The following is a 241,608-nucleotide window of genomic DNA, read 5'->3' as shown; positions in this document are numbered from 1 at the left end:
CTGGTTGCCCTGGAAATCACCCTCGGCCATGCTTCAGCAAGTACCTGCCTTCCCCAGGAAGGTGCACAAGGGCTCCTGCAGGCAGCAGCATCCCTGCACAGCAAAACCACTGAAGCCAGGTCCCAGCCTATTCCCAGGCTGGAAATAAAGGACCAAATCAGGACAAGAGGCACACAGACTGGTAAAATTGTCCCTGTGACCAGCAAGAGACAGTATAACAAAACTTGATGCCTTAATGGTGGACAAGCCAGTTTATTTAATACAGCAGTTGTATTATTTCAACAGACAGGGATGCAGAAATGGCTTTGAGTTACCTTCCTGCTGCTCTCTGCATTTGGCCAGCTCTTCAGCTTTCATACTCTCCTTTACAATAAACCGTGCTCCCATCTCACCAGAGAACTGTCTGCATCAATTTCTGAAAAATTTCATTCAAATATTATGCCAAATTCTGAGGCTAAATGAGTCTTGTCTATTAATTTCTTGTGAAACAGCAGCTCCAAGTATGTGCCAAACCATGTGCTTGGCTCTTACCAACTATATACAGAACTTCAACAAAAATTGAAAGATAATTTTTAATGTTTTCCTCAGTTGTGTTATCTTTCAGAAACGAAAATTGCATTCTGTTACCTTGCTATAAAAACTGGATCGGCATTTCAAAAACTTGATTTTTTAGAATAGTATCTCCCTGAATTTAACTCAGTAGACAAAAAGTTCTTTAATGCACACAAGCTTTCTTCAGCAGAGGTATGAGAATGGCTTACTTTCTCTAAGCTCTTACCTGCTGTGCCAGCTCACTGACTGACTCATATTGTATGTATGTATACACATATATATGTATGTGTAAAACTCTTGGCAATTCCAGGAAGTGCCTCCCTCAGCATGAGAAGAGATTCTTTATTTAAAAGTAGGGCCATCCTCCATGAGGATCCCAGCACACAAGCCCTGATATGAGCATTATGATTTACCTTTGAGAGTGTGCTTTTGGTGTGGGATTTCATTTCTTTCATGCTTATTCTAATAATTTTATGTGCAAGAAAGGGCATGGGGCACAAACTACGTGTCCTCAATAGAGTCTGAAGCATTGCTATTTATTACAAATAAGTCATCTGCATACTAATATATTTGCATATTAAAAGAGGTAAATTTACACAGATACCAATAGGAAACTAAGTCAGAATTTCCATCTCAGCTACAATATGACTTTGCATACACTGGTTTTCAGTGGACTGGACTGCAATATCTAGATATTATTAAAAGCAAATGACATATCCTTTTGTCCCCTTCTCCCTTACACAGTGTATACTTGTTGTGTCAGTATATTTGTTGATTCTTATTGTTTTCCTCATTCCTTGTATGTTTTTCAAGCCTCATTTCTGAAGATGGAGCTGGATTTTGCAGCTGTGAGGACTAAGTTCTCTATTAAATATAACCATTAAAAAAAATTAAATGCAAGCCCTGTGCAGTTTCATAAAGTCAGGACATTTTCCAGGCCCTGAAATTACCTCTTACACTTAAATTACACTTAACCCAGGAGCTACATTATTTGGGGCAATTCCAGGCAACGAGAACACAATTCCCTGTAGCATGGCTCCACCTCCAGTATTTTGCTATGAATTTTCTTTTTATTTTATTTTGCAGTTTTGTTGCTAAAGTATAGTCTGTCACCATTTTCTAGTGGCATTCTCTCAAAGCTTAGCCAAATACACACTGAATAAAACAGAAGTGAAGCAGTGAGCCCCTTCTGTATGATATAATATTGCCCACCCTGAGCAACTAAAGTTTCCACTTGAGGAAGACTTAATCCCAGAAGTAAATGAGAGCCTTTCTTTTCCTCATCCCAGCTTCATATTGCTGGTAGTACACTGAAGTCTGTACAGACATTAAAAGACACATACCTTACCTGTTTGTGCTCTGCTGAAAACCTGATTTTCTTGCTGCTCCTTGCATCGAGCCACTTCCTCTCTCAAGCTGCAGTCTTCCTCTGCCACCTACCTCCCTCTCTCTGAAATATTGTCTAGAAGAGTGGAAAGAAAGATGCTTCTAAAATGAGAGCATTTACAGGAATTAAAGTCTTTATGTAAAACCACTTTCTTTTTCAAAACACAACATGCAAAGGTATGACTGTGCAATCAAAATCACTGAGACTGGACATTGCAGGGGATCTATATCTCACAATTACATCAGGAGTTTAGTGCCTGTATTAAAGGGCTGGTGCTTAAGAAACCTCAAAGTAGTGCAGACACAGCCTTTTTCTGCTTTCACAGGAAGGATTTTTTTCAAAAAGTAAAATAAAACATAAATCCCCCCTATTTTATGCATGGAGGGGATTGTTAAGGAAATTTTTCACTGAACTTACCTTCCTTCTCTGAGCAGAGAAAAAATATGTGCTGCAGATATTACATACAAATACCAAAAATATATATCTTGGTGAATGAATCTCAGAAGAAGCCAGATTCATCTTCTGGTTTGGTCAGTGCTGAGAGGGGGAAAGAGGTGCACACTGATTCAGCTCAGATCTGAATGTGCCAAAACACCTGCACCAGAAAAGCTTCTGCCTCTGAGGGCAAAGCAGAGTCTGTTCCTGTGCTGACTTGGGAAAAAACTTCCATGAACTTTCCTGTCACAAAATCAAGCCCTAAATTCAATGCATTCAGTGTGTTCTCACGCGTGTGAATGTATTCCCTCATGACAGCTCTGGATTTCCCTTCCAGCCCTGCACAATGATCTCTTCATCTGCCGCCATCAGTAGAGGAGAGACAGGTGATGCCTCTGGCCCGTCAGGGCTGGGCAGGACGGGTGAGTGACATGTGCCAGATGCTGCACCCTGGGCTGGGCTGCAGCTCCCCTGGAAATACATCATGGAGCAAAAATCACGGTGTGCATTCCAGCTGCTGCACAGCGTGTCTCTGGAGCAGGCGTGCTGTCACATGCACAAACGCACACCAAACAGGATCCGAGTGTGGGGATAAGGAGCAGCTAACAGTTAGTTCTTAGAGAAAAAGGGGAAAAAAAGGAAAAGGGGGAAAAGAAATCATACCTTCAAAGGAAGATCAAAATAAACTCTCTGAAATTGAAACACGGGTTTTTCAGGACAGTGAAAGAGACAATGAAGTCAGTGATATGTGTCCCTGATTTTTACTTTGTGTTTTACTACATCTATAATACTGACTTTTTATCTTTAATGTCAGTTTATTCAGTATCCACAAAAACTGCCAAGCAAGAAGCTCTTGAGCCTAAAGTCTTCTGCATTAATACAGACTCAGAGACTGGACCTCAAAAACATCCCTGAGAACACCATGGTAACAGTTGCCAAGCCCTAAAAAACAAAAAGCTTTTAGGGATGTGGAGCACAAAGACTGACAAGATAAGAAAGAGGAACAGCATTATCTATCTTAATTCATTTCAGTCAAATTTGACCCATGTAAACTCACAAGTAGTGCCTTCAGCTATGAGTATGTGCTGAGTCCTACAGGCAGATTAAGGCATTAGAGAGTAAAGTAGAACAGGAATAGGAAGACTAGTGAAACTGAACTTTATCATCTCATGGAGGAGGCACTGCCCAATATAAGTGATACACATAGCAAATAGACAAAAAATTACAAGAAACAAATCAACACACAATCTTCAGCATTTAGAAATATGACTACTGCCACATAGGAGTGCAGTATATGAACACTGTATAGGAATATTTGTATTAGTTTGTTTGTGGACTGTACAAGAAGATCATCAGTAAATTGTAAGTTGAAATGAAATCACAGCAATAAATTTAGCAGGTAACATAGTAACAAGAAGGCTGGTGAGTAAAGTGAGAACTGGGATATTTGGCAATACCTGAGCCCGTTGCTGAGCCTCTTGGCATTCTCAAGAGCAAACAGCACATGAATGGAGCTGTTTGAAGAGTTGCACATCTATGACCAGGGAAGACAAGTGATGGAAAATGTCTTAGAAAGGATGACTGCACAAGGCATCATGAGCAGGTGTCAGAGGCTCACATGGGATCCTCGCAGTTTTCAGCCAAGTTACTTGCAATCTCAGTCAGATATGTAAGAGTTTAGAAGAAATTCCAGGAGGTTCCCAATGCGGTCGGCTCCTCACCACCAAGCAGGCCATGTCTTTTATGTACTTGTAGTATCAAAACTGAAAATACAGTGGTCATCACAGTGGGAGAGCACATCAGTGTCATGTCTTAAAATTTGTGTTATGGCAAAAAAACCTAATAGCTATAATCATCAGTTGCAAAGAAGGTATTTCTCAGCAAGACAAACACTAGAAAAATAACAAATTATTGCCTCAATATTTTTAGAACAATGTTGAAAAATTACATAGGTTGCAAATAAATGGTACAAAAACTATTAGAGGAATTGCAGTAGAAAGTTAAGGAGCTCCATCTATTTTGGCAGGAAAAAACATTATATGGAATAAAATCAATTTCATAAGAGAAAATATTACATACAAAAGGGCTGTTTAGATAAGTGAACTAAGGCATTACATGAACCAACAGCTGGAGGCTGAAGCCAAGCCAACCCAAGCTGGAAGAGAAAAACACTGAAGTCTGCGAAGCAGAGTGGCAAATTGCTGCAGCAAGGGCTGGATTCTCCACTCACCTCATGGTATCTTCTATTTGGAAAAGCATTACTGGAAGCAGTGACAATTTCCCTGAGCTTCTAAAGAAGTATATTATGAACAGCAAGAGTGATATATCAGAAATGTCCCTTCTGGATGATAAACACTTAATCCTTTAATTGAACGTGATACTCAGTGCTCAAACCTTCACACACCAGGGGCTGGCAGGCTGGCACTGGATGTAGGATTTCTAGGGAAGGTGAGCAACTAATGTGGTCAGTGCTACCACGTTTTTGTCCCAGTCTTTCTGAATGTTGATGTTTTGTTTCATGGTCTGTTTGCTTGTCTGCTGAACCATTCATGGTAGTACCCAATTCTTGTTTTGTAAAATGTTCCAGCTTAGCTAGAAGATAACACTGACTTGCTTTATATAGGAATGCTTTCTGAGGCATGGTTCTGCATCTTGCTGTTTATCAGAACCTATCATTCTTTATTCCGAACAATATTTTCTTTTCATATTGCTGCTGTGAAATATTTACCAGTGTATGGCTTAGGAGTAGGCCCATGCCAGTGGTGTGATGGGACACAGCCAGTTCTTAACCCATGTCCTTTCTAAAATTGTGCTTTTCTTTACTGCTGTCATAATTTTCTCTCTGAGGCAACTCAGCTGTTTCTTTCCAAGTTTTTGTAATTCCTTATGTGACTCAACCCATCTAAAATTCTTTACTTAAGACCAAGGAAGATTGTTTTTATATAATTGTAAATGCACAGTGAGATCATTAGTGAATATAGTTTCTGACCCCGGGTTCCCAGGATAATTTCCTATACCAGGACTAATTTCACAGATTCACCAAAGAGGCAAAATACTGCCAGCATATTTGCATGAATGTTTTTATTGCTCTGCATTAAGACACTGAGGTTTACTTGTGTCTTACACTGCGCAGTTTTACAGCCAAATAACTGTCTGTAAAAGAGACCTAATTCCTACCAAGCCCCATCAGACCCAATTCCCCTCGCATATACTTGAGCCTGAGGTAAAACCCCTGAATTCAGCCCCCAAGGAGAGATTCTCCGGGGGAAGATCATCTGTCACACCACAGCACCCAGTCACACATGTTGCTCTTACACTTTGGGTTTTCCCACACAAGGGAGTGCTCAGCCTTGGTCCTACCTTTGCTCTGGCACAGAGTCCCAGTGAAGGGCTGGTCGGAAGAGCAGGAGGGCATTCTGTGTCTTTGGAGCATTGGACTTACCCTCTGAGAAATGGGCCTTTTTTGGTACCTTGCCCAGCACACCATTACCTTTGAAACAGGCACAGGTCTGTGGTGCTGAGAAAGCTCCCTATCTCTCACAAGCAGGGACACAGAGGGGAAGTGAGATCCCGTTGTCCCAAGCGAGATCCCTCGGTCTCTTGCTGTGAGGAGGGAAGGGCTGTTCTTTAGCTGACTGAATTAATTTGGACACCAGCCACAGAGTGAGTCCTTCCCTCTACTGTGACTATTTGCTTATTGCTCAGGATAAATAAAAGTATAGACTATAAGTTACATTTCTTATTTTAAAGCCTCATTTTCTTGACCACCAACACAAAATTGGCTCTGATGTGGGAAGGAGGAACACTGCGGCAGAAGTCACAGACCCGGTGTTTCAGGCTGCACTGCAGTATGAAAAACGAATTTCCCAAACTCCCAAGAATACAGAGAAAGAAATTTGTTTAAATGTGAATTTTAAACCTTGCACCTGGTGCAGAAAACATTGAAACATGATCATTAGGCACTGAAATATGATTTTGGTGAACAGCAGACATTCAAAACAATTTCTAACACTTGGAATGTAAAAATTGCATTTTGAAGAAAACAGAATAGAGTCCATGCTTTGTTTTAAATATGATGGTTTTTCTGCTAAAATTAATTTAAATCTTTCCAGGTCTTCAAAATTCATAGTGTTCATTCTTTTCAGATTTCCCCCAATACTTTCATAACCAATAAGCATTTGAAAATGGAGTAATATTATTTCCCTTGCACTTCCTATATTTTTTCTGCTTTATTACAGGTGCTTAAAAGAAAACAAGATGAGTCTCTTCTCACAGTAGTTGTGACCCGTACCATGAAGCTGAACATTTCAAAGAGTTGATATTGAAATGAGAACTTACATCTTTGTTAAAAAAATAACCTGCCTCCTACGCAACTCCTTTAAAATGAGCAGGGAAGGTACATTCACCTATTTACAACTTTGCGTGTCGCACTCAGCAGAAAGCCAGGGAGTAAATCCAGTTTACCTTCACGATAATTTGTTGTTTTGACGTGACTTTGCCCCCGGCGTTGTTTTAGTTTCTATTAAATGCAAAAGCATCGCCGTTCCCGGGATTTGCAATGATTTAAAAGTTTCTGGGGAGAATCCTCCTCGGGAGCAACTGGTTTTTCCTCCTTCGGTTTATCAGACCTCTCAGTTCCTGTGGCTTTGGAGGTGGCATTTTCCGGCGGACGCCGGGCTTGGTGGAATTTGGATGGGGTCACCCAGATCCCTGCCTTTCCCGGAGCTCCCCTTCGCCCGGGCCAGGAGCGAGGGCCGGCGGGCGGCCGGGGCATCCTCCCCGGGGGCAGCGGGGCAGCACCCGGCGCAGGAGGCGCGTGGAACGCAGTGAAATAAATGAAATAAAACCAAAAGCAGCGGGAGATGGGTTGACCCGCTGGGTAAGCCCTCATCTTCCGCCGACCCCCGGTTCGCCCTGCACCCCGCCAGCCTTCTGGGTGGCCAGAGCTCCCCCTGCGCCTCCAGCCCCGCTGCTCCCGGGCAGTCCCGGCTGCGGAACCGGGGTCTCCCTGCTCCCCCCGCCTCTGCCACCCGCCGGGACCGGGGCTGGAATCCCCCGGCGGCCCGGGAGCCCCTCCAGTCCCGGCGTATTTGCGGGAGGGAGCCACGCTATAGGAAGGGCGGAAGGCAGGGAAAGAAGGCAGGGAGGGGGTGTCAGCACAGCCCAGCGCGGCCTCATCCCCCCTCACTCCTCCCACCAGTGCGTGGTGCCTCTTAACCCCCGGGAACCTCCCTCCCCCGAAGCATTACTCCACTTTGCAGAACACGAGTTGATGAGAAAAAAAATACTTCTCGGCCGCGGCCAGCCATGAGCTGTCTGGATGTTATGTACCAAGTGTACGGTCCTTCCCAGCCCTACTTCGCAGCAGCCTACAGCCCCTACCACCAGGTACGTGTAGGGGACAGCGGTGAAGAGGCAGAAGGTGGGAGGGGTATCGTCTGGAGGATGGCCATCTGGGGCCTCACCAAAGGGAAAAAGGGAAAAGGAGAAGGGGAGGGGAAAGGGGGGGCGGGAGGGGGGGAGATCTGGGAGCCTGCGATGGTGAGCGGAGCAGAACCGCATCCCACCTTGGCGCGGGGCTCGGCAGGGTACGTACGCCGGCGGCAAACGACGGACTTCGGGATGCCTTTGGAGAGCGGGGACGATTTTAACCCTCAGAAGGATTTTTAGGGGGTTTGTTTGCTTGTTTGTTTGTTTTTTAAATGTTTGCTTGATTGTTTTCTTTGCCGGGACGAGCTACTTACCAGCTCGGCGGGTTGGGGTGGCGATGTGTGTGGGGACCGTCGGGGGCTGCGAGGCCGGGCTTCCCGGGACATCGCTCACCCCGGCGCGCCGGCATCCCTGTGGAAGCCGCTCGGTGCAGAGATTTTGCAGCCGCCTCGGAGGGGTGCTTCGGAGTTACGCTCTGGAAGCGGGATAGGCGAGAGAGACTCGAGGTTGCGGGGTTTGCCCGGTTTGGCCATAGCGGAGGAAACCGCGGCTGCGAAGGGGAGCAAGGGGCTACGGGATGCTCCTGTGTCCCGGGGCGCTCTCGGCGGCGGCGGGACCCCGCGACGTCTCCCGGGCTCCCCGGGCTGCCGGCGGCCCCGCGGGGGCTTGGTGAGCTGCAGGCACGTCCCGCCGCCCCGCTGCGTGCAGCTCGGCCCGGGAGGGCGCGGGTACCAGCTGATGCCGAGGGTTCAAGGAAAGGATCGCTCCGGCCGCGGGGATGTCCGGGCACGCACGGCCCGTGCTGCGCGGGACCTGCTGGGCCGGGACGCGCACGGTCCCGCGTGGGTCCGGCTCGGCTCCCCCAGCTGCACCTGCTGCGCACCGCTTTCCTTTCTACCCCGCTGCGTTCCCAGGTTTTCCCTCGCCCTTACCCCTTCCAGAAATTAATTCCTTCCTCCCCCAGCATAACGAAGAAGGGGATGGATGTAGAGAACGGCGCCCCGGGCCCGAGGCGGGTGCAGCCCCCGCCGTGCGGCGGTCCCCTTGCCCCCTCCAGCGCCCGGCAGCGGGTCCCAGGACCCGTCACAAATAGCAGATAATGCCTTTCCCCACCTTGCCTTCCCTCCCACCACCCTCTCAAACCCCGGCTTATGACATTATTAAGGGGGATGATCATTACCTCAATGGCCGAACAGGGAGCCAAGAGGAAAGGCGGTCGTCGCGACGAGTGACATTATCAAATATACCGCGTGTCTTGGCCCAAGACTCTGCCCCGTCCTCTCGGTTCTTCCCCCGCCGGCCGCCCCAAGGCTCTGCTGGCGGCGGCCAAGCCCGGGCTTCGCGTCCCAGCGCTTATTGCTAAGAAACTCTCAGCAGCTGCAGACACGCTAACGCGCATGAAGACGAGAGACATCCGGAAAACTTCACAACGCCCGCTCTTTTCCCACTCGGCGGAATACAATAAAAGGAGATTAATTTTCCAGCAAATACCTGGAGCTTCTTGGTGTCCAGGGAAATGCTGAGTTTTGCCCTGAAGTTTGTTTGAGACTGTCAGTCTTTTTTCACCCCTCTTTGCTTCTAACCTCGCCGCTGTGAGTTACAGGACACCCTTTGCACCAGACAGACTCTCGGAGCCGGGGACCGAGGGGCTCTCGCGTTCTCCCAGCTGCCGGCGCTGCTCCGTGGCTGCTCGGCCGTCGCCCGCCCGTGCCCCGGCATTGCAGCTCCTTGGCGGCCGCTGTCCGCTCCGAAGCCAGCTCTGCTAAGAGCCTTTTTTGGGGGGCTTGGTGTGGGGGACCCGGTGGTGTGACCCCCGCCCGGCCGCGCCTTCCCCACCCGGCGGCTGTCTTGCTCCATCCCGTTCGGCACCCGTGGGTTTCGGTCCCCCGGCCCTATTTGCAGTCCCTTCGCTGTCCCCGGACTTGAGAGGGCGATATGGGGATGAGGGGATTGAGGTGTCTGCTGAGGGAACGGCGGGCAGCCGAGGAGCAGACTTTGGCATCCTCTCGGGGAGACCGCGGGAGAGGGCTCCGCGCTGCACGCCGGACGGCACAGGGAGGGCCAGCGCACCTTGGTGTGCTGCTGACCGACTCCGTTTTCTTTCCTTCCCTGCAGAAACTCGCCTTTTACTCCAAAATGCAGGAAGCCCCGGAGAGCGGCAGCAGCGCCAGCGCCGGCAGCTCCTTCTCCAGCCACGCCGCGGCCAGCATCAAGGAGGAGGACTGCAGCCCCGAGAAGGAGCGACCCCCCGAGGCCGAGTACATCAGCTCCCGCTGTGTCCTCTTCACCTACTTCCAGGGGGACATCAGCGCCGTGGTGGATGAGCACTTCAGCCGGGCGCTCAGCCAGCCCAGCAGCTTCTCCCTGGGCAGCGCGAAGGCGGCGCGGAACGCGGGCTCCTGGCGGGGTGAGCGCCCAGCACCGGGGGCGCGGGGGATGCGGGGATGCGGGAGATGAGGGGGATGCGGGGGGTGCAGGGGATGCGGGGGGTGCAGGGGATGCGGGGGATGCGGGGGATGCGGGGGATGCTGGGCCCCCTCTGGGCCGGCACCTCGTCCCTGCCTCGGCTCCGCATCCAGCTCCCTCCTCCTTCCCATCAGCGGCTGGTCCGGCGGGCATCCCCTGGGATTTGAGGCTAGGAGCTGCCAGCTGTTTGGCCCTTTTAGGGTAAAAAGGAAAGAAAAAATCCATGCAGAGGGGCATGGTCCGGGGGGAAAGCAGCCAGAGAGGTGGTTGGGGGAAGCAAGTTGTCTTTTCACTGCAGGTACTTTACCTGGAGAGGGCTACAGCACAACTAGCCACGGAGTGACTCCCAGACTGTGACTGTGACCAGTGTATTCCCTGTTGACCCCAGCTTTCAGTTTAGAGTGGTCATAGTGATGGGAGCAAAGTAAAAAGCAAATGTGGGAACAATCTGATCAGCTTCCCACCTCTAAAAGAAAATTATTGCGTGTGTCCACGTATCTTGCCCTGTGTGTATCACCACCCTGATTGTTGCTGGAGTGCTGACAAGGACTCTTAAGTTTTGGAAAACAAGGGCTTGCAGACCTGGCCATGGCCGTGCGCTGTCAAGTCCAAGGCCGTGGCTTATGCACAACTCTCTGTATCCACGCCTGATTCACACTGGACAGGCCCACGAGAGTAGTCAGGGCAGAGGGGAATAATCTTCTCCACACTCCATCTGCCAGAGAGTTAGGGCTGGCACTTCCTTGTGGGCAGTCTTAGCAACCCTCCCTCACAGGGCCACCTGCTCAGCCAGGGCTGGTTTCCCAGACCTTGCACGGATTGCTGTCTGTAATGTCCAAGAATATTTCACGGCTGAGAGATATTCAGTGCTGGAATTGATGGCAGTAGAGGAGGTTTTTTTGCTCATCATGAACTGCTTCTCTTTCTCCTAAGCAATGCCAAGGCTCAGAGCTGACATACTTCCCTGGCAAAGAAGTATTAGGAACATAGCTCTATTTCTTTCAAGAACAGTGTGCATTCCCAATTAATCATACATAACATCTATTTGTGATATTAATAATCACCAGTCCATCTTGCATGTTGCTAACTGGGCTAAGAAAATTTAGGGTCTTTGTCTTTGCCCTGTCAATCTCCAAAGTTCTACTGAGGGCTTCCCAAACAGGCTGACAATATACCTAAGAAACATATGGCTGTAATAGATGGAGAACTGCCCCAGATATTTGAGTAATTCAAACTTGCCTTTAGTCACATCTCTCACTGTTCCTGCCCACTTTGCTACTGCATTGAGGCAGCAGCTTCTTTCCAGGAAACATTGGGCATAAATGTTTAGACAAGGAGATTATCACAAAAAAAAACAAGAAAAACCCAAACCTGAAAATTTAAGTGGTGTATAGTAGCCCTCAGTTTCCACTACTGAAGGCAAGAGATGTTTCTCTTGCCTTAGGTAACAACATTTTGCCCATCTATGTAGTAAGAAAAAGCTGGAGGACATAGTTGCAGCTTCATGGATAAGCCATAGGACAGGTGTGTTGGGTGTTTAGTCAGAGAGGAATTCATATTTGTTTGGAGCAAGTTCTTATCCTTGCCAGTTTTTCATGGAATAAAGGGAATGAAAAGACTGGTTTGGGTGGATCAGGAAGGGACAAAACCCTGGGGAAAGGAGATCAAGTCTTCTGGGGTGTGCTCATTACTGACCTTCTTTCCCATTTCCTTCACCCAGATGGATCCTTCCCAATGAGCCAGCGCATCTTCCCGCCGTCCTTCTGGAACAGCACGTACCAGCCCTCCTCGGTGCCGGCCAGCCTGAGCAGCCCCCTGGCAGCTGCGGCCCACAGCGAGCTGCCCTTCGCCGCCGCCACCGACCCCTACGCGCCCGCCTCCCTGCACGGCCACCTGCACCAGGGCGGCCCCGAGCCCTGGCACCACGCCCACCATCACCACCACCACCACCACCACCACCACCCCTACATCGGCACGCAGAGCAGCGCCTACCCCCGCCCCGCCGCCATGCACGAGGTCTACGGGCCCCACTTTGATCCCCGCTACGGCTCGCTCCTGGTGCCCACGGCCTCCGTCAGGCCCCACCGCCTCACGCCCGCCTCCATGCCCGCACCCGTCAGCCGCCCCTGCGAACTGGGCAAGAGTGAAGTGGGCGCTGCTGCGGCCTGGACGACGCCGGGCCCCTTCCCCAATGCAACAGGAGACATGGCACAGAGCATCGGCCTCAATGTGGACACAGGTAATGAGCTGCCCTCGGCCCCTCCACTCCCTTGGCTCAGCTGCTACCCTGCTCCCTATTCCACACCCTCCATAGCAGTAGGGAAGGACTCGGGGGGCCGGCTGAGGTTCTGCTGTAAGGGAATGAACCGAGGGTGGAAGCCCCATGTGTGACTCCTGAGCTCTGCCCTGAGTGCTCTTCTTGGGGCTTTCAGGCCAGGCAAGTGAAGAAAGGAGAGGAAGGATGAGACAGGCCAGCACGTCCCATCTCCACAACATTGTTTGAATTTCTGAAGTCCACAAACATTCCCTGAGGAAACAGGTTGCTTTGAGGTACTTTTGTCCTGGCCCTGATCTTGCTCCTGCATTGAGAAGTGAGAGTTAGGAGCAGAATGGAGCAGGCCCAAAGGTCACTGCTTGGCCCCTTCCATGTGCTGCCCAGAGGGGTCATTTCTAGACACCATGCAGGTTCATGAACTAGCTCCTCTCCTTAATTACCTTCTCCTCCCAGTTTTTGAGATGAAAGCACAATTGCATTTGGTGAGAAAAAAGGCAGTGGTCTTCCCCTGGTGGTGCCTGTTGGGGTGTCTGGAACCAAGGTGTGGTTGTAGTGCTGACAAAAATAGGTGTGCAGGCACAGTCAGCAGTGACAGATCCTGAGTCAGTGGTTGTGAAGGGAAGGGAAGTCTGCTCCTTGGTGGTTTCATTACTGGAGCCACTAATGGCTCCTTATGGTGTCCTCACTGTAAACAGGAGGGACTTTCTCCAGTCTTGGAGAGAGCTTGGGCTCCTCCCCTTGTTTGAGCTTGGACTCCTCCTTGTTTCACAGCCATCTGGGACTCTGGAGATCCCATGCTTTAGACTGATCTCACCTGGAAAGAAACGCAATTTGTTTTCCTCTGTTCTTAAATGCCTGTACCTATTTTTCTTCTTCCTTTTTTTTTTTTCTTCTCTCCATTCTCAGGTTTGCAACCTCAGGATAAAAGCAAGGATCTGTACTGGTTTTAGAGCTGTCCTTCACTCTTCTTCCCCTGGCTCTCCCCTGTAGCTCTCTACCCGTTAGACATGGTGGCACTCAGAGCTGAAATCGGGTCAGTTTGTAACAGCTTCTGATCTTGGTTTGCAGCTCGCCGTTACTCCTTCTGTGGTGGATCCCTTCTGAGCTGATGTGCTGACTCAAAGACTCTCAGATCCCCCCTTGCCCTTTTCCAAGCCCACCGTGGCCCTGCTGCTCAGGGAAAGACAACGGGATTTAAAAGGACCTGGCATTGCAAGGGTGATACTTTAGACTTATTTCGGAGAGGAAAGTCGTTCTGTTGCAAGAAGAGAGCCAAAGACATTGAACTTCTATTTAAGCAGACCCCATACCCACACCTGCAGCCAGACTACTCTGAAAGAGTCAAATCACATCGTGGATGGTGATGCAAAACCACTGGTCTTTACACAGGCAACAGAGGAAATTCTGGGTTTTTTTTAGTGGTGTGAATATTTTTTTATGGCAGTGAAAGTTATTTCTTGAATGCAACCATGGGAAAGATACTCAGCAGTTTTGAACTGGATTTTTATTTTGCATTATAGAAAAGTAAAAGGAGAAGAAACTGGAACTCACTAACTTTTTCGGACTATCAAGGAACTGGCCAGATTTTTCAGCTTTGTGATTGTGAGTGGCAAGTGTCTGACTGGGGCCACCTGGCCTGGACTTACAGATATGCAGCTGTTCCCCTCACAACTGTTTAAATCCCAGAAAGACAAAAACCAAGGTGGCACTTCTCAGACTTTGGCACATTGCATTGGCTGTATAACAGTTGTTTGGTTGGGGGTGGGGTTGTTTGTTTGGTTTTGGTTGTTTTTTGGTGTTTTCTTTTTTTTTTTTCCTTTTTTTTTTTTTGTTTTTACAATAAACATTTTCTGGTGAAAGTTTTACCCTCTTAAAGCAGGGGGAGAAAGGAATCCAATGAAGAATGGCTCACCTCCAACCCAACAGCCTTTAAAGGGAACACCAGCACAAAAAACACTTGGTGGACATAAGTGCTGAGTTGCCTCTAACACTTCCCTTTGTCTACTTGTTGCTGTCATTTTGTCACTTTAGTAGTTGTTTTGTTTGGGGTTTTTGAAAGGGGCAAATAGATATTTAACAGTAGCAAAGCTGTATTAAAGGTATCTCCTTCACTCATTCTGTGTACTTTAATGAAGAATTAAAGCTAAATAAGAGAAATGAGGCAAACTGAAAACTTCAGGGTGAACCAGAAACCATATCTCTCATGTGGATGAAGTGAGTTATTTTATTATTTTGCCTGAAAGATAAATAGAAATCCTAACATCTGAAAATATTTTCTTGGTGAGTAAAATACACAGAGATAAATACAAAATATAAGAAAATATGAGACCATTGCAGTGCTACATTTTAGAGTATGGTGTGGCTGTCAGATTGGTTAAAGTAAGGGAGCTGGTCCATATTTCTTCAGCTAACAAAGGGGACTGTAGCATATAGAACTGCTGTTGAGGTGGTAAATTAAAGTTACTACCAGGTGACGAATAATTAATGAAACAGGGCAGAAATGGCACTTACCCTATACCTAAAAGATTACTTTTTTATAGACAAATATCTGTTCCCAACACTACTGTGTTTTGTGGTTTTTCTGTTTTGGTTTTTTTTTTTCCTTAATGTAATGTCTTTGAAGCTGACAAATTTTAAAGCATTTAGTAGGAAATTCCTAACATTACCCCCTGACACTGGGAGAAGCAGTAGAAAATGAACTTTTGTTCTGAGATCAGAGCTTTTACCTTTCAAACTCTCACAAAATTTGGCATAATGTTCACCCTCTGTCAGGAGTGGAGTTATGAATAACCCAAACTTGCTTCTCCTAGGTTTGGTGAAAACTCAGTTTCTGGGAAAGAATAGGAATCCTAGCAGAAAGAGTTTGACAAAGCAGTGTGAGTACACACTGTGAGAAGCTGACCAGGAGCAGCTCCAGCCAGAGCTTAACAAATGGCAGGGGGAGCTTGCCGTGGTTCCCTCAGCCGGACAAACCGGTGGGTATTTTTCCCTCAGCCTCCAAATATCCAGAGCCCAGACAAGCTGCGAAGGGCAAGGGAATGATTCCAGAATTTACATTATTTATTAAACAAAACGCATTCCAAGGTGTTTATCAAGGAAGAAGGCACCAGCTTTTTGCAGCAAAAAAGTAATTAAAAGCACTAGTTTGACTGCAGAAACTTAAAGTTAGCAGGATAATTTTGTGAGCATTTTCCTGAGGGCTTTCTCAGGCTGTTTTTTAAGTTTGTTTTATTTTTAAAGGTAAATCTGAGTCTGTGATTGGTCGTGCTTCACCAAAATTATTTCTTTTTTCTTTCTTTTTTTGTCCCCTCTTCTCTGCAATTCTTAACAAGGAGGGCTGAGTGACGCAGCCCAAATACATTTGAAAATATTCATGTAAGCATAAATGAGTCATTTGCTACCTTGCCATTTACAATCCATTTTGACTGTGAATATATTCGAGCATGAGAATTTATCCAATGAATCCATGAATATTGGTTTTGCCATTTGTTCTGTGAGTACAGTACATTTTTTACTGCTTTATCATGAAAACATCTAAACACAAAAGCCAAGACAGTGGCTCAAGGTGCTAAAAGTACAAACAACTTTTATAAAACAGTCCTACTCTGGGTGGACTGCAGCCTGAAAGCACACATGCCCTGTTTTGGCTAATCCTTGCAGTTTTGCTCGCTCTGTGTTATTCAGACTCCTGAAGGAGCACCAACCTTTAAGTTTGGGCATTAGTCTTTGCAGGACTGGGGCCACAGCTCCTAATGCAGTAAGAGTGCACGTGACCATCATGCCATTTCTCAAGCCTGTTTCATTCCTCTTTGCATCATAGGTCACTACTCCCTTAGTCATGAATGCTTGTAGAAAATCTGGAATTACAAAAGAAACCCTTCTTAGATGTTACATAAATATTACCTGTCACATGCTTGTCACGCACTGAAGGGGATGTGAGTCCCCATCTCTGCAGCCTGGACAGCAGATCCTCCTGCTATCCCCTTCTGAATGTCATGCACCCCACTGTGCTCTCTAGCTGCCCACCTGACAAACAGACTAGCCCAGCTGGGATGGACAAACAGACACAAACAGCTTCAGACCCATTCGTGCAGAGTCCAGCGAAGAAGGCAGAGGAAAAGCATCTGCTGCAGAGCATGGACACAGCAAGGGTACCTGCTGCTGCCCAGTAGCCTCCACAAGGAGTTTCCAAAATGAGCTCTGGATGTATTCACCACAGGTATTTAATTCCCTTTATGAAAATAGACGAAAATCAGCAAAGCATGAAGGAGTATACTGTTTTGATTATCTCTGAGGTTAAAAGTGATCTGTCAAGGGAAGGAGGGAGGTGGGGATAGAGCATGGCATTTGTGGGAGCAGTCTCCACTTTATTTTAATGAGGTCTTTGCTTCAGTACTGCTGCAGTCACAAGAGTTAAGCATGAAACTCTTGAATGCTTATATGTGCCTCTACACTTAGAGTCTAATGTTGGAGAGCTTTAGGGTAGTGTTGCTTATTTCTTACCTACTTTCCCAGTGTGTCTTCCACAGGAGCCCCCAGCAGAGGAGGAGGAAGGGAGGGGACAGAGGGTGAAAGAGAGGTTGAATAATCCCTTCTGCATCCCCTAGACTGTGTGCTGCTGCCGCTGGGGAAATGTATCTGCCCTGTCTCCTCCTTGGGTCAGGAGCTGCCGACCCTTCTCGCCTTCCCTTTGAAGTCATATTTAGGCTCACAAGACAAGCTCTAGCTAGGGCTTAAATGTTGGGCCCTTCTTGGAAGGGAGGAAAATGCTGCTGGTGGCTTTGGATGCAGCAGCGTTCTCTAACTGACAGTTGCTGTGCATCTTTTTCTGGGCAAGTGTTGTAATTAACGTGCCCTTTTGATTACAGAAGGATGAGCCAGCTCCTGTGGAGGATTGTAGTGTCTTGGCTGTCTTCCCGGGCCTGCCACCCAGAGGAGCAGTTGCAGCAGGGAAAGGAGAGAGTCCTATGGTTATTTTCAGGAGTGAGACACTGATTTTGTATGCTAGGCAATTTTGCATAGGGAAATGCAAGTATCAAATAGCAAGATCATTTAAAAAAAAAGGAATAGGGGAAAATGAAGACAAAAAAAAGAAAAAGAAAAAAAAAAGAAAAAGAAAAAGAAAAAGAAAAAGAAAAAGAAAAAGAAAAAGAAAAAGAAAAAGAAAAAGAAAAAGAAAAAGAAAAAGAAAAAGAAAAAGAAAAAGAAAAAGAAAAAGAAAAAGAAAAAGAAAAAGTTTTCCTTCAGTCATTTCCCAAGCTTTGGGACTATAGCTTAGCGAACCATGCTGTTAATTTAGTTGCCAGCATAGTAACACTGTTATCTAATCTGAATGTAGTGACAAGCTACTCAGCCTGGGTTCTTCATGTCCATTTCTAGTCTTAAAGGAGGAGTTACTTTAGCAGTGCACTTTCTACTGCCTCCTTAGCCAGGTGTAACCCAGGAATAATGTGCATCAAAGCTGTAAGTGCAAATTGCAGCAGAGAGGCACTGGGGTGCTATGTCCCATCCTCCTGCCCCTGCCCTCTGGGCACCAGGTCCCCCAAGAGATAGGGAAGGTGCTGGAAGAGCCCGCTCAGGAGTGCGAGAGTGTAGGAGTGCAGGGATGCACAGAGCGCAAATGCAGATGTGCAGATGTGCAGGGTGCAAGACTGTAGGAGTGTAAGAGTGCAGGGATGCAGGGTGCAGGGGTGCAGGGTACAGGAGTGTAGGCATGCAGCTGTGCAGGCTGCAGAGGTACAGGAGCGCTGGGCGGCAGGGTGCAGGTGTGCATTCTCCTGGCCCCCCATCTCATGCATGGGCACTTCATTTGTCGGCTGCAGCCCACAAAAGCACAGGCTGGCCAAAGACAGGAGCATTTCATTAGGTATGTGCCAGTTGCTTATTTATTCATAGTAAAGGCAGGGTAAGCACCTGGCAGGAGTGCTGTCCCATTAGGAGATGTAATAGCACATTGGATATTACTGAGGGTACTCCATCTCCCTGTGGCATGGTGCATTTCCTTCTGCCCTACCTGGCCTGGGTACAGTTGCAAGGTGCTCCTCCCCCCTCATCATACCCACCCCAACTTCTCCACTTCTCCTCTCCTTGACTTCTATCCTCAGCCTGAACCCTGCATTCCATTTCCTCTCTGTTCTCCTGCCTCACCCAGGCTCTTCCCTCCTGCACTCAGTACTCTGGCCCTGCACCACAGCAGCAAGGAGCAAAGAAACAGTGTGAGGAGGGACACAAACTTTCCTGCCAATGTTGTTTGCATGGAGTCAGTATTTACATGATGAACAGAGTTGGACAAACATGGGCTTTTTCAGGAAGAGCCAGTGCAATTGGTCTCAATCCTGCAGTGAACCTCTGTGGCAGGAACCAACCCTAACACCTGATTCTGACCCAGTGGAAAAACTCCTTTTTTCCAGAAGCTGGGATCTAAAGAACTGTGACAACCCCAGTTGCACAGAGACACAAATGATTATTCTGTCTTGACAGACCTACACAGCTCCCTCCTTGTATTTAACTGCAGTCCAAGTGAGCTGGATCAGGAAAGAGACACTTGATAGCTGCTGTTTCCGTGGTTGAAATATTTGTGAAGTTAGCGCATAATCTGAAAGCAGAAGCTAATAAATTATAGGGTGCTAATTGGGGCCGGAGTGGAGCCGTCAATCATATTATCCTAAACACACAGAGACCCTCATAACCTAAAAAGGCAAGAAAGGCTCCAGGAACAGCTCCCAGTTGTCACTAGCCATGACCTCCACTTCAGTGAGTGCACAGAGAGTCAAGGCAGAGAGTTTATTCTGCTAAGAAAATGCAAATCCTGTATTTAAGACAGCACTTTTATTTGATTTTGTTTACACTCTTTGGGAGTGTATTTCCCAGAGAATGTTATTGTTTTCATTTGACAATTAACTTGACACTTATGCCATTAAAAAATAAAGTAGATCAGATAAGAATTTGCAATTTTTATATTTGTTTAGTCCTTAGACAAATTCAAGACAATCCACAGTCCAACCTCCTTGCACATAGGCTTGTTTTTTAAAAGCCATCCTATAACTCATATATCTTTTATTACTTCCCATGCCCCAGTAACATATATTTAAGTCCTGCTCTTAGGACCTGCAGGACTCTGTGATCTGAGCCAAAACACAGCTGTGCAGACATAGTAAATATAGGGTGTTTGCAGCTTTAGTCACTTTGTCACTACTTTTTTTTATATTGCTTCCATCAAGATTGAGTATTTTACTCACAATATAAAACTAAATCAAATAATTCTAAAGAGATTTTTAGTAACATTTTTCCCCAGAAATTTATTTCTGTTTGTAGATAGGTAGGCATCCCAGAAAGCATTCCCTGAAGAAAAGATGCGACTGGATCAGATCACCTTGAGGGCCATCACACAGCACATGCAGGACAATCAGGGGATCAGGCTCAGGCTTACAAAAGGCAGGTCTTGCTTGACTTACCTGATCTCCTTCTATGGCAAGATGCCCCACTCAGTGGATGAGGAAAAGACTGTAGATGTTGTTTATCTGGGCTTCAGCAAAGCCTTTTACACTGTTTCCCACAGCATTCTCCTGAAGAGTCTGGCTGCTCATGGCCTGGCCGGGGTTTTACCCATCTCACTGGGTGAAAAGCTGGCTGGACAGCCGGGCCTAGGGAGCAGTGGTCAGTGGGGTTACATCCAGTGGGCAGCAGACACAAGTGGTGTCCCCCAGGGCTCAGTACTGGGTCCAGTCCTGTTTAATATCTTTATCAGTGATATGGACAAGGGAATTGAGTGTTGCCTCAGTCACTTTGTAGGTAATACCAAGCTGGGCAGGCATGTTGATCTGCTGTAGGGCAGGAAGGTTCTGTGGAGGGATCTGGACAGGCCGGATCCATGGGCCAAGGCCAGTGGGATGAGGTTCAACAAGGCCAAGTGGCATGGCCTGCCCTTGGGTCACAACAACCCCAGGCAGCGCTACAGTTTAGGGGGAAGAATGGCTTGTAAACTGCCCAGAGGAAAAGGACCAGGGTGTGCTGGTTGGCATCTAACTGAGCATGATCCAGCTGTGCCCAGGTGGCCAAGAAGGCCAATGGCATTCTGGCTTGTGTTAGAAATTGTGTGGCCAGCAGCACCAGGGAAGAGATTGTCCCTCTGTACCCAGCACTGGTGAGGCCACACCTGGAATCCTACCTCCAGTTCTGAGCCCCTCACAACAAGAAAGACATTGAAGTGCTGGAGCATGACCAGAGAAGGGCAACAGAGCGGGTGAAGGGACTGGAGCACAAGTCTTATAAGAAGCAGCTGAGGGAGCTGGGATTGCTTAGACTGGAGAAAAGGAGACTCAGAGGAGACTTTATCACTCTCTACAACTGCCTGAAAGGAAGCTGTAGCAAAGTGCCAGGCAACAAGTGGCAGGACAAGGGGACATATTTCAAGCTGTGCAAGAGGAGGTTCAGGTTGGCTATTAGGAAGAATTTCTTCATGGAAAGGATTGTCAAGCACTGGAATGGATTGCTGAGATGGCAGAGTCACTGTCCCTGGAATTGCCCAAAAAATGACTGGACATGGTACTTAGTGCTATGGTTTAGTTGACAAAGTGGTGATTGGCCAAAAGTTGGATTTCATTGTAGGGGGAGAGAATATAAGTAAATAAAGGTAGTATAGAAAGTAATCTTACCCCCTAAAGAGTTGCAGCTGGGTTAATTATTAAAGCTTAGGAGCAGGCCTGATGTTAACAGGCCACAGCTGCAGCCAATCAGCAGAGTGTTATAAAAGAGTGGGTTGGTTGGTTGAGGGGAACTGGAGTCAGTGGCTGCTGTGAGGACAAAAAGGAGTCAGTGCCTAGAGGAACTGCCTACAAGAAACATCAAGGAGGTATGAAACTCTAGCAATATGGAACCCTTGCAATGACAATAGAATTGTTGCACTATAATGACAACACTTCATGATTTTGGAGATAATTTCCAACCTTGATTCTGAGAATCTGTGAAAGGCATCAGAGCTGGTGAAGGGTCTTGAACACAAATCTTATGTGAAGCAGCTGAAGGAACTGAGATTGCTTTGCCTGGAGAAAAGGAGGTTTAAGAGTAACCTTATCACTCTTTGTGACTACCTGAAAGGAGGTTGTAAGAAGGTGGAGGTCTGTTTCTTCTCCTAAGTAACAAGTGACAGAATGAGAGGAAATAGCCTCAAGTTGCACCGGGGAGGTTTAGGTTGAGTTTTGTTAGTTCTTCTCCGAAGAAGCTATCAAGCATTGGAACAGGCTGCCCAGGGAACTGATGGACTCACCATCCCTGGAAGTACTTAAAAGACTTGTAGATGTGGTGCTTAGGGACATGGTGCATTTGGAAGTGCTGGGTTGATGGTTGAAATTAATGATCTTAGAAGTTTTTTCCAACCTAAATTATTCTGTTCCAGACAGAAAATCCAGCTATGTCAACAAAATTACAAAAGGAATTAAAATTCAAACAGGGAGTGGTTATTTTACGACTCTGTTCTTACAGTGAAAGATAGAAGGCAGCAATGAACATCCTCCAAACTGAAGATGTCATATAAAGAAGTTAACACATCATAAAAAAGGTTATTTATACAGCAGTATCAGTTATGTCAGTAGCAATAACAACAATATTTTTGGCATCTTCACTTGGCTTTGAAACCCTGTGTTTCTGGCCATTTTTTAGAGTTAAAACATAATCAGTTAAGAGTTGCTAAGTGTCATTATAAATAGAGCCATGATTGTTTGAAAAATCCAGCTGATTTGCAAGCTTCTGCAACTAGAAGTGTGTGTGTAACAAAGATTTTCAAGAATTAATTAAATGAAACTGAGCTAGAATTTTTTAGCCATTAGCAAACCTGCTAGCCTATCTTACAGACATTATTTTCTGCAACATCCTTTTTCAGGTCTAGCTGAATAATATCAATTTTGTGTAGAAAGAGGTAAATTTGAATCTAAAGCTTGCCTTCACCATTAAAATGCATAGTTCTAAACCCAAATTAAAGAAGATCAATTTCACCTGGTTATGCTCAGTAAAGCCACACCTGAGGACTCAATCATCACGGACAGCATGCCACAGATGGCAAAGAAAACTTAAAAAAAGAGGAAATTACCTGGAGACGTCAGCCAAGTGAAATAGATGGTAAAGCTTTCTTTGCTGAAAACCATCATGGAAAGCAAGGGTGCAGTGATTCTGCTGTCAGGATATTTGTGCCCTTCTATACAAAAGGTGAGAGAAGCAAATTTTGAAAGACATTGTGATCCAGAGAGTGTTACTAGGCTCTGTTATCTAGGACACCAGAAAAGCTGATGAACAACAACTTTAATCTCAGTGCTCGAGCCTGGCTTGATGTTCTCAGGCAAGTTAGGCTGAGGTGAACTTGGGCCTTGACTTTCTTGTCCTTGCCACTTATGAGCAGGTAACAAACACTAACAGAAAAAAACTTGTGTTAGCAGTATAGCAATACAACCTTCTGCTTTTCTGGTGGTCATTCTTAAGTTTCCCAAATCCTGTGATGATGCCATTGAATGAATGACAGTAAAGTCTCCCAGAGAAGATGAAATCTGAATGTAAAATACAAAAAAGGTGAAGAAATTGTCTTGACACCCCAAGTTTTTCTGTCTAACGTGATAAAACCAAGGATGTCTTTTGCCTTTCATACCTCAACAAATCATCCTTTCGAGCTGTGTACATTTTCCCTTCAGCCACATTCCCATAGCTTATGTCACTGGGCACTCCCTCTGTGGCACATGGGAATCTGAGAATGATCCTGCTAGAGCCTGGCATATCTCTCAGTTACGTGGACATTTCCATAATTTTATCTTTAATAAGAACTTAAAATTCTTGTCATACAAAATTGTTTTTCTTTCATAGTATCCTGATCATGGACCCCAAATAGAAAGCATGAGGTACACAGGTTTTTGGATAGCTCTGGTCATCAGTATGTGCCAGCTCAAAAGCTCTTGCAATCAACCCTGAAAAACAGAAATGCACTGATGGCTGAGTGCTACCACCTGCTGTAGGGCTAAAAAGAGAAGACTTGAAATTCAGAAGACTGAAAATTCTGCCTTAGTAAATCAGTAACATCTGCCATGACCCTTCACATTTACAAAATAATTTGCAAACATTAATTAATCATCACAGCATTTGTGTTGGGTTGTAGAAAATTCTAATTACAGGCAGAAGTAGAATATTTTTCACCTATTCAAGTGCATGTCAAAGGCAAACCAGCTACAGACACACAATATATGCATGTCTATCCAAGCACAGCTCAGAGTTCAGCCATGGCCATTTGGGAGCCCAGCACTTGTGGGTTGTGTGTGTGGCATCATTTGTGCAGTGTGCTCACCATTGCTGCTCAGTGTTTGTGCTGGTGTCAAGGAACACCAAAGAGCCTGAGACAGGAACTGGCTGTGGCCCAGAGACTAACCTGGGGCATCTCCTGGTGATCAGGAGATTGCCCCATCTCAGTGCCTGAGAGCATGTCTCTTCTCCCCAGCAGCTTAGAGACTGTACTGGCTTGGAGTTTATTCACAGCAGGTCATCTTGTGTTATATATTAGATTTGCAGCCAAAACAATACTGATAACACAGTAATATTTTGTATATTGCTGAAAAGTGCCTGCACAGAATCAATGCCTTCTCTGCTTCTCACTCTGTGCCCCATCCCCAGTGAATAGACTGAGGGTGCACAAGACATTGGGAGGGGACACAACCAGGCAGATGACTCAAATTAACCAAAGAGATATTGCATGCCATGAAATGTCATGGTCAGCAATAAAATGGAGGAGACTTAAAGAGATTAGTCCTTTTTTTTTTTTTTTTTTTTTTTTTAGGAACTGGCTGGGCATAGGTCTACCTGTCTCAGGACAAATTTAAGCTAAATACTTGGAGACAGATTTTATACTGCTGTACATCAGCTTAGCTTAGCATATCTAACCTGATTTACAGCATGGTCCACATGCCTTATACTACCCTTATCTCACATATAATCTTTCTGATAAACATTTATTTTCTTTAAATCCATCTATATTTATTTAAAATCTGTAGCCATGGAAGTCAAGACATTTGAACTCAAGGGTTTCTTGACTCTTTCCCTTGATCTGTGATAGGAGGAGGTAAAAATAGAGGTAAACACAGGCCAGGTAGAACCCATTTCCCTGCCCAAGAGAGAATGTGTTTAAGAGGTCTTTCGTTCTCATTCCTACTCTGTCAAAAAGCAGCATGAAAACTGCAATCAGACCTGTCTGCTGGAAGGCAAGAGGTGACCTGCTCATAGTGACTAAGTGTTGCTGAGAAAAACATGAATAATCAAGAAGAGTTTGAATGAAGAGAGAAAGCAACACCCCAGTAAGACAGAGAAGATGAAATCATGAAGATGTGCAAGGAGAAGGGTGATACAGAAGTATGAGGGATTAAGAAACTCCCTTCAAGTAGAATCATGGGTGGAAGCAAGTGAGGCTAAGTTTGCCTGCATCAAATTCAGCTTTACCATAACTCATTGGAATAGTTGCATTTGCATACTTACTTCTCTAAGGCAGGAAAAAGAGGAAGGGACAATGGAGTTTTGGCCAGTGTAAGGGTAGGGCCATGCTCAGAGCTCACACTATATCACTGAGCATGACTCAGATGACTGCAATTACTGGGAAGGGTAGGTATTGTGTCTTCCACTGAATTCAACAAGTTATAGATCAGGATCCTCAAATTTGGATCAAGAAGTTAATTTTTTTTATCCTGTCCAATATGTTTTTCATATTATCAGGTACAAAAGACATAGATCACTGGTCAATATCCTAAGGTTTCATTTATTGGCAGTGTGTTAAACTTGGCACTTTTTTCTCATCATCCTGTCCTAACTTTTTCATTAAAACTAGGCTTGCCTTGCAACACTTACAAAATGTGAACACAAGAATTACCTTCCCCTTTTTCCTTCTGTACTGCTTTGTGTTTTTGTGACTGCTTCAAGACCTGGAGGGCATTACTCCTGGCTGCTCTCTGTCCCTGATGCTCATCTTTCCCACTAACCCAGTTTACACACATTGGTTAGGCTCTTCCCTGATTCTTTTTTAATGCAAACCTACCCAAAACTGAACTGAATTGGGATATCACATCACAGGTGTTCATAAGGCCTGTGAAAGGTATTGTCTTGACAAAATTTTGGGAGGATTGAAGGTTTCTCCTGCTAAAGAAAAAGCTATCATACAGAGTTCTGTTGTTCAAAACCTTTGTCTGGGGCTTGCTGACTGAGCAGCCCTCTTGACTTAAGTCAAACTATGCACACAGAGCACATTCAGGTGTGGTGGCTACAGCAAAGGGATCCTCCTGGTTTCTGGCTACCACATGCCATAGGTTAGCAAATGTTAGTAATTTTTAAATTACTGAAATGGAAGGAATCGCTGTACAACCAATCAAGCAGCACTCACAGAGGAAGGAAACATAATACAGTATTTATTTGTTTATCCATTGCTCATGGTCTGGTGAGCATAGCAAAGTGCTGCAATTGCATTTATTAGCAAATCTGTCTTTTACACTGATTTGTAGATGAAGAAAAATATTTATATAATGCTTGAAAGAGCTTTTTCAGGAACTTTGAAGAATCCTAATTCAAAATTAGGAATTTCTATTTCATTTTAGTAAAATGTTGACACTGCACATTTTTTTCATCTGTGTTGAATCTCCATTTAAGAAACTTTTGAAGTTTGATTGCAGTGAAGTTGCTTCTCACAAATGTATACATTCTGACATCAGATAGAACCTTTACTACTGTCTAGTGTGCCCCATTATAAAATATTTGCATAAAATTGCAGCATGTTTCTAGCTTCCTGAAAGATGTCAGTGAATAGCTCTGTATAATTTGCAAACTGCTGTTCATGATGAAGTTAGAAAAAAGCTTATTGCTGTCTTTTATTGAATAATTATTTGTATAAAATTTTATTATATACTTTGAGTTGATCTCCAAACATCAAGGAAGAGCACCTCCCTTCACCCAGTATGATAAAAAATAAATGAGGATGATGAACACTCAAAAAGGAAAGGAGAAGAAATTTAAGAAAACAGGACTGTCCTGTCAGATCAATGTGCAACTTAATATGCAAGATGATGGCAAACATTTGTTTAATTAGGGAAACAGACCACCTGTAGCAGTGGACAACCTGGTCACCTTTCTTCAGCGGCTTTCTGATTTGGAGTTTGATATTTATGGGGTTTTTTTCAGTTTGTAAAATCCTGTTTGTGCACAATGAAACTAGACTTCAACTGTTTGGTTTTCTTCACAAAAAAGCTGGTCTGTTTTTTGAAGCAGCATACCAGTATTCCCTTTTTGGAGGGGCTGCTGTGTGCCTGAGGCACATGTGAGTGCATAAACTTAATACCACAGTAAAATCCCTTACTGTGTGGTACAAGTTTTTTTGCTTTAAACTATCTCCTGTGAAGCACCCAAACCATGTAGGAAATCAAAGGCTATGTAATTGGTGTCTTATGCTGATACACAACATTCAGTACCTCATTATGTTTTCTGGTAATTTTATTAAAGAATTGATTTTTATTTTTTTCAGACATCTCTGTAAGTATGATAACATGCAGAATATTTCCCTTGGCTTATGTCTTCTTTGAGGAGTTTTTTCTCTTTCACTCTCTTAAACAGTGGTAACCAGACTTAACTAATTTCAGCAGAATTGATGCTTTCTTCATCTGGGTTGCCTTCTTTGACTACTACCAAATAATTTAAGCCCTCTTGATTCCTTGTTTCCATTAGTGTGGCTGAAAGAATGCTGTCTGAATCTGCACATGGGATATCATTATCTGCATTAAAAGAAAAAAAAAAAAAAGAAAGAGGAAAATAAAATGGAAAAATATTTTAAAAACTTAATTAAAAAAAAAAAGAAAATACAACACTCACTAATATACATGCGGTATTAGAAAGCAAACAAAATCAGACAGCTGCTGGAGAAAGTTGGTCTAGTGACCCCATAAGAATGGTGATTCAACTTTATTTTCTGCTATTGTCTGTGTGGACCAGAACTTTAAGTAAATCACTTGGGAAAGGTTCATATCAGTGTTCATACCTCCAGAGGCAGCAATAATGTCATGAATGCATGACTTGCTTCTTTTCCTTGTAAAGAAGCATAAAGCAAAAGTGATTTTAATCTGAACCTTTGTAGTAACCCTGTTAATAATACTGCTAAGGAGTCCTGTAACGTTGGCAGTTTTCTATCTACAAAATCATTATATACTGTCTCTCTAGAGGTCTAGTCTAGACTTCTGTCTCTGTAGTATTCTGCTCTTCCAGAAGCTCACACTTGGCAATCCACTGTGTTTTTCACGTTTTAAAAAACTTTCCATTTTTCCTTAATTTGATGCAGTTTATCTATACATAGTTGCTTGAGATTTATTGAAGGGGATATAAATTTTTAAAAATATAAAAATTGTTAACTAAGCACTCAAGTTATAATTGCTACTATTTTTTGCATTTATTTTTGTAATGTGTACCTTTTTTTATTACACCCCCTCCTTCTTTTACTTCATAACTGAAAAATTAAGCATATGACATTCAGGTTTATCTTTTCAAAGGAATCACAAACATTGTGCTATTCCACCAGGCAACACACAATTTATTATGTCACTATAATCACACATCTCCCCAAGCTATAAAGTCGGAAATTTATTCCACATGCTAGAGTCCATTAGCATAGGAAATACTATCAGGAAAAGCCTGAAAGAGAATTTTGATTTTAGAAACCTGTAAGCAAGATGGAGTTTGGGACACAGAGCAAACTGTGGTCACATACCACAGTGACTGACAGCAATGAGAAATCATTTGATACTCACTTTGTCAGTTCAGGGCTATTATGGCCATATTTAGTAATTCAGCTCCAGCTAAGCCTTTACCAACCAGTTCAGCTCTTCTCTGTAGTTGTCTTTTTTGTTTAACTTAATGGCAACCTTCAGGGACAATTTGCTTTGGAAAAGGCACACAGGCAAATGCTGAGGGGACGTTTGCAGCAAACTCTTAAGAGGGAAACCTTAAAATAAGGACCCAAGTAAAACTGGGTATTTACAGACCAGACATATGCCGGCTGACCTGCCTAAGTATAGAACACTAGAGGAGCATTCAGATTTGTTTCCTGTATAAGTATCTGGAACTGATGAGGTGATGTTTACACAAATGTGAGTATGAGGTCACTGAGATATTTTTACCAGATATATAGATACATTACTAATTCTTTCCCCAACAGGTCTGAAGAACTAGAGAATATATAAAATTTTATAATTCTTTTTCAGCTTATGCGCCACTGTGTTTCTCATTAAGAAAAAAAGAGCTAAAATCTCAAACACCTTGCCTTGGTTTTACTTTTTGAGCTGTGGGAATGCAATAAGGAAGAAATATTATTTTTGCAGAATATTCTTATCATATCCAATGATGGAGGAAGAATATAATATTGATGACCTTTCTCCTATGACATGACATGTGTAAGACACATTGCCACTTTGACTGTGACATTTTTGACTGTAAGTGCCCTTTCCTTCACTGTTGAGTCATCTCTTAGTGCAGTGTTCAGCGCTGATGAAAGTTTAGCACCATTCTGCTCTACAAGGCAAAGCTGCACAAAGATCTCAAGTTATATAGTACAATGCTTGACTGTTATGTAGTTAGCAAAACAAGCAAATTATTTTTGCTCATTTAGTTGGAGCAGAAAAATGGATGGAGACACAAAATACTAAAAATGAGTGATTGAAGAAAAAAATCATGATATATTGTGATATTCCCCCAGAAATGTGAGGACTAGAAGCCCAACCAGCGCCCTGGGAAGCTGTAAGTCAATTCAGAGAATTCTGAATAATCTTTGGAAAGTCCTCCCAAAAAATGTTAAGAAATTGAAGGAGGATAGAGAGAAACTGGAGTGGAGAGGCAGGTTGGTATATTTATAAGATATCACTATTTTCTTTTCAGTTTTAACATCGCTAAAATTAGTTGATTGATGTACAGTCATGCTGGGTTATACGTGAGTAAATGCAGGATAAACCATGTGATGTGATCCCCTCAGATTTCACAAGGAAGGCTGGCCTGAGTCAACAAAACACCCCAAGAGGAGACGTCCAAGGAGCACCTTCATAAAATCTGAAGTCATGCCGGACACTCAGCTACACAGGCTTGAATTCTGAGGGGTTGTCTACATGGTGAGCTGCTGCATAGTGTAGAGTTACCTAGGTTTGCTTTAAACAACCTACCATACCTCAGGGCACGAGGCAGGCTTGCCCTGTCAGTCCAGAGCTTTGTACGGGCTGAGGAGTACCCCACTGAGAAGCAGGATCCTGCTGAGCTCTGTGCTGTCCCAGGCTGCTTCCTACAGCTAAAATGGCAAGTTCAAAGCTCAGCACTGTACTTGCACAGACACGTCTCAGGTCCTTAATGCATGCGGCTTTGACCTTGCTGGAGTTTTTCCTAGTAGAGCTGTGCTTAAAGCTTAAAGGCTGCGCTCAGAACTTGTGCATTAAGCATATGTGGGCCAAACTGCAGGTAAATGAATTACAACCCCTCTCTCCGGGGATAGGCAGAAGTTTACTCCAGAGAGCTCCACACTAGCTGACACACGAAACAATGATCTCTGACTCATACTATAGAGGAGTAGAGTTTGCTTGCTTAGCCTCCTCTGAGAAGACCAGCCCTGACCTGATAAAATCTGTGCTTTTCCCTTCCCCATCCCAGCACCTCAGCCGGCTGCTTCCTGTTGCAGGGCAGCCGCAGAGCCGAGCCAGGCCGCGGGTCCTGCCTCACGGTCACAGAGTGCCTGTCCTTGCCTGCTTGGTAAACTCTGGGGGCTCACAACATGTTTTGAAGTCCTGCCTGGAAGGGTGCAAATATTTGTGGTGTCTTGATAAGCAGATGAGTGGGTTTTGGTGTTTAAATTCAAGAAGGTGACAACATTTAAGAAGAGAAAGAATGTCAGTAGAAAAACTGATTGGTCGAGACTGAATAAACTGATCTAGAGATGCTGATCTTATATTACAGCTATTTCAGGGCCAGACCCTCAGCTAGCATAAATTAATGAAGTTCCATTGAAACCTGTGGGGTGCCACCAATTTACACCAGCTAAGTAGCCAGCCTGAGACGTTACTAATTCCGGGTGACATAATCCCATATGATGCTTAGCACCTTCAGTATGGTAAGGTATTTAGAAGTCCAGCCACATTTCCTGTTTCTCAGTAATACCCTTCTCTTTTTCTGTCCTTTGTCACTGATGCACAATGTATGTGGCAGTAAACAAGAGACTGGCTGACTTACTGGCATGGATGAAAGATATACCCCCCAGCAAACACATTGGAGAGAAACACCTGATGACATATCTTTGTTAAAGGTGAAAACGGTGGCTATTGAACCTTGACTTCTTTACTTTAGCCATGTTGGTTAGCTCAAGGAGACAGCTCCTGTGCAGAGAGTATTTTCCTGATACCTGATGGCCACCTGGAGCTGGAGGAGCTGTGTTTCAGTTTCTGCACATAGCCAGTAAGAATATAAATAGAACAAATATATATCCGTTTTAATACTCCACTCTGTATTATGTATCAGTGGAGATATATCTGTGTTTCCTGCCTAATGAAGCATATGATCTTGCATGGTTTGAGGGTGACTCACTGAGCTTTGCTATTCTGTCAGACACTAAAGGTGCTAAAAGTGAGAATTTTGTTCACCCTACATTTCCCCTGCACTAATCTGCTTGAAGCAGTGCCTCTCTTTTTATTTTAATGTATTTTTTAGAGAACTGTGTACTGAAATATTTGTGTCCTTGTAATTACAGATATAAATCTGCTTCTTACCTAGTTTTTTAAATTTATAATATGAATGCACAAAAAAAAACCCCACTTCCACATGTGCTGCAATGCAGTAAGACTATACAAATAGGAAAGAACTCCCTTTCTCCATGTTACAAAACAAGTTTCATTTTGCCAAATTTTAACCAGCCAGGTCTTACATGTCCAATTGAAGCTCCTTGCCTAGGCTGTCTTTACAGCCAACAGAGAAAGGAGGAATGAATCACTTTGTGGAGATGCTTAATCCACATCCTTGCCTTTACACATTAACATCCCCTGAATGTGTCTACAAGTCTCTGGTGACAGCCTAGACGCCCAATGTAAAGGCAGTTTTTATGTTTTAGTAGCCTATATCTATCCACATCTGTCTACACAAATGTCAGCTCTTACAGTCTTACACCATCTGAGTTTTTCCTTTGGTCTACAGCAAAGTATTGGTGTGATTTCACTTGCAGCATCATATGGCTCATGTGCACTCTCTGGAATCAAACACCATTTGTCTGGAGTACAAATAAGAAACTTTTACAGCACCAAGTTCTGCTTTCCTTGAAGTGCTGTAACCACTCAGTCTTTTTTGGAAGCAGGCTTTTCTCTGACCTCTGAAGGCTGTGGGTCAGCTGCTCACTAAGCTAAGTGGGGAAGAGGATTACTGAATTTCAGAATACAAAGGAGACTAGATACAAGGTTCTAAAACTGTTCCTTATCAACACATCTGCTTTAGAGAAGCTTCCATTTGCCCAAGTGATTATTTTACATTCAGAGAGGTCTGTGGAGTAGTTTTTAAAAGGCAGTTGGGTTTAGGAAATAAACTGATGACTCTTACATGAGGAACAGAAAACAGGTACTCAGCCAGTACAGAGAGCAAACATATGATTAATGATGAAATTGCTGATTCTTTAATATCAAGTCCTCTCAGTGCAAAATTTTGCACTGAGATTAAAAAAAAAAATACAGATGACAGTTTTAGCAAGTACCTGAACTGCTGAAGAAATAAATACACTGCCTTTGGAAAGAAAAATGGAAAAAAGAAACATTACTAAATTCTAACTCTTGTATCTTGCCACATTTTTCAAGCAATATCTCCAGTTTAAAATTTAAAAATCATGGTTTTGAGGCCAAATAAGTTTCCTTTCAGTCTTTAGTCTTTTACCCTGGATTTTCTCCAAATGCCTGGCATCTCCTCTTGCCAGAGGAGCCTCTTTTTCTAAGCAATTTGACATCTTTTCCATATAGGTGCAAAAGCCATAGTGAGGAGTAGCCCTGATAAGAATAGTCCTTCTAGGTCATAAAGGCAAGAAGTCTCTCCAGCTGCTTAACGCCCAGTTGTCTGATGTCAGGAAAGGCGTTTGCCAAATCAAACAGGTGTTTCCATCTGTAAAGGGGCACTCACGGGACCTGAAAAGCTATAGTGCTCTCTTATATGTGCAAATGTAAAAACTGATGTCTGAAAATAGATGGTCCAGTTATTTTTACAGCAATGCAGAGCTGTCCTTCTAACATGAGGCACTTCTTGGAACTGGGGGAAGAACAGACTATCTTTCAGCAATGAATGGGAACTCTGGTGACAGGGCCTGTGCTCAGGAAATTCCCATTGAATTCAAAACCCACTGGTGTCTCAGTCCTCCAGCTGGATAATGTTGCCCTCACTCTAATAAATATTGTAACTGCTACTTTAAGCCCAAAATCAATGTCTTGGGGAAGCCTGTCAGATCAAGAAGGAAAAACTGTGAACTGGTAGACCTTGGCCGAGTTTACTTCCCTCCCTTCCAATGCAGCAGCACCAGGAGGCACTGGTATTGCTCAGGCGTGTTTATTGACACTTGATGCCTGCTTTAGAAGGGTAACTCTTGCAATAACACAGCATGTGCCCCTTTTGCCATCCCCATCCTCTCCTGCTAGCATGCTGTCCACTAGCAGCCTGTCTGTATTGGTTTACCCACATTTGCCATCTCCGTGTCACACTGCACTGGCATTAAGGTGACTGAGAAAATCTAATGTTTTTCAGCTCTCCCGCCTATGAAAATCACCAACAGAATGCATGGACCTGCTAGAAGTGTGGCTAGGTAAGACTCAACAGAATTTGGAAGATGTAAGGCAAAGTATCTTAGCTATTTTGAGGCATGTAATTTCACTTTGCTTGACATTTGTCTCTTTCTTTTGAAACTAGGTCACCTGGAGAGAGCAAGCATTTCTTGGCTAGAGGCTCGTGGCTAGAGTTTCATTACACACAAAGGCCAATGACTGTGTAACATTTTTGGAAAATATTGTTGAGGACAATCCATCATGGAACAGAATTTGGATTATTTGTTTTGGCTGTCATCTTTCTACTACTACTATGAACACAAGGAACACTTCACTTAGTCCCAGTTAGAAATAAATACAAATTTTAAAAATCACTAACTTATTATACAATGTGTTGCAAATTACAGTCTGAGACATATTCCATGCCCCAAACTGCTTTTGACAGGGTCATAGTGGAGCACACATTTTAGTCTGGAAACTCAAGTAGAACCTGAATGGCCTTTTCTTGCTTAAATCAATCTCACTTCTGGAGCCCACGTCTTACTGAATTCCACTGCATGATATTTACATGGCAGGCAGAAAAGCCGTCCAATTAATTCAAAGCTGGAGAGCTACAAAAAATTGACATGCATGTGTCCTTGGTCAGAAAATCCAGCAACAATAAGACATCACAAGGACTCTAGAGCTTCAGTCAAGTAAACAGCATAACATTTTATTTGGCTTATTAAGACTGTGCTTGGGGAAAGAGGGAGATAACCTACAGGTGAATTATAAATATACAGGAAAATAACTATTGCATTATACAGGTAAAGAGCTAGTCAAGTGTTTAGTCTTTTAAAATCCATTTAAATGGAAGGATGCTATGCAGATGAATAAAATTCAAGCTACCCTGTCTCCTGAAAGGTATTTCCTATATGAGAATCACCAAATGAACCTGAGGAGAAATAAAGAAGGACTTTTGAGAACTGAAGCATGAAAACATTGAATGGAAGCATGAAAACAGTTGCTTTGTCTTCTCCTCCCAATGCAGATCCAGCAATGGGTCTGAGGCAACAGCAGCTGGGCAGAACCTATGGAAAGGGAAGAATGAGAGGAAGCCAGAAGAGGGAACATGACAGCTGGTGGGGAAAGGTCCAAGGCTCAGGAAGAGAGTGTGCCAAGTAGAAGTTCTGATGGCCAAAGCTCTGCCTACACTGAATTGCCCTGCTTACCACAGTGGGCCAGATTTTACCGACTAAATTATTATTACTATAAGCAGGTTTAATGGAGTCTGATTTTAAAAGTTACTCCTCTCAACAGATTCTCTGACTAAAATTACATTATGGAGTACAGAGCTATTATTAAGACCACCCTTAAAGTCCATTATACTACCATATTTTCTGCACTAAACTGATTTTTTTTTAAATTTTTATCCTTCAAACTGACACTTCATGGAAGCCTCAATCCATGTTTTCCTTTGCAACTTGGTAATTTCTAAGAACGCAACTTTTTCTCCTGGCAAATAAACAAAACAATGGGTTTTTTCTGTGACCTCTGCTGTGTGGCAGAACCTGAAACTTTGGCAAAATAATGTTTCTTACGTTAAGAATATGTATTTGTCATCCCAGTGAAAGTAATTATTTGCTTACATTGAGCAAGTTAACAGCTGGAGAAAGATCAGGCTTATCTGACCTATGATAAGCAGAGACTTGCACTGAAACTAAAACTCTTTCATGTTACATCTGTGCCAAGTCTACTGCACCACAAACATGGTAACCAATCATCCAGACCCTTTCCCCAGTTCCAAGCAGAAGAAAAGTAGGTTTCTCCAGAAATTTCAGCCCTACTAAACATTTTGACAGATATTGATGTAATGCCACAAGAACTTAACTCTGTTATCTTTCATGTCTCTGTTGCATGTGGTGTTAGGGAACACAGAGGAGAGATGTCTAAGCCAGGAAATCAAACTGGCTCAGGAGTGGGTGCAAGCCTTGTGTCCAGTGGATGCTGTTCTCCTGTAGCCATCTGAAAATTAAACATCTAGTCTGAGATACTACAGCTGAGATGTTGTATTTTGGATGCTATCCTGAGCAATGTGTTTGGGAGGACCCTGCTTGAGCAGGGATGTTGGACTGGGTGACTTCCAGTGGTCCCTTCCAGTCTCACCCACCCTGTGATGCTACGTGAACCAAATTAAATATGGCAAGTCACCTGGATGCCAGCCATCATCAGTGAAGAATCAGGCAAAAGGTGACCCCTTTCCTGCTGTGATACATGCCAAAAAACAGGAGCTGTCACTTTCTGCTTCTGACTCAGAGCTCCCTAGAAGAGTATCCTAGATGAGGCTCCTAGCCTGTAGACAGCTGCATTAAGGTGAGATAAAGTCCATCCAAAATGTAAGGCCTATTAGCTTGGGCATAGTGCCTAATTAATTGGCTGTAGTCCTTTCCTGAGCTAATGCCAAATGTAAGTTCTTACATTTGTGCCAGACCAAGTATCCTTTCCTGAATGTTGTTATTGAGAGCTAAGATACCCTTAAAGAAACTAAAGAATTACACTATGTGCAAATTGTTTTTCATTATAGCATAAGGGTGCAAAATCTGCTGTTAAAAAAGCATGAAATGATAGATTATCTGTGCTGGTCCCTTCATGTCTTTATAGAGTTTTTAGTCTTGTAATGTAAACATGCCATGAACAGGCATGATTTGACATAAAGAGGAACCGTAGTGGAAATAAACTGACATTTGTAAAACTTCACCAAATTATAAAGATTAGCAAAATATCAAATTAAGTGACAATTGGACAATGGCAGTGAATTGAACATATGAATTCTTCATATCCTGAAGAAAAATGTCTGTGTAGTTGTGTAATTGAGCACTGGATCATTTCTGGGATGGATGAGGAAGTTTTTAGGAAAATGTGAAGTACTGAAGTATCAAAATTGTTTGTGAATCAGGCGAGTTCCTAGTTCAGTAACAATTTGTGAAGGGAAAAAAGAAAACCACAAAAAATCACCTTCAAAATGAAGCTTTTAGATATTTCAGTCAGATTTTGTTTTCCTAGAACAGAAAGTAGTTCTTTAACCATTCAATATTTTTCATTATAAAACCATAGCATGCAAACAGATTAAATGAAAAAATCAATCTGTGAAATAAAAGTGAAATATTTCAACTGATAAAAACTTTCTTTTTGTTGAATTCAGATCACATTTTTTACTAATATTGTTCACTTTTTCTCAATATTTCGTTAGTTAAGAATTACTGCAGGATGTGAATAGATTACTATTCAGGCCCAGCCAGGATGTTAATTTCCATATTTAGATGATTTACATCCCAGTTGCACAGACAACTTCGAATTTAGCATTACCTTTTTTCTTAATTCCTGTGTTCACAATCTTAATAATGTTCTTATATAATTGAGCTTTGTTGTGCCCCATACCTTAAGTGTGTCTTCCCTAACACCACTTTATTTGTTCACAGTGTGCAGAGCATAGGCAAGACCTCAATGACCAGGGTTTGGCTTGGATAAAGGCTACCTTACTTGGGTGTCTAAATGGTGCCTCACTTGCAGGTGGTGCTGAACCAGTGCTCCTAGAGGAAGTGCCTAATGGCCATGTTTACCTCATGGAGAGGGCATAGATGTCTTTGAAACTGGGACAGATTTCCACATGGAGGCCTTCTAAGGCTCTCCTGGCTCTGCAAGGAACTTAGGCATCTATTTTAGAGGAACAGGGTTGTGAATTACCAAGAATTCAGATGCAAATTGGATATCTCTGTGAGTCAGGCTTAATTACAAACTCATCTGGGCCTTTTTGCTTGGTAATCTTACACAGCCTTCATCTAATTCATTGTGCCTCACAGGCATAGAAGGAACCTTTACATGTTCAGTATGATAGAGGTAAGATATAAGTAAATCTTTGCTGTTTCCACGTAACAGCCAGAGACTTGGAGGCAGTGACAAATGCAGGGCAGAGGCCACAAGAAGAGCAGGTGCTGGCCCAGACTCACCTTCAAAAGCTTCATTGATGACTCCAGTTGATGCCTCTCTGTTCTCAAGGCAGCAGATGAAGGACAGTGGAGATTGTTTTATCTCTTGCAGCTTGTCATGAATACAAGAGAAAGTAGGTCTGTTGTGAGGTTCTTGGGACCAGCATCTCATCATTAAATCACATCTGAAAAAAAAATTAAATGCAAACAAAAATTATAATAGAGTCATTCATCTCAACAATTACCATTAAAGATCTGGGAAGCAATTTTGGCCTGAAAAATTTCTGTATGGTACAAAGATCATCAGCACCTGCTGAGGCAATGAAAAATTAAAGATCAAATTAAAGTTGAGAATAATTACTATAAAACATTTTCATTTTTTCCATGGATCTTTTTGAGATTGGAAGCAGATATAACACTAAAAAATACACATTTGCCATGAACATCTACTCTGACTGAAGAAGTCAGGAATACTTTCTAAGAAAGCAGACAAGGAGGAAATTCTCTCACAGAAAAAAATTTAAAAAAAAATAGGGAAGTGTAAAATCAGAAATTAACCTGAAGTTTTCAACTTATTTAATCCTCCTTCAACTCAAGCTACCTCACATTCAGGAGAAGTTCAAGGCAAACCCTCCAGCACAGGGAGAGTTAATTTCAACTTCTACCTCTAGACCAAAACAAATTGGAGTAAGCTTTCCAAAGGCAAACATGGTATGAATTTCCCCTGGGTGTAGGGATTCCAGCCCACCTTGGACAATACTATTGCTACCATTTAGTGGGAAAATTACCTCCTGTTTGTCTAAATGATAGGGTTGGTTTTTATTCCTTGCTCAAGGTGAGTTTATGCTACACAAAACCAAATCCTACAAAAGCCAGGGAGAGACAGGCTGAAAACCAAAACACAGCCGGCACCTGGATATGCTAAGTGTTGGGAGTGGAAAGAGGTCTCAGAGCCTCAAAACCAGAGAGCAGCCAGTGAAAGGCTGGTTCAGGAAGCTGCATCTGGAATGTGGAGCATTTACCTCTAAGCCTTAAGTTCAAACCCTCCCCGACAAACATCTCCCCAGACCTGCTGCTATGTGACACCAGGCGTTAATCTGTTATGTGAAATGAATTGCCTTGCTCAGATCCTCACTTATCCGTCTTAAAAAGATGACTGCTGTCCTTCACTACAACTGGGCATCATAAAAAGCCCTTGGCTTCTAATTTTTCAATGGTGTTTTTCATTAAAATATTAGTGTCAAGTGAGAATATGAGTAGAAAAATTGTTTCAAAGCCACTTGCCATCAACCTGTATTCCTGTGGTTTTCAAGCTGAACAGAGCAATTATATTTTTTTCAAGATGATTCCATGAAATTCTGAAAATCTGTTTTAGGAATCTAAAAAGTGATATTGGCTTCCTAACACTCCAAATCAATTAATCTGCTTACTTTTAGGTGTACTGGTCATTGATGACTCTGGAAATATAGAAAGAAAAGAACTGAGTATATCTCAAAATAAGGTTAAATAACTGGTTTTCCTTCTGCTGCCAGCAAAGTGTCCATCACACCGAATTCCAGCCTTGGATGCTGGAAGCCTAACAATCTTCTCTCTGGTCATGCTTGTTGGTAGGATATCCAGGCAAAAAAACATGAGCTCAGGTGCTGTGCTTTGGTCAGGTTTGCACTTGGGCTCTCGTGAGCAGAGCCTTGTGGAAGAAACAGCCAGATACTGACCAAGAAAGAAACAGGATGTGATGCAGAAGTCATAGACCCTGAGAATGTTTTGGGTTAGAAGGGACCTTCAGGGATCATCTAGTCCGACCCACCAGCCATGTGCAGGGACATTTCCACTACATCAAGTTGCTCAAAGCCCCACCCAGCCTGGCCTTGAACAGCTCCAGGGATGGGGTATCCACAACTTCTCTGGGCAATCTTTTTCAGTGTTTCACCACCCTTATGGTAAAATAATTCTTTCTTATATACAATCTAAATTTACTCACTTTTCATTTATGAAACAAGAACATCACAAGTGTGGAATATTAAGTTTTTTTTTTTGTCTCGTTTCCTATGACCAATCTCTGCCTTTCTGAATAACTATTTTTATTGGACAACCTGCTTTATAAAGCCGTTCAGTTTTGCTATGGAGTAAGGATATTAACTTTTGCCAAAACTGTAATTCAGTACTGTAATTTTCTCATTTTAATTATATTCCATGTTTTTATTTCCTAAATCAAATTACTTGGTGATTGGCTTAAAGTATCAGTACTGGTATTTTTCACTAAGTGTTTAATTCAGATAGGCTTTAGGTTTCATGCTCTCTCAGAACATATCTGCAAATTTTACATGTACAGCTATTTCTGGCATGACATTTAGCTTTTGAGGCATGCTGTGACATCCAAAGTTTCAAGTCATATGGCACAAGCTTTCATTAGTTCAGAAATGCATGAGTATGATGAGACCAGTGAAGAGGGAGAAAGGCAGCTTGACATGCCAAGATACATGTAAGTGACAGATTGAACATATTCCTATATTTTTGGAGAACCAAACATGGGCTAACAAATAGCACATCACTTCATGAGAAAGAGATCCAGAGGATTCCTCTACTTCGTAGGGAAAGCCTGTCAGGAAGAAGTGAAAAATGACAGTTCCAAACACAACATTAACTAAAGGTTTATGTTAGGTTAAAGAGCTAACATTTACACTAGATATACACCTACAAACCCACACTTCACACCTGTATTTTATCTGGGGGCAACAACTGAATGTCCAACAGAGCTGCTTACGTGGGGCTGGTTAGAATATGAGAGCCTGGAAAAGTAAAGAACTAATATTCAGTATCTGATATTGGAGGCAGAATGTGAACATTCCTGAAATGCACTATAGTGCACAGAAGCTACAAGCATTACCAATTATTTTCTCACATGAAATGGGAAATACAATTGATGTGTGATTTTCTTAGAAAATGAGAAAATTTGTCATGATAAAAAGTCCCTGATTTCATCTGATGCATTCTGTTCAAGGCCTTCTTTTCTCTCACTCTCTTAATCCCTCCAGGGCATCATTGCCAGAAACAAATAGTAAAAAGCTTTTAGTTACCAAATAAAAATTTTTTATCAAAGTCGCTTGTGTAAGTTTGCAAAGGACTGAGCATTCCTGAAACTTCAAGTCAGCAAATGTCCTGGTGCTTGTACAAATTCTCTAGACTGCAATCCACGGCCTTTGAGGATTTGTTAAATTATAAAGTTCTGACTCAGTTAGTTCAGTCCAAACCTTGGCATTCTCTTGCATGCAAGCCTCAAACCCACGTGGCTGTGCCAGATGTGGATTTCTGACTGCAGATGTATTTACATTCATAGATCTAATTCATGTGTCAATATATGTGTCTCATTTATATGTCCCCAAGACCCTTTTTCAATTCTTTACCAAGCTTTACCTAGTCACAGGTCGCTCGGGAAAAGCAGGTGATTAGTTCCTGGAGTAGCAACTTATGGAGGCAAGGGGAAGAAATTTTCCCCCCTTCCAAATAAAAAACCAAACAAACAACCCATTTCCTTCATGCTTTTGCACCCTAAGTTTTCTGTGCCTGCCCTACTTGCACTTGCAGTGTGAGCCCATCACAGATTCCTAAACACTTCTCAGCTGAAGTACTTTGGCCTTTGAACTCTCTTCCTATCAGTGATGGTTTGTTTTGTCAAATGACAATGAGCAAGCCAAAGTGCTGAGGAGACAATTACTGGCTGCTGATGTCCTGATGCAGGTTCAAAACCACAAGGAGGGAAGCAGGAATGTCAAGAATCCTGGCATGCCATTAATGACCTAGCAAAGCAGCAAAAAGCTGTTTGTGCTACTGACAGAAGCTGCACGCAGGTGCTGAGTGTTCACCAAATGAGATAAAAGATGGTACAAGAGTCTAAGCTCATCAGCTCTTTGGCTTTCAGAAACTACTATTAGGCATTGATCCTACAAGTTACAACAGGCAGACCAGTATGTAGGACCTATATGCTACGCCAAATTCAAGAACTGGGACCTTTAAAATTATTTCAAGCAAAATTTTCTTGATTTTTCTGAAGATCTAATCACCTATTTTAGGGTAATTCATGAGCCTTTGCTAAAGTTTGAGTGTCAGACTAGTACACGGATATAGCTGCCTCCTGTGTTATTTTATTCACAGGACAGATGTAGGAAAGTTTTTGAGGAAACTTTTCTCAGCAGAAAATATTGCAATTAAAATGTCTTTGGGCTTTCATTTGTTCTGTGACTTCCAGTTTTCCCTCTGTTATTAAAGTAAAATTCTAATCTCTTCAGTTCTTCAGTTCCTCTGAGTGCTAAAGCTTGGTTTGGGGTTTTTCTGTGTTTTTTATTCCTAACATGGTATTTCAGCTATATCTACATAATGATAAATAATCACTCTTCTCTTAAGCTCAGAACACTCTTACTAGTGTAAGATCTATTATGGAGATATTGTCCTGCCAAACACAGAATTATTCTCAAGTCTTTTCCTCTGCCCTGGGAGTAAGAATTGTTCACTCCAGTAGCCTCTCCTTGTGTAGAACCAGCTGTCAAGTGCATTGCTGTGACTGCTTTTGCTGAGTGCATGATAAAGAAACTGAGACATGAAATTAGAAAATACTGAGTGATTGTTAAGCTCATATTCTGCTTCCTCCTTCACACACCTCTGGACAGTATGGGTTTGATCCACTTGATGTATTTATTTTATTCTGTTAATTGCAAGAATTTTGCAATTAAACCTGAGTTTTGTGCTCAAGACACAAACAGAAATTGAAGGATTTACATATCCAGTTCAGATAAAGACAAACCAGAGGTACAGACTTCCTTTTTCCTGTACTGCTTCAGCTTTTCTTACTGGCTTTTTTTGAATCCTCTCTACAAAGGGCAGAGTTTATTTTTCACATATATTCTATTATTAGCCTATTCCTGCACCTACCATTAAGAAAGAGAGTTTTATCTACAGTCACAGACACATGATGTACCAGTAAAGTCTTTCTTAGAGCCATCTTAACTTCTAACCAATATCTTCAGGTACTCTCAGCCTGTTCTTACACTACTACCAGATCCATGCCTTAAATTCTTATTCACAGGTTTGTCTACTGGATGAATTAGCAGGTTGGCCAGTTTCATTGGAAATTAAACTGGAGGATGTTGGGCCCTTCGTGGGCATGACCAACCTTCAAAATGATGACCAACTGGCAAAAAGCCTCTTGCCTCTTATGAATATTATCAACAACATTTTAACAAATTAACTTACAGGTCATCAGGACAATTGTTTGGAGTTTCCAACCTTCCTCCTGATCGTACATGGTGTAAAACCTCTGTATTGGAGAAGCCTGGATATGGCTGTTGACCCAAAGTCAATGTTTCCCACACTAGTACTCCAAAAGCCCTGAGAAGCACCATGAAAAAAAGAAAAAGAGAAAAATTACTAACCATAGCCATCCTGAAATCTCCCTATTAACAGTTAGATTGTGTCTAACCTAAAAATAAGACTCAGAAAAATAAGGAGTAAAAAGACATAATTCACATTTGTCCCTAAGCCAGCCTTGGAATAGCTAAAATAAATGTGTAGAACTGAGATGCTTTCCCAGACTCACTGAGCTGCAGCTCAGAAAACACTGAGAGCCCACATCCTTCCCAGAAAACACCCAGGTTGAGCATGTTCTCATATAAACAAGTGTTCTGAAATCTCTAGAGGTGTGGTTTAAAATGGAGAAAGACAAGTTCTCCCAAGCACCACTTGTGGAGCAATCAGCATCTCATTTGGTTTGGCACAGAGTACTAAACAACTTTCTTAGATAAGAGCAAGAGTGGCAGTCAAATAGATAGGTGCAGGCACTGGGGACTTGGACAAGACCCACGGGCTGAGTACATGTGGCCACCTAAATCTGAACTGGTGTGAATACCAGGTTTCATGGATCTGGTATATTCTGGGTGGATTTTTTTGTCATGTCTCCTGACAGTGGATCTCTGCTTCTTCACAATAAACTCAAAGCCACTCAAATGCACACTTCTAGCTAACCTCCACAAAAAAAAGTACCGTGACCTTCCCCTGATGATGCTGCAAAGTCTGGTCTTCAAAATAAAAAAGTCACTAGAAGAGGGTGAAACTGTAAGGGCAAAGTATTTGGCTATTGGAAGGAAATGTCAATAAACCTAATGGAAAACAAAATGGAACAGCATGCAGGCAGTCAATTCACTGCCCAATCAAGCAAGAACCACATTGTGGGCCTGGTACAACTGTAAAATTATTTGAGTGACACTAGTTCCTGCCAGCCAAAATCCAAAGATCTTAAGGCATAAAGAAATTTATCCATTAAATATACTGTCGTGGTATCAAATATTTCATTAGATCCTTAAAATTTCACTTAGGAGGAAGTCTTCCAGAGCCTAAAAATTATTAGAGATGGCAATATACAACCCTGTAATCCCTCCTCTAAACCAATGTTTTCTTGCTGCAGAATTTAATATGGTTTTTGCCACAGCTTTGTGGCAGCTGTAACTCACCAGACATCAGAGCGACTTGTAAAGACACCATCAATAAGGCTTTCAGGAGCCATCCATCTGACAGGGAGTAGACCTTCTCCTCTTTTTCTGTAATAATCATTTTTATAGACATCTCTGGCAAGCCCAAAATCTCCTATCTTTACTATCCGGGATGAACACCCATATTCCTTCTCGGACACAAGGCAGTTGCGAGCAGCCAAGTCCCTGATTTGTAAGGCAGAGAAAAGAGGATGGAGTTAGCATTGCAGAAAAACTCAGGTCTGTAAGTCTCTGGCTCAATATTCTCTTCAGAGCAGTGCCAGCCCCAAGGCTGGATGGAGTGATTTAGGGCCTCACCCAGTTAAGTTTGGCATATCTTCAGGACTGGAGATGACACAGCCCTTCTGGACGACCTGTTTCAGTGATTGTTCCGGGATATTGTGAACAACATTATCTAATTTCCTTTGCTGTAATTTGTGCCTGTTGCTTCTCATCTTTTCCCTGTACCTCTCTGAGAAAATTCTGCCTCTGTGTCCTCTAAAGCTACCCACTAGGCAGACAAAGACACTACCATGGATCTTCCACTTGTCCTTCTCTCTGTTGTACTTGATATGATTCTTGCCTAGGGTGCAGTAACTCCTTGGTTCAGATCTTAGAGAAGCCCACTATTTTGGGAAAGAACTGTGAGTGATATTTAGCAGAAAAGCGTAGCCTTAGATTTTACTCCAGTGCTCTCTCCTATCATGTTACACTGTGACATTTTTTTAGACATTTTTTCCTGGGTAAGACAATGAGTTTTCTGTGAGTAAACCTGGGAAGACTAAGAAAGTACGTTGTGTACCTGTGTATAAAATGCATTTTCTCTAAATAGACACAGCCTTTGCAAACATCCAAGCATATATCCAAGAGGTCAGTGACACTCAGTAAAGGGCTCTGGAGCTACAAGAAACAAAGACAGAAGTTAGCTATTTCTTCCAGCTTTACCAGCTCAGAATGACAAACTCTCCATGTGAGATTTCCTCACTGAAATATATTTCCCCATTTGAAATGTATTTCCCCATTTGAAATGTATAGCTGCATTAATCAGTATAATAGTTTTTTCTAGTAGAACACATGTATATGCATTTCAGTAGAATTCAGCAATGACTGCATGAATGATTTCAATGAATGATTTTCTATGCAATTGCTATAATGCTATAAAATTTGATTTTGACCTCACGTCAATGCCATGCATATTCCCAATCCACACACTAACTGGAGAAAAAAATTACTTGAAATTGTTTATCGTTTATTCTTTTCTTTCCTTCTAAATAATTTGAGGACACAGGCACAGGGACAGTATATTCTTCTATGTTCGGACTATGCCTCTCATATTAAGGATACTGTTGTTATTCAAAGACAAAAAACCCCCTCTATGATTCCTAATAAACCACATACATGACCACCATTATTTATTACCAGTTTCAAAAGGACAGTTTATGATTTTCACAGTGAGAAATCAGCAGACATCTCATGACTGAAACCACAATTTTGGTCAGTGATCTAATGACATTCAATCTTCTTCACAGCATCACTGGTTGCAAGGTCAGCACTGAACACTGAGGTCCCCAGGGTGTTAAGGAAAAACCAGGTCAGACTTTGCAAGTATAGAAACAGCTGAACATCAGCATGGACTTTTAGAAAGGGAAAAACTGAACAGAGAAACTGTGGGCAGTTACAGGTTAAAAATATGATTCTTATGGTCTTCACCTTTTTCTTTCTGGCTCCTCGTAAATAGCTAAGTAGATCCCCTCCTTCCATCAGCTCCAGGATAAGATACTGAGGTTCATTTAAGAGACACACACCAAGTAACTTCAGAATGTGGGGATGATCAAATTTGCTAAACAGAAGGAAACAAATGTAAGGTGGCATATGAGAAATTCAGCTGGTTGATAGCTAACAGAGTGTTTATATTTGCAAGCAATGAATGAGCGGTTTGGCCTTTACAGTCCTGCTTCTATGAACATGATTCAGTAGCTCAGTGCCTGGATTTGCTCAGTCATGGGCAGAGTTCAGGAACATCCTTCCAAAACACAGGTTTACACTGTCTTTGACAGGTGCTCTAATGCATGCACACATATTAAAAAGCACACTTCATCGTATTTCCAGGAAGCAAAGAAAAGTAGCCAAATGGCAATTTCTTCTAGGAATAAGATGATTCATCACCTCTACATGAAAGGTATCTACGTTCTTTTAATAAAGTATTTTTACTACTATATTCACAGTAGAACTGCTGATTCAGAGAAATACACAAAAGTAAAAGCACAAGGTGCAATATATTATTTTCACAGTTCAGCAGGGGACAGTTTTTCACAGTACATTTGCAAGAGGAAGCAAATACATATGAGTAATACTTCTAAGTATACTAGCAATTGTTTGTGTGTGTGTCTAAAACAGGGATTACCACAGAGCAATAAGTACTCTCAGTACTGCAAGTATTCTTCAAAGAATGAAGAATATTTATTGCCTCTGTCAGTGCCTGTGTTTTTTGAATCACTTCACTTGTGTTAGAAAATGCTTTTCCTCTCTCACACTTCGTGAAAGCACTTGCACAAGCAGTCAGAGAAACTTGACTCTATTGGTAGAATTGATGCTGTCAAATGCAGCAGCGTAAACAAACAAGAGAGGGACATTTTCCTTCTAATCTCTTTCAATTCACCTAACCTCAGGTGTGGGCAAAGACTCTTGCAAAAAGTGCGATTAAGAATTTGACAGTTCCCCCTGGCCCCTAGCACATACCTCTCAATCAGACAAACTTCGGCACTTTCAGGAACAAAAAGAGGGGAAGGAACACCTGGCACTTTCCTCTACACCCAGTGCAGACCTTTCTCCACTGAACTCTCACACCTTACTTCCCGAGGGATGGGACAGACACAACAATTTCCTACATGTATTTGCACACAAATGACTCATCAATTACCAACAGAAAATGACTTTTTGAAATAGAAGCAACTCAATTTTCCCTTTGCTGCATACCAATAAAAAGGAACAAATAGTTCTGGCTTAATTGAGCCAACATGTGTAACATTAAAAGCCAAATTTTAATGAACAACCAAAAAGGCAAGCATAATAAAAGTTGCACCTACATATCTTGCAACTTGTATCTTATATACCTTATCTGTTTGTAAGCACTCAGATGCACTTGTTTTTCCTTTCTATCCTTGGTTTAATTTATGAGACCTCACAGATGAACATCAAATGAAATCATTTAACCCTCTATGATGGAATAAAATAATTGTTTTATATTAAAAAATTAAATATTCAAATAATATAAAAGAAACATTATTATTGTTGTTATTATTGTTATTATTGTTGTTATTATTTTTGTCATTGCTGCTGGTGGCTTTTAGTGACTATGGGGATTATATAATACTTAAACTTTTCTACTCTCTTCATTTCTGATTCATTGTATTGGTGTATATATATGGGCTCATGTTAATGTTTACATTTAAATGCAAAAAAATTTCAATTATATACTCCCCCAGGATTCCTGGGTTTGGATTATTATCTGCAACAAGAATTGAGAGAACCTCAGAAATTTTAACTATGGGTTAATATAATTTCTACACAGTACTACACAGGAAAAAATACCTTAACTGTGTTTATGATTGCTAGGTAGACTGAAAATGGATTATGAGGAGCTTATACACAATTCTTACTCTTTATCATTAATTTGCACTGTAATGACATGGTCATATTTTGATTTTAACAAGCCTTTTACCTCAATCAGTTACAGTGTGTCATAAAAGGCAAAAAATGCAAGATATATTTTTAAGCATGTAACCACAAAAAAAATTGGAATGCTGTGAAAATCAGTTTCCAGTTTAATAACTGGAATAAACCAAGTTTTCTGCGCAGAAATTAATCCTTATTTTTTAAAAATTGCCTTTATTTCTGCATGAATGAAATAAAAGTCAAAGAAATGCAAAAGTCCATCTGAAAACTAAACTACACTCTCAGTCTTATAGTACCTGTTGAAAACTACAGTTGAGCTTGTTTCTAGGGACACTCTAGAAAACAAGATTTCCAGCTGAAACACAAAGCTTGCTGTGTGAAATTCTTGCAGTGGTGACAGATGCATAATTTAACACTACCTCAATAGAAGGGGTATGTGGCAGCCCCTAGTGGCACATTTTTAAAAAATATTTTCCACTGAAAATTACAACTTCTAGGCATCAGTTTATTCTGATGTGTTTCCTTCAGTAAAATGGGATAAGTTGAATTCTGACCATTGCCTTTGGCAACTAACTCGGTTTAGGGGAGCAAAGATACTGAAATACACCAGTACAATCCCAAATAAATCCATGATACGAGCATATTGAACTTGCAGTCTATGGCTTAAATTTTGCTTGTCAGATTTACAGCTTTAGTTACATAATATTCATCAGTAGTGATTTACTAGTTTGACAGAAACATGAGAAAACCCCCAAAATGCCCCAATAATCTGTTTAGAGGAAAGTGCTACTTTCATTCCCTTGGAAAGCCACCACCAGCTTTGAAGGGTGCCCAGGGACAAAGCTGTCCCTACCTCATTAAGTGTGCCTCCTTCAAGAATTCGCTCTTCTCATGGTCTGTCGCACCCTTCTTCAAAGTCTGCTCAACAGAAAGCAGAAGTGTAGAAACATTTCATCATCATCACTGTTACTACATTAGTGCTTAAGTAAAACCATCAGACATAGATGTGGCCTTAAATACACATTATTTCCCAGAAATCATTACAAGGCTGAGCTTTAAGAGATTTGCAAGAAACACTGCAAGAAAACACCCAGATCAGCCCAACACCCATTTCTCAGGCAAAACCTCTGAGACAGATCTCTCTGCCCATCCCATTCTGTTGCAAAAGAACAGATGGTTGTGATTACCTTGACTGCTACTTTGGATTCTCCACTTCCATCTGCCAGGATATCTACTGCAGTCCCTTCATATACCTCTCCAAAGGCACCACTTCCTAAAAATTTGTGTAAGTTGAGTTTGTCCCGAGGGAAAGCTGGCAGTGATTCAATCTCTGCTTGAGAAGGAAGAGTGCTACAAAACACCAATACTAGTCACTTGTTCATGCCTAAGGATGTCAGAAATTCTATCAAAATTCAAGCGAAACTGGTACTGTTTGCCTCAGCAGGTATCTTTAAGGGGAGCTCAGGTGAGGCCTGGATGCTTTGGAAGTTACTGGAAAACAAACACCAGGTCCTCTTCCTTCCGTGTGCACTTGTGTTTCTTGCCAGAGTGACATGAAGGATGGGCTGGGGGGGATCCAGGCTGGGCTGTGTACCAGAGGGGCAGCATGGCAGGGCATCCTTTGGAGCAGACCTGCCCTGCAGCAAACATGCAGCTCCTAACTCCACCTTGAGGTTTTAGGGATCAGTGCCCTGTAAACTGGTCCAGGAAAGACCTCTTTGATGTTTTTGTCCTTAAAATACATTTGCTCTGAGGACCTACCGTATGGCATAGCAGGCATTGGCTAGTCCCACTGTCTCAGCCATCCCCCTGAGTTGAGCTAGTTCTTTGTCTTCCTTGATAAACACTATCTGTCCAGGCAAGGCTGGTTTTGTGGATTTCAATCTTTGTTTCCACACTGGAATAGAAAAGGAGATCATTAAGTGTTTCACTCTGAAAGTAAGGTCAAGTTTTTATAAGCATACGCACAAGTATTAGAGTTCCTTAAGCACTCCTGAGCTCTCCCTGCAGGTAATCAACAGCAAGAAATGCCTGAAGATGGAGTGAACTTCTATCCTGCCCTTCATACCAAAAATATAATTAGCCATCTCTAGGGCCCCAAAGAATTAGAATATACAAATTCCTCCCAGCTCCCATGCTAGGGAGGGAGCATTTCCCTAAACATGGAGGCCAATCATTTCCCACCACCTGAACTGCCTTTAACCAAGGCTTGGCAAACTAAGGGTAAACAAAAAACTCAATCACATACCAAAACCAAATAGCATGACCACAGCCAAACACAGCACAACAACTCCAACCACAGAAGTAACGGCAATGATGGTGCCCATGGACATCATGTTATCTGTTAAAGAGAAAAGGAAACTTGTTCAATGATTGTGTATGAATGCGATGCAATCCTATGCAGCAGAGCACGCCTGAGAGAACCCTTCAGCTATGTAAAAGTCTTTCACTGCACAAAGTTCTCTTGTAGGCTCTATGTGGGTGTGTATTTGGTCAGACTAATCCTTCTCCCCCAGACTTGGTCCATTCCTGCAACCTAATGTGTATGCAGAAACAGAAAATGCTGAACTGTTTGACTACTCAAGGTGGGATTTCCAAAAGCACCCACAAAGTGAAAGGCTAACATTCTGGCTGAAGGCAAGAAGTAATTCTGATATTTCTACCCAGTGGATGAGCTTGTCTTTTTTCCAAGAATCACATCATAAAGCAGAGTGGCAGAGCCACAGAGACAAAGTACTATAAATGAGGAGAAGCTCCTTTCAGGCCCACTGTTCTGAGCAAAAGGGTCTGGATGAGCACTAGCAGCAGAGGTCACAATAAAAACAATGCCATTTATTACCTATTAGAGACATTACTTTATCTTTGCAAGATTATTCTTATTAAAATAGCCAGTCTCGGTTCCTAAATTGGTATGACTATTTAGAATAACAAAACAAGGATTAACAGAATACAGAAGTACATGACATACCTTCACTCAAAATTATATCCATGCTAACACCACTGTATTCACCAAGTCCCAGCACATTTGCAGCTGCTGCTCTGAACTGGAAAGTTCCTTCCAAGTTCTTGGCCTTCCACGTGCAAATACTGCCACAGGAACCATTGTAAACCACCTCCCACGTGGACTTCACATTGCTGCTGTTGCCAGACTGTTTCCTGCAGCATGCACAGCACGACACAGGAATGTCATTAATGCCACAAGGGCAGTTTACTGCTTCATCCCCAGCCTATTCTTTGCTTCAGTCTCATGGTTTCACAGCATTTCTCTGCCTGCATAAAAGCTCAATCTGGTCATGGGATTCTGGCTACAGAGAAGAAAATTCTGGCATGCCATTTCAGCTGTGCTAGGAACCAAACGGCTTTATCTTGGCATTGGAAATTAAATACTAGAACACTTTACAAATGAAAAACTGTTCATTATATGCCTGATTCACCTGTTTCAGTATATGCCTGGCAGTCAAGATTTCAAAATGCTCTTATTTAGCTTTATGGCAAAAAAAAAAAAAAAAAACAAAAACAGAAACAAATCTACTGTGCTAGAGCTTTTTTCCCTTCCAGACCCAGAGTAATTCAGTGTCTCTTGTGCATCAGGTTTCACAAGCTAAATGGGAAGCAAGTCGTTGGCAGTGGAGATACCATTCTTTAGCTAACCACTTTCCCATAGTATCTGCTGACTGCTGGGTGTTTTTCTTCCTTTCCCCATTGGACTGAGATTGATTGCTCACAATAAATTCAGAGCTGATTATTCACCAACCAAAAGAAGACCACATACTTAAAGTTGAAAGGCCATATCTGAAATATCATTTCATGTCACACAACACCGTAATACCGTAATACATCATGTGAAATGACCTTCATGAGCGAGTCACTCATTCTCCCAACACACTTTAATGAAGAAAAAAGGCCAAACACTTCTAAACCAGAAAGACATGGGAAAACTCACACCCTTGGTGTGTACATGTTGCCACTAGAGCTATATGAAAAATAGAGGTTGATTAAAAGGGTTAGGCAAACATTTTCTAGAATGCTGTGCAAGTAGCCTAACATTTTTCTACCTGGTGTGAAATTCAGTCAAAACCATCAGCCTGTGTACATTCAAAACCGCAAGAGAAAAGCTGACTACATTAAAAGACCACCTCAGTGAAGCACTATGATTCCAGAGATAAATAAGAAGCTGGAGTTTGGAGCAGCTAATGTACAGCCCTGGCACAGACCAAGGGACTGACCTTTCCTTACCCATCTGCAGCAAATCAGGTACAGAATATCTCCTGGCATATCAAAATTATTGTTTTCTCAGAGCATGCAGGTCAGTGCTCCTGCATGCTCATGGAACTGTAGGAAGCTTACAGCACCAGGAAAATATGTGTGGGTGAAAACTTATATAGGTAAAGCATTTCCAGCTGAGAGTGCTGTCAGTGCTTAACTTTCATAAGCACAGAGAAAGAAATAATGGCTGAGTTTAGAAAATTGCTGCCCTCCATCAGTAATGACTTCAAACAATCACTGGAATATTTCAGAAGATAGATTCTCCTAGTTTTAAAATAATGCATTACTTAAACTTTGCACTGACTGCTTTAAAGGAATCTCTCCAGAGTCATGGTCAAAAAATTAGAAATTCAAAGTCACTGCCCACAGCAATATACTCTAACCTGCCCAATCAGCCCTTCCAATGCCAGTGCAGGAATAAGAGTGAGCTGGCACTCTATTGTGACATCAGTAGCCCAGGCAATTGGAATTTGATCACAGAGCACTTTAAAAATTATGCAGTCATCCCACATGGGGGGGAATACTTTCTTTCTGGCAATATTCTTTCAGTCCTCTGAACACTAATATATTTATACATATATATCGGCCAAAAATACATACTACATGTAAGATTTGTGATTTGAAATTCTCTCCAAATCTTCTAGTTCACTGACATAGATCTAATTATATAATTCTATTTCAAGATTACTCTGAAAATGTTGTTCTGTGTTTTCCAGAAATTCTGGAAATTATGGGTTCTTGGTTTATCTAAGAAAGAGATCCCAATGGGAAGAGCCTTTCTGATCATATACATTTCATTCTTCCCATCAGAGGAAAGCTGAAAAGCCCAGCACACCCAGATTTGTTCTGGGCTGTTACCTATGGGAAGAGTGCCTCATGCATTGCTTACCTGCCCTCTAAGATGTAGTATATCAGTTTGCTTCCATTGTCATCAGCCTTTTCCCACTGTAGAGAGTTTTTGGAGTCTTCGGCTCTTTTAGGAACTCCTGGCTTACTGGGAACACCAGCTTAAGCCAAACAGGGAAGAAACAGAATCCTTAAAATGTGTTTGTAGCATGACAAAGGGCCAACAGGCACAGAGAAAAATCTGATGCACACATGAGTGTTTAGACATACAAAAGGAAAGAGGGTCTATATTAATAATCCTCAGAGAGAATGAATCCTTGGCCTTCTCTTTGTGATGGATGAATTCTAAAATTTTTACCCACATGTAAATTTTTACCCAAATTTTTCACCAGTAATAAGTTCACTTGCATTACAGACAGTTCATTTCAGTTCCCCTCACTCTTTCCTCTGCTCCACTTGGAAATGAATCTCATTTCTTTCCCCTTATTACATCTTAATGTATGGTATTGTGTTATTCATTTTTCAAACAAAGAGAACTATTGGGTCTTAGTATAAGAAAATTCCCTGTTAAATTTTTGAAAATATTATGTTTAATGTTCACATCCTGTAAACTCTTAACATCTTGTTAAGCGTTAAGTGCTTACCTGTAGTTTTAAAGCTTGTGGAAGAGGAAGTGCTTTTCACTCCTGTGACATAAACTATTGTGACTCTTACTAAGTAGTTGGTCCAAGGAAGAGTTCCTGTGAGGTTGCATTTGTAAACAAGATTTCCTGTGCATGTAGTGTTCACAGGAGAAAACCAGTCACTTTTTGTTGGCCACTAGAGAAATAAAATATCATTATGGTCAACTTTCTGCTGAAAGTGTGTCACAGTTCTATTCCTGGGTAGATCAACTACTTTGCCACCTCTTAATATCATAGTGGAAATATGACGCAGGTGCTCTTTCAACCATGGGACTCTGTCCTCTCAGAGACCAAGGACACAAACTCTAATTTTCTTCTTTGTTTTCAGGAGACCTACAAGTCTTGGCAGTAACAAAGAATAACAGATTAAGTGCCTGCTTTACACAGCCAAAAGGAGCCTTCCCCTTTTATTTCTGGATCATTGTGCCCATGAGTTCAGCTTGCCATGATGCAATTGAAAGGAGGTGGTGGGTTAGTGGAATTGTGATGTGGCATTTATTTTAGGGCAGGAAAATGTTTGGTGTAGATCTATTGAATCTGATTCTCTATAGTAAAGAATCTGCATGATCCAGTTTAGGACAAGAATTTTTCTACATCCAGTGGTTCAGGTGTTAAGTCTGAATTTTCCATGCATGCTGCTCTCACTGCAGCCCTTACTCCTTACTTCTTGGACCTGGTCTTCTCTCTGGCATTTTCTCCTCACCTCTGTCACAGGAAGATAAATCCAGATACTAGGTTGTAGTTAATATTTACTGCTGAGAAACCTTTTCTTCTTTTTCTTGGGCAGACATAGGATTTGCAACTGCAAACCCAGTTGGGGCAGGGCAGTGAGGAAACAGGGATAGAACTGCTGAAACAGGAGACTCAGAAGGAATTCTGGTGAGGTCATCCAGGATGTCCTTTGGCACTATGGAGCACTAAATGCTACAGCTGCACTGCTCCTTGTTCCTGGCAAATGCTGACTCCATCCTGCCCCTGCTGAGCAGCTAAGACTGACATCACCATGCCCAAATTATCCACTGAGACTCTTCATGTACATCCTGCCACCCACCCTGTCCTGCTTACCAGAGCAGAGTAGGTTATATTTTCTCTGATCTGAAAACAAACTCCACCCCAAAACTTAGAGGTGTTTTTACCTTATGCAGCTCAAACCAGAAGTTGTTTTCACTGACGTGCAGAGGAAGTCTCCATTCTAGCTGGAAACTGGTGTTTCTGGGGACTATGTTGATAGGTGCAGCTGGAGTCTCAAATGTTTTTGCAATGACAGGGGCACTTTCAGAAAACCAGTTCTCATCAGGATGGAAAGCAAGAACCTAGTAAGGCAATGGATGAACTGTACAATACCAGAGCAGCTGGAAAGGCAGCTTTGCTTTAGCAGAACCAAGTGTTTGGCAGACCAACGTTTCAAACAAGAGAGTATTCAGGCAATAGAGATTAAGGTGTAGAGAGACTCTGCCCCTCATAGCTGCAAGGTTATATACCTTCAGGCTGAAAGTTCATGTCCAGGAGTACCCTTCCTCAGAGACTCTTCTTAGCTTCTCATCTCAGATTTCTACCAATTCCCTTCTCTTTCTAGATCTTTCTTAAGTGCCACACAATCTTACACAGCCATGCAGATGTCACATCACATATTAGGCAGTGTTTTAGAACCACAGAAATTCAAAGTCAAGAAGTGCCTTAGCACATTGCTTTTCACTAAGCCACAGGCAAATATGACCAGTTAGGTGTGCATACTTGCACATACACATACAGGTATTTAGGTATGTCTGTGTATATATATTTCCCATTATATTATCCAAATCATTTACAAAAGCCTAAAATCAAATTAGGACCTACAGATCCCCTCCTGCCATCATCCCAATGTTCTCCCAACTGTGTAAATCACTCTATTTGTGATACCCAGTGCACATTCTGCAGACAACATGTTTACTTCTGAAAATGTCACTCTGATCATAGACCTGCTGTCCAGATTTACTATATTTTTTAGCCTTCATCTGTAAAGGGAGAAGCAGCAAATTTTGTTCTTATGAATCCACGTTGCATACTTTTATTTGTCTACTTTGCAGAAGAGAAGTCTAAAGATTTGCAGGTTGAACAGACCATTAAAACTACTTGCAATGATACCTTGAAGGAATTATTTGTTCCAGGTTGGAGCCTACTGACAGACCAGGCAAGCATCTCATTTGAAAATTCACTTTTTCGCAGTGGTGTCGCTGGGACAGGAGGCAACAAATTGACAGAGATCTGATAGCGGATGGATTCAAGAGGTCCATTTGGCTTCAGAGGTTCACTCCAGGATATGTTGATGGTGGTGTCAGACAAAACTAATATTTTAATAGTGTTAACTGCCTCTGGTACTGAAACAGAAAGAAAAATTAATCTCCCTTTTAGAGTAGTCAAGAAACGTCACCAAGGAAAGAAAAGAAGGATGTAAGTGTATTAATATGATTCATTCACAGGACTGAAACTCTACCCATGTAAAACTCATATTCTGGTATTGTCAATCAGCTGAAGACAAGTTCAAAATATTTTGAGGGACTTTTAGTATTTTCTTGGCTATCCCAATACACAAGCAGATAAAAAACCCACAAAAACCTGAACACCAGGAAAACCCACCCACACACATATATAATATATATATATATATGTATGTACATATATGTACACCTCTACATCTATAGTCATATTACTGAATTCCTACTCCCTCTTAACTTCCTAATCAGGGTCTCAGATGTGAGTTTAATACGGTGTTTACTTGAATATGCACACACTCATAAAGAAAAAAAACACAAAAACTGTGCACTACTCTGATTGGAAAGTCTTTTCTTGAATGGAAACTTATGAGGGAAGAAAATCCATTATTCCACATAATTTAAAAATTTTTCTCAGAAACAGAGTCTGGCTGAGCTGTGTAAGGGAGAAATTGGGTTGCTGGTCAGATGTCCATACCAGCTGGTTACTCACTAATTGTTCTGGAAAAATCAACCCTTGCTTTGAAGCTTTAAGATCACAGACTTTGTAATGGTATACGGTATGTCCCTGCTCTGTATAAAAAATTCTTTATTTCCTATTGAGCTGTCCAGAGAGGTAAAAAGTTAACAAGTCATTACACTATTTATGTTCCCACATCAAAATGATGAGTCCATATGTTCTATTTCATATCCTAGTAACTAGACCAGAGATTATTTAATGAAATATACAGAAACTAGACTAGGAAAGGACAAATTTTTATTTGTCTAGCTAAAACATATGTGGAGTAAGAGTGACACTCTGTGGCAAGAGCAATGCATTGTCTTCCTCTTTTTTTCATTCCCTCTACCTTGCTATTTGATGGAAAGCACAAATTATTCCAAGCTTCTTTCACTTCATTAGAGAATTGAGAAAAAGGCATTGAGGGAATTCACACAGCTTCAGAGGTGTTAAATAGTGTACACACTTCAAGAGGCTCTAGCAGCATCTGATTACAATTTAAACTGGCAGTTACATTCATGAAATTGAGAACATAAGTGTCAGGACACATATACCTTCTATTTACAGCTGGCTGGAAGTTTTTCAACAAATTTGAAAAGCTCTGAATGCTGATACAAATATCTATTCAAAATACTCAGGGTTTGTAAGCTGGGGTGGGGGGAGGGTATTTTGTTGGTTTGCTTTGCTTTTTGTCTAACACTTGATTTTCATCCAGATTTTTCATTTTGTCCCAACTAGAGAAACCTGTTCTGAGTTTCAGATTTCATTTTAACATGAGACTAAAAAATTCCATTTGAGTGGAGCAATCCCGTCTCCCATTTTATAATCTGCCTTTATGTTTCATCACTGAAGGGCTGTACATTGCTGCAGCATAGCAGAGTTTCCCATACAAAAAAATAATTGTGTCAATTCTTTCCACATCCAAATAATATATAATGTTATTAAATCTATGTATCACACAGATTTTATATTACAGGTGTGGAATCCCATGCAAAAAATTGAAATCAACTGATAGAAGGCTAGAATTGTTGGGTGTTTGGGGGTGTTTGTTTGTTTTACTCCATAGGAAGATTGAATCTTCAAGGTTGGAAGAGACCGTTCAGATCATTAAATCCAACTGTCAACCAGAACTACCACTGTAACCACTAAACCACATCACCCAACACCACGTGCCTCTTAAACACCTCCAGGGATGGTGACTCCACCACCACTCCCTGGGAAACATATTCCAGTGCCTGACCACCTGAAAGTGTAAGCATTTTTTCTGATATCTAATCTGAATCTGCCATCTCAGATAAAGGCCATTGCCTCCAGTCCTCTCACTGCGGGCAAGGTAGAAGAGACCAGCTCACAATATCCAGAGATCCACATAGGGTGGGAGCAGATTTGCTTGATGGTGCAGATGCTAAGGGATCTGATGTTAAGAGAAAAATACCCAGCACAGTTGAACTAGAGAACTGTGGAAGTGTAGCATGCCTGGATTCCATGAGAAGGGTGATAATATGCCTGCACCTCTTGTTTCACTTCCATTTGAAAGATGAAAAGAAGCTCACCTTAAACAGAGGGTTTTTAAGGGGAAAATTGTGACTGCTCCCAGGATAAAAATCAGGGAATGATCTGTGCATAAGAGAAGCCAGGGCGGCTCACAGGTGATGCTTTCCTCTGGACAATGGTGGCAAAAAGAGAGGCTGATTATTCTATGAATGAACCCTTAAAGAAACCTTTAAAGAGTGCATCCCTAAGGGAAAAAAAAAAAAAAAAGGAAATCAGGACTCCTGGCATGTACTTGTTGCCAGGTGTTCTGGATAAAATATTTTCTTGGGCACAGTTGATTGCTGGGGAAAGAGACATTGAGGAAAGTAAGAAAAACGTAGTGGTGGCCATCCATACTTCAATTCCAGTTATTCTATCAACTTCTGAAGCAGCCAAAATCCACAGAGAGGTAAAAAGAGGTAAAGAAAAACCTTAGGAGTCCAGCTGTGGCTCCCTCACTGCATGTCACAGCAATGTCCACTGGCACAGCACAGCTCAGTGCCAGCCAAGGCCAGCCCTGATGCAGCCAGGCTAAGGGAGCCAGTGCCCAAGGGCTCTGTGCCTCTCAGTTTCACTCCCTTACCCTCTCTACAAAAAAGAACTGCTCCAACTCTGCAGAACAAAACCCAGGCAAGAAAACTAATGAAGATGGGGGCCACAGCATTCCCACATCCCAGTGAGTTGCACACCAAGTATCCCTAGGTACCACCTCCACAGTCTTTCAGCAAAACACAGATATACTGTAGATCTGGCTATAATTCTGACTTGCTGACTTAGGAATTAAGAGAGGTGCCTGATGGCTCTGCAAATGAAGAGTTTGTGTGGATCCAGCTGACACTGGCTGCTGACACCAGGCACAACAGAGCAAAACTGACACAACAGAAGAGCAAGCACTATGTGCACCATGGGGGACAGCTAACCCTCATAATGGTTTTCTTTCCATGTTTTCAGCAAGGGACTTCAGCAAAAACACAGAGAAATTTATCGGCAGAGGAGAACAAAGACAGCTCCTCACAAAGACAAATGTGCATGTACAGAATTGCACATGCAAAACAAGAAAAAGTGCTGAGCAAGGTGGCTCTATTGGGCTGGGCTGCAACACATGCAAACGCATAACATGAGCTTTTTGCATATCCTTCTCATTCTGGAAAATGTCAAGAGCTTCAAGAAAACTGGCACAGCAGCTGCCCCACAGCTGCAAACAGGTAGGGTGAAGCAGGGTATGAGTAGAACCATCTTCCTGCCCTAACTGAGGTATTTACAAGCACAGGAGACATCCAGCTCAGACTGTAGTATTCCCAAAGAACAAGGACTGAAAGAACACATCAAAATTCTTCAAATCAACTGAAAATGAGCTGTTTTCATTCAGGCCAAAAGTAAAAATGAAGTGTTGCCTTTTCAGCCTGGTTCACAACAAAACAAATCTGCATTACCCTTAGAAACAGCAATCATGAGAGCAACATAAGTCAAGGGAAAAAATCTTAATGCTGAATGAATACATAAAACAGATATTTAAACATACATAATCACACCTACATTCAAACACAACTTACTTAAAGATGTGGTTCAAGGCAGAAACTGCAACTGTTTAGCCACTTTTAACCATAATTTATCTTTCCTCAGGAAGCAAATAAGCCAAAACATTGAAGAATACATACAAATGTATTGAATGAATCTTAAATTCATCAAGCCTGTTTGCCAAAACCTTGTGAAGTTCTACCCAGATTATATTTTAATCAGGCTGTTTGTCCACTTTCTGATTTACAGCCCAAACCTGTGTACATCTTCCTCTGAGATGAGAACTCAGCTCAAATTCAGAATAAAATATGAAACAAACCTCCATACAGAGTTGTGCCAACTGTGCCTTCTCCCACAGGCAGCACTTCCTCTTCTGAATAGTAGTTTTTCACTGCAACTTGTATGGCATAACTTGAAAATGGCTGTAGGTTCTCTAAGACAGCAATAGGACTCTGATATTCCTGTAAGTCCAAATCAGATAACAAACATGCATTCTTAGAAAAGAGAGTCATATGTCAACCCAATCATCTGCCAATGAAATGTGTGCTTAAAAAGTAATACAGTGGTGTTTTTGCATTGTAAAACACTTTAGTGTTTAAAAACAGAATGTTTGAATCACAGTTTCCTACGGAAAAGAAAGTACATACCAAAAAACAAGACAAAAAGCAGGGGGCTCTTGCACAAAGGAAAAACTAAGGTATCTACCACTTTCCAAATACCATAGAGAAAGGGCAATTACTGTTGGGACGTAGAAATGGTAAAACTCGCCAACAGAAAGCCACAGAATGGTTCATAAAGTCACTAGAAGTGAACGTCACATCCCCTGTTTACAGATGGTATCACATGCATTTCTGTGTGAAGTAGCCATACCAATGTTTTTTGCTGTGGAGCAGACAAACATTGCCTTGAGTTCCTGCAGATGTTTGTAATTTGTCTGGAAAATACCAGGTATGTCGGTGTAGGCTGGGATATGCCAGGGCAGAGCTGCTGTGGTGTGACAGATGGCAAGCTTAGTGTAAAACTGGTGTTGGTCGTAGCAAGGATAGTAGGCTTCTCAGTGTCTGGCAAGAGAATCAGGCATCTTTTATCTAGGAAAGACATTAAAAGATTAAAAATTACAATTATGGCTGTACCCACCCAAACTTGCATGGGATTCTACCATCATTCGGATAAGAAAGCACAACTACAAAGTATTCTTTCTGCTCTCACAAAGAGAAACAGAAGAAAATTCTGCCTGAAAAAATTTTATTTGATTCCTTTCATGGGCACAAAAATACTGGTCTTCAGAGAAACACTTGTTTATCTTCGACAAGATACAATTTAATAAAAAAATTTAGGTCCTTCTTGAAGTAGAAGATGTAGTTTGTACAATTTGCTACATCTTTGTCAGGGCAGTACACATTGATGAGCCCAAACTTGCCTGTAATGGAAAAGAAAGTTATGCTGCATAGACATTGCCTTCTCTAGCAATTAAATGTTATCTGCTTTTTCTTCCAAACAATTTTCCATGTGTAATGTAACAACAGATAATGAGAGACAAATGTGGGAGGTGGAAAAGGAGTCTGGAGGGAGAAAACAGTAGAAAACTACAATGACAGTTACTGAAAAGTAACAAAAGAAAATTGGTGTTCTTTCTAGAACAACATAAAAATATATTAAATGGATTTCCTGCTAAGAAGGAAGAAATTTAGGCATGTGCACAGGGAAGAAGGTACAAGGACCAATTCTTGCCCTTAGGCCACAACAACTGACCTCATACTTAACATCTTTTCTCCCAAAGTGAACAACCCTGCCACTGCTACCAAAGTCAGGTTCATGCATATTCCTCCAAATGTTTTTGCAGCTGTCAATGTAAATTAGAAAATCTCCGTGGGGATCTCTGGATAGGAATAATCCATTTGGACTGAAATTTGGTTCTTCCCTTTCTGCACCAGCCAAGCCTGGGGCTCTTGCAGGAAACCCTGTCTCTGGGGATAGGGATTGGCACATTCTGTACCAGGGCCAAACCAGGCTCCTACATCAAAGCCAAGCCCACACAGATCTCATGAGAACAAACATGCCCAGAGTGTTGGCAAGAATAGCCTGAGCATTGGTCAGAGCAGCCACAGGCAGGCATGACTGTACCAGCTACTCAAAAGAATGTGAAATTTTTTTATAACAAAGAAGTTAATCTTGTTAAAATATTCATTTGTATATTTGCCAGGTTTTTTATGCAAAATTGGAGTTCAATAATTATTTTGAATATATTCATCATGCTAGTAGCTGTTCTAAACCTCTGCATTTATAAAGATAATCCCTATAGGTATCATGAATCCTAATTGTCTATTAAAACTAATGTTTTATTTATTTCATTATCATTCTACAATGGTTTGTTTAAAATATCAGGAGTTCTAAGTGATGCCTGGGTCTGCTATAATGTAACATGTAGTTGTCTCTTGGGTACTTCATTATAAATCGCTTTAATAAGCAGAGTTCTTAACTCTTTATCTTTGAAAGGACAGACCTTTATTTTAGTTTTAGATATTCGTGACCAAACTCAGAAATCTGTGTCACAACAGGCATCACTATCAAACTCTGGCTACAACACTGTGGAACATATTTTCTCTTTTTCTGTGCTGTAATGTGCACCACCTTTTCTAAATCTCCATGTCTGAGACAACTTTGAAAATAGGCATAGTTTGGCATTAACAAACAGATGAAATATTCATCATCATGACCTTCCATTGTATTCAACACAAGGCCAGTCCTTATATTCATCATTTTTAAAAACTCCAAACTGTTTCTGTGTAGAAGGTACCTGAATCCATGAAGCATACTTTACATAAATACAAATCTGCAACTTAAACACATGCTCTGATAGAAACTGGTTACATTCACAAAAGAACCCAAATCCCCTTTACCTGGATACGATTGTGCTGCTGAGCTGTAAGCTAAGATTTTCAGCGTGTGGTTTGCTCTCTTGTGAAGAAAATGTCTTCTGCTTTCCTTATCTGCTAGCCAAATTTCAGTGTACTCCTTTGTTTCAGCAGTCCAGTATATAAATTTCTTATCTGCAGTCAAGCTGCCAATTTTATTACCTGTAGGAAAACATTGCATAAATAAGTTTTATAGTCAACCCTGAGCAGATGATTTTACAAGAGCAGAAGGGTGCTTGTTTTCACAGTGAGTCAATGCAGCCATTTTGGCCATACTGTATCCCCACTGTCCTCCTCTTGACAAGAGATTTCTGATATTTCCCAGCAGATCTCATGATGCTGAGGCGCTGCTATTCCAGTTTACAGGTGTAGATTTGAAGGTGTTTAATTACCCATAATTATGAGAACTGCTATTCAAGAAATGAAACACGAAAGCAAGATCTGTCTAAAGAAACTTTGCTCTTTTTTCCAAGATGAAAACCACCATGATCTGCCATCTCTCAGGAACAGCTAAGACAGCATCTTCTGGTAGCAGAGCAGCTTTACCAGCACACCTCCAGAACTGAGCAACCAAGAGTAAATGTTATTATCACAAGAAGTGAAACACGGATAGTTTGTCATACAAGACAAATTATCCACCTGCGTGAAGTACCTTCCCCACATGATGAAGTCTGCAATGCCATTTTCAGGCATGAGGTGTTACTGTATCTTTTCATTGAGATTAACTGCAATAGATATAACTAACACAAAACCCTAGCAAAATAATGTGTTAATATTCTAAATGAAATCTATAGACAAGTAGCACTTGAGGCTGTAGCATTTCTTTTACATTTTACGAGAATACACACTTGCATCAGTAAACATCTTCACACTGCTCTTCTAGTTTGTATGAATAAAGTTTACAACTGGAAACACAGAACATAAACATTTGACTATAGATCTATCAGTTCCATAATCAGTGCTTCATGAATGCTATTTTCTGAAATGAAAGTTGTTTGAAGTAAGAGACAGCAAGAATCACAAACTACCTAGAAAATAAAAGACACTCAGACCTTGAATATTCGGTATTTTGATAGTTCTCCAGCAGTGGCAACCCTCCACATCTGAGGCCCATATTTCATCTCTTCCTCTGATGAAAAGCAGCTGGGGATTTTTGGAGTCAGACAGATCTATACTGATAGGCCTTCCCAGCTCTGCTTCTGTGACATTACAGGTGCAGTAGCTCCTCATCTGTTTTTCTACCAATCCATGTCCCAGGATGTGGTGCACGGTGTTGTTCAGAATATCATAATAAAACACATGGCTGCCGTTATCAAACTCTTCCAGCCAGTACAAGCGGCTGCCAAAGAAAATGCATTGCTTTCAGTAGGAAAACTTCAACCTGACCAAGCTAAATGCAATGCTAGTCTGACACAACTACTGGTTATTCTGGATAAAATGGTTGCTGTAAAAAAAAAAGTTATCTGTGCTGACTTTCACTTGCATTACACATATAGAAGTACCTATCAGTATTTAAGCATAATTTAAAATTTTTACTCAAACACAAACATTTTTTTGAAATTAGGTATGTCCAAGCTCAACTAGCAGTACTTAAGTGGCACTACATTTAAAAATGTCTGAGATTTACGTAATGCCAAAACTCATCCTCTATAAAAAGTCCTTTTCAGTCCTTAACAGTTCAAGTTTTACTGAAAATCATGTCTAAAATTTGCTCTTAAAAAAGTTATTACTAGTATGTACCTTACCTTAAGAAAGGATATGACAACAGAGATGATACAGTTGAATTACTTTTGCTGAGCTGCTTGTTCAAGGCTTGTAGAGATTTTTTCTTGAGCTCAAGATCAATAAAAAATATTTGAGTTTCATTCTGTGGTGTTTTCAGGGCAACAAAGAGATGCCTTGAAATCCAGTCAACTGTGATGGCAGTGACATTGTGAAGATGCGCATCTCTGAAAAACTTAAGAAAAAAATTTAAAAGCACAGAATTGTTCAACCTGATGTGAACACATTATGAAAACCAATTTGTTTCTGAAAGAAAAATGTCTACTTGGGACGTAGAAGTCAAAATACAAAGATGTGTCGTGGATTGGCAATATTTTTAGAGAAATCAAAACTATTGTTTCACAAATATCAATTGTTGCTTCCATATTCTTGAAATTAGAATGATGAAAATTAAATTAAATGCGATACAAAATATTAATTTCTTGTATTTACTAGTATGAATTTTAAATTGAACATCTGATAAATATATCTTATGAACAAAGTAGATGTCAGTAAACCATTTATGATTAATAGGAAAACTTTGACAATGGCATACTGTTAATTTTTACTTTTTCAAAAACATAGTTGGCCATAAAATAATCCCAATAATGGTCAAGTAATGATAATTTTCCTAGATTCTCTCAAGTAAAGGAGTGACCAAAGGAGTACCTGAAACATTGAAGCATTCTGTATATCAAGAATGAAAAGAGAATCTTCAGTGAGAAGGTACGCTTTGTCATCATTAGCAATATAACAGATGTCCTTTACATCAGTCTTGGCTGAAAGTTCCCAGATGGTATGACCACTGTCTATGTCAGTAAGAAACAACTTGCTGGCAGAAATAGTTATTAGAGTAGGGATAGGGAAAAGATCTGGAAGGAAAAGAGCACAGCACAATTAACAAAAAAATTCCCATCCTAGATAAACACAGCCATTCATAAGGAAAGCAAGTACAAGATACAAATAAATGTTGGGTATGAACGTATTGTATTTGCAACAGAAAATAAATAAAGCAATGAGATGCCCTCACGTCATGACATTCAAACTACTAAGATATTTTCAGTGGCATTGTGCATAATTACCTAATAAATTTAAGCACAATAAAACAGATTTGGTCATTTAATGACCTTTAACAGCCAAACAAGAAATATATTATAATCTCTAGCAGTAAACAGGTTACAGGTGAAAACCTACTGTTCCATGCTAACCTGGAGTTGCACAAAAAAGCTAATTTAGCATAGTTTTGAGGAAAGGCTTGAAATTCCCAAAATTTAGTCGAATGATAAGGAATCTGTTAATCTTTCATATCAGAAGAGGTAACCATTTCCTCTGTTGTGTTTGCTGTATGTTACATACCATGTCGGAGGCTATTTATCAGACTGCCAAATTCTTGTACTGTCATTTCACCAGCTATTACACACAAGCCATGAGATAGCAACTAAATCATCCATACCTGATGAATTCCTCTCTGCCATGTCGGACAAAGGCCCTGGACCTACAGAGGTGAAGGCCTGCACCTGGGGGACAGGAGATTGATACTTATGTTATCTAACAGCAAAAACGACTGCATTTGAGATCCTGTAGAGCCAATAGAGACAAAACCCCTGTCTGCTCATCTAGGAACATAAGTGTGTGCTCTGTTTGACACAAGGCTACGCTGGTCAGTTCAAAGGCTGCATTCAAGTTGGGACCGTGGCTATGAAGAGAAATTTAACCAGTGGCCCAGAGATTGACAATCCATGCTGCATCTAATAGTTAGAGCTCAAAGGACTCCAGACAGTCTTTTTGTTTCCTTTCCCAGCCTGGAACAATTCCTACTGTTTGCAGACCTTGCAACCAACACGGTGTTCTCTCTTATTAGTATCTGGTCTATTACATGCTCTCTTGTTTTTAACTTGCCTTTCTAGCACACATTTTGTCTGTTTCAAAACTCTTATCCCAATGAAAATATGACTTCTTGACAAGTTTTGGACTGGAAGTCTTTTTCCATGGAAGCCACATGAGTCCCTGACTTTCTCAAACTGTGGCTCTGTTCAAAAGGCCTGTCACTCTCCACCAGACCAGTTGAATCCGTGTTCAACTTGCAGTTTCTAGCAGTGGTTTGGGGAAACCTCTAGAAAAGTTTCTTTTGGGCTTCACCATTTAGTGAACAACGTGATACAAAAAGAAGTTGAACCAGGTATGGATGGGTGAGTCAGCAAATCAGCAGTTCTACAAGCAGAAACCACAAGCTCTTGCCCCAAGCCAAAAAAAACATCTCCCAGGCAAACACATCTGACTGCACAGATAACATCTCCCACCTAGCACGAGACAAGCTTAGTAATTTTTCATACCTGAAACCTTACTGTCAGGTTGGGAAGCACATCCTTGAGAGAAAACTGCATCTGGGTGGGTTTAACATTGCTTTCAATCCACTCCATGAAAGTGGCCGCAGTGCTGCTCTGATTCACTAGCTGATAGTAAACCCTGAACTGCATTAATATTCCATTATCCCTTTCAGGTCTGTCCCACCTGAACTCCACAAGGACTTGCCCATCACTTCCATGTAGGTTATTTTGTAACACATATATTCTAGGGTTCCTAGGGGCTGAAGGAACTGTGTAAAAAAAATAAAGATAAAATACACAGAACAAAATACTCCTGTTAAAACACAAACCCTAACTCATAACTAACTCTACAGAAGATTATCTAAAACTTAATGGTTATTCCTTTCTGTTTTTCATTGATGCAAAGCTATCTGATTTTAACTTGCCTAGCCAAAAGAAAGAGCTGTATAAACAGGAAAAAAAATGCACTCCTGCACAGTGATTGGGACATATCTATTTAGCCAAGTCCTGTATGTAACTATGGGGCTGTAAAAATTTTCACAACACAGAGCATATTCTATTCCCTCTCCTATTCACTTCAAAATCTACTGCATCTCATAAGCTTTCTCAGTGCTTCAGTCACTCAACACTATATTTTAACTAACTTAATTTTGACATGCATAAGAGCAGAAATAAACACTGAAGCAAGACTAAAATGTGCATAGCATTTTTTAAAAATCTACTAAGTGATTAAGATATTGCATGCAGCTTTTCATGTTCATTGTAATGAATTCAGTTTCTCTCTCTTGCTCATAGTCACAGGCACATGCTGGATATATTGCCCTGCATTTTCTGCTCTGAATTCAATTACTTCAATTGTCTGCATTTATGTATGCAATAGATGATTGGCAAAGATACTCGGAAACATGTCCTTGCAACTCTGCCTGCAGCTAACTAGCTCTGAAAGCTGCTCATCCTTCACACCAGGGTTTCACTTGCTGACACCGAGCTGCTCCCAGTACCCATTACACACGAGGAACAGGATGTAAAATTTCAGTACCTCCTTCAGGGGCCCGAAGGGATACAGATGTCATTGGTGCCTTGCCCCAGTATGTGTATGGAGTGACGGTAAAGTCAAAGAGTGCAAATGGTTCCAGCCAACCCACTCGGTAGGATGGCACTGTCAGATTATGGGGGTGAAGGCATCCTTCATTCTCCAGAGGCTGCAAACGAAATTAGACAGAACAAAATAAAGCAAGACTTCCTAACTGCTCAAAAGGCCTTCAGTTTTCCAAAACCCCCTCACCAAACCGGTCACCTAAATCAAAACACAGCTTCTCTTCCTGTGAGTGGTCATTGTTCCACCAGCTCCTGTGGCACTGTAGTGATGGGTAGCCATGTGCCAGCAATCTGCCTTTTGAATTTAAAGTAAAGCTTGCCAAATGCACTACAGTGGTGATGAAGGCTACATTTCACATTCAGGCAAAGCCTGTCCCACTGTCATCTCAGAGGACACTTCTTTCTCTGAGTTACTGTGAGAGGCTTTCTCATGAATTTTTGACCACTGTGATCTCCTTGCCTGACTAGTGCCATCTCTGCCACTAGCCCAGAGCCACTGCTGGCTGCAGTGGTGGAGAAACTGGGCCACTTGCACTGTGTTTGCAATATAGTTTAGTTCTTGACCAATTTTTAAATGTCAAAAAAGAAAATCCTCCATTTCTTTTTAAAAATAGATGTATCAGCAAGTAGATGGAGTAATATATGTAGATAATAGGGAGGGATTGCATCAGTATCCTCACTTGTAGAGCTTTGGATCCCACGCAGTAAAAGACAGTTCCCCATTCCACCTTTGTGGAGGGACTCCAAGTGATGAGGAAACTTGTGGAATTTCCTTTAATTCTGAAAGAAGACTCTGGCACTGAATCCGGAATCACTTTTGGTGTAGAAGAAAAGTTTTCTGTCCATAAACAGAAGAAATAATAATAATCTAAAGAATGTGAGGAATAGGTAGACTATTCAAATGTAGCTTAGAACATGGAAGTAAATCCTGTAAGCCAACATTAAATAGAAACAATAAATAGCAACAGCACATATTCTTTTTATCCATATGTTTACCATAAGCTTTTATAATTGCACATTATCCTGATATATTTATCAGGTGATATATATATACATATATCAGGTATATCTGATATATTTATTAACAAGTTATTAATATATTTATTAATAATTTGGTCTTGTCCTTATCTTTTGTCAAATTACTAAAGAAATTCAAGAATGAAGAATTGCAGGCTGACAGTGAATACCTTTATTGAGGAGTTTAAATAAAGAAAATAATGTACCTGGCAAAGGTTTAAGTGATGCCTGAACAAGGGTGAAGGCTGTAAACTCTGCTGGTTGTGAGAAGGGAATGCTAAGGCTCTGATTGACTTCCTGGACTGTAATGAACTGAAGCCTATTAATCCAGAACAGACGACCACTGTAGTATTCCAGTGCACCCAGAGATATTTCTGAAGTACTCCATGCTGCAAATTCTGTGATGATGGAATTACTGCAACTGTGGAAATGTATGAAATTAGCAAACTGATAGCCCACATGTAGAGGGAACAGATTTATGCAAGGCTTGACATATTGTTAAGTTTCTTATCATTCAAGTTCTTAATACTTATAATTCAAATTCTAAAATGTAGGAGGCAGGAAGTCAAATCAAATTTTTTTTTAAGCTCTTTAAAGAATTTCAGAATATGAGACATCACAGAAAGAACAAAAGGACCTTCATTCCCTTTATTTCATAGGAAAACAATTATAAAGTGGTTTAAAATTCCACTGTATAAATGCAGAAAAATGAGAATTTTGAAAATCAGCCCACCTTTTCTCAGCAATTCCACTGAAACAATGAAGTCTACCTCAGAGCATGGATTCGTTCTACTTCACTAGATCAGGAACCCAGATTTATTTGACCCTGATGGTTTTCTTCCATTATTTACTAATATCTACTAACATTATTCTTCACTGGGATCACCTGTGATTTAATCTGCCTTGCATATCATACGTCAAAACTTACAGGCCTTTTTAGGTCCCAATTTATCTTGGTAAGAGATTAAATATGCTGTAAGAGATGTCATTTTGCCATCTCAGAAATGTCTTTGAGCCCTCCAAATGCCATCCAAAACAAATTCAGAAAAGATTTGACACACCATCCAGGTCCATTAGGCTGAATCACTTCTAATCTCGGTATTCTGTGATGATTTATGGCTGCCAATTTGTTCATAATGGAGCTGTATGTTCCAGCTAAAACTAATCAACATATTTTGATTCTTTAAGTGTTTACTATTAATCATAGCAAGTCTAAAGTTAGTCAGAAATTCCATCCGATTCCACACAAAGCCAGCCTGCAAAATTATGGGCACATGTAAATACAGATGCTGCTCAATTAAGTTTAAGCAATCTAATCTGATACTTGGGAAAAAAAAATTAATATAATCACATTCTCCACATGGAAGGGAGCAAAAACATAGTTTGACAAACTACTACGCATTATACACTTTGCACTTAGAGAAAAACCACCATTTTTCTCAGGGTTTTAGTATATAATCAAGCTAACCCATAAACAGTGTTCTTTATGTTTCGTGTTAATAAACTTTGCCTTTCTGGAGTTATGCTGCCATTTCACGTTCAGGATGATCAAGAAGAAAGCCTGCTGAGTACTGTTTGCTCAGGTGAGAAAGAGGTGTCAGTTCAAGTCCTGAGATTCATGAAAGATGAGCCAGTTACAGAGCTCCAGGCACTTGGGAGCTGTCAAGTGTTGTAAATGCCAAGATAAAACAGACAATAAGCAGCAATTATTTCCTAAAGCCAAGTCTAAAAATTGATGAGCCTGACCTCAGTTCAGCTGAGGTTCTGTACATTGTTTCTCTCACTGTAAAACTGTTACCAACCACCACAATACTTAGTTTGCCATTATCTAGCCATGATCATTAGCGCTTGGTTTTGTTTATTATTAAATTAGTAAATAGTGTGCCCAGCACTGGACTGTGGCATTCACATTCTCTAAAAAAATCCCTTCACCCAGGATTTTTCTCCTGGAAAGCTGAGAAACCTCAGAGAAAAGGAAAACAATTCTTATCTCATTTGCTTCTCCTGTGTTGTGCTTGTGTAGAATGTGTTTGGAGATTGCTTCATTGGATTCTGGGGAGTTGTTTTCACTCATTGGCCAATCAGGGCCAAGCTGTGTTGAGACTCTGGAAAGAGTCACAAGTTTTCATTATTATCTTTTTAGCATTAAGCAAGTATCCTTTCTGTATTCTTTAGTTAGTATAGTTCAGTATTCTTCAACATAATATAGTATTATAAACTAATAAATTAGCCTTCTGAGAACATGGAGTCAGATTCATCATTCCTGCCTTTGTCAGGCCATTTCCCAGCAAATACAAAACTGGACAACATTTTTTTCTTAAAGAGTATGACAAAAACTAGAGAATACAAACTTTCTTATCTCTGCAATACATTTACTTACCCTTCTTTGCAGAGAGAAGCTCTGTATAGGTTCAGATATAGACTATCTTGCACAAGCCAGTACAGAAAACCATAGGTGAGATCCAAGGTTACACCAACCACCTAAAAAAAACAGTCCAGCTAGCAATTGGAACACATCTTCACTTCTGAGATAAGCACCCTTAGGCATAACAGTTGTCTAGACAACATCACGGGTTCCTCTTTATTGGCAAAAACAGCATTACTACCATGAATGTTTATTCTAACACAAAAAGAGATAGCACTAGAAAATAATCAGGTCCTTGGTGGACTCCTATTTATAGCAGCTGATGATTTTCCAGATAACATTTTTTTAACACCTATCACAGTGTTCATCCCTGGAGTATCTGAGTACCTCAGATATGATGGCAATAGCATATCAAGTGCTTAGTGGAAGTACCTGTCAAAATCTCCAAAATACCTCTGGTATTTTAATATTCTTTGTCTGAAACAGGTGGATGATATCCAGTCTGAAAGTCAGAATCACCTTTTGAAAAAAGCATTTCAGGTCTTTTGTCTTTGTTTTCCAGCTTTGACTTTATACATAAACAGTTAAATATTGTATTACTTATGGAAAATAGATGCAAAATTTTAATTCATTTATTTGATTAAGCAGGAAATTTGAATATTTAAATTTTTGTAAATAATTTATTATGAAATAAAGTGGAGGAGGAAACTAAACAATCTTCCTGTTCATTACTTCAATGCTTCATCTTCCTTTAAGGGACATGAAAGATTTGTTATTTCTTTTTAATAGGTTCTAATATTCAAAATAGAGTTTTCTTATTTCTGCAGTAAACAACAGATTCAATACCATATGCAACAGTAATAAAAATCAGATCTTTAATAATCTGTTCTGTGAATAAAAAAGAATTTGCTTCCATAAGTTAGTCTGCTAAACGTTATCAAGTTTAGTCTATTTTATATCATTAGCACAGCTTACAAGTTGTTTGGGGCCTCTCTGAACATGTTTTCCAGCAGCTCTCAAACTTCTCATGCAAACACTAGTCATAACTATTCGCTTATAAGCCTAAATTTCCATTATGTATTTAAGTGGAACAGCCTTTTTTTCCCTAACTCTTCATTAATAAACTGCAGAAGATGATGACAGGAAAGCAAATGCTATATCACTTAGTTGTCTGTTGCTCCTTATGTAATCACATTCTTGACATATTTCTGTTGACGTTGTATGTCAGAAAATCAAGGTTTGAATGATTGCTCCTGTAGGTTGTCCTGTTAAAAATATCTCACAGCGTGTATGTGCCCAAGTGTATATTTAGTCAGTCGTGCTATATTTTATCCCATTTACCTATTCTCCCTCCCATGCTCCACACTAAATGACATCTTCCTGAATTTATGTTGCCATTTTGAACCTTTGGGTCCTTCTTCCTTGCCCCATTTTTTTTTTCTGCAGGTATTACATTTTCCTATAGATGTGTCCATTTTCTTTATCCTGACCCCTGTATCCTCATTATTAAAAGGCAAATAAATATTTGTACTATTCATTTTCAGGAGTTAGGCAGCAGTTTAACACCTCCTTTCTGTGATGCTTCAAAAGCAGGCAAGCACTTCCCAGCTCATGAGAGGTACCAGTTTCTGGGCACAACATTTATTTGTGATGGTGCAGTGTACCCGAACATCATGAGATGCAGGATAAACTTAGCTATTTGAAATACCCTTTGACTAAAAATATTGAAACCACACCTAAAAGGGTCCTGGCCCCACTTCCATATAATGCACTTTGCTGCTCCTCTATAAAATTACTTTTGTTCTATCATACTGTACAGTGTAAACAACTTAGTAAGAGCTTTGGAAAGTCTATGCCAGATCCTAAGTTGGAATAAATCAGAGGAGCTCTGCTCAAATCAATCAAGCTCTGCCAATACACACCAGCTGAGCTAAACAACTGATCAGAAAACAAAATAATTGCCATAGAAGGATTTAGTTCCTGCCAAAGAAATTAGACTTTCAAAGCTCTGCCTTTGTATTTGTTTAGGAAACCTGCCATTTTTACAGTAGGCTCTTCTATTCCTATTCCTAGCATTCAGATTTCAAGCTAAAAGGAAGTACAGCTACAAACTGCTGAAGATCCAGCTGAACAGCAATTCTTTATCAGAAAAACAGATGGCAAATACCAGTAAGAATCACTTACATGGAGAACATTCTTTAACTGTTGGATAACAGTAATTAACTATTACATCTGTACTTTAATACTGAGATAAAACATGCCCTTTTCACATAAAGAGCTTCATTGTGAAAAGAAAATACATATTAGTACCTGTGCAAACATATATTTGCCTCTTGATATTGAAACAGTAACAACCAGCTCAACAATTCCACCATTAAAGAATGTTGTGCTGTCCTTTTTTTTCTGATAGTTTTATTCTGAGATTTATTTTAATAAAGAAACACCTGTCAGCTACAACTGGTCACTTCTCAATCTAGACATTTGTACTTGGCTTTTTGCCTGTGTGCATCACAGCAGGAGGCTGAGTTCAGAAGTCAGTGCACAGATTAGGGCAGCAGAGAAGCAGGAGAGGAGATGTTTGTTTGTAGGAGGTGTGAATAAGTGAATGGTTGAAGGCTGGTATCACTGACATAGAGAAAGGTGCAGAAAAAAAAAATGACAGGACCAGACAAGCAATCCTACTGCTGCCAAGGTTCCTGAAAGCAAGAACAAGAAATTTGAGGTTAGCATGAGGCGATCTAGAGAAGCAAGTAGAGAATCAAAAGAGAAGGGCAAGGAAGTTGAGGTTTGCCACTTAGAATAAAGTGGAACATGTCAGTCCTTTGCCACAGATCATCCAGAAGATTTGTCCAAGTGTGCTGCTGAGCTTGGACAACATATACCTTCCCATGGAGACAGTCCACACCAGCCAGTTTCCACAGAGGGGTAGGGAGACTGGGGCTGGGAGACAGATTGGTCTTTGCAGCACAGACTTTTCTCTCATGTACAAAAGTTTTACAGTTCCTCTGTATGCAGGATTACAATTATAGCAGGTGGCACACCAGAACCTGCCTTCCTTCTTCCCAAGCCCTCATGGAAGTAAAACACCTGTGAGATTAGTGGGCCTTTCAGAATATTAACTTCCTTTCATGGACTAAACAAGGCCTGGCTTTGTTTTATAATCAGAGAAACACCAAATTCTTTTCTTTTGGGGGATGATACAAAGCTAACTAAGAGAAATGGATCTCTAAAACTGGAGAGGGTCTTTAATGGACAATCTGGCTTCAGGTTAAATGGGAGTACAATTTGTATGACAGGTGGAATAACAACAAAGACTGGGGTTTAAAGGAAGGAAGAAAGTGAGGGAGGTAGGGAGGAAAGAATATGCTAAGACCTTGGCAGATCTTTTCATGAGAAGAAAACTCAGTCTCAGAGTTCTTCCATTGTGTAGACAACACCAAATTCCACCTACCAAGAATGAGGTCAAATCTCACATGGTGGCAGAGGCAGGATGGATTTGGAGAAGCTCATCTATGAGGAGGCAGCAGTGAACCAAGTTTTTAAGAGACTTGATAGGACATCTGAGAGGGGTGAATGTAGAAGAAAGGCAGTGGAGAAGTCAGGAGAGATATGGAGGTTGTGCAGGCCTCAGAGCATAACAAAGTGTCTCCAGGTAGGAAAAGGGAGCTACTGATCTTCCACATACTACAGGACCTTTGGTGAGCTATTGGTGGAACTAGCATCTCTATGTTCCCTCTCCTTTCTACTTCTGCATGGGGCCTGTTCTCCACCTAATACAGCTAACACAACAAGTCCCTGTCCCTTTTTTCCTCTGATTGGTGGCAGGTGTGGTACCCTCACCAGCACTGTGGCAGCAGCAGCAAGCTGTGCCAGGCTGCAGCAGGGGCAGATGCCATTCCCCCCCTCTCATCACCACAGGTAAAACCTGTAACAGCGCCTCTGCAACCCAAAATGCAACCCTGGTATCTCTGGCAAGTGCTAAGCCTCAAAACAGGCCCTGTCAGGTCCTGCAAGCTGGGGAACATCACAAAAGAGGCAGGATGCTATGAAGCTCTGGATCCATATTTTGATGTGAAAGACAGAAGTGACCATTAGACTTAAATCATCTGGAAAAAAAGAACCTTTCACATGTGGGAAGGAGTAGCATTACAACCACAATTTTGGCAGCTAATGAACACTGACTATATTCAAGAGATCCAAATACTAAAAGACACACTACCTGTCCACCCCATCTCTCACAGAAAGAAAGAGAAGTAAAAAATCAGTCACCTGTTTATCAGAAAACTGTAGCTGCTCTTGTAGCATGAGGTGCTCCTCTCCATTCAATCTTGTGCTCTCCACTGAGTACATCGTGGCCCAGTACAAATAGCCATTTACTGAATCCACAACTAGATCCCTCACTGGGAACACAACATGAGCTACAACGTCTACATGGCCTCCCCACAATGATTTTCTGTAGATCTAGGGACAAAAGAATTGACTTTAGCATCACATCAGCTATGATCAGCTTAGTGTACATTAGTGACTTTTCCACATCTGTTTATCAAAAGACAGTGCAAGCCTTCAGCTTTCAAAGCCTAAACCTTTTGCAGTCAAAGTAAAAGGATGAAGAATAATGCAAAATTATTAGTTCATTTTTGCCAGAAAGTAACAAAAGGAAAAAGCTGAAATAGCTTTTTCCCTTCGCTTTCCCAGTTTTGGCAGCCTTCTGTCTGACAGAACTTCTCACCCACTTCATATTCACTATTCACAAGTGTAAATGAGGGTGCAAGGCAGTGTGAAATCTGGCCTCCTAGCTCCAGTTTTTAAAACAGCTTCTGACTTTGCACTTACAAGGAATGAAAGGCATAATTTGACAGCACTGCATAAATTAGCACTACAATTTTGAAGTCAGATACCTTTTAAATAATTCACATGTCAGTGTTCCTGATATGAGAGTGTACAAAGTGCAATTGTAATTATTTTTTAACTGCAGTGATCTGCAAAATATCACAGAGCAGAGGTCAACCTTGAAAATCTCTGTGTAAATAAATAGTGCCAAATTTGATTAAAATAAAGTCCATCTACTTCTTGGCTGAGATCAACAGGGCAGCCTCCATTTTTACTATCTTCATTTATTTTCACAATGTTGAATCCAACAAAGCTGTTGATAACATGTTTGATTTGCCTGTTTAGCACCTGGTGAATTCAGTATCCTGCATTAGTGAATGTTAGTGAATATTTTACCCCAAACTTTTTTATAACTGTGGAAAATCACTTAAGTAAAGAAAAGCCTCCTTGTTCTAGACTATAACAGCAAAGGTCCAAATGTATCTCAGGTTGCAAGAAATAGGGATTACTTTCCCAAATATTGCCTTAGAGTCTTTATTGTTGACTTAAGGGATTTTTCTTTTTTAAAAAAGGCAGCTATACCTACCGTATTTGCTTTGCCAGCCCAATACAAGCATTGACCCAACCAATCAAAGGCCAACATCCTTGCATGTCTGACGTCAGACACATAAGCGTTCTCATTGGTACCTTCTCTTTTGTTCAATGTCCAGGTTTGAACTTGCCCCATGGAATTAATCCAATAAAGAGTGTTATTATACCAGTCAAGGTCTTGAAGAAAAAATATATGTTAAGCATTACACAAACATGTAAATTAAAAAAAAACAAACATTGTTTTAAAAAATAAAAAGCAGTCAGGCACTTCAGTTTTTAAAAAATCAATACAAATGCACAGTTAGACTCAGCTAATGTGAAGGTAGATGCTTCCTTACAGGAAATAATGTACATGTATTGTACATATATAGCCCTGATTATTATAAATGTATGACATATATTGGGATGCTGGAGACAGACCTATTTAGTTCAGAGGGTTGATTTTAGCTCTGCTGTAACTGTGGTGATGTCAGAAGGGTTTCACTAAGGATTAGTTTGACTCGTAAAATAGAAGAAAGTGGATGAACCCAAAGTGTTGGCTCAGTGAAGCTGCTGTACTGCACTTCATGACATTCAAGTCTAGAGAACTCTCACCTTTAAGTGCTGTTGGTGAAATTTATGGAGAGCTAACAAATGCCAAAAAGCCTGTAGCAGCAGCAGCGTGCAAATTGTTTAGTATGTACCTGAAACATTTCTTATATGAGGATAGAGGAGTTCTCCTTGCCTGTAGCTATCCAATCGCTGCTTCCAGAGACCCTCAGGCCCCACAGCCAATATATATGGTTCTTCTTCAGCTACAAAGGAAGAAAACTGCAGTTGTGCACACCAGCAAGCAATTTGTCTTAATATTTGTATTTCAATAGCAGCTGTTCCTGTTCCTGGAAAGCTACAAAAGCACCTTTAAAGCTGCCCCTGTCCTAAGGAATAAAGGACAAAGAAGAAATACATGAAAATATCATAATTTGAGAAATTCAGATTCAGGGCATCTTCAGATCCAGAACAATAAGGCAATTTGGAATCCTATTAGATGCTGAAAAATCACTGTGGATTTGGACCTGTCCTTACCAAAGTCAGGTAAATGTCACCCCTAAGCCAGTCCAGCCCCTTAAACTGGAAGATATTTTCCCCTCAGCCTTAGGTTAATTTGGGTGAACGAGGTTTCAAAAACCATTTCAAAGGCATGGAAATCTCAGACATTTTGCACACATCCATTTTCCCTGATTATCTATGCTCAAATCAAGGATTTTCAGCATTTGGTGAACTGCACTTTTCCATGAATTGTCCTTAATCCTCAGGGCATTGCACAAACCACTTCATCATATAAAGTTCTTTACAGAGCAATGAAAAGGGATAACACCTATTTTATTGTATCAAATAATATTTTGATAGAGTATTTGCATTAGAAAAATGTAGATAACTACCAATGTTAATGCATAAATAATATTTAATATTATTCTAGTTTGAAAATCTTACTACTTTAAATAAAAGCAAATTTACTTATCCTGTATTCTTTAATTCTAAGAAAAACCTTTTTGTGCTCTTTATTTTGTAGTCTTTGCCAAAAGTGTGTGCTTCACTAGGTGGAAAGATTTATACACACTTTGTTCTTCATTTTTCCTGTGTGACAAAGCAATTCTCACCTTCTTCTAAAGTTGTACCTCTAAATGACTCTGACCATGGCCCTGCACCAGCAGCAGACACAGCTCTGACTGACACTTCATATGCTGTGAAGCTGGCCAGTCCCTTTACTGTAAGCCTTGTGTTACTAATATTTGAGACAACCCATTCCTCCTCAAATGGGTGCTGAGGCGACACTTTCACATCATAGGTCCAGTTCTGCCAAGCAGATAAACCTGTGTGAAGCAAACAATTGTGTGAGTACAGAGTAAATTGCTGTAACTGGTGATACACAACCTTTGAGAAAGATGTATATTGGAGACTCCTTTCAAAAATGCCAATAGAGTGGAATTAAGAAAGGGATAGATTAAATCCCCTCTGGCCCCATGTTTCAATTCCCCATGAAGAATGACATTAGAACAAAAATTTTCCTTGGCCAGGAGATTTTCTGGTATTCAAAGATACATGCACAGAGGGTAGAAACCATAGCACAGTCATCGATCAAAAGTCATTACTTCTCTGCCATCCATTTCCTATGTGATACCAGTACCGAGCATTACTGCTACTCCATAACATACTTAAGATCAAGTTTTGCTTAAAATCCTTGCATGGGGCATATGAGTTGCCAACACACACTTGTGTTAATTTAGACAATTTAGCTCTTTTACTGGCAAATTACAGGCTAAATTTTTGAAGCAGAGGCAATTCCATAACTTCCATCCATATCTGCAATTGATATCACCAAAGTCTAAATCAAGAAAAGGGAAACCAGAAATTACTTCTGTAGAAAGAAAAGAAATGGGCCTTCAGGGATAATCAGCTGAACTTACTGCTTCCAATGCTGTGTTCAGGAGGTCTCCAGCTGATCACAGCTTGGTCCAATCCAAATAGAACCGTGACAAGACGAGGAGCAGTTGGTAAAGGAAAAGGCTGAGTTGATGGTCCATAGAAAACCAAGTTGCCAATGCCAAAGTACTCTGGGTACTCGAAATTGCAGTCCACAATGTACTCATTGAAGCTAGAACTTCCCACTGGAGAGACCTCCTCACGGAAAACTGCCGAGCCATCTGTGACTGTAAATGTGTTATCCTCATAAACAAAGCTTTCCATGTCATTAAATCGCACGTGTGATCGCAGCGTGTGAAACTCTGAACCATCAAGAAAACCTGACACAAACGCCTGCTCTGTTTTGTTGAAGAAAATGAGTCTCTTAGATTGGAAGTTGATTGTGAAGGTTCTCAGAGCACTGGATCTCACCACTGGTGAAGCTGCAGAGGCAGTGCCAGGAACGAGTGGAAGGTTTGCTCTGTATATGCCATCCTCCAGGAGACAGAAGATATAACTGGCCACAGAGCAAAATAAACTCAAATAACTACAGTGCAAGAAGTCTGCAAAGCCACAAATATTTTAGCAGCTAAGACATGTGCCTGTCTTTATGAACAATAGAAAAATACTTTTGGCAGTATTAGTACATATATACTGGGGGAGTAGACACATCAGTTTTTACCTTCTGGGAATTTTGCATAGCAGATTATTGGAGAATATTTTTCTATAATACCTTAAATGCTAAGCATGAACATTTCAAATTCATAGAGCTTTGTATTCATAAAAGCATGAAATTTCTGAAACTCAAATTTCTTGTTTGGAAAAGCTTTATCTCTTCTGCTAACCCCCTAAAGAAGAAAATGCACAAAACAATACTGCATGGCATCTGTCTTGTTCCAGTTGTTTTGTAACTTGTTATTTGTTGCTCTTTTGTTTTGTTAACTAAAGTGCTTGAAACAGGAACCTAGATGACTAATGAAGTGGAGAAAATTAGAGAGGAGCTTTATAGCACCTTTGGCACCAAGTGCCCAAAGGACTTCACTTACCCATTATAGGGATCAGCTATAACCTTCCTAGGGGATGTCACGTAAAGAGGAGTGACGTCTTCAGCTACCGTGCAATTCTCTAAGTGGCAGACATGTATCTGGGGAATGAGAAGAAAAATGGGTGATGCATTCATAGGGTGTTTGCTAATGAGCAGACAAGCTGACCTGAGATTTCTTCAGGGGATGGAGAGAGTGAAACACCTCTCCCACAGTTCTAGGTCCTTCTGGGCTCCTGAGTGTCCAGTCAGTCAAGGACAACCCTTGTACACAAAGCCACGACAGCTTACCCTGAAGCTGTCAGTCATGCCCATAAGCTGGAGGGAAAATTGGCTATCCAACTGCCTATACTCAATTTGAAGGGTATAGGCAAACTGTTCTATGAAATGATCTGGCAGGGAAGGGAAGTGCTTTTCTGGTCCTGGAAGGAATACCTTGGAATTCAGACATCTCTGCCACCGGTCTGTTAATCTACAACTCATTTCTATCTTTTCATCACTACTGCTTTTCCTGTTCCCTCCTCCCTGTGCAGTAAGCAAAAGATCAAACATGGCAAGAGGATTAAAAGAATAAAAATCCCCCACTCACCATTATGGGTAGGTTTCTAGTCCTTTGTGCATTAGAGGATTACATGGGTACATGCAAAGTCTGACCATTAGTGTAACTGATGTTTTATGGGTAGGAAATCTAGTGCAGGGTTAATCTCCATTTTCACTTTAAATTGAAGCAGCTGTAATCTGAGCTGTTGCTATTGTATGAAACATTTAACATATTTTGTCAATTATGACAGATGGCAAAAAATCGCTATCTAGTTATCTGACCACCTCCTGAGGCCGAGTAGGAAATGAACAGAGTAGATGGGTAACCACGAGAAGCAGTGTGCCAATACTGGGTATGAGGAGGATCAGGAGGGTGTGAAGGCAGTCTCAAAACCAAATTAAAACCAAAACACTTATGTCCTAAGGAGAAAAATAAGGCAAGGAACCAGAGTTCCACATAGGGTGTTTACTTTAAATACGACCTGATAGTCAAGACTTTCTTATTTTTTAAATTACTAATATGTGAATATTAATGTTGTATTAAAATATGTTTTTGTAACTATATTTTGTGCATAAATATCTATACATAATAAAATTTTTCTCATGTAAAATTAATCGTGTAGTGGTTCAAATGAAGCGCTAGAGCATTACCTTTTCATTCATGACAAAGTATATCTTCTGGTAAAGCCAGTCTACTGAGATGGACACAATATTCCCCCAGCCAGCGTAAAAGAGCATAAGGTTGGATACATCAGACATATTTGCAACTCCTTTCACCCAGATAGAATTCCCTTCAGAAAAATAGACAACTTGCTGATAAATATTCACAGAAATACCTAAAAATAGAAAGATATGTGCACACAGATAAAATAAGAAAGTTTCCATTTTTCAGTTAATTTTTCTACTTGCCTTGAAAATATGTATTTTTCAGTCTGCAACCCACCATCATCATCAGAGAAAAGTTAACTGTTTTTTCTCCTCACTTCTAGTCTTCTTTCAGATAATAAGAAAACATTCCCATTTGCTTTGTAAGTGATAATATTATAGAGAATTGCCCTTCAGAAAGGTAATCAAAGAGAGAACATGTAATATGCAAACTGACACTGATTGCCCCTCTACAGGTCAAACAGATGCAGCTGGCATCTCCTCACAAAGCACCACTCACTCTAGAATTCAAACTTGACATAATCTGTGCCACCTCTGCACTATCCAAGGCTATTTGGTCAGGGGCAATGTTCTTTCTCTGGAGTCTTTGTGGCTCTGAGAAATCTGGTAGATAAATTCAGATTTCCACACTGTCACCAAGGACCAGTGTAGGTAAGAAACATTGGAGTGGTGAGTAATTTGAGATAGCATGGTTATCTGGTGACTCCGGCTGCTAAATACCTCATTAGTATGCTAACACATGAGCACTATATTTTAGAACTTGGCATTATTTTATCCAGAAGTTCAAATCACTTCATTTCCCCGTATTCACATTGAGAAAAATTAGATATCAATCGCAGGGAAACGTGGATTCATCTTTCCTCAATTTAGATACCTACAAAGTAAAAAACGAGCCAGCTGCCTAGATACTGTGGAGAAACAGTTGCACTGGGGTGAACCATTTATCGCTTCCTAATGCCTGTCGCTTCAAATACATCACATCATGTCCTCAAAGTTCCTATTTCTCCTGATTGACTATAAAGGGAGACTAGACACTGTCTCAAGCCATGTGAGATGCATTCTTTCCTTGGTGTAAAGAGGTCTTAGTGGCACTTGACAGAAAAGGAGAGAGCCCAGTCTGATTTTACCTGTGATGTTGTGGTGTATAGCACCATTCGGCAGGCACTGAGCAGCTTCGACGAAATGTCCTGTGTATCTCTTCCTTAAAGACTCTTTTCTGGATAGGAAGAGCCATGCTGCTTTTTCCTTAACTGGCAAGCAGAGAAATTCAGAATTTAGATGACCACAGCACATGGCTAACTCAGATGCATCCTTAATAGCCATGCATGTGTGCCCAAATGTACATATGTCTGTATGTATCCTTACATTAGCAGTGACAGACCAAAACTTAAACCCTTTGAGTGCTGACAGTTATTAACCAATGGAGTTATTAACCATTACAGTTGATTCTGGCTCCTCACACAGGGTGAGAACAGGCCATGTGAATTTCACACCATCATTCCTCCAACAATAGACAGTTCCCTAGGGAGGGAAAGTCAGCTGGAGCAAATGAAGCCTTACTGACTCGAGGAAATAAAGGCACTAAGACACCCATGTGACTTCAAGATCCAGCAGAAATAGGACATTTAACCCCTCTGGACTTTGAAAACCCCAGTCAAACTAAAATATTATCTCAGAGAGCTAGAGAAAAGCAAGCCAAGTATGTTTATGCATTTTATTGTAATGATTAGTGATTTATTCAAAAAACAAGTACCTATTACAGATACAGAAGATAATGGAATAATATCATCTGTTTCAAAGGTGATAAACTGACTATTTTTTTTCTAATAAAGTCACAGAATTTAAAGTCAACAATGATAGTTTTGGTCAAATAAACTGATTTCATGCTTATAAAGGCCCATGTGATTTACATGAAAACCTCTGCAGTAAATCTATACCTTCTGTCTGGTCTATACATAGACCTGGGGAAGATAGCTTGCCTCGCTTCTGAATCTCAGATCCTTGGAAATCTAGCACACACCTTGTTAAATTGATTGTTACCTTCATTTTTAAAGATGGTGTATTATTTCAAGTATGATTTTGGCTAATTTCCATCAGCAAACAATCCTTCCCTTTTTTTTCTCCTCTCCAGCTTAAGCAGCTGTCTGCAATCAGATATCATTTCCTCATATGGATATCACAAAACTGTGATCAAATGCTGTCTTAATTTATTCTGATAATCTGCATAGATTGAGCTGTGTGAATTTCTCACATGATGCACTGTGAGTAGTTTCAATAATGATGCTTTCAGAGCAAAGTACAAGAGGCCAATATTACCTTTTTATCTCTTTTCAAGCAATGTTTCTTGCAATCTACAGCAGAAATCAGATTCTGTCCCCGACCCTTGTCGGGGCTCAGATCTACACAGCTCAGTGCCTGATGCAGTAGCACCATTTCTGGACATGATGCATGACAAAAGGCTGTTCCTGTTCATGTTAGCACAGAGAGAAAGTATGTGCCTGTGCAATTCAGGGGGAAACAACTGAAATTTTATGTGGTGACTAGTAAGGGGGTGGAATGGCTCCCCATCCCCATCAGGTGGGGGTTTCAGGGGCTATGGAGTTTGTTTTCTTGTTTGTTTTCTACCTTAAATTAATTGTTTGCCAATTGCATTGACATAGTAAACACAGTCTGGACTTTTCAAAAATGATACAAATATTTATAACTCAGGGTCAGCCAACCCTAGAGCAAATCTCTGTGGAGCTATAAGTAAGGAAACATCAGTGTGTCTGAGCTAATACAGACAAAAAAACCCAACAACAATATTTTAAAAAGCACTAGAGAAGCAAGTTCAATGTCTCTAACCAATGGCAATTCAGAGACAGTCTTGAAGTGTTTTCATAAAGCTGAAGCATTTCCAGGTGTTTGACAACGGAATCTTATCATGAGAAGGGAAGTCTTTTATTTTCTTTCCTAAAAGAACATTTTGATAACATTGATTTCACTCTTATTTGTGTTCTATCTCAACATATGCCTTTCTCTGCCAATTAATTGATAATTCTGCAATTCTTTGAGTAATAGCTATAGTGCATCATTACCTTCAATATTAATTAGTTGATGTAATAAAACAAATATCTCCATGAAAGAGCAAAAGAAAAGTTGGTATGATTTCACACACTTGGCTTGAGATAATTGAGAATTTTTGACAAACAAGTTTCACATTAAGTGATCATTTCCATGCTATGATGCCTTATCGTGTCCACAGCTGGAGAGCAGGACCTCCCTCTGATGTGCTATTGACTCCCCAGTGTACAACTCCTTGATATGTTCACAGCCTAAATATTTGTACTCCTGCCAGGAATGTGGCAGGCCAGGGAACACAGTTTGTCCCCAGGACTCTGCTGCTCCTTTACCTTTAATTGCCAGGGTTGTGATGTTGGCTTCAGCAGGGGGTCCAGCACCGACCTCGTTAACTGCCACAATACTGAACCTATGGCACACCAAAGAGACAGGTTTGGTTGGCAGGTTCCTTTTGAAAGATTGCCTGAGAAACATTTTATCCAGCTGGGAAGCTGCTACAGAAGTGCTTGACTTTCAGAAAATGCCTGTTTAAATATAATGCTCTGGGGAAATTCAGAATAAAAACAAAACCAACCAAAGTCTGAATTGTTCAAAGGCAAAACAACAACATGATCTTCTAAATTTCAATTCAAAATATATTTGCATACTCAGAAGAACAACTCAACTTCATTTCAAAGGAAAATCTGTATTTACCAGTACAAGCAGAATGCTGACCTCTGCATTTAATAAAAATGAAGGCATTTTTCTAGATGCTTACAGGACTAGAGAAGACCCCTCTATCTTTCTCCCACTATACTAAAAACATGCCACACAAGCCGAAAAAATTAAAAACATCAACTAAGAAAATGAAGCCTCCCAGCCCTATATACTGGTGCTTTTCCTTCCTCACCATCTGAGTTCTGCAAAAGCAGCCAAGCTACCTGGGGTAACTCTGTTACCTCAAGGAAGGCGCCCTTGCTTTTGGCAAGGATGTAAGTAAAGAGCACAGTTGTGCAGAAGTGGCATTAAGGCATACTTGGTGCTATCTGGGCAAGAAGTGTGACCTCATGCCTGGCCACGTTGGTATCTTTTATTTTTGTACCTGTAAGTGGTGTTTGGGAAGGTGGAGTAGAACTGAAAGCTGTGCCCTCTTGAGGCTCTCAGCAATTCATGATTCTCGCTGGTCAGGAGCAAGTTATATCCGATAATCAATCCGTTCGGAAAAAGTGGTGGAGACCAACTAACTTCAACAGTGTTTGGACTTGAACTCTGAATGTCTTTAATGACAGGAGCTGTTGCAGGAACTGCAAGAGAGAACTATCTGACTCTGGTACTTGATTAAGACATTAATTTATCTTGATTTTTAAATCTATTTTTAGGTTTCACTCCTGTTAATTCATTTATACGCCAACAAATATTATAAGGGACAGTTAATATTTCAGCAACATTTCAGGGGTTTTTTTAATGTCCATGAAAACAGGAGTGTGTTTCAATCAAATACATGCATATTTATTTACAAAAGTATCCCATGTGCCCTCACAATTTTGTCCATGTTTCTGTGCTTGTTTTTAAAACCAAAGGCAGGGAGAACTACTAAATCTTCTAGGTCAAACAAAAAGAACCTAAAGTTTTTTTTAGTTTTGTTTTCTGCAGCTGCCCAAGAGACAACATACATGTGATTCTAAAGATTAGACACCCATGTCTTCTGCCAAAGAAACAACAATGAAACTCAAATGTTTCTGTTAAGGTCCTGAAAGATGGAATTAATAGCGCAATTCATTACCTCCAAAAGCATGTGTCCGGTAGCTGGGGCTAGGTGGAGAATGGAGCTGCAGCTGAGATGTAATGATCCAAACCACTTGAAACACGTATTCCGTGAAGGCCTGAAGGTCTTTGACAGTATATGAAGTTTCAGATACTACCTAGATTAATGCACAAACACAACTGAGCTTGTTCTTCCTCCAGCTACGGCTACTTTCATGAGGGCAAAAGAGGTCTCATACAACAATATACATATTTCAGGATAGAAAAGGGCAGCATTGTAAGTTTAATTAAGAGGGAATTCTGAAATTTATTTGCAGCATAGACATTGATTTTTCCATCTCTTCAGAACATTTTCTCTTCTCTTTCCTCAAAACACAGCACCAAATCCCAGTAGATCAAAGGATTGATGCAACATAATAGTAAGTTTTAAGAAAAAAGTTAAAAGAAAAAGCTGAAATAGTAGCATGTTACAAGCAATGTATTTTAAACGTATACCACAAGTTTCAGGTACAAAGGATCCTAGTTACACTGAAATATTTATTGTCTGAAGTAATTGCTCCCTATTATTTCATCAATGATTCATTCAGAGTAACTTCCTGCTTAGCAAATTATCTTTACCTTTGATTTGTGGCACCAACTTGTCATGCCCTGTAAATTGGTCCAATAGAGATGATGGCAAGATAACAAGTGTACAGCTGACGCAAAAGAACAAATTATGAGAATAACTCTACTGAGTCAGAACAAAGGTCTTTCTAGCCAAGTATTGTGCTTTGACAAGAACCAAAAAGAGTTCTCTAGGGAAAGGTGTTTAAAAAAAAAAAAAAAAGAGAAGAAAGCCTACAGCTATATTTCTCCTGAATATTCTCATTGGCTTTTCACACGCATGACTCAACATGAAACAATGGGAATATTTGCATTTATTAGAACTCGATTTTTTTCTTCTGCTAATTTTTCCAGTCACTTCTCAAACCCGATTTAGTAATTTCAGCATTTTTAATATTCAGGAGTTTAAATTTAGCAATTTAACATTCACACGTGCCAGGAAGTAGCTGAACATTTCAACTACCCATTCAGTGAGGAAATACATCTTGCTAGTTTCCATCAAGGTCCCTAGTTCTTGTGCTGGAGGAAATGGGGAATCATCCACTGCTTCTCAGCTTCCCCCTACCACTCATGATTTTGAAAATCTCTTTCATGTACCTATTATCCAATATCTTAAAAAAAAAAAAAAAAAAAAAAAAAAAAAAAAAAAAAGAGCAAAGAAGAGCCAATTTCCTTGCAAAGTAAAAGGATACGCCCTCTCTTACCTCTGTGTACCTCCAGTCACCAGGGAGTTTGTTGAACTTCCACTGGATAACATATTTCACCCCAGAGATGTTAGCTGCCTTCCACCCTAATGTGACACTGTGGTTTCCAATGACAGACACAAATGGTGCGCTAGGTTTGTTCAAGTAGCCTGAAGGGAAAATACAATATAACAGTAAGAAATAATCTTTCATGGCAATTCCTGCATCTTAAAAGGTAAAAACCTTTTACCTCACACACCTAAAAGCTGTTTTTATATGTTTTATAAAAACATATAAAAGAATATATTATTATATAAAAGAATATATTAAATGTTGCTGAGTAACTTGCATGGCATTTTAAAGACAAAGACAGTTTGATAAGTCAGACAGCAATGGGCCAGGTTCAATGTGAGCAGTTGCGACTCCTATCCCATACTTGTGTAAGTGCATTTTTAGTTACAGCTACTTATTAAAATTTCTCTGAAAAGAAACATAGAGAAGGCATGAGAGACTTTTGAAAATATTTTCAAGGGGACTATTTCAATAGCACTCTATTGGCCCAAAGTATCATCTTAAACAGTTGAGACTGGATTCAAAAAGTCTCATGTCCATGAAAGGGAGGGAAAAATGTTTTACTCCAAGATAAACTTCAGTGTATTTGTTAAAAGAAAAAAAATAGTAGTTTTCTGATTAATGAAAGTACTCAAGACTTTCCTATTTCTCAAATAAATCCAGATCATAGAACAAGACTAAGAATTTATCAGACTGCCAGTTGGACACAGGACTCTATTCAGACTTACTTAGTGCTTCATCTCCATATGCATCCTCTGCACAGCTACAGCCAAACTTACAGGAAACTGTCTGTGTAAGGTACAGAACTCACTGGTTAGCACTGTGTGAAGGGAAACTTCCTTCCAGAATCATGCAGACATATTTTAAATACATACAAATTCTGTGGACATTTTGCATATGCACAAATCCAGCGGAAATAATTATATTAAATCTAAAAAATTGCACTACCATGAACTCACTCCAAAGATTTTCTTGAGAGACTTTTCATCAATTCACTGGGCCCTGAATTACAGGTTTCCTCCTTACACACTGTTCCTTTGTGGAAAGCATGAACATGGGGCTGCATTACAGCTGGAAATACACTTCAGTGATGACCATGGAGTTAAGAAGACAAGGTTTTTGACTAATTACTAATATATTCCACATGTTGCATTCCACCCTTTCCTGCTTCATGTATTCCCTATGAATGAGGCACATTCCTACGATGTATTTCCAGTGAATTTTCAAAATAGCTGAAATCAGCAATTTTTTATAACAGCCATGCCTAATTCACACTTCCTTTTCAGCAGCTACTCCTTCTGTTACAGTTGTGCCTACAAGCTGCAAATATAACAAATACCCCAGGGCAGTGAGCTCTACACCGGCATCTTAAGAACAGAAAATTCCTGAGTTTTCTGAGTAGGGAAGATAAATACAGTGTCATCCTGCTTTTTTTGTAGAGAACTTAAGAAGAAGTAGAAACATGTTCTAGGTGGGTCTCAGTAGCTTTAAAAATGAAGGCAAGACTGAGTCTCCTGGAAATCCAAACTTTTTGAGAAGTGGTGATTTGAGCTTTTCTAGGCAGGAGGTGTATTTGGGCTCATTTTATTCTGCAAGTTCATTCAGCCTTTAAAGTCTTGAAGTTTGCTCCACACAGCAGCAACCTTTCAAGTGATAATCAACCTTAAGATCATTCAGAAGCAATTCATTATGGCAAGTGAGGGAGGTTTTTTAATTGCTCTTCCTATGATTTGAGGAAACACTCTTCCAGCACCCTATGGAAACTGATAAGACATGTTATTTCAGACAGCACAGTTGCAACCAAGACAGATTTGAAAACTTGCTTAACTGTATATTCCTATTTACATTATGTCACACCTAGACAGTCAGTGCCAAGTGCAACCACTTACAATTTTTTCCAATATTTTCATTTTCAGAGAAAAAAAAATAATTCCAGGTAAATTATCACCACTGTTAGCAGGTGAAAATTCAGGTATTAGTAGTTATCTAATGTACAGTGGAGCATTAATTTATGACTAATACTTATTTGTTTTAAGAGGTAGTGTCCCCAGATTTCATGCTGATTCATAGTGCCTTCTGCCTCACTGAACACAGGTATTTCTGAACATTTGTTATTTGTTGTGTTATTCTTTCTTCTGATTTTTGTCTGAATCTGAACCATAAATCCAATTTTTGCTTGAGGTAAGAGGATTGCTAAGGCTCCTAACCTTAAATTTTAAGAGAAATTTGCCAGCTGCTCTACTTGTGAACAATAAATCCTCATATTTGCTCCATCCATCAGCAATGTTCTTATATAAGCCACAGTCTGACGTCTTTTCTTGTGACTGCTCCCATGAAATTCAGTGGCAATCCCCTGTTCCTAAATGGAACGAAAAATACTACCAGATTTCAGTCACAAGGTGCATTCAGAAAACAGAACTGAGCTAATGCCAAAGAAAATGTCTCACTCTTACTCCCACTCCTTTGCTCTGCAGGCTGCAATGACCTGATCCTTTGGATGCAGTGACAGTGTGTGCCTGACATGTGGGTAGTCAAGTCAGTCAGCTGATCTAGTGGAAAGATAATCTCAAAAAAGCCCCTGCAGAGTCAGCACATTTATGTGGCATATTGTGTGACCAGACAGGCAAAGAAAAAAACCCCAACACAAAAGCAACAAAACCCTGCACTCGTTTTATGTTTCTACAACAGTCATTTGGTTACTTCTTGGACTGGGCCTACAGACCAAAACCACCATTTCACGCATTAGTAAACCTTTGTCATCATCACAATTGGACAGACTAAAAAGCATTAAAAAAAAAACCCTTTCGATCAAATTTCCAGGTTGCCAATGGGTTGGTATTCTACTCATGATTCTCCAACTCCTCCATCACCTTCTTGAAATGTATTGCTTCCACCTGGGATCAACCTTCATCCTGAGGTCTCAGCAGTGCCAAAAACAATCTTTCAATCATCTCATCCCCATCCTACCCTATCCTCTATGTTCATGCTGAAAGCATCCATCTCTTTACCAGCACTTTGTTGACCCAAACTCATCACTGTGAACACCAGTCCATCCACAGAACTCCCCACTTAAGCTCTCCTTCTAAGGGGCCATATGTTGCCCCTTACTGAATTGAATTTTATTTCATTTAGGCTCTATCCAGGCAAGAGCTTTGTCCTCTAGCTCCCAAAGAGAAGCTCTCTTCTAGCTCTTTGTTTCCACTTCTCGCCAAGCTGGTATCATACCACCTTAACAAGCATTCTCTCTGGATAGTCTGTGATGGAATTCATGGAAAGCTGGATGAACAACACTGTTGAGAGAGCCTAGAACATGGTTTACATAGATCTGCCCTGTTTCACAATAGTGAGATTTGTCTGCTTTCTTAATGCAAGCCTGCCCTTGGTCACCATGCTGAAAAGGTACATAACTCATTCTTCAGCTTTAGGGAGTACAAAACAATTAGACCTGAATTGATAAGTTTGTGTATCTACAGTGTATTTCTTAGCACTGTGAGGACATAGCAATCACTGAAATAGTGATTGTTTTGTATTACTCTGATGGCATTTAACTTACCTCACATGTTCTAATGTATGTCTCATTCTGCCAAGAAACAAATTAATAAAATGTGCGGTTAGCAAAATATAATCACAGAGTATTTCAAACAGATAATACCAATTTATTAGAATTACTTCCAGTGAAAGTACATTACAAAACTTTATCACTGGCAAATAATGAAAGAAGGAAAATCCACATTTGAAAAACACAAAGTCAACATTAGAGTGATGCTAAGGTTGAATAAGATTCAGGTGTTCAAGATATGCAGAAAAAATAGAAGTTTGAAAGCTATCATGGCATTTTTCCCAGACCAAAGCTAGTTCTCAGCTGCCTGGTTTAGTAAAAACAAGAAATCAATCTACTGAGGGCCTAAAATGTGCTTCATTTACATCTGCATGCAACTCTGAAACAGGTCAAACAGAGTAAAATCCTGAAAAGGACTAGTGCATTCTCACTGTCTAAAAACCTGCATTTAGCTTAATGAGCTGCAAAATACATATATTCTGACAAACTAATTAAAAACCTTTGATATTAGATTCAATTTGCATAACAAGAATTATTAATTTCCCAAAACAGAATTTATAAGGAACAGAGAAAAAAAAAGTAGGCATTATATCTTTTCACAGAAACGTTGCTCTGATTGGATTTTGAACATCTGCCATTGGATAGGATACTTGACAGGCTGGAGACAAGTGCTCTAGAGCCAAAGCTCAGGTAATACTCACACTCAGGTAATACTCACACATTTCAGTGGACAGTCAGTTTGCACGGTTGCATTCCAAAACTGACATCCCTGTGTACACTGCAAAGACAGAGGATGGCTTTAAAAATGTCTTTGAAAGCAGAATTCCAAAGGCAAGGGTTACTCCACCATTAGCAATACATTAAAGGTATACATGGTTACTATAAATACTCAGATCCTACAGTAAGAGAGTTATGTTGTATAGCGCCCTTCTCCATGCAAAATCAAATACAAAGCAAAATAAATTGAGTCTTGTTGTGGGAATGAGTTTACTCAGCCAGCTATGATGTGGTCAGCACTCCCACCAGCCCAGCTTTGTTTTAACACTGTGTTTTACTCTGTGCAGAAGCAGCAGATATGCAGTGTGCAGGACAGCAAAGCACAGAGAAAAGCTGTTCAGCACAAGCCCTCCCGCATGAGCATGCCAATAGGCATCGGCTTTAAAACCATGAGGTTTCAGAGAAGTAATAAATATTATGTTGTTCAGTTTTGATATTGGACCTCTCTTGTTTATGCCGTCCCATCTACTTCTTAGTGATTGTAAAGGTTTTTCTTTTTAAAGGGAAGCTGGAACACTGTTAGAAGCAGAAGACTGGTACTGAGTGTTGAAAAGCTTCATGAAAAATATAGTGAAAACCTGATAACGCTGAGCAAAGATACTCAGCAAATTAAACAGGTGAGTCAACCTTGCTATGTATTGTCACTGACAACACAGACTTTTATGATCCCAGCATCATAAATGGCCCAGCCTCACTAGATACCAGGCGCTGAGAGGCTGCTTGTTACTAGTCTGTGGCAAATACTGAAGACTGAATTCTCCACCACTCTTCAAAGAATACGTGTAATCAGTGATACTGAAAGTGGCAGGAAAAAACTTTCTAACACAACCTGAGCCATTAGAAAGCAGGCATTCTTTCGCTGTACAGGACTCACAGAAGGACGTCTTATTTCTGTGTGTGTTGTGAGACTTTTCAAAAAATATTTATCCACTATAATCATACCTATAAATTGTGTTTCATAGGTATTATAAAATTACATAATACATGAACATAATTTTCCTAGAACTAATTTCCATATATCTGCCTCCTACTGGAAGTCCTGTTATGGTCCTGAAGGTTTATCAAGAGAGGTCTCTGATGGCCATATTCACTGAATGCTTCAATATTAAAGGTGACCCTTCCTTGTACTTTTTCTTTGGGCATGCACTGTTGCTTCTTGTTACATAACTTGCAAAAACCCCACTGTAGACCTCATCTCCCCTGGTTCCAACCATGCTTATCATCCTGCATGCATACCTCTCTGTCCTTTTATCTTTTTTTTTTTGCTGGTTAGTCTCTAAGCTTTATTCAGCAACTTCATGGGAGCTGAAAAGTTTTATTCTCTATGTTACCTATCACCACCAGCTTGAATTGCATTTGCAATCTGAACTAGGAAATCAGCTGAAGTCCTCAAAGAATGCACATATGGAAAGCTCACATTAAACCCCCATGATGGACACAACTATTTGAAGTCCTAGAGAACTCTAAATGTTCAACAATTATAAGTTTTCTTATGCTGAATCACTGAGAAAATGAAATAAACTACTTAACTGTACAGAGGTAACTGAATAAGACAGTCTTAATGATTTGCATGTTGGACAGAACACTAGTTTTGACTCATTGTCTCAAAAATGAGAAGTTATAAACTTTGTAGATCACAAATGTGAACATAACACACAGCAGAGATCATCACCCTTTACACATTTTCTTTAAATAAAAATTATATCCATGTCTCTAATAATTTGAACAAAATCTACCCACTCAGTGACTTATGCTAGACAGGCACCTGTGCACATTTTCATGAATTCTTTGAAAATATGATCATTGTACCCATTGTATTCAAATACTAGGAACATAAAATGTCAATAATTAACAAAGTAAGCCATTACTCACTGCTCCAGTGATGTCACTAACATTGCAAAGGTTAGTAATTCCAAGTTCTCCTTCCTGTAGGAAAACATATAATTTTTTTAAAGTATCAAAATATTTCCCCAAAATTCTTTGATTAAAACACACTAAGTCATTGGCTTGTTGTAACCTGAATTTTCTTTGGCTGATGTTTCCTCATCTGGAGAAATTTACTGTTGAGAAGTAGCTTCTCACTTGATTTCCGAGATACCATCAAACAAAGACATTGGTGGAATTAGTTGGTGTTTGTCAAAGCGTCTGAGGTAGGAATTTGGCTCTTACCTCCCCATTCAGGTTCACTGAGTCAATAACAAATCCTTCACAAATATGTTGGGCTTAAATGACAAAGCCAAGTGGCTTTGACCTCCTGGGAGCGGAAAGACCTTCCCTTTCAGCTAAATGCCTTTTGTTTGGCCACCTTCTGAAGGGGTTTTACGCAGCCATATGGTGATCGCCACCACCCTTCCTCTCCTGCCAAAAGTGCTCTCCAGTGAACCTGCCAGCTTTTTCACATCATTCACAGTGTGCAAAACCATCACTGTCACTCAAGTGCAAATGATTTGAGGATGTATGCAACAACCTTAGAGAAGCTGAATAGCAGCTCTTAAATTTTTGACTGGAAACCAGGTAAGAGCAGCCTTAACAAAACAATTCTCAGGAAGACATTTCCAGCACACTAAGTACACCGCGACAATAGTGAGAACCAAAGCTGTCACAAAATAAGAAAATCGAACACAACAAGTAGATCAGAGGAGAAAAATAAGATTTACAACTCTCAGACTCAAAGATTACATTTTTCACACCTGAATCAATACGTTCACTGAACATAAATGTGATTTTCCTGTCTTTCAAAGCTGAAAGGAAGAGCAGCTTATTTCTTATTCTGAATTAATTTGAACTCAAATCAAAGGATCCCCATTAAAGTTATCATTGCATGATAGGTTTCCATCAGGGAAGGCAATTAACTCTTTCACTGGTGAAAGAGCTCCAAATAGTTTTAAAGAAACTGTCAGAGAAGTGTATGAAATAAAATAGAGCAGGTGATAGTTCTCTGCAGCAGGTTTCCACAATTAGCACCAAGCCACAAAATGTCCTTTTTGCAAAGCAAAGATACACAGTGCTCTAAAACACATCCACACATTTCTGGCAAATAGAGGCAAGGAGGCAACTCCTGAAGGCAGAATAATTATCTAGATTTCAGAGGTTTTCCTTATCTTTGTCTTGCAGTTGTAGAATGTATTACACAGTATTCCAAGGAATATTAAGAAATTATAAAACTAAGGATCTGATCACTAATTTTAATACTTACAGAATTACCCACAGTTTAAACCAGCTAACTTGAAAATTAAGCTGCAGCTTGGTTGAGGATAGTGCTGTGTGTCACAGAAAGAAAATTTCTTGTGACTCTACAGTTTTCCTCAATTATATAACAAAAGCCCTGGACTAGACTGAAATGAATAAGTAAAATGAATAAACTGAAAGAATAAAAGTTTATCTTCCCCACCATCCAGGGTCTTTAGCATTTATAGTAATTGCATGCAATGAAAGTAGTGGGACTTGTTCCTTACCAGATATCACAAATCCAAATGTTAAACGTTAATTCTTGAACTCTGCTCTTAATAAAAAAATATTCTTTTGAGAAATTTTGAAAACACTGATAAGCAACATGAAGTTCTTACAGTGCTAAAAACAATCTGTATTTCAAAAGATTAGGAACAAGTTTTGAAAACTTACCAGGTTACTTGTACATAAGTTTTGACAGTTCCTTGAGAAAGCACAGTACACTGCAGAGATCCATAGACAGCAAAGAGCAACAAGCCTTTTTAGGGGGAAAACCCACAGGCAAGCGTTCTTCATAACTTAAACAATTTCATCTGGTAACCTGCCTCTTCCCTTGACTCGGCCATACAAACTCCTTCTAGTTTAGGTGACGGAGATACAACCGTGAAATTTCTGTATGTCAGATCATAATAATATTTTCCAAATCCTAGTTTACACTCCGCTCCTTCAACAACTTCTCTGCTTCCTGGAGCACTTGTCTTGAGGTTACGCAACCTCTATTCCATAGTTTCTTATTAAGCCACTGAAACAAAAGAGCTGACAAATGAAAGTCAGTGTGTCGACTTACACAAATATCATTAACGTAAAAAGGAAACCAAGGGCAATGCTTAACCAGGTGCTCCGAGCCACGTGGAAACAGGGAAACAGTGGGAAAAAACAGCCTAATGTTAATTTTGACTAGATAAAGTTATTTCTAAGTATTTGTATGTAGATGCAGCTAAGAAAATTTGTTGTTGATGACGAATAACATTGTTAGAACACCATTCATCATATCAGACATGGAAAAGAACTTAATTAATCTTTTTTTAATGACTCTTTCCAAATGTTCTGTTTCCACATCAGAATATCATGCAGAACAGACCAGTGTCTGCCTTCAGATGCAATCTAGACACAAACTAACCAGAGCCAATTTGCTAGGGGCTCTCTAGATGAGGAGGCACAATTGTACAAGTAAGTTTGCATCTATATTGTGGAAGAAAAATGAAGCTGATAGATAAATCATGTGTCTGATTTAAAGAATGGTTGAAGCTGAAAGTTGAAGACTCATATTAAAGAGGTCCATGAAAAGTCAAGCTTAAGACACATCCAGGCTCTGGTCTGTGGCACATCTGTGCTGTACCAGCAGAGATATCCTCAGAGTAATTCTGCAGTAGATCAATCCAGCTTACACACACACACACACACACATAGATGTATATATAAATAAATGCTATGCCATTTTGTGCATGTGTACTACTCATTATAAATCAAATGTGCTACTTTATAAATAACACAGAATTTGGTGATCAGTTGAGGCTGGCACATCCTATTATTGCTGCTTAGAAATGGTACCTGCTTTCCCACCATACCTTTCCAAGCCCTGTTGACTTGCCAAGGAAACATTTCTGCAGTCATGCAATACAACAGGCTGGGAACCTGGTTAACACTAACCCAGCAACAGCAGAGGTGAATTGAATTGGTTGGCATTAACCTAATGCTGTTTTTTCTGGCTCAGGCTGTAGTAGAATCCCCTGTGCTGTCCTGCCCATGCAGTGAAAGGAGTAAAGAAAGGCTTTTCCTTTCCTAAGGCAGGAGGAAAGGAAAAGCCAGGATGGAAACAGACAATGGACATGGCTCAATGTGGTCCAAGGAAGGAAAGGCTTTTAGGACCAGGATTCATCCTTTCCTTTTTTTCCAGTTGCCCTGGGGGGTTTCCTTGTGCATTGTCTCAGTCTTTATTACTCAAGGCAGCTTCCAGATGAGAGTAAGGCTCATCTAGGGTGAGGTTTGCTTTCAGCTATGCAGGTGTGGAGGAATTACTGCCCAATTTGCTTGTCACTTCTCCACTCAAGAAGGATGCTGCCCCCACTCCAGCCCATGAGCAAAGCTGCTCAAGAAGGAGCTCCTTAGATCCAGCCGAAATAAGCCAGTTTAGTCTGACTGCTTAAATAGTAGGTCTCTGTTAATCCAGCTCATCTTGGCTGAAGTTTCATCAGAGCTCACGTGACCAGCAACACTGAAGAGGAAGCTGGTGACAGGCAAATGGAGGCTGAAATTCCTTCCTGAAGCAAAGAACTTTGGCTTTGGACAGTTAGGACATGTAGGACCTTCAGGATTTGGTCTCTAGGACTTTTAGGTCTATAACAGTAAATTCAATATAGCCACATTAATACCCCAGCAAGTGGCATGGGGACAATGTACCCACATCCACACTTTAAAAATCTCTTATTCATCCAAGAGAGGATAGGCATAGCTGAAATACCTATGGTCAGTGGCTCTTAGAGTTACTATATCCCAAACTGCTCCTGGATATTATTTGTGTTTGTGTTGATGTGGATCAAAATCAGAGAGAGTTCAACAATTGATCTATGTGGTCACTCAGGATTAAGAGTGCTGTCTGGCATGGTATTAAATTACTAACTTAGACATAGCACAGGTAAAAGAATATGCCTAAGTTCAAACTTTTTAAAAAAATCTTTTAATAGGATTTAAACAGTCAACATTTTTTTTAAATTAGTTTTGGATTTTTTAAAGGAACTGTTTGATTGTTAGGATATCTAGGGTGTTTTTTCAGGATGGAAAGGGAGAAGCACTGGGAGATGAGAAATACAGAATCATAGAATCATTATAGTTGGAAAAGACTTCCAAGATCACTGAGTCCGACCTTTGGCTGCACACCACCATGCCAACTAAACCATAGCACTAAATGCCATGTCCATAGGTTTCGTGAATGCTTCCAGGGATGGTGACTCCACCAGGTTAAGAACCACATTAACTCCTGGTCAGGAATATGATCAAGGTGCATCTTCGTCTGAAGAAAAAGTTCACAGCGCCTTAAAAATAACAAAACAGCATTTGGCTTGTCAGACAAGGAAATGTGGTTACTATCAAGCACACATAATGAATCCTTTGTAACCTGAAAGCTTGGCTGTTACTGATGAGGATAATTCTTGTCAGTCTTGTCAGTCTATGAGTGTGTGTCTTTGCACACTCATATAGGGGTAGTGCACACGTGCCTTGCACAAATGGGCTCTAACCATTACAGTTAGTTAATAAAACACTAATATTAAAGATACGATTCAAATGAACTACTCAAATGGTGCAGAAATTTTTCTTCAGCTTCCAGCACCGTTTTCCACCAGGTGTCACTGTAACATCCCATAAACCAAGACTTTCAAAGGAAAAAAAAAAAAAAAGCACTGCAATATCTCCTTTCTTGCTTACCTTCCTTTGAACACACTGGGAGAACAAGCAGTAACAGTCACCTGAGTCTTTAGATTTTTAACCTGAATTTCAGGAATTCTACAAGAAGAGAGCATTGTATGGGTTTTAGAAGCTGAACTTTAAAAGGACTGTTTGCAATATCTGTAAATAACAAAACATTAAGTGTAATTTTTAAGTACATCACTTCCATCACACTGCACACTGATGTGGTTCTAGGGATCCAAATTTTGTGAGATATCATTAATAACCTAGTCCTTTATATTACATATCTCCTTACAGAATATAATTTCCTTTATTGCAAAGAGCAGCACAAGTACAGACCAGTATATCTGCAAGGGAGAAGACTGAGAATTAAGAGAAAAATAGAGAAAACTTGATCACAATTCCCTACCCGGACAGAAGTACATATCAGAGCTCTTTGCAAACTATGGATTCATCTTTCAAGTTCTTCTGAGTCTCTTGTAAGAAAAACAGAACTATTTAAAAAGGGTCAGCCCTGATAGCAATGAGTAAGGGCTATCATACCTTGAGGAGAAACATGTATATTGTTACTGCCAGTAAAGTGAATAACAGCTTCTTTATACCTGAAATCATCATAATCCATAAAATCAAAACTTTCCCGTACATGGACATGCACAAGGCTGTGCATTTGTACACATGAATAGTATAATATAAGCAGACCCAGGATCAAAGACACAGAGCTTTAGTGCTTTGCTGCACTTACAGCAGAAGATTAAAATTATTGGCTCAAGATGGGTTGGCAGCCTCTACCATTCACCCCAGTGCACAGCCACAGGCTGTTGCACATGCAGCCAGAAAGATCAGCTGGGAAACACCGTCTGGGCTGCCAAAAGGTTACAGATCAACACATTAACATAAACTGATGGCAACTTCAGCTTATTTTAATAGTACAGGACAAAAGCTCTCAAATGGTCAACTCCCAGCTGATCCAGACCTGGAGTTGTGTCATCATTCCTGCCCTTGTGACAGCAACCTTCATCACAAAGTTTGGCCAAAAATCTCAACGTAATACCCACTCCAGCAATCTAATTTTAATCTCCTCCCCTGCCCATTTTGAGTCAGGCACCTAAAATCTCATCAAATGAAACAATTGTCTTTGTGCTGCCTCTCGAACACATCTGTGCACGGCTTCACAAAACAACAAGACACAGCAGGAATCGGCAGGACAGCAAAAACTGGACACGGGATGGCTGAGGAGGCAGGCAGGAACACCCAAAAGCCCACAGATGTTTGTGTCTAAACTGGATTGTTTGTGTCCTGTCAAACAGCACGAAAAATTCTTTGAAGTTAGACCACAGTTCCTGAGTCCTATCTTGATGAGAAGGAAAGTTGGGAGAGGTGAGAAAGGAGAGACTGTCAATCCCTCAACCAGCCTACAGGGCAGAGCAAGGAAAAGGAAAACCTCAGCTTTTACTTATCAGTTTCTATCTTTGTCTTGGGGAGGTCATCGTGAAAAGATATGCTGATGTGAAGAGTGATAATGGATTTTTCACTCTTTTCCAAAGATCATAGATTATTCTCATTTTCCCTCCAGCAATGGGCCCCCATTAGATTTTGAATTTCTTAGTAAAGTAAATGAACAAGGACCCTTAGGGCAAAAAGGTTCCCTCCACTGCCCCAGCCTCCCTCCTTCCCCTTTCATTTGTTAGTGCAACTGCTAAGACAGCTGTTTGTCTGGCAATAGCAGCCAGTCGATCAGGGAGTGCTGTGCACAAACAGAGGGAAGGCCATACAAGAGAAACCCCCTGGAGTCTGGCTCAAGATTTATATCTATCTCTGCAGATTAAAAAAGTGGGGTCGGGGAGGGGGGGGAGAAACAGACTGTTAAACTGGATCAAATTGGAAAGACAGTCATGCATGAGATCCTTAGCTAAACCAGTCAGGAGACAGGGATTTGCTTCTATTGATCTGCAGTAATGATGACTGGAGAAATGTCTCATTAAACGATGCACAACGATGGGTTTCAGACTAGGCAAATTTGAGCTGTGGAGATTAACAGGAAGAGATGTAAAAGCTAGGCCAGGATAGAAAAGATAAGGAATGCTAAAGGGTAACATGGATCTATAAATACATTGCTAGAAAATTGAAATCTAAAAAGGAAAATAATATATCAGAGTTTATTAAACTATGTTTGTGTGATCATCATACACAACATTAGGAGAGAGTGAGCACAAAGTAACAATAAAAACCTTGCTGTTAAGTAGGTAAAGCTTGCACTTTTTTGTATTTCTTTAAAGACGGTGAGTTGGCAAAGTATTAGCAAAGCTATTCGGTGCTTTGTTCAACTGTGTTATCTATTAGTTATTTCCTGATTATTACTAAACAAACGTGCTGTCTGAAATTTGAAGAAAACTAAATTTTAACATACACATGTAGCAGGCAGTGCAACAGTGTGAGGGTAAAATGGCCTGATGCAGGATGTCTGAAGAGGATTGCATAAAAAAGATGTGCAAAGGGCTTTAGAGGGAAACAGAAGGAAAGAAGATTGCATACCACAGAGGGAGTGACTTATCGCTCTGAGCCTGTAGATCAGTGTGTAAGAAGATATAAAATCAAGATTAGGAGAAAAAGACAAAAGGTGCAGAAGCAGTAGTGCAGATTACACAATCTTCAATCTTTGTAAAGATCCTCAGAACAGTAAGGTGTTCAGTTTGCATAAACATCTCCCATAAAAGTCTCTACCTCTAACACCCCTGGTTTCCATGGCATTCCCAAATACCTGAACATTTCATCTCCCAGTAGTTCCATAAAAAGAAATTGCTTATCCAGCAATCCAGGAGAGAGCCCATCTGCCTTGAGCTCCTTACAGACTGAGAAGCAACAGTGCCCACTGTGGAGACAGGAATTAACTGGGGCTGGATTTGACCATTTCAATCACCAGCCTGAGAAAGTGTGTTGCTGGACTATTATTTGGATACATTGCTCACTAACCTTTTGGTAGGTATCTAGAGTCCCAGTCTTTCTCCCCCCATAAATTCCCACCCTCCTCTTCTTGACTGAGCAGCACCCCTGGGTACAGGCACTGACACTGGTGCACAGGAACAAGCAGATCCCTTTCTCCATGCAAGCAAGAGCAAACCTTCTCACAGTAGGGGGACAAAAATTAAGGATGCTCTCTAAAACACAGGCTTGTTGCAAACAGTTGGAGATATATCTAATCCCTTCTTTTCTGAAGGAGAGGGCTGGAATCTTCCATCAGGAGAAATCCTGGGGATGGTAATCCAGCACATCATTTCCACCTGCAATAACTGCTAAGGTAAATGCTGTGGGCAGGACAACACTTTGTCTCGACCTGCTAGCATGCACCAACATCACAGGCAGCCCAGTCAGCTTCAGGCTTTATCCTCCAAGGATTTAAACCACTCTGGAACACCAACAAGTCTGCTCCTTGCCCTTCTGGGTGCAGGGGAAGGCCTGAGCAGAGCTCCACAGCCCCAAATTCAGATCAACCTGATGAGGGCCAGCCCCTGCTGAGCTCCCCCACTGTGCACTCAATCCCCTGTTATGGGGGACATGGGGCTTGGTCCCATTCCCTAAACACAGGTCCCCAGTGACACCCTCTCTGTTGCTGGGAGTACCAGATGTTCACCCTGGACTAGCAGTGTTTAGGTACTGTCAAAAATAGGTTAGAAACTGCTGTAAAATAGTTGATAGATGGTTAAGCATGTACTGTTAGTTTGGTTATTATATTGTAAAAGGGGTTAAAAGGGTAGTTATAAGCATAACACATCTAAGCAAAGTGAGGCATCCCCCAGGCAAAAACGAGCCAGCCTGGACAGAACATAATGGGCCAATCAAGCACCTTAAACCTTCATGCAAATGAAGGCTCCAAAAAGAAACCAATCCAAAGGGACAAAAAACAGGATAAAAAAGGGCTTCTGACCCACTGAATCTGTGCTGCTCCATCTGGAACATCGGGACTACGCTACTGAAAAGACCCGGCACCGGTGCTGCAGCACCCTCAACAGGAATGTTCCTGCTCGGCCTGCAGGCCCCCATGCTTTAGGCCTTTCTTTTTCTTATCATAAAAGCTGAAATCACTTTAGTCTGGGAGCTTGCTCTCATTTTTATCAAGTACCATGGTAGGGTGTTCCCAGGGCAGAGCCCATCCCACCCCCAGCCAACAGCAGGGCAGCCAGGGCCATCATCCAGCACCTTGCTGGGGACAGAGAGGCCAAGGTTGGGATGTTGCCCAGGGATGGAGAGTGGCCCTGATGTTACACTCCTGGGGCAGGGGCTTCAGGGGCTGACACGGGGCCTGGTTCCTGGGGGAGCCCAGGGATGCTGGGCAGAGCCAGCCCGTCCCAGGTACACCCTCAGGGTGGGCTGGCAGGTGTCACCCCAGAGCAAGGGAACCCTGCAATTCTGGACCAGTAGCTGAGAGCCACGGCGATCATTCAAGAATCTCAAAAGGCCACTGATCTGAGTCTGCCAACTCCATTGACTGCAGCAGCAGTCACTCGAATTTAGATATATTGATTTTAAATTAATTGCAATGCTTTTAAACAGCCTGAGTATTATCTGCCCACAGCCATATGTGCTGACCCCCAGGCTGGCACAGCCATGCTGTCAGAATCACAGCAAGATGGTGGGTTGGGTGTTAAACCAGCTTTTTTATTTTCTTTTGCTGAGGAAATTTCCTTCAGGCTGAGGGAAGTTTCCTTCCTCAGGAAGTTGTCTTTACTGAGAAGCCAGGCAGGTGCCAGAGCAAGGAGGACACAGGCACACAGAGCTAAACCCGCACACTGCCAGTGCAGGTGCATCCCGATGCCGAGAGAATTTATCACCTGTAAAGGACATCAGCCCTGGCATGGTCCCAGACCTGCTTTCCTCTCCTTTCCTGCCCTAGCAGTGCAGTCCTTCCCTTCCCCTTGCACCAGCTCTGGCACGGTTTTGATCCTCTCCTGAGCTAATTCAGGTCCCCAGCACAGCGGAAAGCCATCCACCTTGTTGTGAAGAGAATGTTCTGCTACCTCAGCAAATTGAATTAGCTCAACACAACATCAGGTGAGCTCCAGGAAGAGGGGAAGTGAGGCAAAGAAAGGAACCCTTTGACCCAGTTGGTTTGAGCCTTCACTCTAGCAGCTGCTATTGTTAACTAAATTTAGGTCTGATACATTATTGTCCCTTAATAGAGGGAAGCCTGGGGAGCAGGGTCTGCTGGTCATGACATGTTTGAGTGTGATCTTGCACAACAGAGCAGTGACCTCTCTGTGCATTATGATAACACAAGTAGTAAGAGGTGGCCTTTAATTGTGAGCACATCTGGACTCCTAAAAGATTTGCAGAACAATTACATGCTTAAGCTGTAATGAAAAACACTACCTCAATGCAAAGCAGGCTAAGACAGGACAAACATTAAACAAGGGATGTCATACAGGTTCATATGTTTATGCTCCCCAGATTAAAGATCTAAACTGGTTTATGAAAAGTAAATTATTTTTCCAGTATTATTTACATGCACAAGCACAATGATTTCCTTTTCTAAGGCTGAAAGGACTCAGTGGACCTCAAAGATAAGGGATTCATTAAAAAGAGAAAATCTCTGTATCAAAATGGATATAAGAGAATGAATAATTTTAAAACAATAACTAAAACAACTATTTCTGAGAAGATTCTTCTGGCTAGGTTGGGGTAGGGGCTGGGTTTTTTGTTTCTTTGGTTGGTTTTTGGTTTTGTTTTTTGGTTGGGTTGGTGGTTTTGTTTGGTCATGTTAAAAATTTATTTTCCAGCCATGTTTTGGATTTCTACTAAATCACAAACCACAGAAAGACTATTCTCTGAAAAAAGGTTAATGTGCCCTTTCACAATAATGCGCAGGTTAAGTAAAGACCATATCCTTCAACCTCCCTGGGCATTTGTGTTCTCAGTCCAGTGTACTGGGGAATAACCATCCTAACAGCAATTTAAATTAGGTGCAGACACATGCAGTCTTCCATTGCTCTGCAAGCTGCAGAAGTTGAGCAGAGTGAAGAGCTATGCATACAGCAATATCTTGAAATGTTACAGCACTAGAATCTAGAAAGCATGGGACCAAAACACATTTGGCACTGCTGTCAATAGAGGCTCCTCCAGTAATGTCAAGGTACTTTAGATTAGGCCCAAGAACTAATCTAAGAAAGATACTCTGCCGAAACAAGACTGCTAAGCAGTAATGTTCCATTTAGTGGAGATTCCAGGTGCACAGAGTGCCCAGGTAGATCTACTCCAATGTCTGTATGCCAGTAAAAATAGTTCATTGCATTTTCACACAAATTTTTCAGATAAATGTAATACATATGAGGAATTGTCTATAAGTGTGTCTTTATAATACTAGTAAAATAAAACAGCTATAAGTATTTCTTTTATGTAGCAACAAGTTAGCCTTTACTCGGTAGAATGGCTGTCTGCAAATGTTATAATTATTTTCTATGACTACGGTATCTCTGTCATGCTGGTTTTGTTTCCTGTTGTCATTATAGTGCATGAGTTCTATTGTCATTACATTGCAAGGGTTCCACATTGCTAGAATTTCATACCTCCTTGATGTTTCTTGTAGGCAGCTCCTCCAGACACTGACTCTTCCTTGTCCTCACAGCAGCCAACTGACTCCAGTTCCCCTCAGCCAACCAACCCACTCTTATAACACTCTGATGATTGGCTACAGCTGCGGCCTGTTAACATCAGGCCTGCTCCTAATCCTTAATAATTGGCTCAGCTGCAACTCTTTAGGGGGGAAGATTACTTTCTATACTACCTTTATTTATTTATGTCCTATCCCCCTACAATTCCCCCTTTTTCTTTTAATTACAGACTTGCAGCATTTCTAGAAGGACATGTTCAAATAAATTAACATTATGATACATGCATATATTTCATTTAGAACTAAGAGTTATATAAATGTTCAGGCAACATATTATAGCATGAATATATATATTTCTTGAGTGTTGGTTCAGTTTTGCAGATTTTCTCAGTTTACAAAGTACTTATCTTCAAAATCTTTTATACTCACATTTAACAAACATTAATAGCTGCAATTGATATATGTTACCTGTAGTTTAGTATTCAAGTCCTTTTCCCCGAATCCATTGGGTTATATAGGTGAGTCCTGTTTCCCCAAATCCACAGGGTTATACAGTTTAGTAGTCGAGTCCTTTATCTCCCCAATCCATGGGGTCATATAGTTTAGTATTTAAGTCTCCTTTCCCAAATTACATCAGGGTCACCATTTGTTGTCATTATAGTGCATGAGTTCTATTGTCATTACATTGTAAGGGAGATGTATGGCTAGAGTTTTGTACCTCCTCAATGGTTCTTGCAGGCAACTCCTCTAGGCACTGACTCCAGTTCCCCTCAACTAGCCAATCCACTCTTTTATAACACTCTTCTGATTGGTTACAGGTGTGGCTTGTTAACATCAGGCCTGCTCTATAACACTCTTCTGATTGGTTACAGGTGTGGCTTGTTAACATCAGGCCTGCTCCTAATCCTTAATAACTGGCTCAGCTGCAAGTCTTTAGGGGTAAGATTACTTTCTATACTACCTTTATTTACTTATGTTCTATCCCCCTACAGTTTCCTTTGCTTTGGTGTTTGCTATTTTATTGCATTAATGTAATTCTACAGATCAAAGCAACAACAACAACAAAAAATCTTGGGACAGTAACGTAAAACAAAGAACATCAAGAAAAAATACTGGGCATAAAATGCAAGGAAGCAAGTGAAAGTTCATGGTCCACCAAATCCAGGCTGCAACCAGAAGAAGCCAATGTGAAATTACCCACATGTGCTCCAGAGTGGTTGGTAACTGAGAGGCAGGCTGAAGACCAGCTGGGCTTCCTGCTCATTTAGAGGATAGGATTTGCCTCTCTAGATCCCTGGTAACAGGAGCATATTGGTGGGAGTGTAGGAGAGGAATCAGATAATGCCACGAGAACTAATCAAAACCCATTTGATCGCTCTCTTTTCCAAGTAAAAGCTACAAAGTCAGCTAGAAGACAGTTCCACATGCTAATGTTAATCCCAATTATTGATTAATATACCATGCTTATCTTTATTTAAACAGGAAGTCAAATACCTATAAATGGTACAGTATTCAAATGTCCACAGCAGAACTCTGAGCCTAAAAGATTATGGTAACTCCTGAAAAGGTGCTGAGTCCTTGTAAATCCCTCACGAGCAGGGTGCTGCATGAGAAAGCCAGAAACTGCCGGGACTCAGATCTTCTCTGAGAGCAGAGGTAACTGGAGAGCCTGAGCAGGTAATTATAACCAGGGTTAGTTTTGGCCTGGTTAGAGCAGTTAATAACAGTCTTAGCTGTGGCTGACTTCACCAACACCCTGCTCACCATTTGGCATTCTGGGTATGCATCCTGAATCCTTTTGTGCCAGACTAATCCCAGCTGTCCCAAGGCATCTCCTCTGTGAAGCTGCCTGATTCTTTGTGCACATGAGGAGCTGTGGCTGGGTGGTGGGCGTTCTTACAGGGACTTCAGCCACAAACAGTTGTTCTCTGCCCCGGCTGCTCACGACAGATGAAGGTTTTCTTGTTCCCAGGTGCTCTGTTCATCCACTGGAGAATGACGCCATGAAGGGTTCACTCAAACTTTTTAAGCTATTGAGGATAAAAATGTATGAAACAGATAAATGTTAGTGTGGGAACCCAACATGCCCAAGCAGCAGGAGATGGAAACTCAGGTTAGGCAGCAGAGCTGCTCACACAGTGGATGCCTGGCCCTTATTTCTCTCACCTGTGCAGGCAAGCAGCCCACAGTAGGTGCATGCCTGGGCTGAATCCACATGGACAGCCAACCCAACCCCACCAGCCTGCACCAAAACCTTCATCATGCTCAAGGGAAGGAGGGTAAGAATGTCTGATTTTGGTGAACAAATGCCATACTGAATATAGAGCAAAAAATTAAAATACAGGCTGAATTTAAGTCTTGGAGGCAGACCTAACTTGAGCTCAACTATGTCTATCACATTTGGAAAAAGGCCTTTTAGGACCATTTATGAACCCCAGGGCAAAGAACAACTACCAGCATGCATGTCTGTCATAACTAAGAATACAGTATCTTTAATGAAAAGAAAAAGACAGAAGAAAGCTAAAAGTTCTTGCTTTGGGAAGGAATATCTGAGAAATTATACTGTCCACACAAACCTAACTTTGGGTGGCAACAAATATGAATTATTGTTTTTTTATTATCTTATGAAGAAAGAATGTTCAAAACAGATTTGAGTGTTCACCAACATGATATATTTACTTTCTGTCGTGCAGTCATCTTTGACAAGGAACCTAAAGCAGGCTCTAAGTTTTTATATTTCATAAACAGGCACAATAGTACATTAATGTAATTAAAGTAATTGAAATAGGAGAAAATATTCACTCAAACTCACATTTTTCTAATTATTTGCAAAAAGGCAAAAAGTTTTTTACAGAGACAGATTACATTTGATCAGGCTTTTACATTCAATAAATAGCCTGGCTTCAAAAGCAATTCACAGTGAATCCTTAAACTATATATACAGTTGTGATCCACAGCTGTGTCAGTATGAATTACAAGAATTTGACCTTGTGATTCATTGGCGTAGTGGCCCAATGCTGTGCAGAAAAGTTGCACAAGAAGCTTTTTCTCCATACATAATGATTATTGCAGATTTATGACTTGTGCTTCCACTATGCATAACTGGCTTACTGCTGTGCAGACTTCCACAGGGCCTGTGCAGAGCACAGGGAGGGGGGAGGGACCACATTCCCACACATCATAATTGCTAAATTAATAAGCATGATTCCCATCCCTCTCTCTTGAAACAAATGAACTGAAGAGAAAGAAGGTCTTACTTTTCAACTCCTGAGACTGAGTTCATATCATACCCTGCAGGAAAACTGCAACATGGTATGATAACCCTTGAAATTAGGAAGACAAGCTAGATCTGGAGTAAACTGGATGACTGCTTTTAAACCAAGTAGTCACTCAGTTCAAACTTGTATTTGCTTTCAGCTCTCTTAGTTATACAGGCACAAGTATCATGATCAATAAACCAACACATAAACTGCCCTCTCCAGTGTGCTTAAGTGGCACACTCTCTATATTAGAAATTATCAAGTCCTGCTTATTTGCATTCATCTCCCATTACTCCACACCTTTTGGGAAAGATTATAACTAGATCAATTGTCAACTTTATTTAAAAGACATGTGATTCAAACATAATTGGTCATTCCTGGAAGTGACCACTGGATTGCCTCATATTTTGTACAAGTAATTTCTTAGCTCCTACTTGGATGCAATCTCATAAACATGAGTAAATGATTAAGACTACTTGCTTCCCATGGAAAAAAAAAATGCAGACTGTGCAAATTCAGCTGTGAACTCCCTCTTGAAAATTCCAAACATGTTACCATTAAAAATTACCTATGCATTAATGGGCAAAATTTGACATTTTTAAAAGTATGTGGACTTGCAGCATCACAAAATCTCTCTAAAACACCTATAAAAAACAATCAGAGTTTTGTCACTGACAATGACCAAGGATGCTGTCAAACTAACAAATTATAAAACAGCAGGCTCTGTTTTGACAAAAAGTGTCATGAATCTCTAGATCATAATATCTTTCAAGGCAATCCTAAAAAAATATGTTTAAATGAAAAGGAACGTTCTGCCCCGTATTTCTTGACAGCAGCACAGCATGTTTGGTTGATTGTCTTCAAAATCCAGATGATTAGCAACTTTATTTCTTTTTCCTTCAAAGTATGAAAAATTATGACCTTAGACGACCAAGCAGCTGTGAGAAACTGCAAAATATGTGGCAGTGGGACAAATGATTAGTCTTCAACTTGATCTCATAATTACATCATAATAGGTGACATGATTGGATAGGTTACAGCAATTAAAGTGATGAAAAGTGCACATTCATCCCCTATATGACTCTCATTAGAGTTACACCCAACTGCTGCTATTGCAGTGAATGAGGCTGGTTATCTCTTAGCATCCAATTATCCCATAGACATTCCCTACCAGTGCTGCGAAGAGCCCTGCTATCACTCCCACTCAGACAAGACCTATGGTTAAGACAAAAGTCCTGAAGCCTGCTGCGGTTTAGTTTTCTCTCCCGGAATTTATGGCCTGTTATTTCTTTTTCCATGTTCTTAAGGTCTAAGAATATTTATGGTCTCTCCCCCCTGGGGATTCTTGCTACCAGTGTAATTACATAATGACACTACATGGTTCCAACTCATCCATATGGGTGCAGGCAGTGACCTGTGCTAGTGCAAGTTAAACTGTTTCTTCTATCAGATTTGTTTTGTTTTGTTCTGATTCTTGCCTCATGTTTGCCTTAAAATACTGGGGAAGCGTTTGGTCACGATATCCTCTTAGCTACTTGCTCAGAACTACTTGAAAAGTGGAAATGTTATTTTACTGACTCCTTCCCTCCTGGGCATTTTCACACCTGGACGGGGATGCTTACATTAAGCAAGGAGGGAAGCTGCTAACATGAACTTCATCAGAACCCAGGCTGGCTCTGAGAGGGAGGGCACAGCCCCACAGGCAACTACAAATGGGTAGATTTTTTCTAATTCCAATGAGTAAATTGCAAAATTTTTCCAGACGAGTCCTGGAGGTCCGTCCATCTCCTCATGGTTTAATGGTATGCAGACCTTAGTGGAAGCTGAAATGTCCGTGTTGCTCCATGGGCAAGGCCTTAGATTCCAATGATAAAAACAAAGTATAGAGCATTGTGTCCATAAAATACTCTACATACACAGAATAATTCATGTACATCTCAAGGAATTTGCTAAACTTCCTAAGCCATGCCACAGCCTTGTGGCACCGTTTACTTTGCTGTAGTCTGATCAGTTTTAACAGAGAGGACTCCTCATGAAGTTTATACAAATGTTGCATCTAGACACATATAAGGATTTTACCTTATGTGTTTTATTTTCTGAATTTTTTATATAACCAACACATACACTTCTGGCAGAACACAGTCCCTGAATACACGGAGATCGGCAACCACAGCATTTTGTTCTCAGCTTTATCCTGTAAATCCACTCTACCATTTGCTTTTGCCCCAGTGAAAATGCAAAACTTGGCCCTTATATAAAGACCGCTAAAAGGCCTCTCAATCTGCAAGCTATCCTTCTGCTAATGAAGAGATTAACATACCTCTCAATGTCTAGAATTGTTCTTGCCGTTTGGTAATTTGTAACCTCGGGTCCTCTCCACCTCATTGTGTTTTCAATTCGTCCCCCTTCTTCTCTGCAAAGAAAAAGCTTTCCACTTACTAAGAGCAGGAACTTTCCTGTTAGCTGCACAAAAGCAAGACTGCTCCATTAAGATGAAACTTAAACCTCTTTGTATAAATTAAGTTTGCTTTCTATTATTTTTCCCCTAGAACCTGCACAGAACAACATGTTTTGAAAGGAAGAATATATGCAGTGTCAAGCTTGCAAGATAAGCTTAGGAGGGCTCTGCAGTGTGTTTTTCCCTCCTCCCCTGCCCCTTGCCCCAGAGAACTACCAGTTTAACATCACACGAGGAACACAAGGACTCATCAGATGATTTACATCTGCTTAGAAGCAGCGTTTTCTCTGTGTGTTATATGCAATTATGCAACAGTATATAAAAAGTATAGGTCAAGAAAGCAAATCCATGAAGCTAGAGACTGGACAAGCCTACAAATGAAACCTGGGCATGTTCCCATACTGACCATCCACCTTCTGAAGCGTTTTGAGCTGATTTTGTCCCGAGGTCCTCACTCGCTGTTTGTTCATCCTGGGATCAAAGGTCTGGAGAGTAAAAACGGCTCATTTGCAGGTGGCCGCACAGTAAAGGGATCCATACAATGAAATGAGACACATTATCTAGCTGTAGGTGACTCAGTTAATACCATTTGCAACAGACACACGAAATACTCCTAACTCATAGCCTTGGAAAACTACCTGTAAAGGAAAGGCATATGTTCATGCTAAAAAGTAACTGTGTGTTTGGGTGAATCAGGTCTCTTCCAAATTAAGTCAGTGTGAGTGACCAAAATCAGTTGCAAAAAGCTGTCAGAAGTGGTTTGGCAGGGAGTTTTCCTGTTGTGAAGCTCCCACCGTGTGACAACATATTAGTCAGGCTCAATGTATGCCTTCTTTCTGAACTAAACTTTTGCCTTAACTCAAAGCACATGCCTTTAAAACTATATTTATTTAAAAGCTGGTTTTAAGTCTCCTCCTTACAAAGGGAAATTTGGAAAAGCACACATGAACCAGTGTAGCAAGGTGACAAGGGTTACACAAGTCCTCCTTGTGAATAACAACTTTGAGAGCTATAGACTATTTCATTCATCTTAATGATTATTTAATCTTGGAAGCTGACAGTAAGTTCTTTGCCTACAGCATATTGAAAACTGACAGAGAGAGGGCATAGTAATGAGAATTTAATAGCAAAATAAATAATACAGAAGCTACTTCACTGATTGCATTATTATTATCCTGCCGCAGTCAATAGGAAAGCTGTGCTCCCAACACAGGCGAGAGGAGCAGGGCTTCCCCCTGAGCACTACAGGTTTGCAGCAGGAAACACGTGGCCTTGGACAAGGGACCAGCCCCTGCTGACCCAGGGTGGTGAGATTGGAAAGGCAGCCTGCACGCTTTCCCTCCACCAGTGCTCTCCCCACTGGCCGTGAGCGGAAAACAAATACCACTCCCAGATGTTTTACAGCCCCAGTCTCAAGGGCATGACTTATCGTTTCACTACAAATCATTGAAATAAAAATAACTGCGAATTGAATCATTATCTCTCTGTCTCAGAGGGCACTGCCAAGCCTCCAGCAGATGAAGAAAGCCTCCTTTCATGGTATCTGGCAACCTACCTTCCCCTTTGTTCTGAGCCTCTAGAGCTGTGTGACAGGCAAAAACTGTTTTGGCCTTCCAAGGCTCCTAACTTGCCTCTACCAATTACCAACCATCCAAGATCTGTGGAGAGATCAGCACTAGTGACATTATCTGCAAGCTCCATGGCAAAGTGTTTTGCACATTAAATTGCCCAAGACCACCAAAGCCAATTTATCACAGTAGTGCTTCCCTAAGGTTAGCTGGGATTGACCTGCAGGACTGTTCTGTCCATATTTATGATGACTCTTAACAAATAGAACTAGAACCTGGCACTATTACTAACTGAGAATATATTCTAGATCTCAGCTGATGGAATACAAATCAGTACAATTCCCAGTACCAACCCATGTGGGACTGACTGGTTTTGATTGCCTGCTGAGACTAATACAAAACAATGCATGTTCATATGTTGTTATATTGCTTTTCAACAGCTACCACTCTTTCAAAGATGATATATGTTTTGCAGTATATGTGTTATCCTATCCATCTCTCTCCCTCATGTTTCCATTTATTCCATTGAGTCTTGTTTGTAGGTTTTGGACCAGAATTTGGTATTGGAAAAATTATTTTCTGTGACCACAATATTTTCACCACTTCTGTGAGGTCTGTAAATCTAGTCTTGAGACTGTTGCAGAGTTTGACTTTCTTGCCCCTTTGTCTCCATAATCGCTCTCATTTGTATGGATTTGCTCCTGACAATCTGTGAGACAAGTACAAGAGCAGGCCACTTTTATTCACATGGACATGCTGCTTCTCTTTAAAAGTCTCTTAGCCTTCAGAATCTCCAAGAGAGTGACCTATCCCAACCTCCTTCAACCAGAAGGATTTGGCATTTGTTGGCAAAATCCAGTGAGGATTAGTCTGGCCACCAAACTGCTGCACTAACAAACACTCATTCTGCCTTATATCATCTCTAACATTTTAGTCTAGATTTCAAACTCTCCTTTGGAAAGAAGGGTAAGTCTCAAATACTAACAACGTGTGTTAAATACATATACCAAGAATATAATGTACTGGGTACATGGCAAAAAATATGCCTGATCACATATGGTGTCTGAAAAGTTAAAAAACAGACATTAACACTTACAAAACAAGAGCTCAATTAGAATAAAGGTTTACCAAACTCGACTTTTCCTGACATAATATAAAATCTAGCAATGTCGTCTCTGACATACAAGCTAATTCTGTACTTCATTTTAGCATAGCAGCCCAGTGTTCCGTTCCTGACCTGCCAGCAGTGTGAATTCACCTGCCTCACAGCAACCCATCCCCGAAAAGACTGTACAGAGTCAGACAGCCCACCTTCCATTCTCCAGGGTATTTCTAAAAGGCAAACCACAGGGGCCTACTTAACATTCGGGTCTCCTGCAGCTGCTGGCACTGTGTTCCCTGCCGTGCATCTGCCACCCTCCCTATGCCACAGGTTTCTTCGGAGCCGGACAGAGAGGGAGATGCTCACAGCATACTTTAGAAAAACTCCTATTTAATTCCGTCCATAATTGTAACAGAGAACGCTGGCACAGGCAAACCACACGGCTTGCAAACCTGCGCGGAGACGCTTCCCCAGCACCGGGAAGCCCCATCACGACCCCCGCTGTACTGACGGGGCCGGACGGGGCAAGCGGGAGCGTCCGGCCCCACTCGTGTCCTCCCCCGCACACGCCCTGCGGCTTCCCCGCGCCCCTTCCCGCCGCGGCAGCGGGAGCGACGCCTGGAATCAGCCTGCGAACGGCAAAATAATCCTGTTTCCTCAAGAACATACTCGCATATACGAGCGCGTGTATACATGTGTGTGGCATGTACGCGGCTCGCCAGCCCCGGGGGCTGGCAGGCGATGCCGGGGGCCGCAAGGCTTTGGGGAAACGCCGCGACCCCGGCGCAGCCCCCGGAGCGGCGGTGGGCGGGAGAACGGCGCTCGGCGAGGGGAGGGGGCGGCGGGGCCGCGCCGGCCCCTCGGTCCACGGCAGGAGGAGGAGATACCCCGAGCGGCAGCCCAATGGGAATTGTGGCGCTTCCCCTTCTCCCGTTTCCTCTCTCCACCCCCAGCCCCAGGCCGGGGAGGCGGGAGGCGGCAGCGCTGCAGCCCGGCCACCGGCGGGGCACGGGGCCAGCGGCAGCCCCGCACGGCCCCTTCTCCGCCTCCGCAGAAACACCTGCGGGGGGCAGGATGCCGGGAGGCGGCCGCCCCCCTCCGCGGGAGCGCGGGCTGGCTCCGGAGCCGCCCCAACCAGAAGGAGGAGGAAGAGGAGAGGAAGAGAAAGGAGCGGGAGGGAAGTGGGGAAGTTGTGCCTTGGCCGCCCCGCCGAGAGCCGGAGCCATGGGCCCGGCCGGGGGGGCGCGGGCCGCCCCCTCGCTGCTGCTCTCGCTGCTGCTCGGAGCCTCGGCCCCGCTCTGGCTGCGGGCGGAGACGCTGGGTGAGTGCGGGGCCGGGCGGGGAGGCTCGGCGGGCGCGGCCCCGGGGAGCGGGGGGCGAGCGGAGGGCTGCGGCGGGCTGCCCCCGCCGGCCTCGCCTCCTGCTCTGCCCGAGCGTAGCCTGAGCTGCTCTCGGGGCTGTATATAGCTGACCTGGTTAATCCTCGCCGGGTTTATCCCTGTGTCTGAGTAGCTGCGAGATTAAAGTGGTAACCAGCCTTACGGTAAATGTATACTACGACTTTCTTGGTATTTGTTAATTAGGACTTTTTTTTTTTTTTTTTTTTTTACAATAAGTCAGATAAGCGCCGAAAAAGTCTCGGGAAAGTTGCGTGCCGGGGAGGCCACCTGGGCGCCCGGCTGCGGCCGCGCCTCCGCAGCCCCGGCGGGAGCCCCGGGCGCGGCGGGCGGCGCTGGGTCAGCGGCAGCTCCGCGTCTGCTCCGGCGGCGCCGGGCCGGCAGCCCCGTCCCGCAGCCGCGAACGGGCAGCTCTGCTCTCCTGCCGCCTCGGGGAGAAAGTGAAGTGCCCGTGCTTGGGTCCGGACAAAGTTTCGTGGGGATCTCGAGGGGATGTTCCGAGCCTTTTTGTGGTAGTGCAGTTTGTTGCGAATAGAGTGCGGGTACCGTTCTCTTTGCCCTGTGTTTTTAAGATTCCTGTGTAAATTACCAGTGCAGCTGACATCTCTGCCCGCGGAGTTGCAGCCCCTTGGCTGTTGCATTGCGTGGCCTGATGCATCCGTCTTAGAAGACTTCACTGGCAGCTACCGATAAAATAGCTAGTACTGGCAACTAAGAATCATAATGAGCTTGACAGTGCATTCAGATAACTTAGAAATCCCGTACTAATATTCCGAGTTGGCTGCAAATTCCAGAACCCAGCGCTGTGCATTAGCTCTATATAGGCATTGGCTTTGTATACAGTCGTTGGCAGAAAGTACTTCGGTTGATTTATACCTGTTCTTCCCATAACCTCCTATTAACAGAGGTTTCTGATACGGCTCTCCACAAAAGGGAGAAGTTGGTATGAGTCGTGTTGCCACTTGCCAGCTTCTTGGTAGCTTTGCTGTTCTGTCCTCCGTGCGCTGGGATTCCAATTTGATATGTTCCAGGAAACATATGTGGCAAGGAAAAAAACATTCTCTTAATCCCCTCTTTTCATCAGTGTGTTGAGGGGAGGGTTTTTTGTTTGTTTTCTCTCTCACCAATGCTTATTCTTCACTCAATGGCACCAGGGAGAAGAAAGTCATTTGGGGTGCAAGTGAGTAATAGTAGGTCTGCTGGGATTTCAGGGGGTTTTTGTGCATACAGTAACACAGTAGTACGTATGAATGTCCCATCTTGTCCATATTTCCAAATTAATTGGTAAAAGCACTTTTGTTTTATTAATGTTAAAAATGTTTCTACTATCAAATGAACAGAATGGAAAGACAAGCACTATTCTGCCTGGTTCTCTTTGGACCAAACTCAGATTTACAAGATAATCTGTACAGTGTCTAGAAAGCAGGAAAGATGTTGATTCCCCCCACACACTTCATTTCTCCACGGGTGGAAGTTCTTCTGTGTTTGTTTATTACTATTACCCTATAAATTAAGGGCTAAGTGTTCTAAAGTCACACCAGTGGAGAAAGGAGATAAGGATAAGTGGATACAAACTTCCTGTTACACAAGCTTCTTGACTTGATTTAGAAGTTGTAATGGAGCAGGAGAAGTGCCAGAGTGAATCAGGCTCGAGTTTCAGATAATTCTGTATCTCATCACCGCTGGTGTTTCCCACCAGCTGGTTCAAAGAAAGATGCACTGGTTTAAGTATATTCAATTTAAAATATCCATTTTTAAAAAATGAAGCATTATATTTTTCTGACACCTCATGAGCTGACTTTACCTTCCTCTTAACTTTTTCTTGAGGGGTGCTACAGAACAAGGATGAAAGGGCTGTTATAGCTTCTGTTCTTTTACTTTGGTTTCAAATTAAGGAAAGACCTCCTTTTTTCACTGTGGCTTGGTTATTTCAGAGAATGACTTGTATCTGAGTGTGGCTGTGTAGAGTCCAGGTGTCAGCACTCTTTCTGTTCTTGAAAACATGTTAAATGTGTGTGTTGTCTGAGGCACCTATGAATGTGGAATTTTGTTGTCCATAAAATGATGATAAGAGGCTGTGGATCAAGGGAAACTATTTTAATTAAAAAAATATTTATAGGCTTAGTAGGTCTCACCTGGGAACAAATACTCCATCTATGACTGTCCATGACTGTCCATGAGTAACATATAGCTTTGGGATTTATAATAAAAGGTGGTTCTTTTCTCTTTTAATTCTGCTGTACACCAATCTTTTGGGGTTTCAGTTGCCAGTTCTTTACTGACAAATAAAAAGTATACCTTTACCTTGTCTAGCAACCTCACTCAGCCATCCTATATCCTGGTATCTCTTCTAAAAATGTCCCCCAGTGGTTAAATCTGAAGGCAGAAGGGAACCAAACCTGAACACATTATCTTTGCCTTTCACCATTCCTTGTCTTTTCTTCTGATGTTGAGCAAGACCTTGAACCATGTAATTGTGAGCAGCAGAAATCAGAATTTTGACTCATTTTCTATCACATTTCTGGCCAGTAGGACTTAAAACTGACCCGAAGGTTGTTTGGTTGTAGGAAGGCATAAGAGGAACAGGGATTTTAATCTATTAAGTACAAGATTTAAGCCACTGCTCTTGCTGTACCTCATTTATTTTCACTTCAAATAAAACCCAGCTATGAAAACTAGTTCATGTGGGATTTGCAGATCAGCGTCCAGGAGCGAGCTTTGCTTGCTGTATTCCTGGGTCTGTTGACGGTGGCACCCAATGCCCAATTGGAAGGATCGATGGGGAGCAGACTTTTATATGTTTTGAGGAAAGGCTGTTATTCGATGTGACAACAGTGTATCCAGTAATTACCAGAGATTATGCCTGTTCTCAGGGGCTTGCACAAAACCCTTGCTGAGGAATACTGGTGTGATCATGCTAATCCACTTTGTATGCCCATTTCCAGCAGTTTGAAATGCAGATCGAGATGAGTCTTTCTTGTACCCAAACCCCCACCCCCCGCTTCAGTTTCTGAATATAAGTGATTGGTAAATTTTCAGTTTGTTTGCATTTTGTCCTTATGTCTGTTTCCTTCCTTGGCTCCCTCTCTCTTGCCTTGGGAATGCTGAATAGAATTGCTAAAGAGGGAGGCAACAGTTTTCCAGTTGCAGTTCATAAGCAATGCAAGTACCCACCACAAGAAAACTGCAATGTTTTCAGTCACACAGCCTTTGCTATAAATAGCTGTAAGCTCTTCATAAGTACTTCACTTTAGGTTATCAGGGGATGTATTTCAAACAAAATCAAAGACAGGGAGGGCAGCAGGAGTCTCTGACAATGCGGGGAAAAAAAGATGCTTTGGAAAAGTTGTTACCTGCATGGCTGTTGAGACATATTTCATGAAAATTATTTGTTGATTTGCATATGCAAAAATATATTCATTTATATTTCTCACATATCAGTGTCACCTTTAGTCCACCTGAGTTACATGGGTAGCACAGTAAAAACTACCTTGAAAAAATACCAATTTTGAGGACAGTCATACTACCGTATAGAGATGCCTGAGGTACCTTTTCAAAAGTATCTTAGACACCAGGACTGGTATAGTTTTGAAAGCCCATCTGAGCTCTCACACCATGCTGAGAAGTGTGGTCCTGTGTGGTGGCAGGCACTGAAGTCCTCAGCACAGGCATCGCTGTAGTTTGGGGCTGGCTGTATCGGATCAGATGCTCTCCTGTGGCATGTACTCATCAACATATGGGTTTGCACCATCTGCTAAGAATAAAACAAGCCAGACAAAATCAAAATAAAATCCTTCTGACTGGGTTCAGTGGAATGGTGTTGGATCCCAACTAACTGCAATAAAAAGTATTAATAGCAATGCATAAGAATGAGCGCACAACTTCCCCAAAAGGTTTAATTAGTGTTAGAACTGGGAGTGGGAAACTTCAAACTGGGACAAGCCAATAGTGATGCTTAAATAAAAAAAGGATAGTGGTTTGACTAGTTTTAAGAGTATACAGATACCTTCATTTTTTCTTTCAGAAGAAATTACAAATTATCTAATTAAACTGATTTTGGCCTGTGAAAATTGTGTGAGTGCTAAAGCCACAATTTTGAGGTTGGCTGTATGCTCATACATAGAGAGAGGCTGCCAGTAGTTTTGGTTAGGATTGTTGATGCTGTGTAATTAGGCCTGGGAGCTGAGTTCTTTGAGGAGAGGAAGCATTTTGGTCTTTCATTGCCTCTCTCCCTGTCTCTTCTTTTGACAGAGCCAGGACTTGCCTCTCAGCAGTTTCCTTCCAAGACATGAAGGCTTAGTTTGGTGGTGATGGTACTTTCTCATCCTCTTTGAGCGAGGTTTCCAGTCCCACTGGGACCATATTTGTGATTTCTGTTTCCCTGATGGGATGGGGCTGCTGTCTGATAGCAGCTCCATTCTGCTCCCCCACACAGGCACAAAGAAGGATGAGGGCACCCGAGCTGTGCAGCATTTGCCCATCTCCAAAGAGCTTCAGTGAAGGTGTTTTCCAGCCAACCATAACAGGGACAGGAGAATAAATGGGGAAAGCAGAGCAGGACAAGGCTAGAAACCCAGTCCCCAGGCCTCCTACAGGACCAGGGTGTTCATTTTTATATTTAGTATCATGCATTTCAGCCTGAGCTGCATCTGTAATTACGTTAGTGTTCATCAGGCATTTAGTTAAGCTCTAAAACATTGTTTCTTCCTTCAGTTGCTGCAGAAACCTCATATCCATCACAGTTTTATTCCATGATGTTTGAGTTTCTGGCATTTCCACCACAAATTGTTCAACAATATTGGATTTCAGTCCAATGCTTTGACATTAAAGTTGAAGTCATGTTGATGTCATCTTCCAGATGTTCCTGTCCACTGAATAAAAATTTTGTTTGTTTGTTTTATTTCAAATTACAAAAACACATGGGGAATTCTGGATGTGATCCCTCATGCTATACAAAGGCCTGTGTGTGTCCTGTCAGAAATCAAACAAAACTTTTCTTCATGGAGTAGCAGCAGAGACTTCAAAAAGCTGGAAACATAGGTGGATTTCTTCACCCACCCGAACAGAATGGCTTTGTTACGTGCCTGAGCCTTGTTGTTGCAGCTGCACTAACTGTGAAGAAAGGAGATGTGTGGCTTCTGCCTGAAATTCACTCGTGTTTTGCTCTGGTGCCACACCAGTTCTGTGTTGGTATGTTGTTTTGATCTTAATAGTCAGCAATGCCTCACTTGTAAAATGAACTCATAACAACAACAACAACAAAAGTCCACACTTTGTCCTCCGGGTCTGCAAAAATCTATTTTAACTTGTAAAATAAATTCAGTTATCCTGTGGGTCTCCCTCTGCTGGGATGTTTGAGCAGCGAGGTTCGTGGCTCACATTTGAGCTGCTGCCTTCCCTGTTGTGTCAGCTTCCTCCCAAAGGCAGGGCTTTGTATTAGCCCATGTTTCTTATGTCAGCATGCTGCAGGGGAATTGAAGTTCAAATTCCTCTGAGCTACTGAAGGCTTTTTGAGCAGTCATGTTAACATTTTCAAACCAAGGAATTGGCACTTACTGATCTAGGATTTTAGCACAGACAGAAGAGACATGTTTAGTTTAAACTCATGGTCTTGCTAATGCTTGTGCTTTAAAAATTAAGCCACTGGTTTTTTAGATGAAACTTAGTTGCTGTGTTTTGTAGGTGGAAAGCAAACTAAAACTGTATCAAACTAAGCAGTTACACCGAGACATTCACTCTTGGGTTGAGTGAAAAGCTGTTCAGATCTTTCTACGTATCTTGTTTCAAAAGTCGAGAATGTGATTGTTTAATACTGCTGCTAATCAAAAAATCTGCTCACAATGGAATTATGGAGTTTCAGTATAAGTGGTGAACACAGGGCAAAAACTATACTCTGCTCTTTTCCACATCTATAAGTAAATACCTTTTATGCAGTCTCATTGATGTGTCACAGAAAGCACAAAAATGATGCTGTGGGTCACATGTGGTACCACAACCAACACTGTAGTACTTAAGTAATGATGTAGCTGCTTTCCTTTCTTTATTTTTTTTTCTTTTTAAATTTAAAACATCTTTTACAGCAACTATATGTAACCACAATGAATTGGGAAGATCACAAAAGCTTATGGAGCTTCTGCATGTACCATTTTGTTTAGTACCTTGAGGATGAATATCAAACAGGTTGGTTGTGGGACTATACTGATAAAAGGCATTTCTTGCTTTCAGTGCATCAGGCCAGAGTAGTTCTTTGATTGTTTCTTCATCTTAGTTCAGTAAAATTTTGCTTCTGTTTCTCCCAGAGTCACAAAAAACCATTTGTTGTTAGTTAGCAGTAACCATGGAGGAAATAGTTTCTTAGACATTGGGTTCACTGAGTCAAAAGACATGAATTTTTTTTTTGTGCTGGTAAAAGACAATTATTGTTTCCATCACAAACCAGTTTGTTTTCTCTTGAGATACTTGTTGATTTACCCCTTGGGGAAAATGGGGTGTTTGTATAATTCACTTTGAGAAAAGTAGCATCCTTTCTCTGGTCCTTTCTTATTAACAAATGACATATTCCACCTGGGTGTACAGGCATAAGAGGTGGATGTGTGATTTTTCAAGTAAGTCAGGACGAGTTTGATTTCCAGAAAAAAAAGACCATCCTCCATCATTGATAACTGTCTGTCTTGCTCAACATGTATCACACTAACAAGGTAATTGCATATTAAAATGAGGGGAGTGTGTGGTTTCATTCTATCATGTTCAGCCATTTCCTCTTGCCCAAATTAAAACTGTTTTGAAATCTTGCCTTCCCACCTGCTACTGTAACTGGAACAGCTCTGCTTCAGCCTCTCCTTACCCTGGTGTCTCTGAATTTCCTGTCCCTGTGGGTTTGTCAGTCCTTAGCACTGCTGTGAATATTCCTATTCCTGTGCAACCCAATATTCGAGTCTGGCCTTGAGCTTGCAGCATATGTTTCCCACACAGTCCAAATTTGGTGCAATATACTGTAAGTTAATCTCCAGTAAAGCATAGCGCAGAGAAAAACCTGGGAAGAAAACAGATGGAGAAAGTAGAGCAAACAATTTGCATACATGTGATATGACTCTTAGTTAAGATTAGCATTTCCTACTTTGCCTGAAAAGCCCTTAATAAAAATCCAAAATTCCAGCTTCATGTTTGCCTCAAGTCAGCAGAACTGGAGGAGATGCCCTGATGGCAAAATGTCCCCCCAACCTAGGGACAGCCCAGCACAGGGTGGAAGGAACTCCATCTCCCGCTCCAGCCCTTTGTTGTTCGCACATTTCTGGGATGCTGTGGGCAGAGGGGCAGGGAAGAAACTGCAGCCTGTGGGATATTTGCTCCTCATAGCCTTCATAGCTCTGAACCATCACCAGGGTCCTGAGTTACTCTGCATGAGTGGCTGATGGAGAACCGTGGCCATCCATTTATTTATAGTCCTTCACAATTCTTTCTGAACATGCAGCTACAAGAAGTGCTTGGCAGTGGACTCGGTGCCTTCTCTGCACTTAAGGTGTGTAATATGGACGTGTATCTCATAGTAATCATTTCTTTATTTAGAAAACAAAAAATCAGTTTCCCTTTTGCAAAAATGGAACTCTAAGATTCCTCTGAAATTTCCATACATGTGTAGCTCCATTCTCCTATCTGTTCACACCTGAACAACAATAAGATGTTGAGGTGGTCAGTCACAGCAATATGCCACCTTCATAAAAGGAAAGCATTGAAAAATACTTAAATGAAGCCATGCAATAAATAAATAAATTACAAATCTCTTTTGTTTCAGCAGTTAAAAAGGCATAGAAGTTTTCTCACACCCACAAGCTCAAGAGTGCTGTATTTAGAGTGCTAAAAAGCAAATTCCAGCACTGAAGCTCGCTTCTCTGGCGGGCTACATTTGGGTATAGTGCCTAAGTCCTGGAAGCAGTGACTAAAACATGCTTATTTTTGACATGTACTCTGGTACTGTCTGTCTTTCACAGATTGCAGTGGAACCAGATCGTGATTCACATTTGTGTTAGTGTAAGAAAGACTTTACTACTTGTTCAGGTTTCAAACCTGCATGCTGAGTGTAAAGTTCTGGCTCGGTGGATGTGTCTTCATGTTGATAGAAGAAGTTGCTTATAAGGAGATATCTGCTTTCTTTTGACCTTTTAGCAGCTAAGTAAATAAAGTCTCGGATCTTGGTATGTATTTGTCTTTGAGAACTTCTGCAAAGGTGAGAGGTTGCTGGGGTAGTAAAGGCAACCCAGGTCAGTTGTAGCAATTCCTGCAAAGTCACTGCCATGTAGCTGAAAGCATTTCCCTGGCGACTCCCAGATGGCTGTGCTGCAATGGCTAAAAAACTCAAACTTTGAAAAATGGTCATATGGATGTAAGCTACATTGCTAGATAAGAGTTCAAAAGGGTTGTCAGGGTTTGTTTTTTTCTTTACCTGATGATGGCAATCCAACTGGTTACCAAAATAACTTTTCATAGTTTGAGGCAGAGCATCTTGTGAGGCTGGCTGCAGGGGACATCCTGAGCAAAGCCAGTTCCCAGCTGAGCCTGAATGGCTGTGGGGGTGACTGGGCACGTGGTGGGAATCTGTGATTTATGGAACCACAGCAGAACCAATTGGAGGTCATTTGCTTCTTTCTCATTTCTGCTTTAAGAGGGACATTACAGTAAATAATGTCTGTGAAGAGGAGGGAAAAACATGCTGTGGTTTGTTTGGCCTCCTTCTCCTTTTGCATCCCTTTGAAGTTGGTAAGTAAATAATTTGGGCAATAAAATCAGCACTCCACAGTGTTCCTTTGTTTCTTCTGCTGCTCTACCTTCCCTTCCTGCTCTTAGCCCTCCTGCCAGCCACCACTTGGTTAGCTTGGGCAGCAAAATAAGTGTCCTCAGGAGCTGCTGCAGCACAGAGGATAAAATGTTTCTTGACTTCTTAATGAAGTTAAATTAAAATGCAACTCAAAGAAAATATTTATGTGCTATTTGTTTTTCCTTTTGCAGTAGGGCATACTGTGATGTGGGAGACTTTTTCCCTTAAAAATATATTAATACTAATTTGAAGGCCATGGAGGATGACAATCACTTTGGGGTTTTTTTCATTATAGACTTGCCTTAATTTTTGGTGGCTTCTTTCATTATTTGAAAATAGTTTTTTCTGCATCCACAAAATAATGTAAAGAACATAAAGTTGGACTTCCAAAAACATCCTCCTGTGGATTTATATACTTTTGAAGCAGGGCTCAGCCAGTTGCTTGGCTGGTGTAAATGGCATCTGCCCTGAATCCAGGGGTTTGTGAAGTTCCCAAATGTGTGGCCATTTCTCCCTCTACCTTCCCTGTGGTGTCAGTGGCTCTGAGCCCAGCACTGCTGGGAAGGAGGACTTGGGGTTATCACCTGCCCAACAATGCATCAGGGCTGTGGTGTTGCCCTTTGTTTGAGGGCCAACGGGAAAAGTACTCACTGTCAGGGAAAGCACAAAGCTCTGACATCTCACCATTCTCTGTGGAAGTGAAGGGTTTAGGTCCTGCTTTTGTGGAGGTGTCTCTTCTGTTGTAATGGCACAGTAAAGAGCTGATGCTCTTGACCCGGGTTTGGCAGTGTAGAGGTTAGAGATGAAGCACTTAACTCTGCATTTTACTCCACCTCAGAAAGCAGTGAAGATGTGAACCCATTTATGTTTGCAGCATGCATGGTTCTGTTAGTAATGAAGGTTAGAGTTGCTGTATGAAAACCAAAGTGTTTTCAGACCACTGCAGTGGATTTGGATGGCATCTGGCAAGAAAACTTGGATTTTTTTTCTCTTTTCTCCTATCCCACGTGAGCAGAGAGGGCACAGGTTTGACTGGAAGGAGTTGATTTCCTTCTTGGATACTTATCTGTTCTTATGCATAACTCAAATCTCATTTCAAGATGCAAAACTCCTTGACTCATTATTGTAGCTTTTAATAAGCTGAAGTTATTACTTCAGTGAAAGCAATGTGGAAGATGGGAGAAATCTCTTTTCTCCTTGTGGGGCTTCTCATCAGAGCTTTCAGAGCCATAGTTTTGACTCCATGGCATTCTGCCCCCTTTGACTGTGCCCATTTGCTGCAGTGGCTCTTCAGAAAATGCTGAATTTTTTGGGCTGGATTCAGAGTTTAGGTATTCAAACGCAGTTTTCTGCTCTCCTCTCAAACGAAGGCGTGGAAAAGGGAGAAGGACAGGCCATGAGCTCCCAACAGCTCTGTTCCCTGTCCTCCATGTGGAGTAGAGGAACCTGCCTTCTCCCAAGCACCACCATGAAGGTGACCTTCAAAGGATGTCAAACTGGGCGAGAGGAGGGTGGAAGGGAAATAAAGTTGCTTTGGGGGTCTTCATTCCAGTGGAAAGAGTGGGCAGCCAAGGGACACCAGGCAGCAGCAATCTGTAACCAGGGAGAGCAAGTGGGAAAAGCTGGGGCCCCGCGGGGCTCCTGCGATGGAATGGGGAGCAGCAGGCTGGGTGCGTGATCACGCCTAGGTATAACATGTATTTAGCGCTGGAGTGAGGCCAAGGCTGCTATGAGTTGCTGCATGAGGGTGAATCAGAGGGATGAAAAAGGCAGCTGTTTGCTGCCAGGATATTGTAGCAGTGCTTTTGAAAATGCTTTGATATCATACACTGTAACTGTTTTGTAGTTGGCCGAATCAACGTGTTTCTGAAAGGTGCAGCACATGGAAACTTCGTAGAGCACTTATTTGAAAAACTGCAGCCTTTTGCCTGTCACAGAAGGGAATGTGCTGAGTGGTTGCATGAAGGCACTGTGTGCATCCACACGTGTGTGCAGCCAAGGGGTGGAAAAGCCCAGGGAGCAGGGGAGTGAGAGACCATGGCTCAGATTGTGTGCTGGGCCTAGGAAGGGATGGAAGGAGGGGGTCAGTCCAGTCAGGTGGTTTTGGGTGACAGGAGGGTACCTGAAGGAACCCAGTACCTGTTAGGGGCTGTGTCCCAGGCAGCTCACAGACTGGTGCCAGAGTTTGTTTGTGGGCATTGATTTCATCACCTCTGTCCTTCCTGGGCGGGTTGGATGCTGGAGGGGCCCTCCTGCCTGTGGGCCAGCAGCCATGGTCAGACCCACCCCAGACACAGATGCTTCTTCACCTTGTCCCACATGCATCCATTACATGTGTGTCTGAGCCTGGGGATACCTGCCAGCCCCTTGGTGTCTCCTCTTGCCCTCTCCACAGCCACATGTGCTGGTGTCATCTGGTGGGGTCACAGGTTTGGGGTTACAGACAGGCCCTGCTCTTGGCGAGCACCCTGTGAGAGAGGGCAAGGTGTGAGTGGCGTGCCTGCTGCTGTGGCAGAAGGTGCCAGCTGTGGCTCTTCCTTCTTGGGGAGTTGTTGGAGTTGTTTCCATCATCTGCCGTGGGAGATTATTTTTATCTCTGGTAAACAGCCTTAATTCCAGTGCTGTGTGATCTCTGGTATAACCTGCAGCTAGGCCAGCAGGTGGTCGCCCACGGCTCAGAGATCATGATCTTGGTCTGGATTCAAGTGCCGATGGGAACCTGTTCTACAAAGCATGTTTGATGTGTTTTCAATAACCCCTGGTGCTGGGGAGAGATTTTATTAAATCTGAGTAGGTTTACATTCTCTGGTTTTTTAGTACCTTGTGTCAAATGTGTTGCTTTGCTTCTGTCCAGTGAGAAGTGATGAAACCTGGATGTCTGAGGCAAGGCTGACAGATTCTTGCCAAATGGGGTGATAGAAAACAGTTCTCAGAAGTAATGATAAGTGAAAATTTAGTGTCAGCAAGAAAGTCTGTGTCAAACTGACTGGTTAAATAAACATATTTCCATCCAGAAGAGCTGTGCCTATAGAAGAGAGTGTGACATCAGGTGTTTAAGCCATAGTTTTCATAAGGACAAGGAGTTGTGTTTTCAGCTCTCTGTATTTTAAGTTTGGCCGACATATTTCTACTGAAAATCAAAATTTCCTGTGGAAAATAATAAGAGCAAAACTAATGGCAGTATTTTTCACATTTTACATTTGATAATGTGATTAGGGATATGCTTGAATTCCTTACAACTTGCCTCCTTTTCTGAGCCCTTGTTATATAGTGATGTTATATTTGCGAGTTTTTAACTAATATTTAGTCATTAATTCATTCTTTGACTTGTCAGATCCTGAGCTTTATTCTACCTTCCCTCTGTACCTTCTGACTCCTTCTGTTGGGTGTGTTTTCCAGCAAATTTCAGTGTACCAGAGCAAAGACAAATCTTAATCTTGCTGAGAAACTCAGAATTCAGAGCTGCAGTCAGCTTTCTCTGTAAGAAACAATAGTTACTAGGACTTGGTCTGACTTTTTGGACATTACTTTGGTTCTTGTGGCAAACAAGCTTATATCATTACCTTTTGCTTCCTGGCAGGCAGGCAGAACTGAGGCAGCAAGGGATGTTATAGGTGCAGGCTGATAGGCTGATGCTGAGCCTTCCTCTTCTGAGCTTTGGAGTGTTTGGATGGCCATGCTCCCCACCAGTGAAAAGTCAGAAAATAGCATCGATGCTTTCTTAGCTCAAAAGATGTTGTGGTGTTAATGCTCTCTCTCAAAGACAGATTTAACAAAAAAAAAAAAAAAAAAAGAGTTTCCCTGGGAACAAGACCTTGTATAACCTCAACAGAGGAGGATGGCAAGCTGAGGTCTCTCATGTATGGCTTTGCCTGTAGACTTTCTGCAGAAATACACAGCTCTGTGACCTGGACAGTTGTCAGGGTCTTGGCATGATAGCAAGGTCTTTGCAGTTTTTTGAGCAGCATTTTGCACCACAGTAGATCCTTGGCATTGTACAAAGGTGACAGAGGCCAGAACATAGCCCAGTAAGATGAAGTCTGTGACTTTCCATTTTAAGGAGTTCATCCCCATGTGATTCCGTAACTTTACCGCTGTTTTTCCCTTTCTTCCCTACTAAGGATATGTTGCAAACAAAGCTCAATATTGTAGTTTCTTTATTCCAGCTAAAATAAGTTCTCACAGTTAGAAACATGCTGTTTAAATTAAAGGCCATGGGCAGTTCTTTTTATACTGTACAGCAGTTGGCTACACAGGCATCAAGGTTGTCCTGTGTCCTGCTGGAAGTGGTCTGGTTTTACACTGCCTAGACCTTTGTGGACCCCTCTCTCTTCAGAAAGCTGACAGCTCATCTACCATATTGTTCTTTATATCTTCAGTCATGTTGCCAAAAGTTTCCGTTAAAAGGTGTTTTGCTCATGAAGCCAGCTTTCCTTTCATCTTGATTTTTTTCCTAGGCATCCTAAAGTCAACAGTGCTTGGTTAAAAACCCTGAACAGCAGATGCTTTTCAAAGCATGTGAAAAAGGAGATCTGAAAAAAAACATATTGAATATGTTTTATGGTGATATGATTTTGGATCTATATCTCCTATTCACCTCTATTTCCAGCATGAACCTATGACAAAAATAAATACTAGGCAACAAAGCTAGTAGTAATGCCAAAGCTTCAAAATAAATGTGATTGCTTGTGAAAGAGCAGTTGAGTGAGTTGGATGAAATGGCAGTGTAATTATATGGTAGCAAGTCAAAGTTTGATAGCTTGGAGCTTATCTTAGCACAGCATGCCACTTCCCCCCCCTTCTTGGTATGGCAACACTTCTTTTTCAACACTTCATTCCTAGGTTTTCCTTTTTAAAAAATCCTATCAAACCTTAAGTTTGTTGTTTCTAATGATTTTGGAAGGAAATTCAGATAGTAATTAAAATGGCACAGACCAAAACCATTTAACGAAAATATCCCCAAAAGGAAAATTTTGAGTACTTAATGTGAACATTATGAATTCCCATCTCCTGCAGGATTCTTTATTTTGTTAACACTTCTTGGATTAGCTTCAGTTTTGCCAAGATAAAGGATAACAGAATGCAAGACTCCTATGGAATGTGTGCCTATGCCCTAAATGACCTGAAACTGAGGACTGCCTGTATGTGTGTGTATATGACACTAGTCCACTGCCACAAATATTTCCATTATTTGGAAGATTGGGCAGAACAAAATAGCTTAAGCTTTAGAATACAAATTTTAAGTTACTAGTATGCTTTTAAATAGTTCAGTAAAAATTGCTTCCTTTAGTAGTCAAGGCCTCTTATCTGATACCTGCTTCCTTCCCCCTCTATGGATGCTTCCTGTTTTCCATGTCAGTCCACACATCCCCCTATGTATTTCCATGTGCCTTTTCCTGTTGTCCTCTGATCAGCTGCAGCTGCTCCTCAGATGCCTCTCCACCAAGGAAAGGTTCCAGAGCTGAGCTGGCTCCTTACATTGCCATGAAGGCACACTTTGAGGAAAGAGGCAGCAGCTCGTGCTTTTCTGGGAATGCTGCTGCAAAGTAGCCTGTGTACCACTGACAGTGCACGCCCCACTTTGGAAGCCCCTCTTGTGCCTTCACCCTGTGCTGTTAGTACTTTGCAAGTGGCACAAGAAAAACAGCAGGAAAATAAGATGTGTCAGGTGTGTGATAGCAGGCAGTTAAGTCATGTCTCTGCTTTCATGTGTGACTCAGTTGCCCTCTCTGAGATGGCTATTGCTGTGGAAATAAAATGCTGACTCATAACTGGGAGAAAATTACTTAAGGAAAGATCCTGCTCTTTACATGTGGAATTGCATCTTCAGGGATTTATTAGGGTTTGGCTACAAAGCAGAAAGCCAGAGAGACACCGTCTGTATCTTACTGTCAAATACCCCCCAGTTCATGGGGGTTTCCAACCCTTCTTTCTACTGCTTTACAAGAGAAATGTGACTAAATTTATTTCAGCTACCTATGTTCCAACAACAGCAGAAGTGAGGTGGAGTATTACAAAATACTTATTTAAAAGAGAAAAGTGCATGAGACATGATTATGTAGGCAGTATTTTCTTACATTTTTTTTTTAAATTGAGGAATACATTACTGTTTCTCTTCCTTTCTGCAGGGGATGGATGTGGGCACACAGTGATGTATCAGGACAGTGGGACACTGGCATCCAAGAACTATCCTGGGACATACCCAAACTACACTCTTTGTGAGAAGAAAATCCAAGTGCCTCCAGGAAAACGCCTGATCTTGAAAATCGGAGACCTGGATATTGAATCACAGAAATGCGAGTCCAGCTACCTTACCATCCAGAGCTCTTCAACACTGCATGGTATGTGAGAGACAAGGCCATGGTCAGTGAATGAACTGGTGAAAGTAAGAGTAAAAAGCATCTTAGCAAAATGCAAGAAACGTCAGCCTTTGTGCTCTCCTCCTCCTTTCTGTATTCAGGTGTTTCATTCTCTGTGTGGGAAGCCACTGTCCCACCATGTGTGGTTCTGCCAAGGCTGAGGGTGCTGCTGTGCTGTGCTCTGCTGCAGAGGGGCTGCTGGGGCACAGCACTCCTGATGGCTCTGCCTTCACACCTGCACAGCTGGACCATCACAGTGTTAGTATAGCAAGTCTGTAGATCTGTATCATCCCTGCTGTTGTGCAGGGGAAGAGCTTCCTCACAAACTAGACAAAGATGAGAAATTGGAGTCAGTGATCCTGTGTGTCTCTATTCCTAGGCAGCCCATGGCTCAGAGAAGAGATAACCTTTACTATTGCTAGCTGTCAGCCACCTTACTAATGTACAGGCTTTAATACTTGCAGATATTAAATGCATACAGCCAGACTGTGCTCTTGTAAGAGATTTGCACAGGAAGATAAGCAAATAATCTGCTACAGCTGTGCACGTAAAACAGTCATAATGGCAACAGAATTCTCCCCAGGGAGAACATGAGGCCTTCCTCAAAATGGTTTTCCCAACCAGTTGTCACAGAAACTTTTGATCTGCACTTTCTAGAAGAGTCAAACTGATTTTCAAGTCGTGCACCCTTTTTCAGAAATCCAGTTTAAATTCAAAGCTGCAAGGAGTTATGCAATGTAGGAATAAACTCATGAATTGACAGTTCATAAAATTTTGCCTGCTGGGAGTGGGCTGTGTAGCCCTTCAGTCAGCTGAGGCTAAATGTACTGTCCTGGGCGTAACAAGCAGAATGGATTCAAGGGAAAAATGTGATGAAGAAATGAGCTGCACAGAGCCTCTGCAGGTTTTCTACCTCACTGCTTGGCTCAGAAAAGTATGTGGTTCTCCAAAGATGAGATCTCATAGGATATCTTAGTAGTAAGGAGGGTTGATTGCCTTTCACTTATCAGTATGATGGGCTTATCACTCATCTGGTAAGAGAAGATCAAGTGAGGTATTAAAGGCTTGCTCACAAAGGAAGGTAAAGGTAATTATTGTTCTCATGGGGGAGGTATTACATTTTGAAGCAACCTTCAGTAAGAGTGGGCAGTGACATGCTGATATCTGAGCCTGCACAGAGCTTGATTTGAGGCATAAGGAGCATCTCTGTTCATGTCTGCTGGAATTCTTTAGTGTTATTTATTTCTTCAGTGAGAAGGGGTGAAGCACTGGAACAGGTTGCCCAGAGAAGCTGTGGAGCTCCATCCCTGGAAGTGTTCAAGGCCAGGTTGGATGGGGACCTGACCAACCTAATCTAGTGGAAGGTCCCTGCCCATGCCAGGGAGGGTTGGAATTAGATGCTCTTTAAGATCCCTTACAACCCAAGCCATAGTTTTATAGTTTTGTGATCTGTTTTCTAACTAAGTAATGAGTTGTGTTCACCTGAAGCAGTCTGTCTGTACTTGGCAGTAAGAAATAGGTGGTTATTATTGCATTAGCATATCTCTGAATAATTTTTATTGATATTCTCTTGACATTTTTAATCTAAATCTTCTCGGAAACAGGGATAAATCAACATATTGTTTTTTGAAGTGAAAAATGAAGCTTGGATGTTGATTGAAATTCTGGCTCCTTACAGATCAGCCTGAAGGCATCTTCACATCATTTATACTGCAGTTATTCAGCCTATAAGCCCAGAATGGCTGTGTATTATGCAACCAAGTCCACATAATTAATTTTTTTAAAGTATTCCCACACCCATTTTTAGATCTGATTAGTAACGTCTGATGCATGTGGACTGTAATTTGCATTCTCAGTAGTGAACTGCACAATTAGCAGATTTTGGTCATATCTGATTAAACCAGTTTTACAGTTTAGGCAGACTTACCATCTGTAATGGTTTTTGTGGTCTGCAGCTCACTGTAGACTTTCCCACCAGCATACCTACAGAGTGTCTGTTATATGTTCAGGCAAACCCATGCAGAATGGATGTGGAAATAGTTCTATAGGCATACATTCATTATGTTGCTTATGTTTTAAAAGACACGTGAATTCTTAGATGAGATTAGAGCTTCTCTAAGTCATTTTTTCCAACAGTCTTGCTATAGCTTTGGGTTTCAATATGCATTTGTTCAAGGGAAAGAAGCCCTGTGAATAAGCACTGCTACATCCATTCAGTCTGTTAAGTGTCCTTTTAGACAGCTGTTTCTGAACTCAGATCTCCTCTTTGCAACCCTTCTCTCTTCATGAACATCTACAGGCAGGTCAACATCCTCCCTCTGGCTGAGGAGATACTGACCTTAGACATCAAAATTCTTTCTTGGGATGATGGAGTCCTGAAAATATTTTGCAAGGGCTGAAAACATCTGAGCAATTAAAAACTAATCTTGGTGTGTTTTCTGTATTTGACCTGGGTTTAAAAAGGAAAACCTAAAAAGTAAAGTATGAAAGATGACAACGGGAATGCTGCTCATGTTTCAAATTAGTCTGAGCAGCCTTTGCTCTTTATTTGGGAGGTTTGCAATTACAAGACAATGAGGTCCAAAGGGAAATATGTTTTAAATATCATGCTGATTTCTTCAGCTCTACAGAAAACAACAGCATGAATGTCAGTATGAATAAAAACATCTGTTGAGGAGTATATCTAAAGCTTGGAAAATTGGTCAGAGGCAAAATACTAGATTATGTGTACAAATATAAAATTAGTGTGAAGAAGGCTCCAGATGATAAAGTATTGTTTTCCTTTCAGATTTCTTCCAGTCTTTACATATAACTGTGATTCATTCATCATTATAACCATCTGCAGGGATTCTTGCAATACAGCAAGGAGTAACTCAATTTATCTTTGGGGTATTTATGTTCCATGCAGCAAAGGGAATCTGTTAAATACAAATGAAAGGATTAATTGATTTATGTTAGCAGGAATATTGATGCTACTTCAGTAAGGTGGTGACTACAGATTAGAGCACCTACCTGCAGATTTTATAGACGTTCTGGACATTCCTTGAATTTTGCAGATGGATAGAAGAGTATGATTCATTCCTAGAAAAGCATGCAGTTGTTCTGTGTGCTGATCTACTGAAGCCTTTCTCAGTCTCAACTCAAACACAAATGTGACACTACAGTTCTTCTCACCTTTGGTACTTCTCAGCTTTGATGGACTTGTGAAAGCAGCTATTGAATTTATATTTCTCCAATATTGCAATTAAAAGATGATAGTTAAATAATTTTAATGAAGCTCTGAAACTGGAGTCATACAGGGTCTTGACAGTATTTCTCTGAGTTAATACTCTGCAAATTATTTTCTTTAGTGTTCACTGGAGAAAGGAACCTGTAGCAAGCCTTTTCTTTCAAGCTGTTAGCTCTGTGTTCAGACATAGCTGTGAAAATATTAATCATCAGTCAGCAAAGGGAGTCTAACACCCGTTTTGGTGAAACTGAGTCACCTTTGTCTGACAAACATTTAAATATTAGCACAGCTTTGCACAGGTTGTGTCTATGAGAAATAAATAGATGATCGTGGTCTGTTTCAAAGGCACAGTTTTTGACTGGATTAAAATATGGTGTTTTTTGTCCCACAGAAAATTAATATGAGCATAATCTCACAGTGCAGACAAGGTGCAGCCTTCACCGAAATGCTTTTCTTCTCGAGTTAATTGCATTATCTGAGCATATTAAAAATACTGAGCTCTGAAGTAGAGCTTCTGATTTTTTAATTAGTTAAAGGGATATGTGAAAACAAGATTAACCATGTCAGCCCTGTAGTTCTCAAGAACAAAATTTGCACTACTTATGAAGGTGGATCATAGATGTTTTAAAAGTTTGACAGGAACTGCTTTTAGTCTGCTTCTTTTAATGTCTCTATCAAATTTCTGTACCTCTTTTGACCCCTTTTTTTGCTTTTTTCTATCTCTTCCCCATCTAATGGCTTGGTATTTTTTTCCCTTAATTTTGTGAGATGATCATCAGTCTTGACTGGAGAGAAAGCCAAAAGAAGAGATAAGTGCCTACTTACTTCCTCATTCACTTGCAGTCAGTAGGAGGTTGATGTGTTCCTCTGGGGTGGATGTCAGAGCTGCTGAGTGACTAGTAATAATTTGGAGAGTTAGTGCAGTTGACTTGTTCTTGCATAATTTACAGCTGGTAACTAACGTGAAATAGAGAATTTACTGAAAATGCTTTCTTCTCCCCACACCCCATCACTAAAGGTACAGAGTGCCTTCGGATGCCTCCTGCCTGTCATTATGGCTTGAGGGGATTCACCAAACCAGTTGCTCCTTATTATGTATTGAAGTAAATATCTTGCTTGAATAAAGGGTGTGTCCAGATTTCTTTTTCATCCCTCAAAGGAAACTTGTTATTACTGTATTGTTTCTGGTATTTCAGGAAACCCAGAGAAATGCCCAGACAAGTTCTTGCTGAAGATCAAGTTGAGCAGTTTCTTAACAGCCAAAACACTTTTAACAGATGGCTTTCACCTGAGTGGTTGCAGTATCCTGAGTTTTCAGCTTTGGAAGGATTGATGCAACAAAGAATGTCAGCATTTTTTTTATCAAACGCACCTTTTTTCCTGTTAGCTGCATACAGTGTGTTAACCTCTGGTTTTTTTGTTAAAGTACAGTTTTTCACTTGTGATTCCTAGTTGTTGCTGTGTGTCTGTGTTTGGATTTGGCTAAAACCACAACCATGTTAAAAGAGGCAATCTCACCTGAGGTCAAGCAGGCAGACCAGCCTGTGCAGGTGGTGCAGATGCTCCATTTTAAAGTTGTGATTACTTCCCCAACCTCACTCAGATGCCTTTTCCTTTCCTTTGTTGCAGTCTTTGGCAACCCTTTGGAAACATTAACCGAAAGCTGTGTTTGTTTTTCCTGAAACAAGAAATGCTTACCACTCAGCCTGAGGTCAGACTGTGTTGCAGAGAGTTAAATGCTGAATAACCGGGCTGTCTCATCCTGACTGCTCTGTCATGTTGTATCTGCAGTGATAAATTGCAAGGAAGGACATAGAGCAGCACTTTCTGTGTCCTTGCAGGGTCCTGCAGGTTCCCACTGCGCCATGTGTGTGTCAGGGTTGGAGCAAAGAGGACCTCTCCTGGTAAGGGGGAGAGGAAGAGTTACTGCTTATCAAAGTATTTGTGTGAATGCGGGATGGAGATGGATTTTGAGACTGAAGGCGTTTTCATACAACAGATCCTTGCTGGTTTTGTGAACTATTTGTGAAACACTTGTACTCTGGATGAGTTTTTAGGTCTGAAGTGAAACAAGTGTAATCCGTGTTCATCTCATCCCCTGTCCTTTCCCAGCTACTGAGGTAGTTCCAAATTGACTTATTTGAGAAAAGGCTACAATTTAAAACATTGTTTTCCCCAAACAAATGCAAATTAAGGCATGATAATCGTTTAGAGGCACATCCATGGATTGTTGCTGCATCTTGCCTGCCAACCTTGGCTTACTCTGCAAGTAAAGACTGAAAAAAGGGAGAAGATTCTCTGTTGAACAGAGGACATAATTATTTAATATCCAAACCAAGTTTCTTAAAGACTTGACTTAAAGCAAATGTCAAGCTGCAGATTTCAAATGAAGTTGAGGAATATGAAAGCAGAATGAGCATAGTGAACTGGCCATTCAATAGCTGAAGAGGGAAATAGTTGCTTCTAAAAGGAAGCAAAAGCCTTACAGAAGAGGCAGAAAGTATTAAGAATTAGAGAAACAAGCAGCATGTAGGCATTGCCAGCTGGTGTGAAAGAAGAGAGTCCTCTGGGCACAGTACTTCTTAAGGGAAGTGGAAAAAATAAAGGAAAATAATTCAACAAGGAAAGCTCAGCTGCTGTGCCAGAGTCTGGTTGACAGTAGAAGTAAAGTAGACCTCATAAAACCAGACAATGCTGTAAAGATCATCAGATTTGCAAAACAACACTGTTATTAAAAAGACAAAAGCAGTAGGCTATTGCTAACATTGAAAAAATAAACAAAGTGTAAAATAGTTTCTTCAGTCTCCAGAGGGGCCAGCCAAAGGATATCCACAAGACAATTTACTGTGTGTCTTGCAGGATGTTAATACTACTTGGAGACAGAAGTGTTTTATTTAAGCCACCTAAACCATACTAACAGATCAGATATTCTTCATGAAAGGCATTAAAAGTTAGTTTAATTATGGAGAATATTAAAATGAGTATGGTTGAAATCCTTAGACCCCTAATATGTCTCCTGCAGAATTTTTATAAATATGTATAAAAGGAATCTGGAGTGAACAGACGGACCCACAGTTGGGTCAACTTCTTAATGAGACACAGGAAGAAGGAAAGGCCCTGGCATCTAGATACAGTAATATTGAAATATGGAGAACACCTACTCAGCTTCATCACATGTAACACATCTGTTTATTAAATCAAACTCTTTCCTTTGTTCTTATAAACAAACCAGATAATCCTGCCTACTTACCCCAGCAGGGCTCCAGCCAAGTCACTTTAACAGGAAGCTGAGAGGGATCAGCATTCATGACTCGTTTTTCAAGCCTAATATGCAAAACAGCCCACCTCACAACTAACATTAGAAGATGAAAAACTGATAACGTGATCTGGCAGTTTTCAAAGGGGATCTTAAAAAACTGCTGGCTAAGTCCCAGGTTTAGGAATTAAATATTTATCCAGAATCAAGTCCAATTGCTGCAGTAAAAATTAACAGGACCCTATAAGCAAGTTTCTCATTTTCATACTGGGGCTTTCTCCATCATCTCTCATCTTCATTGTGGTTGTACAGCATTCATATGGACAGCCCAGGCAAGTCTGAGGACCTGACAGTGAAGTGCTGATAAGGTTTAATTCAATTATCTGAATTGTTGAGAAGAAATATATTGAAATGTTTTGCAAGGCTTCCTCAGTTTGCAACAAAAGAACAAGGGAATGTTTCATAGTATTAATAAATTCTATCTGCCCAACCCCCCCCTTTTTTTTTTCTTACAAATCTTTGCAGAAAACTTATAAACCTTTGGAAAATATTCCTCCCTTAGGTATATACTCTTTCTTACTTCTGTATCCTTTAAGGAATTAATCCTAGGCTCCCTTTTTTTTGAGCTACCTATGGGAATCTCTTGGTATGCCAGAACTGCTCTTGGCAGAGGATAACCATAGCCTGGTAACCTTTTTAGATTTATTACTTCATAGTGGCACTTGTCTTTAGACTGAATGTTGGTTTCTTAAGCTGATCGCTTCTGAATTTCTTGCTGTAATTTGGATTATACAGCTCTGTGTGTCTAGACTATTTTATATTTTATTTTATTTTATTGGTTTTGTCATGATGTATGATTTGTTTGTATAATTATCTGGAACGTATGTAGACTTGCTACTGGAGGAGACACTCATCCCTGATCCGGCTGATGTGTGGTTGTGTGAATCAGCCATCTAAATTATACCTCCAGAGTAGACAGGTCACTGCCAATCGCTGTGAGGGAGAGAGCCAAAGCACACTTGTGAGAAAATATGTAGAGACAGTCCTTGAGAGAAGAAAAGGACTAAAGCTTTCTCAGGTGCTTTATTTTGGAGACGTGCAATGCTCCTTGTCTTTCCCCCATTTCTCTCTCTCTCAGAAAAATATCTCAGTTAGCACTTCTCCCACTGCAACCTGACACAAAAGACCTTCTCAAATAAATCACTCGTGCAGTTGACTGGTATGACACAGTGTCAGATGCTGTCTTTTTGATAAGTTCATTTCCTAAGCAATTTATTTAACCCTTTTTATAGACATTGTTTTCTCTGACTAAGTCGTGAGTCATTTTTCAACACACGAGTACTCCAGGGAAATGTCACACTCGTCGCTTGTTTCTCTGCCTGCCTGCCTTCACCATACGATTTTTAAGCCAAAAGAACAAGAGTTCCTCCTTTTGTTTGTCCCTTCTGCTGACAGCTGGCTCTGATTGGGCCACTCTATAGGCTGACCTTATAGTTGTTATAAGGCAAATGAAGTATTTGGAAAAGAGCCCCTTCCCTAACCCAGAGCACCAAGCAAAATGAAGAAGCTTTTAGGAGCCTGTTATGATGGGTATCACTCATCAGATTTGTGTCATGATGTGAGTGTAATTACTTGTGTCTCAGAAGTCACTTCCAAGTTGCCCTAAAGTAGCCACCACCACCAAGATGAGGTTGTCTAGGTAAAATCAAAATGGTTGTTTTTCATCCCAAAAGCTTGCTTTAGGACACAAAAGCTGTCATTCACCTCAGCAGAACAGATGGGCTGAGGGCTTGTAAAGGGTCATTTGGATTTTTTTTCCTCTGGGGAGAAAAGTCTCTTTGCCATCTTAAAAAAACCTCTTCTTTGCAGTTTATATTGTACATAGACTCATAAATTTGAACAAGTATATCCAAACTGCTTTGAATTTTCTGTATTATCTGTGCCTGAGGGCAGCTAGAGACAAATGTTTGCACCCAGGTATGGTGACAGAAGGCAAATGCAAAGACTGTGGCAGTCTCAAAGGAACACTCCCCTTGGGAACTGACTTTCTGAGAAGCAAATGTAATTACTAGGAGTCCTGGGCATGCCTGCTGTCACAAGAAAGGAGTGTCCCAAAGACTGTTCCAAGATACTGCAGTTGGTAGCTATAAAACCCTTATCTAATTCACTGTAAGCACAGGCTGTTGTCTCCCTGTCCCACTCCCTTCATCTTCCCCTTTCTTTCCCTCTCTTTTTTGTTTAAAACTCTAGAGACTCGAACTGTATATTACCATGTGTTTTTAAATGGAAAAAGCTTAGGAAATTTTCTAAGGGAAACGTTACTGCCTTGGAGCACAATCTGGCTTGTGGCATGCAGGTCCTTGAAAACCAGGTGCCCTGTATCTGATCTTAATCCTTTCTGGCTGGCTGCTGTGCCACAATGGCATGAGCTGTGTGTGTTTGGAGGGTTTGTCTCAGGGACCCTGCCTAGATCCCTTGGATTGCTTTCGAATGTAGTGTCATTTTCTCTGATGAGTTACTGCTGGTTGTGAGCGCGCTGTACTTCAAAGGTTGAAGGGCATTAATCCTTCTCTTCAGGCTTATGTGATGAGAAATGTGGATGCTGGAATTGCTGCCATGCAGAGACAACTGGATCCTGGCCACTGCTTGTCAGGGTAGCTTTAGAGCTCATACCCATAAAGGACTGAAGCCAAAACCCTTTTGTCAACATTTGGGTTGATACTGAAAGAGAATGAGTGTGTTATGAAATTCTCTGCTAATCATGAGACTTTCCCAGCCTAATTACGTCATCTAAACTTTTGAAACCTTCTTTGTTCTGTCTCTAGGGCCCTACTGTGGTAATGTGATGCCTGTCCCCAAAGAAATCATTCTAGATAGCAACGAGGCAACTATTCACTTTGAGAGTGGATCCCACGTGTCAGGACGAGGCTTTTTGTTGTCCTATGCCAGCAGTGATCACCCAGGTAAGGTGACATCCAAAAGTAGTAGAAGATTAGTGGCATGGCTCCCCCTATTTAATTATGATCTTTACAGACATACAGCTTTAGCCTAAAAGTTTGTTCCTAAATATTTCCAGATTAGCATGAGCCATGGTATTTTTAATAGCATGTGTGTAAGAAACAGTTGTAACATTAACCAGATACAATAGCTGCTGAAATCCTACCTAGACTATTTGCAATACAGGGCCAGTGGAGAAGAAAATAGTGCCTTCTCCTTGAAGCTCCACTGTGTTTTGAGCTCCAGCACCCAGCACACTGTGATAGAAGGGTGGAGTAGGAGGGATTAAAGTTTTCATTCCCACATTTAATGTTCTGGAGGTCTGTTCAACTTTGAAGAAGGTGTAAAGCATAAGAGTAGAAGGGGAAGTTGAAAAGAATGAAAGAAAACCATAGCTATTGCTTCCAGTCTAATAAAATTGCTAAAGTATTATACAAAGAGGTCTTTAAATGTAATTTCATGTTCTGGCAAATATTTGTCTGTAATTTTATATCCAACAATTGGAATTGACATTTGTAAATTTTCACAGATCTGATCACGTGTTTGGAACGAGCAAACCACTACACAAAGACTGAATTCAGGTAAAGAGGGTTTGCAGCTCTGCATTCTCGCTTGCTTTGCAGTATCTGTCAACTGATTCAATTGTTAGAAAATGTTAAAGTATTTTGGTTTTCTGACCATTTTTTGAGTAATGGTCTAATGGCTGGTTGTGAAAAGCACTAGTGCAGAATGGAAGACTGTGGCCCAGAAAAATGATGGAATGGAGTTGCAGAGCTCTCAGCAATTCTCATTAAGTGCATACATATACATGATGTATGTAAAAAGAGTTTCCACTTTGAAATTCAAAGTAGCCTCAAATTCCAGTGCTTCCTCTGGGAGCAGATCACGTCCCAGCTGATACAAGATTATCTGAGGACAAGCTATAATTTCTCGGTTCCTTGAACTTTGTGATAGGTTTGAAATGGTAATAAATTGTGCTCTTTTGGCTGCTGTCTGGATGTGCATATAGGCTTCTTATCTTACTCTGAAAACTTGTGTGGTAGCATTTCTAGAACAAGAGAATTAAATAGAAATAAATGCCCTTGCTAAACTGCTTTTCTAGGTCTTTGTGTGCTACTGTGTTCAGTCCACCTATGAACTCAAGGGCCCATTTATTTAGCTCCTAGACTCACTAACAGAGCATCAGTAATTTAGAGAAATTACTGCTAAAATATTTATTGGTTTGAGAGCATTTCTTTTATAGGAGTTTGTTTGTGTGTATTGTCACTACAGTTCATGCCTTAAACAAGCCTTTCTTCTCTCACTGCAGCAGATACTGTCCTGCTGGCTGCAGAGACATAGCGGGTGACATTTCTGGGAATATTGGAGAAGGATACAGAGATGTAAGTACACAGGATCATGGGGGCAAATTTATAAAGACAAAAGAAACAAGAATAGAACAACTCGGTTTCAACTTTTGCTGCCTCACTTTTGTTAGTAATTCTTCTGGGCTGTTTTGCTATACCTTTTATTATCAGTATATAAGTTAAGTTATCAGTACATAAGCACACAGAGACGCTTTTCAAACAGACAAATCAATTGTGTGAGAACAAAGTCCACTGATTGTCAAATATACCTACTGACTTGTGGTTTCTGGCTTTCTGGAAAAAGCCTGCCCAGTGTTTGTCCTTCTTGAGGCAGTGCTCATCCATGTATGAAATATTTCTATGATTTTAGCCTTTACTTGTTTGGTGTCCACATGTGGAAAAGATACATTTCAGTAACATGTGGGCTTTCTTTAAGATCATGCCTGCACTATTCCTAGCATATGCTCTGAGATGAAATAAATATTAAGCACTGCCTAACCACATCCCACTGGTAACTACTAACCTCCTGGGTTGTTTTAACTTCTTGTTCTTCAAACTGAGAAAGTTGAAGTGGTTGCATTTATCCATGGTTCATATGGCTCAGAGCTCTGCCCTCTCTGTGCCCCTCACCCTGGACTCTTCTCCTGTCATGTCTGTGAAATCTTTACCTCTCTCACAGAGGAGTAAGCCTAATCACACCACTGAAGAAAAATCCCACCCTATCACAATCACTGAGTTTCTGAAAAGTCAGTGCTCATGTTTAACCTGTTCATCCAGTTATTCAAGCGTGCTGGCTCCAGCCTGGAAAGTGGCAGAGCTGAAGAAACAAAGAAATGCCACATTACATTCTCATTAGCTGAAGTTATTCTGCCCTTGGTTCCAATGATTAGGGCAGAAAAGCAGCCCATGGCATGACCTCATGCAGATTTTATCTACACTAAGGAATTTGCAAAAGAAATTTCCCCTCCACCATTAAGGAGGATTTTCTGATGGGAAGAACCTGCAGGGCTCCCCTGGAGATGTGCTGCCTTTGTGCCTCCGCTCTCCCCACCCCTCCCTGGAGGGGACAGCCCAGCACCCCAGCTTGTCCAGTAGCACAGCCCAAACTGGGCCGGTGTGAATTTCACCTGCCTCTGCCTGCAGCCCCTAGGAAAGTCTCCTTTGTACCTTTCTCTGACCCTTTCCTGCTTTGCCCTAGCCCTGTTATTGCCACCTGGTTGGCAATAGCTCCTGTATTTTTCTATCTATCTAGCACTATCCCACCTGAGATAATGGAAATGGACTGCACTTAAAGCCCAGCAGCAGCTACTCAACACATAGCCAAACCCCTAATGTGCACCATAATTCAAATCCTAAAGTGCAGTAGTAGATGGGTCTGTCTTCAGGCAAGAGCACCAAGGAATTATTGATTTATCTTCCTGAGGAAGTGATGCCTTGCCTTTGAATGTTTTTTTCCTGAGGAGTGACAATCTTACAGCTCCTTCTCAGAAGCAGACCATTTGTTTTTTCATTTGAAAAGAACAATTACTTTGGGAGACGTATATTTTTCAAAGATTACTCCTCTTTCTCCCACCCCTGCCTCTTACTCCTCGGGAGCTTTTGCTGGAGTTTATGAGCTGTAACACCTGTATGCTTGGGAGGGAAGGCCTTAGCAGCGTGTCAGATCGATTTCCTGAGCGGTGGCTCCTGCCTTGCAGACGTCCCTGCTGTGCAAGTCAGCGATCCACGCGGGCGTGCTGGCGGACGAGCTGGGCGGGCAGATCAGCGTCACGCAGCACAAGGGCATCAGCCGCTACCAGGGCGCCGTCGCCAACGGCGTCCCCTCCCTCGAGTGAGTACCACGGCTGGGCCGGGCTGGCACCGGGCACAGGGCACTGCCACCACCTGCACAAGCGGGTTGGGATGCCATTTGGGGGAGCGCAAGATGTTAGAGCTTTATTAAAATGGTGTTGGCAATGGAGATAGGAAGAGGTTTCAGGTTTTCAGTGGCTCTATGTAGGATGGTATTTTCATTTTTTTTCCTTCTGTTCCTTCCCAAACATATTTACAAATTGCTTTGTTAGCAGGTACATGAGAGTATGATGTTCTGTTTAATCGATGAGCTAATAAATCATGATAAATTCATGTTGAAGTTTAAAAAAAAGCTAGGAAAAATGAGTAAGTAAAAAGTGCCATTGAGCCATAGGGGATTTAATGAACAACTTCTTAAACATTGTGCTTTTGACATGTTCAGAGTTTTTCTCTTTTAGAATATTTATAGCAAGGGTGTTATATTTACCGCTTATCTTCTGACTTTTAATTGTACTGCTGTTGAAGTAGAAATAAATCCTCTAATCTCTATCCAGCACAGTAAGACCTTCCAGCAACTGCTTCTGTCATTCCTGTTGGTTTATAGTTTTTAATTTTCAAATGTTATCTGGATTTTACATGGGGCCTTTTTTTTTTCTTTTTTAAGAAGGGAAATTTCCACCCCATAACCTATGAGAGCTAAGGCAATATGTAATTTTTGTACTATTTTCCTGTTTTCTCCATGATTTCTGACACCCCCCTGACAATTTTACAATCATGGTTTCATTCATTAAAAAAAAAAGGCATTCTTGTGCTCTGTTGCTGTGCTTAAACTTCAGCAGAGACTGAAATGCTTTATATACAATGGCACTGGAGTATACAAAACTGGGTAGTATGTAGATCATAGCCAAAGAACTATACAGCCTAAATATTTTCCATTTTTTCTTTGAAAGTTAGTTGCCAAAGAAAATTAATATAAATTTGTCTCAAGCAAAGCAGGACTGAGAGCTCTGGTCAAGCACCAAGCCCCTCCATAAAACAAATAATACAAATTCTTTCCATCACACGTGCCAGCTTAGTGAAACCCTAAATTAAATATTTTGTACCTTACATAAAGATGTTATAGAACTGTTCACATACATTAATATGCTTGTGACCCTTGGTAATCCCAGTGGAGTAACTCGGACAGTAGTACATAAAATTTTATAATGAAAAGGTGTTGTGATTCCCATTTGTATTTTTTTTCCCCAGTACAAGAGCCAGTGGTCAAAGAATGAAGTGTGCAAGTGTACATGTGCACATTTAATGCGAGGGCCTGAGAGAGAACCCTGAGGAGGAGCAGAGCCCCTGTAGCTCTCCTGCCTACAGGGACAGACAGAGGCACCCCTTGAGTATGATGCACGTCTCCAAGGGACAGAATTGCCCTGAGTAGACAACAGAAGTTTTCTGCAGGTTTTACAGGAAGCCACAGGCTCACTGCCTGCAAACTAGAGGGCACAGAGTTTGAGAAAAATGGGAGTGTCAGCACAGCCCTTCCTAGGACGTTTCTGCCACACCTGGCAGCCGGGACAGTCTCTGGAGCAGATGAACTGTTGGTGTGAGCCCAGGAGAGGGAAATTGGAGTATGTAGGGAAATGCTTTTGTTCCAAAACATGAAAAAGGGCTCCTAGAAACACTAGGCCTGTTTACTAAGAAAATGAACCAATGCATTTTGTGCTTTAAAAAATCTTTTATAAGCAGTATCTGCAAAGCTGCATGGCTTCCCTGTTCTGCAGTGCCTACATGCTGAAAGAAAATCCTGCAGATGAGCCAATGCCTGCATGGAAAAACTGGTGCTTGAGCAGCAGTGCCTTAAGAGCTTTTTAGATGCCCTTAAATAAGAGCTTGCTCAAGCTTTTAAAATCTCATTTATAATGGATTTCAGTATTAAAGGTTTAAATTATTTAGCGACTTTAGCCGAAATTGACCTCATCAAAAGCTGCTGCTGGAGTGCATCGAGCTGTTAAGTGTTGTGTTGTTAACATGGAGTTATGTCTTGCTCACCCAGCACCCTGCAAGAGCTGACCTTGGCCTCCCCACTCCATCTCTCAGTGTGTTTGTTATGCTCCAGCATGTGTGAGGTTGTCACTTCCCATGATCCATGTGCAGACCTGCACCCCCAGATGCTGTAATGAAGCCCGAGTGGCTGGGTTTATTGGGCAGTTCTGATACCCCAGTGCAAATACACAGGTGCTGTAGCATGGCCTGGCCTGTGGCTGTACCTCTGCACATGTGGAATCATTTGCCTTTGAAAATGCAAGAGGCTGTGTGCTTGTCAACAGTGAAAGATGAGATTTGGGGTTAACCTACACTGCTTAGGAGAAGTTTGCTTGAGACCAGCTCTGGGAAAAAAAAAAAAAAAAAAAAAAAAAAAGAAAGGCAGGATCCTGAAGCTTGTCAGGCAAATGAGGAACATGGAGTGATTCTGTCCCTTAGAGGACAAAGTGGAACCTGTGTGACAAAATTCCAGCAGTCACATTAGGAAACTGATGAATTACCACTTACTGAATTGGCTTGTTCTCTTTAGTGAATTACAGTAGAAATTTATCAGCTTGATTTCATAGCTTTGTAGACCTTAGAAGTGCTAACCTTGATTTGCTAAATTTGCAGTCCTCTATTTGCTAAATTTGCAGTGCTCTATTTGAAAGGGTTCTGGTTGACTTTTTTTTATTATAAGTATTCAAGGAGCACTGTGATTGCTGTTTTAGGTAGGTTTTTAGATATTTATTTTCTTCTTTTCCCTTGAAATGAATTGCTTTGCCTTCTCTAAGAAATCAACAACTGTTTTGGCTGTGATGTCGAACTGGTTTGAAGTGAGCAGAGTGCATCTGATTGCCCCCAAGGATTGCCTGTGGGGAAGATGTGGGAGGGAGGGCTTGTGTTTCCCCTTCTAGCTACTCAGCCGCCTACATGCCCAAATAAATCAGCTCCCACCCAGAGCTCTGAAGGGCTTCGTTTGCCTGTAGTCATTAGTTTTCCCTCAGTGACAAAAAAAGGCAGTGTTTTTATTGACCTTGACATGGGACTACTTTCCTATTCCCCATTTGCAGTGCTCTCAAAACATATAGCCCTGCAAAACATATAACACCGTGGTGAGGCTGCAGACAGTAGCTTGGGGGAAATTTTCCTGGCCAAAAACAAAGAAAGAGCAGCCTAAAAGGGAACTGTCTCCATGCTTGGTGCAGAAGTTGTTTTACTGCTTAGTCACGCTAGCCAAGGCTTTTCAAAAGGGGCCAGTGATGCATGTAGCTAATTGAAGTGACAGTGGAGGGGGCAGATTTTCAAGAAATCCAAACTAATTTCATGTTAAAACCCTGGCTTTTCTTTTTATTAAGCAGCCAGTTGGATTCATTGCTTCTGGAATGAAACCTCAGGGGCATCTCCTTGGGAATTAGAAAGCAGCTCCCCGAGAGGCCAAGGAAAATTCAGCTCTCCCTTAGAGTGGTGATTTTATCTTGTCCTGCATTGTGCAGGGCTGTGTGGAGTGGCCCAAGAAATGGCTTTTCCCCTGAAGCAAAACAATCCATGTCAGAAGGAGGAAGAAAAAGGGAGCTATAGATGTGTTTAATGGAGCATAAAGAACCATTCCTGATGGGAGATGTTGGCCGTGGTTATAACAGAACTGGTTCCCACCCAGATTAAAACAAGGAGCAGTTTTCATCCCATTTTCATCCTATGACACACCTGTAGCCCAAGTAGGAATGGCCAGAGCTGGTGTGGTTTAGTCTCTATCAAGTGTAGCTCTTTCACAAGCAGCAGGAGTAACAGAGTGAGGCAATGGGAAATCACTCTAAAGCTTTAAAAAATGCTCAAAACCATTAAAAAATTACCTGATTTCAGTCACAGTGAGAGACGCACTTGAGTGCTCTTACAGGGGTCAGTATCCAGCCAGCAGAGAAAGTGGCTGTCTGGCCAGAGATGTTTTACTGGATAAACAGTGATTGTGCAGCTCTGCCTCAGCACTCCTGTGACCACCTCATGAGAGGCTGAATTACCTTTTTCTTCTCTTACAGTGGTTCTCTGTCAGATAAGCGATTTACGTTTACTTCAAATGGTAAGAAAAACTGCTTTGTTTTGAGCTATTTAAATATTTTCTGTAAAAGTTTTAAAAAATAATCAGGAGAATGTCAGGCTGTGTCTAGGAAGGATATTTTAGGACAACAGTTTTTTAAAATTGGCAAGTGAATAAAAAAATTGAAGGGATCTGAAGCGAGCTAGGAAAAAACACAGAATATGTGCGGTCATACGCACATAGATGAGAAACAGAAATAGTATTCTGCTGTTACATTTCTGGTGCCAGCATATGAAAAATGACAATCAGATAATCCCATTTTTATGTACTTTAGGCTACAGAAAATGAAAGCAGTTTTTCTTCAGATATTTGTAATTTCCATCTTCATCATACAAGCGGAGAAAGAAAACATAGGAGAGAAATGAAAATATATTTATATTGCACTGATACAGAAGGCGTTTTTGTTTATGGCTTTCCAAGATACAAAACCCTCTTTTAATCTGTCAAGCCGTTCATTTCCATAAAACACAGCAAAGAGGGGGGGGGGAAGTTCGCATTCGTTCATTTGAATTATATTTCACTCATTTGAGATAATATCATTTAGTATTCTACTGAAAACTGTAGAGCATGTATAGGTCTTTGAATCTGCCAAGGAATTATTTTTAACTTCATTGAACCATATTCCATTGGCCTGTTTTCTCTGAAGAACCTTGATGTGCAGAGACTTTGTGGGTTCTTTGGTGGAGTTTGTAGTGCTTACCCACAGATATTATCTTCATGATATCACATCTTGGCAGCTGTATCAAGGAGCTTCTCTAATGAGTAACTTTCCTAGCCCTAATTGCAGGTGGGAATCATGAAATATTTACAGTAAAGTATTCCTCTCAGTACAGTGCCTTCATCTGTGAAATGTTTTGTACAGCAGAATTAGTTAATGCCAATCTCAAAACATAAATATTATGTTTCAGAAGGAAAAATTTAAAAATAAAATATGTCTTCACAGGAATGAGACAAAAGTGCAGAGATTAAAAGACTAAATGGCAAAAATAGCAGATGTAGTCAGAAGGTGTCATGTATGTAGGAGTTAGACTGGTAAAGGATTGGGACTGCAGCACTCTGGTACTGGATCATACGCTACAAATTGACTGGTAAACACCACAGCTAATGGAGAGCATCAGGCTAGCACTAGATTCAGCAATGTCTGACTTTGCTGTTGTGGGTGGTCTTCAAATGTTGCTAGCCTAATATAAAAATATCCTGTGAAAATGCAAAATAACTCCTTCTGCCTGTCTGTGTGGGGACTCCTAGGCTGCAACAAATCTCTCAGTCTGGAAGAGGGATTCCTCTCCAAGAGCCAGGTTACTGCATCTTCCTACTGGGAGGAGACCAATGAATTTGGGCAACTACTCCTGTGGTCCCCAGACAAGGCTTGGCTACAAGTCCCGGGATGGTCTTGGGCCTCCAACCACAGCAGCAACCGGGAATGGCTGGAGATAGACCTGGGAGAGAAGAAGAGAATCACGGGTATGTCACTCTCTGGGAATTGGGGGGTTTCAGCTGGAGAAGAAACTGAATGCAGCTGGAAAGCTGATAGTGCACTAATGCAACGTTTCTTTTGTTAAATGTAATTAAGTGTTCTGCACTTTCTGCGCTCAGGAATATAATTTTCCTGTTTAAACAAGAAACTATTTGCAAGACTGGTGTTCCTACAAGGATATAGGATTGAACTCAGCTGATCTGTAAACATGCTGACGGGACAAAATACTTTACACAAGGAGCAGTGGAGTCTGGGTGGATGATCTGAAATCAATAAGAAACATGAAAGTCACAGCCTTTAAAACAAGGCCTAAGTGAAAGAAATTCCTGTTTCCATCTCCTGGTTTAGTTGTAAAAATGTAAATTACAGTTGCTGCTAAAGATGTAAAGATGGCTGATACAGACCATAATATCAAAAAGCAATTTTCATTTTGGAGTCACAGAATCACAGAATGAGTAAAACTGGAAGGCACCACAGTGGGTCATATGGTCCAGCCTCAAGCAGGGTCATCCTAGAGCACACAGCCCAGGATTGTGTCCAGGTAATTCTTGGATATCTGCAGTGAGAGAGACTCCACAATCACTTCGGGCAGCCTGCTCCTGTGTTTGGCCGCAGTAAAGTTCTTCCTCATGTTCAGGTGGAACTTCCTGTGCATCAGTTTCATTGCCTCTTGTCCTAGTGCTTGGCACCACTGAGCAGAGCCTGGCTCCATCCTCTTGGCACACTCCTTTTAGATACTGACAGACATTGATGAAGTCCCCTCAGACATCTCTCCTCAAGGCTGAACAGACCTAGCTCCCAGAGCCTTTTGTGCTCTATTAAAAATATCTATTGGTCTAAGTTCACAATTTAAAACAGATTTCCATTCTTCACCCAACTTTTAAACTCAATTCCAACATGGTTTGAAAAATAAACTAACACCTTGAATATCAAGTTTTCCAAATTGATTTGGCTTCTGTGTTTGCGTATGGAAATGTTCCCTTAAAACAGGCACATAGCAAATGAAAATGTTTCTTGCATTTTCTTAAAAGGGATTAAGACCACTGGTTCTGGATCCATGCATTTCAACTTTTATGTGAAGACATTTACAATGAACTATAAAAATAACAACTCAAAATGGAGAACTTACAAAGGGATTCTGAGCAATGAAGAAAAGGTAAGGGAAAGTGGGAAGGGTAGGAAAACACAAAACAATAATGCCTATGCTGTCTTGACATTGAAGGGCAAGCTTTCACTGTCAAGAATGATTAGGAGTTTCAAACTTGTCTAGACTTGGGCTGTCTTCACCAGTGTAATTTATGGCTGCAGAGCAGATAGTGAGCTTGTTGAAACAAGGAAGTTATCCAGGGATTGGTGGAGCTGTGGGACACACGCAGGGAGGCATGTGTATGTCTGCACCCTTCTTTTAAAAAAGTGCTGTAACTGGAGCTGTAAAGCAGCTGTTGGGGCAAGTCCTTTGCTCAGCTCAGCGTTTGCCCGTGCCAGGGATGCTGTTGGTATGGCACCAGCAAAGCTGAGGGTCAGCTCCAAATGCATTGGGATGGTCAATCCACCTCCCCCTGCCAAATGAAACAACCCCTCCAGTGAGGGGCAGAGCTGCTGGTGCAGTTTGTCTGGAAACATTTTCCCCTGAAACCTTCGTGTTTTCTTTCAAACAAAAGAAATCCCAAAAGCCTTCCTCCCTGTTCCCACAGTGTTCAAAGTCAGACCCATCCTTCCTGAGGGATCTCAGCTGGCCTCAGGAGAAGGCTCTACTGTCCTCAGCACTGATGGCAGTTTTTGAAAACTTGGCAGAGCTGAAGAGAGATTTCCTGCTGGCTCTGCTTTTCTTAGCTTGCATGGCAAGGAATTTCCAACATTAATAGTGTTAATATTTTTTAAAATGTTAAACTGAGGGGATGCTGGCCCAAAGAGTGACAAATCAGCCTAGTAGTGGGTGAACTGCAAAGGCGTAGCTATTTAAAATATGCAGGCTTGCAGTTTCCCACAGTGACTTGTTGTATACAAATATCCTTTGAAAGTATTATATTCAGTCTTAGTTTCAGCTAAGGTGCATGACGGAACCTGCCCCATCAGAACCCTATATGGCCTGGCAATTTATCTAAGATATGCTGAGCTCACTTCTCTGTCTCATCAGCTTTTAAGTTTTCCTAAATCATGCTGAAGCATCTCCAAGAACTAATATTGCAAGGATGGTTGTTCTGCACAAGGGGCTGAGCTGATTCTGGGTAATAATATATAAATGCAGTGACAACTGTGTACTTAATAGTAATTCTTCAAGTTTGATATAGAAAATGGACCATTTTACTAAAATGTCTAGAAATGGTTCACTTCAGGTTTTTCCTTTTTATGTTTCTATCCACTATTTCCAAGAAAGGGTGCTGCAGTGCTCTTAAATAAAAAATGATACCAGCATACATTAACTGGGAATTCCACAGTATTGAAACAGTGATAATCTTTCTCCTCCAAGCCAACAGAAAAATGTGATCATCTGGCACAACTAAAACGATTATTTCTTTCCAGAACTCTCAATTCCTGAAATCTTGTGGCTGAATCCCAGGTTATCCGTGTGTTAGTCTTAGGATGAAAATCTTTGAAGCTGGATGTCAGGAGCACTTTGAGGAAAGAGGCTTTTAAAGCAGGGCAGACAATGTGTGTCCCTTCCGTTGCAGGTGTTCCAGGGCAACTCCAACGCCGGTGACGTGGTGCGCAATAACTTCATCCCTCCCATCGTGGCCCGTTACGTGCGGATCATCCCTCAGAGCTGGAACCAAAGGATAGCCCTGAAGCTGGAGCTGATGGGCTGTAGAATAATGCCAGGTATGGGGTCAGCAGCAGTGCATGGTGCCTCTGAAGCCCTCTGTGCTGCCCAGTGCCACTGATGTCCCCTCCTCTCTTGCAGCTAACAGCTCCTTCACGCATTCCATGTGGCAGAAACCGAGTCAGAGCACAGAAACCTCCCTTGGGAAAGAAGACAGGACTGTTACAGAGCCCATCCCCTCCGAAGAAACTAGCTTGGGTAACACTACCTAGTGCTGCATTTTCTCTAGGATGCATCATGTCTTCAGCCCAGTCTGAGTGAACTTTAAACTTTCTCACAAATCAAAACTTTTATTTTCCCTTCAGACTTTAGTAATGACAGAGAGAAGAGGGAGGAGCAATAGGTTCTTTTTGTCTTAAGGCACAGAAAGAGATTGAAAGCCCTAATTTTCCTTGATGTGTTAAACATTGGGCTTTGGTTTCCCTGTCATATTGGTTGATTTGCCATGCTTGGTGGGTGGCTCAAGGGAATACAGTGAGCACTCAGCAGCAATTTTTGGGAGAGTTCTTCCTCACTCTCATCCTGTATTTTAGAATTTTTTAGTATGTGAAGTAGTTGTCTCACTAAAGTGTTATCTTCTCTCCACACAACCCTGACTCCTTCCAGAGTGAGTTCACAGCTGAAAGCAGCATACAGCAGTGCCTGATTGTGTAATTAAACACTCTTCCATAATGCCTGTGTTTATGGGGGCTCAGACAACATTAATTTGTGTAATTCTCCCCGAATTTGCAGTCTTCATCCTTTAATGTTGTGGAGCTAACTTCATAGACTTTAAAAAGCAAACAAACAAAATTTGGTGCTTATACTGACTGTTTGGTGGGCTCATAGCCAGGCAGGAATTGCCAGACCCACTGTACCAAATGCTACTACCCATTAGGTAGCTGATAGTTGTAGAAATGCCTCTGTGAAAAAAACAAGTTGTAAGAAGCAATCAGTGGAAGAAAAAAATTCTGAAACTGCTTGCCAAGAGCAAGCAAGCTCTGTTCATCTGTGCAGCGGTAGGAGTAAACCATATCCATGTTCACTGAAAATGAAATCTACTGAGATTTCATCTGCTAAATTGTAAATACCCTGTGGACACTTGTACTGCCTTATTCTCCCAGTTGGCAAGTGTCTGTGGAAGCAGGGAACAGCACGCTCCTGACACAAGAGCCACCCCAGTTCTAATTTTCAAATCCCTGCTCTAAAGCATTTTGTGTTAGAATTTAACAGTGGCTAAACAGGTTTTCCCTAGGTTCCCTCTTGGAAATCTTTGAGCTATTTTGACTGAAATGTTTCAGCCAGTTCAGCATGAGCCAGATACTTGGCATGTAAAATTGCGGTCTCCTTTGGCAGATTTATAAGCAACTGCAAACAGAGTGTGTATGAGTGGCTTTTTTAAAGTCATCTAGTGTGTATTAAGAAAGAGCTGCTCTTTGTAAGGATGCATATAGCTGCCAAGTCAAGTGTAACTCTTGAGAAAGTATATTCAACTATTTTGTTTCAACATTGTTCCACACGGGTCCATGGCATCCAACCATGGCTGAGGATTGTCTTTTAGTTTTACTGTTGTACATTTTCATGCTCTCCTCAAGAAGCATTCCTGCAACATTATCTACCTCTCGCTGTTGTAAAAATTGCCATCTTTGGAGTAATTTACCTTTTAAACTTTTATGCCTTCTTTTTTTCTCATGCAGGTTTAAAGCTCACAGCTATAATTGTCCCCATCTTCATCGTGCTGTTTCTGTTCCTGTTCTCTGGAATTTGCATCTGCGCAGCCCTACGCAAGTAAGATACTGGTGTTTGTGAAAGGAGGCATTGGTGGGTACCTAGCTAGCCTGTCCAACTCCATGCCCTCTTTCCAGAGCCTCCTAACCAGAGAGCTGGGAATTGATCCTGTTTGTCAGTCTTTCTTTTAAGTGGAACTCAGCGCTGAGGGTACCCACTGCAGGGTTTAAATTGTAGCACACATGGGGAATCCCTTCTGACAGAACCACAGGCTACCATGCAGATTATAAATTAAACCAGGAGGAGCTGGTGCATTCATGGACATTGTAAATTATATTTCTTACTGTATGCCTCCCCTAGTCAAGAGAAAAATGAAGGTAAAGCAGGTCAGAACTGTGCATAACCAGCTGCTCTCTTCACCCTACATATACCCACATGCATTGAGGTGTAAAGCAGTCAAAGATAGGATACTTACCACATCAAAATCAAATAAAAATGCAGTGAAGGGAAGGAAGATTTGAGCTATCTATCTGGATCATTTTCTTTTATTTCCCTCCTCTTGTGTTTCTGCTTCCCAGTCCCTTAAGTTAGAGCACTTACCCTAGCAGGCTGGAAGCAGAGCTCTGCTCTGTGGAGTCACACATACACTGGTGCAAGCAGCTAAAATGAAGCTATTTCATCTCACAAGACTGAGGACTGGAAGAATCACTGCTAGCTGTGCTTCCTGCTAGATGCCCATTCCTATGAACCTGCACTTGCATGTTGAACCAGGAAATGCTTCTGTCAGGAGATGGGGATTTGGAAGTGTAAGCAATGCTCTGGTGTTGCTGCTTCATCACCAGAGCTGAGTATATGTGATACTCAGCTCTGCCCTGGATTCCCAGTAAATCTATAAAATAGCCAAAAAATTCAGAAGAGCAGACCCAAACATAGCCCAGAGTGACACATCTAGACATAGACACATCAAACTGGTGAGTGCCAGCCCTGGAAATTTGAACACCAGCACTCACAAGTTGCACATAGATGGAGAAGAAAAGAAAATGTCAAAGTGCTGGTTTGCTTGCCTAGTTCTAGTAAACAACAACCTCCAGGAACTTAAAGTGAAGCCTTGTCCTCAGCCACTAAATAAAAAGGCTCTGCTGGAGCTAAGGCATGAAGCTGAAAGTAGTGATGTTATAAACCCTTTCCTCTCCTCACAGGCGAGAAGCCAAAGGACTTTCTTATGGATTATCCAGTACTCAGAAATCAGGTTAGTGGAGAATCATGCACTTTGCCCTGTCCTGTCCACTGGGCCAGCAGGAAGGGGTTTATGCAGCTAAGCATTTAATGCTTGTGAAATAGCATCCACATTTCCTCATTCAAATTCACCTCTTCATACAAGGGAAACAGCAAATGATAGTCCCACTTGTGTCATCCTAGCACAGTGCCCTGAGAAACAATATAATTTGGTTTCTATGACAGAAAGGCAATTAACAAAAGATCTATTATACAGAGTGCATAAATTAGCATGTAAGAGTGCTCCCAGGTGCCCTCCTTTTCCTTCCCACTTCCAAAATACCTATTTTGCAGAAAATTGCTGCTTTTCTTTTCTTTTCCCCACAGCAGAGGGGATTGCCTTTCTCTAAGAGAGCAAGAGGTAATCATTTTTTATGGCTTGAATATTTTCTTCTCACTGCGCTCCCTGGCTGAAAGTGTATTTATAAAGCCTAAGAACAGTGAGCTGTATTGAATGAGGGATTGGCTTGATACATTGCTTTAGAAGATGACTGCAAAAATATTTTCTTTGTCTTGCTCAATAACATTTTCTAGAGTGGGGTTCCCATCAGCTTGGCAGTTGGGGTGATTTTCCTGGCCAACCAGTTCCATCGAGGAATATCCTTCTGAAACTCGGCTTTCCACAAAAAACCCAAACCACTGAGCACTTCATATGTCTCTTGACAAGTCTCTTGCAACAGCTCAGCTCCAAAATTTCATCCCTCAGTAGGTGCTGACGTCAGTGAAAGGAATGCTGTTACCCACTGCAGCTCGCCCTCATTAGAAAATTAATTTGTACTTAACATCATATTTGCTAATATGATTTTTCAAGGTCACATCATAATCCTTTCTCACTTGCTAATGAGGACAAATCCCAAGAAATTGGAGATAGCCTCTTACCCAGTCAGTTCATTTGTTGTGTGTCTGCTTCATAAATCAAGCTCCTAAGCCCTTGTGAGCCAGGCTTGGGGCTTGCAAAGCTGTGAGTCAAGCTCACCTCTCCCCAGACCTCCTGGCACAGGCTCCAGCAAGTCCCTGACACTGTGGATTTTTTCTTTTCTGTCTCACAAGGATGTTGTGAGAACAAGTTAATTGATGAGTGCAGGTGCTCAGATACCCATGAATCAGAAGCCACACGAATCCACTGCAAAAGGAGAAATTTTAAGCATTATTTTTGCCACATATTCAATGCCTAAACATAACTGACTTTAAGTTGGTATTTTATCAATATATTTTGTTAAGGCATCACTGTAGGCACCTACAGAGTTTGAGCCCTTCTTGCCAAAAAATCTTATATAAACTTGGAAATCCCAGTTGATGATTCACTTCTTCCTTCACCCTCCATATTCAGGGGGCTTTTTTTGAACAAACAGCCCATTTTAGTCATGTTTTTAAACTATTTCAATATATTGACAGCAATGAGTATACCAAAAATTAAACTTGCTGCTAAGTCTTCTGATTCCAAGCATTTAACTTGCTGATAAGCCTTCTATTTTAATTTCTTTTTCACAGGTTGTTGGAAACAAATCAAGCAGCCCTTTACCAGACATCAGTCAACCGAATTTACCATCAGCTATAATAATGAGAAGGAGACACCACAAAAGCTGGATCTGGTCACCAGTGACATGGCAGGTAACAGCTCTCCCCCTCAGATCCATCCCTTTTGCTCTGTGTGCAGAGCCAGTAACAGGCAGAGGGATGGCCCAGCAGTGTGACAAGCTTCAACTCTCATGCAAACTGAGTCTCAGGAACAGATTTATTTATGTTCATCCCAAATGTATAGTGAAGCAGCTATAAATATATTAGGGAGGGAAAGGCCCACTGTTTTGGAATTTTGTTTTCGTGGAGTTGTTGGAAAAATTTCCTGACTCTGACATAGTTGCAGCTGAAGGTACTGATGGAAGGCACTCAGGCATGGATGAAGTGCAAGAATGTGCCTAGGATAGGATTGCTTCCCTTTGCTGACTAATTTTTGTGTTTCTATTTAAACACAAGTGTCTCTGGAAATGGAACAGAATATGATGCCCCTTGCTGCTGATCAAATAGAAAAATTATTTAGTTGGTTTATGGTGGGATTTCATGCCTAGCTGGAAGTTGTGCTCAGATCCCTGTGCAGCTTTCCTGAACTATCTGGGAGGTGAGGCCTCCTGAAGAGCGGGCAGGTAGATGAGAGGGAAGAAGTGAGCCAACCACAGCATTTCTTCCTGTGTTACTTTGGCTCCAGGTCACTGTTTGGATAGAGCAAATCCCAATGAAAGAGCATCAGTACTATTTGCATCCCAAAGGGATGATTTTTTAATTCATCCTCTTAGCACATCTTATCCCTGCCTAGTCTAGTCTGTCTGGTAAGGCTAGTGAGACCAGCCATTTCATGGGATCAGTGATCAGCACTCTTGAAGAAAGATTAGTTTCCTGTTTCCAGCCTCCAGACCTTAGAAATTCCTTAGAATTTCTTCATTGTGTTTGGCAGAGAAACACATTTAAAAAACAAATGGATGGTTACTGTAATTCCATATGGTGCTGCTCTCAGTATCTTTCAAAGACAGTTTCAATCCTCTGTAGGAACTTTCAATATAAATGTGCAGAGACCTATAAAACAGCTTTAAGGAAAAAGAACGAATAAAGGTTGCTCACAAAATATGTTTTTTTGGTTCCCTGGCCATGTCTGGGAACCATCCCCTCCTGCTGTGTTTATGAGAAGTCTGAACTCTCAGCCTGGCTCAGGCATATTCCCAGCCTTAGCATTTCACCTGCAGTCTCCTTAAAATTAAAAAAACATTAAATAAGAACGTGGATGCAACCTAGAAATGTGCCATTTAATAATTTAATTGCAGGGATCACACAGTTTGCATATAGGTTTTCATGCTACATGGAATTCCCTCGCTTCAGACTGCCTGCTGGTTCCCAGAGGCAGCCAGGAGGAAGCCGAGATGCTCCATCCTGAGCGAGAGAGATTTCTGGGGATGGCGGCAGCGATGCTGGGGAGAGCTGCACTACTTACTTGGAGAAATATCATAACACCTTCACCCTACATGCTGAAGTTTGGGACCCAGCCAGAAACTGCCAAAAAGATTCACAGGACATATGGGATCGAATTCGACGCTCATGTCAGCTGAACCGCGATGCCAGAACAGAAACCGAGCTAACTTCTTCACGCCTGCGTGCAAACGCCACACTTTAGCAGTGTCATTTACTAGAGCTGTTCAGGCCACCCTTGGTATCTGTACGAGATTGTCACCAGCGCCAAAGCGAGAAAGTTAGAACGTTCACTTTCCTCATAACAGCATTGCTTGTTTTTTCAGAAAACCTTCTCGTTCAGACCTCCTCACACGGCAGCCTGGCACCTACCATAGCTAGAGGCACAAACACGCACTTCTTGTGGCCATGTTTCCTCCATCTCGCTCCTTGCTCCTGCTCAGCCCTTAGGCCAGCTCTGTCCCTGCCCTCCCCCTTGACTGGGTGACTGCCCAGTCCCTCCAGCAGCACCATTCCCGCTTCTCCCCCCAAGCTCATCCCCCCTGGCACGCCTGCAGCCGTGCTGAGCTGGCTTAGCACATTTCACACTTCCATTGACTCTCTTGGCTGCCGTTTTGCCTAACTTCATCCTTCTTGTCAGTCAGCTGCTGTGAGATGCCTTTTAAATAAAGCCGGCTCGTTAAGAATCCTCTGGGCATTTTAATTATTCCAAAAGTGGAACACTCATTTTGGAGAACTTCTCGCTTGTGGATCTTCATGCAGTGTCCTTTGTCCAGTTTGTTGTTAATGTTTTGTTGACCTCACTCTTTTTTAGGGCTTTCAAGTATACTCCAGAAATGTTAATTTATTTGGGGGGTAGGTAGGGGAAGGGAGGGAGAGAGTAGAAAAGGAGGTGGCAGATTGGAGCTTCTCTGTGGAAAAGCTTCTGCCATGTTCTGCAACTCTTGCTCGCTGAAGGAGGTTACAGGATCAGTGCTGGGGAAAGGTTTCCTCACATCCCCAAAAACCACACTTTTGATACAAAAACAGAGTAGCTTTTCAACATAAAATACCTATCTGTGCATAAGTATTATATACATAAGATAACCAATCTGTGCCTAACTGAGCATTTCATGCTTCCTTGTAGATTATCAGCAGCCTCTCATGATCGGAACCGGGACGGTAACACGTAAAGGATCTACTTTTCGCCCCATGGACACCAAAGAGGAGGGAAGAAGGGGGAGTTCTGAGTTTGAAAATCACTATCACTGCCCTCACAGAGCTAACAGGCATGAATATGCTCTGCCCCTGACCAGCCAGGAGCCCGAGTACGCCACCCCCATCATAGAGCGGCACATAGCAAGAGAAGGCAATTTCCCCCCTGAGAACGGCTACAACGTTCCCGTCGCCTCGTCTCAGCTACACTCCCTTACCGCTGGCAGCTTCTCCAGTTCCTGCAAAACCGACACCAGGAACGGAGACTATCAGACACCCCAGAGTGTCATAAACTACGACAAACCCAAAGTTAATGGTGTTGTGACCTCCGTGAGCTACAGCACAGACTACCAGAAGCCCCAGCAAACTGCTCTGGGGGGCGAGGGGTACTCCACGCCCAGAGACTGCCTGAAGCCCATCAGCCAGACAGCAATGACAGCTCTCTTGTGATCTGCCGAGCAGCAGCGGCACGGTGCGCAGGAGCGTCGCTGCACAGCTTTCTGAAGTGAAAACAGAGTTTGGAGGGGCTCTGCTGTGGGAGGCAGAAGGCAAACAAGCCCTGTGTACATAATATTGCTGTCTTGCTGGGTTCTGACATCTGAAGAAAGCATATGCTGTTTATCACTGTTTATAGCAAGAGAGATGTTATCAGTGAAGACTGTACATCTTATTTTCTGTAACTGATCTCAGTGCTCCATTTGCAATGTGTGCAATTTGTACATAGCTTTTATTTAAGGAGAATTTCTTAGGTTTCCTTTTCACCTGGGGGTTTGAAAGGATTGCAGGAATGACTATTTAAGAAAAACAGTCCTCTTTTTCCGTCTTTATCTTACCTGCTGCTGTACTGGCAGCTGTAAATGGTGTATCTTATGGTTGTGTTGATTCATCTCCTTTCCTATGATAACTAAAGATAGGGCTGTAGTTCTAATTGGGAGGATAGAAGTTAAACTTCTTGCTGCATAATGTGCATGAGAGAAGGCAGCTGAGTATTTAAATACTGTGCTCAAACACAACTTCCCAGCTGCTTTTTTAGCAGCAATTCTCACATGCTTGAATTTGATCTAGCATACAAGCTGAGCCCATCGAACTTGCAATTCATGTTAGAAAACAGGTAGAAAGGCTGAAACTGGTTTTGGGTTCAAGCCATGGTTATCACTCCACAACAGGAAAAAAAAAGAAAAAAAAGAAACCAAACCAAAAAAACAGAACCAAACAACATATCCAATACCAGTTAATCTGGAGAAGTTATTTTAATTTTTTTTTATTTAGGAAGTGTTTGTGCAACCAAAATGTGAATTTACAGCTGAGAACTCAGTGCTGTTCAAGCCCTAGCCGATTCTTTTGCTGCTAAAACTTTAAGGAAATTTGTTCCTTGGCACAAAGCAGCAAACTTCTGGAACTCTTCATTTCTCCACTAGGTATTTTTCTGTCTTTGGGTTACTGTTGCAGTTAAATTTGCAAGACAGCACATCAGCACTGTTGTTTTTGAACAGATTTTCTTTTGCAGCTAATGTTTCCCTTAGTTGTGTTTTCAGACAAACTTGAAAAAGCTTGGGATTGGGTGCAATGTGTCGCACAGTAGCTGGCTCCTCTTTCAGCAGGGGCAGCTTTGGAGCAGAGCAGCTTCTGGTCATGACTGGGACCGTCCACTGCCCCTCTACCTCCAGTGCTTGGGGCATTTCTTTGTATTCAAAAGCTTGTCCTAAAATGCCAAGAAGCAATGTACTTCTGTGAAGAAAGAATGGTGCTATGCTTAAAGCACAAGGTTGGGAAACGAGACCAGTAAAACCTGAGCTCTGGGAAAGCCGCTCTTTGAAGGCCCTCCCTTTATTTCCTTGTACATAAACGGGATGATTTGCCAAGGATGTGATGAAGATTGCTCAGTCTGTTCGCAGAGTGCTTTCAGACCTCTGGGTGGGAAGTGCTGTCAGAGGACAGACTGGCTGCAGTGGTACTGCTCACAAATACTGCTGACTCCGGCCAGACTCGAACTTGAGGCCAGCTCTGGGTGGGTTCCTTGCATACCCTCGTTTGCAGCCTCAGGCGGTGCCGTTCCCCCGCGCTGCCGCACCGTGCATGCGATTCCCGTGCAGAGAGAAAGAGTCAAGGTAACCTCGTAGCCTTCCTGTGTTTGCTGTCAATACAGTTTCTGTGAAATGTCTAAAACACCTCAGGTCCTGAAGTGAAACAGCAGCAGCCTGTTTGTTAGACCGAGCTGGGCGGTGTTGTTTACCTTCTGTTGTTTACATGTCTGTGTAAATAAAGAACACTGGTATTTGTAAATCAGCCACACAGGCCTGCCACTTAACTCGGTGACTCGATTATCGCTGCACGCCCACTCCCGCCACACACCCTGCAGGGTGACAAGGAAGTGTTCCTCACGCCCTGCAAAAGTGCCAGTTGCGCTGCTGCAATCCACGGCTCCAGTGTGACAGGCTAAAAAAAGATCCTCTCAGTGCCCCATTTAGCCCAGATTTTCTGTCCGTGAGCTCTAGAGAAGAAGAACCCACAAACAAACTCCTGCGGCAAACCCCGCTGCAGGACGCGTATGATTGAGGAAAGGATGAGGGTGCCCTCCTGATGAGCTTGAAACCAATCCTCTGCCCACACAACTAATTAGCCTGGCTTGTCACTTGACAAACAAGTCAGTAATCAGGCCTACTCCCCACCTAATGAGGCAGCTAAGGAACACAGCAATGCAAAAGGACCAGGCAGCAGATAACACTACTTGTATTATAATGAACTTTTTGCATATTTCTGCCACATGCTTGGCACACCTGCAGCATGGTACAAGTGTCAAAAGCTTCTTAGCAGCATCTGCCCATTTCTGCTGTCATTCAAACCCTGATTTAGCCTAATGGAAAGTTTGGTCTCAATTTGCACCTTGCCTTCATCCCCACCCCCGTCAAAAGTAATCCAACACACCTGCAAAGGTGGGTTAAAATAGATCCCCAAACACCATCAGCCTCCTTTCAGAGTGGCTTAGTGCTTACAGGGACAGAGGCAGCACATCTCCTGGTCACTGCCATGGTGCTTCATGGTTCACATCTGAGTGAATGCTGTGTGTGGTTAACACTAAAAGCCTTGGGCTTAGGAAATTTTTAGCAACTGTAGCAGCAGATATGGTCGTAGAAATACCAAATCCTGGTGAAGCAATGAAAGAGGATTGCCTGAATCTTATCAGTGCCAGTGCCCATCCTCATGTGCATCCTCTGGATGGCTTTTTACACGCTAATACATCAAAATCCAGCTTGTCTACAGCAGCCTGTCCTCACTGCCAAAGCCAGATACAGGTATAGCACAGGCAGCCTTACAAAACATCACAGGTTTAAAAACCTTTTGTTCCACAGTGAAGGTTAGAGTATGCACCATTCTGGGATGTTTCCACACTCAGAAGGCCAGTTAGCTCTGCACCTCTCTCCAGCATCTGTGGAGATTCTGTGAGAGCAGAGTCTGATCCTCTGGTGAGGGGAGACTTTCAGTGGTGTTTTGATACCAAACTTCTTCCCTGAGCTGGCACTCCCAGTGGGTTGGAACAGAAAAGCCAAGCCAGAGTCCACAAGAAGGTTAAATATTAACTGCTCCTGGCACTTAGCACCTGCCTGTGCCATTGCTATTGAGAGCAAATCTCTGACTTTGCCTGTTAACTGCACGTCTGACTGAGGGAACTGAAGGAGGTGGCTCTTGAGGTAAGAAAGTGTAAAAAATGGTGTCAGCTACCTACAACTCAAACCAAAAAAATGACAACATACATTTCCAGCTGGTGCCTTATATTTAAAACACACAAAAAAATCCAAATAAAACACAGGAAGTTGGATTCTAATCATTAGAAGCAGCTTGTGAATCCCATGGCTAGTCTGCATCATTGGCATGGCTAAAGCCTGGGAAGATTAAGTTTTTAATACAGACTTCCTTCAGATTTTTCCTACTGACTGCCAAAGAACTGGCAGTCCTTCACTCCATGGGCAGATTTTAGTGGAACCCTGTCTGAAGCACAAAACATTACCTAGACAGGATGGGAATATCAGGCTATAGGTCCCATTATAGGAGAAGATACCTAACTGTAGTTACCTGTTTGGTAGATCACCATCATTAAACCAAAAGTGAAAAAATGAAGAGAGTTCTAAGAAGGGAGTCTGTCTTCTCAAAGCAGTCCTGCAGGATCAGATGTCCACTGAAAAGTAACCTTGTAGAAATCCATCTGGGTTTTTCTGTCCACCCTCTCTCCAAAATCTGGTAAGCTTTGCTCAGCAACTGGGCTTGTTAAAGGCTCCTCAGCCTGTAATCAGGCCAGACCAAAGGAATGACAAGGTTATGTTGTTGCATTCCTTTTTCCTTAATTTTTTCCATAATAAAAATTGTGTACTGCCCTTTTCTTTCCAATGTCAGCTATGATGTAAGTTTGTACTGACCTCCAGCCTGCACTGTGATTAGTAGAGTGTGAAAGCAGAATTTACCATTTCATTTAAAACTCATCAGTGTTGTTGATACCTACACTGAAAATTACCCTGCCATGGCTGTGTGGGGTTAACAAGACTACCAGTGCAATCCCTGTGAATTATTGAAGATAGGGTGAATTTCACAGAACATACTTATTTAAAAGGAAGGTGCCATTTCTGCACAATCAGTTTCAAACTTTAAATAGAAACCTCTCTTGAGGGCTTCCTTTTTTTGAAGCCCCCTTCCTCCCCCCGGTACAGTCCTACAATCCATTAAGGACACACGACAAGGAGTCAGATAAAGTATTTCTAAACTAGATAAAGACAAGAGGGAAGACATCCTTAGTTGGAGAAAATTCCTGCTATCCATGATAAGGAGGATGCCTCACATCTAACTTTCTGTGCTATCTCATTGTATAGTCTGGACATGAGAATTTGGAAACCTTCATTCAAACGTCACCAATTAGATTGGGCTTTGCCTCACATTAAGTGCCTGTAAGTCCTGAGAAACCTTTGCCACCTTCAGTAGGCAAAGGTTATTTAGTAACCTCTTGTCCTGGGCTGAGTTAATTCATTACTTCGACACTCACAGCACAGCTACTGCTCTGCCATGTGACATCCAAGAGATTATCATCCTGTTTATTTTTGTATAGTCACAAGTATGAAAAAGAGAAATCCAGGAAGGAGACAATCAAGTTAAAGCACAATATTTTTGCCATGGTAAAAAATGAAAGTCAACAAATATGACATTGTAGTGTTACTAAGGCATTTGTGCCCTGAATAATTACCCTGAACTGACCTCAAGAATCCATAATTTTGATTAGACGCAGAATTTTTAACAGACTTTACTGGAAAAGTTCCCTTGTATTATTAATGTATTAATAATCTGCATTATTGGCTAACCCAAAGAGGAACAGTACCCTGAATATCCAGCACTTCCTCCTACTAAATCTGAGCTACCAAAAAAAAAAGAGAAAACTTACAAACATAACAAATTATTCAAAGCTTGTAACAGTCTCTCAGCCAAATCAGATGACAACAGACAATAATAGACTTTGAAAACACATGTATGTTGCCTACTAGAAGGCAGGCAAAAAGGTAGGGAGGCAGCCAAAATTGTAGGCTGAAGAGAAACACCAAGATCAACTTAAAACAAACAATATAGAAACACACAGCAATGGGTGATGCCTGAGCTGTGACAGGGAAGTCACCAGAAGTCTTGCTCCATGAGGAGTGGCAGATAGCAGAGAAGATGGTGATGCTTGCCATAAAACAAGGGGAGAAAAGACCCAGACAGTAATATTACCCACCACCCTGCCCATGGTCTGGACAATTTAACCCTCTGAGCATATCCTAGAAACCAGTCTTTACAAATGTGTTTTGTGCATCTTAATTTCTCTGGCCCAGGCAAACACCATTTTGCAGATGGGCGAACTGAGATAGACAGATATGCTGCCACCTGTCCAGAGCTGTAGCAACAAATCAAACCTATCCAAAAATGCCAAGGCCTCTGAAAACACCAACCACAAACCTGTGAAAAGTCCTCTGTCAAGCAGGGAAAGACAGGGGCGATAAAGACTAAGACGAGCTAGCAGACCTCACTTGAAGAGGCAGCTTTTCTTCACATCTATGGCTAAGCTTTTTATCCTTAAGTGACACCATCTGTTCTGACAGACAGTTTTATAAAATTTGAATAAGGTGACCTGGATAAAGCATGCCTGTTATATGGAAATGCCGGTGTCATGTGGACGGATGTGGATGGATGTGGAAAGGTTGTGGATGGTTCGTGCATGAAGCGCTTTCAGTGTCTCATCATAAAAGGCCACACAACCTTTTCTGACATGCCACAACACAAAGTGAGCCATGCTTTTGATAACAATGCTGCAATGAGTTGTCTACTATCTTACAAAGACCTTGCAGATGGCATTCACCCTCCTGTAAGTATTCATGTATATAGGTAACTTTTTAACATATGAAGTCATGGTCCATCCTGCTGCTTTTATAATACAACCGCATGACTGCACAAAGACCAGCACCAAGGAGATATTTATGCCTCTGCTGACAGGTCTAGTGATCACCTGGCTAATGACAACAAACAAGGCCTGCAGGCTGGACTATCATTGGGTGGTCTCTGGAAAGGAGCACCAGTAAAGAAAAGACAATGGTGGGTCAATGTGAACTGACCTTCCTCTTTCTCCAATCAAGGGGCTTCTGTCTGAACGTGGACTAGAGCAAAACACAATTGTCATCTCCTTTTTTCCCTGCTTCTCCTCACCTGTCATGACCATGGGCAAAGATTCCAGGAATGTGACAAGGCTGGTTCTGTATCATGGTTGAAGGGCACTGGTGAAGCACAGGCAGGAGTATTTACAAACCTACTTGGCATCACACTTCATGTTTTATCAGTGCATTCAGTCCCTTCTTTTGGAAAGCCTCAACCCATCCACAAACAAGAGATAAAACATTTCACTGTTTGTCTCCGAGTTTGTAAGAGAGCAGAGCACTCATTTTTTAAAGTAATTGATGGGGAAAATCAAGTGGTTTTTAGCAAGTCATGAATGCAGAGCTGTATGTAATTTTACTTGTCTGTGTTTATGAGTGTTTGGACATGCACTTCACTGATATATAGAGAGGACAATTTTTAAGTGTAGTATGTGCCATCTGCAAACTACTTGCTACAGGATGTCAATTAGACTGGATGTTAATTATTTTAAGATTACATGTTTCTAGAAATAGTTCTAATGAATAAAGTTGAATAAAGTTGTTGTTTTTTTTTTTTTAATTAAAAAACCACGACCAACTAACCAAACCACAAAAAAAAACCCAACCCATGAAACACCAGGTTCTGTTTCTCAAAGGTTCATTAATGATGAAGATTGGAAGGAAGCTGCTGCCCCCTCTTGGCACCACACACAAATGCAAGTACTTTGCACGGAAAAAGAAGATCTGGTCACAAATTGCAATTACAAAGTAACAGACAAGTTTGGAAGTGGGAAACAGCATAAAAACTGACACAGCCCCAAGTACACTTGCCTACTTACCCAGACCATTCAAGATAACTTAGTAAGATGTGGGGATCACAATACATAGAATAGCCCTGTCTTTCATTTTAAAATAAAAGTAAGTAATATGCGACCTGGAGTTAAAATACCACTTCAAATAATACTTAAAGGAGCACTCTAATTCTGCTGGCTTCCTGCATTGCCTTGTAACACCCCACATCTCTCACAACTTAGGAGAACACCTAAAGTACCAGACAGGACAAAAAAGGAAGATCAAATAAACAGGAAAGCCTGCAGCAGCACTCATTTGACAGCTATACAGAAATCCCCCTTTATCATATATAGAAATTCAATTTCTCTGTTCCATCCCCAATTCTGCCACCCTCAGAAGCTGAGGGCACCCACTGCAGGGTTTAAATTGTAGCACACATGGGGAATCCCTTCTGACAGAACCACAGACTACCATGCAAATTATAGATTAAACCAAGAGGAGCTGGTGCATTTATGGACATAACTCAAAGGCTTCACTTCTACAAGAGGATCAGCATGGGCAACTTCTAGCAACCTTCTTCCCTGACCTTTAGCAGAAGAGTCAACAGTGGCAAACTCTCCACAGGTTGTTCCAGCAGGGATTGAATAGGGACACTCCATTTCCTATTGGAAGGGAAAGCATTCAAGTCAAGGACATTTCCAGCAGTGTAAGCCCAGTGAACCAAATATGTGACTATTTCAGTTCAGCAGTATGAATTTTAATGCTTCCATTCCCTAAAGAAATTGATGACAGACAGAAACACTTGGACAACAGCAAGTGAAGTAACATTAGAAAAAATATTTTCATGGGAATCTGACTTATTTCATTTGACAGAAGTAATATCTATGCAAATATTTAGACAGTTCATAGGCAAATTAAGATTTAATCAACAGGATTTACAGATATATTTGAAGACTTGCAGTTTTAACAGAAAAATTACCAGCTGTCTCCCAAGCACCCCTGACTTCCAGCACTACAGACAATCAAAACATGTCTGTGAATGCCTGTACTTTCACTCTACTTGTATTTACATCTTCCTAACTTCCTTATTGAGAACCAGCCACTGAAAACCAGGCACCAGAGAGCTGATGGCCCCACAACTGATGCACAAGAAGCTGGGGAGCCAGCTAAGGCTGCAGAGCTTTTGCATTTCAAAAAGGAAATTTGAAGAAACAGAGTGCCAAAAATTCTGAAGGGAATTGTGATCACTATCTCCACTAGAAAGTTACAAAGAAAAACTGTAGCCAGTTCTCCTTGGATCAATACATGGATTTTTAAAATATCTCACATAAGGGACTGGAAGAACATACTCCTGCAGGGCCTTCAAAACATTGGCAGCTCCAATGCTTAACCTAGGTATAGCTGGAAAACACAAGTCTTAGCACATGAAGCAGAAGGCTGGCAAAGAGTCACCAAATAATTTGGATGGCTGATTGAATCAAACACTTGTATAGAGTGTGAAAAATTTACCCAAGTTACTTAAAGTTTTCACCTAGGAATTGAAAATCCTTGCAAAATACTACTTGGCCTTTTTAACCATTTAACTCAGAAGCATCACGTCCTACACAGGAGCAGGCATCATGAGCAGATTCCAAAGTACATCTGTGGGAAGTGAACACCAGGTGAACAGAGTAGCTAGGACAAGGCTACTCTGAAGCATTAAAAGCAATATGAGAAAAGAAAATCTAAAGAAATTGAATATTTCTCTTTCAAAGTCAGCATGTTTTCCACTTTTCAACTCCTCGGTTCCCTTACAAGTACAAAACTTCTAAAGAATTGGGAACTGCATCCTATGGGAAAAGACACACTGGACAAGGTGATAATATTTTCCAATTATTGCAGTGTAAGCTGAAGCTTACAAAGGCAAGCTTGAAATATGTTAGCCCATGTTTTTTTCAGGCCATTGAGCTGAGGTTTTAATCAGCAAAACCAGACTTCTTACACAGATCCTAAGTCAGGACACGTTTCTCTTCCTGTCACGTGTGTCTCTGGAAAAAAAAAACCAAACAGAGGACTCTTCAGTGACCACAGTCACTGGGAGCAGCCTGTGAGCTCCTTCAGCCGGAACCTGGATCACAAAGAAATTTTGAATGACCTTTTTGACTTCAGGTAACATAAAGAAGTAATTTCATTTCTCCTCTTTCTACCATCTTCATTCATAGCTGCCTCTATTCCTCATTTTGTTTTACAACAACTCAAGCTAGATTTCTCTCCTTTCCCTCTTCTTTCCATCTGCTGAAGTCACCCATATCTAAACCCTCCTAAAAAATTTAGAGCTAAAATATAAACAGTTAACAGTTTCAGCCCTCACCAATTGTACATTCTACATCTTTTCATCCAACATGACTCAGCCTTGTCTATTGAGACAGTTCCTACGCTCACAGCTTTCTGCCCTCTGCTTACACACTCCCAATAAATCCTTAAGCACTACCATAATTATACTACTACCAGTTACGACAGCACTGCCTTTCACTTGAGCTCCCTGCTCATTCAGATGAACTTCATGCTTTAGGGTGAGATGACCACTGTAGTAGAGGTGAGAGATTATTTCTTTTACAATATAATTTAAAACACAAAACAGACACTAAATCTGAACAAAAGGACTTAAATATCAGGACTAAAAGTTGTAACTTAAAGGGAAGTGTTTCGTAACTGCAGTAGAAAACTTCGAATATTTCAAAATGCATGGAAAGCAAACAAACACCAACAAAAAAAATAGAGATAAAGGGCAGTTTCCACAATTTTAGCCAAATGACTTAACCCTTTGACAGGTCTAGGCCTTTACAGCTCTTCCTAGTCAAGGGCTTCAGAATATTTATGGTATCATTATACAGTCAGAATATTTATGGTACTATTATACAGGCTTCAGTCAGTTCTGGTATTATTATACAGTCATATATGCATGTATGCAAATATTTTTTGTCTTTTAACTAAAAAAAGATTCAGCAGAAAATGCATCTCAATGAAATCTGAGACATGTCTTGTAACTGTGTCTTTCAAAAAACCGTATTTTGCTCTTAACTATAGACTAGACTAAATAAGAGTCAAACTCCACGTTATGTTGCTCTGGTTTCCCCATATTAGCTTTTTGGCCAGGCGTGAACTACACTCTTAACAGACAAAACCACACACATCGTTGTGTCTTTATTATGTACAAAAAGAGAAGAAAATGAAATACAACTCTGAATTAGGTGCAGAAATCACTGCAATGCAGAAGAGTATGTTTATTTACAGTCTAATAAAAATATATTATATTCAGCTTATCTAGGTGTATACATGTTTTGCAAAATGCTCTATCTGCTACAGAAATGAGAGTAACCCATAATGTAATTATGTTTGAACAAATACAATAAATATCTGTATTTTGTTTGATACAACTGTGGATTAACATATATTGAGATGGATAGAAACCCTCTTCACTGCCAAGAATACACGTCTACAAAGGAAATACTACATACAACCTTTGATCAGAGTTAAATTTATTGCCGTAAAGCACTTTCCTTATCTTACATGCTTTTAATTAACATTGGTCCCAGATGCCAACAAACACTGTCCACCTTTAGCTTAAAATACAATTGTCTTACTGAAGATTTTAATAGGAAAGGAATTATATACCAAAAAAATTGAAAAATTATCTTTAGAATATTATTTTATTTTTTTAAGTAAAAATATATATACACACGCAAGTAAACTGTTTTACACTTTAAAAAATAAAAATTAAGTCTGAACACTGACTTTCCTCAGAAATTCTTCCAAGTCTAACTCATTAAGCCTCTGGGAATCAGCAGGACTGAGTCTTCCAGTTACTGACAAAGGGGAGAATACACATTTGTCCATTGAATCTGGAAATCTCAACTTGCAAAACTTTTCTCAGTTTAAATATTAATCTCTAAGCATTTCAGTATGATTGCAAATAAACCAGTATGTTAAATCAGGTGGTAACAAGTACAGACTGTAGTGTCTGAGTGAAATCCTCCCATCCACAGCTTCCTAAATAAAGATTATAAAAACTGCTGGGAAGGAAATCTGGTGATAATTTACTGCTACCTGATATGTCTACTCCCAGTCATCTTCCTCAGCAATTGCTCCTTCTGTTGATCTCGTACAGAGGTAAAAATAAAGAAGAGCAGAGAAAGGTCTAGCAGATGAAGAAGAGAGCACACAGCATCACATGAAACTGGCAGATGAGGAATGTTAGGAAAATAACTCTGAAAACATTCTTCCACTTCAGGCTAAAACTGATCAAATGCATTGAACAGAAAATACAGTGTGCCATGAAGTAAGGAAGAAAAAATAAATAAAAAATTTCACCTTTCCCTCAAATTAAGGGAAACTGTACAGGAAAATTGAATGTCTTTTTAAAAAGTTACAAGACTAGTTGGACAAGTCTATCTTCTAAGAACAGCAGGAAGATTCCACACAGCAATGACTTTCAAAGACAAGATGACCACAACTTAGCTTTCAACTCTCTCTTCCTGACAGAGAGGACATTATGTGTTCCAGGCCACAGACAGTTTCAGAGTGCACTCTGCTTGAGTAGCTGTGGGAAAAACACAAATCTGGATGCAAAAGTTCTGGCAGTGGATTCATCTGCTAACACACAGCCAATGTGTCCTCAAGTTTCTGAAGCTTCAGAAAAAGAAACATGCCTGGGGACCTGTTTCTTCTTCACACAGCTTTATTTTTAAATACTAGTTTCTGTTCGGTGAAAACTGTACAGCCTTGACTATTTTAAAAATCTTCAACAGTATGCTGTACGACAAACACTAGTATAAAAAATGAACCAAATAATGTTACTCCACTGAGTAAGTGAAGCTCATGCACACACACACACACACACACAAAATGATCGTGTAAATAGCAAAGTTAAGGGATTTATAAATAGCAAAATCTTTGAATAAAGTATATACATTTTTAGGCTTTTTCGATAAACATATAAATATATATAGTGCTCCTAGGAGAGACAAGGTAACTGTGTTCTACATCACAACTTAGAACATAAGATTAATTGATGTTACTCTAAAGGCCTTTGAGGTTTTTTCTTATGTATTTATACCCTACACAGTTAACACTTGCAAAGATATCTTTTCACATTAGTTCCACTTTCAATGTACAAAACCATTTCACGTTACAGTTCAACAGCCTGCAGAGCAGTGAACAGGAAAGATGGCACTGCATGCTGAAATAGTAAGTGCGAAGACAACGTAGAGCTTGTCTGTGGAGTGTGCTGCACTTCAGCAAGAGAGCTACAAATGGAGCATGAGAAACTGCTCCAGACACCAGCCTCAACCTCCCCACCTGCAGACATGCCAGGGGCCTTTAGATGCACACCAATTAAAAACTATTTTAAGATACACTGCTCTCACAAAGGGAGTAACATTTTGCTTCAACAGTAAGACAATTATAGGTTAATAGGACTGCCATAACATAACACAGATAGGGCCAGGCACCGTATGACTCTGAGAACCTCCTGTAAAGTACTGTGCACTCAACTTCTACTTCTTTAAGGATTATTTGAATGTGAAATGAGTATGTTCAGTACCCATCAAAAGCACTCATCATTTCATAAGGTCAAGCTAACAATGACCAATTCAAATAACTCTGCATTAGCAGTAACCATATCCATTCAAAAACAAACACTAAATTGATGATGCTCAGAAAAAAATACCAAAGGGCTCACATTAATTGTGAGTAATTTTTCAACTAACTTCACTATTAAAACCCCATACTACTCTCTTTAACTACTTTTGGAGCAGGTTTCAAATGGAACAAATGGTGGTGAATTTAAAAACAACAAATCCAAAAACCTCACTCATAAAATTACCATGGGCTGAACGATCATGATTAGCAAGCACTCCACTGCTTATGTGGGTTTTGATAGTCTTTGCTCAAATAAAAACTTTCACCTTTACTATTCCGAGGGGAAAAAAAAAGTGTTCTTTAAAGTTACAGTTCAAAAATCCTAAATACAAAACACATGGATGCAATGGAACAAGTGTCCCCTCCATCTGTCATGGGCTAAAGCATGTGTCACACCAAACTGACCGTTAGTTGTCCCTTTAAAACATCCAGGGGTCAAAATTAGGCCTGTCACTCATTATTCTGCTTCCTAAGGGACATCAATGAGATTAAAAGTGGAACATACTGAGGTTATCCACTTTAAAAATCCCACTCTTTGGTGGGACTACTCTTTTATTACTAAAAGAAATTCATTTCACATGCTGTGTGTTCGGTAACTACTGTGTGTCACGCAAAGGACAGTTTTCCACATTGAGAATTGCTCACAATGAAGCCCTGAGGTAACCGCCTTTTTTCCAGGCAACAGTAATACAGTTCCTTTTGACATTTAATCATCCTTTTACAACCTATACTAGTATATGCAACTTTAAGCAGTCAATATTGATTATCAATTGTTCCCAAAGATGGGATCAGTCCAGGCTTTGCCTTTTTTTTTTTTTTTGATAGTTTTTAAGATAAAGACTCAGCAGAACGGGCTAATTTGGGTGCAGTGTCTTCTAAAGAAGCTTCAACTGAATTCCCCAGGTCTCCATTTTCATGTCCATCAATACTTGGCTTCTTATCAAACACTGCAAGTTAAAAAGAAAATTGATTTAAGGAAAGAAGCAATCTTGGGAAGGACAGATCAGTGATCCTTGTTTCAAAAACTGGAATGTTTCCTGAAATGACTACTAAAATTAAAGCTGACAGGTTTTTAGCAGAACGGAGCATGGCAGGAAAACAGGAACTGTTTCTTTGCTTTTCTAATTTAAAAAATGTATCTGAAGAAGTCACCAACATGAAGTGTTAAGGGAAATTAACAACTCCTAGTCAGAGGTAGGAAAAGATAAGAATAAATTTGAATTTCAGCCTTTGGGAAAAGATGACCAAGAAAAAAGTTCATAAGTTAATTCAGTTAATTCAGTTGGATCTAAGTAAACCAGGCCAAACATTGAGGGACCAACCAGATGAACTGACAGTCTATTAGTAGGTTAATTGAATTGACAGCAGATTAATTTTACAACGAATATAAAAAAGTATTTTCCAGAAACTGGTTTGCATATTGAGACTTCAGAATTAAACTGCAGGTAACACATTTAGAAGGCTTACCTTGTGAGGGTTTGACATCCACACTTGCATCTTTCCTATTAGAACTTGAATTTGCACCTTCTTCCAATTCATCAAGATATAAACGGTAACGGTGTCCACTCTCATCCTCATATTCTACATTTTCATCATCTGAATCAACTTCTGGAGCAACGTACACTACTTCAAATTCAATTTCACCTCTCTAAAATGTAGCAAAAAATACAAATTTACTTACTACTGCACAGCTACCCAGCAGGATTACCAAGATGAGCTAGGTTAGTAAAATAAGTATATCTTACTGTTGTGAACACATTTCTGTAAATTCAATTAAGCTGACGCTGATTCAATCATGTTGAATATTTTGGATAGGTATCTGAGTTAAGTTTTTACTGACTAAAGTAGAACAGCTCTATAGCTAAGCTTTACTAAAACTACCCATATTTCTTATATGCCAGTACATTTCAAACAGTGATTTCTAAAGAGGAAGTTTTCTGATAAATTAGGCACACATGTTAATTGTCAGAAAATGGGATGCAAATCAGGAAGAAGATGCTAGACCACAAAGCACATGAGAAACATTGTTTGGCTGGAGCTGTTCAGTCGTAAGAGTAAAGCATAAGTCACTAAATAGTTATTTCTGTGGGGCAATGTAATAAATTGATTTTCATCAGCCTTACTGAATAATGATTAGCCAATATATGTTCAACTGAACTGCTACTGACCCAGCAGTTTTCTCCTTAAATTGCAAAACATAAGAGGATTAAGTGCAAGGTGACAGAGCCTCAAGAATCACTGTATCTTAGCATTACACACTATTTAACAGGAAACACTAAAATTCAAGGCAATTCAACAGGCAGAACACAAGAAGCACCTAGATGTGTCTATGGATAACAGGTCCAAACTGACCTGTTGGGAAAGAATAGTTACAGCTTCTTTATGCTTGGCATCTCTTAGATTAACTCCATTTACTGCCAGAATAGCATCACCAACATGCAGTCCTCCACATCGATCAGCAGGCTGCCCAGGATGGATTTCAGAGATCAGTATTGGAACACCATGCTCCTTCCCACCCTATTAAAAAAAAAAAAAAAAGAAAGGCAGATTTTAATTAACTGAGGTGCCTTTTAAGATAAAATTGACATTCTGAAAGTAGCTCCTAAAGTGCTTACTTCAACTTCTATTTTAGAAAATTAGAAATCATTCTTCAAACAACTAATGTTTAAGAATGCATGAGCTGTTTCCCTTAATTCTTCTCCCCAAAGAAGAATGGAAAATTTCGAATATGTACTCAAAGTCAAAGCGTGCAATTCTGAATACTAATAAAACTATAAAATCATATATAAACTCATGAAAACCACAAAATCTCATTAAAAAAGCATATCAGGCACCATATTGACTTGCAAGAAACAGTATTCATATTTAGAATAAAAGTCTAGTAGTCAAAATTTTCCAAATTTGTTCTAAAAAGTTTACACAGATTTTGTTAGGTGAGAGGTGCCAATACAGATATTACAAAAAAAATTATAATCACAACAGCTAAGTGTTGGAAGTCAGGTCTCAGATTGTCTCTGCTCTTCTAAATATTTACACCTGGAATCACACCTGGCTAAAGTGTCTATATCCTACACATAAATAAAAATCTTAAGTTTAATAAAGTAGCAATTATCTATTTCCTAATCTGTCAAAATGGGTCTTGAAGTTCTGTGACCATAGTTATGGATTTGTGTATGTTTTTTTCATTTGTTCTAACCACACATCTACTGATCCATGGATTTTACAGAAGTAGGAATACAAACTTGAATTGCTGTGTCTTTGCCATAGAAAATAAATGCAAATATTTACTGTGATTGAAATTCCTAGTCCTTCATGGTCTTCTTTAACTAGCAAAACTTTTCTGATTGGGCCAACACCTTGACTCTTCTTTAAGGCATCAGGATCCTAGTTTGATAAAAAACAAACATAGCACAAACATAAATGTGTGAACCAAAAATTGATGCATTTCAGCATTTTGGTTTTTATAATTATATACAGGCAGCACTCTGAGCAAGAGAGTTTTAGACTAGCTCTAGGCAGGACAAACTTACAGCACCCCTTTACAGAAAGGGAGTGAAATCAGAAAAGATTCCTCATTATTTACCCCTGATGAGAATAATTATTTAAATTACTCCACTGCTGATTAGTGCACAACACAGAACTGAACTTCAAAAGAAGGAAACCAGCCACATAAGGGACCACATGAAGAAGTGCTGATCACTGCTGAAATGTTATATGATGTAAACTCATCTTAAAAGTAACCAAATGACAGGAGATGATGTAATATACTCCCAAGGAAGAGGTTGCTTGCTCGAGTTTATTTTTATTGTAATAAAAATAAACCACACCAAAAGCCATTGAATACAAATCTAAAAGAGAGACTAAATAAACGAAGGTTTGTTTTTTCCTTTTGTTAAGTCACTGATGCCATTATGCATACCTTTAAAATCACAAATACACGTATTTGTCCATCAGTGTTTTACATGCAATTAGCAACACAAGCAGTAAGACCCATCTGACCAACTAAGGTATTCAGAACAGATCAAAGCAATGCACCTTGCTCAAAATGTCTGATTTTCTGTACTGAACACTGGGGTAATTAACAGGACATGTCCCATGTTGGGTGAGTTTTACCAAAGATACCCATAGTGAAATGCTGTTTAAAGGTTTTGTTTTAAAAAGTACCTTTAGGAGGAAAAAAACCAACCCACAAACATTTCGTTTACAAAGTGACAATTTATCTGGCCTTTTAAGAAAAGAAATGAAAATAAATTTCAGTTTAATCTAATGCTGAAAAACTTATTCTTGGTTTTTGTAAATAAGTTAGATCCATTTTTTGAAACCTAGGTTACAAAATTCTGCTTTCAAGTTGTATTTATACACATAAATACATTTATTTATATCAGAGGCCCAGTTTTCAAAAGGAGTAAGTGTTCCTAGGTAAGTCAAAGGAATTGCATCATCTCCCGTGGTCATTTAGAGGGATATGCTATTCAGCACACAACTGTGCTTCAGCATAGAAATGGACAACATACTTACAAGTAACATTTGAAAAAAACACAACACTGAAGTGAAAACAATCACAAAGCTGAAGAGGTAACTCATGTCTGGAAATCATGGAGGAATGGCTCATCTTTCCAACTTACATGTCCTGGTGGTGCTTGCATTGGTCGTTTGAGGTCGTTGCGGCCGCGGCAAGCTCGAATGACGGTTTTGTGGCGGTGCAGGTGAATTTCTGCCTCCAGCTGGTTCCACAGCTTGTCGTGAGCAGGTCCCTTCATATCCCGGCCCAGTAACTGAATCTGCTGCACCCTACACAGTGACACAGAGTACAACAATGCTGCAATACCACAGCAAAAGCAATGCACAGCAGGACTCATACACCTCATCAGCCTACAGCACATGAGCATGCAGCAACTGGCACGAGAACCCCGGGGATTTTTACTCTTCCTTTTGTTAATTAACTGGAAACGTGAGGCTTTTCCTCCTTAGTCTTAACCTTGAACCTGCCTCTGGGGATGCAAAGGAAGGAAAAAACAACAACAAACATCTTATGCTAGGGGACATGGATTGACTTCACATACCTCCCAGCTAGCTCCTTATCTAAATACTTGGCTGCCAATCTTGCTCCATAAACCTCAGCCTGAAGCACAGCTATGTGTCTACGGAGGGCTTCATTCTCCTTCCTCAGCAACTTCACCTCAGCTTCCAGTTGAGCTTCTTTGACTTTTTCCTTCTTGTTAGCTTCAAGTTCTCTCTCCTTTACAATGACAAAAAAAAAAAAAAAAAAAAAGAAGAAAGAAAGAAAAGAATATTAAAAAGCTTTTATCCAAGTTAATAAGAACACTTACTGTTTCTACACACACAATCTAAAATTACTTTCCTGTGTACAAGACATGCATGCAGGAAAAGAAATTAAAAAAAAAAAAAAAAAAACAAACCAAAAAACAAAGCAGGGACTCCGGCACTACAGCTAGTGGTTTGCATACTATCCTACAGAACAGTGGCAAAATTTAAATACCCTGAATATCATCTTTACATTTTCTTGTCTTGCAAATAGGAGTTTAAAAGTTAAGCAATACTATTTTCAAAATGAAAGAGTAACCATGAAGCTACTAAATATTTCAATTTAACTAAACTCTTTTACTGTTATTATGATGATGATGACATGGAAACCTAAGCCCATATGTCCTTAAAATGACAATTATTTTCATGCAAACAACCAAGAAATGTCCAGTCAGAGACATTTCCAGATTAGAGTCTGAAGACCACACAAATAAAGCCAAGGATTCTACACATGAAAATGACACCCTGACAAAACTAGAAGAAAATTAGTGCATAATAGCTCTGTTAAAAAAAAACCCAAACAACAACCAAACAAAACAAAATCAAAACCCACATTAAAACCACACTTTAAGCAAGCTATCACCCTGTGCTTCACCCCCTGAAAAAGAAATTATGGAAATATAAAATAGTCCCACACTGTTCCATCCCAAATGTACACCAACTGCATAGTCATTACCTTTTCTAATACTCAATGTACTGGTGCAAAAGGAATTAGATTGTTAATCTACAAAATCTACTTTAAAGAGAGCATGCTTGATAACATATATCTTTTATATCTTGCTCTGCATGCCGTTTACAAAGCAGGGGAAAACCCCCACCATTAACTAGGGAAATAGCAAAGACACAGGGTCTAATATTGTTTCCTTTCAAAACTGGCTGTCAACTGAAACAGCAATAAAAACTAAGTTCACCATAATGCATTTCTGAAGACACCTGGAGTACCCAAAAAACCCTGTTCTCTGTACCTGTACCAATTATATTGTTAAACAAATAAAACCAGGATGTTCTACTAAAGAAGCAACAGAACAGATATAAAATTTTACAGAACTGGCAAGACAAATCTGTTATCAAATTGCGCACATGCTATTCACTATTCCAAACCTGGATATAAAACCATTAATATGGTCGATATCACCACATTTGAGAAACTACACTAAATTGGTCCTTCCAAATGGAATTATTTTCACAATAGATATATGAAAGCATTTACTGTCTTTGCCAGAAAGTCACTTCTGAATTTGGTATGTGGTACACACATGTGGTACACACATAGGTGCGTACTTTGTTCTTCTAAACTGATAAAAGTATTTAACAGATGAGGGAGGCAGTAGAGTCTATCAAATTCATAGGTGACTTTGAGTCTATCAAATTCAGAGTGCCTGCCTAGCACAGTGCTCGGGAGGAGCAGCTCAAGGATTGCCTGAAATCACTGGCATTTCACTTTCTGCGATTCCCATGATGACGCACCTTCCAATCAAGTTTGGCTCCACAGGCATGTTAGAAAACATGCCACCCAAAGCCACTTCTGGCCTCTGGCCTTTGGGTTGGGGTTGTCTTGTGCAAATGACTCCACAGCAAATCTCTTTCTGAACTGCAGGACCACATCTAAGCCAAGAATTTTGACTAATCTACATTTCAGAACAGGAGCTTCTAAGATTATACCAGTTCTTTCTATTATTATTTTGGTCTTGGGCTATCATGCTGTGCTGTCTCTGCTACACACTTGAGGAGTAAGAAGGGTCACAGTTCAGACTTAACATCTGTTTTACAGCAGCTACAATGTCTGTATACAAATACAGAGTTCCTGTTAGCTCTGTTCCTGTTGTCAATACTGCATTAAGGTGATCTAAATAGCAGTATAGGCTCCCTGTTTGTCCACTTTTAGAATACCAACTATTTGACAAATATAAAAAGACAAAGACTAGAATTCAAGATAGGCATATTCCAACCTCCCTCAGAGAAGTGAACTGCTGAAGTGATCAAAGATTCTTGATTACACCAGCGAATTTCAAGCAGCACATTTTACAGTATTTACATAAAGTTTAAACTTTATATAAAGCTTAAACACCCTCATCCAGACTCAGGTTGTCCATTGATTTTCCTTGAATTTGGTTTGTCATTTAATTCAAAGAGGAAGCCAAATGATACACTTCTACATAGAATCACTTTTAGTAATGCATTTTAAATGTTACACCTAAAATACAAAAATACAAGGGAAATGCAATCTCATTAAAGTGTTCTCTTCCTATTTTCTCCATTACTATGATTACTCTTTTGTGACAGAGCTGCAAAATTACACCCAGAAACCAATCTCCTATCGACTGTCTCCAACTGATCACCACATGAAATAAATAAAAAAATATTAAAAGGTTTGCAATACAGAATTTCTGAAGATGTCCTGAAAGAGCATGTACTGTTTTGAATGACTGTCAAAAGATTCGACAAAAGTCTCAAAACTATTAAAAGAAATCAAGGAAGTTAAGTTAGAGAATAATTTCATGCTTTCTAGTGTTCATGGTAGGGCACAGGTTGTAAAAACAGAAAATGCATTTTCTGTTGGTAATAGAAAAAGAAAAGCTACAGCAAGGTTGAAGACTAAAGCTTACAGTTACCAGCTATTCTGTGGCTTTTCAAAAAACCAAATACTGAGTAATGATAACGAAGCATATAACATAATAAAAGTAGAAAAGCTGGTTAAAAATCATTCAAGTCTATCACTGTGAAAAAATAAAAGTCAAGTTTGCTTCACTTTTTATTTATATGTATGTATTATTGAGCTCATATGCTTTTGGCTGTTACATCAGCCAGTAAACCATATTAAGTCATGCCCATGATAAAAATAAGGGGGAAACAGGAGAAGCTGACATGATTTTTTCAACTACAACATCAGAAGACTTCATATCACACTCATAGAAGTGTACAGTGTTTATACTTTAGCAACTGTATAACATCTTAGCAGTTTTTGAGATACTGCCAGAACAATCTTTCAGAATGTCAAGTTGCCAGATATCATCCCAAACTAGCTGCAGCAATAATAAACAGAATACATACAGAATTAGGAAAAAGGGCACCACATCTAGAAAAGAAAAATTAAAATGCAAAGGAAATTCTTTACACGGTCTCTTGCCAACTGTTGGGATAAGGAACAAGCCAGATCTGTTTTGCCAGTTTCTGAGGCCAACATATATACAGGTTGTTGCACAAAACAAAAGCACTGCTTGAACATAAAAAAAAAAATGGCAATCAGCATACTTACCATTTCATCCACAGAAAGGACAGACTTAAGACAGAAGAAAAGAGTTCCATAATTAGAGAAACAGGCAACAGAAACTTCAAGAAAATGCAATAACATAAATTACTTAGCCCAAAAGGACTTCACCAGCAAACTGTATATTTCATTAGATGGCATATAGAACAAACACACTGCTACAATTCTATTTAGCAACAATTTTGGTATTTTGTAATGAAATTTATTAAAAATCTTATAAAAACCTTAGTGAAGTATTGAAAACAACACTTTCTCCTAAAATACCAAGAATCTCTGTAAATGGCAAAATAATGCAATATACATGAAAGAATCACAGAAAATCCATTCTGTAATATAACACTATACAGGTAATAGATTTTTTTTCTTTCAGAAAGAACATACTATGAGTTACAAGAGGGACATAAAGGACAGGCAGAAGTATCAGAAAAGGCATCAAGTGCAAAAACACACCCAAAAAATTTCAACCAGGCAACTTCATACTCTCACAAAGAGTTACTATGATTGCACTAAGAAGATCCCCCACTCCTAAAAATGGACTTGGCCCAAACTACACAATTATCAACTGCTTAGCAATCTAAAAATTTTAAAATGTCCTAGTTCACCACTGTGTACAGTTTTACAGATTACAGAGTATACATTTATGCTAAGAATCTACACATAAAATAAGAGTGTCTGTCCCTCAAGAAAGGAGGAAGTTAATTAATTGAGCTTTATTTCCCCATTGCACATTCTGTTGACAGAGTTCTTCTTTGCCCTCAGAGACATTCTGACTGCCAGAAGGTCAGCACAACAGTTTCATTTACCCAAACATCAGAGGTCCCATTTTATTGTCATTAAAGCAGCCTCAGTTTTGCTTGTTCTAGCTTCGCCAATTTTTATAGCTTTCTTTATCTAGAAGAGTTTAAAGTTATGAATTCCCTAAAGGCAAAGTAAAACAAACTCAAAACACTAGTCCTCATATTTAAAAAAGGAAAAACTAAAGGAAATTATGTAGAGAATATCAAGCTAAGCTGTTATAAAGTTATAAATGTTATAAACACAGATAAAACTGAATCAATGTATGTAAAATGTATTTATTGTCACCTGTGGGAAGAAGACTGCTGTCAATAGCATGGAAATTTAATATATCTTTAGAAATAATTTGTCACGAGGTAACAAGAAACAAAATCCTTAGAAGTATTATTCTGTGTGTTAGTCAGAAGTTAAGTTGAATTAAGAAAATCTGGGGACCAAAACCGCTCACAGTGATGTGTTAACTTAAAATTTTCTTTGTGTAAACCTGCAGTCTAACACTTACAAAATGCTGGTGATATTTAACTAATGCTTATTTAAAAGCCAAGAGAATTATTTAGATCTCCAAATAAACTTCACCATACTGTAGCCATGATTTAGTAGAGAATAAATTATGTGTGGACAATCCAGAAAATACTCTTATACTGCATATATAACTATGTAGCCCTAGGATGAGAGCTCTAATCAATTACAGCTTTTGAATCTGAAACACAAAGAATTTGGGTTACTCCTGTTGCTCAGTGATTAGCCTAGGCATCCTTTAAAACTTATAGTCTACCACCGTGTTTTATTGCACATTAATTAATGGGACAAAATAGCAAAGTGACTAATCTAATGTTCCACATATATTGGGAGTAGGTATTTGCAACCAAACTGTGAAGCAATTTTAGAAAGTCAGAGATAGACTTTGATTCATACCGACATCTAGAAATCACACATACACAACACTACATTTTTTTAATTTACAAAGCCATAGTATTAGAGCCTGAATTTGTGCAGTGGCTAGTAACAAGGCAGACTATGCCCAGGCTATCAGTCAATGCCAACTAACTGCACAGATTAATTGTTAATTAACTGGAATTATTAACTTTTGGTGGGCTTTGCAAAGGTCTGAGTTTTAAAAAAACATGCAGTCTACTGAGTGCTTCTACTACAGACTTCTTCTATTATCTTTTGCAATTTCAGTCTTCAGAAAAGCTTTATAAATCACAAAAACATTTTCATTTTTTTTACTTTTAGAAACCACTAAAACTGGTTTATTTACAAAAAAAACTTAAATTCTTACTCTTTTTTCCTGACATTATTCATCTTATTTTTAATGGTTGCTAACAACCAGTGATAAATGTTACGGAAAGAAAAAAAGCTAATATTCTTAACATGAGAATTTGTAGTCAGGTTATTCACACCTTCCAAGGCAGAAACTGGAAGCCAGGAGAGGAAGAAGATTACTATAATCCCACATTCAAGTTGCCATACTCACCAGTTTTGCCTTAATGGCCCCAGAGTCAACATTCTGACCAGTCTTGGCATGCAGCTGAAGCTGAACAGCGTGGAGCTGCAAAAGCTGATCGTGCACTTCCTTTTCCAACACTGCTTTCTCTGCCTGTGTTTCTGTCAGCTCAGACTTCAGATCAACCAGCTGTGCCTGTGAAGATACAATCCATCACTGTAATGAGAGCAAGGATTAAATGGGGTCACCAGAACTGACACATAATAGCATTTGGGGATACAGGGATGCTGCACCTGGTGGAATGCAGGTTAAGAATCCCTGATATCAACCATTCCTCTGAAGCCCAGCTTTAACACTGGGTCATTTGCAGGATTTTCTCCCCAATTTGCCACAAAATTCATGCAGCCATAGAACCAGCATCAAATGACAATATTGCCAAGAGTAACAAAGCTGAGCTTTCCTTCATGCAGACACTGGCATGTGATGCTGATGCTCACTCCAATACAAGGCAATGGCATTAAACCTATGTAGGATTTACACCCCTAGCAACGTAAACACAATTTTAAATTCTAAAATTATTAAATCTTACTGAAAAAAATGGCTCCAAGTAAAATGACAATTATTTATCCAATACTGAAGTCAAATAATCCTATCTACATCTGTCTATTTTCAACTGAAAATATTTCAGAGTTTAACTGAAATAGCAAATTAGTTGAGTAAATCAGAAGTCACGAAATGCCCCTAAAATGTATATGTAGAAAAAAAGAAAAAGCTATTAACTATTGAAAAAAGTGGTTTTGAAACATTTTAGAAACAGTTTTCATGTGAGGTTGCACGTTACAAAGCAGAAATCTGTAATGAAAGAACAAATACTAACATGTTTACAAAGTTACTTATTATCAAAGTTCAAGTAGCATTTTATAAGATAAGCTACATTTAGATAAGCTTTAAAGCTACTATTTGCCAAAAAAACCCACAGAATATGATTTCAGGGGATTTTTAGGTAAATTCCCAGAGTATGTTTGTGCATCCAAAAGATTTGGAACTAAAGACCAAAATGAAAAATTACTAATTCTTAAAAAATCCCCTCTCATATTAAAGCAGGGTATTTTGGGTATTTTAACAACACCATAACAGTGAAATTCAAGTTGCAAGGCAACTCAGTATAAAACATCTGCATCGGTTAATGAAAAAAAAGCAGGAAGGATTTGACTATCAGAGGGGAGGATTTACTGGGTCTAACTTCAGGCACATGGTTTAGAGGGACAGCTTCTCAAGCTTCCAGAGTAATTCAGAGACAAGTAGGAACTTCCAGAGGTGATTCAGAGCACCCAGGGTGCAACTGAGGAGATGGACCAAGCCAACCTCCAGCGTGCAGCTGCCGAGAAGAACAATCTCCCCTCCTGCCTCTTGGCTCTGCCCTTTAGTCCCACATCTCTGGGACTGAACACAACAGAACAACCTCCTCCTGTCCCTTGAGGCAGAGCCTCAGCACATCAGGCCAGCACTTACTTTTTGCCAAAAAAAATGGAGCTGCATGCATTTTCAGCTTCCAACTGCCAGAACAGCAAAAAAAAAACTTAAAAATTTTGCAAACCCTTGCAAGAAGTCTAAAGCAGAAATTGCCTTTTACAGTAAGATGATATCTAAAATACTACAAGCCAAATAATTTCAGAGAAATGAGTTACTTACAAAACTGCATTGCTCCAGTGACCAGCCACAGTTAAAGTCTCTGCTGTGGTTTACAAGCAGACACACACCTGAACTAACACAGCAAATGAAAATATCACCAGCATACAAGCTGATGATACAGTGCAGAGCAGATAACAAAGTCCTTAATAATGAAGGCACAGTTTGACCCAGCCACAATTTCACATAACAACAATATTTTGTTATTATTACATACTGCATATATTAAGTCTAGTTTTAATAAAGTAAGACCACTACTGTCTTACTCCTTTCTAACAGCTGACATGCTGACTTTTATGGCTTTTTTACACACATACACACACACATGCTCTCTCATCTACTCTAATTCAAAAGACCTGTAGAATGGTGAAGTGGCAAAACAGCTAAATTAGACCAATTTAATATTGTCCAGCCTCACCTAACAGAGAATGGCAATTGGAGTTCTGGTGGGGAAAAAACCCCAAATTTATTTCCCTGTGCAAATAACAAAGCAGCAAGAATGATAGCTACCAGCTTTGCAGGGTGAATGATGCCCCAAAAGTATCAAAAAAAGACTGTCAAATGCGTAATAAAAATTAAAAATAGTACTCTGAATGTAACCTGATATTCAAATCATTGAATCACAGAATGGCCTGGGTTGAGAGGGACCTTAAAGACCTGGTTCCACCCCCCCTGCTATGGACAGGGACACCTTGCACTAGACCAGGCTGCTCAGAGCTCCATCCAACCTGGCCCTGAACACTTCCAGGAATGGGGCACTCCAGACAACCTGTTCCAGTGCATCACCACCCTCACAATAAAGAATTTTTTCCTATTATCTAATCTAAATGTACTCTCAGTTTGAAGCCACTCCCCCTCGCTCTGGCACTACATGCTCTTGTAAAAAGTCCCTCTCCCATCTTTCCTGTCTCCTCCCTCCAGTTACTGTAAAGCCTAAATAAATAAAAAGCACAGAATGAAAAAAAGCAAAATGAGAAATGATAAGAGCACATATAATGGAATTAATCTGTTTACACATTATGAAAAGTCATAAATCTATCCCCAGGAACTGATGCAGGCACAGGATTCACATCAAAATGCAAACACAAGCAGCTACTTTCATATCCTGTGATCTACTTCTATGAGGGCTGCCAAATCTTTACATTACTTCACAGAAGTTCTGCCATTCTCAGCTTGGCCAGCTCACTTAATTTTCCTTTACATTACTTTTACTAGCACCATTTTTTATCCAAATTCCTTCAATTAGTTATAAAGAAAACATATGAAAAGACTGCTGGAAATTCAACCTCTCTATCATTGATTTTGGAAGCTACTCAGTAAAAACCAGGGATGGGGCAGAGACAGCAGATGAAATCATGAGTACAAACAAGGACTATCAGTAAAGCTATTCCTTCCCAGAGCACCATTCACTGCATGAGGAAAGGGCTCTGCTGAAAAAGATGGTGTCAGATAATATTATATTCCAATTTCTATAAACATAATAGGATAAACACAAAGATAAACTAATGCTGCACAAGCAACTGTAGTAATCCTTTAATTTGGATGCACTCTCCCACAAGACTGTCAAAGAGAGATGCCATGTATTTTGGTGGTCACCTGCAACTACCCTAGAATTTGCAAAGAAGTCAGCTGGGGGCAGAACTCACAAACATCCAGCCACAGGACACCATTGAGCTTCACGGTTAGGTGAGTCCAGGAAGAGTCACCAAACAACAAAAAGAGAACAGAAACTTTGAACAGGGCACAATGAGGGGCAGAGGCTGAAGAGAAGGCAGTGGTTCACTTTCATAACCTTCTCTTAGTTGTAACTTGCTGATCCAGCCAAAAAGGAACCCTTGTGGGCAGGACACAACCGTGCAGACCAGCAATTGCCACTCACCAGCAAGCACCACACTGCGAGGTTACACCTGGGCTGCTCTCTGCTCCCTCCTTTGTGTCTCTGCTCCAGCCCAGGCACAGCAAACAGCACCCCCACACTGGGGTCATGGAGGCAGCATTTATCATGAAAACCTACACCTACATGAATCAAGCAGGCAGGACGTCAATCTACGGCTTCAGATCACCACCACAGGCTATTTCTAAATTCCACAATTCAAGTAAAATGGAGATCTTGGTCAAATTCACCACATAGCAAAACTCAGCATTTATCTTCCACACAATCTAACATCCAGATGATACCAGAAAAATAGTTTTTAAAAGCTAATCAAATATTTAGTCAATTTTGGGACATATTTTGCCATTTACCAGGTGTTTTGTATTTCTCAAAGGTCTTACAGCTATGAAAGTTAAATGTCAACTCAACAGAAATAATTCAAAAATTTATAAACTACTCTTTTTATTCCCATAGGAGATAGTAGAAGAGAAATCATGGCATTAAGCAAGTAATATTTCTTCCACAGAACATGTCAAAAATTCAAAAAAAATTTAAAAACCTCTAGGCAAAAGAATGCATACAATGTCCTAGTTTTAATCAACTATTCTTATTGCCTGTTCAAGCAGTTACAAATTATCAAAAAACTGAGTTTATTACATTATCTTACAATGAATATGTATTTTAAGCTTGCAAAAAAATAAATGTACTCTAAAATGCTAGGGTTAATCGTATTTCTATTCATGGAGTTCTTAAAGTCTTAACTAGTGTTTTTCATCAGAAGTCACAGAACAAAATATTAGTATTTAAGTCTCTTCCAATAAATTTATATATTTTTTAATGATGGTCTGAACTCTCATCTGTACATTTTTCACAGAAAAGTGACATTAGTTACTCTAACAGAATAGCTAGAATCACTAACCAAAAATAGTTTATTTCTATTAGATGTCAGAGACATACTCAAAGATCTTATACTAAATTTATATATTGTAAAAAACAAGAACATAGATCTTGCCCTGACCAGCTTACAGTGTAAATACATCAAGGAAGGATGAACAGATGTAACAGAAGTACAAACACAGCTGGGTATTTTTGTATAGAAGTGCACAACAGCAGGCAGACACGCTAAAACCACAAGTTACGTGTGACTGCTCAGAAGCATCACTGCTTGAATGAGGCACTAGAAGATGGCAATTGTGCAACCCCAGAAGATCTAAAGCACGAGGGGAAACACACAGAAACTGAGAAAACGTCACAAAGTGGGATGATGGTGACTTGCACACCGTGGTGACAGGAAACAACCTCCACCACTGACAGGGAAAGCAGCAGCAGGGGGTGAGGGGCAAACTGAGAGATGGCATCATTAGATAAAGTAACAACAACGGGTTTAGCTTTGGGAAAAGCTTTTTCATTTTCTGAGTTATCATTGCAGTAACTTCTGCAATATGGACAAGAGTTGCATTTGAGCTAATAGTTATAAAAAAATATCTTTGGCTTCCACATTGCCCAGACATGAACACTCCAAAGTGGAGCCATGTTGAACTGGGAAGCTGGGTCATAGGCCTGCACACTACTAGGGCAAGACAGTGGCATTATTCAGCAAATAAAAATGAGAGGAAGACCAGAATCAAGTCAAGTGCAATTAATGCACTTTTGGTATATGAATTTCTAGCTCAAAAAAAGTCTAGACATAATTCAAACACAGTAGAAAACTCAGGTTTTTCAGTGAAGGGAAGCTAGATACATAGAAAGGATCCATTAGCATCCTCAAGGGACTAGAAGTCATAAGCCAAGCACTCATCCAATGCATTTAGTTTTTTGTTTAATTTCAGGTCTTTAGCACACACCTTATTCATTCTTATGCCAAGCCTTCTAAATCATAAAGTCTGAAAACTGCCTTTCTAAAGACTTTTTTTCTCAGCATATAATCTCCGATTGGCAGAAGCTAGGAGTTCATCTCAGAATTTTTTAGTTACCTAAATAGGGCCATCTAGTGCTATCTTTTTATCTCTATGCCTACATTTCTCCCTATTTCACCCTCCTTCCCTGTTGATTTGAATTGAATTTTCAAAGTACAAATGAATCTATTAAAGGGGTAAAGGTGTGTATGATTAAAGTTCCTACAACACACAACTTCTACATTAAACAGCTGCTAGTAGGAAAGAGTGACAGATTAGTGCCCTTTCAGAGGGGGAAGTGAAAAGACCCAAATCTTTAGCTAATTTGTTTAATCCTCACAGAGACAGAAGCTGACATCCTGGCGTACAGAGAGCACACGTGCAGTTCTGAGCTAAAGACTGAGCTGCTGTCTCATGTCCAGCCAACTAACAAAAAAATGTAGGGATGAAAAGGCAAAGGAAAGGATGCTGTGATGTGGAAACTCCTAGATCATGCAAGAGAACAGGAACTGCCTGAATCAGAAGGTCTTAGTGACTTGAAAAAGTGCTCAACACTTCCATTCCCCACAAATCATGAGGTTTCCAAGCTCCATTGATTCTGTCACTAATAAAACTCCTCTGGTGTACACATATGTATTTCATAGCTAATTTTAAAGGACAGGCCCTTATGTATCTGCTATGGGATCAAAGCAAAATTCACAGACAAATCAAGTTTATGAGGTGCTTTATTTCCTCAGCAGCATGTCGTTATGTCATTTATACTAGACTCCATAAAGTTTACCAACATATGCATTTATGTATTTCAACATTTCACTCCTGATCAGGACTATTAACCTTCTGATTTAGAGGCTGCAGGACCCAGGACCATGAAACACAACAGAGCACACTGCAATGCTGCAATTACTCTGTGGCTCCTGTCCCAGCACATGCACAAAAAAGCAGTATAAATATCAAGATATGATGCTAGCATATTTGCTAATCATTTCATTCTGGAGGCATTTTTTTAAAGACAGAAACATCATTTAAAGGCAAACTTAGGTAAAAAATAAAAATTTTAATTATGCTTCACAAACAATGAAATCATTATTCCTTAGTGTTCCCACAAAATTACACCAGTGCAGGAGAGAAAACAGTTTTTCAGAGCATGCAGCAGCTGCTGCAGCGTGCAGATGCACACTCAGACACCAGATATACAACAACAACAGAGCCTGGCCTGCACAGCCCACACGCTGCCACGTTTTCATGGGCTCCCCCTGCATCAACTCCTTGATGTGAAGCAGCCAGAGCTCTTAATTATTACACTTCTCGAATTCCTTGAGGAAAGGATTGTCTCCATTATCTCACCAGTATCACTTCACCACTTTGCCTACAGCTCTCCAAAAGACAAGAACACTCTACTCTTCCTCAGTCTTGACTACTCAATTTTTCCTGCCTACTGAGCAGCATTTGCTGCAATTTGTCACACAACCCCATTAAGTTTAATGGACTGCTCTGAATGAGAAACCGTGGAACAGAGCAGAGTCTGTTTAATCTCATGGTGCTCCCTGCAAAGCTAAGCAATGTGACAGCACTGCACAAAATGAGTTTCTGAATAGATGATACACTTGGAAACCATATTTTTATGAAAACCCCCAACTTCACCACAGTGCTTACCACTTGTCAAAGAGGAAAATGTTTCAAGATAGTATTGGAAAAGACTATACTGACAGATTATTAGATTACATTAAAAGCCTTTATTTCCTTATTATTGTGACCCCAAAAAGGACCTTTGTGACTTCAATTTTTAGCTAATGCTGAATTTAACAAAACAGTCTTTATCATGTGGCTAATAAGAACGTGAACAACAAAATTTATGACTAATGACTCCCTAAATAAACAGTATGGTAGTGTAGCTATGTAAGTAGTCTTGGTAAAAATGCAGTGCATGATACTGAAGACACAAATGAATCATAAATTAATTTAATCCACTTTTGTTATGTCCCATACAGAAGATAAAGGACATAAGACAAATGAGTTGCTCCATTTCTCAGTTTCTATTCTAGTCCTGACAAAACATTCAGAGTCAGCAAATTAAAAGGATGCAAAGCAACACTCCTAATTTTTTATCTTCTCTGCTGAAGACCATTCTGGACATGTAATTATCTGCACACTTTTTCTCCCCACAATCAAAGGATAAATAATAATACTAGGTCTTAAATAAGGCATCTTAAAAATTTGGTTTCCATTTACATAAATGGATACATCCACCAACATTTTTACACCTGTGACTGATCTTTTTCACCTCTATCATTTAAATACCAGCTACTGTTTCTTGCTACTGTTTTATTTTGTGCTTGACTGTTTTATTCTGTTTGCACCTACTTACAGAAGAACAAATCACTTTTTTTCTAAATTTTGCTGACAGGGACAAATTTCTGACTGCCTCACAATGACTATTTCTGTCAGGCTGCTCATGCTTCTAGTTGCTTATCAGGAAGACACAAATCTGTTCTTAGAAGTTATATTGATAGTTTTATTATTAACATTATTTTGAAATCTATACTACCTATGCAAAGTAAATCAGTAAAATAAAGTAAGAAATACAAACCAATATTTTGGTTTCTTCTCACTTTCTCTTTGGTAGCTCCCAACAAATGAGACAGAAAAGGAAAACACTTTACCACATACAGACTGAAAATTAATTAGACTAGTTAAATTTGTATAGAAGTACAAAGGCTTCTGATACAGGAAAATATTAATTAATATTTGGATTAATTAAATAGGCATAATTGTAATTAGAAAGGGCACAATGATTCTGATAGAAGTCATATGTATCACACTAATGACAACTTGGTATATAAGCTGACTGAAAAAATGCATGTAAATCTATGTTTCCTGAATATGTGAAAAATGCTCAAATTTTAGGATATCAAACTAGCTGGACCAAATCTCACTCCACTGATATTTCAAAAAAATATATTCTGTCTAGTACCAACAGATTTCTAATTCAAAAGAGAAAAAGTATTACAAGTCCAATTAATAAAATAATATCTTAGTAACTACTGGAAATATTAATGACATTTGAAAAAAGTAAATAAGCTACTGCAACTATTCTATATGTATGTATATATACACCTCACATGGACAAAAAAAATATCTTGGTCTTCAACAAGTGCATTTCTCACTACAAAATAAAGGAGAGAGGCAAAAAAAAAAATCCAGACAGACATTCTTAAGAATGTGTATAGTCCTACCTTGATTAAAGTAGTGCCAAACAACAGAGCAGGACTGCACCTCTGCAGTGTGTTCCCTAAGATGGACATGCATGCCTATGGAAAGTCACCATACACATAAAGGCACCTACACTTGGCTTTTCCAGTTTGCAGTTGGGGTATTTTATCTATACATCTTCATATCACCCACATCATTCTGTATGTGCTTTAACTGAATAGGTTACAAGTTACTAACATAAGAATTCAGCTTATAGAAACACATTCCTCTAAACATGCTGATCCAACTTAATCACAGACATAAAACTACATCTAACTTCTTAGACATACATGGTTTCCTCAGCTTTAGCATATACACAGCCTTAGCACATCTGCCAAGATCCAGGGTGTGCTCCACCAAACATTCCTTTCCAGCTTGTTCATTTAAAATTGCAGAATCAGATTGGCAGTCAAAGTGCCAGAGTTGAAGTCATGCTCAGTTTTCACTGGCACATTGACCTACTTCTTTTATTTCTACAAAACTGCAGATACACAGAACTCTTATTTTTTTAAATGGACATTTAGACAATGCCATAGTCAAGTGACAATCAAACAGGAAAAAAAAACCAACCTATGAACTGCTTCTCAGTTAAACATTTTCTAAAATCTCACACACTGACCACCAGCATGCATCTGCTGATTTATTTGGCTTTCCAACAGAGAAGCACAAAAAATCTGCTTCAAAATGTCTGTCACCAGTTCTAAAAGACCCAGGCCCCTGCTATCCTACTAACAAGATACACTTCTCCATTTGTTCACAATGAAATGAGGCTGATCTCAGAAAAGACAATGGCTTGTATTGCCAAACACCTCTTTTTCCTCCTCTTTACAAGCTACTTAATTCAACTCTGCCCTACTGTGACCAGCAGGAAAATTATGAAAACAAATCCTCCCCCCAACATATCATTAGTTTAATTTAAGACTGAAAATATTATTAGCACAGTAGTAGATTTATAAACTTTCACCATGCCAAGCACAAGTAAATTTATTTGCATACATCCCCTGTGCATCTGGAATACCTTCAGGCTCCTTCTAAAAATAACCTGGCCCAGAACTGCCAACACAGCAGCCTCCTGGGAAACTACTGTCTTCCTGGAACACTTCTTCCACTATCCATATAATATTTTACCCAGACCCCTCTCTCTAGCAGTACATATACAGCAAGATGGCAACAATTTTTTGGCAAGTCCTACTGCAGGAGCTTCCATCCACCAGACCTCAAGCTGTGCCTCTTAAGAGCGATTGTACCAATCACAGAATGTGTATTAAGCTGATAAAGTGGATAAACCAAAGTCTGAACTGCATTTTATTCTTGCCTGCAATATTATAGTAAAAGTCAACAGTTTTGGTTAAGGAAATTATATCCACAAACAACGGAATGATATTCATAACTTTTTGTTGTTTGTTGTTTTATTTTATGAAATAAAATCACTTATTCAGTAAGACAAGTCCAGCCAAATGCAGCTGCAGGAGTAAGCTTAGACAAGCTTAGATTCAGTTCAAGTATTATTTTAATCCAAATAAAGGATTTATTTGTACTATTTTAGTATTTCTCAAGATGGATCTAATTTATTGGCTTGAATAAGTGTACCCAAGTAAACTATTACAGAAGACATTTTTGTGACTGCAACAAAAGCTTTGTATTAAAATGTAAAACAGTATAAAGTTACAATGGTAAGTTATTAACAAATGCTTGCAATCTTAAAAGTTACATGAAGTGCAGTAACTCCCATTATAAAAAAGAAGTAAAACCACCAATCACATCCTAAATGCCAGTAGTGATGTTAGTGATTTCTTTCAAAATATGTAACTGCACTCTTCATATTGGTCACTGGGGCTTCCGGCTAGAAATCTGTGCACGTAAGACAAGACACTCATTCTCAACAGAGCAGCTCCATCTTTTGGAAGTTTTAAATGGCAGCTCTCACTTCAAGTTTATGATGCCAATAAACATGAGGTCCTAAAATTAACAACCTTCAAGGCAATACTAAAGTCTTCTAAAGGTCTATTTGAGAGATAAAAACTCTTCTGTATGTATGAGGCCTGATACTACTCACAGCAATAAAAATACTTTACAAAGTAACACTTTTTATTCACTTCCGAAGCACTCACTCTAGATTATCAGTAACATTTTTATCAAACAATTACCTCAAGCATACACAAAAATAATGCTAATTATTAACAACTGCTAACTGGGCTCCTTTGCTCCTATATTCATAAGAGATTCAGGCACAGATCTTCAGTTTTTTAGGTGCTGCTGCTGATTTAAATTAGATACAAAAAACCTTTCAGGATCTGAGTTATATCATTTCCTTTCAAAATATTTAAGCTTGAAACAACCTTTCAAAGAAATCTATTCTCCTAAAATAACCTAAAACTCACTTGGTTTACAGGCCTGCACACAACAACCCACCATGGCTGTGCAATATGCAATAAATTCTGATTATGTCATTTTCCTATACCTGTACTTCATGAAGCCCACTTTATAGGTTGGTAGTGTATATGTGTGTATATACATAAAAATATTTCTCTCACCCCAAATACAAGACAACATATCAACAAAAACACACAGAGGAACATAAACATCACTACAGTAAGCATTCTGGCGGGAAAAAAAATTAAATGAAAAAAATTCCTAGTTTAACGAGATCTTTGCTCTACTCTGAAAAATCCTGCTCCTCTGTAAAATTCCACGGGTTCTTTTGCATAACAATGTCTTCGTACCAGGAAGAAATCTGATAAAACCAAAGACAATCTACTTACTTCCTACTGAAAGACACGCCTTCAGAAGAGCAGGTTACTGCTTGAAGGCTTTAAGATTCTTTTATGATAATAAGTGTAACACAAAGGACTGGAAGAAGGGAATTCTGTCTATTGAAGCTCTTACAAAGCCCATATTTTCACGGTGCCTCAGAATTTCTCCTCTTACTGCTATACCCTTACAAGTTCAAAGAACAAGCAATAGAAGTCTGAAAAGTACGGCCTACAAGAGACAATGAAGAAAGTGGAAGCCTTTAATCCAGGGAAAAGGTAACTGAGGAAGAAACATTGAAAGCCTTCTAATTGTAGTTAAAAGACAAGAGGGCAGCTCACATTCACACCTGCTGAGGACACCACAAATAATACCTAATAAACCGAAGATACTCAGGTAGGATAGATACAAAATGACCATAAAGTTCTCCAGAATCTCCTTCCAGAGCACTCCAGTTCTTTCACAGGCCAAAGGACTTTTCAGCCCTGCCTCTCAGCAGCATCAGGACCAGATAACTTGGCTCTGGCTTCTTTTCTCCCAGCCTGTCTGAAATTCTGTGTCAGGCATGAAGAAAACCTTCCAGGAAGGCCAGTTATTCTTCTCCTCACAGAATGTGCGACCCCTGCTATTATTTTCAGTGACTAAGCTTGGCAGAGAGCTATTTGATCTGCTTTGATGTGTGAAGGAACAAGAGGACCTGTCAAAGTCCATGCCCAATCCACTTTTCTGTTTCCTTTACTTTTAAGGAGGAACAATGTCTTCATTTTGACTACTGACTCTAAGCTTTAAGCACCTCGATCTTGCCTTTGTCCTTTCTTTACAAGTCTTTCCAAATCCACAGAATCTAGGAATAAATTAGGCTGGAAAAGAACCCTGGGATCATCAAGCCCAACCTGTGACCAAACACCACCACGGTAACCAGACTAAGCCTTTCCTTACACACCTCCAGGGACGGTGACTCCATCACCACCCTCGACAGCACATTTCAATGTCCAACCAGCCTTGCTGTGAAGAACTTCTTCCTAATGTCCAACCTAATCCTCCCCTGGTGCAGCTTAAGACTCTGTCCTCTCCTTCTGACTCACTGCAGAGAAGACCAGTCAGCAGCATCTGTTGCCCAAAATTCCTGCTTTCAACATCACACAGAACTCCTCAGGCACGCACCGCCCCATGCCACAGCTGGAATTACCAAACCCAGAGGGAGGATGGCCGCGGCCAGGCCCGAATCCTAAACTGCGGGGCCTGGCGAACCTCGCTCAGCTGCTCGGGGCAGGGAAGGAGCGGGGGGAACCCCGGGGGAGCCCCCTGTGTCCCGGGGCAGGGCCCGGCCACCGCGGCACGCCCGGGATGCGCCCCCGGCCCGGCCCGCCCGGGGCCACGGCGGCGCCCTCACCTCCAGCTTGTGGTTGATCTGGGACACGGTCTGAGCCTTGTGGCAGAGCTGGGCGAAGCACGAGCTCAGGCTCGTCATCTTCTGCCGCCCCTCGTACGTGATGTCGGCCTGGTCGGGGTCGATCTCGCCCAGCAGCAGGTCCACGTCCACGAACGCCTTGTCGAACTCCTTCTCCAGCACCTCCAGCCAGCGGAACATGGACACTCCGCCGCCCGCCGCCGCAGCCGAGGCCGGGCCGGCCGCGCCCGGGCCGCAGGGTGCACCGCCCGCCGCCGACATGCTGCCGCCCGCTCCCCTCACGGCGCCGCCCGCCCGCTGCCGCCGCCGTTCCCGCCGCCGCCGCCGCCGGACGCGCCCCCGGCCCCGCTCCCGGGGCAGCCACGCAGGGAGCGCGGGCACGCGCGTGCGCGCCGGCCGCGGGGCCGCCTGCTGGTGTGGCAGGCAGCGCCGGCCGAGCGCCGAGCCACCGAGCGGCCCCACCGCGCCGGCAGGGGGCGCTGCGGGCCCGCACGGGCCGGGCGTGAGGGGAGAGAGGCTCGGACTGGCCGAGGGGGTCGGGACTGTCCCCGTGTCCTTCCCGTGTCCCCCCGTGTCCTCCCCGTGTACCCTCCGTGTCCCCATGTCCTTCCTGCGTCCCCGTCCCGGACACTGGGAGCGCCCTCGGGTATATTATTGTAATTATGGCCAGTTTTATGTTGACATATAGTCCATACAGAGCTAGGCTAAGTTGGTACACAGTAAAGAAAAAGAATATGTACATAGTAAAGAAAAGGAATGCGGACCTTGCCCTGAACAACGTAAATTTACGATGTAAATACGTCAAGGAAGGGATGAATAAATGTAACAGAGAAGTACAATTACAGAGGTATCAGTGCATAGAAGTGGCCTACACGAAGAGACAGATGCCATGCTAAAGCCACAGCTTCACTCAGAAGCATCACTGCTTGAATGAGGCACTAGAAGATGGCAATATTCTAAGATCTAAAGAGGGGAAACACACAGAAACTGAGAAAACGTCACAAAGTGGGATGATGGTGACTTACACACCGTGGTGACAGGAAACAACCTCCACTACTGACAGGGAAAGCAGCAGCAGGGGGTGAAGGGCAAACAGAGAGATGGCATCATTAGATAAAGAAACAACAACGGGTTTAGCTTTGGGAAAAGCTTTTTCATTTTCTGAGTTATCATTGCAGTAACTTCTGCAATATGGACAAGAGTTGCATTTGAGCAAACAGATACAAAAGACATCTATGGCTTCCACATTGCCCAGACATGAACACTCCAAAGTGGAGCCATGCTGAATTGGCAAGCTGGGTCATTTTGGAGTATATATGGTCATTTTTATATATAATGGAAGGGGAAAGAGGAGTCTGCACTGCTGTATTCACCAAGGTGCTCGGCATGTGCAAACCACACAGCAGGATTTGCAGTGACACATCCATTGCTTGTGCTCAGAAAAGATGCAAGTTTGGAGGTATTGTATGAAATCGCAGAACCACAGAACATAAAGGCTTGGACGGGACCACCTAGCTCTAACTCTCCTGCCATGTGCAGGGACAGCTCCCACTAAAACAGGTTGCTCAAGGCCTGGCTTGAGCACTGCCAGGGATGGGGCAAGCACAGCTTCTCTGGGCAACATGTCCCAGTGTCTCACCAACCACAGAGTAAAGAATTCCATCTTAATATCTAACCTAGTCCCAAATGGACTGCTGCCAGCACCGTTGCATCCCTAGAAGTACCAATGAATTTCAGGATGAACCATATAAAATGTATTTGCTTTTTTTAGGCTCACGCTGGTTCTGAGAATGAAAACAAATTTTAGGGAATAAGTGCATGGGTGCTTTCTCCAAGGCACTCTCCTTGGTTACAGCTCATGTCCTTTGAAATGCTGCAACTCTGATGTTGATTTCAGTGGGAGCTTTATTACGTTCATTTCTCTTGTGGAGAACACATGCAGGTTGTTTTTATTGCACTGAAGCTGTAATTCCACCTCAAAAGAGAGAGCAGATCACTTCAGCCCAGACCAGGACCCTAATCCTGCCTACCCAACCTACTCTGCCAGCACCAGAGAGGGGGAGCACAGGGACCCTCCAGCCAGCAGAGGAGATGCCAGGATAATGATGGGGGCACCAGCACCTCTCACACACAGCCCTGGGGCTGAAGGGCATCCCGGGGTGAGCTTGTTCCCTTTCTCCACTTTGCATAAATAATTGATTGGAACACAGATTGACAGAAAGATACCACTTTACAGCTCAGTGCTTAGACCAGTCACCTGGAATGCAAAGAGATATGTCAGAGCAGGAAGGAATTGTACTTCCATCAATCTGTGCTTTCAGAAGAGCTTGATAAAAGCAAACTTCACCACCACTAGTAGATATCACATTTCCTCTGGGACCTGCTATTGTAGGCTTGACAAGGAGCTGACACAGTGTTGTTACAAACCCATTCACTTGCCCTTTACCCTTTTTTGTGGTTTCACCACAGCCCTGTGCATCCACTCACTCACTGCCCCACCAGCAGGACTGGGGACAGAATCAGGAGGGTGAAAGGTAGAGAGCTTGTGGGTTTAGACAAAAACAGTTTAATAGGGAGAGTAAAAGCTGAGTAAGCAAACAAAAAATCAATTCACTGTTTCCCATGGACAGGCAGGTGTTCAGCCATGTCCAGAAAAGCAGGGCCCCATCACATCTAATGGTTACTTGGGAAGCCAAACACCATCATCCAAACATCCCCCACTTTCTCCTTCTTCCCCCCACTTTACATACTGAGCATGATGTCATATGGTTGGGAATATCCCTTTAATCAGTTGGGGTCATCTGTCCTGGTTGTGTCTCCTCCCAACCTCCCATGTATTCCCAACTTTCCTTGCCAGCATGGCAGTACAAAAAACACAGAAGGCCTTGGCTATGTTTAAGCCCTACTCAGCAATAACAAAACTATCTCTGCATTATCAACTCTGTGTTCAGCACAAATCCAAAATACAGCCCCACACTAACCACTGTGAAGAAAACTACCCCAGACAAAACCAGTGCACCACTCAAATTGTCTGCACTGCAACTGAAGGCAGGTAGTAACAGACTGGGCAACTGATGGGGGATTCTCTTACTGTTAATCCCATCCATGGTGGAAACAAAAGCTACAGATGCCTTTACATACACCTACAGAAAACATTCTGGCTTTGTAAATCAGTGTATTCAGAATAGGAGCTGAGAAAAGGCTGTAAGTGCTTTGGAGAGAGTCCAGCTGCACAGAGCATTTGCCTGACCTTCATCCTGATTTTCCTTCTTCACAGTTGTATCAAATGTCCTTTTTGCACAACAGCATCCAACAGAAAATCAAAGTATTTGCTGGCTCAAAAGCCAAACTAGTTTTATTGTTTAAATTATTTCAGCCACACAAGAGAATTAATTATTTCAGGACCATCAGTATTAATGTTTGATTCGACTTTGAGTCTGGTACTGCACTGGAGAAGTACCTATAGAAATCTGTTACATTCTTTGCCTTTTTTAATGGAACAGTAATGTATCACTTAGCCAAAAATTGGCAGTTTCTGCTCATATATCTCTATCCTTCATTTGAACAGTATCTCCCCATCTTGACAGAGAAGTTTCCCATAGTTAGTATGTAACATATCTATAGCAAATACTGCCTTCAAAAACTTTGACATGTAATTTATGTATGACTGCTTCTTTTTAAAGAATCACTTATTCTTAGGTTTTTAGTGTCCTTTTCCTTTAGCTCAGGGGTCAGTCCCACTCTATCTTTAATTTTCTTTATCTACAGTGGTATCAGAGCTCTGTGGTCATTACTTTTAATTCTTTCATCCCTTATCAGTGCTACCTTTGCTTTGCATGTCCTTACATTTCACCACTCAAACAAGGTTTTGTCTTTACTTATTCCACTCAGAGATTAGCTTCTCAAATAAAATCCTTTTAGAAGCTTACCTGCAGCATAGTATGTGTCTAATACATGCTGGCTTATGGATAAATGAGAAGAAATGCTTAAAGAAACATTTAAAAAAATCGGTAAATGTAGCTATTATTAGCTATTTATATTCCTCACTAGAAATACTATGTAAAAGAGAGGTTGAAAGTAAAAGCAAGTATCACTTGCTTTTAAGGGTAAACGCACAAATAATTTCGTTATCTCAAAACTATGCTTGCAGGTCCCCCAGAAAATTCTGATCAATTCCAGTTACCCTTGAAATGCCTCCCAAAATCCCCACGAGCAACCATAGCTCTGTTCTGTAAGGAAGCTGTGCAGTAATTATGGAATCGAACCTAAGAAAGGTTAGTAGTTTTGGCCTTCAATTAGATTAAATCAATTTAGAGTAAACTATAGCATACTACACACTGATAACATCAACAAAGTAATTGAAGAACATTTAAAGAACAGCAGTAGTCTGAGTCAGCTGGTCCAGTAGTAAGAATCCTTTCTACAAGGAGTATTTCTAACAATCATAGAGTTGAAGCAAGTTATATGTCAAGAAGAATTTGGATTTGGTGCCTTTAATGTCAGAGATTTCACTGAAAGCTTTGTGATCTGCTCCTTTGACCTTATCTATGGAGTGATAGAGCTGGTGAAGCTAATCACCAGTTAATTCCTCCACATATAATTTATGTACATAATTTCAGTTATTTTAGACAACGTAGAGAGAATGTGAGATCTCCTTATTACACTGATATTAAGTACATTTAAGTACAAATGGTCCTTCATAAATTAAAACCTGCATACTTTGATTACTGGAGTACCTAATTAATCATCTGAAAACTTGCTTCGAGCTTTAAGAGTAAATGACCTTAAGCGTGAGGAGGACATATTTTCAGACAACAAAAAAAAAAACCAAAGTAATACCTGAATCAAAATTTAAAAATAAATTTCTCGGATCGACATCTCCAATGCTGTAGATTTGCTATCTAGTGTCCATGCCCAGACTGGGAAAGTGTTGTGTGAGATGCAATGCAAACCTTTGGTTAGCCCCAGCCCCTGCACAAAGAATTTACAATATAAACATGTGTGTTTGCACATGAGGGTCAGTCCACCCTCTGTAATTGCAGCTGCCCAGCTGTGCGTGCCAGGCTGCAGCGCCTGCACATGTCAAGGCCACCTTCTGTGTGGTTTGTGCTGAAGCATCTTGCGTGGTTGCATTGCCTGGGGGGCTGTGCAGTCACAGGTGGGGGCACCAAAAGGGAAATGGAGAGAAAACAGGCAATATCTAACAGCATCAAAGGACGGGAGAAAATCAGAGATGGTAAAGCAGGAAAAGGAGTTAGAGAAGGTGATTAGAATGTGCCTGTGTAAAGCACACTCCTTTCTGAAAGAGAGGAGGGAGTTGTCTATTTGTACTGATACTTGAACAGCCATACATTTTTTGGTGTCATTACAGAAAATTTTTGCTGACAAACCCCAGAGATTCTGGGTTTTATATTTTAGGTGATTCCTGCCTTCAGGCCTAGCTAGTTCATAGTTGGCTGCATCTTACAATCCATGGGTGCAACAGTTTACTGATGACTATTCTGAATACCCACTCCCTATTGCTCTCACAGGTCACTTTTCAGACCAGCTTTTCTTTTTTAGAGTGCTATTGTGATCTTAGTCTCATGCTTCTTTCTATGTATACACTTAAGCTTAGCTATTTTCATTCTGAATTTTTGTTTTGTTTTAACAAATGAATGAAAGACATGACAAAAATGTTCGGCTTTACAGCATGCAAGAATGAAGCCCTCTTTCTATGCACACAGTGTGTATAATTTAAAAATTGCTGTTTCAGAGTCCTGTGCCTTGCAGTTTGAACAGCAGACAATTTTTACAGTTTAAGCTCCACTCTGATTCTGTTGGATGTTCAGTTATGAGCAGGCTGCTTTAAAAGCTAAAGATATTCACAGGAAATGGAAGGGCCAGAACTAACTTACTCCCTACAGGACTAGCAAAGTTCCATTGATTTTTCAGTTCCCTTATTGACTGGATAATCTTTCCCTTCTACTTTACTTTTAGGTGGTACTGCACAAGACACGGTCTCACATACATTAATTACAGATCTTATATAGCTCTTCACATACAAAAGGCTGAAATAATTTTCTAGGCTGAAAACAGACTCAGCCATCAGATCTACCCTCTTTACTTCCCCCCTCTTCATTCCTTTTTGGAAATTACTTGTAATGTCATTAATAGGAAACTGTCATTATACCATACCCTAATCTCTCATTTCATGGGCAGAGCTCTCCGTGGCTCAATTAATGAAAAACATTCCTCCATCAAGTGGATGCCATTGCCTACAATACTTTGAAGGGCAGTTGCAGCATCATTAATGGCATATGTGTATGAAATTATGTAAATTGGCGTCCTCCAGGAGGGTTGTTTTTTGTGGGGTGCCTGCCCCAGATGCATCTGATCTGGGCTAGAATCCCTTAGTACTCATAAAACTGGCAATAAGTAAAACTCCTCAATATGTGGATTTCCATTTAACAAAATTTCATTCCTTTCAATCTGTTTCACCGTGCTAGCTCCTCTGGAATGCAAATGTGCCCTGGACAAGCGAAATGCAAGAAATTCCTAAGGGGTCGTCGTTTGCATCTCCTCTATATTGCCAGCATGGAGGAAGAAAAGGAAACCTACCTTTTTGTGTGGAAGAAAAATCTGCTTTAACTCATCCAGCAGCTGTTTCCAGGGTATGAAGATGACCTTGCCTGGAGTTAGAATACACCTTTTCCACATACTATGAAAATGGATAAAAATAGTTCCACAAAATTCTTGGCTTAAGAAAATTGAGATACCTTTTTTTTTCCACACAGGTCTCTGATTGTTTTTGTGAAACTCAGCTTTGTAAGATTAAAACACAAAATAATTCTTTATAAATTTATAACCTATATATTAATTAAATCTTAATAATTGGCCTAGAATCCATTTGCTGACATTCTTGATTCAGTGTAACCCTCTGAGGCTCTTTGTTTAGGAAACATTTCTGTAAAACATTTCAGGACATTTCAACAGATGATTAAGAGACTCATAACATTTTGAAAAACAATGTTATGATTGTTTCCCTTAGCAGCCTGATCCACTCTGAAGAGAAGTGCTTGATTGGAGGTAACCTTTGCAGCAGACAAATGCCATTTGCTGTCCCTATGAAAAACTGGTCCAAATCCAAATTAAAAAACTCCAGCAAAAAATAATTATAAATTCACATGTACTCAGTGGCAGGCACTTGATAGCATACGGCACCTGAATGTGCCAAGGATTCTTTAGAGCATACGCCATCACTTAGCAGTTCCTACTTGCCAAACTGCTTCTGCTTGTGACATCCCTCAGGGATCACGCTCCTGTCTGTGCCCTGTGCAAGCCCTGAGCTGGACTTTCGCTGCAATATTTCCTTTCCATAGGCAAGGGACACCCCAACTGCAAGAGCTCAGCTTCTCCATGTCTTTTGTGACAAGACAGCATCTTCCTTTGCATGGTCTGTGCCATCAGGTACATTACAAGGGATATGCCTGTAGGTTTGTGGGCTTTCTTCAGACATTTCTAAACATGCCATAACAAGAGTTCTGCAGGTTCATTCTTCCAATTTTAATGTCACCTTACTTTTATGTCATTTTCTAAATCTTAGATTATAAAGTTATGCCTTGACCTGAATATGTGTGTTTTGTCAAAAATGTGACTTTGGTGAAGAAAGAAAAGGCCCATACACCAGTACTGCTGAAATATTGTATGAGGAAAGGTTTGTACAAAAATAGCATATTTTTCTTTGGCTAACTGACATATTTGAAAAAAATCCACCAAACTTTACAGTCCTTTATGAGCCCTACTTCAGATTTGAAATAAATGCAGCAATCCTGAAAGATGTAATTTCCAGCAACTCAATCTTGTGCTTTATGCAAATTTGTCCAATATATTTAATCAATGTACTTATTAGCTGCCAACAAGACAATGTCTTATGCAGACTTGAGATTTTGCAGGTTTTGATCTGAAGTGCTTACCTTTGGTTAAAGCACACACAGTGTAGGATGTGCCGGGGATTTCTCCCAGGGGCAGGTTTGGGGGCTATTGCTCATTCCTTCTGACACAGAAGTGATGGAGTGCTACATCATGCCTTTAGTCCTGCAGAAGCTGGGGAGAGTTTGCATAAAAACTGCTGGCAGGAAATGGCCACAGTGATTCATCTTCCTAATAGTGTGCTGTGAGGTTGTGCAACTCATGGGCCAGCAATGCCACGTCCTGTACAGAGATTACAGAGATTCTTAAATGTTTATAAATCTTTTTTTTTTTTTTGGGTGGGAGGGGAGGTTCATTTTGGTTTGCTTTTTTTGATTTGTTTTGGTGGGGTTTTGTTTGTTTGGTTTGGTTTGGTTTTGGTTTTTGGTTTTTTTGTTTTTTAATTATTGCATAGTCCACAACTTCCTGCTAAGCTTATGCTCATACAGTTCTGGGACTCTTTGTCTGTTCTGCTGCCATCAGGTATCCTAAAGTCAATAAATGCCTGCAGGTCATAATTTTATGCAAAAGCAAAGTCATCAGCTCTGGTGTGAAAATTTGTACAAAAAAGGTTTAATAGGACATCATCTTTTATAGCAATTGCTTTAAATTACCTAGCTGCCAAAAGCAGACATATATGAGAAATTAATGGATATATAACATCATTCTTGATTAAATCATTGTTGTAAATATAATGGAAATGAACTATTAAACCCATAACGTTTCCTTTCATTAGTTTGAAAAGACCAAGGATAGAGACATTGCACAAAAATGCCAAGAGCCAAGAATATTGCACCTTACTATGGTGCAATTACCTTGGAACCACAGCTGGGAATTCTGACAGCAGCTGATTGACATAAAATATACAAAATAGGGAAGGATGCAATCTGTGATTCTTACAGGGATTTGACTGACTGCAGTACTCTAGAGTCTCAAAACCAAAACATAGGGTTGGATCTTCCTTTCTTTTGACCCTCCATGAGCAGAAAGCAGTTGGTTTTGACAACATTTTTAAGCAAGAGAAATTCCTACATAGGATGCTGAGCATTAGAATGTAAACCCAAATCAGTGGAAAGATGGAATCAAAGAAATATACCACAAGTAGCTGTCAGTATGCAGAAAGGATATACACTCTTGTCTGAATACTTTGACTCTTGTAGGGGAAAAAAGAAGTCAAAGCCACAGGCCAAGTATCAAACCCTAGACTGAGATACATTAAAACACTTCTTTTAATGCACAGCTGCTAAAGCTGCCCACTCACTCATTTTTGCTCAAGTGATCACTATGGCATAAGTCAGGCAGTATTTTTCTGCATAGCTTGTTAAACATGCCAATTTCACAGGCTGCTTTTGGAAAAGGTTTCTGCTCTTGTTGCTTGGTTTAGCAGATGCTGGCTTGCAGTTCTGCACTCACAGTATAGAGGATTAAGGAAACAGAAGGATCTTCAGGAAGGAATATGGCAATTGTCCAGTGTAAGCCCAGCTGCATCCAAAAGGCATTCCCATCAAGGACTGCTATCCATTTGTCAAATCAACTTGACATTATCTGCTTGGAAAAATAACTAGCCTAGTGTGCATTTAAGGAATAGGATTACCTGCTTCTCAAGATATGATGGAGAGGATGGAGGCGAGCAGGTAACAGTGCAAAGCAGATCAGTGTGATAAGATACAAAGGTTTCACACTGGTTTGTATATTATAAACTGCTTGAGTGCAAAGGAAAATGATCACAACCAAACCCTTCAAAACTTCACATCTCCAGCTGGCACAGCTAACAGATATGTCAGAGAAGCACTAATAAGCACAGAGAAACCTCTAGGGGAAATCTTTCTGTTCTCCATCTGTCATGGAGTAAATAGGTCTTATTGATTATCTACCACTTGATTTATACTAAATGCTTTCAAACATTTCCCATTTATAATTTTCAAATACAAGAATAATTAAATTTTGATTTGTGGGAATTGCACAAGATGATGTGATTTTTTTTGTCCAGTCAGCAGCACTCAGCTGTACCACAGATATTAAGAAAACTAATAGAATGTTTTAGCTTTAAAATAGTAGCAGCCTGAGTTTTGAGGTTTTGGGTGGTGGTCTGAATAATGCAAGAGGAAGAGCAAAAAAGCTTCAGTGTTGGCTGTAGTTGTGTTTTTACTGTTTCTAATTCTGGGTCACAGAAGATACAAAGGTTTTACAGCCCCACTATAAAACAGCTCTTTATCTTTTCTCCACTAATTCCGTGGTGTCACATTTAACAAAACTAGGAAACTGAAGATAATATGGATGTTTGCAGATTAGCTGTCAGGTAATAAATAACACTAATTTCACATACCTACAAATGTAAAGGCACCTTATCACTGTTTAAGTTTCTCACTCTTTGTAATGCCTGCCAACATTTTAACCCAGGCAAATTACAGTATTGTTTTTGCTGTTTTTTCACTGGGATAAATACACAGTCATAATATCCTTTTATCAGATTTCATGGTATAAAAGGGCTTTGGTGCTTAATTCAAGCTGTATATTGCTGAGGCAATTCCAGAGTTCCTGTTTTGGAAGATGTATTTGTCTTGCCTTTTAGTTGCCTTGTCTTTTCACTGTGCTCTAAGTACCACTTGCCCGAGAAGATGCAGCTGTGACCCTGCCCAGTCAGTGCAATGCTACAGGGCTACAGAGATCCCCAGAGAAATTCCTCTTGCCACCAGGAGACTCTACATCAGCCACAGCAAAATTAAGCAACTCCAGGTAAGAAAACCCAGAAAAAATACTTTTTGTAGTGCACTGTAACTGAAAGTTGAATTTCCCAGATGGTGGTGGCATCTAGTGAGGAGAGAATCTTATTCCATGTTCTAAAAACTGATGAAGTGCTGCCAGATCTGGTTTTATTTTTACTTACTCTTCAAGGATATGTAAATATATTCCTGTAGTGTTTTCATGTTCCTGCAGTCTCTAAGCACACAGTTCACACTGTCAAAATTATATTTTGTATGAAACTCAAAAAAACAGTATTTTACAACTAGCAGCCAAAGGTTGACTTGTTTTATACATGACCAAATAACGATTGACTTTCAGAGTAATTTTTTAACCTGTTAAAAGCTTTTTCTATTGTTGGTACAATGTAATACTTTTTCACAGTAAAATGAAAAGGTTTATGTCATTAGAACAATTTCCCTAATTAATGAAATTGAAGCTCTTTTTTCCCCTCTTGAGCTGTCAGGTACAACTGCTATTAGAAATGGTAGAGGAAGTAAGTTTGAGTCTAAGGCACAGCATGAGATGTTTCTAAAAGCAAGGCCAGGGCCTATCTAATAACCCACATAAGTGAGATCAGCTTCTAACCAAAGCTGCCAGCTATTTGTGCTATGGAAAAAGTTTATTCTGGGTTTCTTGAGGCACCACTGGTTCGCTTTATTAAAGGCATCAGCTTATGCTCATCTTGCACTGCACTCTGGAATGGTGCTTCTTTGTTTCCTATCCTGGAATAAATATCTTTATTTAATAAATTCACCTTGTATAGATAGACACAAGGGAAATAAAACCACCTGTATTACACATGCTTGCTGTGTATCAATTTGCTACAAATAATAAGAAATGTGCAATTCAAATGAGATACATTTTCTCTTACAAAAATTTAACTGCTCTGAAATGCATCTTTGATTTTGCCCTCAGGACCAAATGGAAATAGGCTAGAAGGCAGCTTAGAGCAGCAGCTAGAATTCCTGTTGCCCACAGAGAAATAGTGATTGTAGTTTTCCTCTAGGAAAGTTTACTCTTTTAGCTGCTACTAATATCTTTGGGTTTTTTATCTCACACACCCACAAGAGTCAAACATTGGTGTGATTTAGCTATACTCGGGGTAAACAAAAGGTTTGTGAAATGAATTCTGTACTAGGAAATACATTTTCTGTGCAAACTCTTCCCTCCTCCTCCCCATTATTTTCTTTCCAAGATAAGTAGGATGAGCCATTTTCTGTTTCTTAGGCTAGTTGTCCCTATCTGTCAGCAACTCATCAGTTACAAGTGAAGTGGCCTTAGGTTCTGACTAGAGCAAAAGACAAGTGTCATAAAGCATTTAAATGTTGGATATAAGTGAATGAAGTGGTGAGACGAATGTTTTATGGCCAATCAAAACAAATGGTGTGTGAAACCATCTAAGAAGAGAGTTTTTTCACTTTGTACATTAATTCCACTGGCTATGAGTCTGCCTTACTGCTGCTACTGACTGCACTGAAAGGAAAAAGTCCTTTCACACTACATCCTTGTAGTTGTGTAGACTGTTTCCTTGAGATTATACTGGCACTTTGGATCTATGTTTTTCTTTTTTTTTTCCCCATGCAACAAATTATACTTCTGAGGTCTTGACATCATAAATACCTATGCTTAATTTCACACAGCTGAGCAATTCCCCTGGCACATATTATAGTGCTTAGGGAAACATTTCTGCTTGTAAAGTACCTGTCTGCAAGCACTGAAATAACTCTATAGGATTTTAGGGTTTTGGTGGAGGATTTTTGTTCATTTGGCTGGAATGATTTGGGTGTTTTCATTTGTTTGGTTTAAAAAATTCCTTTATTTACCTATTCATAGAGAAAATAACATTTTTTCCTAAAGAAATTGAAGGGAAGCCTGGAGTTCCCACAGCTGACCTCCCAGAGACTTTTATATCTAAGCATTCACAAATATTATGGTTTGGCAATTAGCTGCCTCAGAAGAATAAAAAAATATTGTTTCAATTACTTCTGCATCTTAATTTGTATTGATTATTATTACAATTGTGAAGAAATAGCATTGTAAAAAAGAATATATGTTTGCATGCTAAATCCATTATGTAAAAAAAACCCAAGAAAAATAGTCGATTTTTTTTTTTTTTTTTTTTTTTAACCCTGGTCAATTTTGTATTTGTTCTGTCAGGGCTCATCAGTGTTAAAAACAGTGGCTGGCACTTTTTCTTTTGGTAATTTTACAGCTTGGGGTTTGTTACAATAAAAGACTTAATAATATCCAAACCAGATTAATTTTAGCATCTTTTTTCAATATTTTCTGCTCCCTCCTTGACTTGAAGATCAAGTATAACCTTTTAACTCTTAATTTAAAATTTAGTTTATATCTTACTATATTAATTAATGGGGTTTTATCTGTTAAAAGAAAATTATCTACCTTGCTTAAAGAATAGGGAACTGTTTTAAAAAAACTGCTTATAACATATCCCAGATCACAGCAACTCAAAAGCCAAAAAAAAAGTAATTAAAACATCAAATTCCTCAAAATGTTTGTATTAAATAACAGCATATTAGATCCACTTTCAGGAGATCAAGGTTTTAAAATATAAAGCTATAATAGTATAATTTTACAGGCAATCCAGTTAGAGAATAAAACACTGTTTCCTAGCAAAAAAAGATCTGGTGGGCTTTCAAATATATTTTGATTTGTATTAGAAAGACTGGGTGGTTTATAAGAGTATGGATAAATATTTAAGTCTCAAAACAGCATGGTCACAAAGCTTAGCAATGCATACCAAATAGGTGGAAAATAGAAATTATAATAATCCACATTAAGAAGCCTAACATCATTACAGAGCAAATGTCTGAACATTAACCTTCACGTAGCTCTCTCGCTGTCACTTAATAAGATGAAAATTAAGCCTCTCAGAGACAAACAGAAATCAACTGAGGAAAAGCAGAAAAAATTACTTTTGTAATTTCTAGGAGAAAATGTGTTGAATTGTGAAGGTTCATAATTGGTTCAATTTCCATAAGATGGTTTTATAATTACATGTGATTATGTTTTTGTGCTCTTGACCAATGCAGCTCATTTCTATGTACAAGATCATCTTCCTAATCATGACCAAAACTGGACATCAGCAGTTTTGATATTGCTATATACCTATATATACACAAAACACTGCATTATAGAAAAATAAAATTATATCATTTGGATAACTTTGTTGTTTACTGTTGAAAATATAAGGTTTTTAATGGAGGTACATTCCGTCATTGAATTTAAATATAATTTATGGAGAAACCTGCTTCAATAGAGGTTCCATATTTATACTTTCTCAGTAATTGCATCAAAATTTGCAATTCAGAAATTGTTTTGCAAGACAGAATAAAGTTAATCTGAAAGATAAACTAAGGATACCACAGCAAAACGAAATCTGACTTGTCCTTCACAGCTGTCCAGGCTTTAATTTTAACAGAAGTTAAAATGCAGAGTTTGTAGCTGAGATAAATAGATACAGCCCAGAAATACGCAAGAGTTGGACAAATGAAGCTGTAAGACATCTTTTGGCAGTCACCTTTATGAGCTGATTTCTCTTCCACAAGTATGATAGTCAAATGTACCCAACCAGGACTATGGAACAAGATGACTACCCAGCACCTGTACTGCAGAAGGACTTGTACTGCCCTCCATGGAGATTCCTGACTGGGATGAGGGGTTGTGCTGTAGAATAGGCTGCATAGCTTTCCCCACTGAGAGTAAAATGTGCTGGGAGCTACCAAGCCCTGGGGGAAATGGCAAGAAGAACCTACTGTTACTTTAGCCTCTCTAACTGCTGTGGTATGCCTGAGACCTGTAGTGAGATGTCTTTGGACATGGGAAGGGAAACAGATGAGGACACTCCTTCCCACCACTCCTGTGCAGAACACCTGCTCATGCTGCTTTTTGGGGGGGATTCCCATATGAATGATTTTTTAAGACTCAGTCACTGAGGGAAGCATATTTGGTAATTTGAGAAAACCAATGTTTTAACAACTGGTGTGCTTAGAGAACTCCCTGGCTCACCCTCATTGCACACTTCTCCTATCTCAGCTTAGAGAGCGCTGCCAGGTTCACTTAGATTTGCTGCTTAACTTGAGACACAAGATGGCAAGCTTTGTAAACAAGCACCTTCCAACAGAGCAGAAAAAGAATGGAACAATTGGTTGCCTCTCGATATTATAGTTATAGTCAACATCTAAATCTCATTTACCACTGCTAAGTATCTGTTTATTACCACCTAATAATAACTAAGTTTCTGTGAAAACTCTGTTCCACAGAGGTGGTTTTTCAGGCCAGGCTGATCTGACACTTTTGGTTTGATCATATTAAAATGTGACGTTTTTATTTTAAAAGAGGAAGGTAGTGAGGGAGAGAAAAGTGTTGAATTTTAGTCTTCCCCCAAAAGAGTAGCAAGAGGTAAAGATATTTGTGGGTACTCCCTCTGGGGAATACATGCTGCAGTGACAGCACTGTTGATCTATGGAAATGACTGTATCATGAACTCAAAAGTGCTCTAGCAAGTACCATTGAGCACAATGAACATTCACAACCACCCACTCTCTGCAAAGATTTCTGCCACTGGTGATGTTAGCTTTCCATTTAATATAGGCTATCCACCAGGAGGAAATAAAAGCAGTGTTCCTTCTTCAAATGTATATGCTTGCTCAAACCTAACACAGCATAGACTTAAGCCACAAAATTCTGAAAATGTAAATAAATACTGGCAAGCAACAGGTACCTATAGTAATACCTCTACTGTTACCACTTATTTTAGTTTCACATTCTAAATATGTTGTTTTTCAGCATATATTAGCATTTGTCCAAGCATCCAGAAGGAGTAACCAGTGAGGATATCTATAAATGTGCTATCATATTAATTGTTTCTTTTTCTCTTTAAGTTTACTGACTTCAGGAGAATGTCAGTCCTTGAAGAGCTGGTCCTATCATGCAGTGGCACAGAATCAATAGAAAACAACACTTTCAAAGCTCTGGGCAGCTTGAAGTCCCTGGAACTCTGCAAAAATCAGCTAAAGCAAATACCCACCTTTCTCCCATCTGGCCTTGAAATTTTAAGACTCGCTGATAACTCCATCAATGCTCTGCATGCATCTGATTTTGCAGGTTTGATGAAACTAAGAGTGCTCGATCTTCGGAACAACTTGATTGTGACTCTGCCTCCAAGTGCATTTTCTTCCCTTTACAATTTACAGAGTCTGATCCTGGATGGCAACAACATGGAATCTGTGTCTGCACCACTTAGGCTTCCTAGGCTGAAGTATCTGAGCATGGCTGATAATAAACTGAATTCGTTTCCAACCAACTTCTTTGCATCTTTCCAAAGCCTGCATTTTCTCAGCTTAAGTGGTAACTTTCTGACAAAGATGCCTCTTGACCTACCTAAATCCCTGCTGTCACTGAAATTAGAGAAAAACCAACTTAAAATAGTGAGACTTCGAGATGTGAAACACCTAGAAAATCTGTCTGAGTTCCTTCTGTCAGAAAATCAGCTGACATCAATAGATGGTGCCCAGCTTCTTCCTAACTTAACAACACTGGAGCTCTCTAAGAACCAGCTCCACACTGTGCCCCTCAGGCTGCCCAGCAGGCTGCAGAAACTCGACTGCAGCAATAACCTGATCCAAAGGGTGACAGCACAGGACTTTCAAGGACTCCAAGACCTGAAGCACTTGTTTCTCGACAACAACGCTGTCAGCACGTTCGAGGCGGGAGCTCTCCAGCAGTGCGCGCAGCTTTCCAATCTGGCGCTGGAACAGAATCTCCTCAGTTCTATTCCGCTGAGGCAAGTGAATCTCAGGACTGCTGGTCCCAAGGTGTCATCTCTCCTTCCTTGCAGTATGAGAGACAAAAATTGGTATTCAGACCCAGTCACGGTAGAAGTCTGTCCGTACCATAAACCCATTGGCGTAACCAGCACAAATTAACACTCCTGTTAGCAGTCTCAGAGTAGAGCTGCTTTCATTACATCTGTGGCCCCCAATGAATCTGCTCATTTCGCATCTCTCCCTGCCAGTGAGACCACTTTATTTAATTAGCACACCAATAAGAAGAACCTGCTAGGAGAATACAACAGACTTACTACCAAGGTTATACTGCTACTTAGATTTACCCTCCCCCACAAAAGAAAAATAATTGAGCATTTGATATAAAGGATAGATAGCAATTTTAAAGCTGATGTTTCTACCAAGCCACACCAAGTTTATTATTATTAAAATATTAAGATTTGGGGAGCTGAATCTGATCAAAAAGAATGTGCTTTTCCAGTGGTATTGGCATTCCCAGCTTCATTAAATTCACACATTACAAGGTACTTGGAATGCATATAAACTCTCCAGCTTCAGGCTATAAGAAAAATTCCAGTCAACAGAGCATAGAAGACACATCCTTTGGGCACACTGTGTTCATTAATGCTCTGCTTAGAGGATCTCTTACATTCATCTGAGTATTGGAACTGGCCATTATCAGAGATGGCCTATTAAGCCAAATGGAGGCTGTTCTGATATAAAGTGGCAATTTTATTATTACAAAAGGCTGTGCAATAAGATGGCACAAAAATAGTGAAGTAGTTCCATTAACATAAACTTCGTTAACAAAACTGGACTGTTACACTTTATTTTTATGGCTTGTAGACAGGTTTAACTAGCCTAAATAAATAACGCAGTAAAATTTCAATTAATTTAGTATCATGTCCTTTAGCATTTGAATCTATTTGGCAACAGCTTTATAATCAGAAACTGATTTAGTGGTGTATAAATATTTGATTTCAGTCTAGCTTGACAGGAATGTTTAATGCTTTCTAGTTACTTTAGTATTGTCTAATCTATCTTATTTTACAACCTTCATAGTCAAGAGAATTAACAGCAAGGAGTTCTCCACTAGCCTTTAAACACTACGACTTTTAAGAAGATATTGGGGATCTTTCATTCCAACAGTAAATACAGATTTCCAGGGAGGGCTGTAAACATAAAAGAGGTGGGAAAATTGACAAGAAATAAAACTTATGTACTTAATTTAATTGTCTGGTGATGACTAGGTATGCATGGATATACAGAAGAAGAAATTATTACTTTTGACTTCTATCTGAGAATTCTGTCAGGTGTAAAAGGTTAAAAGATATGCCTGATGTACTAAAGTGAATAGGTCTTAGCAGGTTTTTGGCAGAAATGAGGAGAATGAAAGCTCCTTTCCCTTCTTTTCTGAAAAGAAAATAATCCACAAGTCCAAGTATTTTCAGGACTTTTAGAGAAGACATGTACTTCATAAGATCCTACAGGGTGTGGTGAAAACACAAGGAAAAACCTGATGCTATTCCTTGGAATGGCAGTAGCACAATGTGGCTGCGATGGTCAGCTCCCAAGTGAGTACAGCTCCTCTTCCAGCTGCAGGGCACTCAATCATGTACTCAATGGCATTATTTTCGCTATTTCAACACAGCCTGAAGTCAAACAATATAGCCATAAAGTTTAAGTCTAACATTAGTACAGTAAGACTCTTCACAGGTTTAAGGACTTAGTGGTCAGGCTTTGGACTGTAATCAGTCTACATAAACCTCTTGGGTGACTTCCCACTGCTTTTGACATCAGAGTGGCACTAGGGTATTACGCCAGAGTACCCTTCTGACATTACAGTGTCATATTGGGCAATTGTCTGCAGTTAAGTTTCAAAACTGATTTACTGCAGTCACAACCATTTTGTGAGGTCAGATTTTGTGAAGTGAATCACCATATCAATATGTGAAATTCTCATCTCCCCAGAAAAAGCAGCACAATACAGAACTGGCCTACTCTTGAAATAGTAACATTGAACTTGTCAAGTTTTCACAAATCTGGAAACCATCTTTCAGCTTAAGAGGTTCAAACTCAGCTTCACAAAAAACAGTGAGGGTCACCCATATGTTTACCAGTTGTAGTATACTGCTGTTCTATTCTATTCTAAATGCTATTCTATTCTAAATGCTGTTCTATTCTAAATAGATCTTGGTAATATGATTATCATTTCCCTGGGAGGTTCAGTCAAGTTTCCTTAAAATCTGTAACCTTGACTCTTAATTTAATCACCTTGCATACTACCATAGTAAGGTATTTTTAAGTTACTTTCAAATTAATTTTATTAAAGATATTCCATGCCTATGCTTTTCTGTTAAGCACTTGTCACTAACTATATCAAAGGGAAATGAAAAGATCATAAATGAGAAAGACTTTTGAAATTAAGGTATTTTAATATAAATGTGTAATATATATGAAAATAAGAATTATACTGACCTGTCCAGAATCATATCCAGAGATTATCAGCTTTTTCTCTGCTAAATGTAACCAGTTCTAATTCTCAAAAGTACTATTTTAAAAGCATTTACATTTTCCCTGTTGCTGATTTCTTAGCAGCTTATCATCAGATGGATTACTGCTGTGATGATTAATGTTTGAGTCTTATGGGAGCAGGAGAACAAATGGAAAATATAGTTCTTTACGAACTACGAAATGTTTTTAAACATAAAAGTAGTTGGAGGAGCAGCGCTGCCACAATTGTCTAAACTTTTGATCTTTCATGGTGCTGTAGTTTGGTCATTGGCATTGAAGAGTACGAAAAGCATTTTTAAACTTGACAATTTAAATTAAACAGCTGATTTTCTTTATAATACAGCACAAGACTGCTGTTCAGTTCAGCTGCATGAACAGTCAGTACAGGTCAGAACTGCAGTAATTTGGGAAAACATTTCAATGGTGTGCACATAGTACACCTATAACGTAAAAACAAAGAACAAACAAACCCAAACCCAATGTGAACATCTGTTTTTGCAGAAGATTGCAATTTTTTAGCGATAGCTTTATTTTAGTACATCAGATGTGCCTGCACAAATACCACTTAGCAGAAACAGTATGATGAACATAACACCTTTCTATTGTTTTATTTTTGCTCAGACTTCCAGACACCCTTGCTAGATTGGATCTAAAAGGAAACGACATAGAGGATGTTGGAGAACAAGAGCTGAAGGACTTGAAACAGCTTCAGGTTTTAAATTTACGGAATAACAAGATATCTCTCTTGGATCGCAAAGTCTTGGAGTATTTGCCTCGTCTCCGTCACCTGTATTTAGATGGGAACCCTTGGAACTGCACGTGTGACCTCCTCAGAACCAGGAGAGCGCTGGTGGCCAAAGGGACGGATGTGCGGGGAGGGCAGTGCGCGGCGCCGGCACACAGCCGGGGAGAAAGCTGGATGTCTTCCAAAAAGATTCTGCAGCAGTGCGAGGACAATCTGTCTTCCACGGAAAGAGGCAAAGAGGACAGGAAGAAAATGAAACCCAATGAGGCCTCCAGCGTTGGAGTGAACACAGATGATGATTACTATGATTATGAATTAGATTAATGTCACAGTTGGTCTTTAGTGAACCTTAAAGTTGTCTAGAGCTGCTCACTGCCACCAGTGTCTCTACTGACAAGCAGTCTTTTCATCTTCTGTCATTAGCTTTTCCTGCTCTATTTGTACTACATGAAATAATAGCCAGTGACAGAAGGGCTATAGTAAGGCTGTCATTGTGAACTAAATGTAAAAAAAAAATAATTTGTTTTTCTATACCATTAGCATTATGTAGTTTGAGGGAAGCAAGAATACAATTATTATATCTTAGAAAAGCAGTCTGTAACTCTGTATGAACCTTTTTGTATTAGAACATTTCTTATAGTTGCATAAAACCCCAACAAATAAAATTCTGCAATACCACAAGACACTAACACAAGGAGTCTGGCATTCAACATATTTAAACTCACAGGTCTGCAGGTCAACATGGAGAGTTACACTGATGTGAGCAATTTTTTGAGATTGTTCGGAAATTCTTGCTTTTGAGAAATTTATTTTGGTTTTCCTGAAATATTTCCCTTTTTTGTTTATTTTAGACTATTTTAAATTACATTAGACTAAATTAGCTGAGCTCTAGACAAAACACAGAAGGCTTATCTTCATCACAGCAAGTGAAATAAACAGAAGAATCAGTGTCCTGGTTAATGAAATTTAATAGCAGTTCTGAAATTAATTAATAGTGAGGAAGGAAAACACTGGTGTCAAGTTGACCGGATTCTGTTGTTGTAAACAAAAGAAGGGAGATTCTCAGGAAATAGATCCTGGCAAATATTAGGATAAGATGAAGTGAGGTGAAACTTTTTTAAGAGTTTATTTTGGTATCTGAATAGCTAATTTGCTATAATATAGCTCAAGATACCTTGTGTATACTTTTAGGTTAGGTACACTTAATGTGCAAGTACACACCGCAAGTGTCCCCCTTCACTAGCCAGAACTTTCCAGACTTTTATTCACATACACACAAAAGAAGACTAAATGCTATATAATTAATGCATTAACTCTGATATAAGTAGAAATTTTATCAAGCAGTTCCCAAAGTGCTTGAAAACTAAACAAAACTGGATTAGTGAGACCACTAAAACCAATGACTTACAAACAATCACTTGTTAGTTCGTGATCTCAGGTGATAACTGATGAGTAATTACATCAGCAAATTACTTTTCAAAGCCAACAGTTTCTATTATTTTTTATCTCCCATTGGCATTCAGTAACTGATAATCCCTCATCTCCACGGAGGCTGATTTGTCAGGTGTCAGAGAGCAGGTATTTGGTTATGTCTCCTGTACAAATGTGACTGACACGAGCGTTTCTTAGGTCCCCAACACATTAAACTATGCAATTGGAATGGGGAGAATGGAGCTCATTTTTCTTTATGTTCCCTTATCATCAGACTCTGCAGAGGGATCTGCACAGGTTGGATCAATGGGCTAAGGCCAGCGGTGTGAGACTGAACAAGGCCAAGTGGCACGGCCTGCCCCTGGGTGACAACAGGGTGACAACACTCCCCTGCAGCACTACAGGCTGGGGCAGAGGGGCTGGAAAGCTGCACAGCACGAAAGGACCTGGGAGTGCTGGTTAACAGCTGGCTGGGTAGGAGCCAGCGTGTGCCCAGGTGGCCAAGAAGGCTGATGGGACCTGGTCTGTGTCAGCAATAGCGAGGCCAGCAGGACCAGGGCAGTGAGTGTCCCTCCGTACTCGGCACTGGTGACACCTCTCCTTGAATGAATGCTGTGCTCACTTTTGGGCCCCACACTACAAGAAAGACATGGAGGTGCTAGAGCCCGTCCGGAGAAGGGAAATGGAGCTGGTGAAGGGCCCAGAGCCTGAGTCCTGTGAGGAACAGCTGTGGTTCTTTAGCCTGGAGGAGGCTCCAGGGGACCTGGTCACTCTCATAACTCCCTGAAAGGAGGAAGTAGGGAGATTGGGGTCAGTCTCAGGAAACAAGTGAAAGGGCTAGCGGAGATGGCCTCAAGCTGCACCAGGGAGGTGTAAATTGGTTATTATGAGAATTTTTTTCATGGAAAGCCTTGTCGAGCATTGGCACAGACTTCCCAGGGAAGTGGTGGAATCCTGGATGTGTTCAAAAGATGTGGAGGTGGCTCTTAAGAATATGGTTAAACGGAGGATTTGGCAGTACTAGGTTAACAGCGGGAGTTGATCTTACAGGTCTTTTCCAACCTTAATGATTCTGTGGTTCTATGGTCATTCACCAAATTTTTGGTACCTAAAGATTTAGATATTTATGAAACAGCACAAGCCTTCCTTGCAGTTTGACTGTTATTTTTGCTGGCTAATGCTGGTCTGTATTAGAAGCCAGGAAAGTAGCTATTTTCTGAGTACGAGAAAAACTTTTGCGATACAAAATTCTTCATTCAGTTTAATATTGGCAGAATTCTTTTAACAGAGTGCTTTAAATATCCCCGTGCCGTCTCTGCCCACCGATCTGTCTGACAGCATCGGGCTAGCACTAGCTCTCACTCCATCTTTCAGCTATGTTTCATCTTCGGATCCGTGGGCCCTTACAAGCCAAGGCAGCGAAAGCCGCGGCTTTTGTGGAGGACGCGAGTCGCGGTGCGCAGCCCGAGGCCGCTGCCCCCGGCTCCCGAGCCGTTCTGTGGAACCCCCGGCGAGCATTCGCAGCGCGCTCTGAGGGTGAAGCCTGCGTTTCAGTAAAGACATCCCTGAGGCCCGACTGCTTCTGTGGTGTTCAGGCGCTTTCTCCCTCCACCTCCGCTTCACACACCAGCCTAAAAGAGGCATTGCGGTCGCCAGGAAGAGTAAGGCAGGGAGGGAAGGGCAGCGGGAGGGCCTGCAGAGGAGTCCGCGAAGCAGCGGGGAAGCTGGGCAGAGCCCGCCCCCGGCCCGGCCCCGCCCCGGCGCTTTTTCCCTCCCGCCCCCGGCCCCGCAGGGCCATCGCCAGCAGCGGCCGCCAGGGGGCGCGGCCCCGCCCCTCCCGCGAGGCGGGCCCGCCCCGAGCCGCTCCCAGCCCCGCCTCCCGCCCTCGCCCCGCCCTCCCCGTCCCTCGCGGCCACGTCATTCGCGCTCCGCGGGCGGAAGCGACGTCATCCCGCCCGGCGGCCAACGGGCGGCTCGCGTGTGGCGGGTTGAGAGGTGAAAGATCAGGCGGGGCGGCGGGAAGATGGCGGCGCTGGCGGTTGCCGGGCGGGGGACGCGGGCTCCGTGAGGGGATGGCGCGGCGGGCGTGGCGCAGCGGCTGAGGCACCCCCGCGGGCCCCACGCGCTCCTGTCGGTCGGTCCCATGAGCGGGGCGGGCGGCCTGGCGTGGCGCGCGCTGCACGCGCTGCTGCGCGCCTTCCTCTGCCTGCAGCGCGCGCTGCTCGCGTGCCTGCGCGGCCGCGCGGCCGCCGCCGCCGCCACCTCCTGCGCGCTCCTGGCGCCCGCCGCCCGCGCGCTCGGGTTCCGCGAGGCGCGCGCGGCCTGGCGGCGGCGGGGCGGCGCGCGCGGCGGGGCGGCGCGCGGGCGGCAGCGGTGGCGCGCGGACGGGCGCGCCCTGCGGAAGCTGCCGGTGCACGTGGGGCTGGTGGTGACCGAGGAGGAGCCGAGCTACGCCGACATGGCCAGCCTGGTCGTGTGGTGCATGGCCGTGGGCATCTCCTACGTCAGCGTCTACGACCATAACGGTGAGCGGCCGCCGCCCGCGGTGCCCCAGGGCCCAGCCCCGGGCCGTGCCGGGAGCGTAGAGCCGGGGGGCCGCGCTCCTCTGGGGTCTGCCCGAGTCCGGTCCCGCCTCTCTGCTGGCAGCTCCTTTCCCATCCGCTGGGGCCGCTTGGCCGCTGCAGAGCTTCCATCCCCGGGGAGCCTGGGCAATGGCCCGGTTGTCCTTCTGGCCCAGCTCCCGTGTCGGGATGACCCGGCCCTGCCTGCTTTCTGGAGCCTTGTCCACAGCCTCGGGCTCACAGGAATGCTGACATCGAAGTGTAGGGCAGGACTGTTAGTAGGGAAGAGCTTGAGGCTACCCGCTCTTCTGAGTGCTGTTCATTGAGTTGGGGCTGAACCTGCAGAAATGAATGAATGAAAGTAGCCTTCTATTTTCAAGTACTCATGTGTGAAGAGACAGGATGGACAAGTAGTTAAATGTAAGCATGTATGTCCTGTGTGCTGTCTGTATTGTGAAGTTAAATTTTGTGGTCTGCATTTGGTCCTGCTTGGCATTGGAGTTAACTCTGAGCCAGTGCTTCTCTGAGCTCTGGACTTTTTTCACATCTGCTGTGTGGTTTTATTTATTACTGAGTCCCAGGTGTAAAACTATTGAACTCTGGCTCTTGCAGGTATGTTGATTCCACGTCACTGACTATCATAAAGATAAGATCAGAGTTTGGATTTCACATACTGTGAGGAAGTTGTGGAACAAATCTGACTTCCTCATACCTGTCCTTTCCTAGTGGGGGGCTAAAACCAGCCATATTCAGGATACTCTTAGTTGAAGCTTTCTGTCCAGCTGATCATTGAGAGATGATCTGTAACCTGTGCTGGACAAGCTGTCCACTCAGAAGGGATAACAATACATGGACTGTGTCCTTTTTGTGTCCTGCAGAGGAAAAGAACTTCATGCTGAAGATCCCTGTGCTCGTGCTGTCAGGGGTGAGACTGTAGGAGAGCAGGGTTTGACTTGTTTTGAGCCACTCCCAAAGGCTGTTTAGAGGTGCCATGCAGTTTAGGTGAACTCTGTAGATTTCTGCCAGGTTAGAGGTGTAGTTGTCTTCTAGTGCTCCTTCAGGAAATGCCCAGCAGTGCAGCCCATGTAAGTAGGGGAAATCTTTTGTTATTAAGTGTGCAAAAGCATCTGAGATATTCAGGCCTTTCCTTGAGCATAGGCATTTGTGATTTTTAAATTTTTTCTGCTTCATTTTAAACCATCACCATTTATAGTTTTGTTTCATGGTTGATCCTTCCTATGTGATAAAAGACTTGGAAGACTTGACTTTCACTAAATTACTCTTAAGATCATTATGAGAAACTGGGCTTAGTACCAGTCACTTAGCAGTTTAAAGTGGCCATCTCTGCAGGGCTGTTGTGGAACTTGGTTATGTTGTGTTTCAGAGGCAGAATGCTTCCTCATTTGGAAGTCAAAGGATGATATAAAATATTTGCATAACATCTCAAGCACACAGCGAACAGCACCTTCTGAAAAGTCATTTATGTGTTGACAGTTTTTACTCCCAACTTGGAAAGCATTCAACCAGGTGAAATGCTGCAGAGCAAACAGTACCAAGGAGGAGAGTTTCCCTCATAGCTTGAAGAGAGACATTTTTAATGTACAGGATCTTTAACTTCAAATTTAAATAAGGTATGGGCATATTGCCTAACATGTTTATGTATGGGCTTAGTTCCTTCTTCGATTCCAGCACTGTACTCCACAAATTATATGTATGAGAGCTGAACTGAGGAGCAGATCAAGCTGAGAATCATGTTTCTTGGTCGTCTTGGCTTTCATCTTGCCTCCTCTGCAACAGTGAGGAGGGAGAAGGCACCAGCCAATGCTTAGGTAGTCACTGCTGCTGAGCTCCTGTCCCTCAGTGAGGAGCCAGAGCTGTAGCACTGTCTGAAACATTTTTTGAAAACCAACTACTGCTTCTCCAGCATGTGTTGAAATTCAGTCACATCTAAGATTGACTGTTAGAAGACTAAATATGATGACCAGAAATGACAGTTTTGTCCTCTGAAGAGCTGACATAACCTTGCAGAAGAATTGTTATTGCTGGCAGTTCAGAAAAACAAAAATCTTGGGTTATTTGCTGCTGTATTGTTTCATTCAATCTAAAGTTGCGTATGTTAATTGTTTGCTTTTGTTCTGATGTTATTTTTTGTTTTGGCGTTGGGAATTTTTTCTTTCGTTTGGTTGGTTTTGTTGTTCTACATTATGTGATGCGTGTGGATTTTAATTTTTCATTCTAAAGTTGCATGTTAAAGAGGTTTTGCTGTCACTGCTGAAAATATAGCTATTATCTCATGATTTCAGTATCGAAGCATATTTTTAGTAGCTTGATCTTCTGTTGATCCTCTGATACTGAAATGTGCTGGTTTAATTGCTAGCTTGCTTTCCAGTTTGCTGGAGCAAAATCAAAGAAGGCAGAGCAACGAAAAAGTTTTAAATCTGTGGCTTTTGCCAAACTTCTAGGGTGGATGAGCATAGCCTGCCATTGCACATCATGCTCCACACAGGTGTTCAGTGGGTTGTCCAGGATAGCAGCTGCTTTGTGCACAGCTGAGCTTTTCAGCCTGACTTCAGCTTCAGAGAGCGAGCAAGCAGTCATTCCTACAGCGCTAGTGTAGCTTCCTGCTGGTACTAGCACATATGCTGCCTTTCTTGTGGTGCTGAGCTCCTTAGGGTGCCTTGATTGAGCATACAGCATTTCCAGATAGACTTGTCATTAAGTGGGATGCTGCAGCTGTTGCTAAATCCAGTGCTCAGTGGTGGTGTGGAACCCTCAGCACTAACACTGCTAACAGTGAATGTGACTGAAGTCAGGTACAGCTTGCTTTTACCAGTAGCAGAGGGTGACCCTTAATTGCAGTGTGCACTTGTTTCCATCCACGCAGATGGTGAGCAGTGCTTTTGGGCTGCTGAGCTGCTTCTGGGGGTTTGTGTTCATGCAAGTGTACCAACTATTGATTTGTCAAAGTCCCCACTGTGCTGGCTGTGGTGGAGAAGGAAAACTAATTTTGGGTGCTCTGGATCAGTGTTAGCTGTGGTGAGGTACACCTTAATTTGTTTCTTTTCCTTCACTGCATATCTGTAGTACTGAGATTCTTTTGATTGCTACAGGAAATCTTGTGTACCAGCTTGGTCTTCCATGGTTGCCTTCTCTGCAGGAAATAGTGTGTCAGTTTCCTGCAAAAGGATTAAATTCAAAATATGTCCTTAACTGCCTCTTCTATAGGAGGAAAGGGAAGCATGAAGTTCTTTACAGAAGAAGTGCTACATAAGCTGTTTATTTGTTTATAGTAAGGAATTTCTGTATTTTTTTGCAAAACAGCCAAACAGAAGGTTGTTCATGTATTCTTCAATGTCAAAATAAGTAGCTGCATTCCGGCTCACCATCTGCACCAGTAACTGTAAAGGCAGCTTTGCTGGGGTTGTGCAGGGCTCAGAACTGAGACTTTGTTTCCTCAGCATGTTTGGAGGCCCAGGGCGGTCTGGCTTTACTGGCCCTGGTGTGTGGAAGCCCTTTCTCTCCACTTTCATTGTTGTGCAACATGACAAAGCCATAATAAACTTAATGCTGCTGTGCACACCTGAGTTTAATAATGCAAACTAAAGTTTCAGGCTTTTGACCAGGAATTTTTCTATCGACTTCTGTATTGCCAGTTATTTCTTGGTAGAAATCCAGCCATTCTTTGGAGACCTTATCTGAGGAAATACTGCACCTTTGTTGCAGTCAGAAGGCATTGATAATGCTTTCAGGTAATAGTGCTTAAAATACCTTCTGAGGAGCAGAAGCCTTTTACTAGTACTGTGTACTTTAGCTTTCTTTTGGTAGTTGTTTTGCCTTTTGGGAGAGCTTCATTGAGTTTTACTTTTGTGAAGCTTTCCTGCTCTAGTTTAAGACAAGTCTAGAGTGCTTTCTGGGAGCTTGCTGAATCTTGGCATTTGGGTACTTTGGACTCCTAGATAGATGCTTCATGCTGAAGGTTTCTTCAAGCCCATAGTGTGACTGTATTGAGAATTTGGAGTTATTCATCATAGCTTTCTAGTGAACTGCTTTGCTTCTGAGCACTTTTCACTTAAAAACTCTTTGAAAGGATAGAGTATGGAAAAGAAATAATTTAATTAGCCCCAAAGTCGGCTTCTAGTCTCTACTAGATTTCTTGGTAATTTAGCTAATTTGATCAATCCATAAAACCTTCTGGGTGTGCAGTGTGTTTATTTCCCTGGGCAAGATAAATATGTTGTGGTTTTATGTCCCTGGAACACTTGTGAGATACCAATATCACATCTGCTGTGGCACCTGCTGTGGGCCTTCACCCACATGAAATTTCACGTTCCACAATTTCATTTTGGTGTTTAGTTGAGAGGAGTTCTCAGACCACATTTATTAAAAGGGATAACACTAATCTGTAGAAGGTGATCTTAAAGGAATGGGAAATATGAAAGAGGTATCTTTTCTCCTAATTGCTGATGGGCCCCTGTTCTCTTAGTGGAGAATGACCCTCCAAGAAGAAATCTGGGAGGAATGGTCACCTCTGAAGTTCTAAGTCAAATTCTTTGATTGATTAGTGCTGTCTGAAGTGGCCTTAATGTGATTGAAAGTTAAGTGACTTTAGTTACATTCAAACTTGGGTTGCTTTTTTTCCTAGACTCTTGGAAAGAAGGAGGTACTTGTAGCTTTTCATGTCCTTTGAGGTCCTGTATAATGGCCATGCTTTCCTCCCTTATCAACCAGCATGATCCAACAGGATGTAGGCAAAAGTTGTTCAGGTATTAAAATGGTTTCTTGCATGTGCATTCTTTGAAGTGGTTTATTATTTGATGTTCTCAAAATGTTAATACCTGATAACAATTACAACTTTTGATTACTCTTTCTTTGTCAGCACTGGAAAGAAGTTGAGAAAGCAAATAACTGAAGTGTTATGGAGATATGTTCTTAACTAGACTCCGCTTTTGTAAGGTGCTCCCTTGCAAGGAAGAGCTAACTGTTGTTCTGTGTTTTACCAGATTCTGCTGCTTTAAAAAGCAGGAAAATTAAAAATGGTGAACTTTGAGATGCTGTTAACAGGTGGTGGCTGTGGTAGTCTAGTCAGACAGACAAATGGTTGACATCACCTGGTGTTTCTTTGTGCCAGTTGTTCACTTCCAGTTCAAGATTCTTGTCACTTCTACACTTGATGAATTAATGACAAACTTCATTTGTCAGTATCTAACCCCAAAATGTTGCAACACCATGGTTGCAAGCAAAGGGGCATGGCTTGTAGTTGCTGTAAATCTGAGCAGAAGATCTGTGCCCTGGAAAACACCTGTGTAATGGAGGACTGCTGCAGGAAGCTAAAACTTCTGGTTTGCCTCAGCTCTAATAGCAACAAATGACAGACAGCATGCTTGCAGCTTCTGTTGTAAAAACAAGTAGTCTCCCTGAAAATAGCTCACAAGTTCTCAGTAGTTAAAGGAAACAAACCAGGACAGAGTTTGATACTCTTTTTCATTGGGAATTTTAGTGCTTAAATACATGTGATTCTTAGAACACTTCATTTGCAGAACATACACATTTGCGCCAGCTTACAGAGGTTCCAGAGTTCTGACCAAGCAAATGTTTCTGCTCTTCAAAACCAGAATATCTTCTGATGAAAAATAATAGTGACTACTTCATGTTTGTGTTCTGTGTTAGAAACATGAGTAGTGCTGCATTTTTTTTCATTTAACAGCAAACAGCTGTTGTATTGCCAAAATTTATTAGGCCTTTGTCAAACTAATTTTTTATACTGTTAAAATTATATTGTGGACTAGCTTTAATTTTGTGAACGAAGTTGGAGGGTAGCAGTAAATCAAGAGTTAACTTTCACTGCCTAGAAGCACATAATTCTGTTACTGAGTTGGCCTACTCATGCACTTGTTTGCTATATTTGTCATGTTTAAATTAAGCAACAGCATCTCCCAGAACTAACTTGGGTGCATTTACAAAAATTTTTAAAAATGAGCCTTATAGATAAATGGGGTTTTGAGATACTGTAAGGGAAAGGAGAATATAGCTGAGTCATGACCATGTAAAATTCTTGAAGTTGAATATGGATTTGGCCTGTGAATATTGCATTTGGCAGGACTGTGTTTGCAGTGATGTGCCTTCATGAATCTCTAGTGCACTGACTGAGAGACAAACATTGAAGGAGTATTCCCAAATGCTGTTGGTTTTTAATTAAGATCTGAGTTAATCTGAATTTTTACTATATTCTGTTGTGCTTCAGGATCTTCTCTTCAGGAAAACTGTGTGTGTGTCAAGGTTGATGGATCAGTGGGAATTTAGGTGTGGAGGCCTTTCCAAGGAAGGCATGCTGCAGCTACATGGTACAACTACAGTAGCTTCCTGTTTGTTAAACTGCTGTCCCAGTCCCCAGGTTTGAACAGCTGAGGGGGTGGGTGAGATAAACAGGCAGAATAGAAGGGTGGTACTCAGATAAATCTTAAGAACACATTTATTTAGCAAGTCTTCTGTGTCTGTTGTGTGTGTTAAGGACCTTCACTTTGGAGCTGGACCAATTCAGTATATGATATCCAAGCAAACACCTTGGTCAGTTCTTCTGCTTGTCCTCAGTGTCTTAATTTACTTTAGAGCTAGAGTGTGGAGTCTTAAACTAGTTCTTCCAGTCTTTGGCAGGAATAGGCAAAAAACCTTCCATGAGAAAGGATTTGATATCATTAGTATTGGGTGAGAAAGGGGAAGAAGAGCAGCAGCTTATTTCCCAGATTGGGAGCCATTCCTAATTATGTCACATGTTTGTCTGGATATTGAACACAGGTTTATTTCTCATATCTAAAAGTGTGTGGAAGTCAAGTGACTCCTAAAGGTGAGGCACGTGCAGCCTTGTCCAGATCTTCCTTGAAGAGGGTACAGGATTGGCAGTTTCAGGGGCTGCGCTGCTGCTGACCTTGGGAGTGAGGAAGACAATTTGTGTTAACCCCAGCACGAAACAGCCCGAGCCAAGCAGAGTTGTATCAAACAGGTGTATTTAAAGCAGCATTCTCAATTTCTGTTATGTGTAAGTATATGCTAGAAAGCAGGAGCACAGGAAGCCACAATTTAACTTGAGTTTAAACTTAGCAGAAGCATTCTAACACACCTTCTTCTGTAGAGGTTTGTGCCTTACCACAACTTGCTTTTTTGTAAACATGTGAAATTAATTATAAGCATCACTAATACTTATTAATACTTATTAAGCATCATTAATACTTACTAATAAAGCCCTAAAAATAGGGCTTTTTTTACAAGAGCTATCCAGGATGAGAGGAAAAAATAGATATTTTGCCACCTAGTAAAACCTCTAATGAACCCTGTAGAAAAGTTTTAATTCATTAGACCTAAAGGCTAGCATATTAAATAAATGCATTGAATCACTTCATATTGCAAACTAACTCCTGGCATATTATGGTCTTGATTCTGATGGTACACATTGGTTTGACCAATGTGGGAACTCTTGTAGCAGTTCCAGATTCTATAGCCAGGTTGTGGTGTTGAATCCTGAGCCTAGTCAAAATTTTGTCTTACATTCTTTTGCACTGTCTACATTGTAAGATTAGTGTGTGGACATTTTTAGACTGGTCAGTGGAAATGTTTGACATGAGGCTTCTGAATGAAGTACAGTAAAAACCTCTGAATACCCTGTGAAAAAAGCATTATCCAATTCCTGAGTGAATATGCCTAGTCATGCTTTTGGATTGTAAATATTTAAACTGTAACATTTAGTTTTTGCTGTGGCATTTAATTAGAAGTAGAGTTATGTTTTTCAAAAGCTAGAAATTATTTTAATGCAAGAACCCAAGTATGTTTGAAGCAGGCTTTTGTGATTTCCTGCATTTGAAATTTGTCTGCTTTAAATATGTAAGTATAAAAAGGCCTTGGGGACTGCATGAACTCCTTGAAACATACAGCTTGTGAAATTCTCTTATTAGGAAATCCCTGCTGTTGGATGGCTTAAGAGTGGATACTTACTGAGACCCGAAATGTTGATTTAGTGGTGACTTGCTTTGTTAGCCTGCATCCTTAGGCATGTGGCAGTAAGTGGTAGCAGACTTAAGCAGTGTGGGCTTTAAAGAAAGTTGGTGTTAATCTGACTTGGTGTTCTTTGCTGATGATTGCTTTCTCTATTTGTAGCATACCAAGGACAAGGAAATAAATCTTAAGCTATCCCCTACGCAGTTGCAACTTGCTGCTTATTCAGGCTGGGTGAAAGAAGAACAAAAGCACATGAGTTGTCTTTCCAAGGTCACTCACATTAGTCACATGCAGTAGCATTTGCTTTGAGTTCTTACCCACACTTGTGAACTCCAGTCTGAAACCAGTTCTGACTAATTTTTTCTGCTTGCCTAGTGTTAGTTTTATTTGTAACACCCTTTATAGGAGTTGGCTGATATGCTACTTTTTTTTAAAGGTATTTTCAAGAGGAATAATTCAAGATTGATGGATGAAATTTTAAAACAGCAGCAAGAACTCTTGGGACTAGATTGCTCCAAGTACTCTGTGGAATTTGCAAATCACGACAAAACTGGTCAAGGTAAGATCAACTACAAGAGGGGCTTGGAGTGCCCCTAAATAGCTGTATATCAGTCATAAATCTGCTTTTACTTAAACATATCTCTGTGTACAGTGACCTTTTTCTTCATGTGTGTGCTTCAGTTTTTCCAAACATAAACCTCAAAGTGGGGAGGAGAAAGGGAAAGAGCAAGACTGCTGGTTGTTATGGCAAGGTATAATGCTGTCAGGAAGGTAAAGGGCACAAGTCAAAAAATAAATTTGGTAATAATAGCTTTTACTCATACTTAGATGTGGGAAGCAGGAGTAGGTTTCAGGCCTGATGTTCCTTACACAGCACTGTCTGCTCTAAGAACTCATTTCCTCACCTGCTGCCTAAGACAAATGCTAGAAGTCTGTTCAAATATAATAAATCACAGGCACGTACTTGAATCAAGCCTTTGTCTTAAAGAGATGGGCTGATACAGCTCTTCTAACTACAACTCATAATACTAAAGTAGATCTTGTAAAAAAATACCTAAACAACCCTTAGGTTTTAAGATCATCATAATTCAAAGAGTTGTGAAAAGTTTGCACAAGTTGTGGTACATTTAGCTGCATTGAAAATGCTGCTTGCAGGTTTTGCCTGCCCTATGAGAGCTGACCAAATACTCAAATCCTTTGTGCCAGTTTTCCAGTACAAAGTATAATATTGTAACATGAGCTTGTCTTATGAACCACTTAGCCTAAGATGCTAGCATTTATGTGGAAGAACTCAGGTTTCATGCTATTTTTTTTTTCTTCCTGTGAAGGTTGAAATAACCAGCAGAAGATGGGGTAGACAGGCTATTAATATCTTCAACTCCAGCATACTTAGCTACACTTACCTAAGTTGGGATATTTATGTTCACACCAAACAAACTACTGAAAGACTTCTCAGACTTGCTGATGGGAAGAGTGCTTTTAAATCTCAGGAACCCTTTGTGCTGGAAACTGTGAAAAGCAGAGGTGTTTTCTGTTCTCTTTTTAAATTCTTCATTCTTTTTTAGAAGGCTTCACAGTCAGATCAGATGCTTCGTGTTTTCAACTGAACAAACTGACATCTATGCAGTTTATTATTATCTGCAGTTTTTCCCTTCTGCATAACAAAATTGCATGTATTGCAGTTTAGGGATACTGTTAAATATTTTTTAATGTAGGACATTTGATGCAAATTTGCAAATCAAGCAATATTAAGGAACAATCATTTTCCTTGTGATGGCTTTGGATAGATGAACTGAGGAGTTTTAATTGTTCTTGTAAATCTTGACTGTGCTGTGTGGTCCTTTGCAGTCAGGTTCTGCAATTTTAAGAAATGTATTTTTAAGTATCTAGTAATAGCTATCCTAAGTTTGGTATCAGCTTAAAAAGTTGACACTGATATTTAACCCACTTAGCTTCAAGCCAGTGTAGTGCACCATCTCTAGCCTTGAGCTTCCTTAACAAGTTTACCTCTTAGGTACCTCACAGTACTGACAGTGATGGGAGTCATGCAGTATGGGAAGACTCTTGCCTGTCAATTGTGTAGGGTTAAGATAATTACTGTTGGGAAATGTCCTCTAAGTCACAGACATTACTGCAGATGAATAGATGAATTCTGAACTATTATCTTGTTCCAAGCTTCAGTGTAACCATCTTTGATCCTTACTGTAACTCTTGCATCAAGATGCTGTGATCAGAGCCCCCAGGCTTAATACTTATGTCACATGAATGTACACAGTAGCTGTTAAAAACACCTTCCTCTTCTAGGGTAGAAATTAGTTTGTTGTTGTGGTTTTTTTGTTGTTTTTTTTTTTTTTTTATTTCCCTAAACCCCTTAAGTTACTATCCAGGCACCTTTCTTCTCAGTGCTTTGCCTGACAGTGTAAGAACCAGTCAAAATTTCCTGGAAAACTATGTCTGAAGACTGAATTAAGCCCCTTCGCACAAGACTTCTCAAAGTAGTTGTCTTAAGCTTGTGTTTTAGTAATACAGCAAATACAGAAAACTCTTACCCACTTGTCTAAGAGACAGATGAGGTGGATCTATGACTAGTTGTAATTCAGGAATTAAACTACAAGTTACTTTCAGTTGTATCTGTGACTATCTAAAGCACATGCAAAACAATTATATTTCTGTTGCTTTTAAACTATGTTTTGTACTTTCAGTTTTAAATTGCCAATCTACATTGAAGGTGCTGTCTCCGGAAGATGGAAAAGCAGACATAGTCAAAGCTGCTCAGAACTTCTGTCAGTTGGTAGCACAGCAGCAAAGAACACATTCAGACCTGGATGTGAATATGTTAGACAACTTATTAAGTAGTAAGTATAATATGGAGGGGGAAGAGTACTCAATTCATAACAATTTGGTTACTAGTGTATTCATTGCTTGCAATGTACGCATCTTGATGCTTAGTCTATCAGAGTAAGTTATGATTATTGCTTTTAGGCTTCTGTGAAAAAATTCTTTCTTGTTTATGCCTTTTGAGCTGGTTTTTTTTTTTTAAGCAGAAAAATTATTTAGCAGAAATATTAAGCTAAATTGCAGTTTTGGCTTTTCAGAGTTTACAGCATCTGTGGTATATTCTGTAATGAGCTTTCTGAAAAAAGTACTTTTGGGATTACCTGAAACTAGACTATTCTAATTTAGGTTAACTTCCAGCAAGCTGCAAATATGGATGGGCAGAGTCTTTTCCAGATCTGGTTACAGCAATTAAAGCTGTTCTGCTGCCTGACTACTATCCTGAATGCAAATGATAGAACACTTGCTGTTCTCTTGCTGCTCTATAACCCACACTATCTTAGTTGTCTTCATTACTAATTCATGCAGATTACTGACTGCACTGTGATGTGTGGCTACATGCAATAGCCATGAACAGGGCAGGACTGCCCTAATAGCACACCTGGGAGAAGAAGTTTAGAATTAGCATCCACTTTTCCAGTGGTACCATGGAGCTATAATGAGTTGCTCAGCTTGCCTAGGTGATCCGTGCATGTTAATTGCAGCTGCAATTGGCTCATCAGGTTTCAGATTACACACTTGAACTTGGGTGCCTTTGGGCATGTTGTTGTAGTGTGGTTCCCATTAATGGGACTTTAGAGAGTGATTTCTTCTTTTTCATATGGGTGATCAGCTGAATTGTTCTGCAGATGGACTTCCATGGAAGTTTGGAATTCAAACTGAATTCCATCCCTGTTATCAGCATCCTCCTATAATGGAACTATTACATGTATTTAATAAGGCACCTGAAGAACTTGGCACATCTCTTCTGTTATGCCCCAAAGGCAATTAAAAGAAATTAACAATCTCTCCTTCAGAACAGTTACTAATTTAATGGAAAACCAGTGACAGTTGTTACCTGTTGTGTGTATTTTGGTCAGTGATGCTTAACTGGAGCTTTTCAAACTTGTTGATCTTCTGTCTGGATATGTTAAAAGTATTAGGTCTAATCTTAAAATTAGTGGATTTATTTTTCAAGCATTGCATGCTAGCTGAGCACTGAAAGAGAAATCTAATCTGTCAAAACTATGAACTTTGAAACACGCTGCTTCATGTATGTGTCTAATAATTAAGGATAATATCTGTAACTTATTAATTTGTTTACTTAATGTTTGGGACATTGTTGGAGGTAAAGTATTTCATTACTTAGCAGCAGCTTTTTAAATTTTGTTTTACTTGTAGGCAAATTTAGTTTGTGTGCATTTTTAATGGAACAGTATTAAAAATATGCGTCTGTGCATTATTGATTTGAGAGCATGTTCTGGAAAGCAATACTTGAATAGTTACGTTCTTAGAGTTTGTATTAATGGTGTCTTCTGTAAATCTTTGGGGTTTTACATTTTGGTTTAAATACCTGTTAATGTAGTTTTTAAACTTTTTGTTCATGTTTAGGGTGCAGTTATTGAAGCCTAGTCCTAAAATGGTATGATTCTAGCTTGTCATGTGGCTTTTCTTCTTCTTAATTCATTCATGCACTTAATTCTTACAGTTTGAGTTTTCTGCAGTGTAAAAGTACTTTCTCCTGAGCAATGCCTCAGCTAACCAGCTTGTGTTCAGAAAAGTCGGTGCCAGCTGCATTTTAATATTGTCTCTGCTTGCTGTCTGCCTTCCAGCAAAGAACATGACTATCAATTGAGGCTACTCAAGTTGCTCTGTAAGATCTCTGTGGAGAAGGGTATAGTTATCAGCTCTAAAATTCCTTCATGTTCCCCTTGCAGAGCTCCTGACCTAGAAGGGATGTTGCCAGATTGGCATCCTTTGAGTGTCCAAGTCTTTTGGCCTCTTTTGTTGTTTAAAGTTTGCTCCCAAATCCTTGTATCTTGTGTGTGCTAAACTTGACTGCTGTAACTCTGTCAGCTCTGAGGGAGCTTCCACATGTAAATTATCTGTAGCACTGCTATGTTTAGGTAAAGAAATGGATGCAGACTGGAAAGCACAGTACTGTGTTTTCTAGTAGGCTGTTGTGACAGTAATACTACAGTGTGCATTATTTTCATTTTCCTTCGGAGAGGAACCAGAAGGAAATGTTAGCATTAACTGGGCTCTCTGAAGGTCTTTTCCTGTTTGAAAAGCCAGGTTGAAGATCTTCAGTGTTGAAGATCCTGCTGCTGTACCAGCTGAGGAGTACTCAGCTATGATGAGTAAAGCTGTCCTCTTCCTCCAGAGTCCCCACTTCTAAGTATTCACTGCTTCTCTGCAAAGCTCTTTGATACTAACGTGCTAGCTTCTGAACAGCAGAGTGGCTTTTGCTTTGCAATTTTTTTCTTAACTTTGAGATGAGATTTGGACTGTGGCACAAGACACCCCTATCTAAAGGCTTCATCCTTTCTTAGAAATGCACATGCTTAGGGAAAATAGCTTCTCTACCTCTGGTAAAAGGTGTCATCACTATTGTGGTGATTCAGTGGGGAGGGAGGGTGTGAACTTTTTGAAAAATCTCCAGCTTCAGTTTCAAAACCTGGGTGGAGCAAAATCTGGCCTTAGTTTCCTTTTCTGTTACCCCCGAAGTTAAGTTCCTCTACAATTTATCTGAAAACTGTAAAAGGCTCTCGACTGCTTTTGTGTAGTGGATTTTTTTCCTCATTTAAGCAAATGAGGAAATATTTGAGAAATAACATAAGAAGTTTGGAGCAAGTAGGCTGTATTTAAGTTTATCTACAAAAGGTGGTCATTACCCAGTATAAACACTTGTGCACTTAACCTGCAGAATTGGTGAGTAGTGGAAAAGGTGACCACAAATTACCTGCAATAATTGTGACTAATTGGAGCTTTATAGCAAAACAGGGTTCTGACTGCTGGAATGCTTTTCAGATGAGCTAGGCAGGTGCAAGAGGAGCAGTTTAGCTTCTTGGGTCCCCTACTCTTTTCCACAAGATGCTCTAATCAACTTGCTAGAATTAGCCGGGAAAGCTGGACTCAGACTGCTCATTGTAAGCCTATTTCCTGTCTGTCAGTTATAGCCCGGAGCCGCTTAGGCACTGCAGAAGTATATGGAAGGGAGACAGAGGCAGTGGTGTTTGGTCACTAATTGCCTTCAGCCTCAGAAGATGAGCAGGATGCTCTCATGAGGGAAATGACCGGCTGGGGTTTTACGGTATGGGTAGTAAGAGTGTGGGCACTTAGTGGAATTCATCAATGTTATCTTCCTCTGCCCTAGAATGGGTCAGGTTGTCCACATAGTAACATAAAAAGACACACTGCGCTGTTCTTCCTCACTCATTTAACCAGAAGGATGCCAGCTGCAGCAGTATCTTTGAAATTTTATAGTAAGTTGATTTTAAAATTTCTGTCTGGTCTCATACTGAGAAAGAGACAAGTCTTCTAACAAGTTGGGGTTCTTTTTCCTTGATGGTCTGTAGTACCAAGGTGTTCTTCAGTGAAATTTCCTTTAGCTTTTTTTTGGTGTCCTTTTACTCTACTTGATTGCAGCTCCACGTAGTTAAGTAACAACTATAGTAAGTAGAGTCAGGGTACAGCATGTTCTGTGCTACAAGACGAAACTAGTATAAGTCAGATGAAACAGCATTGTTAGGGTTTGCTGTTACTCAAAACAATGTAACTGTTCCTGTACTTTCCGTAGAAAGTCTTTGAAAACTACCTGACATAAAAATAGCAGTCCAGCTGGGCCTGCAGTGGCTGCCTAAGCTTTTGCTCAGTTGGTCATTCAGGTGTTGCAAGACCAGTCTGTCCTCTTGGGCTTTTAATTGTTAACTTGTCCTTGGTACCTTCATTTAAAAAAAGAAAAGCATTTCGTGAAAAAAGCAGATGCCTTAGGGTTTAAAACTAAAACAAATCCTATGATGAATTTAATAAAACTTAGTGTAACTTGTTATTACAGGTACACATGGATTTCCTGATCCTGATTTAGTCTTGAAGTTTGGTCCTGTGGACAGCACATTAGGATTCCTTCCATGGCACATCAGACTGACAGAAATCATGTGAGTTGCTTATAAATGTTATAAAACACACTGGAATGAAAAATACCTAGCTAAGCAATTCTTTATGACATAACTTATGGAACTGGCCAAAAGAGGCGATTCAGCTAAACAAGTGTCCAGAGAGTGATTTGAGGATATTTTAAAATTATTAACTAAGACCTGTCAAACATTCATTGTTTTTTCAGCCCTGACTAGCAACAGCAAGCTTCATGCCCCAGGTTTAAGGAACAACTTCTGTCACCACCTAGTGTGTGCTCCAGTCCCATTTGACAGCGTTCCTTATATCAGTGTTGATTTTCTGTGGCTTATAGGTTCCTAAAAGGGAAACTAAGGATACAAGGGAAATGGAATAATAGAAGATGATTGCACCAATGGATTGCTTTTCAATTTTAACAGTAACTGAGCTGACTAGATTTGCTGAACTTCTTAAATCCAAGCACATTTATAGTGCACTGGAATGTCTGGGCATGCTGTGCTGCTCCAGCTTTTCACTGGTTTGAAGGGCCCTGTGTACTCTGATGGGAGGCTTTGGTTTAGAGGGTGACTGGTTTAGTTGTTGGAGTGACAATAACCATGTTGAGAACAACTTCACAAGGTTACTCAGACAGTAGCTTGCTTTTAGTGATATTCCTGAGTGGCTGTATGAATCGTGTGGTGTTTATAAAAGCTTATTTTAATGTTTGTAACTTGCTTTCTCAGTTCTTTGCCTTCCCACCTAAACATCAGCTATGAAGAGTTTTTCTCCGCCCTCCATCACTATGCAGCCTGTGAGCAACGGTGGGGAAAGTGACTTCGGGCTGAGTGCATGGAGACAAGCTTTCTGTGGGAAGGAACTGATGTCTGTTTACAAGCACCTGCTACCCATAAGTCTGGTTCATAGTCCTTTCTTAATTTATCAAAAAAATTCAATAAAGTGTCTTACCTTTCTAGAGAGTCTGTGTGAATGCGTGAGAATCTGTGGGGAGGGGAGTTCACAGATTTCCTGTTTGCAAAAAACAGTTACTAAAAGCAAAGCTGAATTGCTCTCACTTTGGCATTCAAGTGTCAAAATGAACGTGCAAGAACTAAGTGTTGTGAAATCTACAGGACAATGTAAATAGGAGTCCATGCCCTGAAGATCCTTAAAACTTACAAAGAACTTCCATCTTTGTTTCTTAATTCTTCATGGTCAGGCATTTCAGAGCTAATGGTTTATCTTCAGATATATTTACTATGTAATATGTGAATTCTAGAGAAGTTGGTTTTGTTAACTGAAAATAGAAACTGCAGCTTGGCTGGGATGACTAAGCCAGCTGTATGTGTTAAGTTCTAGAAATACTGAGAAGATTCCATAAAAGGGGATGGATGCTTCTATGGTAAGTGGATTAGGCAGTCTGTGTTGCAGTATCCAGCTTTTTTTTTTCTTAATGGTGGGATGAAAGTATTTCTACCACCCTGAGTGAATGCAACATCTCAACATGAGGTCGGTTTTCCATTGGGAATAAGCATAAACAGTACTATGTATTGTTTGTATACCTGTTCTCCCCATAACACGCTCACGCAAAGTAACAAGCAGGAAAAGGCTCTGACATCATTTGCTGAAAGATTTGAAAAAGGTCTGAGTCAACTTCCATGGCTAAATGTGATTTGCTGCTTGTACTTGTGTGCCCAGCAAGGGAGTCTGCTTAAGCCTTTTTTAATTTTTATTTGTTCTGAACTGAGCATTAGAAGTTTGAATGGAACAAAACGGACAAAGAAGGAAGATGAAGTGAAGCTGCCCTACAGTATTTCAGCACTGACATAACTTAAGTAGAGATATTGGCTAAATGGTCTTCATCCTGGAATGGCCTGTTGGAGTTACATTCTTGTTTTGGAAGTAGTTTAAAATTACAAGTTTATGGCTACACTTGGACAAAGCAATATCTTTAGATCTGTGTTACTGAAGTCAGACATTGATACTGCGGCCTTCTGCCCTGCAGGCTGCAGAACTCTTGAATGCTTCATTCTGGAAGTGTTTCCTGTTTCCCCTCCCTCCCTCCACTCTTCAAACTGAGCCTGGCTTTATCTCCTTTGGGATAGCCATGTCACTAGAAGGGAAAACAACTGTTTTTAAAAGGGAATTGCCAGATTTTAAATGAATGTCTGCCTCATTGTGAAATGGTGTATTTTAACTTGTTGCTTGATGTAATGTTATAAAGCAGATTGCATAAACTCTTAGCTGCGGTTTTTTGTCATCATAAGGTTAGATTGCAGTTACAGAAAGACCTGTGGTCACTTTATCTCAGAAAAGAGCAAGGGATATTCAATAAACTAGCTAAGGTTTTTGACATAAAATAGCTTTCCATAGGAGCTGGAATATTTTGAGTACACTTTGTCAACTGGTCTCTTGTGTGTGCCAGGTCCTGTATTGCAGAGAAGGTGAACAGTTGTGCAATGTTTCCTGGGCCCTCTCATTGACATGGGTAAATTTTCTCACTGAGTGTTAAGTTCAACTTCTTTGTGGGGAGTGGGTAGCCTGTTGAAGGGTATCTGGAGTATTGACATTCATCTGTAATATGAATTTTGTTTCATTAAAATGCAAGGTTGTGTTTACGTTCCAATATGTGTTACTGTGTCCCTGAAGCAGTTCTGGTGCTGGCAGTAATGGGAAAAGCTTAGTTTAGCCCTCAAAAATAATGTATTTTTTATATTTGTATCAACCTGCCAAAGAATACTTCTCATACCTGAGTTCCCTCAGTCTTCAAACTTCTGCATATCTCAGCTAAAAAGATTTAATATTGGAGACAGATTTCAAGGCCTAGAATTTGTCTACAGAGGGTTGCTTAATAAAACTAAAATGATTAGTTCAGCTGCATTTGATTCAACTTAAATCTCTTCTGATGACCAGCTTAATTGTGAATTAAGTGTTCCTCCTGGAATTAATGTAGTTGAACTAATCCATGTTATGACTTAGTTGGGATAATTTTACTGTCCCTGCGTGGGCAATCTTCAGTGAGGTGTGCCAAAAGCACTGTGCATATCCACGACTCGATCTCTGAATGTACGTCCTCGCCCGTAGCGCCTCTGCCCAGCTTGTTCTGTGTGAAGGTCTGTGCTGTGACATATTGGGTACCTGTACATAATGTGTAAAATGAGTTTTTATGATTAGGGAATCGATTTATTGAACTTTATTATTGAAAGCTGAATCTGTAAAACAATAAATCAATAAAAGACTATAATCTTTCTACAGGCTATGGTGATACATGAATACTTTTGGAAGTTCAGCCGGGGTGCTGTAGCCCCATTCATGTTACTACATCTCTCTGGGGAAGTAGGGAAGTTCAAATGTTGTATTCTAGTAATAGTGTAAGAACTGGGCAAATTTTCATCTACCACTTCCAACTTCTTAGATGCTTTTATGAAAGCTTTCATAGTAAAGCATTTACTGTAAAAATATTTCTTTGATAGTCCTGGGAACCTGCTAAACTTGTTTCTGGCTACTAAAAAGCTTGCTTCCTCCCCCTGCTGCTGAGTCAGTCCTGGGCCATGGGCTGTGCTGGGCCTACTGCCAGCCCTGTTGTGGAGCAGGGTGAAGTGAGGGTGTGGTGTGGAAGAAGCCTCTGCAATCTGAGTGATTTCCATGCTCAGTAATAAAGGGGAAGCTTGTGTTAAGGTGAGTTTTGAAAATGCACTGGGAATCAAGCTGACCTTGAGGCAGCCTACAACAAAGGCCAGCAGTTTCCCAGGCTGTTAGGAACTGTGTTGCTGGCACATCAGGGGTGATGATCTTTTCTGCAGATCTGGTGAGACATCTGGAGTGCTGCATTCAGAGCTAGGCTTCCTTGGTACAAGAGAGACTCAGATTTATTGAACCTAGGCCACCAAAAGGCTGTGATGATGGGAGATGGAGCATCTGTTGTACAAGGAGAGGTTGAGTTGGAACTGCTCAACTTGGAGGATGCTGCGGAGGGACCTTACCAACACACAAATGCATGATGTAAGGGGGAGTAAACCCAGCCAGGCTCTTCCTGGTGCTGCTTAGTGGCAGGCTGAGAGGCAATGGGCTTAAATTGAAATACAGGAGAATGCTGAAACATCAGAAAAACCTTTTCCTATGAGGGTGCTCAGGCAGTGGAGCAGGCTGACCCTAGAGGCTGTGGAGTCCCCTTCAAAACCAGTGTGTGTGCATGGGGATGAGCATTGGACTAGATCACTGCCAGAGATGCCTTCCAGTCTCAGCTGGAGCTGGCTGTGCAGCAGTGGTGCTGCTGGGCTCTCTTACCTCAGCTGGTTTTTAACAGCAGTGGAGGCTTGCTGTAGTTAATTTGGCATTTCAATAGCAAAGAATATTAGAATTTTCTGTACAGTGGAAAATTCTTCAATTGCACCAGTGTGAGAGCTCCCCTTCATAGTGACTCCTTCTCATTAACAAATTACTCACATTTCTGTATATTTCCTCTTTTCCCCTCTTTCATTTTGCCTGGTAGTTGATCTGGTAAGGGAGCTAGATGAGTTTCTGAAATAGTTGCTTTAGAGCAGGGAATTTGGGGACATGGAAAGTAATCCAGGTGTTACAGAAAATAGGCCTACAAAGCAGTTCTTGAAATTATAGTGCTTTTTAGGTCTTCTTGTATGAACATGCACCAAGCAAGTGCACAGCATAGCATGCTGCACTGAGTTAAAGATTGGTGAGTAGCAGGTAAAGTAAAGGTCATTCTTTATAAAAGAGAGTATGCTCTTACACATTTGCACATCTGTAAGTGCTTCCTAAAGTACTTCACAAAAAGAACAAAAAAATAGAACCTGCTGGTTTGATTTCCTGTGTGTTTCATGAATTCAGCTTTTGTGCGAAATCATAACTGCCCTGAATAGTCTCTTATGTTTAAGATAATGACATCTTTGTCTTTACCGTTGAAATAATGTTTCACTATTATTCATGCTTATTCACTGCTTGTGAGAGACAGGTATATAAAGTCAGAGGGTAGGTGCAGACAGTTTTGGTCCTTGCTGATCCCAAGGTAGCAGCTGCCTTGCAGGTAGGCTTAGTCCTGCATGGCTGGCCTGTGCTGCCCAGGCAGTGCTGGTGCAGGAGGAGCTCTGGGGGCACGGGGCAGGTGCTCTGCTCCATGCTGGCTTCCGTGCTGCCATCCTCCCTGGGGGCACAGCCCCCATCAGTCACTGCTCCTTGGAAAGACGTTTAAAGATGTTCTCTTTGCTGCTGCCAAGCACTTAATGCAACAACAGCAGCTTCAGCTCCGGGGTGAGGAAGGTACTGGAGAACAAGGCGGCACTGTCGCCCATCCTTTGCAGAAACTTCTAACCAGTGTTGCTGTTGCTGTGAAGGTTACTATTTGTCCATTTTTCAGCACACCACGGGTGCGTGTAAACAACTCCTAGCTGTCTGCTATGAGCTAAGCCACTTTGATAAGCTTGAAATGTTCAAGCAAATGAATCAAAGGCCATGCTTTAAAGCCCACAACTTTTTTTCCCTCAGATCTGCCAAATTAAAAGGGAGAGAGAGTTGCAAGCCCTTCTTCTGCTGTATGTTTGTCTGTGTTAAATGATGTGAGACCTCCTTGAATTCCATTGAATCACTGCTGAGAGCTGTAGGATTATTCCCTAATTGCATCCTAAACAACTTTTTTAGATGATAAATAATATCATGTATTATACAGAAGCACGCCTCAACCTAAACTTTGAAGTGCTTCACAAATTAATGTTTAATGAAACTGTTCGCCTGGAGGTTTTTGCTGTACTGTGTAACTGGCTGAATACACACAAGCCAGGACTCTTTCATCTCTCTGACAAGCCTTACTGCTTTAATATAGCGTATTTTCTCCAACTGTGTGCAGTCAGTCAGTTCTCAGTTTTCCACACATCTCCCTGGCTGCAAAAATACTACCTTGTCCCCCCAAAAAGCCCACACATAGGAAACCCTAATGGATGCATCTTATAGAAAACACACTTTTGGGAAAATGTTTAGTGAAACAAAATATGGCTCATAAATGGTTTTGTAATACAGTTAATGGTGGTGAACTATGCTATGTTATTGTATAGCAGGGGTGCTGTTTGACAGCTGGCTGAAGATGAACCTGCAGTGTGCGCAGGTGGCCCAGAGGGCCAGTGGCTCCCTGGCTTGTGTCAAAAATAGTCTGACCAGCAGGACCAGGGGAATCATTGTCACCCTGTACTCAGCACCTCAGATCTTGTGTCCAGTTCTGGGCCCCTCATGACGAGAAGGACATTGAGGTGCTGGAGTGAGACAGAGAAGGGAAACAGAGCTGCTGAAGGGTCTGGAGCACAAGTCCTGTGAGGAGCAGCTAACGGAGCTGGGGGGTTTAGCCTGGAGAAAAGCAGGCTCCAGGGGCACCTTATGGCTCCCTGCAGAAAGGGGACAGGTGGGAGTTGGTCTCTTCTCCCAGGTAATTGTGATAGGACAGATATAGCCTCAAGAAGATACAAGCCTCAAGCTGTGCCAGTGGAGATTCAGACTGGTCATCAGAAGAAATTTCACAGAATCACAGAAATTCAAGGCTGGAAGAGACCTGTAAGATCATCGAGTCCAACCCATGTTCTAACAATTCAACTAGATCATGGCAGCAAGTGCCACATCCAGTCTTTTTTTGAACTCTTCGAGGGATGGTGACTCCACCACCTCACTGGGTGGATGATTCCAGTATCTGACCACTCTTTCTGTAAAATACTTCCTTCTTAATTCTAACTTGCATCTCCCTTGACGCAGCTTGAGACTGTGTCCTCTTGTTCTATCTGTTGTTGTCCAGAGAAAGAGACCGACCCCCAGCTCACCACAGCCACCCTTCAGGAAGCTGAAGAGAGTGATAAGGTCACCCCTTAGTCTCCTTTTCTCCAGGCTGAACAACCCCAGCTCCCTCAGTCGTTCTTCATATGGCTTGTGCTCCAAGCCCCTCACCAGCCTCGTTGCCCTCCTCTGGACACGCTCAAGTAACTCGACGTCCCTCCTAAAGTGAGGGGCCCAGAACTGGGTACAATACTCCAGGTGAGGCCTCACCAGTGCCGAGTACAGGGGAAGAATGACCTCCCTGCTCCTGCTGGCCACTCCATTTCTGATACTGGCCAGGATGGCATTGGCCCTCTTGGCTACCTGGGCACACTGCTGGCTCATATTCAATCGACTGTCAACCAGCACCCCCAGGTCCCTTTCCACCTGGGCACTGTCCAGCCACACTGTCCCCAGCTTATATCGGTGCAGGGGGTTATTGTGGCCGAAGTGCAATACTCGGCACTTGGACTTATTGAAGTTCATCCCATTGGATTATGCCCATCCATCCAACCGTTCCAAGTCTCTCTGCAGAGCCCTACGTCACTCTAGCAGAAATGGTGGTTAAGCATTGGAATGGGCTGCCCAGGGAGCTGATGGAGTCACAATCCCTGGAGGTGTTCAAGAAATGATGGAATGTTGCCCTTAATGCTGTGGTCTAGTTGACAAGGTGGTGATCAGTCAAAGGTTGAACTTGATCTCAGAGGTCATTTCCAACCTCAGTGATTCTGTGAACATTAGAAGCCCAGGAGCTACAAACTGAAACAAGACATTTGTCATACAACTTGGCTGCAGGTGTTTATTGTGATTTGAATGGAAAATTTCTCTCTGAGTCAGCTATCAAAGTTAAAAGCTTCCCACTATGCTTTATATTCTATAATTCTGCAAAAGTTGCCACTTTGTTGGTAGGGTGCCTAGTATGTCTTTGCAAGCACAAACGTGTCTGAAAATGGAATTTCTAAGGGGCTCTCTCTCTAAATGTGTCAGTGTAAGGATGTTTTTGTTAAATTGATACAATGAGTCATTCTGCAATTTGCAATATTTTAAGTTTGACATCCAAATAAAATCTCTTTTTAGAGAGACAGAGGAGTCATGCAGTTGGAATTGGAACCCTAGGAGAAGATACTGGCATGATGAAAATAACAATGTCTTACAGAATTAAGTACTGTGCTGGTCCTGATTCTTGCTAGTACAGTGATACTGAAAGAAAACAGAGTAAGATGGTGATGAGAATTACAAATAGCAGGAAAATTTTGCTCAGGAGGAAGGTGGCTGGAGATCACCTAGTCCAATTTGGATTTTGGTTTTTCATGGTCCTTTTCCAGCACTTCATCTCTGCTAAATCTCTTGCAGAGCTGGGCTGCTGTAATTCAGTACCCTGAACTGGCAGCTTTAAGGTGTGAAGGAAAACTTGGGAAGGTTTTAGAAATGAATCCAAGTGTTTTGCCTTAGACACTGTCAGATTACACACTTCAGGGTTGCAGAGGAAACATCAGGGTCTGGGAAGCTGCCCTGGAGAAGCAGCTCCTGGTCCTCTCTATCTTTTAGAGCAGAAGCTTGGATTTTCAC

The 241,608-nt window shown here is 41.0% G+C and overlaps 6 protein-coding genes across 7 annotated transcripts; 4 read left to right on the top strand and 2 right to left on the bottom strand.

The window, feature by feature from the left end:
• The first annotated feature begins 7,681 nt into the window (after positions 1-7,681).
• Positions 7,682-13,654, top strand: VGLL2 (vestigial like family member 2). 2 transcript variants are annotated; one of them, XM_058021298.1, is made up of 4 exons: positions 7,682-7,762; positions 9,920-10,211; positions 11,991-12,509; positions 13,614-13,654. In XM_058021298.1, exons 1-4 carry the CDS (start codon positions 7,682-7,684, stop codon positions 13,652-13,654), a joined length of 933 nt encoding a protein of 310 aa, XP_057877281.1. The 2 variants fall into 2 exon arrangements, with proteins under 2 accessions (XP_057877281.1, XP_057877282.1); XM_058021299.1 differs by lacking the exon at positions 11,991-12,509.
• A 13,516-nt stretch (positions 13,655-27,170) lies between these two features.
• On the bottom strand, positions 27,171-95,155 carry ROS1 (ROS proto-oncogene 1, receptor tyrosine kinase). Its single transcript, XM_058020934.1, has 44 exons — positions 95,033-95,155; positions 93,284-93,337; positions 91,353-91,412; positions 90,629-90,655; positions 87,804-87,864; positions 87,025-87,173; positions 85,737-85,875; positions 85,056-85,257; positions 84,307-84,383; positions 82,042-82,164; positions 80,900-81,084; positions 79,713-79,810; positions 78,672-79,183; positions 77,865-78,077; positions 76,908-77,018; positions 76,220-76,401; positions 75,073-75,264; positions 70,819-70,919; positions 68,645-68,859; positions 68,095-68,259; positions 67,363-67,524; positions 66,330-66,592; positions 65,450-65,513; positions 64,666-64,868; positions 63,981-64,192; positions 63,288-63,574; positions 62,221-62,397; positions 60,191-60,408; positions 59,640-59,781; positions 55,424-55,656; positions 54,436-54,612; positions 53,261-53,435; positions 52,660-52,777; positions 50,473-50,660; positions 49,753-49,845; positions 49,266-49,401; positions 48,692-48,854; positions 48,358-48,422; positions 45,540-45,669; positions 44,632-44,729; positions 43,812-44,015; positions 42,559-42,693; positions 37,333-37,496; positions 27,171-27,316 (listed from the first exon to the last, which is right to left on the bottom strand). Exons 1-44 carry the CDS (start codon positions 95,153-95,155, stop codon positions 27,171-27,173), a joined length of 6,942 nt encoding a protein of 2,313 aa, XP_057876917.1.
• An 18,781-nt stretch (positions 95,156-113,936) lies between these two features.
• On the top strand, positions 113,937-160,043 carry DCBLD1 (discoidin, CUB and LCCL domain containing 1). Its single transcript, XM_058021351.1, has 15 exons — positions 113,937-114,354; positions 129,371-129,583; positions 138,912-139,049; positions 139,613-139,664; positions 140,393-140,465; positions 142,127-142,260; positions 146,270-146,310; positions 147,577-147,792; positions 148,837-148,961; positions 150,478-150,625; positions 150,708-150,824; positions 152,303-152,393; positions 153,533-153,582; positions 155,100-155,219; positions 157,690-160,043. The coding sequence occupies exons 1-15, from the start codon at positions 113,937-113,939 to the stop codon at positions 158,205-158,207; spliced, it is 2,454 nt and encodes an 817-aa protein (XP_057877334.1). The 3' UTR covers positions 158,208-160,043.
• Positions 160,044-168,340: 8,297 nt separating this feature from the next.
• On the bottom strand, positions 168,341-194,833 carry GOPC (golgi associated PDZ and coiled-coil motif containing). Its single transcript, XM_058021345.1, has 9 exons — positions 194,555-194,833; positions 181,735-181,899; positions 179,451-179,474; positions 175,933-176,108; positions 175,495-175,660; positions 174,158-174,253; positions 173,222-173,386; positions 172,337-172,517; positions 168,341-171,816 (listed from the first exon to the last, which is right to left on the bottom strand). Exons 1-9 carry the CDS (start codon positions 194,831-194,833, stop codon positions 171,698-171,700), a joined length of 1,371 nt encoding a protein of 456 aa, XP_057877328.1. The 3' UTR covers positions 168,341-171,697.
• Positions 194,834-205,072: 10,239 nt separating this feature from the next.
• Positions 205,073-214,657, top strand: LOC131082105 (nephrocan-like). The gene is made up of 3 exons (XM_058021745.1): positions 205,073-205,258; positions 210,172-211,073; positions 214,210-214,657. The coding sequence occupies exons 1-3, from the start codon at positions 205,073-205,075 to the stop codon at positions 214,655-214,657; spliced, it is 1,536 nt and encodes a 511-aa protein (XP_057877728.1).
• Positions 214,658-217,907: 3,250 nt separating this feature from the next.
• Positions 217,908-236,491, top strand: NUS1 (NUS1 dehydrodolichyl diphosphate synthase subunit). Its single transcript, XM_058021301.1, has 5 exons — positions 217,908-218,289; positions 226,748-226,870; positions 229,014-229,166; positions 233,183-233,282; positions 233,982-236,491. The coding sequence occupies exons 1-5, from the start codon at positions 217,908-217,910 to the stop codon at positions 234,070-234,072; spliced, it is 849 nt and encodes a 282-aa protein (XP_057877284.1). The 3' UTR covers positions 234,073-236,491.
• The last annotated feature ends 5,117 nt before the right edge of the window (positions 236,492-241,608 follow it).

The sequence above is a fragment of the Melospiza georgiana genome, chromosome 3, assembly GCF_028018845.1.
Source record: "Melospiza georgiana isolate bMelGeo1 chromosome 3, bMelGeo1.pri, whole genome shotgun sequence".
In the NCBI taxonomy this organism is placed as follows: Eukaryota; Metazoa; Chordata; class Aves; order Passeriformes; family Passerellidae; genus Melospiza; species Melospiza georgiana.
The sequence above is the reverse complement of the archived record's forward strand: the minus strand, read 5'-3'. Positions and strand labels throughout refer to the sequence as shown.

Coding starts and splice junctions, on each gene's coding strand:
- NUS1 (XM_058021301.1), top strand. CDS start 217,908: ATGAGCGGGGCGGGCGGCCTGGCGTGGCGCGCGCTGCACGCGCTGCTG. Junction 226,871..229,013: donor TCACGACAAAACTGGTCAAG/GTAAGATCAACT, acceptor TTGTACTTTCAG/TTTTAAATTGCCAATCTACA. Junction 229,167..233,182: donor GTTAGACAACTTATTAAGTA/GTAAGTATAATA, acceptor TTGTTATTACAG/GTACACATGGATTTCCTGAT.
- GOPC (XM_058021345.1), bottom strand. CDS start 194,833: ATGTCGGCGGCGGGCGGTGCACCCTGCGGCCCGGGCGCGGCCGGCCCG. Junction 175,661..175,932: donor GATAAGGAGCTAGCTGGGAG/GTATGTGAAGTC, acceptor GTCACTGTGTAG/GGTGCAGCAGATTCAGTTAC. Junction 171,817..172,336: donor GGATGTCAAACCCTCACAAG/GTAAGCCTTCTA, acceptor TTTAACTTGCAG/TGTTTGATAAGAAGCCAAGT.
- VGLL2 (XM_058021298.1), top strand. CDS start 7,682: ATGAGCTGTCTGGATGTTATGTACCAAGTGTACGGTCCTTCCCAGCCC. Junction 7,763..9,919: donor CCTACAGCCCCTACCACCAG/GTACGTGTAGGG, acceptor CCTTCCCTGCAG/AAACTCGCCTTTTACTCCAA. Junction 10,212..11,990: donor GAACGCGGGCTCCTGGCGGG/GTGAGCGCCCAG, acceptor TCCTTCACCCAG/ATGGATCCTTCCCAATGAGC.
- ROS1 (XM_058020934.1), bottom strand. CDS start 95,155: ATGAAGAACGCTTGCCTGTGGGTTTTCCCCCTAAAAAGGCTTGTTGCT. Junction 68,860..70,818: donor GCTTCTCTCTGCAAAGAAGG/GTAAGTAAATGT, acceptor ACATTTCCACAG/TTGCAGTAATTCCATCATCA. Junction 53,436..54,435: donor TCTGGTTTGAGCTGCATAAG/GTAAAAACACCT, acceptor TTATTTCTCTAG/TGGCCAACAAAAAGTGACTG.
- DCBLD1 (XM_058021351.1), top strand. CDS start 113,937: ATGGGAATTGTGGCGCTTCCCCTTCTCCCGTTTCCTCTCTCCACCCCC. Junction 142,261..146,269: donor AACGGCGTCCCCTCCCTCGA/GTGAGTACCACG, acceptor CTTCTCTTACAG/TGGTTCTCTGTCAGATAAGC. Junction 147,793..148,836: donor AGAGAAGAAGAGAATCACGG/GTATGTCACTCT, acceptor TTTTCTTAAAAG/GGATTAAGACCACTGGTTCT.
- LOC131082105 (XM_058021745.1), top strand. CDS start 205,073: ATGTATTTGTCTTGCCTTTTAGTTGCCTTGTCTTTTCACTGTGCTCTA. Junction 205,259..210,171: donor GCAAAATTAAGCAACTCCAG/GTAAGAAAACCC, acceptor TTTCTCTTTAAG/TTTACTGACTTCAGGAGAAT. Junction 211,074..214,209: donor CTCAGTTCTATTCCGCTGAG/GCAAGTGAATCT, acceptor ATTTTTGCTCAG/ACTTCCAGACACCCTTGCTA.